This window comes from Rutilus rutilus (genome assembly GCF_951802725.1).
Source record: "Rutilus rutilus genome assembly, chromosome: 21".
In the NCBI taxonomy this organism is placed as follows: Eukaryota; Metazoa; Chordata; class Actinopteri; order Cypriniformes; family Leuciscidae; genus Rutilus; species Rutilus rutilus.
The window spans coordinates 31,910,840-32,183,912 of NC_140226.1; the positions used below are offsets into that span (position 1 = coordinate 31,910,840).

The 273,073-nt window shown below is 38.6% G+C and overlaps 7 protein-coding genes across 15 annotated transcripts; 4 read left to right on the top strand and 3 right to left on the bottom strand.

The window, feature by feature from the left end:
• Positions 1-17,905: 17,905 nt before the first annotated feature.
• On the bottom strand, positions 17,906-28,191 carry supt7l (SPT7 like, STAGA complex subunit gamma). The gene is made up of 5 exons (XM_084392899.1): positions 28,070-28,191; positions 27,054-27,531; positions 24,955-25,279; positions 24,635-24,872; positions 17,906-19,359 (listed from the first exon to the last, which is right to left on the bottom strand). Exons 2-5 carry the CDS (start codon positions 27,482-27,484, stop codon positions 19,097-19,099), a joined length of 1,257 nt encoding a protein of 418 aa, XP_084249025.1. The 5' UTR covers positions 27,485-27,531; positions 28,070-28,191; the 3' UTR covers positions 17,906-19,096.
• A 191-nt stretch (positions 28,192-28,382) lies between these two features.
• Positions 28,383-41,922, top strand: slc4a1ap (solute carrier family 4 member 1 adaptor protein). 3 transcript variants are annotated; one of them, XM_084392900.1, is made up of 15 exons: positions 28,383-28,760; positions 29,739-30,182; positions 31,177-31,372; positions 31,464-31,592; positions 32,672-32,732; positions 32,902-33,041; positions 33,611-33,771; positions 33,858-33,927; positions 34,007-34,199; positions 35,544-35,646; positions 35,895-36,087; positions 36,341-36,448; positions 36,601-36,680; positions 39,783-39,852; positions 40,836-41,922. In XM_084392900.1, the coding sequence occupies exons 1-15, from the start codon at positions 28,416-28,418 to the stop codon at positions 40,883-40,885; spliced, it is 2,343 nt and encodes a 780-aa protein (XP_084249026.1). In that variant the 5' UTR covers positions 28,383-28,415; the 3' UTR covers positions 40,886-41,922. The 3 variants fall into 3 exon arrangements, with proteins under 3 accessions (XP_084249026.1, XP_084249027.1, XP_084249028.1); XM_084392901.1 differs by having other exon boundaries at positions 28,407-28,760; positions 36,604-36,680; XM_084392902.1 differs by having other exon boundaries at positions 28,407-28,760; positions 35,547-35,646.
• A 4,693-nt stretch (positions 41,923-46,615) lies between these two features.
• Positions 46,616-80,012, bottom strand: LOC311280375 (uncharacterized protein). Of its 2 annotated transcripts, XM_084392486.1 has the most exons (6): positions 79,843-80,012; positions 79,372-79,589; positions 62,685-62,766; positions 60,853-61,328; positions 57,028-57,081; positions 46,616-48,364 (listed from the first exon to the last, which is right to left on the bottom strand). In XM_084392486.1, the coding sequence occupies exons 2-6, from the start codon at positions 79,438-79,440 to the stop codon at positions 48,239-48,241; spliced, it is 807 nt and encodes a 268-aa protein (XP_084248612.1). In that variant the 5' UTR covers positions 79,441-79,589; positions 79,843-80,012; the 3' UTR covers positions 46,616-48,238. The 2 variants fall into 2 exon arrangements, with proteins under 2 accessions (XP_084248612.1, XP_084248611.1); XM_084392485.1 differs by having other exon boundaries at positions 79,372-80,010.
• A 13,431-nt stretch (positions 80,013-93,443) lies between these two features.
• Positions 93,444-97,966, top strand: mrpl33 (mitochondrial ribosomal protein L33). The gene is made up of 5 exons (XM_084392491.1): positions 93,444-93,568; positions 93,885-93,903; positions 94,298-94,404; positions 96,662-97,313; positions 97,464-97,966. Exons 1-4 carry the CDS (start codon positions 93,547-93,549, stop codon positions 96,709-96,711), a joined length of 198 nt encoding a protein of 65 aa, XP_084248617.1. The 5' UTR covers positions 93,444-93,546; the 3' UTR covers positions 96,712-97,313; positions 97,464-97,966.
• Positions 96,990-136,415, bottom strand: rbks (ribokinase). Of its 2 annotated transcripts, none has more exons than XM_084392490.1 (9): positions 136,362-136,415; positions 134,909-134,967; positions 129,204-129,336; positions 128,550-128,613; positions 127,388-127,450; positions 126,210-126,374; positions 123,100-123,191; positions 117,504-117,692; positions 96,990-97,779 (listed from the first exon to the last, which is right to left on the bottom strand). In XM_084392490.1, exons 2-9 carry the CDS (start codon positions 134,962-134,964, stop codon positions 97,606-97,608), a joined length of 936 nt encoding a protein of 311 aa, XP_084248616.1. In that variant the 5' UTR covers positions 134,965-134,967; positions 136,362-136,415; the 3' UTR covers positions 96,990-97,605. The 2 variants fall into 2 exon arrangements, with proteins under 2 accessions (XP_084248616.1, XP_084248615.1); XM_084392489.1 differs by having other exon boundaries at positions 136,304-136,393.
• Positions 136,416-136,539: 124 nt separating this feature from the next.
• On the top strand, positions 136,540-239,776 carry babam2 (BRISC and BRCA1 A complex member 2). Of its 2 annotated transcripts, none has more exons than XR_014625663.1 (12): positions 136,540-136,676; positions 138,193-138,329; positions 139,336-139,412; positions 149,509-149,603; positions 176,837-177,031; positions 179,469-179,543; positions 222,521-222,630; positions 232,620-232,719; positions 236,489-236,559; positions 237,792-238,179; positions 238,304-238,560; positions 239,505-239,776. XR_014625663.1 is itself a non-coding variant. In XM_084392492.1 (12 exons), exons 2-12 carry the CDS (start codon positions 138,193-138,195, stop codon positions 239,566-239,568), a joined length of 1,161 nt encoding a protein of 386 aa, XP_084248618.1. In that variant the 5' UTR covers positions 136,540-136,676; the 3' UTR covers positions 239,569-239,776. The 2 variants fall into 2 exon arrangements, 1 of the variants encoding a protein (XP_084248618.1); XM_084392492.1 differs by having other exon boundaries at positions 237,792-237,874; positions 238,407-238,560.
• A 21,627-nt stretch (positions 239,777-261,403) lies between these two features.
• On the top strand, positions 261,404-271,729 carry fosl2 (FOS like 2, AP-1 transcription factor subunit). 4 transcript variants are annotated; one of them, XM_084393838.1, is made up of 5 exons: positions 261,404-261,604; positions 261,817-262,032; positions 265,600-265,854; positions 266,995-267,102; positions 269,813-271,729. In XM_084393838.1, exons 2-5 carry the CDS (start codon positions 261,931-261,933, stop codon positions 270,356-270,358), a joined length of 1,011 nt encoding a protein of 336 aa, XP_084249964.1. In that variant the 5' UTR covers positions 261,404-261,604; positions 261,817-261,930; the 3' UTR covers positions 270,359-271,729. The 4 variants fall into 4 exon arrangements, with proteins under 4 accessions (XP_084249964.1, XP_084249966.1, XP_084249963.1 ...); XM_084393840.1 differs by having other exon boundaries at positions 261,422-261,604; positions 261,940-262,032; XM_084393837.1 differs by having other exon boundaries at positions 261,438-261,604; positions 266,983-267,102.
• Positions 271,730-273,073: the final 1,344 nt, after the last annotated feature.

A 273,073-nucleotide genomic window follows, 5' to 3' on the forward strand; every position in this document is an offset into this window, starting at 1 on the left:
CTTGTGGTTTCATGAATATAAAATAGGATTTGCTCAGAGAAATGTCAGACCGTAGTCATTAAGATAGTGTCCCTAAACAGTCTATTAGCAACCAAGGCTTTTAGCAATTAAAACATATTGCTTTATTTAAAGTGAATTAATTAAATGAGGGTTGAATATTAACAGACTAATGATATAAATTGGACAGTGCTATTAACTATTAAGGAATTATGTAATTACTGAACACCTAATTCCTCAACAATTAAGAGCTGGATTATAAATATATGATGAAATTGCTGCTACTAAAGATCATCACTAATCATTTGCACAATAAGGAACAAGATAAAGTCAAGACATATTTACTTCATTGGACCTCTAAACGTTGTCAGCAAGTCCAGCAAATACATTCCATTTTAATTGTAATTGCATTATAATTTTACTTATTAATACAGTGTGATCTAGACATGTAAATTGTATTTTTCAGCCTGACACCCCTGGGTTGTTAGTTACTGCAGAAAAATGTTAAACTGAGAAAAATGTAGGCTCTGTTTTTTCCTCAAGACTGGATTACTGTAATGCTTTGATGTTTCTCTGGATCTCCGTATAAATTACAGCTTATTAAAAACAACAAAACTTTTCACTATAGTATGAGAAAATGTATACACATCACGCTCCTCTTTATGCGTCTTGTCATCATAAACTGGCTGACTAAAAAGCTCATTAGACTACAAAATTGTGCCACAATACCTAAAAGATTTCCTAAAACTGCCTAAAACGTCTGCTTTGATAACAGAACATGGTTCTGATAACCATATTTATAATACTAATATATATATTGTGTTAAGTCCAAGCAAATTACATGACACTTGGATTTATCATTCAGCACAAAATAATAAATTAGAGAATTCCCTTCATTTCAATGCAGTTCTTGCTGCCAAAACTTTCCAGTGTGTATGTGGCCTGATAGTCTTAAGACATGCCAATAACAAATATGCATGCGCATTGGCGTAGGAACCGGGGGGGGATGGGGGGGACGTGTCCCCCTCAATATTGGAAAATGCTGCATGTGTCCCACCCAAAAATTAGCCTATACCGCAGGGACAAAAACTGTACATTTGGAACTTTTATTTTGAAAGCGCGACAAAGAAGATATGTAAGCTTAGCGTTAAGTTCTGCCAGGAAGACTCAATCAGCGCATCATGAATTAACTCACTTCTAACCAATCATGTGTTAACACTCTCAGTATAAAAGAATGGTACTTACATCCGTCTGAGTTCGCAGATACTGACGGCGCCAATTACCTCCATCCTCCCCAACCACCTCCAAGATGGTCCTTTCCCTCCATCCTCCCCACCACCACCAGGATGGTCCCTTCCTTTACCTCCAGGGGGTCGGCTGCACCCCTGCCTTCATCTTCAGGCGGGATTTGCAGATTCCGTTACCCTCGCATTGCTTGCTAAGGACGGGGCCTATGCCAAAGACTATGCTTGCTGAGCTATTAATAAATTTACTCTTGTTATATCATTTTATCTCCTGAGTCTTTCTGGTAGAAATCCGGTTTTGCCAGCAAGTCAAACCCAGATCGATAGGTCAAACCTTCCCATTTCATGCTATGTTTGAATAATCACCATTCGCCAATCACCAGCTTCATATCCTTCACTTTTCACCTATAGTCGGAGCATCTGATTGGTAGAGAGAAGTTAACATTACACTAGGAACATACAAATACGTTACCGGTGCGCACCAGCTGTGAACTGGAAACAAGACTCGACTTTGTATGAGGTAAATTAGTCTCAGTCAAGCGGTTGAAATTAGCAAGCTTTTTAAATTGAATTATGGATACAAGGCATATGACGATTAAATCAACAATGGAATTCTGAATGGCACGTGTGTTATGCTTTGCGAGAGGTGCTAACTAACGTTACGTTAGATAGCTAGCCACATAGCTATAGATATAGCTGGCAATCGATATCTCTGTGTTAACCTTGGCAAAAGTAAAATTTGTGATTCCATACATGTTGTACCACGTCACCATGCTGTATGTTACTATTATGGTGGTGGGATGGACGTTGATTCATAGTGGCCAATATGTCCCCCCCAATGTCAAAGTCATTCCTACACCCCTGTGCATGCGGACTGACAACACTAGACTCACAGTTATATACTCTTTAAGTAAGCAAAACTATTTTTTATTTTAGACATGGAGGATCTACTTAAGGCACTACATTTACTCATTAGGCAACACTATTGTCATTATTTTTATTTATTTTTCAGAAATGGCCAAAAATGAGCTTGACTGCTCCCCACAGCTGCATACTGTACGTACAGTATGTTCTATCATTCTTCTCCATCATTTGATCATGATGTTAGAAAATGCACACGCACATCTCTTTTAAATAAAATTATGGTCGCATTGTATTGTGACCTTGTTAGAGTTAAACTGAAATAATGTGTTGATTAATGTATTAAACATTCTGCTGACTAAAAGTAACTTTGCAACAACATGTCAACTTATTCTACTAATAACCTTACAGTCTACTAATACTCTAATGAGTTAGTTGACATATAGCAAAGTTACTTATAGTTAGATGAATGTAGAAGGTGGACCATCAAAATAAAGTGTAACCGTAACAAGGACACATACAATTCAACAATGTACAGTACATACTATGTACTTATTATAGTAATTGCAATAACTGGTTAATAACTAGGTACTGACCCTGAAGCTATACCCCTAAACCTAAACGTAACCCATGTAGTTACCTTATATTACCCAGTATTTCTTAGGTAAGTGCCTGTACTGTAAAATACAGTGCAGTTCTGCCTACGTAATAACACACCAGTTAACCAGCGCTGAGTGTGTGAATAAGATATATTCTATTATGAGCCTAAATTACATAGAAAGAAGCTGTGTTCATGCTGAATAGTGAAACTTAATTTAAAGCACAACACTATTTCAGTATGTTTATGTTTTCATTTTAACGTAACCCATTTTGTGCATATATGCAAACACACACACACACACACACACAGATCCTCCTTCAGCTTTGAGTCAGAGTTTAAGAAAGCTCAGTGTCTTTTTATTCCCTCTTCAGGTGAGCAGAGTGGGAATAAAAGAGTGGGCAATTTCGGGTTTCGTTCCATCTTACAATTTGACAGTATCTGTTGTGTCAGGTCACAGGGTGGGCTTCGGCTTAATGCCAGTGGAGACCCGCACCCCGTTGCACTCGCACCTGTCATAATAGAGTGCCTTGTGCTACTGATCTTGACCCACATCGACTCTAAAGACTTTCTGACTAATAGACTTCAGGTGGTCAAAATCCCCCCAAAAAAAACTCACAAACTGTTAATATTGGTGTTCTCCACATGCTAAGTCAATTCAGTTAATTCAAATGTACAGTATTTAACAATTTCAGCCACAATTTACACTGCATAGTGAATGTGTTAATTAATTTGTGCAGCCGAATGAAACCTGACGCATGTTGAGTGTTATGTACAACTGTTATTCTGCTACCTTGCAAGTCCTTTAGGAAATGCAAATATAGTTGTTTAGAAGTTGAAATATTCAACACATTCTTCATACATATTCAACATGTTCTTGGGGCTTCATATCATTTATGACCTGTCTTACAAATTGAATATCTCCCTTATGAAGAAGCCACAACCTGCATTTTCTCAAGAGGCTGAAGATCTGTGTGAAGACAGACATGCTCAGAGGGATTGTGGATGGCATCCCCGTTCAGTTTAGAAGCTGCTCCACCTCTGATAGGAAGGACCTACATCTAGTTAAGACTGTACAGCATAGTATTGATTGATGAAAGTCTCCACCTTTGGCCAATCTGCCCTTCCTCTTTCTAGGAAACCAGCATATTCATTCCAGAATCACTATAGTCAGGCATATTTCTGGCCACAGGCTATCAGAGTACAGCTTTGCTCCCTACCTCTCAATCAGGAGATCATAATTATAGACACTGAGAAAACCGTATTGCTGTGTAATATTATGCATCATTCTATTACTTTTTACAGTAAAAAACAAATGTGCACAGTTTTGATTCTTCCCCTAAATTCAAAAGCATTCTGAGTTTCATCTCTTTCCTTTAAGAGTAGGAAGAGTCTTTCCTTTAGTTTCCTTTCCTTCCAGTCATTGACAAGATGTGTTCAAAATCAGAGGCGGACAGAGTACACAGCTTCATTACTTGAGTAAAAGTACAGATACCCCTTGCTAAATTTTACTCAAGTACAAGTAAAAGTACTACAGTCAGATGTCTACTTAAGTAAAAGTACTGAAGTACTTGTTTTTAAAAGTACTTGAGTATCAAGAGTACAAGAGTACATTTTCTAAATATTGCATTACTACTGCCACAGTGCTTACATTGGTAAACACAGCAAACACTTGAAGCGAAAACTATCATTAACTTATTCAGAAAATTGAAATAGTCTGGCGAGGTGGGGCCACGGGTTGGCACATTCCCGGGATGGACCTGCTGCGTCTTCATCCATTGTTTCGTCCATGGTTTCGTCTCTTATCTAAATCTGACCATGGAGGTGACTTTGGTGGAAAGCTGAAGGTGATTGCTGATAGGTTGTCCCAATCAGTGGCGCCTGCACAATCCAATCACGTTTGAGAGGGAAACAACAAATTGAGGGTTTCGGAGATTTATCTTTTTTCCTTTTTTTTTTTGAAGAAGTAACGGGTACTCGGGGATAGAAATGTAGTGGAGTAAAGAGTACAATATTTGCCTCTCAAATGTACTTGAGTAAAGTCATGAGTACTCCCCAAAAATGATACTCGAGTAAAGTACAGATCCCTCAAAATTGTACTTAAGTCCTCAAGTAAATGTACTCCGTTACTGTCCGGCTCTGTTCAAAATTACTAGTGTGTGAGCCAGTCTTTGTGGCCTAATCCAATTGTATTAACACAATAAGATAATAAAAAATGTTGTATGAGAAATTCACATTTGTTCTAGGTTATTCACCTATTTAATAAATCAAATATGATAAGTGTAAATAGGGATAGATGATATTTAGGCAAAAAATCAACAAAAAGTATTTTCTGTACACTAAGTGAAACTAGTTCTTGTGTTTAGGACTACTTTCTTATGCATCTCATCCTACGCCTACTTTGCTAATTCCAAAATGTAATTTTAGAGCTAGTAACAGAGGCTTGAACCATTGATAGCGTTCTAATTATTAAAGCAGTTATTAAAGAGAGAAAGCTTGCGTTTGTATGAATTACCTGAGTCTGTGCGTCTGTCAACAGTGTTCAGCTTTAATAGAGAAACTGTAAGTTTATCTGCTTCAAGAACAGCGCCGTTAATACCTCGCTAGTGAGAAACGTCATGTAGCTTTTAAGTTGTTAAACTAGTTTACCAGAGGTGTCAAAAGTATTCACATTGATTACTCAGGTAGAAGTATAGATACTAGGGTTTAAAAAGACTTCTGTAGAAGTTGAAGTATCAACTCAAGCTTTTTGCTCAAGTAAAAGTATAAAAGTACTTGTTTCAAAACTACTTAAAGTATAAAAGTAATGTAAGGACATGCAGTTAATTAATTCTCTCTCTCTCTCTCTCTCTCTCTCTCTCTCTCTCTCTCTCTCTCTCTCTCTCTCTCTCTCTCTCCCCCGATTTGTGCCTCGCTTACCGCATCAAGGTTTCCTTCGGATGAGTTTTGGCGCTTCGCACAACCAAATGTGACTACAGCCTCTCACAAGTTAGAAAGAAAACACAACGCCAATCAGTTTAGCGATGTGTATTCAGGAGGCGGGACTCAGATCTAAACTGTTTGTGTTATTGGCCAATTATTATTTTATTTTTTAACGACGACAAGCCGGAATGAAAACAAGCCGAAATTAAATAGGAGTAACGAGGCTATTTTTTAAATGTAAGGAGTAGAAAGTACAGATAATTGCGTGAAAATGTAAGGAGTAGAAGTAAAAAGTCGTCTGAAAAAGAATTACTCCAGTAAAGTATAGATACCCCATATTTCTACTTAAGTAAGGTAACAAAGTATTTCGTTACTTGACACCTCTGTAGTTTACTGATAAAATCATCAGAGCAGCTGACAACACGTTTCTGTGCGAGTGTTTGTCCGTACTGTATTTGAGTGGGAAAGACAGCAGGAGAAAGAGAGTATGTGCATTCCATACATAATAAAATGTCATTTTGTCGCAAAAAAACATGGAAATGATTTGTCGTTTTTATCCTGTTATTTACTGTATTTATTTGCTCGGTCAGTGTCGTTGTGGGTTTTGGTTATTTTGCTGTTGTTGGCTGTAAAAACCTTTTCGAAATAACTGAAATTATTTTCTGAAGCAATATGGAACTGTAATGAGGTCAAGACCTGCCTGAACTACTTTAGACGAACTACTTTTCCATGAAAATAATTCCACACCTTAGAATGTTCGTCAACCAATCAGATTCAAGCACTCAACAGCCCCGTAGTATAAAACCATTTAGTTACACCTTAGTAAGTAACGTATAACACGGCTGCAAAATGATATATATATATATGGTTGCAAAAATGATTCTCATTTTAATATATATATATATATATATATATATATATCATAAAAAAAAAATATATATATACACATATATATATATATATATATATATATATAATGTGCTATATATACACTGTATACACAGTACATAATCTGCTATTTTGCACATAAATGGAAGTATTTTTCTGTTTTGATTCAGTACCATGTATTGTGGCTATAAATGTATTTACGCAGGAATCATGATTACAGGATTATTCTACTGCTCAAAAGATGATTGTTCATTCACGTACACAGCCTTGCTCTGATTGTCATGACAACTAGGTTTGTGCCTTTGAGAGAATATCATGGTCTTTGAAGTAAGCCTTAAAACATTCTGTCGGACACCATGACTTTGGAGGAATAAAGGCTTGTTAGCCATTAGTTTGAACTGAGCACTTACATTTATTAGTATGAGTTACCGTATTATAGCTAGCAGCTTCACAGTAACTTTTACCATCACTGTCCTATTGCTGCTACTGTTTTGTATGGATTCAGTGTGTTTTTGATTTTGTAACTATTAAAGCATGATGCTCCTGTGGAGAGCCTATTTTACACAATTTTAAAGGGGTCATGTAATGCCATTTTTGTACAAGCTAATATGATTCTTTAGGGTCTAAATTAAAAGTTTGTAATATACTTTAATAAAAAATTCTCATTAGTATTGTAAGAAAACACCTGGTCAAAAACAGCTCTGTTTTCAGCACGCCGTTTAAGTGCATGTGTCTTTAAATGATAATGAGCTTTGCTCACCCCGCCCCTGTGTTCTGTGGGCGTTTTGACACAACCGGACACAACACACATGGAGTGTTGCCTTGACAACTGTTGAGGGTATATTTTGAAGAATGGCAGCGGGACTTTTTGAGGACACTGTGCATCCGTATGGAGTTGGAAAACAGGACGTTTCTGATTGGTTGGTTAACGTAATGTCACTTTGATCTATCTTTGTGTGTACTGGCAGGGTAGAGTAGCGAGATACGAACGCTATGTGTTTACTGATGTATACGTTAGTTCATTGACAGATTGATGTTACAGCTAATGGTCATGAAAAACTTTTTTTCCGGTAAATGTAGGCTTGTCAGTGATGCGTAACGTTATCTATGCAGTGTTAGGTACAACTGTCAGGGCTGAAGCACTAACATTTTACTGATCTGGTTAAAAATAACCAGTCTGTGTGACTATGACAGTCATTAGGCACATAAACAACACATACTCAGACAGGAGCTAATACCTTTTTCAATGTTCTCGTTTATAAAGCAGTCTGGTGAAATGATTCGCGCAAACATGAAAGCATTGCTGTTGCGCGAACTATGATGACAGACAGCTCGCTCACGAGCGAGGGCGGGTCTGTGTTGAAACGCTGCTGTCAATCAACAATCGTGGGAGGGGCGTCGATTTTGTGACGTCACAAAATCGACCGGCTTGATTTGAGAGAGGGGAAAACATATAAGGAGATAAAAAAAAAAAAAAAACACTGGATGGATTTTTATCATTTTATGATGGTTGTGTACAGGCATTGCCAACACACATTTCAGTACAATCAACTTGTAAAAGTGCATGTACCATTATATGACCCCTTTAAAATGTAAACCAATTTTGTTATTGCAAAAAAAAAAAAAAAAACTTAGATTCTGATGCATTTGGACTTTAGAGTTGATTTTCCACATGGCAAATCCAATGAAGCCAACAAATAAGCCAAGAAAATATAAAATATTATATTGGCTATTAATGTTTTGGGCATTTCAAAGCAAAAAGAAAAGAATCCTCCAGACATTTTTCCCTGAACAGCCCACAACACACACTTTCCTTGGAATCCTGCAACACAATCTAGAATCTTTCACAAGAGATGCTTAAACAAGTGGCTGAAAATCCCTCAAGGACCATACACTGTCAAACAGAACATGATTATTCGTGATACTTTCCTTTCCGTGAATGTATCGGTAAAGCAGTCGGCATCTAAAAACACAGCCACTACATTTAAAGAATAAAATAACTCAGTGTGACACTAGACTTTGCTTTACTAACAAAGCAATATGACATTTCTACCAAATCAGCCTCACATGGTTTGTTATTTTCAATCTAAATGTTGGGGGCATATATCACTTTGGTTATGTTACACCTGCCAGCTTGAGTGTCAATGAAGGAACTGCTTCCGTCTGCTATGCTGCTATCCTATCATGAACAACACTTCCCATCATGAACTAAACTTCCCATAACCCACTGCCTGGACTCATTATTTTCTCATTACTTCCACCTGTGTGTGATTAACTTGTTTGTGTTTGCCTATATAAGCCCTGTGTGTTCTGTCATTCTTTGCGAAGTCTTGTAAGGCCACATTTACACATTGCCGGGTATTTAGAGAAATGAATATCCCCCCGTTTTCAATAATAACATTGTGCACACAACATCGTTTTCAAAAGAGTTGTCGTTTACATCAACCCACATAAATACGCCGTTGAGCGCTATCATAACTATGCCAAACCTATGGGCGGCAGAGTAGGGAGAAGGATAAAGCCATGCAAGCCAATCAGAATCCTCAGAATCGACAACAACGAATAACACGAGCAACTTCTTCTCGTTAAGCATTTTCTGGTGCATAATGTGACGTTTGATAACCTAAAACCCCGTTTCTCCCAGTTGACACAGCAACACATAACCGGCGTTATCAGAAATCTCCACTTTGGCCGGAGTTTTTCGAAATAATCGTTTTCTGTGATAAAAATGGGGTTTTCGTGTAAATGAGAGGCCAAACCGCAGGGAAATATCTGCGTCTTCCCTTCATGTAAACGGGGCCTAAGTGTCACACTACGTCTCTGAGCATTATTTCTAGTTTTTGATCTTCTGCTTGTCTCCCTGGATTTCCCTGTTTTCCTGTGTCTTGGACTCTGTCATTGTTTGCCCTGTGGTTTTGACCCTCGCCTGTTATATGGATTACAACTCTGGATTGTAGGGATGTGCAAATGAAGCCTCATGAAGCACTGAGGCTTTCCCCGGACTGTTCCGGGAAAAGATTCGAAGCATCAAGAGTGTTGAAAACAGCGCCATCTTGTGGCAGGTCAAATTTATAGCAGCCATAAACCCGAGTGCGCAGCGCCTTTGTTTAATCTATTAAGCAATTTATCTATTGAAAAATGTACCAAGAGGAAAATGTTATTTCTCAGGCAATTTAACAGAGATTGCATATGAACCAACTGAGTAGTTCCTTCTAAAATTCTTCAAGAACTAAAAATAGAAACAAACAAGACAATAATTAACATACAGTATGAGTGTAGAGCTGTACAATTAATGTGGAAAGCATAACATTTTATTAGAAATGTTTAATATTTCAGTGAAATCTATGACTTCTAAGACTATGAGTCCTAGACTTTGGTATCTTGACAAACGTGTGCACAGTTTGTGACATTGTTGAGATGTATACGATTATTAGGGTATTTTTCTCAGAAGAAACATGCAAATGTCTTTGTAATTGGTAAAGTGCTCCAGTTCTTTAATATATTATACATTGTGACCTCTCCATGAATAGTAAATCGGTATATTGGCAGGCATTAAAAAAATTCCAAGAGATTCATTTGGATGGTATCCATAATTTTCATTAGTCAAAACACACTCTATGGTTTGGGGACCAATGGGGGATTTCAATGTAGCAGCAAAAGCGGTAACCATGGTTACGACTGATCAGCCGAGGCTTCTTCTTCTCCAGCCTACAAAAGCAGATGGACTGAAAAACCGCGAAGAAACCCCCGGTCCCTAGTCCTGTCACAATCCACAGGACTCTTCATTTGTCATTCACAATAAGCAAGCCATCAAATCGTGAGGCTTTTTTCCCCCACTAGGACTTTCTTAAGTGGATAATGAGTTCTCATCTTTTTAGCTGTTACCTAATTATACAGTGTGTCATTAAAACACCCAATGGAAACCAGGCAATTGTGTTAAAAACTAAAGGGAATCTATAGTTTTTGCCATTCCTATATTGAATGCTGAAATCTCTCATCTGTAAGCAATTTTAGTCGTCATATGTTGTCCACAGTCAAACGAAACTAAGGTACTAAGGTTAATGGTGCAACGCAGGCTTGCTTTATTTCATTTATCAGTTAAATATCATTCGGTGGTGCATTGCTGCCACATACATATTATTTTTTCCACTCAATTATGTCGTAATAAGGAGATGTTATGTTGTTTAAACAGCATTTTTCTCATTAAAATGAAATTTGTTCGTAATAATGAGATATGTAATTAGGATTATGTTTTTTTCCGTAATAACGAGATAATGTGTAGTTAAAATATATATTTCTCGTAATAATGACGTCATAACAAACTATATGTTTTTATGGATAACTGGAATACACTCTTCTAATTTTATTTTTAATATTGTTGTTTTTATTGTAGCATCATACTTAAAAATGTATTTATTTTTTACATTGTGATTTAATTTAAATTACATTAAACTGACTTTTAAAAATGTTTTGAATCTTGTATAACTTATAAATTCATAAAGTTAAAGCAATGTAAAAACATATGTTGTCACAACTTATGGATCATATATGTTTAATATGACTAATCTCCAATCTGTCTACAGTATAATGCAATCATTGCACTCAAACCTGGTTCAATTTGAATATTTTTACCCATTATTTTTTAATAATCGACTCCGTCACATGCAAAATATGTGTTTTTAATAATATAAGATTGCGTTATAATAGGAAAAGCCTATTGTTTTTATGACACATTGTTGTTACAAGAAAATATATTGGTTTAACCAGATAACATCTGGTTGTTACGAGAAAATATCTAGTTTTAACATAGTTTATAAATGTCGTTATGTATAGTTCATATGACACAACTGGTTTAAACAGCATAACATTGTTATTGCAACATAATTGAGTGGAAAAAATAATATGTGGCAGCAATGTGCCACCATACTGTTATATTTACATCTGTTTAAAGGGATGGTTCGGAGTAAAATCAACCTAGGGTCCTTTGCACCATGACCTCGAGCCAAACACCCCCCAGAAGCCTTTTTTCCCTTGGTCGAACATTATTAAAGTTAGAGTTTATTTAGAGATATCAGCCGGATGGCTTAGTGCAGGCGCTAATGGATCCTATGATGTATCTCGTAAATTACCCCACTAATAATGCCCAGAATGGTACCAAACTTCTACAGTAGTACAAATAGGTTCTGTACTCATAAAACGAGGCATTGGAAAGTTCAGGAGTTTATTTAAATAACACTTGCTGACGGCTCATGCTACCGCTAACCCGGACGTCGACGTCACTTCAGTGATTTGGGAAAAGCACGTAAAAGTCCTGTCAGAAAGCGATGCATAAGGATTTAGTGTAACGACGAATGATTATTTTTTCCAAAGTGTTGATTACTTAGTGTTAACTAATGATTGTTGCAAACTGGTACTACCAACAAAATATTAGTGCATTCCTGGAACTGGGCGTCGTTACACTTAGTACACCTATTTGTACTACTGTAGAAGTTTGGTGCCATTCTGGGCATTATTAGTGGGGTAATTTACAAGATACATCATTGGATCCGTTAGCGCCTGCACTAAGCCATCCGGCTGATATCTCTAAATAAGCTCTGACTTTAATAACGTTCGACCCAGGGAAAAAAAGGCTTCTGGGGGGTGTTTGGCTCAAGGTCATGCTGCAAAGGACCCTAGGTTGATTTTACCCCGAACCATCCCTTTAAATAAAGTTTGGGTTCACACTTCTTCCATTGACATCAAATATTTACAATTGCCCTGCCAGTATTCCAGTATCCCACTCTTTCTGACCTATCAATTCCATCACCAGTGAACCTGTGCTCACAAAATGTCATGGACACGCCATAATGTCAGCGACAAAGAAGGTTGAAGATGGAGAAAGGAGAAGAGATGTTCTGTGATCATCTGACCCACAGATATCTGCCCTTTACCTCTTTGTCCTTTCTGATAGACCTCTTGTACACAGAGTCCCTTGCAGTCTAATGGTGACAAATCAAATATCCACCCCATGCAGGAACACCGGATCCAGTCTCTTTGCCAAAACTCTCAGCACAGTTTTGTCTGATACCCAAAATCAGTAACACTGTATTCTGCCTATTAACTAAAAATCTTCTATCAGCCTGAGATGTTGACAGATGAAGCCCGAAAGCAGGACAAAATGATGATAAAAAGATCATCATTTTGTGCTTTGTCTGACTAGATACACATCCAAAAGGAAAAGCAGTGGGAAAAGACTGCTTCGCAAAATCATCCCTGTGACGTTAAAAGCCTTGAGCTGGAGACATTCTCTTATCTCTAACCCGTGAAGACGAATATCCCTTCACACCACACAATCACTGGATTAAACAACAACACAAAGCACTACGAAAGCAAGGGAAATAAGCAAAAATAATAAAAATGAATAAATGGTCAAATGATTAAACGAAATGATTAAACAATTATAAATGAATAAATGCCATCAGGTTGCCATTAAGAATCAGTAACACTTTAGTTTAGGGTCCGATTCTCACTATTGACTAGTTGCTTATTAGCATGTAATGCCTATTACTAAGATGTTGGCTGTTTAATAGTACTTATAAAGCACATATTGATTAATGATATAGTTATTTGTATTCAAATAAATGAGAATAGATTAAAATAATTTGTATGTGCATTATGAATGGCAATTTAATGAAATGCTTGCTTTAGGGAAAATGTTACTTTAGCAATTTTGCATATTGTGATAATTAGTTAAAATATGCCTTGTTAAAAAAAAATTAGAATTTAAAAAATACTTAAAATTAAACCTGTAAACTCTGAGCTCTTTTGGCTCTTTCCGTTAAAGTGTTTTAATCTTTTTTTTTGTTTTTTTGTCTGCATCAACTTAACTTTTCTTTCATTAGAACCAAATAACATCTGACACACTGAAAATTTCAATTTTCAGACCCGAGTGTTATTTGCGAGGTAAAATTGCAAGGCGTGCGTTTCAATTATTCGCTCGCGCCGCAAAATATGAACAGCCAGAGACATTTCAATGCAACGTACCCCAGCGCTGTCTTGCTCTACTAATCACATTCACATAAAGGACATCTTAAGTCACTCAATTTACCCCAATGACTGAGCTAAGCTCAAAATGTCTGCACTTCATGTCAAGCGGCCATTGAAAGGGATGAATTATCCATACTGCAAATGTAGTTTCACTTGAAAGACATTATAATTCTGTAGAGGTGGGGATTGACATGGATTTTTGAAGATCAGATTCAGGAGCGACTCCGAACACTTAGTTTTAAATGGAGGTAATCTAAGGATCAGATAAAGAACGCTGTGCACGTTTCCTCACAGTTGGAGACCGAGTAATGTATTCAACTGAGCTGGAGGGAATCTTTTCATGTGAGAGGGCAAATCATACGGTTGTTATTCAGTGTTTGGCAAATTAAAGTGGTACTGGGGGTTGGGGGGTTAGAATTTGTACTAGAGCTTTCCGTAAATATGGAATCCTTCAGATAATGGAGTATCGGGTCTTTAAGTTCATTGGGAAAATGATGAAAACTAGTCCTAAGCAAATCAAATCAACTGCAACTTCAGGGAGAAAGAAAACTGCCTTTGGACACGGGTCATAAAGGCCACATAAAATCAGCCATTTTAAATGAGAACTTTGGTGCTGCTGAAAGTTCTTGCACACCAGCAACTTACTATCACTACTTTCCTGCAATTTTGATCATCTGTCTAGAAATAACTGCGCTCAAAGTTACGGTGCACAGTTCAGTGAGAAGGCAGAAATACTCAATGCAGTATGACCTTTTTCAGCACAAACGAACGTTTCGCATATGTTATTTTTTAAAGGTTAACGTTTGTGATACTGCCCTTCAAATATAATACAGCTTTACAAAAGAAGCCAATGAACACGTAACACAAAGTGAGTTTTAAAACCTTGGAGCAATTAAATACTAAGAGTGAAACATTTACAGCGGCGTTGATGCTTGCTGAGACTAATCTAGTGGCATCAGGTATTGAAACAATACAGAAATACTTCTACTGTTGGCTAAAAGAGACCTAGAAAACAATGTGACTGATTCTTAAAGCAATTATGAAACATGATAGAAACAATAACAACAGTATGTGGCTTTACTTACTGACACATTACAGGTACTTTTTGAATGTAATAGAAAGTTTTCCTGAAACTGAAGAGGAGAAAGGGTTTTGGTTGAGCCGGTGTTGCCACGTCGGGATAGCCAAGCAATTTTGACTAGCACTAGATAGATAGCCACAGTGTTTACACTCTTTGGAGAAAATCATCTTACAAATGGCTTGCCTATATGTTTAGCTAGGATAGGAGAAAGTCATTTAACATAAAAAAAATGCACATACAAAACTTTTCAAGGACCAACGAGATGACTATGATGACCATGTTGAAACAGGAACATACCAAAGAGTTAAGGTCCATTCACTCCAAGAACGATAACTATAAAAATAACTAATAGGCCGTAGGCCTAATTATACTCTATAGCGGACAATAAGCGTGCACTGCAGTTATGTCATCTCTCACTTTAAATGATCAGCTTTTTAAAACTGGGTGCATTCTGATTGGCTGTCAATGTTTTTATTGTTCATCATCATCAGCATGGAAAAAAATCGTTCTGAAAGTTATTCCAATGATCTTGTTCCTCAATGTCATCACTATAGTTGTAGTGTGGACTCTGCTATTCTTTTAAAGGTAGACTGATTAAACTTTATCATTAGTGTTATAGTATTATCCTTGGTATGAATGGTTCTATTCATTCACATTACAGAACTGCAAAACCGACCCTAATCTCACGAGAAACGTACGTTTTTTTACGAGGTGGCAATTTCGTATGCATTTGTATGATGTGATTCATGATGTGAGAAAAAAGGGAATGAAAAAAGAAAAGGAAATGATGGTCCATCCCTACCCGCCATAAGCAGATAGGCCTAATATGAAAATGAACCAATGACATTGTAAGAATTCATACAAATTAAGCCGGGTGCGATTTATAATAGTACGTAACCCTGACTGTTGCTTGTCTTAAAGTGCCCCTATTATGCTTTATCAAATATTCCCTTTCATGCAGTGTGTAATAAAGCTGTCTGTGTGTGAATGCCCGAAAGTGCATGGTAACTCCCAAAAGGAAGAATCGACTCTGAACTGCTTAAACGAGTCGTCAGGAATTCCAGTCTCATTTCCGTGTCCCGCATACGTAAAGCAATAACTAATTTGCATAATGCCCGCCTATGGTCTCATTGGCTACGTTGATCCGTCCTCAAACACTGTATCTGGTTTGTGTCGAGAAGACGCTGTTTTCTGCTCTGCAAAAGCTAAATCTCTTTGTAAACACTTCCAAATAATGAGGATGTGAAGAGGTTAAAATTAAGGTCTTCCCACATGTGCACCGCAATAAATCAGAAATGCACACATGGGTTTGTTGATGAACATACACTTGCTAATGCTCATGGGGATGAATTACAGTTGCAATATCTCATAATGTACCTAAAAAAACAGTAGTGTTTCTCTGAGAAACATAATGCTCAAGTCGTCCTTGCGATGGAGGTTCGGGTTGAATGACTAGTTCTTCCAGTGTTTCATCATCGGACTCACGCTCGGATTGATATGGTAAAATCGACGCTATCGTTACTGTCTTTACAGTGTGTACAATTGTGCACACTATATATATATATATATATATGAATAAAGATATATATAGCTTGCTCAAGGCTAACTGACATTTTGATACAATGAAGGCCATGTAACTAAAGCAGCTCAAGAAATCACAATGAAGACTAAAGCATATGCTAGTCACGATCTGTAGTATTGTTGCTTTATCCAAATTAATAATAGAACAGATCATAAGAGTCCACAGAGATATGATGTTTGGGAAACAGCTAACCATATAAAGGAGTTTTTTGCAGTCCTATTCAGCCCTAGCCTGGGTTTCCCCATGCTGTGCAGCGCATGCTAGGCAGCCTGGACACCATGGACCAGATTTTCCCCTCAAAAAGGGAACCAATCACAGAACGGGGAGGGAGCAGCAAGACGATGCCGACGTCTATGCGACACACCGAAGCAGTTTGTTTATATCTATGGATCCAACATGGCAGCAGACGCTAAGTTACCTTTCGATGCAGCCTTAGATAGTGTGCTAAGTAGTTTAGAACGCAAGTTTATTTCGTCTTCTTCCTCGTCGAATTTCTGTCGCTCTACATACGTCATCTGGTATAATTGAAACGATTGGCTATGAGCTACGTACAAGCGCATTTGATAGACATTCGTAGCGCCCAATAAACGGCTCTGGGCATCCGTAAACCACGCCTCAAATATGAGAAAATGAACATGTGGTTCCCAGACCACGTCTCAATGAGAAGAGGTCTGATGTTAGCCAGGCTAATTCAGCCCAGCTCTCGAATAACCTTTCTCTCTCTCTCTCTCTCTCTATATATATATATATAATACTATAATAGCCTACTAGTTGTGAAAAAGTAAGAGAACTTGTAAACATTTGTAAATACCTGAACATGTAACGTTAATGGTGTAAATTCATCTGAACTACAAAGATGGAATATTGCTGACTGCAGGACGTATGACATCTTCCACAACACTGAAATTACCTTTGCTCCCTTTTAAGCCACACTTAACGTTCCTCTACACTTCACTCACTCACAAACATATATATATTTGTAAGCATCTTAAAGCCTCGTGGGTACAATTACCTGCTGGAGTTCTGAACATGTTTCCATTTAGTGAAAGTACTTACTGTAAAGCACAACTGCCAATGGAGGTGTGTACAACAGAGAACTTGCTCAGGCTCAAAGCAGGACGCTCAATAAAAGCAGACACACACACGACACAGTCCAGTGGAATATCGAGCAGCTGGAGTGAGGATGTCAGTGTGACGGTGTGATGCAGCACTGCCCTCTGCTGGCTCTGACAGCACAACAGATCCTGGTGGCAACAACATCCAATTAAACCGGAGATGAAGCTGGAATAAAGAAAGGTCTTTGGAGACTAACGTAATGAGCACAAGGACGGGAAACAATTCTTTTTTTAGTTGGTCTGGAGTTTACAACGAAGATCAGAAGAAAATGCAGAAACATTACAAAATTCACATTCTTCACAACTAAGTGTTTATACATTACAAAACTATGGCCTGGTTTCACAGACAGGGCTTATTTTAAGTCATGATTAGCTTCAAGTAGCTTTTATAAACCTGCCTTAGTAAAAAAAAACTAAAAATAACATTACTTGTGTGCATCTTGAGACAAAACAATGGCACTGACATATTTTAAGATCTGCCAGTGCAAGTTGCTTTCAGTCAAAACAGCTCAAACATGCACTCTAGTCTGGGATTAGCTTAAGCCATGTCTGTGAAGCCAGGGGTGTAAATAATCGATTTTAAACCTTTTTAAGATAGCTTCTTGTTTATTTATAAGGCTGCACAGTCCAACAAAATACATTTTAGGATGATAAATTGTGACATTTTGTTCAGAACATCCTCGCCAATTACCATTACCATAATGACCATGCTGTTTGTGTTTTCAGTGTGCTTTAGATCTGAAAAACACTACTTAAAATGTGTCTGCAAGATGATTTTAAACTCCAGATTAGGGGTGGCTCATATGTTCATAATCTGAAAAATTATACTGCAAGTTCTGCAAATACTGTTTTTAGTGTAAAAAAACATTAAAAAAATAAAAATACAATAAAACATTCATTGCAATGATGAAAATCTAATGAGAATTAATGAGAAGTACAAATAATCTCAAAATTAAAAAGGTCCACGCGCATTACAATAACCACAATTTGGGGGTAAAGCATGCTTATTTGTCATGAAAATAATGTCACAATGTATCTACAAATATAACTCTGTGGCTTTCTTTTAATTTTGGGGTGAAATATGACTGGTATATGATTTTGTGAAAGATGCTTCTAAGACCCTTTAAAACTATGTACTGGCAGATGTTGCATCTTATGTGTGAACTCAAGATTTTTGTCTAACTGAAATGTGGCCACCGGAAGCTCACACTAATTAATTTCTGAAAGCTGTGTGATTGCTATCAAGTTATAGATCCTTTCAATTGAGTCTCAGAATGCATTGTTACCTGGCGAGGGTGAGAAGCTAAATTTACACTCGAGCAGAATGTTTTGGCGCAGGTGGCTAGAAGACAAAACCTCCACTGTGTCGCTTGGGAGTGTGCATGTAATGAAATGGCCTGCGTATTTAACATGCAGATGTATGCATGCTGTAATTAATTTGCCATTACTCCTTGATTGATATCCCTGTGTGTTTTGAAGCAGACATCAGGGCTATAATTACTCCCCATGTTGTGCTCCCTCCATTGTTTCGTTACAATAAACAGATGCTAATTTTACCATGGCAAACAAGTAATTGTCCTGCTCAATAATTGGGTAAAACAGTGACCGTCTGCCATTTGCTGGGGGAGAATTCAAACACGCACGTCATTAGTCTCTTCCGTTTAATTTCACTGAAAACTTCCATTCAAAACCAAAACATGTAATCCCAAAAGAAGGCGATGACCCTATGCATCACAATGACTGTGAGGTGCTTTCAGTCTCTTTATTTAGACGATAAAACCACTATACTTTTCTCATCCGTTTCTTTGGCCGCTGGGTGAAAGGTGACGTGCCCATGAGAGAATCTGGTGAGTGGGACATGTAACTTCCTTCTGAACCTCCAGGAGATGGAGGGATGCCAGCCTCACTCATGGTGGACATGGGACCCTCTTCAAAGACGTCGCTGCCCAGAACCCCGTGACCTGACACCTGGCCCTCCTCACTGTCCTGGGGCTCCATCTTCACCTGGGCTAGATGCCACAAGGGGGAGCTGTTCCCTGCCGCTACTGTTGAAGACACAAAACAAACAAACACTGGATTCATCGGGAGTATTAACAAACTTTCCGAATGATCCTTGTCTTTAGAGTTCTTACTAGATCAAGAAAATATGATCATATAACACAGATTTTATCATCACTGCATTGGTTACCTATAAAGTTCCGTATTAATTACAAGGTATTGCTACTGACTTATAAAGCCCTAAACGGCTTAGCTCCAGTCTATTTAACGGATCTTCTATCGCCCTATAATCCATCGCGCTCTTTAAGATCACTAAATTCGAGGCTTTTGGTCATACCTAGGATATCCAGATCCACCAAAGGAGGGAGAGCATTTTCACATTTAGCTCCAAAACTCTGGAATAGTCTTCCTGATAGTGTTCGTTGCTCAGACTCGCTCTCCCAGTTTAAAACTAGATTAAAGACGCATCTCTTCAGCCAGGCATTCATATAATATTTTTAATCTTACAGTTCAAACTACAATCCGGCCTCTAGTTCATAAATGCCAGAGGAGAACTGGCCCCCGACTGAGCCTGGGTTCTCCCAAGGTTTTTTTTTCTCCATTGGGTCACCTGATGGAGTTTTAGGACACCATTAGGTCACTTGATGGAGTTTTTTGGTTACTTGCCACTGTTGCCTTTGGCTTGCTCAGTTGGGGATATTTTGGGGATATTTAATTTGATTTTATCAATCAATAAATTCCACTAGAAACAAACCTTGTTGTATTATTTTAATTTAATACTGTGAAGCTGCTTTGATACAATCTGTATTGTGAAAAGCGCTATACAAATATACTTGACTTGACTTGACTTTAAAGCTGCAGTCCGTAGTTTTTCCTCTTTGTCGCCATCTCTGTTCGAAATCTGCAATTGCAGTTATTCGCGGAATTATCTTTACGTGGGTTGTGCCTCGGCACGGCACAGCGCGGATTAATCCAATGTTGTGATGAGAATGCGCAGTGTGGATACTGGCATTCGCAATCACAGATTATACTTTTTGGAAGTATGACCAACATTATAATTTTCACCGGAAAATGTCGTCTGAACAAGTAACATCCACTTTTGTTCTGACCAACTAAGAGAAAAAAGCATTGCAGTAAATCGCGCTGATTAAATCTAACGATCGCTTATCATATCACGTCAAACCGTGCAAATTATACTCTGTTCTCAAATTGTTAATGTTAACAACATCAGCATTGCGTGACTACATTTAATGCCCTTCCGATATTTAACCTTGTTTTCACGTGGGCCCGGTTGTAGTCTCTTTTTTTCTGTAGCCACTCCGAAGTCCGAAGTCTTTAGCATTTTACAACGGGTGAATCTCCAGTTGTCACTGGTGATTGTCGTTTGAACCTTTCTGGATCCGCCATCAAATTGATAAGTTTAATTATCAATTAATCAAGCAGGTAGTTTTGAACACTGGCTGGTTATGTACTTACTCTAAAATTTAGTGCATTTAAAATTTAACCCACAAAAGTTACGTACTGCAGCTTTAATTCTGACCACTATCCTTCCTGTTTTCCTTAAAGATGCCATATTATGCTCTTTTACAAAGCCTTCCGATGCGTCCCAAATCGCGCATTGTTTGAGTAGGTACTACTGTACGTTTGAATTTGAACTTACTTTACGACTGTTAAAAAAATATGCTCTATATAGTATGAATATGGGTAGTATGAATAAAATTCAGACATACTACATCCACGATGTTGTTTCTGTCACGTGACCTTCCAGTATCAGTTGCATCGCTTCACTTCCATTCATGAATCCCCTTCCATGGCCTCATGGGATAGTAAAGTGCCCATCCAATACGCACTTAAGAATCTCAGTGGGAGGAGTGGGTCATCCGGGGACTTTTTGCCTACTGGTTTACGAATACTACACTATAAACCCGAATAAGTTGACAACTCAATAAATGTGAGGTAATCAGTTGCATCCAAAACTTTTCTTAAACTTAAAATTCTTAACTTAAAAATTAAGTAAGCAGAACTTGCATATTTTTATTTTGTACTCAGACATTTTAATTGCTCTTAACATGAAATATTTGAGTAAGCTAATTCATTCATTCATTCATTTAACATAAAATTATCATATAATCTCAAACTTAAATATTTTTAGTAGAAGAAACTTGGCTAGCTTTAACGAGCTAATTCGGTAAATGCTAAAATCCCAGCCAAGTTTCAGTTCAATTTAAGTTTGAAGTTAAAAGTTCATAAAACTCAAAAGAAAAATAAATTTCTAAAAACTCATTAAAAGTTAATTTGATTGAACTAATTTGTTTAATTTAAGTTTACCCTACTCAAACCAATTAAACATTTTGATTGATTGAAAGGTTTACAATGTATGAATTTAGACATACTACTCTTTTGACATACTGTTTTTCACATACTACATGTAGTGTAGTATTCAATTTGTGATTTAGTTTTTGGGGTCTACTAGAATTGGTTTTCATGCTTATTTTCCCCATATTCCCCATTGTTGCAGCACCTCTCTCTCCAGTCTGTCAGTAACGCTCTGTTTAGTTGCGGTCTCTATGAAGCCCCTCCTTCTGAAAAGCACACTGTGCTCTGATTGGTCAGAGTGTTGTTATTTGTTGACCACTTTGAGAGTGTTTCAGAAATGTCACGCCCCTTACCATAACACACTACTAACTAACTCAACCAGGCCACGCCCCTTTATTTTTATATCACTTTTTTTTTTTTTTTTTACAATTTCAATTCAACAGCAAAAACTAATACAAGCCTAACTAATGGAAATAAAAATATAAATTATTGAAGACAAGTAAAGAGTTGGCAATCAGTCCCTCCAGGATTACACGATTCTGCCAGCCACCACAGAATTGAATGTAAAATCAAACAAACTCCACATTATTTGCGGTAGCTTGAACTTTTGTCTTATTTCCTGCAATTGTTCCAGAAAAAAATGTGTCCCTAAACATGAACAAACTGTGATTAGTTGCTTTCATGTCAGTCAGACGGCCTTTGGGTGTTTCTTGGGCAATGAAAGCTGCGATGGAGTCCAGACCTTCTGTCATCTATGAAGACGAACTATAATGTATTTAATAAATCGAAGCTCACTATAGACATGAATATCATTAATGGTTGAAACTCACTGGTAAAAATGAGAAGGTCTGCAGTGACTGCTGCATGCTAGTGGCAAAATCATTATTTATTATTCAGGAACTACATCTGGAAAGGAAAATATGTTCTCATATGCAAATTTTACCAAATTCAAAATTTGATATAAATGGCTTTACGCTTGACAGTCCTAAAATAATTATCCGCTGATGTGCTGAATGCGGTACCGGAAACGCCTGATCCATAATAAGCAGAATGCCGGAGCAGTTTTGCTTCAACTCATCCTCTTTGAAGTACCACCTCAACAGCCGCTTGTGTAACAAATTCAATGCCTTCAACAATAAATTTCAAAGACGATCACGTTCGGACGTCAAATTGCCTGCAGCGAGCAATGTTCCTGTTATTATGCAGAATCCACATGTTGATTTGTGAGGGGTTGTTGACAGATTAAAGGACAGTATTTCTCTAAAGTCTGTTGTTGATTCTTTATACTGAGTGTCTGTCAGAACAGACTGATTATAAAATATTTGCAGTAGAAAAAAGGATAACACACAGCTGGGCTTCAATTAGATGTTTTGCATGCAATTTCTCTAGTAGTCTAACAATTAAGAATGTATTAATGCAGAGTAAAAATCTGCCTCTGAGTCCAAACACCCAGATTGTATTAAAACTCTTTAATTTCATGATTATATGTGGGCTTTGAAATAGTTATAGTAATATAGACCAAGGGCCAGATTTGCTAAACAGGGTCAATTAGCGTGAGAGCACAATCCCATAAAAGTGCAGATGGGAATGGAAAGTTCTGTGTGTGATCTACTGACGACACACACATTAAAGAACACAGACCCAGTCGGATCATTTCCATGATGACCAACGCCATCTACCAAGAGCAGCGCAAATTAGCGTCTGGTTTAAAACATGCTTTTTTGGGGGGGTAAATAATGGCGCAAACACCAGTAAACTGACTAGCACAAACCTTAGTAAATCACCTTGCGTGATTCGTTTAAATACTCTCCTCCCATACATTTGCATGTGCACAATGCATATGCAGTAAGGTCAGCCGCAAATATAACCCTGTCCACTCCTTTACAGTGCTTTGGTAAATCCTGACAGTAGCTCAAACTGACCCAGCATGCTATGATTTGTTAACATTTTTAGACTTTATTTTTTTTATTTGATATTCATATTCATGAATTCTAAAAAAAAAAAAAAAAAACTTGTTTCATACCTGTATTAATGTCATTTTAATATTTCTTGATCATAGGATTAGAAAAAAAAAAAAAATATTGTATCACTACCCCAAGAATGCATAAAGTGGGTCAAATTGACCCGTAATTCATTTCCTATGGAATATTTATTTTCTTTAAACTTTATGGCTTACTTAAAAATCTGACTTTTCTTGCTCTGAGCCAAGAATTTGCCTCAGAAACCAACCCTGTGTCTGAATACGCATATCTCCACTATACTATACTATACTATATAGTAGGTAAAAAGCAGTGTGTGAAATTAGTACTATCTCAAAAATACGCGGATGACCTACTACAGTGTAGACAGCCTCAAGTACACTGTCAGAAATAGAGGTACAGTAGGAGTCTATTTCTGTCTCCCAAGGTACAATCTACACTAACGTACCCCATAGGGCTTATTATTGGACCTCAAGGTACATATATGTACCTTTTTGAGGGTCAAAAAGCATTAAAAGGTACATATATATACCGTTTCTTTTAAAGGTTAAGGTACAGTATTGTACCCTTGAGGGTAAAGCCCCAGTGACAAGCCATTGTACCCCTAAAGGTACAATTATGTACTTTATTTTCTGAGAGTGTAGCTGTGGCGCATGTTAAAAAATGCACCGGGTGCAGATATGTTGAATGAGCTTGTTATAAGCGAGACACTCGTATTTTCTCTAGACAGAGTGTTTGTCTATTCAATTGCTTACTCATAGTCTACTCATTTATTGAAACTAGCCTACTTTTAACTGGTGAAACATGCTTTCATAAGCAGCCAAAATAACTGTATTTGCAATGTTTAATGGGGAGGCGCGATGTTGTTTGAAAATGTGCTTTGTGTTTGTAATTCTGCTAGATGCCAGTAGTGTTGCAGAAACTACATTCTTCACCCTTAAGGGACCATGAAGAAAAGTATGAATAAATTGCATGGTGATTTAAATGACCATTTAAACATCTGTTTGGTAAAGGATCCTTCAGGTACCTGAAGTGTGAGGGGAATGTCCTTCCTCCAGTCCTCCAGCCAGTCTTTCACTGGATGTTCCCAGCACACCGATGGGTAGGGCCTGGTCGCCTGAGGCCAGATCCGCTTCCGGCTCCTCGCTCAAAGGAAACGCAATGTCACTCACCGGCTCCTCTTTAACCTTTAAGGGTTTGGAATCCTCCAGAGCCTTTTCTGGATTCACGAGTCTCTCGTACTCTTCTGAGAGCTCCTTACTGACCTACAGTCAAAGCAATGTCAATAAAAGCTGCATGTGCAGTCATGTAGGAACTGAAGCTGAAATGACATTGGAGATATCTCACCTGCAGCATGTAGCTGTGGTAATCTTTGATGCGGACCTGCCAGAAGCGCTGGAGCGCCAGGACGCTGCCGATGCCCACCTCATGAAACACCTGTTCCACCACATCAGGGAAAGGTGTAGAGCCCCGACAGGCCTCTCTATCAACAGCCACGCGCAGCAACTTGGTGAGCCGCAGGTAGTGTTCGTGAACCATATCGGTCAAAGTCTCCAACACGCTCTCATTGGCCGACTCGAATCCAGCGTGAGCGAGCACTGTGGCGACCGACTGGTACAGAAGCTGACGGCAGGACAGCCAGCTCAACTCAGTGACTGGCTCACCTTTACCTCTAAAAGGAGGGAAATGTGGAGAAGTTTGGAAATCAGGAGAAAGATAGAGAAGAGGACAAGACATCTAATTAGGAATCACAGGACAATAAAGTTTGGACCTTTTCTAAATAAACTCAAAAGAGTTTTGTTTTTTTGAATAGCTGATGATACCTAGAGAATCAAGATAAATGTAAATGTGGGCTTTGAGGTTGTAGGCCTTACAGACAGACAAGGGTCAAGAATGTATAACAGTGTTGATGATTTGTAATAAAATCTAGGTCAGAATATAAGTCGAATTCTAATAAATGTTTGTTGCATTCATGTTGGTTTCATATGCGTTTGGTAAACAATTTTTTTTTTTTAATAGTCTATATTTTTAGTCTAAAAATATCATGTGGTGTAACCAGGGCCTAAAATGAACACTCGCCAAGTGCCAAATAAGAGAAAAAAATCAGCGTTGGCGAGTAAGACTCTTTTGCGTCTTAAGGTCCTTGCACATTGAGTCGGAAATTATGCACGTTAAAAAATAAATACGACCTCACGTTGTGTCAATCACGTTTATACACTGCCTCCTTCAGAGCCACCGAATGTCGAATACGAAAAAACACATACGAAAATTTTGAACTCCGTGCGCAAGGACCTTTATTGTGCTTAAATTGTCAAATACACATAAGGTTTACATAAACACAGTCATTTCTATCTTAAGTGGATGTAAACGGATGCGTGTCAGTATATTAGATCTGTGCATGAGCTCTTAAAGTGACAGCGGCCTAATATAGCCTACCTGCTGTTGTCTGTGTCATTAATGTTAATCAAACTATGAAAGACAGAGCAAATCACTCACTGCTCTTGACTGAATAACTTTTGTAGCTTTAAGAATCAGTGTATATTTAATTCATACAGTGAAGTCTATGTAATCTTTTATTTTTACATTTGTTTGTTCAATTTCTTACTTGAATGCTACTGTTACCGTAAATGTACCTACTGTGGCTGAAAATATTAATGCACTGTTTATTTCATTTGTATCTTGTATTGTATGTCTCCTATTATTTGTTATTTGCATCATTGTTCTTATTTTGGACGATTTTGGACGTATCGCCCACCGCTACTTTGGCCTAAATGGTCAGTCATTCTTTTATCTTTTGTTACCTTGTAAAGCTACATTTTTAAAACAGGGAAGTTGGAGTGCTGTGACTTGCAACATAGTCTTACAAACCAACATGAAAAAGAATCATGATAAGATTGTGGATCGTGATCCTGTCTGAAAAGAATTGTGATATATTTTTGCTACATTTTGCCCAATTTACAAGGTAAAGGGATTTTTTTAAACATTATGAATTAATATTTAACCCTAAATAAATGTATATTAGTTTCTGGGTAGTTGCATCACATGAGATTTTACAAGCTGAACTAACCTTGCCTTATAAAAATAGAAAAGGTTACAATTAACTGATATTTTAAGAGACTTATTGACCTGGACACTCTCTATGAAATCATTTCCTGTTTTAAGTTTTGCTACATAATTTGTTTTCTAAGAAATAATAAAATTCTGCATAATAAGGTTCTCATTTAATTAATTTCATTCTTTTAATGAGGTGTTTTACTTCATTATGACAGCAGGGCAGTTGCACCACCCTGACATTTTTACTTTATGCACCCATCAAATATCATTCAAAATTAGATGCAGATGTGTTCACCCTACAAGAGATGCAAGTATGAGTTTCATTTTAATGGATTTTTAACATATTTTTTGAAAAAACAATGCCTGATATACATGATGATCTGCTGACGTACTTGTAGAAGTCGCTCTCTGGGTCACTATGGCGTAGCTGGAATGGATGTCGAGGAGCTTTACTATCCAGTGGAAGCAGATCATCAGGTACAGTGGGTGTGACAGGGCGAGGAGGTAGAGCATCCACATCCTCAGGTTTGAAGACACCCTGGGCATCTAGTAATGTGGGCAGAGGCTGCTGGCCCTGCTGGGCAGCAGCAATGAGACCCCGGAGACGACGGGCATGCTGGCTCAGCTGCACGGTGTGGATTGTGAGGCTGCAGGGCTCTGAGGGGATGTCCAGCATGGTGGTGGGACGTGGACGCTGGGCAGAAGGTTGGTGCAGGGGAGGGTCCTGCATCTCCACCTGCCGGAACTCGCGCTGCAGAAGGTCAAAAGAACTGCGGCCCGAGGGAGCCGAAGCCACTGGGAGCTCGCCCCAATAACGCATCATCTTCACACAGTGCTGCTTTGGGCAGTGGCGCAATTCTTGAGGACAATCTGAAACGCAAGTGAGCAAGCAATTTCATTTTATAGCACAATTACGTTGTCCCGAAATGCTTTACAACAACGATGACATTAAAACCAACAGTTACTGATATACAAATATGTATACATCATTGTAGTGTTTGTTGCACTGCCTTTATTTTATGCAAATTGTAAAAAAGAAAAAAATAAGTATATTGAAATACAATGGTTCTCTTTAGATTGTCAGACAGTCACAAACAAACTCAAAAGTAAAAGAACAAAATATATAAGTTAATGGTCTTAAAAATATGATTCATTTCCTTTATCATTTTTTTATTTTGGACATGTTCTTCATGAGATTCGCTTTCAGTACTAAATTTTACAGCTACTTCAATACTGATATGCTATATTATGCACATAAAACGTGTTATTTATGTATTGTGCAAACTTTCATATATTTAAAGACTTTTTGAATTGACACTGCACAACAGACGCCCTGCAGACTCTAATGTTTAATGTAACAATTATAAAGCCTAATCATCAGAAAACAAACTGCTTGCTTTAACGTTACCTTTTATGAGTAGATGATCATCATAACGATGAAAAATAGCAAAATAGTGCAATATATATCATTTATTTTCAGTTCCGACAAAAAGAACGTATAACCGATTAGCGGCTGCCAGGTACAACACTAAAATATTTCCGTGGAAAATGTAAATAGTTCCTAGACATTGGAGATAACAGATAAGAATTTAAGATGTTAAATTGGACATATATATTACAGATAATTATTATACATCCACATTAACATATTCTGATACATTTCTTGTTATGAACAAAATAAGATTTTTTAATAAGAATAACATTAATTCAAGACTACAGGAACGGAATCATAAAAGTGTTGCACCAAACACACCATGTCGGTTACTGAACACACGATGGAATCTGAACGCAGCGAGCAAATAGAAAATAATAAAACTGAAATAGAAACAGAGAAGAGTTTGGACCCTACTTGTGATAGCAAACAGCACATCACCAGCACTAATGAAAACACAGATGATCCTTTTAAGAAACCGGTTATTTTCGCGGCTCCATCTCTCACGGTGAGGAAACCAGGAGGATCATCAAACTCAACCAAGAAACTCACTGAAGAATTAAGATCAGAGAATAAAGACACACATCTTAATACTAAACACCAGCCGACAGACACTCAGACAGACCCATCCGATCATCCATCATCCGAGAGAGCTGAGGCACAGAAGGTGGGTCATTGACAAATAAAAATCATTTTATTACAATTTCGGTTGTTAAATTACATTTCAAAGTGTTTAAATTCATATTTGACTATTTTTAGGCCTATGTCAGGCGGTAAAACCAAATATTTGTATGTTGTAGTTGTGCCACCTGACATGGAAAATGTACCAACCTTCCCATACTTGAAATGAGCAGTTTTGATTATTTGGGCTCGTCTGGATGATGCATTATCATGTATCATCTTTACTGTTATTACCTTGTCAAATCATAATAAGAGCCATGTTTGCAGTTGTGTCACCCTGACATTTGAGAACATACAAATTGCTGGACAAAACGTTGTTCAATTATCTGTAATACTACTGATATTTCAAAAATGTGTTTATGTGAAAGGTTTCAAACCTTAAATGATGCTATAGCATTTAGTTTAACATTTTTTGTTATTAGGACACCATATTAAATAGTTTTCTGAATCTGTTCATTTGTTCGGACAGTTGCACCACCTGACATCTTGGGGGTTTAAGATAACGAAACATAGAAATGATATGTATTATTTAAATATACTAAAAATGAATTCAAACTAAGTAGGTTTTATAGAATAAAGTGATATAAAGTAGCCTAGGCCTACCGGTCAAAAGTTTGAAACATTACCATTTTTAATGTTTTTGAAAGAACTAAGTCTCTAATGCTCATCAAGGATGCATTTATTTGATCAAAAATACAGAAGAAAAACAATAATATTGTGAAATATTCTTACAATTTCAAATAATGGTTTTCTATTTTAATGTACTTTAAAATATAACTTATTTCTGTGATGCAAATCTGAATTTTCATCAGCCATTACTCCAGTCTTCAGTGTCACATGATCCTTCAGGAATCATTCTAATATGCTGATTTATTATCAATGTTGGAAACAGTTTAGTCAAATTAGTTTAAAAGAAAATAATGCACTTGGACACAAAAAGATGCATGTCATGTCATTGACCCAGGTCCAGCCCAAACCAAAAGACACCAGACCCAAGATCACTGCCAAACTACCTCCGGCGGGCAAGTTTCCTCCTGTCCCGTACACCGAGCCCCCGTGGGGATCTGTTCCTGACATCAGCTACTCGTTCGAGCTGCTGAAAAACGGGGCGATACTAGACGCGGTCCCGCTGACCCAGAGGAGTTACTTCGTGGTGGGTCGGCTGCCGGTGTGTGACGTGTCTCTGGAGCATCCGTCCATCTCCCGCTATCACGCCGTGATTCAGTACCGGGGCACAGCCGGGCAGGACGGGGGCCTGGGAGAGGACACGGGCTTCTATGCCTATGATCTGGGCAGCACTCATGGGACTTTTGTGAATAAGAACAAAATACCCCCTAAAACATACATAAGGCTCCGAGTGGGACATGTTATAAAGTTCGGGGGAAGCACGAGACTCTTTATTCTGCAGGTATGTATTTTTTAAAGGGATTGTTCACCCTAAAAGGAAAATTCTGTCATTATTTACTCACCCTCAAGTTGTTCCAAACCTGTGTGAGTTTCTTTCTTCTGATGAACACAAAAGAAGATATTTTGATGAATGTCAGTAACCAGACAGTTGATGGTAGCCATTAAAAAATTTAATAAAAAATACAATTGAAATCAATTGGGCATCAACTGTTTGGGATAGCTAAAACATATTTTAAAAGCTTCTTACACTGTTTAAAAGAAATCATAGATATTTGGGTGGGTCCCACTTAATATTAAGTGGCTTTAACTACTATGTACTAACATTGAAATTAATAATTTGATACAATGGACTTATTGTGTACAAACATGTTTTTACATTGTACTTATATTTAAAAAAAAATACCTGCATGTAATTACAGCTGTAATTAATTTTTGTAATTACATTTGTAATTACACTGTTGACCCTTCCTTTACACCTAAACTTACCCTTAAACCTGCCCATACCACCACACCTGTCCCTAACCTTACCCGTGTCACACCTCAATACCAGCAATGCGTTTTACAATACAATAAGTACATAGTACTTAAAGCCACTTAATATAAAGTGGGACCGATATTTGTTTTAAGTGTTATTGGTCTACTGATATTTACCATGATTTACCAGATTAATTCACCAGGGTATTGACATCGTAGTTGTTCATAATACATGGCATTTTTTCTGGCTTTACAATAGTAACAGATGTAGTAAACTACGGTTCCACCAGAAACTGTAGTTACCAATATTATGATATATATTTAAAAGTCCAGCAGTTAATGAAGTTCTGAATTTTTTTATTTGAATGTACACCAACTAACTAATGATTGGTTGACCTGATAATTATTATATTGTTTTATTTTTTATTATTTTTAGTTAAGTATATTCATAATAGATTTACCTCATGCTCATTATTGCTTGAACGTGAACATCAGTGATACCAGATTACGTGTTTTCCCAGGGTCCAGAGTTTGACGAAGAAGCAGAATCTGAACTGACGGTGACAGAGCTCAGAGAACGTGCTAGAAAACAGAAAGAAGCGCTGGAGAAGAGGATGCTGGGAGATGGCTCAGATGAGGAGGAAGAGAAAGAGGAGAGTGAATCCAGCGCTACGACGAGAAGCTCCTCAGACGATACTGGCTGCTCGTGGGGAATGGGTAACAATGAGAACAGATGATCCTCGAGCCGTTAGAACTACCTGAGTGTTTGTTGTGAACTTACACTTTGTCTTTGTTTGTTTGTTTTTAGATGAAGAGGCAGTGCCGGAAGAGGATGAGAATGAGGAGAATCCATTTGCCACAGAATTCCAGGAGGATCAGGAAGCAGCTTACTTAAAAGATCCAAAAAAGGCCTTACAGGGCTTCTATGATAGAGAAGGTAAAATATAAACTGAAGTTAGACTAAGGCCGGCGACACACTGGCTGCGTGGCGTGTCCGTTTTTATTTCGGCTCCCATGTTAACAGGTTAGAGCTTGCACACTGCCTGCGTGACGCACGGAAAACGCAAGCATGCTAGAAATAGAACCGACGCCTATTTTTCACGCGACACGCAAGCGTGTTGGAAGCATTTCCAGGCAAAATAGAATAGGAAAAGATGTTTATATGTCATTTTGACACGAATACGTATTAATAAATGTCATTTTGATGTTTGAAAGTGTCTAGGTTTTGACATAAATGCAAATAGAAATGTAATTTTAAAAAGTATTATCGATTTTCAAATACTGCACCTCTCAATACAGAACGAAATATTCTATAGCCTATTTTGCCGTCAACACTGCCGACGTTGTCTTTGCTGCTATATACTTATGTTTAACATGAAGTATAGGCCTTCCACAACTCTCTCCCCATATGTCGAATATATCACCAATGAGGCTTATCATATTATGTCACCTAGCAGCAGCAGCGCCGCGTCAGACACGTTTCTGGTGGGCAAAGACATGGAAAACGCCACGCAGCTGACACGCAACAGAAACGCCACGCTCACACCACGCAGCCAGTGTGTCGCCGGCCTAAGGGGGTGTTTACACAACATGACTTTCAACTTAAAACAGAAAACCTTTCTGTTGGCCGTTCGTTTTCACGACAGCCACGTTTTGCAGGCCTGGAAACGCGAACTCTTGAAAACAGGTTTCAAAGTGCAAGTTTTTGAAAGCGATACTGTTATCGTCTCTGTGTTACGTGGCCAGTCTATAGACACGTAGTGTTTCTTTACGAAGTGACATCGCCAACTACTGGCCTGGCAGCAGAATACAGCGTTTTAAGTCGTTATCGTGGATCCGCGTGAACGGGGATCGTTTTGACATCGTTGTCAACTTTTCAAAAACACGCAAAGGAAAAACGTTTCCGTTTTTAGTGCATCGTTGTCGTGTAAATGTACCCTTAAATGTAATACATTTCCTCACCACACACATCCGTGAAGTCACATACGTGGATTTAACTGTTTATTTTCATTGCAGGAGAAGAACTAGAGTTTGAATATGAAGAGAAAGGCCATGGCTCTTGGCTCTGCAGAATTAAGTAATCACTTCATCTCTATTTGTAGCCAAACTACCTTTTTTGGTTTTATTGCAGTTTAGCTCCAGCTCAGTGTTCAGTGGCTATACAATTTCCACTTATTGATAAATGATACAGGTGATTTTGATGACATTTTATTTGGATATTTATAATATATTTCTGTGTGTTTTAGGCTGCCGGTGGATGATGCCATGGGCAGGCAGCTGATGTCTGAGGTGACCCACACAGGGAAGAAGAAAGACGCTGCCGTCCAGTGCTGTTTAGAGGCCTGCCGGATCCTGGAGGCTCGAGGGCTTCTGAGACAGGAAGCAGGTAGGCGTCGCCAAAGCAGATTCAGGACTGAGCTCAGACTCATGGAGCTGTCAAATAAACCATTTGTTTAAAAAAAAATGGTCCCACTTTATATTAAGTGGCTTTAAGTCAAACAAAATTACCCCATTGTAAAAACACAAATACATTGAGTGAGCGAACATTTAGGAGAGATAATTGTAAAGGCTAATTGATCAATGTGAATAAAAGCCTAAATTAAAATCTGTTCATCATATAAAGCGATCATGTCTCGTCATTAAACCGCTCCATTCATATGGATTACTGTTACGATGTGTCTTGTACTTTTTGAAGCTTGAAAATATTGATTACCTAGTCCTAGACTTTCAATGGATGGACATAAAAATTATGGGATAATTTGAAAATGGGATCGATATTTTTCAAGGTATTGTATCGAAATGAGAAATTCCAGTATTGTGACAACATGTAAAGGACCGCTCAGCCTGCGCTCTATACAGTTTCATGACTGAACTAGATATTTATATTTATATTATAATGCTGACAGGTCAATAGACTTGCCCACTCACAAACATTCTATTTGCATCTCTTTACAGTGTCCCGCAAACGCAAGAAGAAGAACTGGGAAGATGAAGATTTTTATGACAGTGATGACGACACGTTCCTTGACCGGACTGGTGTGGTGGAGAAGAAGAGGAAGGAGCGCATGAAGAAGGCCGGAAAGATTCAGGAGCGTCCTGATACGTATGAATCACTGGTGAAGAATAGTTCTTTTGTGATTATTATTACCCATGTCCTGTGTGTGCTGCACCTGGCATTGATGTAATATGTATTCTTTCTTAGCTAGCCAAACTGGCCAAGGTTGAAAAGGAGCTGGCTGACACTGAGAAAAGGCTCAGTTCTTCTGGGAAAGGTGAGGCGGTGAAAGTCTGCTTTTCCTCCATATTTCGTCATGTGTGAGTTTACACTCCCTGTTTGTTGTCCTCGTTCAGGAGGCTCCAGTTCTTCCACAGACGATCCTCTGGATGCTTTCATGAGCGCGGTACGGAGTGAGGTGGCGCTGGATGGGGTGGAGAGAAAGAAGCTTCATTTACATGTAGCTGAGCTGAAGAAGGAAGGTCAGAGACTGCGCAAGCTAGCGGATCTGGCTAAACCTACCCAGATGCCCTCATTACAGCCCGGCGGGTGAGCGGTGTTCCCTCCACATCCACTGGGCATTTCAATACCTACTATCAGGGTTCCCACGGGTCCTTGAAAGTTTGTGAATCTGAAAAAAAAAACTAATTTGATTTGAAAATAAACGTACAGGTCCTTGAAAGTGCTTGAATTTATTTTGTGCAAGAAGTTTCCTGGAAAAAATTCCATATTTTTCCTTCCGGTCCGCTACTGAGTAATTTCGCTAGCACTTCGTGGCCTATGCACACTAGCTTGCTTGGTTTACGTTAGTTTCGCGCATTACATTAAGTGTTTCCGTGTGAGGTACTTTGTGTTGTACGTTGCCATCCATGACGTTCACGCGCGCATGAAACTACTATGATGGTACCTCAACGTTTCACAGACACACCGTGAAACATTGCAAAAATAGGCTGAAACGATGTAACCTTGCTCTCACTGGAAATGTGTCCCCACATTAAGTCCTTGAATTTGAGGGTATTGGACCTGGAAAGTCCATGAATTTGAAATTAACCAAGGTGTGGGAACCCTGTACTATGTATTCGGACATACTACTACTACAGGTGTACTATACAGTAGGGAAGTATTCTGTTTCTGGCACAGCAATAGTGTTCCGTTAATTATTTGTGTGGACGTTTTTATGTGTTTTGTAGGGCCCTTTTATTTCCGCAAAAAAACGGCAAAGGAATCGCAGGATCCAGTCATAATTTAATTTACTGTAGAACTCAGAATGTCTCAAAATTTGGATAAAGAAATCAAAAGTAGTGTTGAATGCTTAATCAAATCGCAATATGGACTAGTGTCTGGATGAAAAGTTTCTGTTCTCATAGTAAATGTGTGGCACAGTTTCGTCTAAACCACACGTTTAACTGTCTAACTATATGAGGACACTCCACAACGTGACAACAAGAGCTGCTCGGAGCGTTTCATTTGATAAAACTATCGTCAAATACACACAGAATCTCAAAGGTCTTCACTTATATATTACTTTTTGTACAGCAGAATGTACTTCTCAAAGTGATAATTACAATAAAAGATTAATTAAATTGTTAGTTAATTCATGTATGGGATTACCACTGTTTTTGTTAATAAATGTGTATTATATCAAAACAAAAGAATCCAGAAAATTAAAACAGACAACATGGAATTTCTGGAGAAAATAGGAGGAGAACGCATTTCATAGGGCAGTAGTATTGCTCATTTTAATTGATTACACATGCTTTAATTACACCATTAATACGGAAAAATTAAAACATAACATTTTTAATAGCATAACAAAAAACACGTAATTTGAGAAAAAAATAAAACTGATTTAATATGTGTGAAATATTGTTGTCTTTTTTTTTTTTTTTACAGTAGTCAGTCCACGGACTCTGAGAAACCTAAGAAGTTATCTCTACCTATGTTTGGAGCCATGAAAGGAGGGAATAAATTCAAACTGAAGACTGGAACAATAGGAGTGAGTCTTTCCAAATTGAAATAAAAACAAAATTTCCTTCAAATGTTTCCTGAAGGTAATTACCTTCAAATCTCTCTCTCTCTCTCTCTCTCTCTCTCTCTCTCTCTCTCTCTCTCTCTCTCTCTCTCTCTCTCTCTCTCTCTCTCTCTCTCTCTCTCTCTCTCTCTCTCCTCCCCCTCTCTCTCTCTCTCTCTCTCTCTCTCTCTCTCTCTCTCTCTCCTCCCCCTCCCCCTCCCCCAAATGAGCAGACCTTACCCCCAAAGCGAGCCAATCTGCCTCCTGAGCTCTTCAATATGAAGGAACTGCCCCCTGGTGGTGAGAAAGAGGAAGAAGAAGAGGAGGAGGAGGAGGAGGGAGAAAACAACAAGACTGAGGCTGGTGTCATGGAGGTTATTCAGTCTGCAGAGACGGCCAGCTCAGACAGCGCACACCACACTAATGGTTAGACCTTGACCAACATAACTACCCTCTGCCTTAACACTGGGTACTTAGGTACTCAAAATTACTAATGCTAGATTTGCAGTATAGAGTGTATAGTGTAATTCTATATCTGACCACAAGTAGGCAGTGTTATGCTACTCAAAATGAGTTAAATGTGTGTTATTTGTTGTCTACCTTTTGAGATTTGTTAACCTGTAATCCATAGGTTCATAGCTAATATGTATTACTAAAATATTTCTATTTGTGTGTCTAGAGAAAGAAGACCATGAGGACCAGCCTGCTAAGATAGTTACATCTCATGAAAAAGAGAAACACAAGTCATCCCATCTTCACAAAACCAAAAGTGACTCTGCTCCAAAAGGTAGAAAATCACATATTCTGTGGCATAAATATGAAGTTTCTGTCATTGGTCCATTGATTGCAGTTGCATTTGGTGCTTCTAAGTTTTAAGTGAATAATAATGGTTGACAGTTATCTGATGCACTTTGTTTTAAATTATGATTCATATCCCAGCAGAAGGAGTAGACCATGATGTCTCAAATGATCAGAGTACAAAGACAAGTACAAAGAAGAAAGTTATTGGCCCAAGCAGGGTAAGTATTTATGTAAATGACTCAACTCAAGACATAAGATATGCATCCAAAGATTATTTAACTAAAGTGATAAATAAACCATGAACGGTTTGTACCTACAGTGGCCCCAAAATATCAAACAAAGTGGCATTTATTTCACAGAAACAAACAGAAGAACACTTTTCAAGCCAAACATTTAAAAAATATATATATATATTCGATATTAACTTATAAAACTACTAATATACTGTTATAAATGAGGAAGAAAAAAGTATTTGGACATTTTCTGGTTGTCAGACGAGATGTTCATGGTTAATATGATTAATTATGGGGTCACAATGCAAGCTAGAATAGCTTTTGAACTTTATATTCTTTGAAGAATCCTGAAAAAAAAAGAAATTTATCATGGTTTCAACCAAACCATTAAGAACAACTGTTTTGCTAAAAACAAGAAATGCTTCCTGAGCCGCCAAATCCGCATATTAGAATGATTTCTAAAGGATCATGTGACACTGAAGACTGGAGTAATGATGCTGAAAATTCAGCTTTGCGTCACTGGAATAAATTACACTTTAAAATATATATTAATATAGAAAACAGTCCGAACGCCAAGAGAACACGACAGCGTTTATTGAGTTTCGTCTGCCGCTCTGAGACATTTATGATGGAGGAAAAAAGAGCCACAGTTTCTTCCTCAATTGCAGCAACTTCCCCGTATTATGACAAATATGCTGCGCCAATTTCCCAAGAAGTGACGATCTTGTTCTCTTGAACACATGGGAAGGAAACGCTGCTCCAATTTTGTCCATAAGTTGAATTCACAACATTGAATTGAAAGTTTATCTTTATCTTTAACTTCATCTTATCAAACTTTCATCCTATATTCATTGTGCCGTTTATTTCCAAGGTATTGAAAAAAATATATATCTTTTTACAGCTTCAGACCTTCTTAAATGACAGACCTTCTTAAATCATATTGTTAAAAAGTTTCAGTCGGGGTTTAAATCTCCGCACAGCACAGAAACCGCTCTTATAAGAGTTCTCAATGATGTTTACATGGGTACAGATTCGGGAGATTCCGTCATTTTAGTAATGTTAGATTTGTCTTCTGCTTTTGATGCTGTCGACCATACGATTCTCGTTTCTCGAGTCTTGCGTTGGCCTACGGGGCGAGGCTTTAAGCTGGTTAAAATCTTTTTTAACTAATAGACTTTTCTCTGTAAAAATGGGACGTTTCTCCTCTTCCCTCCGAAATGTATCTTGCGGAGTGCCTCAGGGTTCTGTCTTAGGTCCTGTCCTATTCTCCCTATGGGCACTTTCACATCTGTAGTTCGGTTCATTTGGTCCAGACCAAGGGCGAAAAATTATACTTTGTTGCATTTTTCAGGCGTTTTGGTTCCTTTTCACACCACACTGATCGCTCTGGTCCAAATCAGTTGATGAGTTGGCCAGATGTGTCTTGAACGTATTTCCATAACTGCAATTCGATTGGTCAGAATTAACGTGCGGGAAAATTCCAACAGAACTCCCGGAAGTAAACAAAGAGGAGGAAAATCCGGCAAAAAAAACGCCGCTTTTTACTATGGAGAGACGACTGCGTGGGCTGATTATATCCCTGGTCATAGTTTATTATATAGTTTGTCTATGAAACCCCCTTTCCCTGAGCTGTTTGCTAAACAAAACAAAGATTTCGCTGTTCTTGTGAGTTTTTGAAAGTTGGGACCTAATATGGTCATCAGACCAAATTTCTATGAGGCTCCGCACCTCCTCACAACTCCAAGTGTGTCCGTGAGCTGCCATGCTAAAAGTGCAAACTGTCAACAAATATTAGTCCTCATCCCATAATGCACAGCGCAGCGGACTACGGCAGCTGGTTTAGTCCAAAAATGCGCAGGTCTTTGGCAGTTGGGTCTGTTCGAGGTCGGATCACATTCTCACCACAAACGAACCGCTCCAGAGTTCGTTTGAAAGCGTACCGAGACCTCCTTGGCCCGCTTTTGGTGCGCACCCGAGTGCCGCATTCACACCTGCCCAAACGAACCGCACCAAGGGGGACACCGGACTCTAGTGCGATTCAACCGAACTAAATGAGGCAGGTGTGAAAGCACCCTATATCTACTTCCTCTGGGTTCTATTTTTAGGAAACATTCATTTCACTGTTATGCTGATGACATGCAGATTTATATGCCTTTGTCTAGGAAAAATAAAAGTGCTCTAGACAGTTTGACAGCATGTCTTGAGGAGGTAAAAGCTTGGCTCGCCAAGAATTTCCTATTTTTGAACTCAAGACAAAACAGAAGTTATTGTTTTTGACTCCTCAGAAACCAGGCCAAGACATGATCTTGGATCTCTAGACCTATTTATCTCTCCCCGAGTATAGAATTTAGGTGTGATGTTGGATAGTCCCCTTAAATTCAATAAGCAAATTAGTGCTCTCATTGGATCCAGCTTTTTCTATCTTCGCTCTCTAGCAAAAATCAAATCTTATCTTCCCAAGCGCTCGTTGGAGACTGCGATCCATGCTCTAATTACCTCACGCCTGGACTATTGCAACTCCCTTTATTTTGGTGTATCAAAGTCCCAAATGGCACGCTTACAGATTGTTCAAAACGCTGCGGCGAGATTCCTGAAGGGAAAGAGAAAATGTGAGATCCCTTCATTGGCTACCGATACATTTCAGAATTGAATATAAAATTTTAATACTAGCGTATAAATCTTTAAATGATTTAGCACCTTCTTATCTGTCTGACCTACTCCATTTATATTCTCCCACTAGAAGTCTTAGATCTGAAACGAAACTTCTTCACCCGGCTAAAATCAAGGGGAAACCGAGCTTTTGAAGTGGCTGGCCCCACACTGTGGAACAAGCTCCCACTTTATATTAGATCGACTTGTCTCAACTTATTTATTTTCTGTTGCTTTTAGCTCATAATGATTGTTCTGTTTTAAACTGTGTTTATTATTATTTGTGTTACTAATTTCTATTAGCTCTATTTTCTCTGTGTACAGCACTTTGGTCGGCCAGTGGCTGTTTTTTAAATGTGCTTTATAAATAAACTGAACTGAACTGAAAGTTGGTTTTCTTGTTCCCTGATATTTCTATATTTCCACATATATCTCCAGCCTCCTGTGACCATGTCCAAGCAATACCCAGAGGACGACCCTGACTACTGCGTTTGGCTTCCTCCATCAGGTACAAAGCTTCCCTTCTTCATCCCTGTAGGCTGTGATATTATTAAGTCATATGAAACCATACATAGAAATCAAGAAAATCAAGCATTAATCTCAATTTACAGGCCCTTGCTGAATACTTAAAAATTAATTTCAGCGATTTATTTGCTTTTTTGATCTTAGAACATTTCAAACACCGTTATAACATTTCAGAGGATTAGAGACTTGGGGAAACACATTAATACCTGGCCAAAGAGTTTACTTTAAAGTCACATGGTTATTACAAGAGAAGGTTCTCTTTATTTCTTAAAAGATTATTTTAATTTCTGAAAAATTATTTCCAGTTTCTGCCAGAATCCACTTTTATTCAGCAAGGACACATACATAATTTTTTAATGGACAGTACAATATCCTTTGTTATATTCCATAATCCTTTGTGTGTGAATCCTTTCTTGTTGACCGAATATTAGAATAATATTAGAATATTAGATTTAATTTCCATTTTTCAGAATGTAAATAGGAACATTTTCAGATTCAGAAAATCAGAAATTTTTCTATTTACATTCTTGATAAATGTCCCTAATGGATAGAAATAAGGGTAACACTTTACAATATAAGGTGCATTAGTTAATGAATTAACTAACATTTAACTAATAATGAGCTATACTTTTTTTTTTTTTTTTTACAGCATCTTTGATCATCTTAGTTAATAAAACATACAGCTGTTCATTGTTAGTTCATGTTAGATCAGGTCCATTAAATAATATTATTTATAGTAAATGTTAAAATCAACTAAGATTAATGAATGCTATTTTCATTGTTAGATCATGTTAACTAATATACAGGTAACAAATGTAGCCTTATTGTAAAGCAAATAAAGTCCTGTCCTACATTAGTTTGCTTTAAATTATGAAAGTTGAATGCATTGCATTTCTTTGACTAGACATTTAAGCGGGTGAAACGAAGACATGATTGTGTGTGTGTGTGTGTGTGTGTTTTGAACAGGTCAGTCTGGTGACGGTCGGACTCATCTGAACGACAAGTACGGATACTAAATACAGAAAGTGAAGACTTCCTTCAGCCCAACCGTTCATCTTAGTCTTTGGGAGTGCGCAGATCGATCATTTTCTCTCTGTGTCCTTTTTCCCGACTTTATACTTCATCTGCAAACAAGGAACGTCGTGACTCAAGTAGCTCAGATGAGCTGAGATGTTTCTAGCACTTGGTAATGGAAACAGCTTAGTCTTGTGACTGATTTTCACTTCCCTTCGACCCAATTTTCATTAAAATGCAATCGTTTTCCACACGTGGTTTGGGGCCAAGTTGCCAAGTCCAGTTTTGAAGTGGAGACTGCTTAAGGTTTGGGTAAGGATCTGTTTGCAGGATTGTTTTCATAGGCACTTACTTGACTGGTTCTTCTCCACGCTAGCATACCAAACTATTTTAGTGGTCTAGAAAAATGAATCGGTTTTCTGCTTTACCAGTTGGAATATATTGGTTTTGACGTTGCATTTGCTTCAGATGCATCATGCCAGTCACTTATGTTTAAGCACTGCTGTTGTTGACAAATCTCTCTCCACGGTTTGCTGTTCTGGGATCATTTCACCAGCCTTAAGTGGGCTCGGTAAACACTCGATCCGCTGTTCTGGGTCACTCTCTGTGTAACGGCGGACTCCCTCCTCAGTTCGGCTCCGTATGGCGAGCGAGCGCTCCTGTTGGATGCGGTTCTGTTGAGAGAGAGCCGGCTTTACCAGCCATCTGGACACTTGCTTGGCATTCTAGGATTGGGAGCAAGCTGTTAATGAATCAGTCTATGTGTGTGAGCTCTGCGTACATTATTTGTGTGTGTGTGTATTCGCTTCTCTTGATATTAATGAAGAGTGACTCAGTGTTGGTGATGTGTTGGCGTGTCCAAGGAAGGATTAGGCCCCCCACGTTCGCTACTACGCGCTGGTCTCTCCCTCTGTTTATCCAACTCTTTTAATGCTCTTGAGTTCTCCATTGTTTGGAGAGCATGATTAGTCGCATACAATATGTGTATTTTGTTATGTATATTTTGTAAAATAAACCATTTTTTCCTGTGTCTCGCCAACATGGGGGCGTGTGTTGAATGTTTGGGTCATAAAGTTGTAATCAAGTACATCCAAGGCAAGGCAAGTTTATTTATATAGCACATTTCATACACAATGGCAATTCAAAGTGCTTTACATAGAAGAAATTAAAATAATAAAAAGAAATAAGAATAATGATCATCATGATCAACTTTTCTGAATGACCAATTGTACACAATCTGCTACATTTTTAGCAAGTAAAAGGCCTTTTATTCTAAACACGTGGTATACGGGGCTTGACATTAACTTGGTTTTCCAAAGTTACTAGCCACTCAGCATTTTCACTGGCCACAATTTTGACATCAATACCATGGGGGAAAGACTGCCATATAGGTATTTTTAATAATATCTTATAATTTGGCTGCAGATATATTAGGCTGCTGTCCCTTTAAAACCTGACACACTGATCCATCACACCGTTTTCATTCTCAACTGTTTACGTTCACTTAAAACATAACTGACTGTGTTTACATGAATACTCGCCAAGACTGGCATTATGACATTATTTTGTGTGCATTTGACTGTTTAAGTGCAATAAAAAAGAGCTCAATTTAATACTGAGAGGCGGCTTTATGTGCCACACTTTGGGTGTTTGAGCACAAAATCTGTGAGAATGAGTAAAATTGTCGGAGAGATGAGAGGTGTCGTATGTCTATTCTGCAGAAAAGCGTTTCAGATATTTCAATATGTATCGAATAAATCAATATTTTTGACAACACTAAATTGCACTTAGTTTATTATTTCAGATGCATTTTTAAAGAACTACAATCGAGAAATGTAATTTAAATTCCAACTCGCCAAAGTAGCTAATAGGAGTGAAAATGCTGAATCCATCCGCATTTATTGTCAAGCCCCGATTGTTAGTAATATTTCAAGATGAACACTTACGGGACGGAAGCAACTTAGGTTTACTTGATTACCCTTACAGATGTTTTTAGAAAAATCATGTTCAAATGTGAGTTTCAAAGTTGATACATCTTTTGTTTATTTGTGCATTTTATCTAAGTAGTCTATAAGATCTCACTGATTTACATCACACGATATCAGAATTTCATCTTACTTTTTGGCCATATAATTTTCAGCAAAATTGCATGTTTTTGCTCATTTTGGGCCTCGAATAAAATGGTTGTTTGTTTTCTCTCTCCTCGAGTGTGAGCTCCATATTCTCATTCTTTTATCATATATGAGTCATAAAAGCCTGATTTTTCATAAAAGCATTTTTTTTCGATCGTCAAAAGGTTCACTAAACTGTTTCTGTTTATTTGTTCATATGGGCATGTTCAGGCATGTCTCTGGTTACACTCACTGGACATGATCAAGCACCAAACCCCCCAAAATACGTTGATGAACTGTTTCTGTTCACATTTTTACAATATTATTGATAATCTTTTAAAGTAATGTAAAAGGTTCAATAAAAGTTATGCTTACCACAATAATAAAATAGACAGCGGCTATTTGCACCAAGTGAGCGATGGATGCTATTTACACCACGTAAAAATGGCAGTATTTTAATTAGTAGATGCTATTTATATGTAGGACAAATATTGACAGACACTGTTTGCACCTCTGTGTAGTGTAATATTATTATAAAACAGTATGCAATAAAATATTCAGTAGGCCATCTATTACAGACAGTGAATATATATGTATTAAAATCTTAAACGGATGGTGTATTATTGTCCTAACCCTACACTTTAAACAATACAGTCCCACTGCAAAATACACGTTAGGCAATTTATTTCCATTTTTTGTATATTTTTTGATAAGCGATGGGAAACAGGAAAAGAACGAGTTTGGGAAAAGGTAGATTCAACCTCGGGTCAGTCGCATCAAAAGCGTTAGCACCACGCGCCTGACTATCCACACCGCAGGAGTTCTTCATAACTTTATCCGGCTCAATCAGACAATGGTGAACCAGATTTACTTCCAGTTATCACTGTAATTCGTGTAGGTGGAGTTGCACCATGTTAACAATGTTTTGTGGAGAGTCACGTCACGTAAGCTTGTGCAGATATCATGCAAAATTTAGCAGGTTAAACCAGCTTGGTCATGACATGAGTTGAAAGATTGCATGTAAGTGCACACAAATACAATATAAAATACAAAACAATGCTGCTTATATCATTGTCTGCCCATACAACACGATATATGTTGTAAGCAATTTTATCATAAAAGATTGTAGCTATACATTTGAAACTGTCTTTTAATGTTTATCCCTGTGCATTATCCCTCATGATGGTGCCATACACTATTTCATTTTGACTCCTAGACCACTTTGCACAAGGTTTCACAAATTGCTAATCAACTGAATGCATTCCAGATTCTAAACTGAGTGTGTACATATACTGCTTATCCTACAGGAAACTGGATTTGATAGGCATCAGATCGAGCCGTATTATTGTAGAGTATCTTCTGATCGGGCCGCACACACCCATCTTGATGTCTCGATTCCTGGCTCACTTCCTTCAGCCCCTCATCATAGCCGAGCACTGACGTCACTCTCCGGTTCCCTGTACACAAACACACAGCTCATTGCTCTGTTTGGGATCTGGCACAGATAGGCCTGTGGAATCAGCCCACGCTGAAATGAGAATGCTTCTTTATGGTGGATAAGGAACCTGCAATGTTGACAGACTTGCTTATCGCCCGACACATGCAAACACAGCAAAAAAAAAAATGACACAAACACCTTGCCGTAGAGCTTCGGCTCTGTGTGAATATGGTTGGCAGCACTTGTGAACACGTGAGCTGTGTTTGAAATTGCCCCCTATAACCTCATTCACTATGTCCTATGTTACTCCACTAATATAGTCCACTTGAAGGAGTGCACTCGATAACGTCCACTATGGTTTCGGACGCCACTACAAATGGCTGTCCCATCAAATAGGCCCATATTTACGGGTATAGGGGGCGATTTCGTAGCCTGGATGCCAGACGAACTTAGCCCCGCCCACAACATTTTTAGGTCGGGAAGTTCGGTCTGGGCTTGATCCATTGTGGAGCTATTATGCCCGAACCAGAGCTGTTCGGATCAATCAAATTGTCAGGGCGTGCTTTATGCGATGATGGACAGATGATCAACAGTAACGTAATCATCCACGTCATCAACGAGCGCTTGGGTTGAAATCGTTTACAACAAGATGACTGCCGCTGGATAGAATAAATGCATATTTGGCGTGCTGTCCGAGGAGTATTCGGCCCGAAACCAAAGTAGGCTACTCCCCCCGTATTCCTGGCTGTGGAAGAACAAGCCGAGAGTGAGTGGAGGGATGCTGAATACTGTCAAGGAATGACAGGTGAGTTGACAGAGTGAATAAATATATGCTTCCTCTCATGCTGATAGGGTAGAGTCGACCGTAGACGGTAATTGTTTGATGACAAGTTGATTGGATTGATTATTTGAACGTGCTCCTCCCGAACTTTCTTTATAAAACATCATGTGTAGATTCCGCCATCGCGTCTGTTATAGAAGATATCGACAGCACATTCATTTTAAAAGAGGAACAGAGAACCGCGACGATCAAGACATTTGTCGATCGGAAACATGAATGAAAAACATACGTCACTCACTCCGTTGCTCTGATTGGTTGTAGGTCTATCCAATTGAGTGCAGATGCATTTTCTTTCCTGGTTCGGTTGAAACACGCCCCATAATCACAGCCCAATGGAGCAGTATCAGACACACATTCTGACTAGAATCTGAGTATGACGACGTCAGGTTGGCGATTTCGGTCACAGCCATGGAAATCGAAAAATGATGTCATCCGAGCATGCAAGTGCAATATTCTATGCTGTTGTTTTGACAAATTGAAAACACTGATATTTTTTAATTTATGACATTAAATCTCGCCATCTCTGAAAAGCCAATCAAATGTTGATTCTTGTTTTATTACGAGCTCTGTCACGTTCTGTTCCGACTCTCCTCTGTTCGGTATCTTGTTTTAAACGTGTGATTCCCCGGAGGTTCGTCTTCACTCGTTGTGACAACTAACCTTTTAACAAAATGTTCTCTATTTACGGATATGACAAGACACACAAGGTAGAGTGACGCATGTACGCAATTTCCTGCGAAAACCATCCCGACAGATCTTAAATATAAACACTCATAATAGGCTTACCATAGTGAATCAGGGGAAAACAAAAACACGGTTGATGATGTACTGAATCATTATTTAAATGCAAAAAAGTTAGTGTACCTTTAAATCAAAAGTAACAAAAATGAATAAAAAAAGGCAAAATAAAACTGAAATCATGGTATAGATTAGTGCGGTTATCAAATCATAGGCTGCGAAGTCGGTTTAATATAATTTACATTGAAATGACTTTTATTTGATTATACTTAAAAATGTAAGGAAGATCTTAGTTGAAATAGCTGGATTATTATTTTATTGTTTTACAATGTAGAAGCAGGGGGTACTTCACGTAAATATTTTACATCGTTTGGCTGACAAAAAGATTTGGGAACCCCAGCCTGATGGTATCCTAGAACCTAAAAAAGCTCCTAAGGATATGTCAACAACTGCCTCAACTCCTCTGGGGAACACTGGGGGCATAGGTTGGGGTAATTACCCCAAAAAGCGGCAACATCTGTTCTAGACATGCCTTTAAGAGCTTCACCAAACATACTCTGCAATAAGAAAAAGCATTTGAAGTGAATTATAACAAGACACAAACTGGGAAGAAACATTTATTCGCCTCATTTGAGGCATAGAGACAGAAAAGGACAACTTTTCACGTTGCAAGCATGTACTGTACTATATGTCCATATAGCTGTAATTTAAAAAATATTGTATTTGTTTCATATAGATACACAATAACACCTAGGTGAAACTTATGCAACAACTATGAATAATTGTCCTTATTGATCACCCACCGGTTGGCCTAGCTTATTGACCCTTACACGGGTTACAACTTGCAGTTTACATTCAGGAAAAGAAGTATTAAAGTTTGCTGCTAAGTACATCACATCCACTGTCAAAATCCTCAGATGGATTGTTTCTGAAATATACTGCATGGATAGGATTCATGTTGCCCATATTTATGTAATTTTCTACACATCAGAAGAATAACACATAGGCTATGCTCGGAATAGCACACTAGCATACTCATGTTACTATTTCTACAGTATGTTGTATTTCTGGAGAATACTACTGTATATCCCACAGTACACTGTTCAACTTGACCTTTCCTTTCAAGTTTCATTAATGAACTAGAAGACTTTTTTCTTTTTTTTTTTTAGAAATGAATTAATGCGAACAAACATTCCAAAATAAACAACATACCTTTTGAAACATTTATTGCAAATATAATGTATCCTGTTTCACATTCTTTTTTTTTTTTTAATAGTAAACAGTATACAGTGTGTACTTTGCAGTATGCAGCACGCTAGTATTTTATTCTGAACAACAACTGTGTGATAAGGGCTATGATTTTACCCCTGGTGTGTGTGTTCAAACAGTGTCAAAACATTCATAAACTAGATATTGATGGTTGAAGTCATTGTATTTAGGTACATAGTACTGAGTATGCTACATAGTAAGGCGCATGTTTAATATATGATGTTAAAAGACTCTAGCATAGCGTTGTGTTGTTTCCCCCCACCCCCCCCCGTTCTTCACTTAAGATGTAATTACTTTGGAATACACATCAGATAATCAGTATTGTGATTACTGACACACTGAAGCTGAACAATGACTTGGAATGTCTAGCCTGTGCTGTCATTATATCTGATTGTTAGTTTTCCGGTTTACCCTGGTTATAGAGCGAAAAGCTTTATTTTATTACAAACCGGTTTTATTAATTAAGGCCCATTCTGGCATCAAACTGATTGTCTCTCATTACATTTCCCTGTCTAAACAACCAACTGCCTTATAAATTGTCTTGCATGTTACCTTCAACCCAGTGGGTCTCAACACAACCATGTGGCCCAATCGTCAGACGTCGTCAACAATCCGCCGCTCACTCCTTTTAAACCCATCACAGAAACCAAACCATTTGGTTGTGGTTTTATAGATAGCGCAGTGGTCATGGCCTTGTCATTAAAATAAGTTCTAAGTGGGTTTCCTGAGAGATAGAGAGGATGAGACGGCTAAAGGCGAAAGGTTGCGTCTCCTCGTTCCTCTCATACATTCTGGCCCTGATCACATTTCCTGTTTTGTCCACAGGCCTTATCACGGGGCCTTTGTTCACACTAATATCCTGCCAAATTAAAGGCAATGCAAACATACATTGTCTTTATGTTGGGAATTTTTGGTCCACAAGTGATGTTTCGTCTCTGCAAAGGTCCAGTCGTGTCCCTCACGCACACGGAGGTTCCTCAGCGGGGATCAGGGGACTGCAGGGAGGAGCGCTGCTCAGGGGCCGGAAAGCGAAGATGGATGGATCGTAGGAGTATCGGGGTGCGTGACGGCCGCCACTCAGGTTCTGTGAGGGAAACACATGAACAAAAACAAAAGATGAAGTGGGAAGAAACTGGGTTTTAGTTGGAACACACCAAGCCGACGCCGACGAACTAGCGCTGATGAAAGCCGACTGTGTTGTCGGCTCGCGTCGGGGGGAAAAGCTGCACTTGAACACACTACTGCTGACTGTCAACTAGAATGCACGTTCTGCGCCTGCGTGTGAATGAGACAACTGTCTATTTCTGCAGATATATTCGTCTATATTCGTCATTCAAAAAGGGAAACCGATGCTACAGGTTGCAGATACACACACCGTAAACAAAGCAGTGCGTGCTTACAGTTTTGAACATCAATCCTGCTAAACACTTTCTTTATTCCACTCCGCTCGTGTTAAAATTTTAATATTCGCCAAGGGACACTCAGCTAAGATGACGTAACATTAGAACAGCCTTCTATCTGGACCGTTTTGACTTCTTTGCTCGCTGTTTTGCTATTATTCTCGTGCACTGACTCGTTCACTTAGCTGAACAGCCAATCAGAGTTCTCTCTTTCACCGACGCCGATCCAACATGTCGAAATCGGCCGAAAAAAAGCAGACGAGGACCGATTTCAGCCGACGGTGCGGAACAACACTGAGAAAACTTAGTGGGTCGACGCACAAAAACTGCCGTCAGCTTGGTGTGTTCCAGGCTTTAGTCAAGTCAAGTCACCTTTAATTCCATAGCGTGTTATACAACACAGGTTATTTCAAAGCAGCTGCATTATTCAGCTCAGGTCAGCTTAATAATAATAATAATAATAATAATAACAAGTTCAATTCAGCTACAAGTAGCTCTGTCCGTTCGAGGCTCAGAGTTTACACGACACAGAACTCATGTTTAAAGTTGCAGTAAGCAAGTGTATGCGGACCGAGCAGCACAACACACTTGTAGCCAATCAGCAGTAGGGGGCGTGTCCTCTCATGATGGGGGAGGAGAGAGAGTGAGATTTGAAGAAAGACTGTAGAAAGAGAGATGGCTGACAGACATTACAAAAGAGAAAAGCTCAGAGGAATATCACTGGGAAAAGAAGGGTTATGATCAGGCAAGAGCTTTAGGAACCGTGCTAATATTAGAAAAGCTTTCCAGCGCTGGAGAGACCTAAGCGGGAAGTCCTGGAAACAGATGCTGAGGTTGTGTTGTTTCTGCTCCATATGCGAGTAACATTGTCTTCAGTCGCCAGCAGCAGCACACCAGCTCCAGACAAACAATGACACTCAAAACTAATATACTCTTGTGTACTGTATGTTAATTTTTTGTTCTTCCTTGTCATTCGTTCTTCATCTTCGCTATATTTTTCGCTAAGCATTATCTTATCTCATTATATTTATATTATTGCTTTGCTTCTGCTATGATAAAGAGACATCCACTCTTGCATTGCATGTTTGTGCATTTTGGGGGCGGAGCAATGAAGGGAGGGGTGTGTTTGTTTGGGGTTGATTTCAAGTATTCAACAACGATCACATACTGCACCTTTAATGTGATAGTTTCATCCTTACTTCTACTATACTATAATATACTGCTAATCCCAATATCCTTCACATCAAAGAATAAACCACATATGTCTGGATTAATGTTTGTTATGTCCTAATGGTCTGGTGGTAGAACTGTTGTCCAAAGATGTTCATCAGTGATTTTATATCAAGAGCGGGGAGACGTTTGTGTGCATTGTGTTTTGTGATTTCACCGGATGAATGAAGCTATAGATTGAAGTGCCAGATTGCCTCTTATTTAACAAACAAACACAATAAATACACTACTAGTCAAGTGGAGGAAAAAAATAGAAAGATGCCAGTGACTTCTGGGGTATTTAATCATTTATTGTATTATTAATATTTTTTTTCTAAACAGTGGCATATGATTTATAAATAAAAAAAACTTTAGTATTTATATTTATAAACTTATGCCTATTTCCTTATTTATTTTGTTATCAAGGATGATGAAGTTCTGGATCTTCTGTACTGTTTTTCTTTTCAATCTTAATATGCTGTATTGGGATTTAAAAGCTATTTAAAATGAAAAGATTAAATTCGCCTAATCAGACACTTGGGAGAGAGTAACCAAAGAAGGGATTAATATTAACCAAATCAGTAAGTAACTAAGGGATACGTTTACACAACAACAATGTACTAAAAAAATGAAATACACATTTCTTTTTGCGTTTCACGTACAGACAACGTTATCGAAACGATCCCCGTTCACACGGACCTGCGAAAACAACTAAAAACGCTGCATTATTCATGCCAGGCCAGTAGTTGGCGATGTCGCTTTGTAACACGATACGCATGCGCATGATGTCACCATTTTTCACAAATCCGCGTTTTTGTAGTTTACACTGAAACGATAACAGTATCGGTTTCAAAAATGTGCACTTTGAAACCCGTTTTAAAAAATGATCCCATTCACAAGTGAGTTTTCAGGCCCCCAAAACGCCGTTGTCGTATAATTGAACAGTTTTCAGTTTTTAGTTGAAAAAGGTGTCGTGTAAACGTAAGACTATTTTCTTTCAAACTTTGTCTGTCAAAATCTATCCAACTTTAGCTTAAATGTGCAAGTTGTTTACCATATACACTACGCTGAACATGCTGAACTTTGTCGAAAAAATTCCTCCAGTGTGTTATCGTGTGGCTTACATGACCAACATGATCTTTAAAACAAAACCTGAGTAAAACCAAGTGAGCAAAAACCCCAGAGAAAGGAGGGGTTCCTGTCCTGGGGAATGAAAGAAGTAGTTAATATGTTTCACATATGGTCAGCTAAATCTAGCCTGGCTTAAAAAGCACAACTCAAAAAGATATACATGCGTATACCACAAGGTTAAGCTCTTTTCCTGTCAAATAGCCACTCTATTCGAGGTTTTCAAATCCATCAAGGGGCCAGATCAACACTTCATCAAAATAAAAAGAGTAGGCCTCAGGGTTTCATTGGATGTTACATGATCCCATTTACTTTCTACAAGCAGCTGTTTTCCATGAATCTCCCTCCAGGAAACAATGTTCTGAGTTTAATCATTTTAAACTGGTTTCATCCATGCATTCCTAACAGCCAATGACAAACCATCAAATACTATTCTTTATTTTAAGCTTTTAAGAGTTCACCAGGCCTTTAGACCGACAAATACCTGCAACTGTAGGAAGAGTAATAATATTATGACAAACATCTCAGGCTTTTGTTTCCTGGTACATTTTACGAGTACATAATGCTTTTAAAACATTACACTACACACCATACTGCTTATACATGGGAACGAATTAACCCCTCAACCCCTAACATCTGTCTTGTCAACAAGTTTGGACCATCTAGGCGATGAGACCGTTTGTCTTCTCTGCCTTCATCCACCAATGATTTTCTTTTTTCCCCCTCCCTCCTTCTTTGGTTTCATTTCTTTCTTTCTTGTTTCTGAGCCCTCATTCTCTCTGGTGTTGTCCCAGACCTCAAACCCCCATGATGATTTTCTCTCTTCCCTAACTGGCCCCCTGATAGCCGCTTCCCACTCCATCTCTAGCTTTACCTGGAGCGTGGCCAGCAGAGACGGGGCCCGGAGATAAAACCAGGGGCCCAACCACTACATACATGAGCAGAAGACCAGAGGGAATGGGAGAAGCAGGGAAAACCAAAAGAAAAATGATCAAAATAAATAAATAAAAACATTTTTACAAACTGAAATACATAAGAAACTCTAAACTAAAAAGTATGGCTTAAAGGGGTGGTTGATTATGATTTGACTTTTCTAACTTAAGTGAGTGTGTAATGTTGCTGTTTGAGCATAAACAACATCTGCAAAGTTACGACGCTCAAAGTTCAGAGCAAAGGGAGATATTTGCTTTTAAAGAAATCGCTTTTTAAGGACTACAACAAACGGCTGGTAAGGACTACACGAGATTCCTCCCGGGTTAGTGACATCACTAACCCTAAAATTTACATAAACCCCGCCCCCGGGACATGATTTATAGATTATCAAGACAGAATATGCTAATCAATGACTAGAAGGTAACTACACATAAGCTACATAAATTCATCAACTAACCATTCAGAAATGTCCTGTTGCTTCTACATGTTGTCACTTTTTCTAGAGTCTCTCCATCATTGTCTGACTCCGGTTTGAACATAAAAGGCTAAAAGTTTTTGAAATTTTCAGTGCATGTGTGTGTGAGAGCAAGCTGTTGAAGCTCCGCCCCCTGTGCCGGGAGCAGCAGCTCATTTGCATTTAAAGGGACAGACACAAAAACGGTGCGTTTTTGCTCACCCTCAAAAAGTGACAATTTTAACATGCTGTATAAAAATATCTGGGGTATTTTGAGCTAAAACTTCACATACACACTCTGGGGACATCAGAGACTTATTTTACATCTTGTGAAAAGGGCATTATACCACCCCTTTAAGGGTTTAACAGAAAAGGAATATTCAGTAATAGTATCGATTTAACTGCACCGATCGGATCGGAACAAAACTGGATATTGTAGCCATTCTTTGCAAAATCAACACTTATTGAACTGAATTGAATCTACACTGAGCTGAATAGTGACACTATTGTCTTCTTAAGAGCTGCTTTGAAACAATCTGTACTGTATAAGACTTTCTGGTCTATTTGTCTGTTTGGGAGAATACATCACGCCTGTAGATGGTGATATAGCGAGTAACACATGTAAGGTTGCCGATACCAGAGCTGCGTCCCAAATCGTCTGGGTAGGGCTGCGTTTAAATCCAATTTTTATGCCCTTCTCTATGTTAACTTCCCTCCGTCTCGTTCACTCGGATGTACGTCTTTGCCATTGGACCTTAAGCTCTTGATCACTGGAATCTGCTATGGAGCTGATTTATTATTTACAGTTATTTTCCTTATGAATTTGTTTTATGCACAATTCTAAAGGCCTGTATGATGTATGCTTGGAATGTTGAAGAAAATATATTTAAAATTACACAAGCAAACCGACAATACCGTAAACTAGCAGTCAGCTTAAGGTAGCTACAAGCATTAAATGCGGTTAAATGTCAAAATAACTCCAATATTATACTCTAGATTTGTGCGGGCTGTAATACAATATGACAATATTTTCTAAAAATATGTTAAAAATATAAATAAACTATGAGTCAACGATCAAGGACAAAAGGTAAAGGAAAGTGGGAAAGCAAAGAGAGAGTGGGAAGAGCGAAAGGAAGTTGAAAACGACAACAAGGCGGAGGAGTGAAACGAAGAACATCTTTCTCTCTGACTGTAGATCCTGCAACAGCCGGCACTCTATAAATGGAAAATGACTTCATCCTAACACACACACACACACACTTTCTTCTCCCTCTCCCTTTTCATCCCTTGCTCCTCTCCTCACCTCTTTCCATTAATCTAATAAAATGGTCATCCAATCTCCTGCAGATGAAATGGAGGTTTCTGGATGTTCATTGGAGAGAAAGACTATTGCGCATCAATTCTTTTGCAGTCTACAAGAGGAAAACCTGCATTTCTGGAAGCTAAAATAAGTTTTTTTATTATTATTATTATTATTATTATTTTAATCCTAACATTTCAGCACTGCAAAATTTGGAGACTCCGTATATTGGACATTTAGGTCACTTTAGATTAGGATCCAATTCTCACTATTATCTATGATTTTTGCCTCAATAAACACCTAATTACTGCTTATTAATAGTTATTAAGGTAGTTAAATTTAGGTATTGGCTAGGATTAAGGGGATGAAGGTTATGGTCATGCAGAATAAGGCATTAATATGTGCTTTATAAGTACTAATAAACAGCCAATATCCTAGTAATATGCATGCTAATAAGCAACTAGTTGATAGTGAGAATTGGACTCTAAACTAAAGTGTTACCGACATTTTCTATTTTCATGCGTTTGGCCAATTAACGTACACTTGCATCTCTGGTAGTTCCTGTTGTGTTGGGTTAGACTCTACTCTGAAGTAGGAGCTTATTTAGATTTTTTTTAAGGTGTTCCTGTAACTAAAATCATTCCCAGTTCCTGAGATGTGAACAGGCTAAAAAGCGGGAACTTCCGTCAGTAGTTATATGAACTATGAAAACGTTCCTCCGGTGTGAAAGGCCCTTATATGGTTCAGGTCCCTCTTTTAATGCAAGTCATTGGGATTTTTTGTCCATTGGTGTCAGATGGTCATTGTGCTGCTTGATTATCATATTCATATACTGTGGTATTAACCCTATAAAGCAAACGGTGTCATATTTGATCCACAAAATTCAAAGGCCTCTAAATAATCAATATGATCAAAACATTGCCTAAAACATGTACACAATCTGTCGTCTGATTGATAGTTTATACTTTTTTATCAAGTTAAAAGACTTTTAGTTAAAATCACCCTTTTTTGTTTGTGATTTTTATAAAGTAAAGATAAGAATAACTTTGATATCGTTAGTAATATTTCACGATGAACACTTACTGGACTGAAGCAACTTAGGTTTACTTGATTATCCATACATAATTTTATAGAAATGTTCAAATGTAAGTATCAAATATGATACATCATGCTTTTGAGGAATGTTTATTTGTACATATTGTAACGCATTTAAAACAATTATAAGTACAGAGCTTTTATCATAAAACTAAGCTTTTAAATATCATCTTACTAAGACATTATTGGAAGATGTAGAGTGACAACTGATATTTACAAGCACTTTATGTAAATATCTGATTGATTTACATCAAGCTATCAGAATTTCATGTAACTTTTTGGCCATATAAATATCAGCAACTGCATATTGCATATTTTTGCTCAGTTTGGGGCTCTTTTTTTCCTCCTCAAGAATGAGCTCACTATATAAAATATGACCTTTATCAAGTCAAATATAACTTTTTTTTCTATAGCTTTTTTTAATAGTTTGTCTAAAGGTTCATTAAACTGTTCCATTAAAGGAACACGCCGACTTTTTGGGACTTTAGCTTATTCACCGTATCCCCCAGAGTTAGATAAGTCCGTACATACCCTTCTCATCTCTGTGCGTGCCGTAACTCTGTCTGACGCACCCACTGCTAGCCTAGCTTAGCACAAATACTGGAGGTAAATGGCTCCAGCTAGCATACTGCTCCCAATAAGTGACAAAATAACGCCAACATTTTCCTATTTACATGTTGTGATTTGTATAGTCACTCAGGTGCTGTGAGCAAATCACTCCGCCCAAGTAGCAGTGCTTCGCCTTCTGAGAATATAGTTCCCAGTGTGTATACGGTTAGAAGATGGCTGTGTCTCATGTGACCTTGTTATTTGTACACGCTGTGACTATACAAATCACAACATGTAAATAGGAAAATGTTGGCGTTATTTTGTCACTTATTGGGAGCAGTATGCTAGCTGGAGCCATTTACCTCCAGTCTTTGTGCTAAGCTAGGCTAGCGGTGGGTGCGTCAGACAGAGTTGAAGGGTATGTGTGGACTTATCTAACTCTGGGGGATACGGTGAATAAGCTAAAGTCACAAAAAGTCGGCGTGTTCCTTTAAAAAAAAAAAAAAAAAAAAAGTTATTAAAAACTACTCCTTTGTTATTATTATTCTGACCTTTACAGGGTTAAATGTTACCGAAGGAAAGAATGCAATGGTAGTTTTTCTGGAAAGGGGCCCCTGCAAGATGAGACAGATTGTGTTCGTAATTCCTCTCTCTGACTCCAGCGGGCTGGTCTGCAGCCAGTGTTTCCCATGAGTGTTCCAGTTCCTGTGCCATGCAAGCGGGAGTCACTGTTTTTCAGTCCAAAAGGTGCCGAGCTCATGATGACGTCACACACTGGCATCGTTCAGCTCGGGCCTTCTGGACCAGTGTGAGGAGTGCCAAACACACAGACGGGGTCCAGGGCCATGGCTATGAGGGTCAGCGGGTGCGTTTCGGCCCGGCTCCAGCGCACCGTGCTCACGGGTCAGGCTTTTAGAAACCAATCCAAACACTCGCATTCAAAGCATTCATGCTACTGTATTGACCTGATCCAAGACCAGAATTACAAAAACATGTCCAAATGATTTACTATTTGCAGAAAATTAACTATTTGAACAATGCCAGCAAAGAAACAATTCTTCAGCTCGCTAACAAATTGTGTAAATAGTGACCCCAAAAAGTATTTAGATACTTAAGGTTGAATGTCATTGGATTAGATAACAAAAATAAATCTAACCATTTTATTTTCTAGATGTACGAGTTTAACACATTAACTATATTAACGCTTTCTGTATATATATATATATATATATATATTTCTTTATATATGTATATATAAAAGCACTGGCAGGGAAAGCGTTAATATAGTTAATGTGTCCATCAACACCCCCAAAGCTTCACAGTCCTATAGCTCATCCTGGGTCGACATTTCATTCAGTAACATTTGGCAGTTTTGATTTATATGCTGTAATGTGTGATGATTGTGTTATTTTACATAAGCAATGCCTCTATCACTCGTTTCTGCTTCTCTTTCACCTGTGTTTTGATCAGGAGATTCTGTACTCTTTCAGAAGATGTGTAATAGCGCCCCCTACCGTATAACAGTGAAAACATGGTTTGCGGGAAAATTCCGTCAATGGCGGGGGAAAGAGTTAACATGTTCTCTAACTGTGGTTTAAGTGTCTGAATTCTTCTGTTTAGTTTTTTTGGGGTCACTGTATGAAAAAAACAGTTTGTTTGTTTTCTTTTGAAACACTCACCCGAATCTTGATAGTCCTCGTTTTCCCACCGCAGTTCTTTTTTAGAAGCATTTTCTGAAGCAAAGAGCAGAAAGGAGAAAATATGGTTAAAAGGAATGACATAAACCTTCCTTAAGTCTAAGCACAGCCAAACTCCACACACCAGCTGAAACACACACACACACACACACACACACACTGTGGAACGAGTTTCCATATTGTCAGTGTAAACATTTACTGCTTTTTTGCCCTTGAGCTGTTCTGGAAGATCCCTGGAAGCTCTGGGCCACTGTGGCTACCAAAACTAATCAGTCTTTTATGTAACAGAGCAAAACATCCTGTGGGCCGCCCTTTCAGGACAAACGAGGAACTCTGTTTGCTTTCCTTACCCAGAACTCTACTGTTAGTGCTAAACTGAGGCAGCGTGACCCAATAGCAGAGGTTAACTTTCTTTAAGATTCTTTTCAGGACAAAGTCTAAGCGGTTCATTACAGTACAAACAATCAGTTCTCCTTAAAGATTGCAATACATTTATGATTTTAAAAAAACTACAGGCAATGATAAAGGAATCATTTGGCCAAAATTAAAACTCAAAATTAAAAATGTACCCTCATTTCAAACCATGTAACATAATTTTTTTGTGTGTGGAATAAAAAAAGATGTTTAGCAGAATGTCCAGACTGCACAGGGACCGAGACTGTGAAGCACTAAAACTGACAAACGCACAGTTCATGTGCCATATTTTCTTAGTATATTATTCCATATATTAGTCTTTAACTAGAGATACACCAGTCACCCGGTTTTTTGTTTGATTGTTTGTTGGTCTGTAGTAGAGCAAATAAACAACAAATACATTTGCTTAACGAACAAAAAAACAAACAAAAACAAAAAAATCGACAACCGGAATCGGAATCTGTCCATCTGCTTGTAAAATTTAAAATTAAATTAAAAATCTCTTTTAAAAATCGGCAATTGGAATTGGCCATGAAAAATTAAGATTGGTGCATCCTTATCTTCAAGTCATTAATCACTAAACATCTGAAACTTCGAATTTCATTCACTTTCTATGCATCAAAAAGAGAAGCATGACCATGCTACAAAACATCTTTGTTTTCTCAAACATAAATAAATAACATACACGTTATGACAACACGCCATAAATGACAACAGAAATAACCCTTTACCTTAGAGAGCATTAAAAACAGGGTTTACAGTAAACAGTAAAACCAACCAGCTTCAAAGTTTATATATTATAATGAATTCATGGCAAAAACCTATAGGCAATGACAGATTAATGCACATTTCAAGCAGTCTCTTTGTTCTACAAGGGAAACTCCCAGTAAAAAAAAACAAAACAACCCAGGAATTGTCAAATTTGTCCAGATCTGCGTGACTGGAAGGCAGCCATGGTTAAAGCCCGGGTGAAGTCTGAAACGAGCTCGGCCTCATTTCAAAGTTCCCAAAAAAGGAGATAATGTTTGTCAAGCTCACTCAACCATGGAGGGCAGCATTTAGACATCTGTCAGACAGACCATTCATTTCGCTTGAACAATGGCTGGACCCCTGCGTTTGAGATTTAAGCAACTGCATATGTGCAGGAATGGATTAGTTGGTAAGGATTAATAATGAAAAACTAACACGACTGTCGCCCAAAAGTGGCTCAACATATTAACATAACAGCTGCCGTATATAATTAAATGTGTGATACAGAGTAGAGTGAGGCTGGACATGGATTATTTCATGCTTAGTACTAAAGGCAATAATGATGACTTATTAATTTGTGTACGTTTGATTTAAAGTGCTTTTTCATGTATTACTTTCATGCAGTGTGAAATGTGAATGTAAAATGTCTGGCAAAGCAATGTCTGGTTGTTTTAAAGATCAAAGTACACGACAAATAATCTTATTGTCTACTATAAGAATACTGTAACGAGTCGTCAGGAATTCCAGTCTCACATAATGTTACAAACCTACGTAACAATGTAACAAATTTGCATAATGCCAGCCTGTGGTCTTCATTGGAATGAATTGGACTCACACTGGAATTGATACAGAAAAAACGCCATTGTTACTGTTTGTATCATTGTGTGTCATTCGCTGAGGAAGCCTCTGGAGCCGAAATTCAGATATGGTAATGGGCGTTTAGTGTCCGAGACACGCTGTAAGCGGTAGACCAATCAAAACAGACTGGCCCGTCTGACCAATCAGAGCAGAGCAGGCTCACGGAAAAGAGGGGTTTAGAGAGACTGAATCTTCGAAAGAACCGGTTTCAGACTCTTTGAGAAATGAGGTGATGTGCAATGTATATTATGAGAAAATGAAAGTTTTTTTTTTTTACTTTGGATGCATGTAAAATTATTGTAGGAGACCTCCAAAATAAAATAGGAACCTTTAAAATAGCATATAGGGGCACTTTAAAAGAGATGAAGCAAAATGAGCTTTTAGCAGTTAACTTGAGTAGTCTCCCACATTTAGTTTTTCCATCAACACCTCCCATTCCACTTGACCGAGCACACACACAGTGCACTCCAAGAGTCATATGGTCCTCACAGCCCTCTTCTCTCTCTGTACTCGTCTTTTTGCTCTTTACATCTCCACATGTCCTTTGTTTTAACCTGGCACAATCTGGCCTGTTTATTTGAACACCTGAAGACAAAACTACTAGGTTGAAAACTACTTTTTTTCCCCACTTTGCCGTTTCATTCACTCACAGATTCACTCTATCAGGCTTTTGTTCAGAGCGAGGGAGGGGGGCTGACATCTGTCATCCTCTCTTTCTCTCTGGAGGTGGCAGGCACAAAGCCTCGGAGCACATGGACTTGTCTGAGTAAGTGTAGTTTTGTGCATTTGTCTTGCATTGTTTTCAAATTCAGCCATTGAGTTGACAAGGACTGTTGGTCTGGAACGAAGAGATTTTACACCAGAAAGTATTCAAGAGGTTCTTTGGGGAAAAATATAGTAACTTTACTTTTCAGAGACTAAGGTTTTTTGCTGGATATATAAAGTCAGTTCAGTTCCCCTCAAGTTTACACAGGTGCCCTAGCAAAGTAACCACAGTTTCCCGTACGTTTTGAGAACCAGAAAGTTTCCAAATACTTTTGCCCTAATTGAACAGTATCCATTGTTTTGTCATTTAAAACCTAAACTTTTGTGAATGTTTTGCTTGATAAGTGAGCTCGCACAAGTAAATTCCACTTGATCTAATATTTTGTTTCTAGTGCAGTGATATTCACACGGTTTTAAGTGTTATGTAAGTTTCAAAATATTGTTTTGGGCCACTGTATAAATTGCTGTGAGTAATAAAAGGACTGCGTTGATACAGTGATACAATGGTGTATCTGATCATGGACACAATGGCTTTTAAAAAAGCAGAAGACAATGATAAAAAACGAAAATTCAAAGAAGAAAGACCAAAAAAAAAGGTTCATTCCTTAAGGAGTGCTGACACTGATAAATAGAGCTGTACGATTTGGGGGGAACAATCGAATTGCGATGTTTCTGAGAAAAAATCCATATTAGGAACTTTTAGCTATTACCTACTACACACTATTTGGAAAAAGCATGCTCTTGTTGACTGTGATTTTGCTAATAATGCTTTCCTGGATGTCTATACTAGTTGGTCCTGAAACAACAGCCCTATATCAATCAATTAGATCATAGGGTTAGGGGTTTCTTCTACATTCTTATCCACCCATTATATTTCCCTCTGATTTTTAGGGAATGTTAAGCATAGGGTTAAGGCTACAGTTGTTGGATAGGACTATCAAAAGATGCTGATGTCCTCCCTTGCAAAACCACCCAAGTTCATTCTTAGCCAGATGTTGAGTCAAAATGAGTGTCTCTTACCTGCTGCATTTTCTCCAGGTCTAGGCTGGGGCGACCAGGTTCTCCTGTGTAATTGGGCCGGTGGCGCCAGTAAGGCATGGAAGGTTGTTCAAAGTGGCTGAGAATGATGGGCCGGACAGGGAGGCGGGCCGGCGTGTGTGAAGGCTTGAGCGCTCGAGGAGGTGAGGAGCTGAAGAGGACAGGACTGGGAGAGGTGGCGCTCAAGCGGGCCCCGGTCGACGGTTCGTTCGGCCCACACAGGTCCTTCACCTCCTCGTCACTAGAGGCGCTGCTCATGTCTCCATGTCTGTGCCACTTCCGGCCCCCCTCGGCCCCCGGGGCTCCTGCGATGCGCTCCAGCTCCTCTTCCGAACTGTGGCGATCCAGGGTCGGGTCCAGGAGTAAACGGAGACGGCGTAAGTGAGCCGGAGAGAGAATGCCCTGGTTGTGCTGTTGACTGGTGGCTAGAGGAGTCAAGGCACAATTCCGCCGGCGCTCTGTAGAGGGGCGAAATATAGCAGAAGGTATCATTCAGCAGAACTTTTTTTTTCTTTTTTTTTTACGAAGCTTAAAACGCACTTAAAGGTGCTCTAAGCGATGTCATGCGTTTTTTAGGCCAACATTTTTTTATCACATCTGGCAAACATCTCCTCACTATCCGCTAGCTGCCTGTCCCCTGAACACACTGTAAAAAAACACGGTCTCTGTAGACAGACCAGGCTCCACAAACGACAAGAAAAACAAACTGGCCCAGCCTGGACCACGAAACATAACAAACAGTGTTCCAGCCAATAACCGACAAGAATTAATTGGGGGTGGGGGTTGGGGGGAGTTAGCTAGAGGAGAGATGTCCTAACAACGACTAACGTTAAAATGTTATATTCTTGAGAATTTTTATATGGCCGACACACGACCAAAGAGACGACGTTCCGATGAACAAATAACAAAGAAGAGGGAAAAGGAGAAGAAACGCGAAGTCGGAAAAGCGTTCAAAAGGTGGCGAGAACTTCGCCGGCAGAAGGGCTTTCAATCCGACATTCAGGAGGCTCTGTTTTTGCTGGACAGGTGGGGGATGAGGAGGAGGGCGGGTCGAGCTAGCCTCCGTTTTGTTTGACAATACTTCGAACGTCAACAAGAAGTGACGTCACCCAACATCGCTTAGAGCACCTTTAATAAAGGGACAATTCAACACAGGCTCATTGAAAAAAAAAAAATTCAAAACACGTACATATCACTGCAGTTACTAAAAGAAATGAACACTAGAGGCAGTAAAACAGCTAACACGTTTTTCGAATGAGCCTGAGCTGGGAGAATCCCATTAAGCATTCCAGGTTTGCTGTGCTTGTTTGTAAGTGCAATCAATATGGCTATAAAATATTATTAGTATTATTGCTAAATAAAAATACAAAAAAATGAAATAAGAAATATAACTATTGTAATATTTTTTACGCACTGTTGGCGTCTCAATGAAAATTATTTGACGGCCCTTTATGGGAAACTACCTCACACCATATTAGATCACACCACACGATTTTTCATCGCTCTTAGCTTCTGTTATGATAGGAAGTACAAGCAAGGTGTGATTAAAATGCATATGTAGTTTAGATTTTAGATTTAAAAATGTAATTTTATGTTTAACAACAAATACTGTTCTCTGTTAAATGAACACTTCAACTGGTTTTCAAGACACAATTTTGCAAAACTGAAAAGCTTGATTTATAAGAACATAACAGTAACTTAAGTAAATGTGTTTTTCTATGTATCATATTTGATTTCATCAATTAGTTGTTGAAGCCCTCTATGCAATAGGCATATGCATGTGTCAAAAAATAAAATAAAATAAAAATACACACCTCTATCGATCTGTGCCAACTCTTGGTTTTCGCCTTCTGAGTCTTCACTCTCCCCCCCTTCCTCACTGCCATGGTAGGAAATCTGTTTCAAAAGCAAAGCAAAGGTCAGATAAACCTGAATCGCCATGATACAAACAAGTAAACCCAGACAGTCACGTCCCACAGCTCACACAAACAAATGGAAAGGGTTATTCATGCATCTGTATTGGCATACAAGTATTGCTTATCATTTGCTATCACAACAAGACCAGTGACTAACACTTGGGCAACTTCTTAGGAAACATTCTATACCAAAGGGAGGGATAAACTTATGCTGTAAGTGCTGAATGTTTCTTGCAAACAAACCAACCTAAACAAAGGGATTATCCATTTACTAAGAAACTCTAATGAAAATGTGCATGACGATCACCCATGCAAAAGTTGCCTTCATTATGCAAGGGTGTTATGGGTGGTTGCCAGACGTTGCTATGTGGTTCCTAAGGTATTCAGAGTTGTTTTTAGCAAGTTGTGCAGCGGTTGCTTGCATGTCGCAAGTGGCCCCAGTGATAAAAGCCCAAATCTCCATGAGAATTTGTTCACTAGATGTGTAAGTCTATAGGACTTCTGGCCCATTTTGTCATCTGCCTGCTGAACATCTTAAGACTGATTGTTTAAAAAATTAAGTCAATAATCTGCAAGATTCATGTCACACACGGCATAAATAATGTGTGATGTGTTTAATATCCATGAGTATGAGTATGATTAATAAGTATGAGCAATATTTACACTAACGATTCACAGATTTACACCTTAACTGAGATAAGAGAAGGTGTGATCAGATTAGAATATGTGGTAAAGCAGAAAAGATGTGCTCACTTGCCAAATGAAACCTATTTCAATTTAACTTCAGTGTATGCATTTCCTTGTTTCCTTGTTTAAGTAAAGATCCGAAAGTGTGAAAAGAAGAAACAGATCATGAGGTTAAGAGAAGTAAAAACAAGAGGCACACCCAATATACCACAACACCAATTGCTGTGAAACGTTAGCTATGTCCCAAGTGTGTTGGTTCATTTAGACAAGATTATTTTAAGAGCAAACCGGTTTCGAAGTCTATCATAGAACGAAAGTATGGAACAGGGATAAAACCCAACAGATTGCACCAGTAAGGAGTTAAGTAACACAGTGCATGGTAATTACCTTGTCCAAGCCCAGCTAACCAGCTGCCATCTGTTCTCAAGTACACACACACACACACACAGCCCACTTCTCTTCTCATCTCTTTCGCCTTTCACTAAGCAAACAGTGAGAGAAACTGAATGACTCAAATGTGTCACTCTTTCTCACAGGCTCTAGGATCTCACGGCAGCTCAGGGCCCCCAGAAGAGCCATTTCCACTCGCTGAAATCCAGTCTGTCTCCAATCTCAAAGCCACCACAAATTACCATTCCTCTCCACCAGAACCCCTGCCAGACAGGGTCTCCGGCTGTACAAAGACAGGCGATTTTCTGTTAATATTCGAATGTATTTGGAAACTTCTGCCTATTACACGTTTCATTCTGGGGTGTTACACAAGATTCAGGGGTAATAATCATACTTAAAGGTGCAGTAAGCTATTTATGAGAAACACTGTTTAAAGTGGATCGGACAGAGCACCATAACAGACTTGTAGCCAATCAGCAGTAGGGGGTCGTGTCCTCTCATGATGGAAGAGAGAGTGAGATTTGAAGAAAGACTGTAGAAAGAGAGATGGCTGAGAGACATTACAAAAGAGAAAAGATCAGAGGAACCAAGATATGCTGTTGTAATGTTAGCTCTAGTAACAGCACAGCATGTTGGGGGCGGAGCAATGAAAGGAGGGGCGTGTTTGTTTGGGATGATTTTAAATATCAACAATGTTTCTCAGAAATCACTTACTGCATCTTTAAAGGGGTAATCCATTGATGGCAAGATGGGCTTTTATAAAAATGTGGTTATGCAGTAGAAATGTAAAAAAGATTAAACTAGAGAAAAAAATGGGCTGTTGGGTTCCATTTTGCAAAAAACACCCATAATGCACTTTTGATTTTGACACCACCCTCTTGTCGATCCGACTGTAGTTTAATCTGTAGTTTTTTAACTAAAAGACCTGGAGCAGTCAAAAGTCTATCGTGTGATGCAAAATGATGCAGTTGGTGTCATCCGAAAATTTTTGCTGACAAATAAACAGGAAAATATGGAGCAGGTAACACAAAGAAAGAGTGCTTATTGTTAATTTACCGGCATTGTAACAATACAAACAAAGCTGGTTGAAAATTTGGCGAACATATCCTTTACACACTGGAGCTCAATGTGCACTAATATTTCTATTCGACATAAAAACTGAGAACTAGCTGAGAATATAAAACTGTCCTAACTAGGAAACAAGTTTCCAGCAAAACACAATTTGAATCCCCTTCAAAAATGTATACTTGGTTAGGACTACAACTTCGAGGGCCTATGATTGATAAAAGAGATGGAAACAAGGTATGCCATTCCCTCAAACAAGTTTAAACTACCCCTGAGGTGCGTATTGTCAAGACTATTTATATATGGCTCTACAATGATAGCAGGAAACTGCCCAAATCCCAAAGCCAAATGATGAATGAAAAACAATTAAGTGAAGGATCATAATATATCTGTATTGTGACAACAAAAGAGGAATCACTGGAAAGAAAATGCCAACCGGAAATGCTTATAAACATTGTGTATAGCATTAGCAAACCTTTTTTTTTATTTGAATGTAATTAAGTACAAATGCATACATTTATATTAGGTATGACCTACATTAAACCTGTAAATATTGAAAAATAAACCTTGACATTGTGCTCTTGAGTCACTCTGACAGCGTTTACTTTGTGATATTGATCGACTGATGGTACAGTAAAAGTGTTATTTAATGGCTTGGTTATGTAAATCTGTTTTACCATGCCAATAAAGCATGGTTCCTATGACTAGGAACTAAAAGTTATAGCGTGTGCCTTTACTGTACACACCAGCCCTCTTTGTGTCATAGCTCTCTCAAGTAGGCAGAGGGTGAAACAATGCCAGCGCTTCAAGCCCTGAACAACATGCTGGCAAGTGACCTTGACTTAATGGTGACAGCCAATCAATAGACCCTCAGTGTCATTATACATCCAGCCTCGTTCGAACTCACTTCAGCGTTGAGAGAAAACACCACTGATGCTAAGTTGACTTCTGCATGGTTCTTTGCCAGCACTGAAAAGCTCTGCAGACACAAAAGCTGCTGAAAAAAGGAGTAGTACACAACAGGAAAAACAGGCTCTGTGTACACTGATGGGCCAAAACAATATGACTGGTCACAGGTGAAGTGAAAATCTCCTAACAAGGACACATTTTAAGCTCTGTGTAGATTAGTCAATCAGTTCTCATAATCAACATGTTGGATGCAGGAGAAATGGGCAGGAATAAAGATCTGAGTGACTTTGACAAGGGCCAAATTGTTGTGGCGAGGCAACTGGATCAGAGTATCTCTGAAACGGGTGTTGAGCGCCCAAGGCTCATTGACGCACAAGGACAACAAAGGCTGTCTAGTCTGAGCCAACAGAACGTCTACTGTGGCACAAGTCACACAAAATTTGAATGATGGTTATGGAAGGAATGTGCACTCTGCTGCGTATGGAGACCAATCAGAGTGCCTAATGACCCCTGTCCACCGTCAAAACCACCTACAATGGGCACACAAGCGTCAGAACTGGAGAAGTCAAAGGTCGTCTGATCACACAATTCCTATTTTCTTTTACATCACGTGGACAGCCGTGAATGTGTGCACCGTTTTCCTGTGAAAGTGATGCATTGTGGAACGACAACAAGCCTGTGGAGGGAGTGTGAAGCTCTGGACAATGTTCTTCTGGGAAACCCTGGGTCCGGCCATTCATGTGGACGTAAATTTGACACGTGCCAACTACTACCTAAACACTGTTGCAGACCAGGTACAGCGATGACAATGGTGTTCACAGGTTGTAGTGTCCTCTTTCAGCAGGATAATCACCCTGTCATAATGCACACATTATTCAAGAATGGTTTAAGGAAAATAACGAAGAGTTCGAGGTGTTGCTCTCTGGCCTCCAAACTCCCCAGATCTCAATCTAATTGAGCATCTGTCGGATGTGCGGGACCAACAAGTTCGGTCCACAGCGGCTCAAACTCACAACCTACAGGACTTAAAGGATCTGCAGCTAACGTCTTGGTGCCAGATCCCACAGGAAACCTTCAGGAGTCTTGTATAGTCTGCGCCTTGGCGGGTCGGCGCCGTTTTGGCAGCAAGCGAAGGACCAATAGGGAGGTGGTCATAAAGTTTGGGCCAATTGCTGTATATGTTAATGCCGGTCTGTTCAACTCTTATGTTCATTGTTGGCATAGAGATAATGTATTGTATGGTAAAAGACGATTGACTTATTATTTGGCTAGTACTGGAACCCTACGCACAAACACACATACTGCTGAGTGACTGGACTAAATTCGGCAGCACAGCATGAGGCCTGTTACCCAGGAAACCATCCCCAGATGGGATGACAACATCTTCACATGAGATTATTCCAGGCATGTGTTTAAGTGAAGATATGTTGACAGAGCTATTCTCAAAATCATCAGCATCACGGTCAAATTACCCATCAAGCTATTCACTATGGTTTTGGACCGAAATGAAAGCACAGCCTGTTTTTTCCTCAAATAATTGTTTAGGCAGTATCTTCCCTTTCACTTAGTAAAAAGTGGTTCAAAGCAGTGCTCACATACCACTGTCTTTGAAGATAGCCATCAACATTTTTCTCATACTATGACTATGGCTTTGAAAACCTTTAAATGCAATTCACAGTATGCCTTTCAATTTCAGTTACAAAAGAAGTAGGTTTCAATGAAACGCTCTCAGATTAAAGCATTACAGACCTTTAATTTAAAAACAAGAGAAACTGTGTCTCTTAAAATAAAAGGGTAATACCATGGCACAGTGATAGTGTTACATGGTAATACGACATATTGTTATTGACTTTTACCGTGCTAGGCAAGAAAGATGCACCAACAAATGTACTGTACTTGCAGTACTTAACCCAAGAAAGTACTGGTAATATAAGGTAACTACATGGGTTAAGGTTATGTTTAGGGGTAGGTTCAGGGTTAGTACCTAGTTATAACCCAGATATTGTAATTGCTATAAGTAATACATAGTATGTACACGCGGAACAACACTGTAAAATAAAGTGCTACCAACATCTCTTTCACCAAGTTATAATAACTTGGTGCAAATACAGATTTCAACTGATGTGGGGTCACATATTTCCTCATTTCAAAGATGTTTTTTATTGAAAGTGACTAACAAATGTGAGTAAAACAAGCGCCTGTGTGTATATTAACTACAGTATTTTAATATCCTCTAAGATATTATAGCTGTATTATATCCAGATGTATGGATGTAAAGCGAGCTGAAAGTATAAATTTGAATAGGAAAGAATACAGCCATTTTCTATCATGGTTACTATTCAACTTTGTCACAGCATGACTGAATTGCATAACTTAAATTCAACAGGCAGCACATTCATTCAGAAACTGATTATTCATCTGAATAACTGACATACAAATTTAGTCGGGCAGGTGAGCGACAGGAATGTGGATGTGCTTCAGTGTTTCTCTTTGTAACTGTACACGATAAGAGCGCCACAGCGCAGGGCCGCAGTTTTGCTTGAGGTCAGTTAGCATGTGTTTGTAGCAGTTCTTTCTGTTGAAACCTAATCATAGGGTTAAATCAAACCAACATAGACAGCACTGACTGCATGACTGTCTGCAGGGGAGCTGTTCTCATGCAGGTGTGAATCACACGGTTGATGGTTTATCGCCCAGCCCATTCCCTCTGTATTTGCATGTCTTAAGCAGTGGACCTGAACTGATTTGCTTACACATGGATTACACCTTTCCTTCATCTTGGGGAATACATCATTTTCACCAATATGAAGTGCAATTCGGGATTCTCGGGAAAGGACAAACCGTTACAAATAAGCATCATGGCAGTGATGGTATCAGATGGTCATACCATGGTATTTAATGATATACTTCAAAGAATACCATAATATTACTATGGTTCCATGTCCAAAAAAACAAACTACTTTTTGTTAGTGATTATCAACTTTATTATTAATAATAAGTATGTAAAAAATGACAAAAACAACCCTTTGAAGAAATATTAGCATCATTTATGTAATGAATTTAGGGTGGAAACTTCCCATTAGGAATATTTTCCCTGGCTTCAGGCCCGTTCACACCAACACTCTTAAAAAAAAAGGGTTCCTCGAGGTTCTATATAGAACCCTGGGGTTCAGTACTTGGCCAATAGAACCTTTTACCAAAAAAATGGTTATATGTAGAACCCTTGCATAGCAAAGAACCTTTTTTTATTAAAATGGTTCTATAATTCATGTTTTATGACTGAAGTGTAAACTAAAGATTACACAACACATTCACAAAGCTTTTTGAGTCAAGACCCATGAGAATGACTGCTGTAGTCAAAAACAAGAGTAAACAAATATTAATATGAGCTGTACATTAGCATGAAACTTATATTTCCTAATATATTATAGTTTAACTTTTTGACAAATCATTTTGTGAAGAAAAAAATAAACTAACCAGGAGTTTTCTTTATTTTGTATACCATATTGTGATGGTTTTAATCTATCGACGGGAACATTAAAAACAAATAATCGTAAAAATGCTCCCTGGTGGCGTACAAGCGTTGCGTTCTGGATTGTTTATATTTTCTTATTTAATAATAACTCGTTTAATAATAAAGAACCCTTAAATGGTTCTATTTAGAACCATCTAACTTGGATTCAAAGAACCATTTGGGGTTCTTTTTATGGAACCCTTTTAAATGGTTCTATATAGAACCATTTTGGAGTTCCATATATGAAGCGGGTGATAGAACCATTTCTTTTAAGAGTGAAGGACTAGATGTCAGGGTTCTGTCACTTCTGTCTAGTGTATTTCTTGGTTCTGTGACAGAGCTCTGTCCTGTTTTGTCATGTCTGTGTGGGCGCTCTCTTGTCTGTATGCCTTGTTACATGTGCGGGGCGTGGTGTTTGGATCCCGGCACATCTGTCTAGTTTGGTTTCGGTTCTGTGTCGGGATTCGGACATTCATGCTCCTCTGTGTGTTTGTCCTCTGTTGAGCTTTCGCTCATTCTCGTTCTGTCTTGTCGTGTTCGAGTTCGCTCGGACCGTACGCTCTCCTGTCTGCATCTGTTGTTGTGTTCATGCGGTTCATGGTTTCATTGGCCGCGTGCTTTCATGTCATGTTTTGTCTTGTACTTGTCTTGTGTTTTTCACAAGCTGTGTGCTTTCATGTTGTCATGTTTTGTGTGAACACGTGGCATATGAGTGTTCTCATTGGCTGGTGTTCATGTCTCGTTTTGTGTGAGCACATGGCGTGTGATTTGTTTTACTGGCCATGAGCTTGTGTTTTTTGTCATGTTTGGTGTGAGCACATGGCTTGTCATGCGTTTCCTTGTGCCATGTGCTCTCCTGTCGATTGTCTAGCCCCGCCCACCTTGTTACCTGATTATTGATTAATTTGCCCCACCTGTCCTCCCTCGTTACCTGCTTTGTTTGCTCTCCCTATTTATTCTCCCTGTGTTTGCAGTCCTGTGCTGGTTCGCTGTCATATGTATGTCGTATGGTTACCCTTGTGTGTTCATCAAGTCAAGTCTCCCCCTCGGGGTAGTTTTGTTTGTATTTTGTTTTATTTTTGAGTCCTCGCCTCATCTCCTCAACCCCAAACCGTGACACTACAACTATAATGATAACCACAAAGATATAGTTTTTAAAATCATTCTGAATATAAAAGAACAGCAGAGTCCACACCACAACTAAAACGATAACCGCACAGAGAAACAATATCGCTGGAATCAATTTCAGAGTTATTTTTTTTCCAGCTGATGAACGATGAAATCATTGACAGCCAATCAGAATCCATCCTGCTTTCAGAGCTCGAGCATTTAAAACGGCAGGTGACGGACCCGCAGCCAGAGCGATATTTTGTGCGCTAGTGTGGACGCTAACGCTAGTTCTCATTATAGTTATCTTTAGTTATTGTTCTTGGTGTGAACAGGCCTTTTGAATTCAGTAATCTCTTAATGTAAGGAAGTCTAGGATTTAAAATGGTAAGTATAATATAAAAGTGTTGTTGGTATCCATTCAACCGATCCCAGACATTTCCTTACGACATAAAAAAGCACAACCCATTTGCATTATTAACATATGCAACATAACAGCATTTGCATGCGGGTTTGATGCTGACTTCAATGCACTGCTCTTGCAGGTAGAGCTGTTTGCATAGCTTATGGTTCACTCTCTGTGTCCTCCAGCCTTGTTTGAGCTCGTAAATTATAGGGTTGTCAATGTGTTTGTATATGTAACATAATCAGCTGCCCTGTAGCCTCAGGTCTACAGTGCCATCCTGCAAAGCACTGTGGGAACGAGAGAGACGGGGAGGTGTCACTGCTGTCACGGCCTGCTGGATTAGCATTGGCTGAATGTGTGGGGTAGATTAGGGTCAGTGATGACTGTCATGGATTACAGGCTTTGGAGAGGGTGTGTGTGAATATGATATCAGCTCAGAAAGCTGTTGGCACACAAGTGAGTTGTTAGTGTGATAATGCTCAAAGTTTAATCATGTGACAGTCTAAACGTCTTTATGAGGGCAGCATATGTCCTAAAACAGACGAAACGCACACATTAGCGCAGTAACATGTCACAGCGCTCTGAACTCTATCCATCATGTGTCCTGTAACACGTCAATAGGTCCTGATTTTGCAGTGGCCTGTAATGATCGGTTACTGATGACCTTTATTACTAGGGGTGTCACGATTCTCCAAATCCTCGATTCGATTACATTTTCAGGTCACGGTTCGATTCAATTCTCGATTTGTACATTTATTTTTTTAAAGCACAGGTTGCTATGCCATTTTTAGACTAGACTTTCATGCAATATAATATCTGACCTTTGTTCGCAATGTACCACACTACGTTGTTAAATTGTATTAACAACATAATGTAACTTATATCTTCAGTCAATTGGAAACTTAAGCAAAATAATCTGCCATCTAGTTTCTCTTTCTTCACAGATGACGACATTCAAGTTCACAACAAAACTAAAACAATAAAACATACTTTTTAGCGCTAAATATATACACTGTATTACATTGTATCATTATATTTTTAACTTAACCTGTTAGCGATGTCTTCATTATTTAACGAATGTTTTAATAAATCTGTCATGAAAACAAGTTATTACGTCAAGTCGTCAAAAGTAAATGCTTTGAAGAATGTCGGTAACCAAACATTTGATGGGCTCCATTGACCCATAGTCTATATTTTATTCCATGCTATGGAAGTTAAAGGGGTCCGTCAACTGTTTGGTTACCCATATTCTTCAAAATATCTTCTTTTGTGGTCAGCAGAAGAAAGAAATGCATAAAGGTTTGGAAGCAAATCATTTTAAAATCTTCATTTTTGGGTGAACTTTTAGGTAATCCCTTTCAGTCACAAAACAATGCACTGCGGCATCAAAGTTGGTTCCCTTATGAATAAGACAAATTGACAAACTGGAAACCCTACAGAGATGTAAAAGTGTTCTGTCAAGTGCGTCATTTGGGACAGGGCCCAGATCTCTCATTATGCGGCAGAAGAGTTAAAACCATGAAAATCTCCTAATGTTGATGGCTAAATCAATGGATTAATAGAGTCCTAAACCACTTTCCCTCAGAGAGAGTCCCTTCTCAGAGTGTAATGGTGTCTGTGATGTCAGTATGCTGTGTAGTGGGCGGTAGGTGAGAGTTGCATGCTGGGCGTCAACACGTGTGTCACAGCCACGAGTTCTGGCTACGCCATCTGCTCAACAGTTTAGGATGGTGGTTAGTCCTGTAATCATGGCCAGTCTCGGTGTCTGTCTGCGTGTGTGTGCTGCAGATCATGTGTGTTCCACAGATAGCGAAGGACTATGTGTGGCCACTGGAACATGCCACCCTGCTCCTTCCATACACTTACACGCATGCAAACACAACAGTCTCGTGAATCAATCGAAACATTTCAGATGGAAATAAAATTGAAAAACTAAAAATGTACTTCTATGATTTCACATACTACACCAGAGACCAGATTACATTTGTTTTTAAATTAAAAAGTTTTAAAATTTTACATAACTTCATACATAAATTAATACAATGTCATGACCTTAAAAAGAGGAAAGGGAATTGTAAAAAAAAAAAACACATCTCTTTAACTTTCACATATGGGTTGTGGGAAATATAAGCAAACATGCGGACGTTTAAAAATCTACTGAAAATAATATAGCTCACTATCAATGCACCTTTGACCTTTTTTTAATGTATTAAGTCTTGAAATCCACTATTTATAATATTGCATATTATTTAATATTAATATTACATAAAAGAGAATCAGCTACTGAATATTTTTGAGTAAATGTTTTTAGAGCGGAAAAATGCCACCATTGTGTTCAGTGCCATATGAAACATTTCTGCTCGTCCTCAATTGATTTACAAGCTTTTAAAGAGATAGTCCACCTATAAAATGAAAATCAATAATTCACCCACCCTCATGTCATTCCAAACCTGTATAACTTTAGTATATATTTTGAAGAATTCTGAGTACCACGGACTAATGTATGGACAAAAAAAAAAAAAAAACTTCTATATTCAACAGAAGAACACCTTTTTTAAGAGTAAATGACAGAATTTTCATTTCATTCATCTTTAACAGATATCTTCTGGTAAGATTCTCAAACACAACCCTTCTCAAACAAAGCAGGTTTGTACGTGCTGTGTGTGCTTTCAGCTCTAACACTTAGTGCGGGTTTCACAGGTCTCAGCATTCACTGATGATATTTATGACCAAGCACAGCTGAATGCAGACCAACTTGCTAACAATGTCCAGCAGAAAGTGCCTAATCACTACCAGCCACAACCCTGCGAGTTTCACATTTACAAAACTGCAGATCTATCAGTGTTAAAAAAAGAAGTTGTTGCAATTAGAAAAATAACAGAAGGAAACAATGAGACGATTATACTAATCACTTGACAAATATATCTGATAATGCTTTTCTAATTACAATGACACGCGTGCTTAAAAGCAGTCCTACAGTGAGCTGCCAATTACGTCAAAGGCCTATAAAATCTAACGCAGCCCAAATAGCCAAAGTACATTTGTGTTTCTGTCTTTAGCTAACCTCTTGGCTTATTCTTGATATTGCCAAATGCTTTTTTTCTTTCTCTCATGCTGACTAAAAACATTACGAGTATCCAACTTTCTGTAGACTGGCTGCGCCTGCTAGATTAAGTGCTTGGCCAACAACATGTAAATGACATCGGGCTAGAATTTCCAGTATTTTCCCTCCTGGCTTATAGAAACACAAACATTTCACAAACTGTTGATGGTTTGGCGGTAGGATTTAGGTGAGTGTGTGAATCCAGCCAACTGCCCTTACATAAGTTTCATGGCATTTTACATTAAACCTGCACAACTGACACTAGCGTGTAAACATAAAACAAAGTTCTTAATGAATCCGATGCGCTTTTCAACAGAGTCGTGCAAGACTAGCAAAGGCAGGTTTGTAACATGGAGCAGTCTGCTAACCATGGGAGTGTTTAGGCTAAGTCCTCCGCGGTCAATTTAAGATCACACGAAGAAAAAGAAAAACAGCCACACACTCACAGCTGTGTTTTTCAATTCCTACACCAGTGCACAAGAACAAACCCATCAAAAGTGGGATCAAGTAAAAGGCAACGACACACTATTAAACTCAAACACAGGAAAGACACACAATAAACAGGGTTTCAAGACTCAAACAAACATACCGTGTGTGTGTGTGTTCATGCATAAAGGAGACTCCTGGATGACTCTATCTTCAGGATTAGCATAGGTTCATTGTTGTTTATGTACCCAAACTTACATTTAAATACTAGTATTTCTGTATTTTTCATCTAATAAAGCCCTTCCACGTGACTTGTGTCAAAATTCCTCAATGTGCTAAAGTCTATCACTCTATGGAGGTCAAAAGTTGCAACACAAAGCTCAACGTTCAATATTAAAGGCATGGTGTGACATTTAGTGGATAGTTATTATATACATTGCATGTCATATGCAAAATATTACATAGTAAAATTGTCCTTTTTTGGCTCTATCTGCAACGCTTTTCATGTGGAGGTCAAAGCTGTGCTTGATACTCGTGTGGAGAGGTGCATTTAAGCCCTGATGCTCATCGTGTGAAAGGGCATCATGTGTAATTTTTCTTCTGGCTTGTGTCTGCAGAAAAACTCCCACGAGGAACTTCTGGTCTACTAAATCTACTCAAACATGACACACTCGGACACTTACACACACACACAGCTTCTGTCAGCAACCCAGCAGTCTCAAAGACGTTTCTGGCAGAAGGCCGCACTCCAACCACCGTAATTGTATTTATTAGTGTAAGCCATAGGGTCAAGCTGAGATCAGGACATGTGTCCACTGGTACAGGAATAACAGTCTTTGGCAATGAGTAGTCACCGACGTGATTATCGTACTTTGAACATCTCTGGATCTTGGTGTTTCTTGGTGTTAATTTGTAATTTTGTAGTTAAGTCATTTATTTCAACCCTTGATCTTTAAGTAGATCTCAAAGGTGATCAAAATGTAGCTTTACAATACCGTCGTCCAGCTACGAATCCCAGTTTAGCACATATACAAACGCCATACAAACTTAAAATCAACATGAAACGGAAGTCACTTTTGGGAGTTGGGATGTAGGGATGTGTCCGAAGCTGAATATCTCATTCGGAAAGGTACGGAAAATGAATAACGCATTCTACGGTGCCCAATAAGGGACATGGTTAGGCTTGCTGTGGTTTTCGATTACATCAGATTTCACTTCTCACGTGACGAGAGTAAGGAGCGATAACTGACAGGACGATTTGGTGCGCAACAGATCCTGACTGTCATTGACAAATATCTTATCTATGATGTGCAGTCAGTACCGCCGCTCCCTAAACAGTGTTCACGAATTCAAAAGCAATTTTAATTCCACGCATATTAACAGCTGCTCCCCGATGCCCGCAAATTATATACAATATAATTACCCAACTATATAATTGCAAGAGAACACAAAAGCATTGAAATCCTCCGATCTCATATACAGTACATCTCATTTCTATCACTATGTCCCTTTTAGGCCACCGTAGAATGTGTAATTTCCTTTCCGAATAAGGTATTCGGCTTCAGGCACAACCATAGTTGGAAGGGACTTTGTTGTATCCATTAGGAACGGATTGGATCTTAAAAGGTGGCAATTAAATACCAGTGTCAATTAAGACTACATCCATAGTCATCTGAATAAACTTAAGTTTTGGCCTTCTGTCAACACTGATATGCCATTTTTGTCCATTGAAATGTTTTTTTGAAGATGCTCTCCCAAGTGGATAAATGTGAAAACGCTGTGAGAATTGAGGTACTTGAAAACTATGATGCATGTTTAGTCGTGTGTTACATTATTGTACCTATATATATATATATATATATATATGTATATATATATGTGGTTGTGCTGGAATTGTTGTGTCTGCTATTCACGTTCATAGACTTATTAAAGAAACATTTTCCTTGGTACAATCTTCATATAACAGTCCTAAAATATGGACAATTGCATTTTAGACCCTGAATGGCGATTTTGAGTGTGACCTGGACGCACCAGTGAGTGGTGGGATATTTTGCTAAGAAAATGATCGTGCCAGAACAAAGCATGGTGTGAGTAATTTATTATGTCTGATCTCTAAATATTATCTCAGTGAGCTTTTATTCTGTTTTAAAAAGGGACTGAAGAGTTTTCATCAGTTTCAGTAGGGGCTTTCGCACTGGAGGAACGTTTTCATAGTTCCTATAACTATTGTAAATGTAATGTAAATGTATTGGCGGAAGTTCCGGCTTTTTGGCGTGTTCACACCTCAGGAACTGGGAACGATTTTAATTACAGGAACACCTTTTGAAGGGACAACAGAGTACTTCAGAGTAGGGTCTAACCCAACACAACATGAACTACCAGTGTAAGTGTACATTGATTGGCTGAACGCATGCCATATGAAACACAGACACTCGCCATTTTTAACAAGCTGGCTTAACTCACAGTTTACATGAACTAACTCCACGAACATGGACCGACTCAGAAGTCCAAGCGCTTCTCAACTTCTACGTTACTGAGTTGTTGACATTGTTGAATGCGGCTGTCGGACGTCACTTCAGAGTTCCTACTGACGGTATGCAACCAGGAAAACGGCCCCGGGGGATCATTTAGTTCTCGGGGGACCGCCCTGGTGACTAGTTCCTATAACTGAGTTCCTGCAACTACCTGGTGTGAAAGTCCCTAATGTTGTGGACAAACAACTTCTGGAAAGGCTAGTGTGGACAGAGACCGTTGTTTCGAAATGAAAACGCCAGTTTCAGATATATCCAGATTAAAGTGGACGTAGCCTAATGAGCATTAGTCCCCTTCTAAAAACACTGACACACACGCTTTTAAAGAGGTTTTTGACTGAGATGTGGAGGTTGAAGTCAAGTTCACCATGGTCATATCTCATCCTATCCCAATGGTAACTCTTCTTTTTCTAATCTGTCCTTATTATTGGCTAAATCTTTATTACATTAACATTACTAAGCATGTCAACTATTGGCAAGGCTGCATTACCTACTACAGTAAACTATAACTATGCCTAAACAGCTTTGTCAGCTGGTTAGCAGCATTAACAAATAGACCAAACCCACATGACCTAGTAGACATCAGCCAAAAAGAAAATCCTTTCAGAGGCACAGCAAGTTATTTTTTCTTTGGAATCTTGATAATGAATCTTGCACAATAAGACCAGAATCATGTATTAAAGGGATAGTTCGTGCATTTACTCAGAAATGAAGTCACACAGGTTTGGAACGACATACAGTGCATTCCATGTGTGCTAGGCTGTGTGTACTACTTTATATTTACCCCATCTTCTTCTTTCTTCCTCATAACCAAGACAAGCTGGTCACAGTGGCCTCTCCAATTTCATTCATTACTCATCAGTTTTAAAGTAGCTTTCCATTCTGCTATTGCCACAGACAGTGCCTCCCTTTGAGGAGATAACAACTCACCAGGAAGGAGCTCAAACATGTGGCTGAAGGGCACACCTCTCATGACCAATAATGAAACTGGAACAAGCAGTTGGTCAGATCAATCAACTATGGCCCTGTTTCCATCTGGTATTAAGATGAGTTTTGGTCAATCAGATCACAAGTGGACGACGCTAAACACAGGTTTAAACGGGGCCTAAAATCTTTTGAGCTTTGTTGACTTTCGACCACTTCCAGAGGTAGTCAAAAACGCATTCGACCGGATTGCTTTCGTAGTGTAAACGCTCCTGTGGTCGAATGTGTTCAAACAGCCACAAAAGACATCTACTCGCCATCTACTGACCTAATGCGTAAACATTATGGGAAGCGCACTAGCCAGACAGGATTTAAACAAAAAGTGTAGTTTTTAAGAAGAAAAACGTAGCACGATGTTTCCTCACCATTCCTGATTTATAACACGCATTCACAGCGTTTAACTATCAGAGCGGAAGCGAAAGCTGCTGCTCTCCGTATGTTTATTTCATCCATTAGATTGAAAGATCTGAAAAAGCCCATGCATAGACCCTCCCCTCAAAGAAATCAGGACAGAAGTGGTTGAAAGTGGACAAAAGAGACGTATTAAAACACCAGGTGTAAACGGGAATGTGTCTCCCTGGTCTATACTTGTGATCCAATCGACCATAACGCATCTTAAAACTAGGTCTAAATTGGGCCTAAAAGTCTAATAAGGAAAATGTGAAAACTGCCATGAGGACTCAGGCTACATCTTTGTGGAACATCAAACCATGCGCTCAAACAAGAAGCATTCATGCCAATGCCTTCGAGAACAGTTGGTGTGGTGCATTTATGAACAATTGGTAACTTTATAACAATGCAGCATCAGCAGAGAGCCAGCATTGGGTTCAGTATGTCAAGTATTTATGGACTCCAGAAAGGTGTTGCATTACTTTAAGACTGTTCTTCAAGATGGCGTAAGCCAGATGCCATCAAGATTTCTTCTGCTAAAACTTTTAACCCATAACTTCATCTGGTTCTTTGGTTTATTTCTTCAAATAATGTTTTTTTTTTTTTTTTCATAGCCTCTGAGGGCATCTTTTCATTTTGTTTGTGAAGTTTCAGTTTCAAGTGTGTGTGTGTGTGTGTGAGATCGCTTGAGTAAATATGCACAAGAGTCTGAACGAGTGGGTAAATTATAAAACTAGTCTTAGTAACAAATCCACATTGAGCTTAAACATTTTGTAGTACACAGGAACATGATCAATAGGAAGCTTCCGTATTTAAGTGGAATAAAGGAGCAGTAATAAGACAAAGTGCTTTACTGTAACACTTTGCATTACAGTGTTTATTATTCAGTGCTTATTTATGTACAGTAACACTGTATTGTTAAGTGTGGTCAGTTATCTGAAATCTACTATTTTGGCATAAGAATGTAGGCTAAGTTACATAGCTTCGTGCATCTTGGTCTATAAGGGCACTTTGTATTATTGGTAACAGACAACTTAAATTGTTTTATTTAATGTAGTTATTTACTGACTTACCTTTAGTTGAAACGGATGGATCTCATTTAGAGAGTGTCTTCTGAGTTTTTTAGTGAGGGTCTTCAGCATTCTGCCCTTCTTTGATTGTTCTCAGCTTTAAGATCACTTCTTCAAATTACAGATTCCTATCGGATTCATAACTGGATTGATCAGCTCAGCTCTAAGAACAGTCAATGCGTGTATTCAGAGATGTTCAGCTCCATGCAAACAAACTCATGCTGAAACACAAATAAACAACGATCATGAGTTCCCAGAGGCAGAACAACAGCAGATCTCCGTGCAGGAGGGACCCGGTCTGGTTTTAAAATTAAGTCTCATAACTTGGTCTAAACATCCATCACTCTGATGAAGGTAAATTCTTTAAATCGAACTATTTAAGTCCTGTATGGTGTTGAATTGATCAGCGACAGTGACACTCGTCATCAAAAACGCTTTTAAAATCCAGATGGGTAAAAACAATGTTAATCTTACTCCAAACGGCAGATGGACGATGAAGCTAATGTGTGTGTAATTTAAAAAAAAAAGTCTCTATAGAATCTCAATCGCACTCATACACGCACACACTCACACATACACATACACACACACACGTATGCGCACTACACATGCAACTCGCGCTAGCTCATGCTCGTCGCGCTCTCTCATTGGTTGCTTAAACCGATGATGTCATTGCGTTCTAAAAGGAGGCGGGACAGCAACATCTTAAAGGGAAAGGAAGAGCTTTCAGGGTCTGGGTCAAGTGAGATGCGTTTCTTTATTCACAAGAAGTCTCAAATCTATCTATCTATCTATCTATCTATCTATCTATCTATCTATCTATCTATCTATCTGTCTGTCTGTCTGTCTGTCTGTCTGTCTGTCTGTCTGTCTGTCTGTCTGTCTGTCTGTCTGTACATCTATCCATCCATCCATCCATGTCTATCTATCTATCTATCTATCTATCTATCTATCTATCTATCTATCTATCTATCTATCTATCTATCTATCTATCTATCTATCTATCTATCTATCTATCTATCTATCTATCTATCTATCTGTCTGTCTGTCTGTCTGTCTGTCTGTCTGTCTATATCTATCTATCTATCTATCTATCTATCTATCTATCTATCTATCTATCTATCTATCCATCCATGTCTATCTATCTATCTATCTATCTATCTATCTATCTATCTATATATATATATATATATATATATCTGTCTGTCTGTCTGTCTATCCATCCATCCATCCATCCATCCATGTCTATCTATCTATCTATCTATCTATCTATCTATCTATCTATCTATCTATCTATCTATCTATCTATCTATCTATCTATCTATCTATCTATCTATCTATCTCTCTGTCTGTCTGTCTGTACATCTATCTATCCATCCATCCATCCATGTCTATCTATCTATCTATCTATCTATCTATCTATCTATCTATCTATCTATCTATCTATCTATCTATCTATCTATCTATCTATCTATCTATCTGTCTGTCTGTCTGTCTGTCTGTCTGTCTGTCTGTCTGTCTATATCTATCTATGTGTGTCTATCTATCTATCTATCTATCTATCTATCTATCTATCTATCTGTCTATCTATCCATCCATGTCTATCTATCTATCCATCCATGTCTATCTATCTATCTATCTATCTATCTATCTATCTATCTATCTATCTGTCTTATCTATCTATCTATCTATCTATCTATCTATCTATCTATCTATCTATCTATCTATATATCTGTCTGTCTGTCTGTCTGTCTATCCATCCATCCATCCATCCATCCATGTCTGTCTATCTATCTATCTATCTATCTATCTATCTATCTATCTATCTATCTATCTATCTATCTATCTATCTATCTATCTATCTATCTATCTATCTATCTATCTATCTAATTAGCAGGAATTGGACACACACACACACACACACACACACACACACACACACACACACACACACACACACACACACACACACACACACACACACACACACACACACACACACACACACACACGTTGTGTTTTCATGTTTTATGGGCACTTTCAATAAACGTAGTGATTGGGTTTCCATGTTGTACCCCTACACTAACCCCTAACCCTACCCATCACACAAAACTTACTGCATTTTTACATTTTCAAAAAACACCACTTAGTCTGATTTATAAACTGTTTTCCTCACGGGGACCAAAACATTTTCCCACAAGGACAAGAACATTTTCATTTGCTTTTATGTTTTTTATGTATTTATTTTCCCCAAAAAGCTTTGTAATAAAAATAAATAATTAAACAGTAGTAACTGTAAATGACTGCTTGTTATAACCTATTTCTTGCATTGTCCCTACATTTCCCTCTTCTCTGTGTGGAACTGACACATAATGAGAATTGAAACCTTATAACATGGCTAAATAAATAAATAAATAAATAAATACCAAACCAATGGGGGGAAAAAGTACATAAGAGGCAATACAAATTATTATTAAGAACATAATGTCTTATTTTAACAGAATGCGGTTTCTTGCCGTGTGGTTTTCAAGAAGATTTAACATCTCATTACAGCAGACCTGCACTTCTTAAAGGGTTAGTTCACCCAAAAATGAAAATTCTGTCAGTAATTACTCTCCCTCATGTTGTTCAACCCTGTAAGACTTCCATTCATCTTCAGAACACAAAATAAGATCTTTTTGATGAAATCTGAGAGCTGGTTCACTCCAAATATATGTCCAAATAACTTGATTCAATCGTCTCCAAATAACTTGAATCAGTCGTGTCCAAATAACTTAATTAAATTACATGGAACCACTGTCTATGACTGAATCATGTTCAACCAAAGAGCCTTTTTTTTTTAGTGTAGGCTGCTAGGTAATCGACATCTGCCATCCCAGAAAAGTTAGTAAAGACATCGTTAAAATAGTCCAAGTGACTACAGTGGCTCAACCTTAAGTTTATCAAGCGACGAGAATACTTTTTGTGCGCAAAACCCCCCAAAAATAACGACTTTATTCAACTATTCATTTTCTTCTGTGTGTTCCTCTGAGTAAGTTCACGTAGTGTAACAGCGCAGCGCTTCTGGGTTGTACGTCAGAACGGAGGCTCACTATTGGTCGACGCTGGTCATGTGTGTGATGCTGGCCAATAGTGAGCCTATGTTCTGACGTACAACCCAGAAGCGCTGCGCTGTTACACTACGTGAACTCACTCGGAGGCCCACACAGAAGAAAATGAATAGTTGAATAAAGTCGTTATTTTTGTTTGTTTTTTGCGCACAAAAAGTATTCTCGTCTCTTGATAAACTTAAGGTTGAGCCACTGTAATCACTTGGACTATTTTAAACATTGTCTTTACTAACTTTTCTGGACTGGCAGATTAAATTACTTAGAAGCCTATGGAGGAGTGAGACAGCTCTCAGATTTCATCAAAAATATCTTAATTTGTGTTCCGAAGATGAACGAAAGTCTTACAGGGTTGGAACAACATGAGGGTGAGTGATTACTGACAGAATTTTCGTTTTTGGGTGAACTAACCCTTTAATAAATATACATGGAGTGTATACACAATATGACCACTAGAGGACACTGTCTTTTTAGAAATGAATGTGTTGCCTGTGGCTTTTTGTCATGCAAGTCAATAAGACTGTGCGTGAATACTAAGCTTAATAGAGAACAGATGAAGCTGATTGAGGCCAATGAATTATCTCTGTTTGACAGCAGATGTGTATTGAAATGCATGTTTTGAGTTAGGATAGCCATGCTATGTTTTGCATTTGACTTGTTTAGACTTGGAATTTGGAAATTGGAATTTGTCCCATAGGCTACTAATATTAGAAACATTTTCAGAGGTAGGAGAATGATGGACGATTTGACAAGGATCTGTCCAGTGAGAACAGGACACCTCGCACGAACGGCACTCTTTCTGTTTACAGAAACATGGTGTGTTAACATTTCTCCAACAGTAAACACACTTTCAGTGTAATTAAAATGTCAGTAAAGAAAGAATTTAATTAAGATGATCTGAATTCCGCAGTTGGTCAATAGGAGGCGATGTATGACCGACCACTGATGAAGAGCTCAAGCAAGAATAACAGGAAGTGTGTGTGTGTGTGTGTGTGTGTGTGTGTGTTTAACCTACATGGTGAGGAACAAAATGTCCCCACAAATATAGTAAAATGTGAAAGTGTTGACATTGTGGGCCCATTTTGTCAGCTTATAAATCATGCAAGTAGTCTAGTCTAATGCTTTTTGAAAATGTAAAAATGCAGAAAGTTTTCTGTGATGGTGGGTGGGTTTAGTATAGGGGGAGAAAATATACAGTTTGTACAGTATAAAAATCATTACGTTTATTGAAAGTCCCCATAAAACATGAAAACACAACATGTGTGTGTGTGTGTGTGTGTGTGTGTGTGTGTGTGTGTGTGTGTGTGTGTGTGTGTGTGTGTGTGTGTGTGTGTGTGTGTGTGTGATCAGCAGGAAAATAATGATCAGTAATGCAAACAGAATTCAATTCTGCTGTAAATCAGCTCTAAAAAGACAATTATGTCATTAAACAGCTGACTTCAGTTCAGTGTTGATTCAGTTCAGTTCAGTGTGTAAAGTTTCAACTGAGTTATAAAGCAGTTCTGCAGAAAACAGTGATGTCATCATCCAGCTTAGTTCAGTTCTTCAATAGTGTCAGTGCAGTCAAATCAATAATAGTGCTGAATATTAAGTGTTCATATATGGCAACAAAAGGTGCAGTTGATGTAAGTTAATGTTTTATAAAACATGTATACCTATATATATACCTATAGGTATAATGAATAATACAGCATGTCAATGTTAATCTGTACTTCACATTACTAACATTTCAAGTACATTTGAGTCATGAATGAACATGATTTAACAAATGTACACACATACTGTATGTGCGTGTGGATTGAAGGAGAAAAAATAAATAAATCCAACATGTGACGAGAACATTTCACTTTTAGCCTGCTTATTAGTCATCATGCCCAATAAATGGCAACAACATCAAACAAATCTGTTGCATCCACGTCAGTGCTTTTTTTTCTTCGGGCTCCCTTTGTGCCAAACAGAACTAAAAACAAACTGATGACATGTGGAGCGTTGTGACCTTCACACCCGTGTTGCAGTACACAAACGCTCTCAGCCTACTTGTCCTGAACGACTCTGACTTTCCAGGTGCGCGCAGCCCACACCACCCACCGCTCTCTGGACCAGTTCAACCAGTTCCTCCCCGAAGACTCTCACCCACTGACCCACTGGCGGAAAGCGTGGGCGCCGTGCGTCCCAAAGTCCGCTTTTAGAACGCCAGATGGCTATTTTCTTCCCCAAGCACTCTAAAAAAGAACAGACTTACATAAAACTAGCGCTGCTAGGAATGCTGGTCCTGGAGAGATCTGTAGAGAACAAAGGTATCAAACATGACCTTCAATCTGTGCTTCTTTTCAAAATAACACAAGCGAATGTGTGAATATGAAACAGAGATGAGTCACTTTAAAAAAGATATTGTGGGCCAATGTTCTTGATGATGTGCGAATAAAATAAAATAAAAAAATCGAATGAAGAGCCACGCTGTCATGTGGACCTACTGGCATGTGATTCAAAGACAGCAAAACATTGGGTCACTTTTTCCATTTTGACACCAAAGTCAAATGTCAGTGATATTTATAACACAAATCATGACTTGCACATGCAGATGTGATATAAGTAGTTCCATGACTTTTGTTATGACATTGCTGGTGAGAGGAAATCATCATATCCTCTTGGAGAACGTGTGGGTGTGCATATCAGCATATCTGCTTGTTCGAAGGATAAAAATAAAGCAAGTCAGCTTTAGTGGTTAAAAATGACGTGCAGGTTTGGTGTCTAAGTGCATATCATAAAATAGAGTCCTGTTTTGCAAACTGTTGGATAAATGGAGATATGACATTAAATTGACCTTCTGCTAAAATGATTCAGATCCAAACTGTGGATTCCAACATGTTCCAATGAACTCAGAGCAACAAAAAACAGGTTTGTACATCTGTTAAAGATAATGCACTCTGTTATTTAACCAATGTCAAGAATAGATTGTTTATCTAGTAGATTAGCGAACCTGATTTCATCAAGTACAACATGTTCCTGGAACAACATTTCAATCAACCAATCAGATTTGAGGGATAAGTTTACAGTTTAGGCTTACAATCAGGGTTAGGTGCTTTTACATTAGTGTTCATCACCTATCAGCTCTGATTTTTGGGATAACTTATGGGTAAGTTTAGGGGTAGGGATAGTGGTTCTGGGTATAGTTTCTTATATATTGTGTTTCCTTTGGTTCCTTGCTGTGTTTAGTGCCTGTTCCCATTGCTAGTTTCTTTCTATGGTTACTCATTGGTTAATTAATTTTGTTCTCCTGTGTCTTGTTTGGTTTTTCATTTAGCTATGTATTTTAAGCCCTCAGTTTGGTTCTTCCCGAAGCTTTCCAAAACTTCTGAATCAATTGAACCAATTGTTATGCAAAACGATTCACTGTTTCGAAGCACACAAAACGCCACACGCTGGTCAGAACAGTGTGAATGAAACGAAAACTCAGCTCAAACATGCATGTGTAATATTTTAGATGCAATAAAAATCATCTAATACCATTAAATATGAAATGTCTTTATAATATGTGTTATTTTATTAAATTGTAGTTTTGACTCTCTGATTGGTGGACTCTCTGTACAGCATCATGGGTAATGTAGTTTTTCACCACAAATTCAGCTGTTATACAATTATTTATGACGTCTTTTAACAGAAGCAAATACTATCTATTAAAAACCTTGTACCTCACGTTAAGGCTGTCTTGAAAGGTTTATAAGTTAATGTTAAAAATCAACTTCCCTATGGAGAAAATGGATGGATTTTTACTTCTGCAACCTGACCGTTGCACTCTATTGTTTTGTACCATCAGTCTTAATGAAGTATGAAATGAAGAGTACTGAACTCTTCAGAGCACTGCATGCATATGATTCGAACATCTTCAAATCATTCTCTGTGGGAAGTGATGCTTTCACAAAGTCAGACCCTACGAGACCTGGAGAGCGGAAGCAATACAATCAGAAGTGTTCCAGTGACTAATCCACGGCTGGGTTAATAAACGCTCGCATGTGTTTGGGGTGCTACTTCCTGCGTAACCTTGGCATCAGTTGCTAGGTGATGGATGGAGTGGAGACAGAAGGTGTCAAATTGTACCTCAGAACAACGGATTTAGCAAATGGTTTCTATTTTCTAAAATTTTTACAATTTTGTCCTAGATGACAATTTTGTTCTTCTTAAACCGTTTAGTTTATACTTGTAGACATACTATATATATAGACAATATTGAGTTTGCCATCAGCTAGAAAATGATGAAAAGAACAACGGATATGCAGTGATTAGAATCTGACTCAACTTGAGCTGTGCACTTTATTACCAGTTTTCCACCAAGCAGCTTTTCCAGAAGAATCTCCGTTTCCAGCAGTAAGTGTCCTGATCTTGTTTTGCCCTCCCAGTTTCTTTCATTCATTCATCTTTTCTCTCTTCCTCCTCTTTCTCCTCGTGGCAGATGTCAGCGGCCTCGGTGGGAACAGGAGGCAGTCCATCCCACTCTCGCTTGCGTCACGGAAAGGAGAGAGGCTTCCGAAAGTGGAAGACAGATGGGAGAGGGATCCATTGATGAGAAGTAAATCCACAGACTGCGAGTGAGGCGTTTGGCACTCTTGTGCTAATGCATTAGTGAGCGGTAATGAGAGAGTTGTGTGCATAAGATGCAGACGAGTAATGCGAGAAGAACATTTATTTTTCTATTTTGTGGGTATTTCTTATAGAGTATAATTTAATTGTAACTTAATACAATTAAAGGTAGGGTTGTGCAATTTCAGAGAGGCTAGCAATAGCGAGCTAGCTTTGAAAGCATGAGATGCCACCCTCCCTTCAGAGCGTCTCCAAAGCCACGCCTCCTCCAAAACACATGACCACTCGTCTGCAAAGAGACACGAGAGACAGCGTTACATTACCTCATGTCTCAAAGCACATAACTTTATAATAATGAATGTAAACAACTTACAGTGCTCTAGTTGCACCACCTGACGGCTGCAGTTTTATTTCGGCTTTGATAGTGTTGACATAGAAACATAAATCTGAGGACGTGAACAGCTCCGGGTAGAACCTCACAGGTTGCCATCTCATAATTACGGTTATGACACGGCATGAACGCAGCATAAGCTCGTTGTTTTGGTTCAGGAGGAACTGTAAAAGTGGCTGCTGTTTGTTTGTGTCTCTCTGTGACTGACGTCTGTCTACAACTCTGCATAGCCTTACGGAAAACACTGATGGAGTGTGATGTCTGCGCGAGCAGGTGTGTGGAGGTATGGAAATACATGTTGACAGGACATCAGTGCATTCAGACCGAATGCGATGATTGGACGAACATTTTTTGGTCCAGAGACTTCCACAGAAGATAAATGTACATGTTTTAATATTTAGACTCCTTCTTTTATTGATTTCTATCAGGATGTGAAGAGAGTTTCAACCAGTATAACAAAAAGTGTTAATAAAACAAATTCCCTATACTTTAATCTCAGTCGCCAAGGTCAGTCCAGGGTCTAAGGAATTAATTTCAGTTTATTTATTTTTTCTAACCTGCAGCCTGGGATAACACATTCTTATCAGTGCTTAACCAGTCGTGGGCTGAAGCCAGTGCTCTCTGCGATACAATCTAGTGATATTTTTCTTTGCAGTAGTATTCTAAGAAATGATTTCCTGAAATGCTTTTGTTCTAATTCTCTAAGAAACCTGTTCCATATGGAAGACTCAATGAGAGGGTACAACATCATCTGGTTCCCTGAATTGCCATCACCATGGCAACCTGATGCACATCCGTATGACATCACAGCCCACTCAGTCAATCTAGCAGGGACAGAATGTGATTTGAGAGAACACTGTGTGTGTGAGCACATGCAGTCTACAAGAGCCTTTGACCCATTTTATATATATATCTATATATATCTATATATATATAGATAGATAGATAGATAGATAGATAGATAGATAGATAGATAGATAGATAGATAGATAGATAGATAGATAATATACAAAATTATAGTCAGAAAAATGTTTTATATATATATATATATTTTTTTTTTATGAGACAACATATTTTAAATCCCCAAAAAGTTTGTATGTGTTTGTTTGTTGAGTGCCATATTTGATCCATCAGGCTTTTATGGCTCATACTATAAGAGAATATGGAGCTTGCAGAACCTGATTTCACCAAGTGCAACATGTTCCTGGTCAACATCTTAAAAAAATGTTTAGGTGAGGTCATATGAATTCGTACGAATTAGCCACCTCGTAAAATTTGTACGAATTGCCTTGAGATCGGGTTGGTATAACAGATGTGGGAGGCAAAACATATAATATAATGATGATCACACGTGCATTTTACCTGTTTGAATTGTCTTTATTCATTAAAACTGCTGCAAAAGATCTCCTTACGGCACCGTGACACTTATATTTACTTTGTTTTTTCTTTTTTTTACATTCCAGATTTCACAGCTAAAAGACACGTGCTCCATGGCCTGAGGGGGGACATTTTTAACAATGATTCTAAAAGGTATTTTACTTGTTAAAGAATGATAAGCTGTCAATCAAACAACAGAAGGCACGTAGTAGATTGTGTACAGCAGGGTTTTGATCATGTTGACCATTTCTAGCCTTAGTAATTTGCATATCAAATATGATACAGTAGGCTTTATAGGATCCCCTTGTGGTTAAATCAAGCTTTTAATGTTGTTTATGTCTCTATGTGGTGTTTTTAATGTGCTTTAAGACGAACCATGTGCAAATTCATAAGTCAACACCATTGCTGAGTATTTTTTCTTTAAAACTGCAGTGATCTAAAGACAGTCTCAAAAACACGGTTTGAGATCGCTGGTGTTTCTGATGTCACAAACTACCTTGTAACCAATCAGATCAATGCGCCGGCGGGCTTTAGCATATCATTAACTAGCATCATTAACCGCAAACTAGCAGGAGAGTCTCCAGAAATGCCAGGTTATCCCGGTATACACTTGATATGAAAAATCGGGTAGATTTAGCAATATAGCGGGTGTATGATGTATATTACAAGGCTTTGATGAACTATATGCCTTTCTCCACTGATGTTCTGAGTTGTTCAAAGCATTTCTGAGGATACTGATTTTTAAAAGGCAGACTGAGATGGAGAACATTAGCAACACATCATTAGCTGTTTGAGTCAAGCAAAAGGCTAGTCATATTAATTACGGTTATGTGTCCGACGTTGTAAAGAGCGATACCATTGTGCAGCGTTTACCTCAGTAAGTTGCCCGACCGAGTGGATAACTGAGCTGGTGTGAGTGAGTGGAGGCGGGGGAAATTTGCATATTAATGGTTCTGCGTATACTAAATGAAGCAACCCAGCAAGCAATAGCCGCCATTTCACCGTCTCGGTTAACTATAGACCCGATATAGTCCGGCTATGAGTAACCCACTTCTAGCCAAAATAACCTTGAATTTGGTTACATGTCGTTTTTGCTAAAATAGCTTGTGAGATGAATGATATTCCATCATATAAGCAAAGTCAGCAGTGATTACAGGTGTTTGGTTTTTATTTATTTGACATGTTCTATGCGTAGCATGTGCGTCTATTCTTGGGCGATGGTTAGATGTCTATACAATTTTCACTGACAGCCCAAATTTTGCCTTGTTTTAGCCTAGACGTCAGAGCTGTGTTTGGACGGCTATTAGACGTCTTTTAAACGCAAAATTGCTTGCTGGGAAGGCTGTAGAGTTACATTGAAGCTATTTTAAGGCATTAAGAATTTTTTTTTTTTTAAGAAACAAAAACATTTAAATATGTCATTTTGGTGATCAAAGATGAGTTTTAAGGGATACAATTATTGACTACAGGGGGACCATAAAACATTATAACTATGTGAAACTAAATTTGAACTTTATCAGGTTATCTCTGTCTATTTCGTAATTTTGGAATATTTGACATATAGGCAGATCAAACTTGGCACTTTCTCTCTTGCACATGTGTCTATTGCAGCATGTAGTGATGACATGCTTGTGTCAGTGTCCGTAAGCAGGGTGGATCCGTTCATAAAATCTGGGAAGATGTGAGATAATTGAGCAGCCTGAATGAAACGCTTCTTCTGCCTCTGTCAGGTCTCTGCGCAGAACCATCATCTCGTGACGCAGGCAGTTTCACACACATCCTGCCAGCTGGTAACAGTGCGGCCCATCCAACAATTCATTTCCTGAACCCTGTGATGGTCTTCCTCTTGGCAGTATCGTTTCCCCTCTTCCAGTCATCTCTATTTCTAGAGATTCTGTCACCCACATTGATCTTGAATATGTGCTGCTGGTCAGCGTCGAACACGCCGTCAAGACCACGTACAGACACTGTGTTGTTGTTGGAATGACAACCGCATTTAAATGCAAGACCGAATCCCCTAAATTATCATTCCGAGTGTGTGCAGAACAGTCACTAAAATTCAACTACATTCTTATGAGTGGACGACTACCTCAATAACTCAATACAGAATACAGGAGTAAAGGTCCTTGCACACTGAGTCCGAAATTTTCGCATGTGTTTTTTCGTATTTGTGAATATTCGTGATTCGGTGGCTCTAAATTGTCAAAACACCATTCAAAATGCTTGCTACGGTGATTGACATAACGTGAGGTCGTATTTATTTTTTAACGTGTGAAAATTTCGGATGCGAATTTCGGACTCATTGTGCAAGGGCCTTTACTCCAAAATATTCATTTTCATTGTGACCCCTCTTTTTGAGCACAGATGTGAAACACTATCCAAACTCAAATGGTTATAATTCTTGAATGCTTTGGAATGCAGACCCAAGGTTGGTCTCTTTTTAAAGCTACACTGTGTAGGATTTTCTCCCATCTAGCGGTGAAATTGTTAATGACTATAGTACCAACTGAATATTACTTTCTAGCCCCTCCCATTCCGAGGGCGTTTTAACTCCTACTGTGGCCGTATTATTTCAAATCTGCCGGCAGTCGCGAGTAATCTCCCCCTCGCATTCGTCACGGTGCCACTAGGCGTCAATGGAAACACGTCAATTTCGCAAAAACTCCCATTTATCGCAAAAAAGTTTTTACGCTCGCATGAGGTGGTTTTTCAGGCAATTCGAAAAAGAAATATTTTGCAAAACTGCAATGGAAACAGTTTTTGCGCATTTACAGTCACCTGACTTAGAAGGCGCAGAATACGAGACAGAGCTCTTTATTGAATTCATAAAAGACAAAAGATTGACAGAAATACTGGATTCCAAACCTCAAAGAAATGCCACAATCAAGACCTCGGAGCAGATATGAGGGAGAAAAACCCAGAAACACCTCATATGTGCCGCTCACAGACACAGTATGGGTCTTTCCTTGCCATTAATGCTTGGATAACACGCCTACGTTTCCTTCCATTAATAATAATAATGTCCAGTGTGGTACGTGGCTGTGATATATATATATATAAACTTACCAACGTCCGTTGCCATGATTTTTGGAATGACTTATCGCGAGAGGAAAAAATGACGTTTTAGTCGCATAACATCGGTTAATGGAAACGGCGTCATTTCGCAATAGTTTTTTATCGATATTTTGAAAAAATCGCAAAAGTTTGCGCGAATCTTTAATGGAAACGAGGCTACTGAGTGTAAAAACGCAAAAGGCGAAGCTTGAATTTCCAGGTATGTCCCTCTTTGGCTGATGTGTTTTCAAGATGGAGGCACAACATGGCTGCCGCCATTCGAGCGACTCTCGTATGTATTCTAAATGGCAGATTCTACGCTTACGAGAATACTTGATTAGTTGGTAGAAGTAATTACACATTAATGAGCACATATCATTTTGAAAGAACAAAGTGTTTTTTGCTAAGAATCAACTTAAGAAATTACAGTGTAGCTTTAAAGAAGACACTCAAAAATGAAAGTGTAAAACAGTTTATTAGACGTTTAAGTTTACTCTATAACAAATGCACTTTATATAAAATATAGTTTTACTCTAAAATTGCTATGAAATCAAAGTAATATGTCTAACCAAGTTGATATCACAAGAATTTAGGTTCCTGTAAGATTTTGTTTAGGTGCTATACCAAAAATAGCCAACGGGTGTCATCCACATTCCATTGAATTTTTTTGATGCATTCTCCTGTAACAAATTAATAAAATTCTGTCACAATATCACTTCTATCACAAAACAGTCAGTCAAATATGGAACCTTGAGTCTCAGACCTTTCTGACGATATGTGTTTTGTCAAAATAAAAAATAACAAATGTATTTTAAAATATTTCGTAATACGAAACATGACACGGCCACTAGGGGGAGGAGCCTGCTAAAAAAGGATTACATTGTATATGTAAATGAACAGTGTAGTGTGTAGGCTACTGTTTCTCTATTTTGCATCGAGATATTATTTTTCACTAAAGTCGGTTGACACATATTATTTTTGACATGAAAACTAAAAATGGTATCTTTGCATTTTTGTATCCCTGCTCACAGACCGGTGTTGTTTTAGTATCATAGAGATTATAGTTTTATATATATATATTGAATTTGTTTTTATTTGTGTATTTTCCATTTTCATTTTATTTAAAGTTTTAGTAGTTTTGTTGTGTATTTTTGTATTATTCATTTTATTTATGCAGTAGCTTATATATAGTTTTAGTTATTTTAGTGCATTAAACAAAATGAATATGAGAAATTATGTGTCATTTTTATGATCTATCTATCTATCTATCTATCTATCTATCTATCTATCTATCTATCTATCTATCTATCTATCTATCTATCTATCTATCTATCTATCTATCTATCTATCTATCTATCTATCTATCTATCTATCTATCTATCTATCTATCTATCTATCCTCCCTGTCTGTATGTAATTCTTTAAAACAAACAAACAACAAATAATAAAAAAAATTTTTATGCTTGAATAATAAAAAAAAAAACAACATTAACAACAATGTCCATCATTGTCATAACATAATGCAATAATAAAATAATACAAAAGGATCCATTCCTACGATGACGTAGCACGACACCGGAAGCACTGGAGATTGAGCCGGAAACTTTAAGTGACAGGAGCTCAATGTGACATTTCGGAGCGGTTATTTCTTAGCTGTTATAGAAGAATAAGAATGTTTCTCACTACTGTGAACCGTGAGTACATCTATAATCATATAATATCTGCAAGACCTCATTGTCTGCACAATAATGTGTGTATACTGCAGAACAGACGCGTCGTGTAGCGGCTAATACTGTAACTAGCCAGCAGTTTCACCTATAGATGTATAAATGTGCGCATTTGTGTGTCCCAGTTCAAATATATGCCATAAATACTTGTTTTTAGATGTTATTTAGTGATGATCTGTTTATAAACAAACATACATACACATATGTCCCATTACATTTGATCATATTGTTAGTTGCTAATGCTAATTATGTTTGGTTTCTGTTTGTTTATTTCTCAATCTAGTTGCCAAGAGCAAATCGAAGTGAGTATCCCTCATCCTCATTGCAGTCTGATTACATACTGAAACTGTGTGAGCACTTTATGCTTTACTCTTATGCAGAATATACTGCTGCCATGCTGTACTGTGTGAAAAAGCTATTTTTTCCCTCATATCTCCTTAAATTTGAGGTAAAAATATCATAAATGTATCAGACTTCAAACAGAGATCATGCAGTATAATGCATTTCACTGTCCAGCACATGTATATGTTCTGTTGTTGAACGTTTAACACATTCATTTGTAAATTTTAGTCTGGTTAAATGCTTGATTTAAAGTGAGTTTTGAGATCCGGCTTGGTTTGATGTCCTGTTTTATGACAGACACACTGAAGTCAGTGCTTTGTTCCACCTGTGGTCTTGAATGTTCTTGTGTTTCAGGACGCTGCTGGTTCAGATGATGAGCGCGGCTGGCACGGGTTACTGTTTTAACACAAAGAGGGGCCGATTGAGGGACAAGCTGGTTTTGCGAAAGCATGACCCCATAGGTGAGGTGAACCATCAGTTTGACTTCATATAGATCCTGTTTTCATTTGAGGAACACAAACTAAGTGGCTCAAAATTATATATTGTGCTTTATGTCAACGTTATTGCAATGGTAGAACATGATCTGATTTTCAAGGACCCCAACAATTATGATAATTTTGAAAAGGACCCTGTTGCAAAGTATAAAGGCAGCTATAGCCTATATGTTCATGTGAAAACACCCGTACTGCGTAAGGAAATATTATGTACTGTATCTTATAAACTAAAATACATGATTGGCTTTTTACATTGTCATTGAGCTAAAGCCACATAATTTCACATATATTCTGGAAAATTCAGTTTGTTTTAAATTATTCACTTTGTTAGACTTATATACGGTGGACGAGAGGTGCAAAACAAATCACAATTACAAAAACAAAATAACAATTCAGAAAACACAACGACAATTCAGAACACACAACGACAATTCATACAAAACGGAAAAGGTAGGTATATTTTGAGAATGACGTACTTATCACTGATTGGATGAGACACCTGTCAATCAAGAAATTTGTGATCAACAAATTTGTGTTTTCTGAATTGTCGTTTTGTTTTTTCTGAATGTTTATTTTGTTTTCTGAATTGTTATTTTGATTTTAGACTTGCCATTGTGTTTATAATTTGTTGTTTTGTTTTTGGATTTGTTATTTTGTTTTTGTAATTGTGATTTGTTTTGCACCTCTCGGCCACCGTACTTATACAGTACTGTGCAAAAGTCTTAGGCATGTTAGTATTTTTACCCACAAAAAAAAAGAAGAAGTTTTTAAGGCGGTTATTTATATATTTTCCTGCAGTGTGTGTGTGTGTGTGTGTGTGTCAGTTGGAAATATCAGTTTACATTTCCAAACATTTCTTTTGCCATTAATTGTAATAATCCAGTGAGATTTGTGTATGCACAAGGAGTCTGACGACAGCCGGTATGATCTGATCTCACCATCATCGAGTCCGTCTGTGATTACATGAAGAAACAGAAGAAACCGAGACAGACTAAATCCAGAAGAACTGCGGGAACGTCTCCGAGACGCTTGAAGAAACCTTCCTGCAAAGCTACAGTGCTGTGAAAAGTACTGGCACTTGTGTTAAAATACTGTGAAGTGAGAATGCTTTCAAAAACAAAATCACAAATTGAATTTATTTATGATTTAACTTCTATTAACTAATTCAAATCAATATTTGGTGTAACGACCCTTTGCGTTTAAAACGGCTTTTGTCCAGGACAGGTACACTTGCGCATAGTTTTTCAGGGAGCTTTGTTTCTTCAAGCATCTCGTAGATGTTCCCGCAGTTCTTCTGGAATTTAGTCTGTCTCAGTTTCTTCATGTAATCACAGACGGACTCGATGATGGTGAGATCAGATCATACCGGCTGTTGACAGACTCCTTGTGCATACACAAATCTCACTGGATTATTACAATTAAAGGCAAAAAGAATGTTTGGAAATGTGAACTGATATTTCCTACAGACACACTATAGCAAAAGATAGAAATAACTGACTTAAAACCATTTTTGGGGTGGGGATATTAACATGCCTAAGACTTTTGCACAGTACTGTATATATATATATATCAAATATCATTCCATAGCCATTTTAATATTGCCCTAACCCCCCAGTGAACGAGATAAACTCACAGATACAACAGATATGCAAACTATTCCTGAACATATGTACATCCCAAGGAAGAAGAGATAAACACTTAGAAATAAGTATTGGTAACACTTTACATTAAGGTTTCATTAGTTGTTAACATTAGGCATCTACTTTAGTTTATTTACAGTTCAGTAAAAACTCTTGGAATAGTTTTAGCACATTAGTGAAAATGGTCTTGATGGACTCGATCCGCTATGGCTGGTGTTGATCATGGACTTGTTTCTGCTAATAGATACTCAGACACACTGCTGTGAGCATGCCAGATGTGCTGCTGCTGATGATGATGATGATGATGATGCAGAAATAGAGTAGCCTGGAAATCCAGACCCAAATCTGAAATATGTGTGTGTGTGTTCACGTTAGCTAATGTATTAACTAAATGTTAACAAATGAGACCTTATTGTAAAGTGTTACCTAAAGATTTTTCCATACACTTGTTTGTCATGGCCTATTTTTTCCCTTAGGATTATCTATAGAATAATTGTGATCCCATAATGTGATTTCTGTCTTTTCAGCGCTTGTTACATATTTCAGTTAATGTGTTTTTCTTTTCTCTTCATTGCTCTCCACAGTGAACAAACATGTTCTGTTCTTTGAGAAGAGGAAGATACGCTCTCTTTAAAAAAAAAAAAAAAAAATGGGAGAAACTTGTGATACAGACACTGAGAAAAAGGACTTTTAAAGTGTTACTGGTCACAGTGTGGTGGTGATCAACTACGACAGAAGAGCCGGCATCACTGCAGCCGTGGATAACCGGTGTAATGAGACCAGAAACAGGATGATGTGTTGTTAAGACCATTACAAGAAGTCCATTATGTTCACTTCTTTTGTTTCCTTCTTTTTCTACCAAGGCAAAGTTGACCCTACAGCAAACAATGAAACCTCCTACTCAATGACAGATCGCTTTAGGCTGGAATAATTAGCCAGCAAAATTTTATTTTGTAGAAGGGAAAAAAGAGAGATCTGTGTACATAATTGTTACCACAAAAATAACAATAATTGAAACACACGAAACCGCCTGTGCTGTTTGTGCTTTCCTACGCATATAGACATTTTCACTATGACAACTGTTCTTATCTTCAATGATGCTTTCTGAGAATTGTTTTACTCTCGATTACAACAAACAGAGCGTTACTTAAATTCCTGAACTTTCTCTTTCGAGATGAACTTACTCTTGCTTTGAACAAAACTTTGACCAATATATAAATCTCTTAATAGTGAATTGTGAGAAGTATGGAAGCTTGTTTCCGCCACTGAATAAAAAAATTAAAAAAGGTAATTGCACAAAATAATCTCACAATTCTGACACTTTTTTTTTTCTCAGAATTGTGTGAAATAAACTCGCAATTCTAAGAAAAAGAAAAAAAAAGTCAGAATTGTGAGATTATATAATCACCCAGGCTAGGAAATGACATCATCAAGAACTCTCCAGTACTTGGTATTGTTTATTATACACAGTAATACTGTGGACACTGTGCACAGGTTAATTTTTTTTTTTTTTTGTGGTGTGTCACCTTCAGAATAGTTCAGTTGGCAGATCCTTCTGAAATGGGAAAGATGTTTGAGTGCCGACCGTCTGCACAGACACTGCTGCGACGAGGTTGGCTCTCCTGGCCATCTCTTCCAGCGGCATTGTGGGATATTGCGCCATGTAGAAAGCCAGGGCACCAATGAAGCTGTCTCCTGCTCCCTGTTGAGAGTATTTTTAGTTCAGTTTGTGCCATTAATGCCCATAATGCAGCTGAACAGAAGAACCATACTAAACATGACAGCAGGGGGTGCCGTCATACTTTTCAATGCGAGTGCGTGAGTCCAAAGGTTGTAACTTTGCACACAAATCTGGGGAACAAATGACTAAATAAATATTTAACCATCAATTGATCCTGACAGTATTTAATGATGATGATGACATGACTTTAATTCCCCGTTGAGTCATTTGTGTTTGCCGTTGTGCAAGGCATGGTGAGTAAGTGTGTAGATGCCGACTTGGGCACAGGTCACCGGGGTCAGTGTGAAACAACACGCATGCTTCAAGCTTTTCTTGACCGCTGTCATGCCTCAGAGTCTTGTGAAGCTCTTCTGTTATGAGACATGCAGCGTGACATTTGTGTTCTGCAACTTTTGTTTTCTCTCCCTCTTAGTAATTTCACTGTAATCAGTATTTTGGGGAGGAATCTGTCAACAACACGTCAAATCATATCTAACCTCAAACGCAAAAAAGTACAACATTTTGAGGCATTTATGCTAATTAAAAAAAACTTCATACTGTTCATATAATATGTGTTGGATTCAGTATATATCTATCCCTCAGCTACACTACCAGTCAAAAGTTTGGAATTATATATATATATATACACACACAGGTGAAACTCGAAAAATTTGAATATCGTGCAAAAGTTTGTGTATTTCAGTAATTCAAATTAAAAGGTGAAACTAATATATTTAGTATATATATATAACTATATACATATGCATGACTATACTTATCAGAGGGCTGACATTTCTGTTTTTAAAATCCTTTGTTTTATTGATTTCATGCAATCAAATTTTCTGAGATTTTGAATTTGGGGTTTTCATAAGCTGTAAGCCATAATCATCAGAATTAGAACTTTTGCACGATATTCTAATTTTTCGAGTTTCACCTGTGTATATATATATATATATATATATATATATATATATTATTCCAAACTTTTGACTGGTAGTGTAGCAGAGGGATAGATATATACTGAATCCAACAAACATATTATATGAACAGTATGATTTTTTTTTTACGTTTTTTTTAATAAGCATTAATGCCTCAAAATGTTGTACTTTTTTGAGTTTGAGGTTAAATATGATTTGACATATATATATATATATATATATATACAGTGCAATGCATAAGTGAATACACCCATGCTAAAGTTGACTAAAAAGAGGAATAAAAAATCATCTTTTGGAAATTGAACTTAATGCCTTAATTAAAAAAAATTAGGAAAAATCCAACCTTTAAGGACACCAATTTTCTTTGTGAATGAATAATGTATCGTAAATAAATAAATGTTCTTCCTTAAAATACAGGGTGCATAAGTGAGTACACCCCTATGTTAAATTCCCATAGAGGCAGGCAGATTTTTATTTTTAAGTATTTAAAAAAAAAAAATTTTTTAGGATACTATGCATCCTGATAAAGTTCCCTTGGCCTTTGGAATTAAAATAGCCTCACATCATCACATAGCCTTCACCATACCTAGAGATTGGCATGGGGTACTTTCCATAAGATCATCTCTCAATGCTAATCAAACTAGCTTTTAGGCTAACTGAAATAAAACCATGCCAATCTCTAGGTATGGTGAAGGCTATGTGATGATGTGGGGCTATTTTAATTCCAAAGGCCAAGGGAACTTTATCAGGATGCATAGTTTTCTAAAAAAAAAATAAAAAAAAATACTTAAAAATAAAAATCTGCCTGCCTCTATGGGAATTTAACATTTATTTTTTATTCCTCTTTTTAGTCAACTTTAGCATGGGTGTTTTCACTTATGCATTGCACTGTATATAATATATATATCGTTTTTATAAATGTTGAAAGAAGTCTCTTATGTCAAAGCTAAAAAGCCAAAGCTGCATTTGTTTAAACAAAAATACATTGAAAACAGTAATATTGTGAAATATTATAATTTAAAATAACAGTTTCCCCGTCAGCGTTTAAAAAGAGAAGTTGCCAGTTAGCGTCAAATTTTTTTTTAAACAAAATTTTCATGTCTCAGAATATTTAGATGTATGAATATCTGAACATGCAATATATCAAAAGAATTTTTTTTTTTTCATTTTGTTTTTTCATTTTATTCTTTTCTTAATGCATTCTTGAATGTGGGTAATGTATTCCTGTGATGGCTTCATTTTCAGCAAGCATTAGTCCAGTCTTAAGTGTCCAATTATCCATCAGAAATCACTATATGTTGACACTAATTTGCCTTGGTGAGCATAAGAGACTTCTTTCAAAAACATAAAACAAAATTAACATCCTAAACTTTTGATCACACACACACACACACACACACACACACACACACACACATTTTCCAAAGATCATTAATTTTCCGAGTTATCGTTACTGCACACTAAGACCCACTTTTCCATCTCCACTTTATTTAATTATATATATTTATAAATGTGATAAGGACATTGGCATGTTTCTCTGTGCCTGCGGGGGGTAGACCGGGATCTGGGGGGAGGGGTAATGGCGGGTGTTGAGTTTATGATGGGAAAGCACAGAGGAATGCAGTGATGTACTCAGATTTAACCGCAGATCTCCCTGTCACTGGTTCTCACAAGTCTACCAGATTACTCATCTCAACGGCTCTAAACCATCGATCGCTATTGCACACCTCTGACTGTCCCTTCAGTCTCCTCCATATCCACAGCTGTCTAAACTCCCCTACTGATTGATGACTGGATGAAGTGATCTGTGCAGACAAGAATTCATTTCAAAATGATCACAGTCCACCTTTGCACAGTTAGACCATCTGCAGTTAGACATATGGTGTGGTCATGAGAACATTTCTGGAAAAGATTCTCTTGAGATTTCGGTAATGTCTCCACGTCGTCCACCTTCCGTCTGCCTCTGTTGCTCTAATAAGATTCGTGCAGCAAGGAATGTGACACGCAGAAATAAAGACAATCGTTATTTTATTGCTGGAGGTTGCTATTGTTAGTCATATGGTGCATTCAAGTCCTCCTGAGAAGTTTGTATTTACAAGTTTTAAAGTCGTGTTTACAATGTTCAAGTCACTTTTGTCGGAGCAAGATGGCGGTGTACCTTCTCTTAATTAACTAACACAAAAATACAGCAAGGTTTTTAACTCTACTTCTAGAAAATAAAGAACAAAGATTGTGCATCAGATGTGTTAAAGCTACACTGTGTACTTTTTTAAGTTGATTCTTAGCAAAAAACACTTTGTTCTTTCAAAATGATATGTGCTCATTCATGTGTAATTACTTCTACCAACTAATCAAGTATTTTTGTAAGTGTAGAATCTGCCATTTAGGATACATACGAGAGTCGCTCGAATGGCGGCAGCCATGTTGTGCCTCCATCTTGAAAATACATGTGCCAAAGAGGGACATACCTGGAAATTCAAGCTTCGCCTTTTGCGTTTTTACACTCAGTAGCCTCGTTTCCATTAAAGATTCGCGCAAAACTTTTGCGATTTTTTTTCTAAATATCGATAAAAAACGATTGCGTAATGACGGCGTTTCCATTAACCGATGTTATGCGACTAAAACGTCATTTTTTCCTCTCGCGATAAGTCATTCCAAAAATCATGCAACGGACGTTGGTAAGTTTATATATATATATATATATCACAGCCACGTACCGCACTGGACATTATTATTATTAATTGAAGGAAACGTAGGCGTGTTATCCAAGCATTAATGGCAAGGAAAGACCCATACTGTGTCTGTGAGCGGCACATATGAGGTGTTTCTGGGTTTTTCTCCCTCATATCTGCTCCGAGGTCTTGATTGTGGCATTTCTTTGAGGTTTGGAATCCAGTATTTCTGTCAATCTTTTGTCTTTTATGAATTCAATAAAGAGCTCTGTCTCGTATTCCGCGCCTTCTAAGTCAGGTAAATGCGCAAAAACTGTTTCCATTGCAGTTTTGCGAAATATTTCTTTTTCGAATTGCCTGAAAAACCACCTCATGCGAGCGTAAAAACTTTTTTGCGATAGATGGGAGTTTTTGTGAAATTGACGTGTTTCCATTGACGCCTAGTGGCACCGTGACGAATGCGAGGGGGAGATTACTCGCGACTGCCGGCAGATTTGAAATAATACGGCCACCGTAGGAGTTAAAACGCCCTCGGAATGGGAGGGGCTAGAAAGTAATATTCAGTTGGTAGTCATATACAATTTCACTGCTAGATGGGAGAAAATCCTACACAGTGTAGCTTTAAGTATTTTATGAAGCCACTGTAAACTTTGTTTTATATTGTATTGGTATATTACAATGCTATTATATTTTGTGTTGCAATTAGCTTATGTTGTTGTAAAAAAAAAAAAAAGCTTGACAATGTCACTGCTAAATACCTATTAATATTGTGGTATTCTGCCACTGCCTCAACTCATAAACATCAGGGCTTAAAGGAAATCCTGAGCTTCCCACTCGTATTTATGACCATTTGGTGGTGCATTCAATGTGAAAATACGATATTTCCGTCATTTCTGATTGTCCTTATTGCAACTTGCGTAAAAAAAAAAAAAAAAAAAAAAACCTCAGCTTTCCTAAATTAATGTTAACCACAGACCTTTAGTCTGCCATTCTAAAAACCTGTAAGAAATTAGAGAACCCAGTGCGAATTAGACTTGGGTTGGCCTTCAAATTATCATAATGAATGAATCCATTGCCAAAAAAGATGGCATTTTATTGACAAAGAATTTTGCATTTTATTTTATTTCTCTCTAATTTGTGTCACCAACTGCTAATGAAAATGAAAACTTTCAGTCATTTCCAAATATCGTCGGTGTGAATACCCCGTATGTTAATAAAAAAAGTGGTGTGAAAAAAATAAAACTACATAGACACCATGATGTGTTTACCATGCTGAATTGGGCACAAAGAGTATATCTCCCAATTCTGCATTAAAATGATCATCCTTGACTTTTAAAAAGTCAGCTTTGGTCTTCACAGGCTGCATGGTTAGCCTTCAAAAGTGAGAATGACTTCTGACAACAGTTGACTGAAGCATGATGTATCTGTAGTGACACCAGTAGCTTCCAAACAGTCCCAGATAGAGCCGTCTGTCAGTCATATGACAAAACTATTAGATGTGGTCAGTCAAAGACCGAAGTCTATTTTACATTACGGTTCTCTGAAAACTTTGAAGATGCAGGACAAATCGCGTTCTCCAAAAAAGTAAAGTTTCTCCAGAACTTCTGTACCACAGCGTTATGTATGTCACGAAATAAACATGAAATGCATAGAAAACATGAAATAATTTGACTTCTGACGTATTTCCAAGTGAAAACATATTGAGAAAAAATGTAATCTTGATTTTATCCAATTGGATTTATTCAGTAGATGATGAAAAGAGGGTCCTATGGGAACCATGTGGTTAAAGGGGAGGGGTTTGAAAAAGAAGAGGAATTGGTGACTTCATCCGAAAAGTAAAGTAGTTTCAGTGAGGATAACAAAGACAAAAAATGTTCATTGAAATAATGTGCACAAATTAATTGTGGACAATTAAAGGATTAGTTCACTTTTAAAAAAAAATTTGCTGATAATTTACTCACCCCGATGCCATCCAAGATATCCATGTCTTTCTTTCTTCAGTCGAAAAGAAATTAAGGCTTTTGAGGAAAACATTCCAGGATTTTTCTCCATATAATGGACTTCAATGGAAGGTTCAAATGTCCGTCTCAATGCAGCTTCAAAGTCTCTACACGATCCCAGCCGAGAAATAAGGGTTTTATCTAGCTAAACGATCTGTCATTTTCAAAAAAAAATTTATAAATATATACTTTTTAACCACAAATGCCTGTCGTGAACCATCTCTGAGATGCACCACGTATTGCGTCATCACGTTGGAAAGGTCACGCGTCACGTCATCTATCTAAGTTATTTGTCTGTACTCCAGTTCAAAAAGGTAGGGAAGGGTGAAAAACTCCCTCTCATTTTCTCCTCCAAAATCATCCGAAATCTTTGTTTTAATTTATTTTATTTTATTTATTTTTCTTGACCTTTCCAACATGATGACATAATACGTGGCCCATCTCAGAGATGGTACAAGACGGGCATTTGTGGTTAAAAAGTATATATATATATATATATATATATATATATAATTGTATTTTTTTAAATGACCGATTGTTTTGCTAGATAAGACCCTTTATTTCTCGACTGGGATCGTGTTGAGACTTTGAAGCTGCATTGAGACTGACATTTGAACCTTCTTTGAACATTGGAATAGTTGGTTGCCATTGAAGTCCATTCTGTGTAGAAAAATCCTGAAATGTTTTCCTCAAAAACCTTAATTTCTTTTCGACTGAAGAAAGAAAGACATGGATAACTTGGATGACATCGGGGTGAGTAAATTATCAACAAAATTTTTTTTGGAAAATGAACTCATCCTTTAATACAGTAACATGTGTCAAGGAAATGAATAGGATTCATTTTGAATGCATGTTGAAGTCTGACAATGTGATACTGAACTAATATCTACAGTAATTTGGTGCTAGTTCAAGATTATGGCCATTGGAGTAAAAGCTTGGGAAAACATGATGGTCATCACAGTTGGAACAATATTTGTATCACAACACTTTACACCTGCAGTGTTGCGGTATAATAATTTAAAAGGCTATAAAAGCAATGAAAGGAGTGGATGACTCAAGATGGCATTCAATGCCAAAGATCATACTGAGAGAATGAACACAGATTCAAAACTTAAGGAGAGCCCAACAACATGTTGTTCTGTTGCTGTTGAAAAACCATAAGGATTTCCCAAATGTTGGTGTATCATAAAGTGTTGGATGGTACAGTACAAGCTTTAGAGTTTGTTGACGGTCAAATCTCGAATCTTTTTAGAAACCCACTTGTGGGTCTGAGTGGTCATCTTGTGTCACCAAAGCACATGTTGCTAGGACATGGTTCCTCTCAAAAAGAATGGCTGCTGTCCAAGCGGCTCAGTGTGGGTTCTTCTTTGTGGGTTTCATTTACAGTCTCTTGGTGTGACGACACCAATGTCGGTTGGAGGCATTCAGTGCTTTCCGGTAAATACTCACCACTGTCTCCTGTAAAGATCCCTGTGGTGGGTCCTCTATGTCTCTTTTCATGGAGGTGAAGTCTGGCTGATTGTGATTGTCTGAAACAACTACAAGCCTTTATTGTCTGGTTTTGGAATTGGGTTGACATCCAAATGTAAGAGCACAGGCCACCCACAGTCCATGCTGTAGGGTCTCTGTGAACACACACACACACACACGTTGGCTGCAGATAGGATCACTTTCTCATGAAAGGGTCGGTCAGTGTTGGATTTATGAAGGCTTGTGTAAGATATATGGAAGAAAGGGGATGATCTTAGAGCTGGTGTGTAGCCACACAGAGAGAAACTGCTTACTTGCCCTTCCAGTAGTGTTTAACCGTGCTTTTCATGTAGTGCCATACCACACGGCTTTTGATGTGATGTGAAGCTGTAAAACTGCCAAAAGATCCTTTTAACTTGAGACTGCTTAGTGTCCAAGAGAAAGGATTCCTTGATCAAGAGTACACAACGGCACGGTCCATTTGAGATGTGCGTAGTGTCCTCTTAAGGGTGACAGATGCGACGCACTCACTGATTTTCTTTCAGCGCTCAAAAAACCAACTCATCTGCTGAGTTAAGAGTCCAACCAACTCTCTTCGCAACCTCTGGGAACAACATAAAGATGTGAATTCTCAGTCGTTGTTGATGGGCGGTCTCTCATTGCTTTGGCATGTCCAATGCGCTAGCGTAACTCCTCCCCACCTCCACTTCAACCTTGTGGCATTCCCTCTTTTCCTCAGCGAAGGAGCTCATCGCAATGACACCAGTTGTTGTCCATGATGTTCACGTCCACGTGGTGCTTCTGTTCTTATTTCTGCGAACTTAATGACTGAAGAGAGGCTGCAGTAAGTGACAGAATCTGTGAGACATGCTTAAACGATTACACATCTGAGTCAATGCGACAGACCCAACAGTGAGGAGTGATTTAATCAACAATGGATAAATGTGACATTCTGTTATCAAGTGTTTCAAGTTTATCAGCGGGCAGCTGGCTTAAAATGTTACAAATATGTCTATGTCCTTGGAATCAAACTGAAATATTCCCATTTCTGTCCATAACCAATGGTTTCTAAGTAGTTCTGTATTAACTGCAGTGCAAACTAGGGCAGCGCGATATATCGAAATATCGCAAATGTGCATATCGCGTTACGATAACTGAATGAATTTAATAGTTCAAAAGTTTTAGGTCGACGCAGAGAGTAGACTGGACTCATGACCGTTAGATACATGTGACATGCTTAATGTTATTAGGCGCAATAAGCGAAGTACTCACGCATACAGAAAACCACCTCATGTAGCATGTAATCCCGATTCCAGTTCAGTTCCACAGTTTATATGGCCAAATACACACAAAATGATGTAAAAATGGCCGTCTTGGTGAGTATTCACGTAAACACAGTCAGTTACGTCTTAAGTGGAGTAAACAGTTGAGAAAAAAGGTGCGCGTGTATCAATATATTGGATCCGTGACAGCGTCCTAATAATCCTGCTTCTATCCGTGTGCTTAATGGTAATGTTAATCAAACAACAATAGACAAAGAGAAAATCACTCACTGCTCTACGTAGCTTTAATAAGAATCAGTATTTAGTTCATACAGTGAAGACTTACGCCCGTTTCACACATACTCCGTGTGCAGTGCGTGTGCGGTCCGTGTTGCGGTGCGTATGCGGTGCAGGAGCAGCACGCCCTATAGTGCTTTCACATATGCTGCGTTTGCAGTGCGTAACTGATCCGCGGCTGTAGCTACAACAAACACATATAGACCTACTCATTTTATTTCAAATCCATAAGCTATCAGCAACTTTTATTTAAAAAAGTTTTAGGATATTCTCTTTGTACACATCCTCCCTTGTCTGTCTTGGCGTCGCTCTATCTTTTTGAGCGTGTAGTACGTGCGCTCTCTCCGACGCACCTGTTCGTGATTTGATTGAAGGAGCTGACTAATAATAATAATAGAAGCGTCGACAGATTAAACAATTGTCTTTAGAATTGTATTTTTGTTTTCTTTGTTAGGCTAGTTGTTGTCCGTGCTTTTATATTTCGTTCACTGGATGGAATGTTCGTTATTATTGTGAGTCTTTGTGGCGTCTGTTGTGGGTGAGTAAATAAATAAATAATTGCATTGATTCCGCCGTTTACTTGTTCTTGTTTATAGTCTCTTCTCTCAGAGTTGATATTTTTTATGAGAGGTCGTAACACAACGTTCAATACATTACTTCTATATAGATTATATATTAAGTTGCTCACGCAGTGGTAAAATATTGAACCATGTACTTATATTAAAATTGCATACATTTTAAATTAAAACTTAATTTACAAAAACAGCAGATTCATACCTTTTCTATTTAAATCGTTATACAAAGTCTTGCACGTCACAACCAACTTGTTTTTCCACGAGTGTCGTTTTGTTGCCTTGTTGAAGTAAATTGTAGTTTTCCTTGCTTTACCTCGTCTTAAAATAAAAAGATGACTGAAAATGGTTTTATTTAATTAAATGCATTCATGGTAAGATTACTAACCTACATTTTATTTAATTAAATGCATTTATGGTAAAATTATTACATTTTCATGTCAATCTGTGTGCATTTTAAACACGAACCATGCGTTGTCACTTTAATTCAGCGTTGCAGCACAGCAAAAAATAGACTCGGTACGGAAACGATCTCTGCACTGCTGTATACGCACCGCAACTGGAACGGATGGACGGACTGCATTCGTGTGCAGTGTGAAAGCTCTAACCTGTTAACATGGGTACGGAAAAAAATACGCACCGCACACGCACTGCAAACGGAGTATGTGTGAAACGGGCGTTAGCAGTGTTTTATTTTTACATTTGATTATTTAATTTCTGCTGTTAAAGGATAATTCCGGTATTTAGCACTTTGAGTCTCTTTTCTGGTTTGTTTTGGATGAACTAGAGTGGTGGACACAGAAATTTTGACGATGGGTCCTGTCTCGACTTTTTGACTCGTTTAGAATCGCCTTTGACCGCTTCAGAGTGGCTGGCTACGGGCATGCACGAACATGTCCTTAAAACAACCCTTAACGTTCGTTTTCAAAACTGTGCAACTCACCGAGTGGTTAGTGGTGTTCGTTGATGATTAAAAACAAATATATCGGCGCAATCTATGATTTCAATCCGTGTTTTTTGCTATAGTGGAACTATTTTTTCAGATACCTCACAACCGCGTATAAACTTCCGCTCGATATTTGAGTCTGAAGTGCAGTAATATCAACCAGCAATGAGTCCTCCAACAGAAATCAATGGGATTTTACAAAATGCCAAATAAAACACGACAGAAACTGTATTTCGCTGCCGCTACTTGTTTTGGAACATCAACGAACACCACTAACCACTCGAACGTTTTGAAAACGAACGTTAAGGGTTGTTTTAAGGACATGTTCGTAGCCAGCCACTCTGAAGCGGTCAAAGGCGATTCTAAACGAGTTATAAAGTCGAGACAGGACCCATCGTCAAAATTTTTCCACCACTCTAGTTCATCCAAAACAAACCAGAAAAGAGACTCAAAGCGCTAAATACCGGAATTATCCTTTAAATAAACCTAATGTAGGCCTACCTGAAACCACAAACACCCTGATATTAAAATGACTTACTTTTGATGTAATGCTACAGTAAAACTGCTTTTTACTTTCAGAAATGGTAAGGATGCTTTCTTCTCGCAAAAAGAATGTATAACATGTATGTTGGTTATACCATTTTCTATATATTTAAATATAATTTACACACTTAAAGCATTATCGTATCACATTTTGAATTTCACATTATTTAACGAGTTATAGTTAAACTCTACATATGGTTAAGCAATATATATAGCAGCCCTAGTGCAAACTGAGCCACATAAACAAAAAGACAGTGTTTAATTCATGCAATACCAGAGCTGAGACCATTTCATGCCTATTCTCTGAATAACAGGGGTTGTTTAGTATGAAAGACTGGGATCTGGTGACACTGCAGAAAATCCTGGATCCAGTCCAAGGAGCACAGAGCTTCGTGACTCACACCACTACGCTCGGAGAGAAGCCCGGTAAACACTTTAACCTCCTATTGAATGTTCTTTAATGACTAAAGATAGACCTCACAAATAAACACAGTCGCCACATACTGTTAAGAAATGACTACAGTTCTCTTTTTGGTCTCAACCGGAAGTGATATTCCATCACTCTTAGAGCATAAGCCGATGGAAACATGCCTTGCTTCTGTCTAGCCGACCGTTGAGATAAAATCTGGCACTTGGCCCCATTCCCCTCCTCCTCCTGGTTTTTAACAAGTGGGGGAAAAACAGAGTTACTGGAAGAGGGATCAGGGCATCCAAAAGAGTTAAACAACTCAGGATTTATGGGTCATCAAAGTGCACGGGAACAGGCCGACCGCCACGTGGAGACCACAGCCAGGCGGACTCCCGCTGAGAGGATCTCTACTCAGCACTGAGTCACCCAGAGAGAGTGGGGCGGCCCTGGACAATACTGTGCTCATATATCTGAGTGTGTGGTTTTATGACAGGCATTTTCAGAAATATCGATATGTATCCATACTGAAATATCTGAAATGGTTCCAATTAGGCTTGCTATGATAGTTGGTGTTACCGGTGTTACACGGTGTTCAGTCGCAACGGCACCGCAAAAAAAAAAAAAAAAATTTAAAACGTAAAAAAAAATGTACGCAATTACGCAGTATCCGTTTTTTTCTGTCACCCGTTGACTAGCGTTGTATGATCACGCTCTTATTAATGTGAATGCTTTTAAACCATTCAAGCGCGACAAGACTAAAGAGACCGCGCTGTAGTCCTGCCTATTACACACACACACACACGACCCACAGAATAGACGCGCGTCAGTATCGAGTTCTCTTTCGGGCTTGAACAAACCATAACACACACAAATTATGCCAAAATGTCAGTTTTGTCGAGTGTCCTCATAAGAGCAGTCTTAAATGATTTAAATAAAGTCTTAAATGAATGTAGAGATTTGTGAGAAAATGGGACTTGTGTCAGATCGCGTCTCTGTCCGCAGTGGCTGGTCTTAAAGTGTCATTAATGTTAATCAAAGAACAAAGGTAAGAGAGTAAATTACTCACTCAGACCCGGCGCTAGGAGGATAATTATACCGGTAGCCTAATAATCATGAATGCACTCCGATATCTTTTAACACATCTCCGGCGAACGGCTTCTTCACGCAAAAGAAAAACTCTTCATGAAGCGCAGTGAAATTCAGCGACCTTTGTGGCGTTTCCTGATGGATCGAGGTTGTTCGTTAACTTCATTGAATTGGATGAATTGACGCTAATTATTAGGCTATTATTTTTTACATCGCTCCACCCCGATGAAACCGATATTAGGCTACCGGTCTTTTCGATTAACCAAAACCGGACCAAGTCGATTAACCGGTGGCAGAATATTATCACCATCACATCTCTAGTTCCAATACTCCTTTTCGGTAGTATTGATTGACAGTTGGACACACACCCGCCTCCACTCACTCACTCCGGTTGAATAGTGCTTGTAATGCGATCATTTGACTCATTCCCGCGAGCACCACTGATTTATTTATGTGGCGATCTGAGATCTCATAAAGCCGCCTCTCAAACATGGCTTATTGCGATTAAAGGGTGAAATACATACAAAATGATGTCAAAATGCCCGTCTTGTTGAGTATTCAGGTAAACAGTCAGTTTTGGAACATAATATTTGAGAGAAAACGCATGTTGTGTCAGTATATCAGTATATTGGATCCGTGCATAAGCTCTTAACCCTTTAGAACCGGCTGTGTCGTCGCCGACACATACCAGCAAGCTGTATTCATTTTACCGTAACTCTTCAAAACCATTCAAATTGCCCCTGACAGTAGACAAAATACGGCTTATTACGGTAATTTCATGCTTTCCATCAGCAAATGACAGCAGCTTTCTGGCAGAGCGGGAAGGAAGGATTTGAACAGAGATACGAAGCGCGGCAGGTTGGAGTGTTTTGGATTGCATAAAATAATAAAGGAAACTAACAAATACATGGCGAAAGAAGTGGTAGACAGCAGAAGAGGGGATTGGCGGATGGCCGTTATTCTTTCACGTATCTTAGCATGTGGTGTGTGCATGTGTATGTGTGCGTGCCTATGAATGCGTGCATTTGTATGTGTGCGTGTATGACAAAAAGTGTCCTAAATGAAAACTGTGCAACCCAATGTCACAAAAAAGACTTGTATATATGTATTATAGTTCATTTTTCAACTTTAAAGTGTAAGTTTCTTTCGTTCGTGATTTTTCTTTTTCTTTTCTAAATAAAAATCAGTCAATTTATTCTCGTAAAAAAAATAAAATAAAAAAAAAATCTCGTTTATTTTTCTCACATTTAAATTCTATTTACAAACTCACCACACACAGTAATGGTCAATAACTGTAATTTGTTGAAAGCTAATTTTATTCTGAAAAAGATGACACCTTGCACATGAAGATAGCACATTGTTTTAGAATTTTACAAGTCAAAAAATCTAAATATGTGAAAAACACCTATTTTAGCTTCAAGTTCTAAAGGGTTAAAGTGACAGCAGCCTAATATTCCTGCTGCTGTCTGTAACTTATGTTGTATTTAAAATTCACAACATTTATATAATAAGTGAGTACTGTACATCATGAATCCATGTTTTGTCTTATCCTGAATCACTATGGTACACCTATAATAAGTGTTTATATTGGGACTATTTTAGACTAGTTCGGGTCTTACCACTGCGGAGAAGCCCAGTTCCTGCGTGACTCGTCATATACATAAACAGAAAGAAGGAGATCCGGCTAAAATGTTCTTCCGCAAGACGCATGCAGTTCTGCTTATTAACCACTAGAGTGCCAAAAGTTACGGACTGCAGCTTTAATCAGAGAACAAAAGACAAAGAGAAAATCCCTCGCTGCTCTTGACCGAATAACTTTTGTAGCTTTACTTGTTAGCAGTAATCTGTATTTAATTTTTACAATGAAAACTATCCAGTGATATTTTACATTTGATTACTTTCATTTCTGTAGTATTTCTTTACCTGAATAATACTGTTGGACACACCTGAAAAACATAAAGCCACGTTTATTTAATTTGTGTCTTTATTTTTATTGTATTTGTTTGTGTATTTGTATTTGACTGTTTACTTTTTTTTGTAAATGAGAAGAGATGTTGTTGCATCTTTTTGTATTAAAGATTACAAGGGCATGGATAAATCACTGCAATATTTCATAAAAAAAAACAAGAACTGTCAATGTTGTTTTACTGGTGACTTCAAACGTTTTCATCATTGAGAATGGAAATCAGTCAAAACAATGTATATAAACAAATAATGATTTAATTTAATTTACTTAGGGCTAATAAATGATAGAGGAGGCAGTAAAGGATGAACGGGGAACATGATGTGATCCAAGCCATACTTTCATCTGCCTGTTTCGCACTAATCGCTATGCCACATCTCTGGCGTAATAATCTCTGTTTTATGAAAGAAAAAAAAAACTCTTTTAATGTGGGTTTGAAAATTTTAGATTTTCAAAAAAGATTACGTTTAACGAGTCAAAAAGTTTAACACGTCATGAAGAGAACAGATGTCGTTTCGAAGCTAACGTTTTTTGATTGAAGATTATACGAGGGCATATGAATTTTAACAAGATGTGCATGGATAAACCAGTTAGAATTAGCACTGCAACATTCTGTAAAAAAAACAAGAATCGTCAATTTTGATTTCCTAGTGACTTTTAGTATTATTATTTTTTGTGGAGTCACAGCATATTGTACGACATATTACAACCTGAACTTAACTTTTCTTAGTCAAATTATCTGAAATTTTAGGAAACTTATTGACACATACTCATGATGAGGGTCTGCAGGGCTCCTTCTTTGACATCATTTCCATTTGTTTTTGCACCACATGACTTTGATAAAAAAAAAATATATATATATATTTTTTTAAATCAAAGTCATGTGGTGCAAAAACAAATGGATATATACATATATATATATATATTTGTCTAAGTACTAAGCCTTAAGGCTTTTTATGATATTAGGACAGTTGATTGAAGAAGAGACAAGTCACAGCGACAAGTCTTTTCACCAGAAGTCATCTTTCTGTACAACTGTGCAGTGATTATCAGAAGAACCTTTGACTAAAAGAGATAACAATGAGTAAATGGATGCGGTCTATTAAGAATCCAGTGCTCATTCTGCTGGGAACTAAATGGATTATAAAAAAAACCATTTAGTTCTCAGAATTTCTCCAAATAAATCGTTTTTCTAAGAAATTCATGTGGTCTTGCAGTAGGTGTGGGATGAAGTTATGAAATTGCTTGTTAACCAAGTAAGATGTGGTTCAAAAATGAGAACTGAAATGCAAGACAGAATAATACAAATAAAGAACAGAGAAGAAGTGCAACCTGTTTTGAGGCATTTCTGGTCACTGACTAAACATACTAAACATATTTATTGCATCACACACTATGATGTATCCACTTTTCTTTCTGTCTTGACGCATTTCTAATAGATGACTTGTTGTTCTTCACAAGATTCCCTATTGGTGTTTAAAAAAATAAACAGGAAATCTGAGCTACTGTGACGCCAGATCTACCGAATCCAGGCGTAAAATGAGTATGTGTCTTTAGAGATTGCAATCAGAAGAGAAACCAGAAGAACCACATCCACAATTAACATGAGATTGATGTCAAACGTGTGAAAGTGTGAGGCAAACAAGTAGCCATATTCAGTTAGCATGTACGTACAACGCCAGACTGAACTCATGACAACAATCAGCAAAACAATCTGTTTTAGTAAGAAATGACGCGAAACATCAAGAAATACCCTATCATAACTCCGATCTCACTTCTTTCTCTTCTCGTGTCAAGATTAAAGCGCACACCACAGCAGAATCCAAAATATTTCAAGTGATGAAAAAATTGTGTTTACTACCCATTCACAACATACTACTTCAAATATGAATCATCCTAGTGGATCATGGGCATATTATGACTGATGACTCAATATCATTCACACAGATGACTAGTAGCATGGCAAACTTGTAGGGGTATAACAACATCTGGTTTTCTCAGACACTATCTCATACAGTTAAGCTTCACGTGGACCACCAACGACCATTCACAGACTATCTGATGTACAGTATATTACATAAAATAAAAAAAAAAGGAAAATTGATCTATCCGGTAGGATTGGTGCACGGGTTATCAATACAATTTCTGTTCTAAATATGTTTTTGTGGCATTTAAAGTGTAACTCTCGCCAAAATTGAACCTAGGCTCTTTTTGTTAATCTACTCGAGTCAAACGTTCGTGTAAAAGCATAATTAGTTCAGGAAATTGAAAAATCTTTTGGGATTAAAGTGCCACTGGATCCCAAATTGTGTATCCTTGGTTTAAACGATTGTGTGCCGGAAACAAAAACAAATGTCCATAATGTTGTATGCTGCTCGCCTTTCCATACTTCAAGTTTGGATTAAAGAACACTCTCCTACTTTAACTCTTTGGCGTGAAAAAAACTCTTGTCACTGTAACCATACGAAAGACTGCATAATGTACTGGATGGAACTCTGGATACTTTTGTAAATGACTGGTCTCCCCTTAAAGACTATTTTGGACGTGAATGGCAAGCAATAACATGTATTGATATGGATTGAAAACAAGAAGTGTTCATTTATTGGATCCCCTCCCCCCTGGTCTGCGGTCTGTATAAAACCTGTGTAGAGAATGTATGTATATGTGTATATATGTGTGATACCTGTGTATACATGAAGTACAAAATTGACACTGCTAACCAACTAAATGTAGACGTAGTAGACCTGTAATAACTATTTATTTGTTATTATTTGCTGTTATCAATTTTTTTTTTTTTTTTTTTTTTTGGTTTGTTTGGGTGTTTTTTTTGGTTTGTTTATGGTAAAAAAAAAAAAAAAGTGAAAAAAAACAGTAAAAAAAAAAAAAAAAAAAAAAAATTGAATGGAAACGCCACTTTTAAGATTGACCGTATTTTCGTTTTCGGTCAAATTGCGTTGTGAATGGGAGTGAATGGGGCACTTCTATGATAGCATCAAAAATCGCTATTTTTAAAACACTAAGGCGGCTCGACACAACATGAAACTGTGCTGGAAGTCTCACCAGGGGCTCTGCACATGAACTCCAGCAATGAGAACATTGTTTGTGTACACAGAGTTTACTAAAAAGAAAGGTTTTGTACGACTCACTTTATCAGTTAGTGTTTCCGGCCGCCGGCATTTTGTCAGTCAAAAAACCTTTATATTATGTCTTATAACTCAAATAATAATACTACTTATGTACTGAAGTGGTAGAAATCATAGACTATATACAGTACAATCCATTTTCAATTTCCATTCTATGACGTCAATGCAACCATTCGCTCTAGAATTTCCAATGAGATGCCATTCTTTTGCTCATCAGTCTATTACCGGTGTACAGCTGAACTGTGGTTGGTTTGTGAGTTAGATGGACTCTGCCTATTTAAGTAAGTGACGTGATCTAACATGAGAAGGCCAAGTATGGGAACCTATACTCTGAGTTTGTCCTCTGCATTTAACCCATCCAAGTTAGTGCACACACATTAGGAGCAGTGAGTAGCGAACACACACACACTGCAAACAGTGACACACACACACGGACCTTGCTTAAAGGAGTCATAACCTGCAATTTTCACTTTTCCACGAGAATCAATGTATGTTATGATCGACTAACGATTATACACTGGCCGGGAAGCCGATATTTAAAAGTGAAGCGTTTGTTTACCTCAGGGTAAATAAACCAGCGCGCGTGCACGCGCACACAAATACGAGATTTTGATTTCAGCTCCCTCTTGACGTCATGAGGTAGTAGGATATACCATATATGGACACCGCAGCAGGAAGCCCCCCCTTCCCCTCTCCCCCATATTCAGTTCAGTCGCGAAAGATGGAGAAACCGAGTGCACACCGGACTTGCGCCATGATGTCAGTTTGTAATGATGCTGAAGTTACCTGCGTGTCAACCCCCCTCCTTCCTTCAACCAATCAACGCGCCCCTCATTTGCATTATTAAAATGAGCGTCCACGACAGCCAAAACATCGCATTGATCTCGCGAGACAATAATGCCTTCAGAAATAAGGGTAAAAGTAGGTCTGTGTTAATTTTTTTTCCACTTTTCTTTTTTAGAAGGGCCTGAAAGACTATAATACAGCAGTAGGTATCCAATGTAATACTAGGTTATGACTCCTTTAAGTCATGGGTTCTGAGGGTGGAAGAGAGCAATATCTGCCGCCACTGAGAATCGAATCCGCAACCTTTGGGTTACAAGTCTGACTCTATAACCATTAGGCCACGACTGCCCAACTGGTTCTTGGCCAGTTGCAAAGTTCACATTTTCAATTTATTTGTATAGCGCTTTTCACAATACACGTCGTTTCAAAACAGCTTTACAGAAAATGCATGAAACCTGCAAAGTGAGCCAGATATCTATAGTCAAAAGGTTTCTTCTTTGTGTGATTAACTACAAAAAAAAAAAGGAGTAAAGTGTTTTCATAGGTTTGTTAGAGAACCTAGCCCAGGAAGAACCGCTAGTGTGTGGTGAGTCACAGACTTTGAGCGCCAGATATATGTGCTGCAGATAACTAACTCAATATGCCACATAATACATTTATTCTACTTCAACACACATCTGGAGCACTGTTCGAAAAAACAGAGAATTAAGTGTACAATGTTCAGATTTGACCTAAAACATGTTATAAACCTGCCAGACACACACTTTTGATGAAAAACAACAATTTTAGGGACTGAACAAAACTATACTGTCTATAGACTGGTTTCCATTACAGATTTGCGGAAAACATTTGCGATATTTTCCAAATGTTGATTGCGAAATGTTGGCATTTCCATTAACCGATGTTATGCAACTAAAACATAATTTTTCCTCTCACCAAAAATAATGGCGACGGATGTTGGCAGGTTCACGTAGGTTCATCGCAGCCACCGCACCAGCCATTATTTTTAATGGAAGGAGACGTAGGCGATGTTATCCAAGCATTAATGGCAAGGAAAGACCCTTATACTGGGGAGTGGCCACGAGGTGTTTCTCAGAGGTTTTCACAGAGGAACTCCTGTAATTATTTAGTCTTTTATGAGTTTATAAAAGTCTCGTCTTCTGTCCAAACATACCACACCATCTTTAAAGAATGATCATGTGACTTTTACGTACGCCAGGTGACCTGTAAATGTTTCCATTGCAGTTTTGCGAAATATTTATTTTTTGAATTGCCTGAAAAACCACCGAAAAACTTTTTTGCGATATAAGGGAGTTTTTGCGAGTGTTTCCATTGGGCCATATTTTCAAATTTCAATTTCAATTTGCGCAATTTGAAGGGTAATGGAAACGCAGCTACTATGTACGACCTAGCCAACATTTCATGGTGTGGCCGATGTAAGCAAGACATGAGTCCCAAACTGATTTATCTATGGGCTAAATGTTGGCCCAATCTGAATTAGCCCATGTGAATCTCATATAGATTCTGATTGGGTCTAATTCAGATGGTTGACATGGGAAACATACCTCGAGCCCAAAACGTGCCAACCAAGAAATGTCAACAGTCAACCGCAGTCTTACCGTGGTATCAGCAGCGGTGACGGCGGTGGTGGGAATGTGTTTAGGTGCCGTGTTTGTGGACTCACACACCACACAGCCCTGTGGCCCCAAGGTAACAATGACTGAACCACAACTTCTGTGCAGCAGCTCCAGGCCCACTCGACTGGCATCCTCCACTGAGGTGACGGACAGACCCGTCAACAGCTCGGCCTGAGAGGAACACCGCAAGACAAAGAGGAAACAGTCACATTTATGCACATAACGGTTATGCTAACAGCTAATATGCAACTTTGCTAACATGTTTGTATTCTAAACCACGGTTACAGTTGCCAGAAACATACTCTACGTTCGTGAACTCAAACACTTCTAGCTATCAGCATCTTTTTTAAGTTGTATACATTGACGTTAGTTAATTAGCATACCATGTTCTGCCTGAATACTCGATTCTGATTCGCTAGAAGGTCATAAAACCGTTTAATGCAGTTCAAAGTCAGTTTAATCACCGTTCCATATTAATGCGCTGTTTTCACTGATGCGCTCACACACACATACGTCACTCACACACAGCTGAGATCGCGCTGCGCACACAGAAACATTCAGGAATCAGGAGTAAAGAAAGTTATCAATATTGCCTGCAATTTTTTTTAAATAAAATAGCTTCGCTAATGAATCTCTGGCACTCTTGATAATTAATTCAAATTCATTCATATAGATGTAAATCTATATTTACATTTACATTCATATAGATGTAAATCACTTTATCTCTGTGTCTGATTTATAGTGGACCGGATGCTCGAACTAACGAGTCGTAACTGACGAAAATAACCATAATTTTTCCCCTTCTGGTGAAATATTGTGCTGCAAACATCAATAACAGCTTTAAGTTGTCTATGTTGGCAAATGACCATGGTATAAGTGCGCTAATCACTTAATCACTTGCGATAATAAGTTTAAAGTCAAAATAAAAACAGCATCTGAAACCCATTTTAGTGGTTATTAAGTAATCTGCTATATTTTATTTTGAAACTGGACATTCAACGAGGAAAAAAAGTGTATTGCAGGACTTTTATCCATCAGGAACTGTTTGTATCATGAAATGTAGGTGTTGCATAACTGCACAACTTGACTCAGTTCATCAAATCTAATAACGTTCATGACCTCTGAAGACACTCTTCAGCAGTCCGCTGAAGTCAAATGAAAAGAAAAGTGTCTTCAGAGGTCATGAACGTTATTAGATTTGATGAACTGAGTCAAGTTGTGCACAATGTGGGTTATGCATAACAAACTTCTGTATTCAGTAAAACAGGTCGCATTGCATATAATGATACGTGCTTCATTAAATGAAGAGCCGTTTTACTCAAGATACCTTTAAAGGACTGAGGAAAATTGAGCATAACCAATGTCCACAGCATATAAAAATAAAAATAACTCGCTAGGTTACCTTAAAAGTTCATAGATATCGCCATCAGTTTGTCCTGCCGTTAACACTTTCTCTGACGAGTGGATGCAATGAGCCCCTGTTTTCCTGTTTGTTCATGTGACGTGTGTGTGGGATAACGTCTATTAGACCAGGAATGACACCACAATCGCCATTTGAGTACTGAAGTGCTACAACCACAGTAACACAAGAGTGTGTGCATTACAACAGGACTGTGTGCTTAAATAATACATTGACTGGACAACCGGACAAACTTGTGTAGTTTCTGATTCATCACTTTTTCCCTCGGTTCCACAGACAAGGCTTAAGCTAGTCCCAGACTAAAATGCATGTTTGCATGTTTTAACTGAAAGCAACTCGCCCTGACAGATCTTAAAATATGTCAGTGCCATTGTTTTGTCTCAAGATGCACACCAGTTAACGCCATGTTTATAAAAGCTACTTAACTGTCTGTGAAACCCGGGCTATATTGTTTAACTCAATGTGATAAAGTGGGTGAAATCCAGACATCCCAATAGGAGTCTGTGTGATCAGGAGATTCGTGTGATGTGATGCAGATTTTGCTCGTTTGCACTTGAATTCGCTGCGCTGTCCATCAGCTGCTTGGTTTGAAAGTGACTTGTGTGTGTGTTTAGCTTTACACATTCCTGCACTATATACAGTACAAAAGACCTTTTCCCCCACAAAATTTAGTCAGCGACCTTTATGTCATTCAAGACTAGCAGAGTGTATGAATAAGTGCGTAAAGATCAAACTGTGTCTTCAAAGTGTCTTCAGCCTGGAAAAATTTAGTGTTTGCATTATCAGTTCTTTTAGGTTCTCTAGTGCAGGTGCGAAGAATAACCCCCCGCTCTGGCCCACCAAACGACTGAAAGATCAGGGCAACAAGTATCCCCGTTGTATTTGTGTACTTTAAGCTTTGCCATCAATCTTTCCAAGCTGGCTGCCAAAACAGAAAAGCGCACAGATTACTCATCAATGTGTGGTTATCTGCTTCTGTAAACTGCCGATGATTCATCCTTCACTCCCGCAACTGAAGTCGTCGGGTGAGAGCCAAGCATGTACGCGGATGCGTGCGCTGGGACGAAGGCTGGATCTAAGGGGCTGATTTGTACTGAGGGCTCTCACTTTTAAGTCCCACCTGTACATTTTTCCCCCTCCAACCTCCCAGCCACATCAAAGCTGCCCTGACGGAGAACTCTGGTTCAAACTCTCAGTCACGCTGGAGCTTTCGCCCCGGGCCGGACTGACACACCATCTGTGCATCTGCCTGCCTGGTCGTGGATGCTTTAACTTTACTGTTTCCCATCAATCCAAGCCCTTGTCTGTCATCTTGCCCTGCCACGATGTGAAAGAGGGCGGCCTCAAACATAACAGTTACTGTAAGACACCGCGGCCAACCCCGTAATTTCTTGCACTTGGCAGGTAGGTGACTATTTGAGCTTTAGTATCTTGTTTTTAGTATGCAGGTCATGACCAGGCAAGATAAGTGAGCTGTTGTTTTACTCTAGTAACCTGCTTCAACAAACCTGACAACCTGCAGGCAAAATAGGCTCTACGGGTTAATGCAGTCGAAATGCACTTTGTCATGTCAACTTTCTTTTTGGAATTTGTATTTTAAAGTTAATTTATGATGACTTTTTTAATTTCTAAAAATGCAGAATACGAACCCCGTTGGCGTTCTCGCAGGTTCGCGTTTTTGAAGTTTGCGCAGAAAGAACTTAAAGGGGTGGTATAATGCCCTTTTCATAAGATGTAAAATAAATCAATGATGTCGCCAGAGTGTGTATGTGAAGTTTTAGCTAAAAATACCCCACAGATATTTACTTTTTGAGGGTGAGCAAAAACGCACCGTTTTGTGTCTGTTCCTTTAAATGCAAATGAGCTGCTGCTCCCGGCACAGGGGGCGGGGCTACAACAGCTTGCACTCACACAGACACGCACTGAAAATTTCAAAAAACGTTTAGCCTTTTATGTTCAAACCGGAGTCAGACAATGATGGAGAGACTCAAGAAGAAGTGACAACATGTAGAAGCAACAGGACATTTCTGAATGGTTAGTTGATTAATTTATGTCGCTGATGTGTAGTTATCTTCTAGTCATTGATTAGCATATTCTGTCATGATAATCTATAAATCGTGTTCCCAGGGGCGGGGTTTATGTACATTTTAGGGTTAGTGATGTCACTAACCCGGGAGGAATGTCGTGTAGTCTCTACCAGCCGTTTGTTGTAGTCCTTAAAAAGCAATTTTTTTAATAGAAAATATCTCTCTTTGCTTTGAACTTTGAGCGTCGTAACTTTGCAGATGCTGTTTATGCTCAAACAGCAACTAAAGTTAGTAAAATGAAATCATAATCAACCATCCCTTTAAAGGGATAGTTCACTTTGAAATTAATTTTTGGTATGTTTTAGCTTACCTCAAAGGCATCCAAGATGTAGGTGTCTTTTTTTCCGGAGTAGTTTCAATTTTGATATTTTTAGGTCAAACCGTTCTTGTCTGTCAGTCATATAATGCAGGTCTATGGTCACTGTCTCAAAACAGCATGCACAAAGTCCAAATTAAACAATTCCCCATCGTCCAAATTAAACAATTCCCCATCGTAAGTACACATTGATGGCTTAAGACACGAAGCGAGCGGTTTGTGTGAGAAAACGAACAGTATTTATATAGTTTTTGTCCTCTTGTAAACACACACACCCAAATGATCAGAGGACGCGGGTGCTTCGGTCTGCGCAAGCGCCGGAAAGCGACGGAAAAGGTCAGAGGGCGCGGGCGCTTCGATCTGCGCAAGCGCCGGAAATTATCTCTCGCGCGTGTACGTCACTCATTGTTTACACAGAACAGAGATTGTAGGTAAGACGGCTAATCGAAATGGTTCTAATTTGCGCTTATCCGGGATGTTTAAACCGACGTAAAAGAAAACAATTTCGTATGCTCGCGCGAACTCATCCGGGAGTGGTGAGTTTTCACGAATTCCCAATTTATAATCCTTCCCTCTTGAAGTTATGGTTGATCGCTCTTCGGCTGGATATCAACACACCCATACACGTACTAAAGTTGAGGAGGGTCTGCAGCGATCATTTTTCCCCTGATGATTTTATAAACCAAGGAGAGGATCGCATAGTACTGACATCATCAGCTGTGCCTATGGTGTTTTCTCATCCAACGGAGGTATGTGAACAACGTCTTTGTATGTGTCCTTTGTATTTGTAAAGCTGGCATTACATGAAATGAGCAATAAAATGTATTTCTGCACCATATATTTGGTAAGAATGGTTTTACATGAGAGAGTTATAAGATATGTTATAAGAAGAGAAGATATGTGTAGCCTTAAACGTCGGTTTAAACATCCCGGATAAGCGCAAATTAGAACCATTTCGATTAGCCGTCTTACCTACAATCTCTGTTCTGTGTAAACAATGAGTGAGCGCCCTCTGACCTTTTCCGTCGCTTTCCGGCGCTTGCGCAGACCGAAGCACCCGCGTCCTCTGATCATTTGGGTGTGTGTGTTTACAAGAGGACAAAAACTATATAAATACTGTTCGTTTTCTCACACAAACCGCTCGTTTCGTGTCTTAAGCCATCAATGTGTACTTACGATGGGGAATTGTTTAATTTGGACGATGGGGAATTGTTTAATTTGGACTTTGTGCATGCTGTTTTGAGACAGTGACCATAGACCTGCATTATATGACTGACAGACAAGAACGGTTTGACCTAAAAATATCAAAATTGAAACTACTCCGGAAAAAAAGACACCTACATCTTGGATGCCTTTGAGGTAAGCTAAAACATACCAAAAATTAATTTCAAAGTGAACTATCCCTTTAAGAGTTTTCTGTTAAAACGGTGTCGTGTTAGCGGCCCCTAAGTTAATAACTAATACGACGGAAGTGAATCAATCAAAACTAACTTTAGCTGGACAATAACTTTATTCTAGAGCTGCTATAAAGCCAAAACAATCTCTATTACTTTAATTTCCTATTATCACTGTAAAGCCGCTCTGAAACAATCCACAATGTTAAAAGCGCTATATAAATGAAGATGACTTGACTTGACTACAGCGACACACTCAAATCTTCATAGCAATGTGGAGCTAACTGAAAAAAAAAAAAAAAAAGTCAATTTGTTTATGTGATATTTTTCGTTGTGTAAAATGATTGATAGTGTCTTTCACCTCAGACTCATTGCAGCAGAAAACATCAGATGCTTTGTAGAAATCAGAATGCAGGTCTGCAATAGCGGGGGCTGGATTAAAAATGGTCTTCACTGTAAGAAATATAGAAAATATTATTCACATATTGGGTCATATAGAGAAATGCAAAAACCACATGTAAAAATGCAAAGACCGAGGTAAAGAATGTGTATGATGTCAGATTATTGTTATGCGTTATAATAATCGGTGTGCACGCAGACACAGCTCAGTCACAGACACTGACACACCGCAGTTCACGTCAGACAGCAGTCAGTGTGAAACTCGCTCTTTGAGCTACTTGCATTCATCCGATTTGATATAAGCAAACTATTTTCATAACCACGTCAATACTTGGCCAACAGTTCCCTTTCTCTCTTTCTTTCTCTCAGTCCAAAACTCGAAATGTTCTGTAAAAGCCGACCACATAGGAAGTCACTGTAACCGAGGCACTATCTCCTTACTTCCTGTCGCTGAGGGGATTTCTCACTAGTGAGCTTAATAAACAACACAATTTAAGAGGTGGGAACATTAAATGCGTCATTAGAAGCATTACTGCTGAAAAATGTATCCCAAGTTTGAACATGGTCCTTACTATACAGAAAAAGACTGACTGTAAGAATGTATCTGAAGAAAGAATCGTGTATGTTGCTGCTTATGAATTTATGCTAATCTAATATGCACAAAGACATGTTGGAATCCTTAGAGCAGTTTCTACTTCTAAGCCTTAATATTAACACCAGTAATTGCAGCAGAAATATCAGAGGAAACATTTTAGCCAATAATTGGGGGCTTCAAATATTATTAGACAATGGAAGGCCTTTGTGCCAAACATTTTGAGAGCCGCTGCTTTAGTAGATCCAAAAAGTATTTGGACACTCAAGCCACACTTAAAAATGATTTTTTTTTTGTAATTACCTTTAACCGACTGGTGCCAAAGGACAATTTTAGTGATTTGTATTGACACTCCAGGGGGAATTACACACAATACATACAATTTTGCTTAAAAACATGATCAGTTTATCATGTTCCACTGTGAATTAACACATTTCCTTCCCCCATACAACATCTAAAATACATTTCACACCTAAAAGTTGATGTTTTTCTTAATTCCATATTTTGAATGATGCCCAGAAGCTGGTATTTTCTACACAACAAACAGTGTTTCAGACTGTCAAGCTCAAGACAAAAGGGAAACATGAAAGTACAATAAAAGTACTTCCAATGACTTATATTCAGGAATTCTGAGAAGCATTCAGAGAAACAGATTTGAAATTACAGTGTTATTGTGTTTCCTTGTTCCTTTCTGAAGCACTGGACGAATTTTCCTTTTCTGGGTGAACTGTCTCTTTAATCAAAGTGAGAGTGTTTTAGGAATCGGCGGTGAGCCTCTAGTTGAGCCTCTGTGAAGTGAATAACGTAATATGGAAGAGGAGGGAAATAATGAGGGAAAATAAACGGCAATACTAACGAGTAAATGAGATGAATGAATGAGTCATGCCAAACCTCACTTGCTCAGAGATGCTTTAAAAAGCTCCAAATGAAAAACAACAGAAACACAAGTTAAATGTGAGCTAAATTCACACTAGAGTGATCAAACATCCCTTTAGTGGCTGATCTAAAGTACGAAATTACATGTTAGCCACATATCAGCTTTGAAGTTAACCGAAATTAACTACACTTGAGGAGAGAATCAAAGCTAGATGGCCTTTATATTAATTTATTTAAAAATGTGGTTAGGAAAGCGGTCCTCGGATTCTTCTCCACTGAGCCTGTGGGGGAGGCATGTGCGTAATCCAAGCCTTGAGCTCCGGCTAAGTGCTATTTGCGCACGTCATTGTCTGATGAATTCATCCCAAGTGATAGGCGCATAATCTGGGCTAATGGCCTGTCTCTTAACACTTAATATGGGCCGCTAACGGGCTAAACAGCATGTATCTGGGGTGTTGTGAGGTGGTGAATGTGAATATCGGGGTGCGTTGGTGTGGTGGTGGTGGGGGGGGGGGTATCCATCTGTGTCATCCATCTGTGGAATAAGCTTGTTGCATCATTGTACATCTCCATGACAAGGATACACGGTGTCTCTGATCAGCAGGGACCTGAACATACAAGGTGCTAATGATATCTGAGACACAGCAGGTTGTGTTATTTTCCACAGGAGGGAAAAGTCGTGCTTTATTCTCACCAATCATTTGGTATAAGGAGCTAAAAATAGTTTTTAGAAAATGGGAGTGAAAAGGAAATAAACTACTGTTGTTAAATGATTGTGCTATTCTTCACGCAAACCATTTGGCGATTATACAAGTAGGACCCCAACAAGTGATTTTATGGAAGGACTGTAAGGGAAGGGGAAGACCTGAATTGTGATACTACAACAACTATAAACTTCATCATTGCTTCTTGTAATGTCGCAAAATGTAAACTATATTTTCAACCAGCTCTAATATGCTAAATGCGATTTATAAGGCATAAAAATTAGGGATGCACCGATATGAAAATTTGGAATGATACCGATAACCGGCAATTCTTTATATTTGAAAGCCGATAACCGATATATTGCCTGATAAATCTGAATCCAAATTTTTATATAATTTTTGAGAGCCTGAAAAACAAAAGTCTCACCATGTCCCAAGCACACAATTATAATGTTCTCGTTATAATTTTATGTAGCCGATATGACAGGCTTGACGTGAGGCATGAGTGAAATGAGGCATGAGTGAGACGTTGCACTTAACCGTAATTTCCTTTTCAAAGTGATTCCAATCATATTTCAAGCAATTCAAAAACATCATGGCGAACAGTGCGCATCTGAAGTGTCTCAGCTGAGGGAAATAATACATTATTTATCGGCTTTAATATATTGGCCACATTTTCTTATTGGGGCGATAATGAAAGCATCAAAAATGAACACCGATACCGATATGGTGGCCGATATATCGTGCATCCCTAATAAAAATATTAACATCTTATAAACATTACCATTTTTTTTTTGTAAATATCCTTTGAAACAATGTGCATTAAGAAATTTGACTTAACAGGAAGTGGGATGAGACGATCAAGTACATTGAGATATGAAGCAAAGATGCGTGTCTGACCGTGGTTCTCTTTGGCCATTCTCAAGGCCTGCAGTGATGCATCTGGGTTGATCTCAAGCTGGCAAACAAGCACCTTGGCATTTACTATGGCAGACTGTGCCCGCTGTAGCTCCTCTTGCCCCAGAAGCATATTAGCACCAGCCACAATCACTATGGCATTCTCCCCTGCCAATACAATATATTAAACATGACAATAAGATGCTTATAAAACCTTTAAGGAGACATTACTGTTAATTAGACTAAAATTTAATTACAAATCCACATTTACAAAGAATGCATTCATGTACAGAATTACAGGTCACATCATACAGTGACTCTAAAAAACTATTTAGACATACAAGTCACACCTTAAAAATATATGAATGCCATTGCATATCAAAATAAGTGTCTTTATTTAAAACAATGTGTTAGTTTTTTAAGTAATAAAACAATACATTTCATATACTGTTAAGACAAAATATGTCATATGGAACATGATGAACTAAAATGACCTTGGAACCTTTTTTTTCTGTCTGAACATGTTTTTATCGAATGGAATGACATTCATAAAAAGTTTTTTAAATGTGTTTTAAGTGTACAAATATGTTTTGGAGCCATGGATATAGGAGACACTTTACACACCCAGACATGTACGAAATTTTCTCGCTATTGCACCACGAACACACAGACACAAATAAAGAGCTGGCATAAGCGTTCGAAAAACCACACTGCAGAGTCAGGAGATATTATCAGTCTTTTCCTCATTTCAGCTTCCTTGTTAGCTTTCGAGATAATTGTTCAAATTTCACATCGTTGTGATATTCACACAGGAAGCTGGGACACTGAAAGTAGGTTGTTATGGTGATCATGACGCCAATCAGAGCTCTTCCTGGAGAGCTCACTGTGGTGCGAGTGGACTGCCACGAGGCTTAGCACTTATGCTGGATCATGACATTTACAATGCAGCAGGCCTTACATTCAGAGGCAGGCTGGTTATGTCACCTTTCTTTAAGTCCAAGCAGTGCTACATTAAACTGGGTCTAAAATTACCCTGTGTAGGCGAGGTGGACACAGATAGAGAGCTTCTCACTCATCTATGTCTCATTCAGAAGAGTACTTAGCTGTGTTTATGTTATTTTAGGGGCTTTTAAAACTCAGGGATGCAGCAAGGCTCGGTACTTGGACCAATTTAATTTTACCTGTGTCATTTACGATGATCGAGGCGGCTCCAGTCGCAGCATTTTCAGTCTGTTCCACATAGGCTGAGAGAGAGAGAGAGAGAGAGAGAGAGAGAGAGAGAGAGAGAGAGAGAGAGAGAGAGAGAGAGAGAGAGAGAGAGAGAGAGAGAGAGAGAGAGAAGTGGATAACCTAAATTGCTTACAGTATAAAAAAAAACTGAACTAAACAAATCAGAATGTCCATTTACAGTGTTTATAAATTATGACAATAGAGGCAGCACATATGCAGACTTACAAACTGTGTTGGGGAAGCTATTTTAAAATTGTAACTTGCCAAATTAAAAAATTAAAAATACAGTTGATCGATTCAGCACAAAACATAAGCTAAACTACAAGTTACTAAAAAAATGTAGATAACTATAAAAAGGGCCAATATATTTTAAATCATGTCATTATCGGATTGCAAATACAGGGCGTTTCAGGAACACAAATAAACTGCAAAAAAATCATGTTCATACTTTGTATTTTTTCTTGCTTTCAAGTAAAATGTCTAAACATCTTCAAAGCAAGATTAGTTTTTTGCTGTTTGTCACGGTTCATCATTGCACAAGTGATGAAATCAGATCTGTTTGTTCTGATAGCATAATCAATATCTGATTTATCTACATCGGCTGCTATAGTAATAATGATTTAGAGACGTCAGCATGATAAGAGTAGCTGGAAGTCAGAGGATGTAAAACTGGAAATTTTGCTTCTTCTTTACGAACATCATGGCATCTCACCATACTGCTGAACTCTCATCAAGGTTCATGTTACATAAACATAAATAATGGAGGCATTACTATATTTTATACAATCATATTTACGAATGTCATATTCATTCACTTATTCGCTGTTCACATATTCCAGTGAAAAATGAAAAAGTCACAAAAAATGTAAGACACAGCTAGAGGCACTATCGCACACTTTGTATTGTATTAAGTTACACACAAATTTCCACTCAAATAATGGGGAAAAATACAATGTTATTCATAATTACTTCAAACTGTAACATCATTTTAATCAGATTTCAAACCACCTACTAATTTGTTTTGTTTTGTGTCGGGTTTGTAAAAAGAATCTGAAATCTGTTTTTTGGCTGCCAGAGATGTGAAACAATATGAAAGCACCGTTTGGCCATTACCAGTCGATATGCCATTATTTTTGAAGTTTTGAATGTAGTCGTTCCCAAAAACGTCTCTGCCGACCTGAGGAGAAAAGGCAACCAAAGATGAAAAGCGGAACTTGAGATGATATTTTCTAGCAACTGGCTGACCGGCCAAAGTTCTGCATTGCTATATCAGGCCAAGCCTTCCAGATATAGCATCCCCAAACAAACGCCTCCACTCTACAAATACAACTTTAATCTCCCCCTCTCTCTCCTTCTCTTCCTCTCTATGAGACATTCAATGTTGAGGTAGAGGGCAAAGGGGTTCCTTTTTTCCCAGCTGGGTCTGCTTTTATCCCACACTGGTAAAGACATGCCAAGGATGGGGTCCTAAGCCCCAGCAGCGGAGACCCTTCACTACCTGGCCTTCTGTCTTTGAAGTGTGATCTCTCTTTGAATGTTTCTGAAAGCATAGGAGTCTATTTTTACACACTGCATACGCTTCGGTATTGATTGGGGTCTTTGCACTGACAAAATCAAGAGCTTTATTACTTGGTTAGGTTCTCTTGTGCGGTTAAATGCTGAAATACATGAATTGCTCTGGTATCAACCTAAACTTTTTTGTGTCTGTGTACTTCAGGCTATATTCAGTTATTTAGGATGTTCAGAAAAGCAGACCGTATTGGGTACCTTGCACACCATGGCAGTCTTGGCCCCCATTCGCGCAGCTTGGACACACTGATTGGCCCCTTTACCACCGAAACCAATGAAGAACTTGTGTCCATGTATCGTCTCTCCAGCCTTGGGAAGTCGCGGTGCCTGACTAACAGAAAGACATATGGGACTAGGCTATAAAAAAGTACAGAACAGTTAGTCAAAAGTATCCAACCAAGAATTGATTGGGAAGGCAAAAAAGTGTCCATATTTAATTGTACTGAAAGGGTAGGTCATTCTATAATGAAATTCATTATTTACTCACATGTAACACAAAAGAACATCATTTGAAAAAATGTCTGTGTTTACTGTGGGATCGATGCGTTTTGGTCGATCGGATCACAAGTAGACGAGGGAGACATTCCTTGTTTAAACCTGGTGTTTTGATCCGTCTCTTTTGTCCACTTTCAACCACTTCTGTCCTGATTTCTTCAAGAGGAGGGTCTATGGGTGGTATGTATGTTTTTGTTTAGATCTTTCGATCTAATGGATGAAATAAACTTGTACAATTTACATATGAGCATCAGCTTTCGTTTCTGCTCTGATAGTCACAAGACCAGCCGAACGCCGTGAGTGTGTGTTATAAATCAGGAATGGTGAGAGAACATCATGCTTGGTATGTTTTTTGCCTTCAAACTTAACTTGGGTCTTCGGCCGACAAAGTATAATCCAGTCTGTCTAGCGCGCTTCCCATTATGTTCACACATTAGGTCAGTAGACGGAGAGTAGACGGTCTTTTGCGGCTGTTCGAACTCATTCGACCACATGAGCGTTTACACTACGAAAGCAATCCGGTCGAAATACCTCTGGAAGTGGTCAAAAGTGGACAAGCTCAAAATGTTTTACACCCCATTTACACCTGTACTTAGCGTCGTCCACTTGTGATCCGATCAACTAAAACACATTTTAATACCAGGTGTAAACAGGGCCTCATATAATGTCTTGTCTATATAATAAAAGTCAATGGGGTCCAATTATAACTGTTGGAAAGAAAGTCAACCCTATCCACCCAAAAGTAGAAATTCAAAGTAGATTTTCCCTAATTTTGATATACAAAGTTTGTAAAGCAACCAGTTCAGTTGTCTTAATTTTAATTTAGGCATTGTGAGTGTTCAAGTCTTTGTATCGCTGTATGCACTTTGTTTTCAGAGGAATGACAGATGGTCCATTCAGCCAGTTCTAAAAAGTCCATATTGTTTTACTTTTACTGGAAACATGCTTGTGAGCTGTAAATGAAAATAATATGACATGACATAACCGAGTTCTTCTAAATCTAAGGCAGGTGTCCTGAACTCCCTAAAAAAGCTAATTGCTGTGCTGTTTAGTGCGTGACATTTCAGAGCGGGGTCCATCAGCCTTTCACCCGAGCAGAACTAGCAGCCATTACTCATTCTATTGAACAACAGAAGAAAAAAAAATAAACCTCAATCCCAGACATCTAGTTACGGTCTGGCCACAATCCAAGTCTCCGGGAGCCCATGTTTATGTGATGGCAGAATGAGCCGATAAAGTTGTTTTTCACATGTGTGTTGTGTGGTTAAGAGAGGGAATATTACAGGAAGTCAATGCGGATAAACAAAGATCCTGTCGCGATTTCAGTAACGCGAGCGGTAAGTAAAGAGATTTCAGCTTGTTGTTTATGATGTTTTTGATGAACTGTGGTCAATTATGCTGATAAAGAAAAAAATACTAAAGATAAAGAACTAATGGAGGGAAATTATAAGTGACCACAAGGCATATGTCCCCACATTTTCAAATCTGAACTGACTTTTTTTTTTTTAAACACTTTTTAATTGAGTATTAATGATAGATAATGAAAGGATGTATAATAAATAAAAGAATTGTTGCTGGTCAGAAACTTGAAGACAATGAAGAAGGTTAAGCAAAACACTACTGTTGCAGTAATAACTTCACATCTGCGACACTTTTACCACAAACAATGCTCTGGGGTCGGCAAAGAAGACGGAAATTGTTATTATGACCGCACAACTGCACTGCAATTTCTATTTGCATAGATTCAACTGTACAACCAATAGGATTGTGGATCAAAGTCCATTTAAGGCAAGTCATTTCACTCTATTCACCATTTCATCTCTTTGAATGGGGAAAAATCTAATTCTTCAAAGCTGTTCACCAAGCTTTTTATTAAATTTCATATTTGAAATCAACAATGAAATCTGACAACTGTCTCATAAATTCCGTTTCCAAATGCTTAAATCATGACAAAAAAACCTGCAATTTGGGAATCAATTGTCGATTGGCTTTTATATAGAAAGCGGGACTTAATGCACGTTACACTTTCTTCCATTCATAGTAATAAGAGTGCAGCGCCTTAATAAATCTAAAGTCTTTAGTGTGGATGCACTATTTTACAACTTGCATTCTAAGGTTGTCTGACTGAGTCACTGTCTGTGTCACAGGTTACAGTCAGACGGGCCTCACCTTAACTCCTCGCTTACACTTCCTCTATTGTTTTATAAGCAATAGTCATTCTCCCACAAACGCATTTCTGATACAAACGCTGTGACTTTCCTGTGCCAAGAGGAAACAACAGGTGTTCTGTGACGTAGGCTGTGGTCCACGCAGATGTTCACTACTTTATAAAGACAGGACCTCAAACAGCCTGCATGAGAAACAGTGTGTGCAATTGTGCCTTGTGGCAATAAAAGAGCAAGTATTTGCTTTTAACAATACATTGATTCATTATTAATAATAACTAGCACTTTTATTTTTTCTTGTATTATTTTCATCTACAATATAGTTAAATTAAAACCATTTCATTAATGTCCGTGCAGAGTCTATTGCATTTTATTTATCCATGCCACATGCATTTTTATTCTTTATATGCAAATAGTAATATTATACGATTACTTTTTCCTTTTTTTGTGCATTTTATTTATTTGTAAGGCAATAGATTTTTTTTTTTTTTTTTTTGACATGTTCATTTCATAGCATTGTTCAAGTACTTTGGAATATCATGCAAATGCCATGTAATATGAATACAGAGATTATTAAGTACCATAATAAACATACTTTAAATCAAGACATTACAGGCAAAACCATTGTTTTTTCAGGCACTGGCCAATTTTGAAGTTCTGGGCTATTTTGCTTTCATAACTTCAGATTAATGGAAAGAAGACATCCAAAATGCACATTTAAGTGTTTATTTTATCAGATTATATATATATATATATATATATATATATATATATATATAATCTCCTCTGTAAATACCTTTAACTCTAAAGTCAACAAAATGAAATGAATTTTGAACCTGGCTTTATCCAGTGTTTAGATTTCTGTGCTGGATGTTTATGCAAATTATTAGTGTATATTTAAGTAGTAAATGGCTCGTTTGCATATTTAAACTTGTAATGATGTACTGTGATGGGTAAAATGTTTACCCTTTTCACCTGTAAATATACCTTATACATGCAAAGAGAGAGAGAGAGAGAGAGAGATAAAAATGGAAGCGAAGGAGAAAAATAAAATACTAAACAGCACTATAAAAAAAAACGTATTTTTTGTGTGTAAGTACTGTGTAACTACCATGGTGCATCAACATGTTCATCATTTAGTGCTATGATGTTTATCAAAGTAACATAGTATCACCAGTAACGTCTCTATTACAAAAAAAGGCCCAGTTTGAACCAAAGATAAAGTTTCTGAAGTTAATTGTTTCATGAATATATGAGACCCCAGTCAAAGAGTGTGCAAGACTTGTGTGTGCCGCTGCCGCATGCACGCTCTCGGCTAACATCACACACTGACGGCTCCAGTGAACACACGCCAATAGGTTTGAACAGTAATCAGCAGGTGGCACTGTCTGGCTTCAGCACAAACACACACACACGTTCCACACGAGACACTGACTCCGTTTGACTGTCAGAAAACACAAGCCACATCGAAAACTGGATTTTACACTTCAAAGCCATGCATAGCACTTTGATGGGTGAAATGTGTCAGCCACCCTCCAAAAAAACAAACACACACTTCCCATCAGAACTATTGCCTAATTGATGCAATCTCTTCTGTTCAAAGGCCAACATTGATGACTGGATGTTTTTAATGGTAACGTATATGAGCAATTGGAACTTTTTTTTTCCCCTATAAGGGCTAGTTTGTTTTGATTACTTAGGGTATGACGAAGCAAGAAATGAATATGATTTACTTATGTATGGAAAGGAAAATGTTGTTTCTGGATTAGCTCTTTGAGAAACATTTCCTCTTCTGAACAAACACCTAATCTGACTTATTCAAATTTGGCATACCTTGTCCTGCGCCAATTGTGGAATGATACCTCAAATAATAAAAAGTGAAAAAATTTGGTTTAATAAGGTTTTTTTTATGTTTTTATAAACATTTGGATTTCGATGTTTGTTTAAAACCCCATACACATTAAAAGAAGGAAAAGAAAAAGAGATCAGAATAACACAGAGACTTGGGGCTTATTTATATATACACTACACTATACTGTTCAAATATTTGGGGTCAGTAATGATTTGTAATTATTATTTTAAGAAATCATTACTTTTATGCAGAAAGAACACATTAAATTGATCAAATCATTTGTTACCAAAAACATTTCAATCAAAATATGTTCATTTGAACTCATTTAAATCCTGAAAACACCTGTATCATGGTTTCCACAAAACATTCACTGTTTTCATCATTGATAATAATCAGAAATGTTACCTAAACCCCAAATCAGCATATTAAAATGACTTCTGAAGGATCATGTGACACTGAAGACTTGGAGTAATGATGCTGAAAATTCAGCTTTGACATCAAAGTAATACATTGCATTGCAAAAATAAATAAAAACTCAGGGTGTATGCAAGGTGAAAGTTTACTAATTTGCACAGCTGCAAGTGTACGCCGTATTCCAGTCAAGAGGTGCACCTGAAAACACTGCAGTCAGAATGACAAAAAAAAAAACTGCCGGCGGCAAATATGACCAGTGAGCAGTGAATCAGTTCCCTGGGGAAATATTAATAATAGACAGAGCTGGCAGAACAGAAGGCAGTTCCCCAAAATCTGCCTTTGTTGGACCTTATTTGGTTCCTGCTGGAAGGACTAATTCCTTTCAGAGTTATTTTAAAATCTTAAAGTCTGCCTTCTGCAAGTGGAATATGTTCCACAATCACAGCGACGATGAGTGTGCGAGTTTGTCACATGAGCATGAAATCATTGTTTGGTATAATATGTGCGGTCTCAGCTTTAAGTTCATAACAGAGGGTAGATTTGTTGAATGTAAATTGCAAGTTAAGCATGAAATTGAACATGAAAATTATTTTTATTTTATGAAGGCATGTTTTTATCTAACTATACAGTAAAAAAAACAAAAAAAAAAAACTGATGTGACATGCTAAATTATCATATTATTTGAAAAAAAAAAATGGTTGTTGCATTTAATGTCCACTCAAACGTATTTGTATATAATGTATATAATATTGCAACGCTAGAATGCATGGGTCAGTATTCATACAGAATTACATGGATCTCTATTGTTCATTGTCAGTGTAGATTTAGCTGCAATCACTGCTTTTTTTTCTTCTTTTTTGTTCATCAGAACAGAGGAATGCATTACAAATGCATGTGTGCCCACGTATTTAAAACATGTGGCACATATTTGCCCACGGGTCTGGTTCACTATGACACTGAATGCTTTGATGACTTACCTTACTAAGTCAGTCATACAAGATCCCACCACTACAACACTCACGTCCGCAGGCATGACCTGATGACATTCATAACAACAAAAACAACAACATTTAGACTGAATATATATAAAAAAAACTATGATTATTTGACATTATTTACATAGATTTCATTCTGAGAACTGAGAACAACAATTAAATGCTTAAACACTGGTAGTTGCGATCCACATTAAACATGCGTACTCTAATGTGGATGATTATTTCAGGACTGGATCATGTGATTGACAACAACCACGGAAATCCTTCATTAATTCAATCCCTTCGCGTGTAGGCAACATATGTGAATAGTGGAGTGTTAATCTGCTCAAATCTCCCAGCATGCCTCAGGGGACTGTAAAAGCCTGCCGCTGGCTAAGGAACAGCCTACATTTTCTCAAAATAACTGAAGTCCAGGCTGCATTTTCTGCATATTTAGATTCAAATCAATCTTAATGGTTTGAATGGCTTCGAGTGTTTTTGCTGTTTGGGCCTGAGACTTAGATATGATCCTCTCTGCACGATAAAACGAACAAAGAGAGTCGAAATGTGATACAGATAATTTAATCGTGTATTATATATATGGCTTTGTTATTTCATGGATGTCTAAGGAGAAAATATTGTCATGAAAGTAAGATGCAACAAATTATTCAGTCAGAATAATTTGAATATCTGACAAAATAAAGTCATTAGTTCCTGCAGAAACAAAATGTGGAGTGTTGGGAATATCAATATCTAGTTAGGTTGATAAAATCTTGTTAAAGGAGTTAAGAAGTGTATTTTATTTACAATCAGAGACATTGCGTGAAAATGTTTGAGGATTTATAGGCTAAGTCTACTAATTATGTTTCTATTAATTCTACAAAGTCAACGAATTCTTTTGCACCGTCTAATATCTACACTGGAAAAAAAATGTCTAAAGCTGTAAATAAAACTATTATAATAAAATAAAAATAAAAATATTCAAGTTTTCTACTTCAAAATTTCTCAATTAATTAAATGTGTTTTATGCTGTTTCCTTGTAATCGTTTATGAAATTTACTAGCAATTCCTGAGTGCATGTTATTCAGTGTATATGATATACATATCTGTACATTTATTTCTATACATCTATATTTCTAACACTGTATTATATTGCATTATTTACATTTTTGTTTCTAATATTAATGTTATATTTCATTTCTGTACTTGACCAAGACAAATTCCTTGTGTGTGTGTGTGTGTGTAAACGTACTTGGCAATAAAGCTCATTCTGATTCTGATACTTGATTAATCATCTCATTCACAAGAATTCATGCAATATCACATTAAATCATTTCAAGTGCATAATTAATTTGCATTCAAAATCATTTGGTACATAATAATATTTTACATTTTTACCTATTTGTCCACTGAATAAAGCGATATCTAACCTGCCAAAGCAGCACTTTGTACTCACGTCTATCTGACAGCACAGAAACACATGTGACTACACACAAGCCCATTTTGAGCTGTCACAGTATTCGCCTGTCTTTAAAATTAGGGATGTATGCTTTCAAACGAGATTAAACATATTTAGCATGTATAAAATGTATATATGTTTAATAAAGTATACTATTGAACACACGCACGTATTATTCACGTAAGTCATTCAGGAAAGCCGTGTTAAAACTATCAGGCATATTGATAAACATCCATAAACAAGTCTCAATAACAACAGCGGAAGTGAGGAATGAGTTCATACTCGAAAGTTGTTCTACATTACATATAAAAGGTACTGAAACGGCATTTGTTACGTACGAAAATTTTACTTGATCGAAACGACTTCTTTGATAAAGAAATAACCATAATTAGCATAGAGAAACGCGTTCATAGTGCAGGATTAGCATGCTAGCCGGTCTGTTAGCATATATTTGCAGCTCTAACACAAACTGAATAAAATCAAACTAACGTTACACAACAAACACAAATTCTTCGACTCACTCATCCACATGTGTTGTGGTAGTGTTGTTGTTTTGTGTGTCATTGCAGCTGCTCGACAGTATTAGTAAATATCATCAGTGTTATTAATGTGTTCCATGATAATAATGTGTTTTACACAGCTGGATATCACGCTGATTACTTTTTTTAAATTTACGTTTCCTGTCTAAACAAGATTTATTTATTTTATACTGTGGGAATCCACTTATTAATTAGTGTCAACAAGGACAATACAGCCTATTCTGTTTTTACATCTCTTACTTAAAGGGATAGTTCACCAAAAAATGAAAATTCTGTCATCATTTAACTTACTCACCTTCAAGTTGTTCCAAACCTGTATGAATTTCTTCTACTGAACACACTCACAAAAAATATATATATTTTGAAGAATGTTGGCAACCAAACAGTGGATGGTAACCACTGACTTCCATGGTATTTTTTCCTACTATGGAAGTCAATGGCTACTGTCAATTGTCTTGAATCTGGACTTTAAAGTGGACTCAAACCTCTTTTAGTTGTAATAGAGTCTCAGTCTACATTGCATTCACACTGGTGTTTTTAGGAAGCCAATCAATAAAAAGTAATATTAATCAGTAATATTAATATCCCTTAAAGGCCTGATAACCATAAAGAAAACTATATTAATGTCCACAGTATTGTTCTGTTTATTTGAAGTGTGTGCTTTAGTTTTGTCGTCTGCCGCTTTAAATGCTCAAGCTCTTTAAAGCAGAATGAATTGTCAATGTTTTTATCGTTCAACAGCTGGAAATAAATCGTTCTTGAAGTGATTCCAATGAAATTGTTTCTCGGTGCCGTTATTGTTATAGTTTTGGGATGAGTGGAATCTTCTTTTATATTTACAACGATTTTTAGAGTTATATCTTCGTTATAGTTATTGTCCTTGGTGTGAACGGGCTCATATATAGTCATATGATTTCGATGTGAGTTTGATGGACACATGCTTTTCCAAAGCAATGGCACAAAATGTGTCATTTTATATTATTATGCGAAGAGAATAAATTATTGTTGGCGTATATAGGACAGAATAGACCAGGGTTTGCAACTCTGGCCTTCAAGATCTCTCTCCATCCCTGATCAAACTCAACTCTGTATCTCTCTAGTAATCCTGAACAACACCTTGATGATCTTGTTCAGGTGAGTTTGATCTTGACCTTGAACTCGAGGGCCAGAGGTTCACACTCCTGGTTTAGACCATGGCGCTATTTACCTTACAACTCATGGAAAACTCTCATAATGACTGAACATCTAAATGTCTGTATTGTCATGCCGTCTGATCTTTTGTGTGTAAGATGAACAGTCTGTCTCCAGAAGTGGCACTGAGCCGGATCTCTCCTGAGCTCCGGCCTTTACTCTGCACCGTGGTGCGCAACGGACGGGTCGGGTTAGACTCCTCTGGCTGTCTCCGGATCACTGACCTCAAGACTGGGTGAGTGTTCTGGTAACTATGCAAATAATTATAACTTTTAGGGAACGATGTATTCGTTGATGAATATGACTAATATCTAATAGGCTACAACTAAAATATCCTACTTTTGATTTAAAATCTTATCACAGTTGCTCAATCAGATTTCCAGAAAGCTGAGGGGACTTTTCAGAGTTGATCAATCAGGCTTACCATAGAACACTACTTCTTCAAAATATCTAGATTAAAAATAATATCAAGACTTTATGTAAAAAGAACTGCAGTGCAATAGGTTTGATGAAATAGAAATTGGCTGTAATTTTTCTATTCCTCGCTGAGCTTTACAGTTCAGGGCCTTTACGATTATTGCAGACCCTTTTCATGTAGTCTTAATTCAAATACGTTAAATTATTAACTATATTCACAACTATATTAACTATACAGTCACTTGTTTTACTTGGTTTACGTAGTTTCTTGTGTCATGAGGTGAGTTTGACTTAACCCGGACGGGGCTCAGGCTGATTCAGTGCCTGACAAACGCAATGCATTCTGGATAGAAAGTTTGTCCGGCTTTGTTCGGTGCCACTGGCGCGTTACGTTCACGTGTGCCGTTAAAGTGCTTCAGTTGATGATGACATCGCTGTTTCACGATTGGCCATGTTTCACCAAATCAGCATATTAGAATGATTTCTGAATGATCATGTGACTCTAATGTAAGTAATGATGCCGAAAATTAAGCTTTGATCGCAGGAATAAATTACATTTTAAAATAGATTGAAGTAGAAAACAGTTTAAAAACATTTTAAGAAATATTACTGTTTGTATTGTATTTTTGATCAAATAAATGCAGACTTAAAAAAAAACAAAAAAAACAATCCTACTTATTCCAAACTTTTGACCGTTAGTGTAAATGCACTTCACATGTACAAATGAATAAAGATGGACATCTTCAGGAGGGTATATCGAAGGCTCTGAATCATGCCAAGTTATCGAAGTATTGACAGTTCTTTTCTTCTTTTTTTCCCTTTAGCTGCACATCACTAATGCCCGGTCCTTGCTGTGACAGATTTAAACTTCATATTCCATATGCTGGAGAGACTCTCAAATGTAAGTAGTAGTTCTCTTCTAGAGTATATGAACTGATCAGAGATCATATATGAAGTAGTGGTTTGCAATAGTTGTTCCTGCAGAGTTGTTCCTCTTTCCTGACATGCCGAAATAGTGTTTATTTAATGTGTGGCCCTTAGTAATGTGCAGTGACGCATTATTGATTCATTGCATTTTCAAACCACAGTGATAAATCATGCTGTTGTTTTATACTCATTACCTACAGAAAACTGTAGAAATGTGAAAAACAGTAAAGAGCAAAACACTGTGGTAGCTCTGTTTTTAATTTCTGACATGCTCTTATAAACTTCAGCTCTGGAATTTGTCATCAGAGTGCTATGAAGTGATTGATTAAAACCTTATTAAAGCTGAGGTGATATTTTGTGTTTAATGAGCGGAGTCGGAGTGTATTTGAGTTCATGACAATCATGTTAGTAATTTAGTGTCTCATTCTTGCTAAGGCAAACATCACTATCATTTATACTTAAACGAATAGTTTGACTTTTCTGTCATCACTCGCCCGCATAGTGTTTCACATATTCATAACACTTCTGTGGAGCACAAAAGAAGATATTTTGAAGAATATTTCTAACATTTTGGTTCAGTGGGGTCCAAAAAAAGCCCCCAAAAGGAAATCAAATTAATCCATAGATACACACAGGGTTATTATTGTTAACTATTTAATTTTATTTCAGGTAGTTCCCAAAGCAACATTTATCATATTTGTTTAGTTTAAGGTTTGGAGTACTAAAATAACAAAAACTAAATAAACTAAGCTTAATAAACAAATATAAAAGTAGCAAAATGACAAACACATCATAATTAAATATAAAAAGTGTAAAAAATATACATAAAAATAACAAATCTGAACAAAACCGATATGACCAATATTAAAATAACAGTGCTTACGACTCTCCAAGTTCCCCAGGTGAGTTGTCGAATACGTTTGTTGTCATAAATTATACTTTATTGATCCTGAACAGAGGGGCGCCATACTAATATTGCTATGAGAATATAATAGAGACTTGCCGAATAGAGTTGCACAATTAATCGTTAAAAGATCTCGATCTCTATTCAAGCACCCACAGGGTTTTATTGCTAAAATGACAGTGATTCGGCCTTGTCTATTAAACCTTTGACAAGTACGATCACAGCAATTCAGATGTGTGTAGGCGCTGACGCTAAACCAGAGAGAGTAGTGGTCGTGTTTAGGTGTGAAACAGCTTTCACAAACGGTCTTTTCAACCACACAGTATCATTGATAATTCATATTATTGCAGAAGTACTGGGATAAAAGTTTATAGTTCGGATACAAACATTGATGCATACGGAAGTAATCAAGTCAAGTATATTTGTATAGCGCTTTTCACAATACAGATTGTATCAAAGCAGCTTCACAGTATTAAATTAAAATAATACAACAAGGTTTGTTTCTAGTGGAATTTATTGATTGATAAAATCAAATTAAATATCCCCAAAATATCCCCAATCAAGATAGAGTAAATCTCCTTTTGAAAGTAACATGATGCTTCAAATAAATAATGTATCAGTACAGCGTTACACCAGTAGGTGGCGATAGGTGACTGTAAAAACATTTATTTTTCATTGAATCATTCATTTAAGAGATTCATCCAGTAATAAAACAAGTAGTCTCAGCCTCAGACGTCACGGCCACGGACCGTTGGCTGAACGTCTGATGCATACGGCACACTTTTCTGGAAACACTTCAGGAGTTTCGAAGTCGCGATCTGATTGGTTGAATTCTACAGGATGTCCGGGAGACAGACGTGTGTGTCGCGTGACGCCAAAACCCCTCGTGAAAGAAGAACGCCGTTGTGTTTACAACCGTGACAATGAGGGCTTACCAGGATCAACTAAACACTGGAATTTCAAAAGTATGTGAAGTTCGCGGCTCCATTGTTGCCATAAACTTGCACAACGTTCTTGAATGAATAATTTATTAGATGCACGCCGATCTGTTATTGTAGGAACATCGACATTATATCGTCATGCCCCCTAAACATGACGCGGAACAAAACGAACTGTGATCGGTGGCGTTACATGTCAGTCAGACGTCCTTTTGGAGAGAGAAAAGCTGCAATAGAGTCCAGAACTTCAGCCGTCAGTCTGAAGGTCTGCCTTCGCGAGACTATGAAACAAGTGAAGTATTTATGAGTCATTGAATCATTCATTCAACCCGATTAAAAATAAAATAAAAATCTATTCAAATTAACATGTTATTTTGTTTAGTTTGTTTATCATGATCTCTATTTTAAACGATAAAATCCTGATTCTCAGTTTATCCCGAATCATGCAGCTCTACTTGCTGACATGAGCATCACAGCATGTGCGAGTCCCTTCTGTTTATTAGCTTTATTTTGTAATTGATTGTATTGTACTCTCTTAAAAAAAAAAGCTGGGTTGTTTCAACCCATGTTTGGGTCAAATATGGACAAACCCAACCGTTGGGTTTAAAATTGTATTTAAAAATGTAAACCAATGGTTGGGTTTGTCCATATTTGATCCAACATGGGTTGAAACAACTCAACATTTTATTATAGTGTACAATACAATCAATTACAAAATAAAGGAGGCAAATTGGGGTCTTCATTTCCCCATAAACTGGCAGAACTACTTCCTTTAAAGGGTCGTTACACTATGAACATGTTGCAAATGTTAGGCCAAATAAAATGTTTTACACAGATTCTTCAAGATTTGTAATGGCGGTGCACTGAAAGCACAATCCTTTTGATTTGGAAACAAGCTTCTGAGAAGAGCTTTTAGAGGTTTTATCTGAAATGCTTTCAAGTACCACAGCTCAGTGATGTTTAATGAGGTTGGATAGTAATTATAACTTGGCAATGATCTTAATTGGGAGTTCCTGTTATAGCTCTGAGTCATGAGACACTCAAACACTCAAGCAGTTTTTCACGGAGGCCACATATGAACATATTTCTCGGAGCTGGAGTTGATCATGTAGTCTGGCAATGAGCAATTGAGGTTTACTCAATGAAGCTCTCTTTTCTTTTGGAGCCTTGTGGCTATCGACTTATTCGTTATATTGGGATTTAATGTGTGTCTGATCCGAAGAATTATAAGAAAAACTATGTGTTGGTTATTGGAGAAGTTTGGTTGTTGATCATTTTTGGGACGTGTGTGAGGCAGTGCTTTTAGTTGTGCACTATAAGAGTGCATTAGTGGCCTGAGCTCAAGTGTAAATTAAAATGGAAAATCTAATTTTGTACAAAAATGGAGGCGCAACTGAACAACACACACACATTCTTAACACTGTGTCACAGATAACCACAATACATCATAGTAATCAGTATTTGAATTACATCCACGTTCTTACGTTAAGTAATAACATGCTCCTCTGTTCAAGAAGCAGTCCATTAAACATTTAGATTTGTTCCCCCAATAAATGAAAATAGGCCTAGTCTTTTTTTTCTTTTCTTTTTTTGTATTGTTTAGATAGAAACAGGTCTGGAAAACTGATGCTTCCACTTATCCATTATTCATAATATCTATTATGGATAGATAGTAGAGACACATCGGACTTTTTTCAGCCTCTAAGTAATCAAGAAAGATAGCAGAGTTAAGTGTTGTAATCGTCTCCTGGGTTTGATTGAGCAACTGACGGTGGCTGACAGCTGACAATTGACTCAAGATCTTTTCATAACTCTTGCCTTTGTTTTGCCTAAGAATTACAAATCTATGCAAATCATCACACTCCATATTTGATTTTGATGCATCTGTTTTCTAAATGTTGCAGTACACCTGCTGTGGTGTTGTGCTTTATTTCCCACCATCAGAGGAATTCATTTTCTCCAGTACAGATAAAATAGAAGTGTTATTATTAATGGGTCAAGTGTTCACGTTTCTTGAAAAAGGCTAAAGACTCAGCAGTTCTGGTTGAGTTAGCAGGTCTTTCCACCAGCAGGGAACAGTCAAGGTAAAGGTCCATAAAACTGATTTCATGCCTCTTTGAGGATGGCACCACAAGGCGCCGTTCACTTGCAGAACACAAGCTTCTCAGGACTAGGGTTGCAAAGGGGCTGAATATTTCTGGTAAATTTCCAGAAACTTTCTAAAAGTGAATAGCAAAAACTGAAAATTTCCAAATAATCCTGAAAAGTTTCCGAAAGTTTCCAAATAATCCTGAAAAGTTTCCAAAATTTCTGGAAATTTTGCAACCCTACTCAGGACACACAAGTCTGAGGTAGTGAGTTTAGGTAAAGGGGTGCAGAGCCCGTGGGTGTTCTGTAGGCAAGCATCAGTGCCTTGAATTTGATGCGAGCGGCTATTGGCGACCAGTGCAGATTGATGAAGGGCGTTTTCACACCTGAAAGTCCGCGCCAAGGTCCGAACCAGAGGTCATGGTTTGATATATTTTGTACATTTGGTTAGTTTTGGTTTGGTTTCACATTGCAATTATGCGAAAGAACTTACGTGACATTCTTGCGTCCTATCGTCGTCATCTATGTGGGCTGCATCTTGACATTGATTGGTTTGTAAATGGACGTGCGTCTGACGTCAGTGTGTTGTCAATTCGGCGGGTAACTTTGACAAGAATGAATGAACAGACGCCTATCGTTGCCACTATACTGTTATTATCACGGCATTACTCCCTGCAGCACCAACTATACTCGAGGCTAGTCCAAACGAACGTCCTCGTTGTGCAAACATTTTATCGTTGCCGGCAGGAAAGGAGGAGAAGACTACAAGCAATCCTGATTTTTTTTCCTGCTATCTTCTCTCAGTTGTTTAGGCTACACGGGAACCACCGGAAGTTCCTGCAAATGGTCTGAAAGTCCGAACCATACAGAAAATTCTTTCACACTAGAAATGAACCAAACCTTTGTTCGGTTTGATCCGCACCGAGACTACCTCTTTTCGTCTGACCAAAATTTCGTCTGTTTGGTCCGGACCGTGGTTTCACACCTGTAATTCAGATCAAACTGAAAAGTCCGAAAGTCCGGACCAAACAAGGTAGGTGTGAAAGGGCCCGAAGAGAGGTGTGACGTGCGCTCTCTTCAGCTCGATAAAGACCTCTCTCGCTTCAGTATTCTGGATCAGCTGCAGAGGTTTGACAGTGCAAGCTGGAAGGTCTGCCAAGAAAGCATTACAATAGTCCAGTCTGGATAGAACAAGAGCTTGGACAAGAAGTTGTGTAGCATTCTCCGATAGGAAGGGCCTGATCCGCCTAATGTTGTATAAGGCAAATCTGTAGGACAGTTCTAGCAATGTGGCCTGAAATCATCAATCACAACTCCAAGGTTCCTGGTTGTCCTGGATGAAGTCATGGTTGATGACCCTAGCTGAATGGAGAAGTTGTGATGAAGTGTTAGGCCGGCCTAAACCACAAGCAGTTCAAACCAGGAAGAGTTGAAGATGATGGTCCTTCATCACAGACATTTGATATGCGAGCAGCTACCGTCGGATCATCCGGCTGAACCGAGAGGTACAGTTGTGTGCAGTGATGGGAAAAGCCCTGTTTCTGAATGACAGATCCTAGTGATGTTATGTAGATGGAGAAGAGAAGTGGTCCAACTATAGAAATAGATTTGTACTGCTTTGCTTTACTTATTAACCGATGTACTTATTTACCGATAGTAAAATTGATTTCAGGACTGCTGTTGTCATGAAACTTAACATGTCTTCTTTTCTATTTGTTCTGCACAAGAATCAACACATAACACAAGGTTACAGTGAAACAGATCAGCATAGAAAACTCCAATCACAGCAATGCAAACAAGAAGACCAATTGCAATAGTTTCTTTGTTCTTGGTTCGCATATAATCAAGTGAACCGGCTTGTTTAATGTATGCTAATAATGAGTGATATAAATCATAATAATATATAATAGAGTAAAATCCCTGACTGTTTCTAAATAAGAAGTGTTTTGTTGCCTTCATTGCATGGCGAAGTGAAGAGAGTTGCACAGGTTGTGCATTTCATAACTGTTGCCTGCTCTCGTTTTTTTCTCTTCTGTTGCCGTACTTCCAGGAAGAATGCTGATTGTTTACTTGTGATTGCTCTGGCAGGAGTGCTGACTGTCTGTTGTTTGCATGCAAAGAAAATGCGCCCAGTCCTCCGGCTTTCCGCTCCTCTCAAGAGTTTGCCAATGCTGGTACGATGTTTCTCGAGTAGTACCCTCCTCATCTGCCCTCAGGGTGTAAATTTGGGAAGTGCTGCATATTTGCCCAACATTTCCACTGCTATCTCTTTTCATATATTTGGCAACAGCTTTTCCAAGATGTGACAGATGTATGACAAACATCATCCAGGCTTTTTTTTCCCCTATGCTCCATCTGTGGAAAATTACTGCCTTGTGTTTGTTTTGCTCTGTTTTTTTTTTTTTTATCCATGGAAAAGAAAGAAAGAAAGAAAAAGAGAAACAGAATGGCTACACTATATAAATAGAAATGTGCAGCCTATTATTTGAATATGGTGAAATCTTCAGTTATTGAGAGGAACTAAGCTTAAAAAAAAAACAATGCTTGAAATAAAGTCACATGAAACATGGATGATATTTGAGTTATTTGGTTTTTCCGTACATCGAAAGGGAATTTCAACCAATTGTTAAGCTCTGAAAAGCCAAAGAAGTACCAGAAACAGAAAAGACTTGTGCGCTACCACATCTTCTGCTGCCATACAACACCCATGTGAAGCAGACTGAACTGTACAGTACATCATTAGTTAGAAGCTTCCATTAATAGTATCTTGAATAGTTTTAATCATGAGAATTCATGAGACAAGAACTTTAGCATAGCTTTTGCATATAATTTAATGAGAGCAAGTAGATGATGACAGAATTAATGTTTGAAAAAAAATACATATTTTAGCAGATTTTTTTATTATCATACAGAAATACACACATAGACCGTCAAGGTCAAGGTCACTTTTATTTAAATAGCACCTTAAAACAACATTACTGCTGACCAAGGTGCTTCACATAAGCACATTAAAAAAAATAACAGTCGTACAAAAATACTAATACTACATATACACAATTATGAAAAGGCCTGAGAAAAAAGATACGTTTTCAGAGATGACTTAAATGCATATAAGGAAGAAGATAACCTAACATATTGGGGTAACGAATTCCACAGCTTAGGACCAAATACGGAAAAGGCTCTGTCACTATTAGATTTCAAGCGAAACAGTGGAATGGTTAATCATTTGTCAGAGAATGATCTAAGATATCTTCGGGGAGAGTATAGACAAATAAGGTCTGAGATATAATCTGGAGCCGGACCATGCAAGGCTTTAAATCCAAAAGTTAAAACCTTGTACTCAATTCTGTATTTGACCGATAGCCAATGTAAATGTGATAAAATAGGGGGTGATATGCTCACGTTTTTTCTTCCCCATTAAAAAAGCGAGCTGCAGCATTTTGAACCAGTTGCAAACGCAATGGTGAAAACTGGTTTATACCGGCATACTGAGCGTTGCAATAATCAAGCCTTGTTGAAATGAGAGCATGAATGACTGTCTCTAGGTCACCGAAAGATGGAAAAGATTTCAATTTCTGTAAACCCCTAAGTTGGAAAAAACGTACAAAAACAAAACACAGATAAACAACAATATAAGAACAGACGAGGAGAGAGGAAAAATAAATAAAAAAGAAAAAAAAAGATAAAAACAACTTCGGACTTTGTGGGGTATACAATATAGGGATTGTGTGTTCTCTCATGCAGGACTTGGCACTCACTATGACTCAGGGCGGTCCACACATTGCCCAAATAGAGGAGGAAAGGAACCCACATGGAAAAAAGAGAGGGTTTTTAGCATTATTTTAATCCTTTACAATGCTGAAAACCTTTGATTTATAAGTGATGCTGGTTACACTTTATTTTAAGGTATCCTTGTAATTATACAGTTAAGTGCTGAGTCATATTAATTAACAATATGTACAGTACCAGTCAAAAGTTTGGAAACATTACTATTTTTAATGTTTTTGAAAGAAGTCTCTTATGCTCATCAAGCCTGCAGTTAAAAAAAAAACAAAAAAACAAAAAAAAAACAGTAATATTATGAAATATTATTACAATTTAAAATAATGGTTCTCTTTTTGAATATACTTTAAAATCACTGTAAAAAAATTCTAACCTCCCCAACTCAAAATTTTCTAGTGACTGGTCACATCTACATTTTTCAATTGGCCCAAGTGAAATTCTGTAAATTATAAAAATTCAATTAACAGAATTTCACTTGGGCCAATTGAAAAATTTAGATGTCACTAGAAAATTTTGAGTTGGGGAGGTTAGAATTTTTTTACAGTGATGTAATTTATTTTTGTGATGCAAAGCTGAATTTTCATCAGCAAGTACTCCAGTCTTTGGTGTCTTATGATCCTTCAGAAATCATTCTAATATGCTGATTTATGATCAATGTTGGAAACAGTTGTGCTGCTTAATATTTTTTTTTGTAACCTGAGATACTTTTTTCAGGATTATTTGATGAATAAAAAGTTAAAAAGAACTGTATTTATTTAGAATAGAAATCTTTTGTAACAATATACACTACCGTTCAAAAGTTTGGGAACAATAACTATTTTTTTTTTTAAAGAAATTAGTACTTTAATTCAACAAGAATGCGTTAAATTGATAAAAGGTGATGGTGACGATTTATATTGTTAGAAATGTTTTTATTTTGAATAAATGCTGTTTTTATGAATAAATGCTGTTAACGTTTTACTCATCAATGAATCCTGAAAAAAGTATTCCAAAAAAATATATTAAACAGCACAACTGTTTCCATCATTGATAATAACTGAGTATCAAATCATCATATTAGAATGATTTCTGAAGGATCATAAGACACCAAAGACTGGAGTACTTGCTGATGAAAATTCAGCTTTGCATCACAAAAATAAATTACATTTTAAAATATATTAAAAAAGAGAACCATTATTTTAAATTGTAATAATATTTCATAATATTACTGTTTAACTGCAGGCTTGATGAGCATAAGAGAGACTTCTTTCAAAAACATTAAAAATAGTAATGTTTCCAAACTTTTGACTGGTACTGTACTACTTACTGTAGGGTTTGGGTTAGGATCAGGGTTTGGTATAGGGTTAGTTGAATGTGATAAATTACTGTTATTACTATAATAATACATGTAACGTGTATCAAGGACACTGTAAAATAAAGCGTTACCACGGTGCTTAATAATGATAAAGAAATAAATAGCCTTTGTACTTTGAAATGCTCTGGAGAGGTACTTTTTTTTGTACCTATCTTTGTTCCCTGAAAGGTATCGCGTACGAAAGTTTGTTCATGTGCTTTGTCCTTGCACGTGACTTTGACTCAGGCATTTTAGAATGATCACGCCAACATTTGAGATGCTGTGATGCGATTGGTCCGCTGGTTAGTCCAGTTATCCAATCACATCCACTGTTGAGGGAAAGTCACCTGAGGTTTTTGTTGCTGATCGAGGGATTTATTTGGTAAATGTGTTTCCATCATAGTTTATGCGCATGTCTTCTTATCGGATAAAAGATGTATCCGACCTCAAACGTTCTTTTATACGCATTTGTACTGCATTTTTTTATGGGATATCCCAAAATACGCTTAAAAACAGGTGGATTGAACCATAGCTATTGAAAGATCCCGATCAATCCCAGCATTCATAATGTTTACCTCTAGCACACAGATAAAGCCCATCATAATAGAAACACCAGTCCAACAATATTTATATCAGAAGAACATTATTCCCATAGCTAATGTCCATTAGTACTACATTGCTCTTTGAGAGTTTAGAGTTCCAGGGTCTCAACACAAGTGCCATTAGGCCATGGACTCAAAATAGCCTTTGATACCGACATTGATTGTTCGCTCTAATAGGATCTTGCATTGGTAAACATCCATGCAACCTTTATCTTTTACATAAAAAGCGTAACATGGAACTGTAAGTAGCATGCGTGAATATTAAATATAGACATCTAAAGTGCAGATCTCTTTAATTATGGTTGCGTTACCACTTGGCATGTTTGGTTCGATTAAAATAAACCCTGATTATTTCTGAAGTGTTTTGTTTCATATGGTTTATGAAGGTATTATCTGTGTGATTGACTCTTTTCTTCTTACAGGGGACATCATCTTTAATGCCAGTGACCCAGAACTGCCCCCTGACTTTATCTTCGGAGAAGATGCCGACTTCCTTCCCGAACCGTCTGAACTCCCGGTGCGTGTTAAGATTATAATTAGCCTATATGATGCCATTGTTATTATCCTGTATTCTGAATATAGAGCTTTTATATCAATATTGTGATACAGAACAGTAGTTAAGTAGATGGACTGTACACATATTATGATTATAAATAGTAGTAAGAGGACAGAAATGTACAAGAAATTGTTTTGTTTTTTTCAACATCACAGCAATATCATGCATCCTATGTTTAGAGAGACCACGTTTAACAAAGCCTGACATATATAAATAGTCGTGGTTTAGTGAAGTGTTTATGCTTGCATTAGGGTCATTCTTAGACACACACACACAAAAAAAAAAAAAATCTAAAATCTCCAGTGAACCAAAAATGTGCTAGCTGCAGGCTAAACCTCGGTTGTACAGAAATACACCCAAGAAGACAGAACAATGGCTCTGTTGTGATTGATATCTTTGAAGATATCTTTTTAACTTCCTTTAGTGCAGTTAGTTAAATCTGATGGCTGGTATCGATGTGCGTGGTCGACTCAGCAGCCAGATTTGACCCGCGGGGCTTCCAGCGTTCTGAAGAGAGGGTGTTGGTGAATTACATAAGCGTTGCGTCTGCACTTAACACTGCCGTTCTTCTGGTGCCGCTTTTAGGATTGCACAATTAGCACCAGAGGCTTCACTGCTCTCACAACACACTCAAAAAGAACAGTCATTTGTTCTTTATTAAGGCATGTTGTTGATTTATTTGTTTGTTGTGTTCACTGAACATCATTTTTGGCATAAAGAGCCACTGTGTGTCTCTACACACACAGTGTGCCGCGTGCTTGGCGATTGTGTTATCTTTGGGGTTCGAATTTGAAATGTTTCCAAAATAAAAATAAATAAAAATAATATTGGAGTATGTATTAAATTCGCAATTAAATATAATGAGATTTACAGATATTGTTATCTGATTGACTTGATATTTGTGTGCATGCTAGAAATGTTTTAAAATCCACAAATGTGTACAGTGAGTCATAAATGCATAAGCTGTGATTCATAAATGTCTGCTGCGATCAGGGTTATTATAGTTAATTAAAACTAAAACCACAAAAGAAATGTGGTACTATACATAAATAGTTAATTAATTGAAATAAAATGTAAAATAAACTTATTATTTCAGCTATTTGTCAAAGCAACATTTCATTTTCATTTAGAAAAATGAATTAAAAAACAATATAGAGACACATTTAGAAACTATAACTATTAAAAATGACAAAAACACACAACAAAATTACTATAACTAAAATGAAAACGGAAAATACTGAGATAATAATGAATTCAATATTTTAAACAATCTCGATGACTCTAAAATAACATGGTTTGTGAGATAAAAATATATTTGTAAATGTATTTTATTTCCAAATCTTACTTTCTTTATTTGCGAATTAATTCTCCTAACATATTTGTGGACTTCGTTATTTTATCTGTAAATTTGTTACACTTATTTGTGGGTTGTAATCTGTTTATTTGGAAATATGCAACAAATCTAATCCCAAAGTTATGTGTTAAACCTCTATTAATGTATGAGGAGTTGGTGGTCAGAGATGTAGTCCAGCAGACTGTTTCATGTGCACTTGAGACATTTCACAGATCCACAGCACTCAGGTCTGGTGTTCTTCCTCTCAAATCACAGGATGTGTGGTTAAACACTCTTCTTCATAGTGGGTGACTTAGCAAAATGTATTATTACAAACAATTCATAGGTTGCTGATTCAAAGCCCATAAGAAACAAGTCATAATAGGCCATAATTGTATTTCCTTGATTGTTTTCATTATATCCATTTTATAAATTAATGCTGTTTTTCTATAGTGACATTGTGTGAAAACCACAAAGGCAAGTTCCACTGACCATTATCATGTTGCAGAATATTCTATTCTATTCTATTCTATTCTATTCTATTCTATTCTATTCTATTCTATTCTATTCTGTTCTGTTCTGTTCTGTTCTGTTCTATTCTATTCTATTCTATTCCATCTATTCTGTTCTATTCTGTTCTATTCTGTTCTATTCTATTCTATTCTATCTATTCTGTTCTGTTCTGTTCTATTCTATTCTATTCTATTCTATTCTATTCCATCTATTCTGTTCTATTCTATTCTATTCCATCTATTCTGTTCTGTTCTATTCCATTCTATTCTATTCTATTCCATTCCATTCCATTCCATTCTTTTCCATCTATTCTGTTCTATTCTATTCTATTCTATTCTATTCTATTCTATTCTATTCTATTCTATTCTATTCTATTCTATTCTATTCTATTCTATTCTATTCTATTCCGTTCCATTCCATTCCATTCCATTTGTTCTGTTCTATTCCATCTATTCCATCTGTTCCGTTCCATTCCATTCCGTTCCGTTCCGTTCCATTCCATTCCATTCCATTCTATTCTATTCCATCCATAGGCTAAACTTGCTGGCATCTCAATGCTAAATGCATTGTTAAATTACTCAGTACTGACCAATAATATTCAGGATTCATCATATGGGTTTGTTCCTCAGAGATGATGTTTGGAAAAGTGAGACACAGAGTTTGTGCAAGACGTGGTCTAGATTTGTCTGGACGGTGTTGATTGCTTAAAGCTGTGCTCCAGGCTATTTTTAAGAAAGAAAAAAAAAATCCCCTGCTTATGTCAGAGTCTGTGAGACGGTGACTATTGCTCACCGTCTCTTGAACGCAGCTGAAAACACGAGGGGGGAAGCACCTCTGCGCTGCCAGGGCTTCGCTCTGCCCATGTGTTTGCTTTGCGTCTTTAAGCTTCATCGCTGTGGCTCGAGTGTGTGTGGCTGTGTGCAGCCGTTCGGTTTCTTCTCCTGGGATGTTTTTCCTTCACTGGTTTGCTGCCAGGATCCCTCTGTCTTGTTCTTCATCCTGTTTATTCTGCACTAAACTGGATTTTTGTGTAACCAAACATGAATGATCCAAAAGGCCTGGGGATATTAGTACGCCACATCATTGGCAAACATAATGTCCAAAAACGGCATTAATTTGTTTAATATGCTCTTATTCTGGCTTGCTCATCTTATTTGCTTTCATCCTTCCCAGACGGTTCTGCTGGTTCAGTGTGTCTGTCAGTGCCTCTCCTGCAAGCTGATCATTTTCACATTACCGTGTGAGAGACTCAAGATCAACAAAGAGCTCTTGCGTCCTGATCTTTCACACCTTAATATGCAGCTCTGTTCCAAAACCTAGTGAGCTGCCTTGCCGTCTACTGCCTGTATAGACAGCTTCCTATGTGTTATAAAACCTCATAAGAAAATGATTTGAAACGCTGTACATAGTCAGCAACTTGAAAGCACACAGGAGACGCGACTCATTCTGCAAACCACAAATTACAAGAGATGCCCTGATGCTTCTTTTTGCTCTTAGTAAAAGCTTTGTAATATGATTTCCTCAAGTTTGAGCACTTTAACATTATGACCAGGCAGAGATTTTGTTGCTACCACAAAGACGACAAGTTTGAGAGTCCTTGCGATTAATTTAAAAACTAGGTGGAGGGAGACTTTGAGTTATGTAAGTAAGATACTGACAGTTTTTAGTTGTGATATATTACACAGTAGGGCTGCACGATATTAAAGAAAAATGCGAAATGCGATACGGTAATGCTTAAAGTGTGTAAAATAAACTTAAACTATCTTTAAAATATATTTTAAATGATATAACGTGTTTCACACTCTTTTTGTGGCAAGAAAACTACAACTTCTGACAGTGAACAGCAGTGTTTTACTGTAGCATAAGAAGTGTTATTTTTACATCAGTGTAAATCACGGGGTTTAGGGGTTCAGGTAGGCCTACATTAGGATTATTTAATTTCTATTGTTAAATAAACCTATGTAAAGATAAAAAAACTGCTTAGTTTTCACTGTATGAATTAAATACTGATTCTTATTAAAGCTACAAAAGTTATTCAGCCAAGAGCAGTGAGTGATTTTCTCTTTGTCTTTTGTTCATGATTATTGCAAGCCGTTGCGATATGCATATTGTGACATATACATTTGTGATATTTCGATAATTTTGATATTGTGCAGCTTTATTATACATCAACATCACATGATATGCACTTTATACATGAACAGCAACTAACAATATGCTAACATTGCAAGAACGTGATTATCTTTCATTGCTCCCTTCGCCAAGTCTGTTCCAAACAGCCACGTTATAAGGACACAATTGACGTTTTGATATTAGCATGTTTGCTAAGCTGACAACAAATATATATCCACACTTTCTCTCACTGTTATACATTTGGTGATTCTGATTTTTCACATGAGCAGCATTCAGATGCTGGACACTGGCTTGTTTTCCAGCTACATGTAATATCGCCCAGTTTTCACACTCCTGTGAGGAATTCCTGATGTCTCAGCAGAACTTGGGCTTGTTTACAGTCTGTCACGACTTAGTATTATTAGCTGCTAACCACCATTTTGTTTCCATGCCCCGAATGGTGAGTTTACGTGAAACGCTGACACCAGAAGATTTATTACGGTGCGAAAAGTTCGTGTTACCAGAGTCTTCTCATCATATCATTTCTATTTTTTTTTTTTTTTTTTTTTTGAGTAAAGTCAAATAATGTAGTTTCCTTTTACAGGTTTTAAGTTTTAATTTTGTAAATGTCTGTCTTATTACAGACACATTAACAGAGATCGCTCTTAAATTTCCCCCAAAAGTGACATTTCTGTGATCATTTATCAACATTTTACAACATATTTTGTAGAATGAAGCTCTAAAAGTGTTGAAAACACACAATAAAGCAGCAACTGTACTTTATATGGCTTGTGTGCTTCTGATGAAGCCAAACGCTATCTTTGTGTGAGGCACAGACCAAAGTTTAATTTGTGCGTTTGTGCACATTAAAATATGGGTTATGAAGACATGTAATCAGTGATCTGTCACAAAATATACAGACCAGTGACATTTGTCGCCAAACCTGTCTTGATGTGCAATGCATGAATGCAAATAAGACTTCTTAAATATTTTAGGCAAATATGACAAAAACATATTTCCAATGCATTGCACCATTAACAATAGAGATGCCCTGAGGCTCCTTTCTGCTCTTAGTATTGGCTTTGTAATATGATTTTCTGAAGTAAACGCACTTATAACATTATGACGATGCAGAGATTGTGTTGCTACCACAAAGATCACAAGTTTGATTTGGCTAGCTGAGATATCACTGCTCGAAACACAATATGACTCAGCGAACTCTAAAGAGCAGCGGCTGTAGCAATTTCATTCAGATGCTTTTCATTCACACAGCACCTGAGCACCCGAGAGCCTCAAGCCTTGGCACTTTCTTTGATGAAGGTCAGAGCCGGCAAACAGATATCTGTACCAAATACCAGGTTAGAAAAGCATGAAGGGTCAGAATAATTTGTGTTAACACTTAAAAATGAGACGGGCAACTCATTGAAAAATTCAATGCTGTATTTTTTCTTTTCAGTTAATGCATTCCCTGGGAATCAAACCCATGATTTATTTTCATAGCTAGTTCCATGCGCTCAGTTTAGAACATTTATGCACATTAGCTTGAACCTGAAAATTATGAATTTTTATTTTATTTTATTTTTTTGCTTGATTTGAGGTAAAGAAGAACAAGAGGTAAAACTTTAGAGTCCAGTTCTCACTATTAACTAGTTGCTTATTAGCATGCATATTACTAGGGTATTGGCTGTTTATTAGTATTTATAAAGGACATATTAATGCCTTATTCTGCATGACCATATTCTACATCCCTTAATCTTAGCCAATACCTAAACTTAACAACTACCTTACTAACTATTAAAGGAGAACTTTTTTTTTAGCTCATTTTTTTGTACATTTGGAGTGCTGTCAGTACAGAGAAAAACGACAAAAATCGGTGTTGCCTACACTGTTATCCTCGTTTTAAAATTTGCACCCTGTTGACTTCAATGGGGCAAGTTTTAAACCTGCTTTTAGCCTCTTAACATCCTTGATGTGTCATTACAAGTGCACAGGTCATGTGAGTGATTCCTTCGGAGTGAACGCGGGTGAATCTGACTGCAGTAGATGTGAAAGATATATATACAAAATTATGTTTATTCAGCCAGCGCACATACCTGTATTTACATCCTGTTTTCGGTCGAAGTCCACAGTAGTCGATTGTCGAGTTGATCGTGAACTCGACAATCGATTACTGTGGGCATGACCTGTGCACTTGTAATGACACATCAAGGATGTTAAGAGGCTAAAAGCAGGTTTAAAACTTGCCCCATTGAAGTCAACAGGGTGCAAATTTTAAAACGAGGATAACACGGTGTAGGAAACACCAATTTTTGTCGTTGTTCTCTGTACTGACAGCACTCCAAATGTACAAAAAAATGAGCTCAATGTTAAAATTGACCGGAGTTCTCCTTTAATAGGCAGTAATTAGGAGTTTATTGAGACAAAAGTCATAGTTACTAGTGATAATTGGACCCTATATCTAAACTGTGATCTAAATATATTCATATGACATTATTGAAAAGTAAGCTTGGTTTTAGAAATTTTGTTCTTAACCCGTTCAAATAGACAGGAGGACATGCATGACTGAAGTAGCTCCCCAGCACTGAACAATGAGCAGGCTGACAATTGTGTGAAAATCGTTAGATCGGATCTCCCTGTCTAAAAACATCAGATCCAACACTCGATCCTGTCAAAAGATATTTGTTTTGTCTGTAATCCAAAACCGGTAAAACCTGTCAGCAGCAAGTCTTGTCTGATGCCCAAAACTCTTGTTAACAGTCTTCTGTCAGCCTGAGAGTTTGACTGAGAAAGCCGGAGAAGAGCAGAAACAAGAGACGATGTGATCAAAAGAGCAGTTCATTGAATAATCTGGTCACACTTTAGTTTAGGGTGCAAATCTCACTATTATCTATGACTTTTGCCTCAATAAACACCTAATTACTGCTTATTAATAGTTAGTAAGGTAGTTGTTAAGTTTAGGTATTGGGTAGGATTAAGAGTGGTCATGCAGAATATGGCATTAATATGTGCTTTATAAATGCTAATAAACAGCCAATACCCAAGTAATATGCATGCTAATGGGCTAATTGTGAGAATTGGACCCTAAGTGTTACCAGTGATCTTAATTGCATATGTTTCAGTGCTCGGACTTCGTCTGACCAGTACAAATCCAACATTATCCCAATGGAAAAGCAATGGAAAATTACTGCGTCACAACCTTGTCCTGCATGTGATGTTAAAAACCTTGAAATGGAGACATTCTCTATTATCTCTTACTTATGAAGACAAACATCCCTTTGAATCTCACAATCGGATTAAACAACAACAGATAGGACATATAATAGCATAACATTACATGAATAATAATAATAAAATGGTGAATAAATTATTAAATGCTAAATCAAATGACAACTACATAAATGAAGTTAGATCATATAAAAACAAAGAAAATAAAACTAGATGTATGGTTGTTGTCTTAAAGTAACACACAGGTTGCAGTTGAGAATCCTTAGATCCTTGAAAACTAAAAAAAAGACACTTCATTACAATAAGGTTTTGTTCTACAAAGGTTTTTGTTTACAGTTGTGATGTACACTACCGTTCAAAAGTTTGGGGTCAGTAAGATTTTTTAATGTTTTTAAAAGAAGTATCTTCTGCTCACCAAGGCTGCATTTATTTGATAAAAAAAAAAAAAAAAAAAACAGTAATATTGTGAAATATTATGACAATTTAAAATGACTGTTTTCTATTTTAATATATTTTAAACTGTAATTTATTCCAGTGATCAAAGCTGAATTTTCAGCATCATTACTCCAGTCTTCAGTGTCACATGATCCTTCAGAAATCATTCTAATATGAGGATTTGATGCTCAAGAAACATTATTATTATCAATGTTGAGAGGGGCTGTGTACACTTTTTTGAATAGAAAGTTCAAAAGAACAGCATTTATTTAAAATAGAATATTTTCTAACATTATAAATGTCTTTACTGTAAAACTTTTGATCAGTTTAACTCATCCTTGATGAATAAAAGTATTGATTTATTTTATTTCTTTCCCCCAAAAATAAAATTAAAATTCTTACTGACCCCAAACTTTTGAACGGTAGTGTTTAATGTTACAAAAGCTTTAGATTTCAGATAAATGCTGTTCTTTCGAACTTTCTATTCATCATAGCATCATGAAATAAAAATGTAAATAACTGTTTTCAACATTGATAATAATCGTAAATGTTTCTTGAGCATCAAATCATCATATTAGAATGATTTCTGAAGGATCATGTGACACTGAAGACTGGAGTAATGATCACAGGAATAAATTACACTTTACTCTATATTCACATAGAAAACAGCTGTTTTAAATGTGAATAATATTTCACAATATTACTGTTTTTGTTTGTATTTGTAATCAAATAAATGCAGCCTTGGTGAGCAGAAGATACTTTTTAAAAACATTAAAAATCTTACTGACCCCAAACTTTTGAACGGTAGTGTAGTTTGACCATCATTAGTTGGGGAACCTTAACAATGCTTCATTTTCAGACTGAGCACAGCCAATCCTGTTGTCTAATGTAACAGTCAGTGACCCAAAGTGATTCAGCATGTTGTGAAGAGGGCCGAAAACCATACTTTATTCCAGTCTTACATAATTCCTCTAACCAGATCATTCACTTGCACAATTTGGTGGAAAGTTTATGAAGTGTCGGTACTTCCCCCACTACATTTGGGTTTACGAAGCCAGACATCAATTAGCAATTAAAGCACTGATATGTTTCAGGCGAAATCAAAGAATGGTCTGGTATGACATTTTTTAGAACAAAATCAGGTCAAAAGGAAGTTGATTTGGAGTTTGTTTTAAGGAGTTTGAAACAGCTTGCCAAAGTGAACTTTACTAAAAACAAAAGTGGGGGTTATGTAATAGATTGGTGTGGCTCTGGGGCTCCGCCTTCTTTGATGAGGAAATCTTCTCCAGTTCATTTTTTTTTTCTGAACACAAAAGAAGATATTTTGAAGAATGTTGGTAATCAGACAATTGATGGGCCCCATTGACTTCCATAGTCATTTCTTTTCCATACTATGGAAGTCAATGGGGTCAACTGTTCAGTCTACCCAACATCAACTGTTTGGTTACCCATATTCTTCAAAACTTCTTCTTTTGTGTTCAGCAGAAGAAGGAAATTCATACAGGGGTGAAACAACCTGAGGGTGAGTAAATGATGACATAATTTTTAGGTGAACTATCCCTTTTAAAATCCAGTTTCTGTTTTATACTGACTCATTTAAGGCCCTATCTTACATCCGGCGCAATGCAGCGCCAAGTGCGACGCAAGTTGTTTTTGCTAGTTTCAGCCCGACGCAATTATCATTTTCACGTCCTGCGCCACGTTGTTTAAATAGCAAATGCATTTGCGCCCATGGGCGTGCTGGTCTGAAACCGAGGTGTGTTCTGGCGCATTGTTGGCGCGTTACTATTCTGAGGCAACAGAAATAAACTGAGCCATTGACCAACTGAAACCTGGTCAAAAGTCAATGGCGCAATATATATTTTTTGTTATTTAAAGAGCGCGTTAGTAATGTGCGCCTATAGGCGGGTCCAAAAAGCACGTACACTTTGCTTATTACACACACAGGGATGCACAGTAGCACACAAACATGCCAAATATTTAAAATAAAAGGATTACAATGTAAAAGATTATTATTGTGTACATAAAGATATGGTGGAATCCGGCTTGTCCCGTAGATGGTCTTTAACCTCGCGCACGAGCAGATCCGTTTGCGCTCTGGAGACGCGTTCGGTCTTTCCACTATCAAATTCCATCATGTAAATAGCGAATCCGCCATGGCGCGAGCGCAACTGGCATTTAAAGGGAATAAGAGATGAGACTCTGATTGGTTTAACGCACGTAAATCCCAAAACACACCCATTACTCGTTAAGAGAATAGGGACAACCCTTTTAGACCATGCGCCGGGAGCGCCGACCATTTTTCCCGTCGTTAAACTAGCAAAAGTGGATTCGGACACGCCCTAAGTGAACTTGCGCCGTGCGCTTTAGACCACGTGCTTAGATCGTTACAATAGGGCCCTTAATGTTAATTCATCACATTGACACCCTCTTTACAAACCTCTTTTTCTATAACCGAAACAAAAATATGATGTCTCCTAAAAAGCAGAATGAGAGTGAAAGTAAAGGACATCTGCCTTTATTTAAACTTGAGTAAGGGATGCCTGTCTGCTATACATGCCTCTATTTTAGTGTCTCTAATTAACCTCCGTCAAACACTAACACTGCCACAGCAGCACTCTACAGCTTTACTGCTTCTCACTTTAATTAGTGGCTTTTCTGGCCATTGAGGAAAGAGCAGCTAATTGTGGTGAGGTGGCTGAGACAGTGGTCGAAGCTCTCGGGTGGAACATCTGACGTTAGCCATGGGAAAACTGGAGAGATCAAAGCACGCTCAGTTTAAGTTTCACCGGGCTTCGGAGAATCGAGGCTGCAGTCTAGACAGCAAACATCTCAGCCTGTGGTGATGTCTTGTTTAGGCTTAGATTAATGATTCATGCGACGCATAATCCTGCTATATTCCACGTTTTTGTGTGACCTTGTTTCGACCGCGGTGCAACCCACACTTTATTAAAAAGCATCAGGTTTAAAAGGCATTGTAACCTTATATCATAGTGGGACTATTGAACTGTTTTGCATTGTGTAAAGTCAAAAGAATAACACTAAATGAATGAACAAGTGAAACCATAGACAGTAGATACAGGCTAATCAGCAGATTTGCATTGGTGGTGTGTCATTCACTTCTTTACTCTGGGATATACGCTTGACCGTAGACATTGTTTGATTCATTTAGAAATAGATCTATATGTTCACACTACATCAGCTGTGCCCCAAATTATTTTATTATTTCCATGCTTTCTGAATGACACTGAACAGCTAATCTCAGATTTTCGGTTCCACTGTCATTAGCTGTGTTTCCGTCCAAAGTTGTGAATTTAACTTATGCTCAAAATTGGACAATCGCATAAAACATTTGCGAATAAAGCAGCGTTTCCTTCCCATGTGTTCAAAAGAACAAAATCGTCACTTCGTGGGAAATTGCCACAAAATATTTGTGATAAAAATGGAAGTTGCTGCAATCGGGGAAGAAACTGTGGCTCTTTTTTTCCCTCCATCATAAATGACTTGCGTCTCAGAGCGGCAGATGAATGCGTTCGGATGCTTCTGGGAGGAATTAAACCAAATCATTCTGATGACACACTTTGACTCTGGCATTTCAGAATGATCACGCCAACATTTGAGATGCTGTGATGCGATTGGTCCTCAGTTGAACGCCTTAATTGTTTTATGCACGTTTTCAAAATGTATGCAAACCTTGGTGTTTCCATCCAGCGTTTTTTTTAATGCGATATCCTAAAATGCGAATACAAATAGGTTGATGGAAACATAGCTGTTGTGAAAATAAATAACATATAATTTTTTCCTTTTAGGTCAAAATTCAGAATTCAACTTTATTTGTTATTATTCATATCTATATAATTCAACATTTATGATGGGTTTTTTTTTAGATGTAAAAATCAAATGCTTCTTTAAAATTGTACACTTGCTAGTTTGCGATGTATGCTTGCATTTAAATGGAAAATATATCTATGTAAATGTCCATCCTAAACTTAAATTCCTCTAATAATGCAGTAGCTTTATACATTTAGGGAGAGTTAGTATCACAGGGTTACAATAAATGCATTTTTTGTCATCCCTGTGTGGTTAATTCTTATGTTATGGATTAATGTGCCCGTCATTTGCCCCTCCTCGTCCCTCTGGATGCATAATTTCCCATCAATCCCAATAGAGGGGCATTTCATTGGTGTCCCGTAATTGCCCTAAAGTTCTTTTAAACCTGCTTCTGGCAATCACACCGGCAGTTCTGTTTTTACGAGTCACTTGGCATAATGGGAAGAATGAAGCATTGACAATAGAGAGGTAGGAGGGGGTTTGTTTTGGCATTGCTGACCAGGAAACTGCCGGGAAGTGTGTCGGCCAGAGAGATTTTGGGAACAGCAGGAGGACACCAATGCCTGGGTACAGAAGTGTTAAAGGGATAGTTCACACACAAATGAAAATTCTGTCACCATTTACTCAAGTTGTTCCAAACCTGTATGCATTTCTTTCCTCTGCCTAACACAAATGAAGATATTTTGAACACTGTTGGGTGAACAGACAGTTGACGGTAGTCATTTACTTTCATAGGATTTTTTTCTGTCTGGTTACGCAGGTAACCTTACAGGTTTGGAACAACTTGAGGAACAGAAATTAAATTTTTGGCTGAACTCTCCTTTCAAAGGTTAACTCTTGCCAAAATGCAACCTAGGGGATTTTTGTTAATCTATTCGAGGCAAACTTCCGTTTAAAAGCATGATTAGAATGGAAACAATTTTAGATATTGAACAACTCACTGTGTTTCCGTCCGCCGGCATTTTGTCAGTCAAAAATAGTCGATCTCCGTAACAGGGAGGAGAGTACAGATGGAAAGCTCCTAAAGCTTAGTTCCATATAAATTCACGGATAATTTGTTGTTTTGTCGTTAGTGAAAATCAATATTGACCTTGTATTTGAAAAAGGATCCTCATTTAAGAAGCAATACTAAAATTCAGAGTCAGTTCATTCGCATTCGGAGATCGACTATTTTTGACTGACAGAATGCCGGCGGACACAGTTACAGTGAGTTGTTCAAAATCTTTCTTTTTAGTAAACTCTGTGTACACAAACAATGTTCTCAATGCTGGAGTTCATGTGTAGAGCCCCTGGTGAGACTTCCAGCACAGTTTCATGTTGTGTCGAGCCTTCTTAGTGCTTTAAAAATAGCGATTTTTGATGCTATCATAAAAGTGCCCCATTCACTCCCATTCACAACGCAATTTGACCGAAAACGAAAATACGGACAAACTTAATAGTGGCGTTTCCATTCTAATTATGCTTTTAAATGAAAGTTTGCCTCGGATAGATTAACAAAAAGACCCTAGGTTGCATTTTGGGGCGACAGTTACGCTTTAATGTACAGCCCATCTTTTTCTTTTTTTCTTCTTTTTTTTACTTCTGTTACAGTTGCTTCTGGTATAATTATGGAGATCGCATTGTTTTATTGCTTTATCTGTACAGCCTTGTTTTGATTTGCCCAAGATGCATAGAATTAACTAAGTTTATTGCTGGAATAAGGCCTGAACCCTGGAGACATCTGATTTACAACCAAGATTAAGTTGTAAAGAGCAAATTATCTGAAATACCTACCAGACAAGAAAAAAAAAAAAAACCTGAATGAATTCCAAGTGGTAAAAAAAACAGAGTTCACACAAGACAGACTTTGTATTACACTCAGTCATGCCGCCTATAGTCTTCAGACACTGCCATATCAACTGGCCTGGCAAACTCTTTCACTGACTGATTTATATTTGTATAATTTAAACTCCAGCTTCTCCAGCCTCTTAAATTTGCCCATCTGGAATTTCCTAAACATTTTGTAACACTCTGTCCTGAGTGACCTGTGTAATTTCAGCCCTTTCAATCCTCCAGCCCCGTTTGCTTCCAGGTCTCCGACACACACCAGGAATTCTGCTTTGAACTGCAGTTTGAAGTGTTCAAACAAAGTAATGATTGTAAATATCAGCATTTAGCCGGCACCTGAACCATGAGCGTATGCTGGGAAATACCCTCAACTGTCATAAATCCAGACGTATGCGGGAGTGCGAAGGCATCTCGGCACCATTTGCTGACTTTAAGTGCACTAATCCTCTGCAGCTCTCACAGAAAAACCGGTTAGAGACATAAAAAACCCATTGTTCACTTGCACTAACAAAGCACTGTTTTAGATTTAGTGTAGTTTAAGCTCACTTGAGATCAGCGCTTCATGGTGACCATTGAGGTCAAACAAAACAATAAGGTGGTATGAAACAGTAAAGCCATACAAAGTATCTCCACTTTGTCTTGTTAAAGCAGTCGAACTGGATATGTTAATTCCTCGTTCTTGCTTCAACCCATCCTGAGCTCTTGTTATCAAATTATGTAGCTTGTAAATGTGCTCTTACTTTTCAAAAAAAATAAAAAAAATTCTTCCAACTTTCATTTAATAAAATGGATTTAAAAAAAAAACATAGATTTTGAAGGGAGAGACTCCAGAATATCATATAGAAAACCCTCGCAACTACTCAGAACACACTGATGACCACATAGCAACAGTGTTGCCAATTTAGCAACTTTGTCACTAGATTAACGTCTTTTCTTTACCATTTTAGCGTGTTTCTTTTTTTCTTTAAAAAAAGTGACTTGTTGGATTGCTGGTTAACATGTAGTTAGTCACTATATCATACTGATGTCTGACAGGAAATATCTAAATGAGAACAGCTTTAGGTAACACTTTATTTTACAGTGTCTTTGTTACATATGTTACATGCAGTTACTATAGTAATATCAGTAAATTATGCATAATTACATGCAACTAACCCTCAACCAATTCCTAATCCTACCCTAACCCTATAGTAAGTACATATTGTTAATTAATATTCACTCATTTCTTAAATATATAATTACACTGTAACAATGACACCTTAAAAAAAAGTGTAACCCAGCTTTATTAGACAGCTTTATTGGACAAATAACTCAGTAATAACTAGGTTCTACCCCTGAACCCACACCTAAACCTAACCTTAACCCCTGTAGTTACCTTATATATTACCCAGTATGGTTACACTTTGTTTTACGTTGTCATTGTTACAGTGTAATTATATATTTAGGTACTGAGTAATATTAATTAACAATATGTACTTACTATAGGGTTAGGGTAGGATTAGCATTTGGTTGAGGGTTAGTTGCATGTAATTATGCACGATTAACTGTTAATACTATTGTAAGTACATGTAACATATGTAACAAAGACACTGTAAAATAAAGTGTAACCCCAGTATTGCCTTTGGTTAGTACACTGTAAGTACATGTAACATATGTAACAAAGACACTGTAAAATAAAGTGTTACCCCCAGTATTGTCTTTGGCTAGTACACTGTAAGTACATGTAACATATGTAACAAAGACACTGTAAAATAAAGTGTTACCCCCAGTATTGTCTTTGGTTAGTACACTGTAAGTACGTGTAACATATGTAACAAAGACACTGTAAAATAAAGTGTAACCCCAGTATTGCCTTTGGTTAGTACACTGTAAGTACATGTAACATATGTAACAAAGACACTGTAAAATAAAGTGTAACCCCCAGTATTGTCTTTGGTAAGTACACTGTAAGTACATGTAACATATGTAACAAAGACACTGTAAAATAAAGTGTAACCCCAGTATTGTCTTTGGTAAGTACACTGTAAGTACATGTAACATATGTAACAAAGACACTGTAAAATAAAGTGTTACCCCCAGTATTGCCTTTGGTTAGTACACTGTAAGTACATGTAACATATGTAACAAAGACACTGTAAAATAAAGTGTTACCCCCAGTATTGCCTTTGGTTAGTACACTGTAAGTACATGTAACATCTGTAACAAAGACAGTGTAAAATAAAGTGTTACCCCCAGTATTGCCTTTGGTTAGTACACTGTAAGTACATGCAAGTACACGTACTGTAAAATAAAGTGTCAATATAAACTATTCTCTGTCATGGGAAAGGAAATGCTGAATGGAAGGCCCTATGGTGGATGCAGTAAAAATAATTTTAATAGAATCTGCTGAAGGAACACCTCATGTCCCGTTGCACAACAATGCGATGCCGGGTGACGGTATTCAGAGGCAGGAGAACCTGGGCACTTTGTGAACCAACACTTCCTCTTCCTTCCTGTTCTGCTGAAGCAAATCCCAAAGTTAACGATGCTATTACTGGCAGAGCCATTGACAGATATGGAATCGTGTGTGTGTGTGTGTGTGTGTGTGGTTCACAATATTATTGTGATCTGATAGTGATGCTTTGTTTTAGGAGGGTTTACAGTATTTGTATAATAATTAGATATGAATGGTAAGGTCAAGAAAAAAAAATTCCACTTGGGAAATTCTCGTTTCTTATTTTCTGTGCGGTTAGATTCATATTACTTGCACTTTGTTTGGGGAAAAAAATATTTCCGTAGAGTTTCAATGCCTATTTTGTACTCGGTTTGTGAGACGTGTCTTCATTTTTCTTCTTTTTTCTTTTTTTCTTTTTTTATGAAGCATCATGTCCATGCGAAGAGAACATTCTGGACCTCGTCAGCCAAGTCCGCTTTAACACATGACAAAATCAATTTAGTGTGATCTTAAACTTGGCACTCTTTAGGCACTCTTTCATGGGGAAAACTGAACACTTGCCCACACTCAAATTAGACGCTAGCTCAGATTAATTTAATACTCAAAATATTTTTTCCTGTTTTTAATTTGCTGCTCAAGTTTGTTGCTATTTACTGGGGCCGATTGCCAGAGGCGCTTCAAATTATATTAAGGTGCTTAAATATTAGCAGTACCCTAAATATTTATCTCTGAATTTCAGATGACAGCTCTTCTTATAAAGAGAAACAGAAACAAGTATTAAAGAGTTCAACCTCAATTAAGTTACATTTGCTCCCTTTTTACTGATTTTCCCTTTTTGTCCCTGTTTATATTTGCAGAATCTGAAGAGCTATAAGCTCACGGCAGAAGGCATCAGTCTTCCCAATACAGAAAGTCCTCTTGAGTTTTTATCAACAAATGTTTTTTTATCCCAACGTTTAATTGGTTCACCAACAGATTTTGTTGTGACTTATGTATTATTATGCAGCAAGTCACTGTCAGAGGAACTCTTGCTGTTTGGTGTGTGTGTGTGTGTGTGTGTGTGTGTGTGTGTGTGTGTGAGAGGATTACTCTGAAGGTGAGGAGGACTTGGTGTGTGTATGTGTGTGTGTGTGTGTGTGTGTGTGTGTGTGTGTGTGTGTGTGTGTGTGTGTGTGTGTGTGTGTGAGATTTACTCTGAAGGTGAGGAGGACTTGGAGTGTGTGTGTGTGTGTGTGTGTGTTGGAGTTTTACTCTGAAGGTGAGGAGGACTGGGAGTGTGTGTGTGTATGGATGGGAGATTTACTCTGAAGGTGAGGAGGACTGTGTGTGTGTGTGTGTGTGTGTGTGTGTGTGTGTGTGTGTGTGTGTGTGTGTGTGTGTGTGTGTGTGTGTGTGTGTGTGTGTGTGTGTGAGAGAGGTTTACTCTGAAGGTGAGGAGGACTGGGAGTGTGTGTGTGTGTGTGTGTGTGTGTGTGTGTGTGTGTGTGTGTGTGTGTGTGTGTGTGTGTGTGTGTGTGTGTGTGTGTGTGAGTTTTACTCTGAAGGTGAGGAGGACTTGGTGTGTGTGTGGGGGAGTGTGGGAGTTTTACTCTGAAGGTTAGGAGGACTTGGTGTGTGTGTGTGTGTGTGTGTGTGTGTGTGTGTGTGTGTGTGTGTGTGTGTGTGTGTGTGTGTGTGTGTGTGTGTGTGTGTGTGTGTGAGATTTACTCTGAAGGTGAGGAGGACTTGGAGTGTGTGTGTGTGTGTGTGTGTGTGGGAGTTTTACTCTGAAGGTGAGGAGGAGTGTGTGTGTGTGTGTGTGTGTGTGTGTGTGTGTGTGTGTGGGAGTTTTACTCTGAAGGTGAGGAGGACTTGGTGTGTGTGTGTGTGTGTGTGTGTGTATGTGCGAGTGTGTGTGTGTGTGTGTGTGTGTGTGTGTGTGTATGTGCAGGTGTGTGTGTATGTGTGTGTGTGTGTGTGTGTGTGTGTGTGTGTGTGTGTGTGTGTGTGTGTGTGTGTGTGTGTGTGTGTGTGTGTGAGGAGGGCTGGGTGTGTCTCTCAGGCGTTACTGAACCCGGAGGCGTCACACCCACAGCACATCAGCCTTGGCCCAGCACTGACAGATCAAGCTACAGGAACACACACTCCCCTCTTAAAATGCTCCCAGTGTGGCCACATAGTAGCAGTCAAACAAAAAGACTTTATATAGACCTGCAGAGCAGATTAAATATTCATTGCTTATTCATTGATTATGAATTCATTTCATATATATATATATATATATATATATTAAATTATATGATTTTCTGGTGTTCCCCAGTGCATTGAACTCTGTGTAGCAAAGCGTTAAGCTACATTGTTATTCAGAATAACTGCATTTGTAAGAGACTAATTTTAAGCCAGTTAAAGTGAATTTTACAAACATCTTTAAAAGACACTTATACATGAGCTCACAGCGAACCTCCAGAACACCGATGCTGTAATTATAGCATAATACTACTCGTAATTGAAAAAAAAAAAGGCTGTTGTTCAAGTCACGTAAGAGACTGATGCTGTCTGGATTGTTTATTCTACACTATATGTACACTATAATATATAAATATCTACACTGTAGTAATACTACTACTACTAATAAAATGATTTATGATATGATAATTTATGAAAAAATATAACATACATGATACTAAACATTAATTGATGTAACATAAAATCCTAATGAACATATGGATACAAAAGGAAGTTTAAATTGAAATGAACGACCGTCAAATGTGAGCTTTCTCACTGTAAATGATAAGATTTTTCAATTCCAAAAAAACTAATTTAGTTATTATTAGTGTAATTATTACTGTGTATTATTAGTCTAATTTAGTGTAATTTCCCATTAGATCTATTACAAATTTTTATCGTATAGAGTAAGGGAAGTTAAAGTTAAATTACAATTGGCATGATGATATGTTTCAGGATAATGCAGTTGGTTCTGCTTTGAGGAAGAGTGTCATTCACTGAAAATGAGTCGATTTTAAACACCTTTCGTCTCTAGCATGTGGTCAGTTTGTCATTTTTGTATAATGATGAGATGTTGCAGAATGAAGTGTGTGTTGAAAGATTGCTTTGTCCTCTCTCCGAGGAAGAAATGGTTTCCAGGCAGACAGGACTTGGGATGACTCAGAAAGAGTGTAAATATTGCATCACTGTACCTGCGTAGGCCTTTTGTTTTATTGGCCGTATTACCGTTTCGCGACAGACTTGTGTCTGGATCGTATTGTCTGGGGAGAGTGAGGTGACAGAGACTCTCCAGGGGCACTGGGTAAGTTTAAACACAGTTCCTCTGACACTGCACATTCCTCAGGTCCACTTTGCTTCGTTTTCTTCTTCCTCGACTCTCCTCAGGCTGTTCATTGCTTCATCCTAAAACATACCTAAACAATATCCAACTTGTTTTCCGTCGCCCACTCATTACGGGAATCCTGTTGTTGCTGGTAACCGTAGCCGGCCCGGGACGATGAGGTCATTGCTGGTGTAAGCGTCTTTCCTCTCCCGGCAGAAAGGATGAGCCCATCCCTCTCTCCAACACAATGCCATCTTTCTCCTCGCCCAGATTGATCTATGGAGAGACAGACAGACAGACAGAGGTCGTACTCAGAGACCAGACTGTTATTGTCAACTCTTCTAACCAGCGCAAGAGTTGCGCGTTCTTTCTTTCATGTTGACGTGGCATGCAAAAAAGCTCTGACTTTTGACCCTTTTTGATCCCAAAACAGAAAGAGCTTAAAATAGAGCAATGACTGATAAAAAGTGGCTAATGGAGGTGCTTGTGTGTGTGAACCACTGTGGTTATGTCATCATCTGCTGGCTCATACCGTTTCTGGCATGGGTTTAGCTGCTGAATGCCTCAGATGTTTTCTGGGGTCATTTATACTCAGTATTTGTGAGAAACAGTCATATGAGGGGTTGTATTTCACACAACTGTCATGCTTCTCGTATGAAGTGATGTCATTCTCAGTTGCTTCAAAACACAATGATGTGGCAAAGGCAAAACACTCTCTGGTTTTATTGTGCTACTCTGATCTGTTCCTGTTAGTGGAGAAATATCTGTTAAACATCTTTAATTTAGCAATTGTTTAATCTATGGGTATGATTTTGAAATGTTTTTTTGCAAACTCAGAATAATTTGATTAGTCTCACATTGAGATTCAATTAGTGATTCTTTCTATGATTCTGCAGGGGTGAGCAATAACCAAAATCTTATATCACAAAATGAGTAATTTTATTTCATGTTAAAAATGCATATTATTTTTATTTTTTGGAAATGAGGTTGTTTAACTTTAGATGCCAATTCTTGATACCAATTTTTGACATAATACAGATAAGAAAAGGAAAACAAATCCTACACAATTATTGAAGTAAACTGCTTAATTTTTTTTTTCAGAAAGGTCAGTCTAACTAGTGCTAGTTGTATTCAGTAGTATTTGATTATTTAAAATTAGAATTAAAGCTGCATAGTCTTCGCTGGATCCTTATTAAAGCTACAAAAGCTATTCATTTAAGAGCAGTGAGTGATTCTCTCTTTTCATTGTGTTGTTTCACTAACATTAAGGACATAGTCGTAGTGGTGTCAACAATAATCGATTCGGCGATGCATCGCAATGCGGGGCATGCACGATTCAGCATCGATGTGGCAAAGTGCCATAATCGATATGTCACTGTTTATTTTCTGGCCTTGAGTTGGACAATAAAGTTGTGAAGTTTCAATTACTTCCGGGGGCATAACAACAACAACAACAGTCAAGATGGCTGAGGCGGAGGGAGATGACCGCGATAGACGGGTAATTAAAAACGCACACCCAAAGCTTGGAAAGCGGACATCTATGGGCACATTTCGGATTCTACGAAGTTAATGGGAAACTAGACAAGACTTACGCGGTGTGTAAAACCTGCCACACTAAAATCAAGCACGTTGGCAATACAACTTAATTTCAAATGGTTCTAAAGCAGAGAGAAGAGAAACATTTCTCATTCAAAGCACTGAAAGCAGTGATTTATGTTTTCTTCTTCAGGTTTGAGAATGCCATATCCAATACCCTGTACCATTCAATTTTATTTTATTTAATGACATTTATGTCAAAGATACAGGAGAGTGATAATACACACATAGCAGCCAATAAAATCTGTTGTTCAATATCTGACTGCTTGTATTGCCTCATGACTGATGAAAAATGTGCCTTGTTGTGTGCAGTAGAATTTTGATGCATCGTAGAATCGAATTGAATCGAATCGTTACCGTGGTGAATCGTAATCGAATCAAATTGCCAATGCACACCCCTAGTATACTGTATTTGGCTGCTGTCGCTTTATGACCTTATTCACGCTTTCAATCTTATGTTTATTATTATTATTATTATTTGTGAAGGTTTTCCCTAAACAGTATTTGTAACATGCCTCAGTTCTGCAGATGCCCTCCACTTCTCCAAGTCTGTACATTGGGTGACTAAGGCCTCGTTTACACTTCAGGTCTTGATGCCCAATTCTGATTTGTTGCTTATATCCGATTTTTTTTACCGTCCGTTTACACGTTCTTTCAATTGTGACCCATTTCCGATTCACGTGTTTACACTTGCCATACTATCTGAAACATTGCGAATGCTTAAAGGGTTAAATAATCTTGCACAGATGGACGAACGCAAAATATGATTGATGCTAGCTCTGCGATATATGCGAAGTTCGCCAAACATCACCATGATTATGAGGCGGAGGAGGACGAAAAGTGCCATCATCATTGCAGCCTGTGCATATCGTTAGCCTCATAGCATAATTGCCTAAGTAATAAAAAAAAAATAAAAAAAAAACTGACTTACTGTAGGCAATTATGCTATGAGGCTAACGATATGCTTCAGTTATTGTGTGAGAGAGAGATCTCAGGACTGGTGGGAGCATATTGTGTTTAAATATGGGCTTTAACGGGGAGCAGTGGGTCCGTGGGAAACAATTTCACAACACTGAAAAATTTCAGTGGGAAATTTTAGGATGAGCAAGCCAACCTTTGATATGTTGTGTCAACGTTTGTCCACATTCCTCTCCTACGATGATACAATGTTTCGTCGGGCCCCATCCGTCCCTTTGCAGAAGCGTGTTGGGGGTTTCTCTCGTCATTAAACCGCGGATACGTAACCTAATGCTTCAGAAAATCCGTTTACATGACAGTCGCATTGGCACATATCCGATTTATATCTGATTTATTTCCACATATGAACGAGGCCTGAAACCGATCTCGAAATATCCGAATGCATGCGTTTTTTTTCCTGTTTACACTGTCATAGAACACATCCGATCTGTGTCACATATGAGCAAAAAATCAGAACTGGGTCACATTTCACTGACAGTGTAAACGAGGCCTAAATGTAGTAGTCTGCTAATGTTGTAAAATTGTCGTGAATGTAGTGAAATTCACAACAGTGCTCATTTTGCAAATCAAAAGTCATTGTGGCTGCAAAGGGAACGCTTGTGAGCACCCATCTACATTTTAAAATGACAAATGAGACATTTATGCTTATGGCCTTGTAGACTTTAAAGATTTACGCTAACAAAGGTCAAAACGACATTCTCATAATTCCTCGGTTACCGTGTCATACGCTGTCGTAAATCGAATACTTCCATACTATATTGTACGTGAAAAACACTACGTCCGAATTTCATTCATACTACAAACTGAATTTAAATAGAGTACCTACTCAGACAGTATGTGATTTTGGATGCAGCTCTGGTGTTCAGTATTACTTAAAGGGATACTCCACTTTTTTTGGAAATAGGCTCATTTTACAACTCCCCCAGAGTTAAACAGTTGAGTTTTACCGTTTTCGAATCCATTCAGCCGAACTCCGGGTCTGGCGGTACCACTTTTAGCATAGCTTAGCATAAATCATTGAATCGGACAGGACCATTAGCATCTCTCTCAAAAAAATGACCGAAGAGTTTTGATATTTTTCCTATTTAAAACTTGACTCTTCTGTAGTTACATCGTGTACTAAGACCGACGGAAAATGTAAAGTTGCGATTTTCTAGGCTGATATGGCTAGGAACTATACTCTCATTCCTGCATAATAATCAAGAAACTTTGCTGCAGTACCATGAGTCCAGCAGGCGTAATGATATGAGTATAGTTCCTAGCCATATCAGCCTAGAAAATCGCAACTTTACATTTTCCGTCGGTCTTAGTACACGATGTAACTACAGAAGAGTCAAGTTTTAAATAGGAAAAATATCGAAACTCTTCGGTCATTTTTTTGAGAGAGATGCTAATGGTCCTGTCCGATTCAATGATTTATGCTAAGCTATGCTAAAAGTGGTACCGCCAGACACGGAGATCGGCTGAATGGATTCGAAAACGGTAAAACTCAACTGTTTAACTCTGGGGGAGTTGTAAAATGAGTGGAGTATCCCTTTAAGAATAATAATAAGTATGAATAACATATTCAGGCTTAAATCGCTTTGTAACAAATGTTCTTAATAATCTCAAAATGAATAAATCTGAATCAAACTAATTGTATCTGAATTGCATAGCTGACTGTAATACAGTTTATCTTAACTTTTACCATAGCAGATATCCACCCTGTATTATTATGATGAATAATGGCCATTTTAGAAATGTTTCTCATACACGTCTTACTCCCTACCAACGGGAGTGATGATGCTGGGCAATGATGTCATCTCATTTTTAAAGACTTAAGACATTATCCAGAAAACCACTCCTCATATTTATGTGGAAACGTTGACTTTCTCATGACCCCTAATCCTGTAAAGAATTTGACGTACTGTAACAGTCGAACACTTTTTAGGGTGTTTTTCAGGTCATTCTCAACCACGCTGGGAAAGATAAACGTTTAGCCCGTGACTCAATACAACATTTGGAAGTCTTCCTTAAACTCAGTATTGTTTCAGTGACGCATACTATTCAGTGAATATCCTGATTTGATTTATCCAATGAAATTTGGATTGGATTGAGAAATGGAAGCATCCTATACTAGAATGAGCCTGAATGCAAGTTGATTATTGGTTAACATTATCAAATAGTATTCCAAGGTGATGCGGAAAAAGAAAGTTCACTGGTTTTACTTTCTGATTATCACTTTTTTTTTTTTTTGCACAAACATGACCATTTTGATTATTTTCAGTAATGTGGCACATGTTTAATTAGTTTAGTTTTATTTTATTTTATGTTATATATAAATGTGTGTGTATGTATTCTTTCCGTATTGCCTATAATGGGGCACATGCTTGAATAATTTTATTTTAAATTGCCTATTGGAGTACCACTGTGTTAAAGCATGTGTACTAACAGTCTACCATTACCGAAAAGGGAAGAAAAAAATGACAATTTCAGGAGAACTTTTCAATTATTTAGCCGTTTTGAAAATCGTATTTAAATAATTGGGTTTCTTATTTATCTGTGAATGGTCTTGCTCTGCAACATTCTTTCCCTGATCATCAAACCCGGTCACAGCTGAAGAGCTCATCTCTTATCTTTCCTTTCCCTTTTTTCCTCCTCTTTTCCATCAACTCTGAGAAGACGTTTTGATTTGATCCCAGAAATGTAACAAGCTCAGCTGTATGCTGTGGGTCGTGCTGTTAATGAGTTGTGTAATGTGTGCCTCAATGGACAGACGGCGTGCTCTGTCCCCTTTCTTCTCTTCTGCTCGTACGTGACTCAGTCAGGCTCGTAGATGGAGTGATTCACGGGAGCGATGAAAATCAAGCCCAAATTGCATTGCCGTTATTTAAAAATCCAAGACATCAAATCATTTGAACGCAGCCTGTGTTTGTGCCTCGCGATGACAGCAATACTTATTTGTCTGTCTTATTCTTAACCCTTGACAAGGAGCCGTTCTTAAGCGAGGTACATGTGATGTTTATTTACTTGCTTGCAAAAATTAATATTCTGCTTTTTATTTTCAGTCACTAAAATTTAAGTTCATCTTATGTACGTATCACGCATCAGCGAGCAATTGGGCCTCGGAGACAGAACTGGCTGTTGGGTAGAATTAGGCCAGTGAAAAGAATGGTGGAACACTTTGTGAAAAGGTGGCAATTTGGTTTGTGCCCCCTCGCTCTGAATTTGCATACCTGTGCACTGCTCCAGTCAGGGAGGCTCATGCAAATTGGGATCACCTATGCAAATGAGGTCAGCCTGTAGGAGGAGAGGAGGAAAGGCAAGTAGAGCGTGTTGGCATGCGGGCCTTTTCCCGCTCACGCAGCCCGCAAGAACACGGCAATGCAAACTCTGTGATGTGCATACACCCACTCAACTCACTCCTTTCCCTAATAGCAGAGTGTTTGCAGTAAGAGAGACTGGAAATAGCCTGCTGTTGGTTGCCGTCTGAACCTTCAAAAATCTTGTTTTCTTACCAAACCATTGTTACCTGCATGCATTAAGCATATGGCACAGACTCAAGGTCTTGTGCTGTCTTATCTGAAAACTGTGCGAGAACAGTGTTTCCTCCTTTTTAGTGCCTTAATTTCCCATGCTTTGAGGCACATTGTTAGAATGCCTCGGCAAGAAACGGCGCTGGAATCCTTCGTCTTCTGGCGTCCGGACTTGGGATACGTAGAATCTGGAGATTAAAGCACCCTCGCTGGTGCAGGATATCCTGTGGTGTTGCCATTTGCCTCAAGATTGTTTGGAGGGGGGTTACAAAAGGGTGGAAACCACCAAAAGACCCAGGCTCAGCACATTAGAAACTACCACCTGCATTTAGTCGCCGCATTGTTTTGTTTTCTCCTTATCTCTGAAAGTTATTTTGCAGTCTAAGCATACAGTCTGTATTTAATGTCTGTTCCATATAAAACACCCTTGCATTATATCTGTTTCGCAATGGGTCATTCAATGATGGATTTTGATAACTTCATGGTTCATAAAGCTAGTTTAAGGTTCTAGTAACTCTAAAAGAATAACTCTGTTATATGCCATAAACATTGCACTTGTGTTCGGGTTATTTCCCTCAGGAGTTTGGATATTCTGAACTGCTTGTTTAAAGTTGCCATTAAATCAAAATGAACAATTCCTATTTTTTATGGAATGTTAGAGTTTTTATTATAAATTATTTATCCGTGCACATCGTTATAAAAAAAAAAAAAGCCCTTATAATCTTTAATGAAATCATAAAAATGATTGTGTCACCCTTCATATTTTCCTAGTGGAGAAGCTATTTCACTCATACTGTACATACTTTACAATAGGAAAGACGTTTTCCCTTAAATGCATGAATGTTCCACCAATCATCATTACATGTACGGGTCTTTAGCGACCCGGCTCTATATCTAACACAGATTCTCCTGATACAATTGCAAAAGAATAAAATAAAGCATTATTTTATTTCCTTTTGGAAATTTGAAGGGTTAACTTTGAGCAGATGCTTTTTACCATCATCACTGTCATCACCAGAGCTCATTTCCCCAGTTCATCCAGCATATGACTCGTATTGCTCATATTCGCCATCTCAAACATTCTCAAAACTATCATTTTTTAACTTCTTCACAATCAATGTTTTGATCTCTGCTTCTTCTCCAGATCCACCATCAAGTGACAGTGGCACTAATATTTGATTGCGTACAGTACTTGCTCTGAGTCATCAGAGATTCAATTATTGTTGCGCAGAAAAAATATACTTACACTATTACAATAGCAAACCTCGGGTCGCCAGCGACCCCAAAAACATAATTAGGAAAACAGACATTCTTTTTTTTCGTGTTATATTTGTTATAATGAATAAATTGAGGAATACTAAGAAGATTGATGTCTAACTTTAAAAAATGAATGAGGGGAAAGAGTAGTGAATGACGTTCCGGGTCAATAAAGACCCGCTTAAGGGTTAAGCAATTGTCTGTAAGTGGTGTTGCAATCCAGTGACCTCAACCAATGTCACGAGGTGGGGCGGGACTAGCTTTATGAACCATGGCAGATGGGGAAATATCTGGGAAACCTCTTTTAGAAACAGTCTTTATTTCCATTTGGAGGCACAGAAAACTCACAATGTAACTTTTGAAGTAATCATGAATTAAAATTGACCCTATTTGCATTCGTAATTCACAAACTCTGAAACGACTTTCCTATTCTGCTGATGTCACCAAGACCACTTACTGTAAGTTTCAATCAGTGGTATCGACGCGGTTTTATGTTTTGCATCCATTCAGATATTATACCCCCACTTTTTACAATCTAAATAACACCTTCAATCTTCAACTCCTAACCCGACAATTTTTATTTTGTATTTTTTTATTGCCATAATGCAACAAATTTCACTCTGAAATATACCATATTACAGAAATAAAATGAGTGGCAAATGCCTTTTCTTGTTAACTTTTAACAAGCTATTAATATTCACTTTATAGGTTTGTGCACACAGAAAACTTGACTGAAAAGTGCTAGATGTTTCTGTTTCCCTGTCTACACTTGTTCTGTGTGATAAAATGCTGACTCCCACTCTCTTTCTCTGGTTTTGTCTCCTCTGGCAGCACTTGGTGTCGTGGGATGCGGGTAAACCGGAGTGTCTCCTGCAGCTGGTGAAAGAGCTGTTACAGCAGTACCATCAGTACCAGTGCCAGCGGCTGCGCGACAGTTCCCGTCTGCTCTTCGAATACGACAGCCTGCTGGACGACCCTAACTATGGACGCAGTATGGAGATCTACGCCGGACGCAAGAACAGCTGGGTAACCGTCCTGCATCACCTCATAGATTCTCATTAACACACTAGCCCAATGTTTCCATTCAGTGAGATCGTTATAAACATCCATCCATACATTCTTCAAACTGCTTGTGCTATGTACGGTCAAGGGGATTCTGGAGCCTATCCCGGCATCTCGGGCCAAAGGCAAGGAACTAATCACCCTGAACAGATTCCCAGTCCGTGTGATAAACATAATGCCAAATTAATTAAAATAAAACACTTTCAGTATATAACATTTTATTAATTTTAGCGGTTTAATAGGACTCATCCAGTCATATTTATGTATTGAGTCATGTTACATAATGTTTTACTTATGCCAGACTTATTTATTTGTTTTGAACATCTGTCAAATTCCAAATATAAATACAGTATATATACATATATGTATACAGTATATATATAGAGAGCATATACTTGGAGCACTGAATCGCTTGGCTTCACTTCAGTTAAACTGACCTCCTCCTAATGAAATTTCATGAACTAATTGACTGAAGTGGTAATAATTCTCTGCTTCATTTCCTCCTAATTTTAAAGTCCACCTTTGCAGTTCTGTAATTAACAGTGCTAATTTTTAATTAGCTGACACTTTTATACAGTGCTACTTCAGAGTTCTCTTATTACAAGGATATACTTCACAGCGGTGACTGGTAATCGTTCATCCCATTTAGGGTTTGAGCCGACAACCTTATGTATGTGTTGTGCTGTTAAAAGCACAGACTATGGTGTGGACCTCGATGATGCACACACAGGGCAGTGGGTTCTTGGTGAAGAGCAAAGCGAATTGCACAACGGGTCAAAAACGAACACACACTCCCTCACAAATGGACAGGGTTCCGTAATATGGTCTTGTTTTTGGGAAGAGTGCTGTGTGTTGGCTATGGGCGTGAGTGTGTTGCTTCATGGGCTTCAATCTTTAAAGGGATGTGGTGAATTGTGGTCTGTGGGATAACAGACTGTGATTAGGAAACATTTGTGTAATCCTCATCTTAAAATTATGTAACCCAAGTTAGGTAGTTTGTATGAATGTAAACAAGGAGTCATGCCGCGAATTACGTTCGAAAGTGAATGTGACTATGGCCTACTTACTTTAGAGAGCATTTGATGAGAATTTGAAGTGAGCACTCTGAAGGGAGCAGGGCATTACTCTCTCACATGTGTTGCTTAATATGTACCTCACCTCCATTTTAAATTGAATCAAAATTGTACCTTGACAATAGTGGCGCTTGACTAATATATCAGCACAGTATTTGATAACATAGCAGGAAAATGATTGTTTACAGCTTTTGCAGATAGCCCTTGGTAGGATTACAGTAGGTTCCCTGGAGCACCAGCTGCTATGAGGACACCCACCCAACCACCCCGAAACACACACACACACCACCTTGAAAGGGACATACAAATCAATGAAACGTGTCGTTGAAGAGAATATCTCTGAAGTCATACAATAGCTTTGTGTGACAAATAGAAATTCAAGCCAATACTCACTGAAAAACTTGAAATCTGCCCTTCACAAATCGGACTGATATGGTTCTTGTCACTCACTCAGTGATACATTTGGAGGTGGAGATGCAGATTATCAGTGAATACTGATTTAAATTTTTACTTTTGAATCTTATGACTTTAGAACAAACTGGGCCCATGAGACTAGGAATGTCTATAGTTGCGTCCCCCACTATGTATTCAACCTTGTATGAATTTTATACGGTTATTTTGCCATTCAACATCGCAGTCTGTTAGCCCCTCCCCCTCTGCAACATGATTAAATCTGGGACAGTTGAGTGCATGAAGTGTTCAACATTACACACTTTTTTTTTTTTCTTTTTTTTTCAGGTAATTAAGTGCATCATCTGGATATTTAAAGTGTACTTTTTCTGTTTGGAATTTTTAGTGTGAATGCATTACACTATTTATACTACAAAACAGCATAGAATAGTGCACAAGTACATGAATTGGGACGCACCTTATGTCTTCCATCCATCCATCCATCCATTAATTTTCCAAGCCGCTTGTCCTATGTAGAGTTGCAGTCTATTCCAGCATCATGGGCCAGTCCATCGGCCAGTCCATCGAAGGGCTAACACAACTGTATGGAGTCTTTTGTGCGGCTTTTACATCATCATGAAGCTTGAAAGCGTCAGTCCCCATTCATTTTAATATGATGGAAAAGAGCAATGAGAGCGATTTTCTGAACTTTAGTATTTTATGCCAGAAATATAGTCAAAATGGGTTTGGGACAAATTGACAATGATAAAAAAAAAATGACAGAATTTTCATTATGGATAAATGATTCCTATAACAAGCTGGTTACTGTGTGAGGAATGTTACAGAATGTTTGTGTGTGTGTGTGTTTGTGTGTGTGTGCGTGCGTGCCCACTATTTGATGCTCTTCATGTGTTTTTTTTCTTTTCTTCTTCTTCTAGACGGGGGAGTTTTCTGCTCGATTCCTCCTCAAACTCCCTGTGGATTTTAGCAACATTCCCATCTATCTTCTCAAGGTAGGTCACATCCATCAATACTCACTCTCTGATAGCACATAAGCCCCTGTATCTTTGATTTGTTTGGAGAAAGGATGTTTATCTCCACCAAACGTTGCATTAGAAAAAAGTGCATGTAAGAATAGGTCGCTCATTTCTCTGCTCTTGTTTGTGCGTGTGTGTAGGCTGCGAGTTGACTAATCAGCAGCCTGTCACTCCCAATCAACTCTGAGCTGTGTTGTGTCTGCAGGCCCTCTCTCTCTCTCTCTCTCTCTCTCTCTCTCTCTCTCTCTCGCCTCCCCTTCCAGTCACCCCGTGTCTTGCCCTCCCTCCCCTTGGTTTTTTTCTTTTCTATTTGCCCGTCTCTGCCGCACTAGCATGTGTATGTTTGTGTATGTTAGTGGGCATGTGTGCGTGAGAGGGCGTGTACGGCCTCGGGAGGCCTTTGCTCTATGGCCTTTCCCAGTCTGAGCCATGTTTGTCCTCCCCAAGAGAGCTGAAATGATGGTAAACATACGGAAAACAGCAGCCTTCATCAGCATCACCGTCTCACCATTCAGTCCCTCAGCAGTACACTACACTCACGCATAGACATGTACAGTTCACTCCCAGTGGACCATACTGCACTGAAACTCACTTGAGCTACAGGTCAGCCTCGTTCTGTGAGGTCACCGGGGTCATTGTTCCCAGCTAATCTGTCAGCTTGACCTATCAAGACCCAGATAGATGATATGAAATCAAAATATATTATTGTAGCTTTTCATCTGGTTCAAAGGAGTGCTGTACGTACACTTATTGTTGCAGTGTATTATTTCATTTACATTTAACATTTATGCATTTGCCAGACGCTTTTATCCAAAGTGACTTGCATTGCATTCAAGGTATACAGTTTATCAGTTAATGCATTCCCCGCGAATCGAACACATGAACTTGTTGCACTGCTCGAGCTACAGAAATGCTCAAATATCTCTCACCGAATTCTCAAATATTTTCTCACCACTAGCTGCACCAAATTATACTGCAAAAATATGTCAGGCATCTTAAACAGATTTCAGTTACATTTGGTTTCCAGTTTTCTGTGAAACTGTTGTCTTGATATTAGCAGGTCCAAATATGTTATGCTTATTATGTAGGGATTTTTATTTTTTTAACGATCATTAATCAGAGTAAATTTGTGCTGGATAATGTTTCCCTGCCTAGATATACAATGTCCAACTATGATTATAATTTCTTATAAAATGAGGGTATATACACTCACCTAAAGGATTATTAGGAACACCATACTAATACTGTGTTTGACCCCCTTTCGCCTTCAGAACTGCCTTAATTCTACGTGGCATTGATTCAACAAGGTGCTGAAAGCATTCTTTAGAAATGTTGGCCCATATTGATAGGATAGCATCTTGCAGTTGATGGAGATTTGTGGGATGCACATCCAGGGCACGAAGCTCCCGTTCCACCACATCCCAAAGATGCTCTATTGGGTTGAGATCTGGTGACTGTGGGGGCCATTTTAGTACAGTGAACTCATTGTCATGTTCAAGAAACCAATTTGAAATGATTCGAGCTTTGTGACATGGTGCATTATCCTGCTGGAAGTAGCCATCAGAGGATGGGTACATGGTGGTCATAAAGGGATGGACATGGTCAGAAACAATGCTCAGGTAGGCCGTGCCATTTAAACGATGCCCAATTGGCACTAAGGGGCCTAAAGTGTGCCAAGAAAACATCCCCCACACCATTACACCACCACCACCAGCCTGCACAGTGGTAACAAGGCATGATGGATCCATGTTCTCATTCTGTTTACGCCAAATTCTGACTCTACCATCTGAATGTCTCAACAGAAATCGAGACTCATCAGACCAGGCAACATTTTTCCAGTCTTCAACTGGCCAATTTTGGTGAGCTCGTGCAAATTGTAGCCTCTTTTTCCTATTTGGAGTGGAGATGAGTGGTACCCAGTGGGGTCTTCTGCTGTTGTAGCCCATCCGCCTCAAGGTTGTGCGTGTTGTGGCTTCACAAATGCTTTGCTGCATACCTTGGTTGTAACGAGTGGTTATTTCAGTCAAAGTTGCTCTTCTATCAGTCGGCCCATTCTCCTCTGACCTCTAGCATCAACAAGGCATTTTCGCCCACAGGACTGCCGCATACTGGATGTTTTTCCCTTTTCACACCATTCTTTGTAAACCCTAGAAATGTTTGTGCGTGAAAATCCCTGTAACTGAGCAGATTGTGAAATACTCAGACCGGCCCGTCTGGCACCAACAACCATGCCACGCTCAAAATTGCTTAAATCACCTTTCTTTCCCATTCTGACATTCAGTTTGGAGTTCAGGAAATTGTCTTGACCAGATCAGTATGAACACCTTTTGGTCTCCATAATGTAAGATCCTCGGTTTTATTTAAAAAAACAATCCATCAGTGCCTTGATTTTAAGCTGTCTTCCACTCCGTTTTCCTTTGTAGTATGACAACTTTTGTAGTCGTGATTTGTCATAGATGGCTTCATGCACTGACCATTTTCCACATAAACATCCAGGCGCTTGTGAAAGGCCAGTTGAGTGTACATCTGTACAATGGAAACGTTTTTTTTTTAAATGAGCACCTAAATTTGCCTGAATGGCATCAAAAAGTAGCCAGAAAAGGTCAATGGGATTCACTGGACAATTAACACAAAATTTACAGAAAATCAAATCCATATGTTGTTGCTGAAGTGTGTTGTTGTCTTAGTGAATAACTCTTTTTAATTAGTCAATTAATTAATTTGGTATAATGGAGTTTGTTTGATATAAGACACGGTCATGTGCATGTCAAAATAATTCTTAGTCTGAAAAAATACATATAAATTAAGGCCAAGAGAAATTTGGTTCATTTGAAAACTTCATTTAGACTTTAAATTGCCATTGGTCCACGAGGGCTACTTAAGGATGTGCTCTTTGACATGGGAATCTTTTCAGGTTCTCCTCTTCACTTTGTAAGGTCAGACATGAGTAAAAACATAAATACTTTGGCCATTTGCAGAGCGGTTTAAACATATTCGGATCCCTATGATCAGATGCTTTCTTAACTGCATTTATCTCACCGCTGTCATTATTGTTGTGTGTTTGTTGCATTTCTGAGAACATAGCTCGCAGCATATATTTAATTTAGGGCTGCACGATTTGGGGAAAATGTCATATTGCGATAATTGAGGTCAATATTGCGATTGCGATTGTGATATGCGATATAATAAACAAATGGTTTCATGAGTCAACTTGCTTGGTTCTCAAGGAAAATAAATGCACACACAGATTAGTGATAATCTGCCTAAAGAAAAAAAGTTATTTAGTCAAGAGCAGTGAGTGTTTTTCTCTGTTCCCTTTGTTCTTTGATTAACTTTAGCGACAGATATAATTAGTGGCTACTGTGTACTGTCCCTTTAAGACCAGCCGCTGCTGTCAGAGACGCGGATCTCACACGCGCCTCATTCTCTCACGAGTCACAACTCTTCACGTTCATCATAAGACTGCTCTTATGTTATGAAGATACTCGACAAAAAGACATTTTGGCATAATTGTGTGTGTTATTGTTCGTTCAAGCTCGAAAGAGAACTGTATTCTGGCATGCTGTTTTGTGCGCACGCACGATATCAGCGCGAGTCTTTCTGTGTGTCACAGTCAGGACATTCACAGGCAGCGCAAACTTTTTTGTCTTATCGCGCATGAATGGTTTAAAAGCATTTGCATGAATAAGAGCGGGATCATGTAACACTAGCCAAAGGATGCCAAAAATTAACAGATGCTGCGTTAATTGCGTTAACAGCGCTAATTTGTTTATTTAATATAAAATCGCAGCATTTTGCGTCATATAATCGCGTAGGCTTGACATCACGATTGCGATTGCGATATGATTAGTCGTGCAGCACTAATTAAATTACTCATTTAAACACTGCTCCCAACATCTTGAGCTGTGCTGGAATGTTCACAAACATTATACCATTACTCAGCTATTTCAAACTTCTGTTTAACCCAAGTGAAGAATGATGAACTAGTATATCAGGACGGGAAGAGATATTGAGGTCTTTAAGATAATGGTTACTAGAAATCCCAAAAACACAGAATGAATGTACCTATATTGATCAGAATTGTGGGTCATATAAACTTACTCAGAATGTCCTCTTGCATACTAGAGAAAACTGCATTTGACTGGAGCCACCAGTCTGAAATTCTCATTGATCAAAGTTATGGTTGCATGTTGAGAAAGTGTGCAGGTGCTCTAACAGAAGACTGATTTATATCTGCACATGTCCACATTAAAGTCATTTTGCCTACTACAAGACCAAGGAAGTTATAGAAGGTCAAACTATCTGAGGAACTGGAGCCAAAAGGAGGATTTCACAAGAAAACCATTTGAATAAAGGCTTAACCCAGGGGTGTTCAATCCTGTAGAGTTTTGCTCCAATCATAATTAAACACTTGAACCAGCTAATCAAGGTCTTCAGGATTACTGAAAACTTCCAGGCTAGTGTGTTGGGGCAGGGTGGAGCCAGACTCTCTAGGCCTCCCAGGATTGGACAGTTCTGGCTTAACCGGTATATGGACCTTAATGTGAAAATGTTCCTTGTAAATGTGGTAATTGAGTTTTGCTTGGCAATGCTATCCTAACCTGCAAAATCAGAAGTGATATTATATATTAAAAGTATATAATATCATATCACTGTCTCAGATGGAGATGCTTGTTAACAATGGAGAAAAGACAATCTAGTTGAATTTGCACTACTGTAGCTCAAAGATCTCTGGTTTAGGGGTCCTATCTCTTTCTTCCTGTCCAATACCTCCCATTACAAGACGTTTGAAAGTCAGCAAACATCACAGCCTTTTTTTCACTCCTCTAAGTTGCTGGTAGATGGCATTTTGACTCTTCTAATCTTCATCAAATCTCCAATGATGTCCTCTCCTCTCCAGGTTTGCCTTTGCCCTCTGCTACAGCGCAGCGAGGCCATGAAGGCACCGGGAGGAATGGTGTCATGTACCATGATAGTTGCCTGGAGTGTGCCATCTCACTGGTTTTATCTTAGTAGGCTGGACATGTTTACCTTCCCAAATCCACTTGTGTACTTCGGGGCATCGAGGACTTGTCATGAGAGCAGTCTGCAATGGTGGAGAGAAATAGAGGACAATAGAGGCACTGTGAAGTAGTTTCCTGGTGAGGACAGAAAGACCTGCAACTGCTGTCTTGTCTGTCTTCTTTTGGATTAGCTTAGGGAGGTCGAAGTGGGAGCCCTAACCCTTCCAAAAATGTTTCATGTTTAAAAGCCGATGCAAAATGATCGATGATTATCAGAATTCAAGCTCATTTTAGGCTTTAGAACAAAACACGAGTACTGCACCTCAGACAGAGCCGATCAGGCCTATACGCACACTACGCAAGTTGCGTAAGGCCCTGCAAATTACTCAAGGCCCCGCCTCCCCCTCGTGTCAAAGCGCGTCAATCAAAGTTTACAACATCGATGAGAAAATTAAGCAGAACTATCCTTCTGGTCACGAAAAGAGAGAGAAAAAAAAACACCATGAGAGTGAATTGCGGGAAATCAGACAGAGATGTGTGTTGTCACTCCAAGTTTGATGTCAGCAAAGAACAGTAAAGTTAAGTTGATGTGCATCTCTCTCTAGTCTGTCTGACAGTCTGTTCTGTGACTGACAATAAAAAGTGAGAGTGAAATACAACTATTTATTACGTTTGATAAACGACAAAGGGCAACGGTGTTTGATCATAAACTGCAGCTCGGAAAAGATAACCGCGTCCCGCGTTAAGCCCAATTTATACTTCTGAGTCGAACTCACGCGTAGCTCTGTCGTAAGCTGTGTGTAGCCCGCGTACCCTTCTGCGTGCTACCCACTGTCAACACAGTGACATGCTATGGCAAGCCATTTTAGCTTTTATTCATTCACAGGATGCATTTTTGATATCAATAATTAAATTTGTACTATTTAAAATGTCAAATCTTGATATTAAGTCAAGTCAAGTCATCTTAATTTATATAGCGCTTTTAACAATGTAGATTGTTTCAAAGCAGCTTTACAGAGATAAACGTATAATTTAAGGTAACTTGGCTTTATAGCGGTTCTTTAATAAAGTTATTTTCCAGCTAAAGTTAGTTTTGATTGATTCGCTTCCGTCGCAACGATCATTTGTTATTAAATTAGGGGCCGCTAAGACGACACCATTCTCTCTACACAGACTTTAAACGCGAACCTGTGAGAAACGCTGATGCCGTTCACATGCGCATTAAGAACTGGTTCTATAGTTATGTGCGTTTGAATATATGTGCGCAGGTTTGTAAAACCCTACAAACCAAGCCTAAACAAAGTACTGGTGTATCCTTATAAATTTGGATACAGAATATTATTTTATTTTGTCACTTCGGGGTAGGTACGCGAAACGAATGTTCCCGACAACGCTTTATCTGTAGAGTGGTAAAGGGATCCTCCATAGCGATTAAGAATGTACTTTTTCTAGTAACAATGTCTATTTCTGATATCAGGAGTTACATTTTCATTAGTACTAGTTAAAGGAGGGAGGATTGTAGTGTAGTGGGAGCACTGGGGTGTCAGGTGTGACTGTGTGGCAATGGCAAATGGTTTACAAGGCTCATGGGTCAGGTAGGAGGGCAGAATTTTGCTTATGCCGTGTGTCCACCAAAGTGTTTTTAGCCTGCTGAAAATGCCTAGCTATGGGCGCTTGAGAGCGTTTTGCCAGCGTTGCGTTTTTTTCAGTTGAGACACTTTGCTTGTTATGATACGGAATATCCGCAAAAGTGTTACTAGTATCTCATTTCACACATATTTTGTTTCTGTGTTGATTCTATATTAGAATGTCGATACAATGTAATGTATTTTCTCTGGCTCTTGTTTTAAATGATTTTGTTCCGTTATTATGCTTGTCGTCGTCATCTGTTGACGTTGTACAAGCAGAATGTGGCGGTTGGTCAGTGTGGTATTAGTCCCGCCCCTCCTCCACTGTGATTGGACGGTTGGGTAAAAAGTGACAGTGATGAGCGCTGCGTTTTACCTAGGGCTGCACGATTAATCGCAATTTCCATGTAATCGCACTTAAATCGAGATCGCTTATCGCGATTTTAAAATCGCAAAGGCTGCGATTATTTTTTATGCGCAGTTTGTCATTGATGTACGGCTCTGTAAACGCTGCTCCATCTGAAAGCACTGTGAGTTTGAGTCCCTTATAACGTGCATTTGAAAAAAAACAACACGAGTCAAATATCTTTCCAAACACGAGAATCATTTATGAACCTCGTTTTAATAACATGCAACATTTAATAATATGCATTTACTCCAAACTCACTTCATAAGGACAGTTGAGCTCCTCCTTCTGTGAGATGATGAGCTTCTTACACAGAATAAGGCAGTCGTGCATTTATAAGTCATGTTTAATCAAAGCGTTTCAATCTTCTGACTATTCAGCTACAGCAACAGGGATTTCCTGGAATGATGCGCCGTTATTGTACTTCTGCGGCGGGGCATATTTAGCGTGTTTGCGTGAGAGCGCCCTCTGGTGTTCAAATGGGGCAGTGTTTACTACCGATCAGCCGCACTCCACTGACAAGCTGCGCTTAAAATAATCGCAGCCTTTGCCAAATCGCGTGCGGTTTTATTGCGATTAATCGTGCAGCCCTAGTTTTACCCAAAGTTGAGCATTCTTCAACTCTCGGCGACCTGTAATAAACGCTAAACGCTCAGCGCTTTAGCGTGAAAAAGACGCTCAGCGCCTCGTTACGCTCATGGCGTTTTAAAAACGCGGCGCTCCCATTGAAAACAATTGAAAAAAGATGCCATCCGCGTGAAAAAAACGCTTTGGTGGACACACGGCCTTAGGGCCCCAGGGAGGTCAGGATCGGCTCTGACCTCAGACAGATCAATCCAGTAGGCTTGGACTGAGCACCGTTCACTGCTCTTTTGTTGGCTCTGTTTAGCATGATACCCGTTAAGCTCTAAATGTCAGCTGTCCTAGTTTGCGCAGCCATCGGTGAAGCGAGCTGAGGCTCTGTGTTCGTGACAAGCCTGATCAGTCTCACTTCACTGGAGCCGTACGGGCCGCTAGCCGAGACCTGGCTTCCTGTGCAACGGGTGAGGAGGAGGATTGTGCCGTTGGCCCTCAGGGAGACCACAACCACCGCCGTTGATTATTTTAGACAACTCCGGCGAGTCACGTGCCAGGTCTACAAGTTGCTTTTTGGCTGCTGATAAAGGGCCAATCGGTTGCTGTTGAATAGTCAAAATAGTGAAATTACTGATCGCTTGAATGAAATATGAAAGAGTTAAACAAGGAGGCCTGCTTCTGTCATGGTTTTAACATCTCCCAAGGAGCACTTATTGAAAAGCAGCAAATCTTGTAATTGCAACTTTTTATGTTATGCCTACATAAACACATTTAATTTAAAATCCGGTTCAAAAACAATGTCTCCAGCGAGTGAAATGAAAAGCAAAACGGATCGCTGATGACGGGCCTATTCACACCAGGAATTAAATGAAAAAGCAAAACAAATCGAAGATGACATGTTTGTTCATGTCAAGAGTGAAATAAAAAAGCATTCCAGTTTATTCACGTGCAAAATACAACCCATCTGAAACGACACATGCGTGTGTCTTGACATTTGAGCTCGGGGGTGCCAAACCGAGCCAGTTGATTTGGCCAGTCACATTTTTAAACACATTTTTGTTTCTCTACAGAAATACAGTAAACCTAAAAAAACGTAACTCTTTGTGTACCATATTCAAGTGATTTTATGATAGATCAGCAGCAAGCGCGTGAGATTGACATGGCAATCAGATTTTGCATGCAAATTGCATGCTAATTTTGCTCTGTAAAACTTAGCACGTTGAAATGAGTGCATGTTTGTCAACACGATCTCAAAGTAGGCTTTTATTAAGCAAATCAGTTTTCAGCAAATTTGGTTGTAAAAGTGGATGTTGTAAAAAAAAACCTGCAGAATATCCAGTTTATGCCAAACAACTAGCAAGCAGTATACCATAAAGATACAGATTTATCACGTGATTAACTTCTTATGCAAATGAGATTAGATGAAGGCGTTAGTTTGATTGGATTTATTCATTCCTTTACAAAATAACAATTTAAATGGTATCAAAATACATTATGTGCATATTTACTTTTGAGATAAAAATTATATATATTTTTTACAAATATTTCAGTCACTGGAGCCAATCCCCCCCAAGCTACACCCACATTTCACTCTCTTTAACATAGTAATATAGATAAATTCACTGTAATGGCAATATAAGAGCTGTGCTTAATATAAATAATAGTGATACAAGAAAATAGTTTAGGGTAGATAAAGATTAAACATAACAATAGTTCTGAGAACTCAAAAAAAAATCTTACTGGACATTGAGTTTGTTTATAGAGTGAAGGAAGAAAAAAAATGACCAAGAATGAAGAAAATAAATAAAAATAATCATTTTGCCACGTCCATATTATAAAAATTTTCCGTTTTTGTGGAAAATACTCAGTCTCACTTTAAAGAAGAGACTTTATGAGTGCACTGATTCTTGGTTTCTTTTTTTCCTAGTACATCCGCACTCTACTGTACGTCCAGACGGCCACATCACATTCATCAGCCTCCCTGCCCTTCCTCATGCCACTTCAACTTAAATAGTTGGCCAATTAGTTTTACTCTAATTATGTTGTGAGTACTTTTCAGTCTTGATTTAAGTGCGCTCTTAACATCAGTGGCGGCAGTCGCCAGAGGCCTCGAGGTCTGTGCCTTTCTCCTCTCTTCTGTTCCCCAGCCTTATTTATGCAGGAGACACCCTCATTTTAATGTTCTCTTCCCTTATTCCCATTCTTTCATTCAGTCATTCAGTGAGATCTTAAGACATGTCTGTCAAACCTTTTGCATATGAAGTGAGATGTGGATTCCCTTTAAAAAAAAGGAAAAGATGAACAATTGTAAGAATTGTAACCTCATCATCATTAAACTCTTATGCAACAATTAATTTCAAGGCTGTCTGTGCCAATTTAAATCTTGATTATTATTTCAATTAAAGCAAATTAAACATAGCAGCCTCCTAATGTGCTTTTCTCTTGCGCATGTCACATGGACGGCATTCGAGATCAAGATCCTTAGGTGAGACGTTAATAAAAACTGTCATGGAGTTTTGTTTGACAGCCCCGGGCCTGGTTTGATTTTAAACTGGGAAATGCATTGACCGTCTCCAAGAGAAATGGAGAGTGGGTGTGAAACAGAAAGAAAGGAGAAAGACATGATTGAAGGGTTGAGGTTTAATGAATCGTTTTAACGTCAGTGCCGTAGAAACCCCCCCCCCCCCCCCCCCCCCCGCTGCATTAAGCACACATTGAATTAGACCATGAATTTTCTCGACACGGGCGCTGATTGACGTCACATACTCTGTCATAGGTACAAATTCCCAAGATTGTTCTCTGTATCTTTAATATGTGCTTCTCATGGACAGCATAGAGTGTAATTTAAAAAATAAACCTGTAAGTGAAGATGTTTTTGTATTTATATGGGCTGTCACTCGTTTTGATCATAGACTGCTTATCTTTCATCTTTCCCTTCCACTGACCTATTTTTCCCAACGGACAGATTATTGCTGCCTTAAATAGAAAATTATGCTATTTTACACTGTCCTATCGTATTTGCATCTCAACAGCACGTTGTGCACCACAGTGCGATCTGGAAATTCGTGTGTTTATTCCAAAGGTTGCTGTCCGAATAAAGGGCGTTGTACATTATTAACATTTAGGCCGGCATTGGATTTATTCAGGTGTGGCTCGGACGTCAAAACCTTGAGAACTAAATGTGTGGTGCTTAAATTTAAGGTGGAGCACCAAGGAATTTAGTGTTTCCGTTGGCGTGCATGCAGTTTTCTTGTTGAGGTATATACCGACTCTTTGGATATTGCACGACAAAAGCATTATCACACAAATTAGCTTTTTTTCTGCTATGTAACTTGTAATTGTTATTCTGTGAGACATATATTGTTGACTTCAAAAACTAGGCAAACTCTATCTATAGTACAGAACTTTGACCAAAATTCATCTGTCACTTGGTAGAAATGAACCACATTCCCACATCCCCAAAAAAAAAATCATGAACAAACTATTGAAGGTAAAAGAAAACGTAACCCAGCATTAAACATGTCTTGTAAATCACACTTTTTCACACAACTCACAAAGTTGTCAGTGTTCCTGTGTAGGCATGTTAATCATATTGCATGTTATTGGGCCTTTGCACTTCATAGAAATACATTTTAGTATTTGATTTTAAATACTTCTTTTTTTTTTTACATATAATTAATTGTATGATTTGATAATCTTGAGTCCTAAATCAGCACCAGTTAAGAGCCACTGATATGTGCAGTGTCTATTACAGTTTCATGACATGACATGCCATCCTGCCAATCTTGTTCCAGTTGGCCTTTTAGATCCAGGAAAGGTTCATTGACTAGATCTCACGTTAAACTCTTTGATGAATTGCAAGAGATGTGAAGATTGCGTGCTCTCCGAAGGCATTTTATTTTGGAGAAAAGCTGCTTTGTGAAATGCATCGTAACTGTGACCGGACTCGGAGCGTGCAAAGATGCTAACTGTTATATGAATTGTACGCCGGACAACTTCTTTAAGTGGACTGTGTGTAGTGCAGTTTAGTGTTTTCACACCCACGCGATGAATGCCATCTGACAACAAACCGAATCACAGCAAACTCTCTCGTGTGAAATCACCTGTAAGATTACGAACCTCTTCTCAACACCCTTATATAACTTGAGACATTTGATTTCGCCAGCCTTTGATAGTGGAATTGATTGATTTAGCAACAATTAATATGTAAGAGAGCTACTGTTCTCTCTTAGTACTCAGTCAGATTGTGAAATTGTAAGATCTGTGCTGGCCGACTAACATCAGACGTACTCGTGTCGTGGGGTTTTATGATTCATCTGCGGCGTGCTGTGTTATAAGGGCTCTGAATTTAATTGACTCACTTTCTTTTGCATGTCAAGCACTGAGATACTGGAGTGTAACATCTGACATGGAAATCAAGGCAAGGCTTTGTTATTATTTTTTATTGTATTTTTTTTGTTTTTTTGTTTTTTGTTAGAGTCATAACTCAAGCATATGGTTGAAATTTGCGAGCCTCTCTGTTGTGTACATACAGGTGAAACTCGAAAAATTTGAATATCGTGCAAAAGTTCATTTATTTCAGTAATTCAACTTAAAAGGTGAAACTAATATATTATATAGACTCATTACATGCAAAGTGAGATATTTCAAGCCTTTATTTGTAATAATTTTGATGATTATGGCTTACAGCTTATGAACATTGTAAAAGTTTCTGAGCTTTTGAATTTGGTGTTTTCATAAGCTGTAAGCCATAATCATCAAAATTATTACAAATAAAGGCTTGAAATATCTCACTTTGCATGTAATGAGTCTATATAATGTTTTAGTTTCAATATGTAAGTTGAATTACTGAAATAAAAGAACTTTTGCACGATATTAACATTTTTCGGGGTTTCACCTGTATACTGTGTTTTTTGTCATGAAAAGCACATGATTTGCTATATCTGATACCATATATACAGTCAAACCAAGATTTATTCAGCCACCTTCAACATTTCTCGCGTTATCACAGTTTATTCGCTATAGTTTAGAAAAGTGTAATAAAATACTCACTGGTTTACTGAATACTCACTCACAATACAGTTGATATTTCACTGGTTTTGGCCATACTTCTGTTAGACTGTCTCACAAATGAATTAGGTTGAATAGGTGTCAGCTGTTACATTTAAGTACACAATTAGATAATACCAATTTAGGTCAACAAATGACCAAACAATAGTGTCTTGCACCCACTAGTCAAGTCAAGTCACCTTCATTTATACAGCGCTTTTAACAACATAGATTGTTTCAAAGCAGCTTTACACTAGTAAAAAACAATATCAAGAATTATATCTGGTGTCTGAATAATTGTTGGTTTGACTGTATATACACTCGCTGGCCACTTTATTAGGTACACCTTGCTAGTACCCGGTTGGGACCCCCTTTTGCATTCAGAACTGCCTTAATTCTTCATGGCATGGATTCAACAAGGTGCTGGAAACATTCTTCTGAGATTTTGGTCCATATTGACATGATATCATCACGCAGTTGCTCCAGATTTGTCGGCTGCTTATCCATGATGTGAATCTCCCGTTCCACCACATCCCAAAGCTGCTCTTTTGGACTGAGATCTGGTGACTGTGGAGGCCATTTGAGTATTGTGACGGTGCGTAATCTCCTCGAGAGAGACCGGTCTCTTCCATGTGCATGCACACTGGTGTCCTCGTGGGTCCAGGAAGGGAGCGTGGAGGGATTCCAGCCGCTACTCCCCTCAGTTGTCGGGGCCTAGAGAGGACAAGCCGCGATGCGTGTGACCACCGGACACCGCCCCCTTACCAGGACCCATCCCATCTCTTCACTACCCATCCTTCACGATTCCCTGGCACGACAAGGTCACCAGATCCCCTTTTGTTTTAACACTTTATTTCCCCCATTTTTGGGATTTTTTATGTTTATTTACTTTAATAAATGCCTCTCCGAGGCCTGGCACCACTCCCACTGTGTCTGTCAACTGCTCCTCCCGCCACAGAAACTAATAGCATTTAACACATACCAAATAATGCAAATGAATCACATACTTGAGGTAAAAAAAAATTCATTTTTGTATTAATGCCAGTGCCATTTAAAGACAAACTCCTACACCAGCTGTATAAAGTGACAAGCAGTAAAAGCTACGTTTCTCTCCGCCATAATTGCTTTCTGTTTCTCTGGCACTCGGTAGCCTCAACCACATTGAAATCTCATTGTTTCCATATATTAAACATCAAATAGATTACCTGTGATTGTACGATGCCACACAGCATTTCCACTGCCCGTGTGGACACAGACAAATGACTAGCTGAAGCCGTTACACATTTATTTCGGGATCTTTCTCTCACGTTCTGTCTGAGACTCATGAAGCAGGTTGTTGAGTGCCCACATCCCGTCAGTGATCTCTCAGAGGCGTATCAATCTGAGCACCTGACGTCTCTGAAACGGCTCTCCCCGCTCCAGCAAAGCTCAGATTAGGAGAGAGCAGAGTGACATAAAGCCCCTTTAACAGTGGCCTACACCCACCGTTCAGCTTTATGCCAGCGGCAGCACGGAGCTTTTGGCTGCTTGTTTGTTTATCTGTTCTGCGCTGCATGTGGAGTCTCTATCCTCTCATGTATTAGCACCGCTGTTGGGATATGTCAAGCTGACTGACGAGGTCACGTCAAGAACTTCATTTCTGCCAAGATGATGTTGTTAAAAATATTGCCATTTACTGAATATACCTGGGATTATCCACTATTTGGAATCAGAGAATTGGGGCGATAAGCACATAAGCAGAGACTGTTTTGGAAAGTTCCTCTTTGTGAACAAGTTTTTCTCTTTGTGTGGCTGCAATGTTTCTGGAGAACTGTTGGCCCAACACAGCGTGTTGAGTAATGTGATGACAGGAATGAAATGCCATAATACCTCCAGAACACTCATAATCTCATTGGCACTCCATGTCCACTCACTCACTGTCTCGCAAAAAAAAAACAAAAAAATACACGTTTACTTTTACTGTGCAAACATGGAGTAATGGGTCTGACAAGAATGTTATGTTGGAGACTGTGGATATGACATCAATGGCTATGACTTCAACACCCTGCTTTAAGATGACATTCAGTGTATAATTAACTGCCCAACAGACAAGCTGCCTCTCTCCATTGCCTTGTGTGCTTTCTTTTCATGTGTACACCAACTGAAAAAAGTAATTGTGATTTAACGGTAAAAGACCGTAAAAAATGCAACAGTAAAAACCTGTTAATTGGTTCCCAGTAAGTTCCCTTACTATATACGGTGATTAACTGTAATAGATCTAACCTTTCATTTAATGTAATTTTACAGTAAAATACTGTTAAATTTACAGCTTTTGGAAGTGATTGTATAATTTACAGGGAAAATCCATAAATTGACATTCCCAGAATTCCTTGCATGACACTTCCCATTAGATTTATTTTCGTTGAAATAACTGTTTCTTCTTAGTTTTTCTCTCTCTAATCATTCATGATTAAACGAGTTTTTTACCGTAAATAAGTCAGTAAATCAAGTTTCTTTGTGTAAGACACACTGTCATTCAGAAAAGAACATGGCAACATGAATTGGAACTGTAAAGCTCTCAACAAACCTGATAGAAATCTAATCAAAAAGTAAACTTGAGATGTCTTTCTTCAACCAATCACAATCATGTATTCCACGATTGCGCACTGTTTCAGTCAGAGTTTGTTTGTAAGTATTTACATCAAATGTGTCATACCATAAATGTCTGTGGGAACTCTGAAATCATATCCAAATGTTTACTTAAACAGCATCCCAATCATATCCATGTTTTACACAGCTTTTCTTTCAAGTTGCCAAATAACACAATATAGCTGCCAAATAATATTGTTTACAACTAATCATAGTGAAAGAAAAACAAGCAAGAGATCTAGACATTACACCGTGCACCTGTGTGATCAAAGCGGATTCTTCTATATGGCACACTGTGCCCGTTTGAGACACTCCCTGCTCTGTGCGTGACTGTAGAACATTTCATGCCAATGCCAGTAGTCGTAATTTGCAGGCGGATTGAGCGCTCCAACAGTAAACACTGACTCAGGCCCAAGGAATCTTAAAAGCTTTGAAGTAATTGCAGGTTCCTCCTGTTTCTCCACCATCGCTTGGCCATCAGAAACCAGAGCTGTGCCACAGCAAACATCTGTAAGAGAGGAAATAAGCTGTCCAACACCGATCTCTATAGGGCTTTTTGATCTCTGTGTTCAGATCAATGAGCTGTGTCTACTGTTTTGCAGCACTCTATACAGCCAGAGATATGGTATATATATATATATATATATATATATATATATGCACTGCTTGACAAAAGTTGGGAATGATTACATTTTTAAATGTTTTTGAAAGCAGTCACTTATGCTCAGCAAGGCTGCATTTATTTGATCAAAAATACAGTAAAAACATTAATATTGTGTGCTATAATATTCAGTGCAATCACAGGAATAAATTACATTTTAAAATATATTCAAACAAAACGGTTCTTTTAAATTACTGTTTTTCAATATTACTGTTTTCACTATATAATTTTTTATAAATAAATACGGCCTTGCTGAGCATTAGACTACTTTCAGTTAAAAAATCTTTGATTCCAAACTTTTGACCAGTATATGAATCCCTCATTACTGACATGTAAATAATCTCAGTAAGAAGGGGACCAGCATATTAATTAAGAGCAGAAAATCACCCAAAAACACCTCACTGTAAACCTTAACTTAATTTAATTGGTTTGAGTACGGTAAACTTATTAATTTTACTTGTATGAGTTTTTAGAACTTTTTTTTTTTCACAAAACTGACACATTCTAAGTAATCTGAATTGTTTCATTGGTTTGAGTTTAATGAATTTGTTTCTTTTAATTTAGACCAACTTAAATTTAACTGAAACTGGGCTGGGATTTTAGCATTAGCTAGTTAAATTATCTAGTTAAAGCTAGCCAATTTTCCAAGTTTTTGTTGAAATTATATGATCATTTTAGGTTAAATGTTAATGTTAGGTTAGGTTAGGTTAATGTTAATTAATAAAACAGGTTAATGTTAAGAGCAATTAAAATGTCTTGGTACAAAATAAAAATAAATTCTGCTTACTTAAACTTTTCTTAAACTTAAAAAGAAATTATTACCTTAAAATTTTTGGTGTAACTGATTACCTCAAATGTTTTGAGTTTTGTTAACTTATCCGGGTTTACAGTGATTTTGCATTGACGAGCCTAACTTTTATTTCCTTCCCAAAAAAAATTACAAATCCCGCTCATGTAGCTGCATGTGCATAATGTATACAATCTTTGGCCCAGTGTGTGCGTCAATAATGGCTTGCTTTTTCTTTCTCCTGACATTCATAATGTTCACCCTCTGTGCCTTTTCATAGCAATAAAACTAGCAAAATCTCTGTAAAAACTCAGCAGAAGTCTGTGAACCTTCGAGAATGCCACCGCCGCATGTTCAGCTGAGATCCCCTTGACATTAGCATCACTTTTATTCAGAGTGTAATGAGTAAAAAAAAGAGTGAGCAAGAAAAAAGACAGATAATTGCTGGTTTGAAGATCTTTAATGCAACAGGCGATGAAGCACTGAAAAGAGCAGCTAAGCCCATCACTCCGACAAACAATCAGGCTGCTGTTTAAGAGTCCAAATTATAGGTTGGGCTGGGCCTGAGGATCAAAATAAAATGTCAGAGGAGAAGTTCACAAACAAGAGTCAAATTGGTTGGAAAGACAATGGATCTGAGCAGTCTGTTGGCATGGAAGCCAAGTAAATAAGTATTTTGGCCAATGAAGACTCTACAAAGTCCATCGCTCTGAAAAGAGCTGGAAAACGTACTTCAGTTTCACCAGGCTGTGCATCAGTATAGTCATTTACTTGCTGTTTCAAACTTGTATACTTTTTGCTCATAAACAGAGAAGATTAAGTCATTTACTATTGGTTGGGTATTTCAATTTTAACTATTCTGATTAACTATCAATTCTGATTCTTAATTCTTAATTTTGATTCCAATAAGGTAAAAAAAAAACATGGATATCATTCACATTTATTGCAAGTCTTATTGCAAAATATGAATGAATCTTTTCATTGTGGCTGAATACCATGAACAAAATTCAACAGGCTAAAGAACACTTACACGAGGAACTTTGCCTATTTATAAAAAAAAAAATACCATAGCAAAAACAATTAGCCTAACTAATATAAATTTCAAGCATTATTGAAGACAAGTAAACACTAGATAAATTAGAAATTGCACAAATAAATACAACTGAACAAAGATACGACTGTTTTAAGATTCTCAGCTATTCAGGTACAGAAACCGTAGTGTAAAATAACACTGCACTTTATAAATTAAATATACATTAGAAATATAATTACTCAAAGTTATTCAGTTAAGAACAGCGAGTGAATTTTCTCTTTGTCTTCTGTTGTTTGATTGACGTTATTATAGAGACGGCCGAAGGAATATTAGGCTGCTGTCACTTTAAGAGCTGCACGGATCCAGTAACGTTACACAGTTACACATGCGTTTTCTCTGTCCACTGTTTACTTTCACTTAAAACATAACCGACTCTGTTTATGAGGATATTTTGATATTTTTTTGTGTGTGAATTTGTCAGGGTTCCCGCGGGGTCTTAAAAAGTCTTAAATTCTGAACTTTAAATTTAAGGCCTTAAAACATCTTAAAAACAGCCAGATTTTCATCCGCGGTCTTAAATTTCATTTAGTCAGGTCTTAAAAAAGATTTTACCCTCGTTCATTTCCAGAAACGCTGGCTGCAGAAAGTTATTATAAAGTAGCAAAAAAGTATCGAAGTCGCTCGCCAAGAGGCAGTTCACATATCGCGTCTTTTTCGCGCTCAAGTTCATTCAAATGTAGGCGCGCGGTTTTCCGTTTTTTTCAGACCGAATTTTACTATTAATAATAAAAGATAAGCTAAACTGTATTGTAAATGTCAGTAAATATTTTTTTATAAAAAGAATGAGTCAAAAAAGATAAATTAAAGTCTGAAATATGTGAGGTTTATCTTTTTATAAAAACCTTTTTTGTCAACTTTATTTGAACTTGTACATGTTAGTATATAACATGTTGCAAGACACTTTTAAAATCTGGCTGTCATTTTTAATCGTATTATTTTAATGTTTATGTTAGTGTGTATTGATGCTAATTTTATTTGTTATTTGCTGTTTTTCCGACATAAAACTTGGTGAATTGATTTCATTGAGTAGTATTAGTACTTTTTGAACAGGATTCTGTGATAACAGTGGTAATTTTTGGCACTATAATAATTAAATGAAATGTTCATGCCATTTCATCTCTAGTTATGATCAACTATGATCAACTAAAATCAACTAATTATGTGTTTTTTACAGTAGGCCTATATTATGCAAAGTACAATTTTCAATAAAAAGATGATATCTGATTCTGTTCTTTTCTCTGACACGCGTTGTTGGGTCTGGAAGGTTACTAATGTGATTGCTTTATCTGTAAATTAAGTTAATGCTTTTTCAATTACTGAATTCATTGAAATAAAATGAATTCTCTGATTTGAATATTTTTTTGGCAATGCGTCGTGTAGGTCTTATATGTCAATCGTTATGGTCTTAAAATGTCTTAAAAAGGTCTTAAATGTGACTAACTGAAACCTGCAGGGACCCTGATTTGTCCATTCAAGTGCAAAAAGACGCGGAAGACAACTCAGTTTAGTATCGCGCACTATTCAGTATACACTTTCTGTGCGCACGCTTTGGTCTTCTTGCGCTTGAACGGTTTAAAGTCATATTAAAATGCACACAAAGAAATCGATAAGAGGAATCAAAATTTTTATTTTATATCGAGTATCTGATGCCGGGCCTGAAGTGATTAATAGACTCCAAAAATGAAATCGATTTTCTATTCCCAACCCCACTCATATGGACTTTTATGTTGAGTTTAGTCCTTTTTGAAACTTGATATAGCCCAATGCTTTTGTTAAATTGGGGGATAAAAGGCAGGACGGTTTTCTAAATATCTCTTTTTGTGTTCGATGAAAGAGACAGAAAGGCATACAGAGGGTGAATAAATTATTTCAGAGGACTATTTCTGGAGAAACCATTTTTTTTTTTTTTTTTTTTTTTTTGTGTTTCTATAGAAAGGATTTGTCTTGGCAGTCCATCCTTGGGTGGTGTGTCAAAAACCATACCCGTAATACAGGAAAGGAACAGCATTTTTGCTGACTTGACTTTTACACATCCGGTGTGTGTCACAAGTGGGTGTTTGTGGTTGCAAAACCATAGAAATCTGTAGAAAGCATGCACTGGCAGCCTGCCATCACAAGACCAAGTGAAGTGCCAGGTGATCATACGTCTAAAATTAAGGATACCTTTGAGTCACTACAGGGATCTACATGCGCTTTTGTTATCCACACCTATCTATATGCTTTTAATGTTTTAATAGCCCATGATTGTTGTAATTACACTCAATTACCTTGACTAATATATTGACCATTTCTATCTTTATTGATTACTACAGTATTAAAGACAGGTTATACATTTAGTATTACTTGGTATTAATCTTAATCTTTTTTTCTTAATCCAGCGTCTTTGTTGATTTCGTCTTATTTGCTTATGTGTATTGCCTCATAATTCCATGACAGTACTCACACTTAATTACCAGAGGAGAAAAAAAAAAAAAAAAAGTTTAACCTATCTCAGACCACTGAACCCAGTGCACACCCATTACACCCACTCTTGCCCTGTAAAGTGTTTCGCTTTAATCCCACAATTAGTGATTTTTAAAATCTCCATTATAATATGCAACAAAGTGCCCATAATTTCACCTATTAAACCTGATTAATCAGGGCTGTTTTTAATCCGGTGAAAATCATTTGGCGGGCTCATTATATGGTCTGTACAGTAAGGGTCAAATATTTGGAGTAATGGAATAAAGGTTTTGCTTTTATGTTTTTGAACGATGTCTCTTACTCTCACCAAGGCTACATTTATTTGATCCAAATCACAGTAAAATGTAAATTCATTTTAGTGATAGCAAAGTCATTACATTGTAATATAAAAGTCTTTACTGTCACTTTTTGATAAATTTAATGCTTCCTTTCTGAATAAAAGTATTAATTTCTTTTATTTAAAAAACACACTTTTGAATGGTAGTGTTTCACAGTTTCTACAACAATATTGGTAACACTTTACAATAAGGTCTAATTTGTTAACATTAGTTAATCTATTAATTCAAATGAACTAATGAGCAGTGCATTTGTTACTGTATTTATTAATCTTTCTTAACATTAGTTAAGAAAAATACAACTGTTCAATGTTTGCTCATGTTAGTTCAGATCATTAATAGTGTGAACAAATACAAACTTTTGATTTTAATAATGTATTAGTAAATGCTGAAATTAGCATTAACTAAGATTAATAAATGCTGTAGAAGTATTCATTCTTCGTTCACGTTAACCAATAAAGCCTTACTGTAAAGTGTTACCAAATATTAAGCTGCAAAAACTGTTTTCAACATTGATGATAAAAAGAAATGTTTCTTGAGCACAAAATCGGCATATTAAAATGATTTCGGAAGGACCATGTGACGGCTTTGCCAGCACTGTAATAAATTACATTTAAAATATATTTCACAATATTTACTGTATTTTTGATCAAGCCTTGGTGAGCATAAGAGACTTCTTTGTTCTTTCAACGACAACAAAAATTGCTTAATTATAACTTTTGACCAGGTGTGTGTGTGTGTGTGTGTGTGTGTGTGTGTGTGTGTGTGTGTGTGTGTGTGTGTAGCTCACCCAATGATATTCTGCTCATGAGACTCTGGTCTCTAGATATTGTCCATCCTTCACTGTAAGCCTATGGAAATTCCTATTAAAATTGTCCATGAGATGCGTGCCAAACGTAATACTTGGGGTATCAACAATAGGAGCATCACTAAACCAATAGTTTGCATGTGATTGTTGTTAAGAGGCCATTATGGTAAGACACTATCACATGCATCTCACATCTGCTGTGAGGGAGTGAGACAACTACAGGAAACATCAAAAAGAGCATTCTGACTCCATGTGTCTCTGAGCAAACTCTCAGACCTCCATTAATGCAAGCCAGCACAGCTGAATCTTTGGTCTTAGCGTGTAAACTCGCCATTATCTGCGCGAAGGGCTGGATCGGCTAATGAGAGCCCGTCGTTCTGGTTTAGCCCCTAGGGAGGAACGGTGCTCCCTAACTCTCCAATGGTGGGTGGCCTCCTGTTTGAAGTAGTGTAGATGTTGCAGTGGCTGTGTGTGTGTGTGTGTGTGTGTGAGGGCCACATGATGAAGCCTGGAAACACACACACACTCACCTGATGCGGTGTTGTTGTCTGAACTGAGTTGAATAATGACACTATTATCTTTTGTAGAGCTGTTTTATTTGAGCCATGTTCACTTCATAACTAACAAACGTTCAACATTCTCACTGTTATTGAAGTTGAAGCAACATTGAATTCAATTACACTTATCTTTTCAGAGCTGCTTTACAAGCCGATATTGTGTTTCATAATTAAGGAAATTTGTATTGTTATTTTCTTGTTTATTTGCTGCTTTGAAACAATTTGTATTGTATAAAGCTATATGGAAATGAATCTGTTTGTCAATTAGCTGCTAAGCTTAAACTAAATGAAAACAAAGAAAGAGACATATTTTCTATGCTATATGTGAGACTTAGCAATATTTGCTGAAATCACAAACTAAACTGAACACTCATAAAACACTTCTTTTAGCCAGTGTGATTGCTTTGGGATCCAGGGCGAAAGGGTTTTAAATGGCACAGATGTCTCAGATTTGTTGCTTTGGCTTAGACCTGCTTGTGATAAAAATGTCATATAAGATATAGATGATTTGGCCCTAGTTTTGGCTTTTGGTTAATATTCTCTGGTTTACAGGCAGGGTTATGGTTTACATATTTAGATATGTCTTGTTATTAGAGTTATCCTAATAAACTATAGTTTATACAATCCAGGCTCATTAGAAAAACATACCTTTACCTTTTTTTCTTTTTGTTTTTTGGTGTGCAAATCTTCAAAAACTTACCAGTAAAACACAAACAACTTTAATTTCATTCATTCACACACATTTAATTGCAGGGACAGATTGATCATTAATAAAGACTTATTTTCCCACAGTTCCTTGCACAATATACTCTCTCGTCACCTCAAATCACTTACCGTAGTGCTTGATATGAAAACGAATACATTTTGGGCATTTGCATCACATAACCATCTCTATATCTATAGATTTCTTGCGTAGTAAACTTGCTTGGTACAGTAGCTCACCTGATACAACACTGTGTCAATTTTAGCACCAGACACTGAATATTTCACTTTGAAAGTATCACTAAACGTGAAAGAAGCAACATAATATCATTTTGCAGAAATGTCGCCACATGCACGTGTTGATATAATGGTCACCAAAACTGTTAGCGGGGTAACAGCTGTAAGACCCAGGACCAGATATGATGAAAGAAGACCAGGAGTCGTGAAGTTCAATCAAATAAGTAAAAATTTACTGAAGAATAGTTTGCAGTTCAGTTGGTAGAGCCAGCGTCAAAGTCTCACGAGGAGCCAACTCTACCTTACACAAAATCTTACACCAATTATACCATTTCCAAGGGCATTCGTTACATCTTTGCTATCAGGAATCCAATATAATGGTTTATAATGGTCTTATTGAGCTCTCTGTCAGGATTGCTTAAGCTATGGCTAAGGGAGTACAACACTATTATTGATACCTGAAAAAAATCACATATACAGGAAGCAGAGGATGTTTCGAACTTTGTGGAATTCTGTGGAACTTTCCGTGGAATTCTATGAGGCTATTCTAATATATTCCATGTAAGTGAGTAATTACCTTTCTCTTTGACTTTTTTAGCACTAAATATGAAACTAATCATCAGGCCCAGGAGCGATTTCTGTGCTGATTTTTTATTTTTTTATTTTCTTAAGTAAAAGGCTGAATTCTGTGAGTGGAATCCATTCCACAAAATTCAGCCATTACAAAAAGAAATAGCCAAAAATGTGGAGAGCACTGCTCTTTTGATTGGTGGCTGAAAACACAAATTAGCCAAAAATATGTATTAAACAAGTCCATAGAACATTGTGAAGGAACGTGAAAGCTTTTTATAGAGTTCTTCAGATGCTAGTCTGTCAGACTTACACCAGCTGCGCAGATCCAACCTAAATCAATTTTAAAATGCCGTCTTAGTCTCTAATAAAGTCTAATAAAGCCCAGGTCTGGATGTTTGTTGACCGCTCTGCTGCACCCAAAAGCAATTTACTGACAGAACAGAGGGAATCTTGACCTTCAAAACTGTTATTGCCACAAGCAATTACAGCAAATGCTTATTTTTTGTACCATTTGTCCTCCTCTCTGCCTTCCCCTCCCTGTGTTTGAGCTAACAGTTGTGTTTCATTTGCACAACGTGTTAACTAATTAGATTAATTAATCAAGGTTAATTAATCCGAGAAGCGACGACTGACTGAGCAGAGGGAACGGCGGAGGGGTTGCTCACGCGGCACTCTCTGCGTGAACCACACACACACACACACACACACGAGAGAGGAAGACAGCGAAAACATCAGATCTGTGAGGAGGAAAGGGGATCTTTTTCAAAAGCTGAGACTGCTTTGAATAAACCACAGGAAATCTGTGACAAGGAAACAGCAGAGCTGTAGAGTAAGCTGTGAGTGATCAGATACTGGAAAGAGAGACCTGTACGCCATAGTCGTGTGGGAGATGGAAACACTACAGTAATTTACTGTAAACACAAGAGTTGGGACAGAAGACGTCTGTAGAGATTGGCTCACGCCTGATCTTACAATCATCTCTTCTGTGATTTGAAAGAGGATGGGCGGTCACTTCGCTCTCTTAGGCATGTAGTTAAACCAGTGTCGTCATGTCAAACAGGGAAAATCATGAAACAGGAAGTTGCTCTGGAATGAATGCGCTGTATTGCATCATGTTACACTTTCAAACATAGATAACACTCCCTCAGATTCTGATCGTATCATGTCTGGCTTCTGAAGAAAATTGCAAATTAGGGTTGTATAACCTAAAGGGTAAAACCAGGTTAAAGCTCGACCGCATGTCAAGTCATTCAAAACCTGTGTGACTTTCTTTTTACATGGAACAGGAAAGGAGATGTTTAGAGAAAAAAACACCACAAAAGTGTATCAAGAGTACGTCCTTCCACCTTTTAATGTATTATTTAAATATTTTTTTTTTATTTTTTTTTATCATTTGATAATAATTGAATTAGATGCGCGTTTCAAACATGACCTGTAGGCCTATCTGAATTCATAGTTTATTGCTATCATGACGTCTCTTCAAATATAATAATCAAATATATATAAAATATATAATATCTGATTTATAAAACCATAGAGTGTAATTCAATACAATATACACATCAAACACCACAGATGATCATGAAATCGGCGTCAGATGCATAGACCAAATATATATATATATATAGTGTGCGTGTGTGCGTGTGTGTGTGTGTGTGTGTGTGTGTGTGTGTGTGTGTGTGTGTGTGTGTGTGTGTGTGTGTGTGTATATACTTGTACAACTATCTTTGTGAGGACCAGTTTGAGTTTTAGAACGTGTGTGTGTGTGTGTGTGTGTGTGTGTGTGTGTGTGTGTGTGTGTGTGTGTGTGTGTGTGTGTGTGTGTGTGTGTGTGTGTGTGTGTGTGTGTGTGTGTGTGTTTCTATATACTTGTACAACTATCTTTGTGAGGACCAGTTTGAGTTTTAGACCACTGGAGTGAGGACAAGGAGAGTAAAGTGAGGACATTTTGGCCGGTCCTCACTCTCTGAGACCCCTTTAAAGGCCGGTTTGAGGGTCAAGACTTGGTTTTTGGGATAAGGTTATAATGAGGTTAAGGGTCGGTTTAGGGTCAGGGTTCGGGTTAGGCACTTAGTTGTAGGGTTGGGCGGTATTACGGTAATATCGGATACCGCGGGATCTTAAAATAGCACCGGTATCAGTTTCAATACCGTCATTACCGGCACTTATATAGCCTATAATATATATAATTTATTTATTGCCTAAAAAATGCTTATGTGTGGTTGCAGTTTGGCAATATTTCTGGTTCCAACCGAATGAGAAGGGAGAGGCGGTAAATACTGACAAGGCAATTTGTAAATTGTGCAATAAAAAGGTGACCGCGAGAGATGTAAACACCTCTAACCTAATGTCGCATCTCCAAAACAACCCCCACTCACTGCTGCCAGGATGCATTTTGTTCTCGAGTTCATTAAATAAGCGCATTAAGTTTCGTATTTGTTAAAATATTATAATGTTATTTTTTCCATCTTTGTTGATTATGAAAAGTGAACGGCACAAATAAGATGGGATGCATCGGGAGTCAGACGATTTGACCACTTCAATAAATTTCGTTTTGTAAAAGCTCTTTAAAACGAATTTCGTTTTGTTGTTTCTTATTTTAATAAATTTTTCATCAACCAATTTCCTGGATAATCATGACATGATGGGCATGCCGCGGTCACTTGCATTGAAATCTCATAAATTAACCGAAACTCAGTGTATGCTATGCCTCACAGACATGACAACTATATATAAATAAAGCTTGAAATTTCTTTAAACGAAACAATTCAAAACGAAAGAAATAGGCTACTCACTGATTAGGCTAAGTAATCCATGATGCGCATTTCTCTCTAGGCGCGTTCATATGGAGATGCGATCGTCAATTTCATTAAACGAAACAATTCAAAACGAAAAGAAATATAGTCTGATTAATCAATGGTGTGCATTTCTCTCTATAGCAGGGATAGGCAACTCCGGTCCTGGAGGGCCACTGTCCTGCAGAGTTTAGCTTCAGCCCTGATAAAAACTCACCTGCCTGTATCTATCTAGTAATCCTGAAAACATTGATTGCCTTGTTCAGGTGTGTTTAATTAGGGTTGGAGCTAAACTCTGCAGGACAGTGGCCCTCCAGGACCGGAGTTGCCTATCCCTGCTCTATAGCGTTCACTACAGAGATGGCGATCGTCAATTTCTTTAAACGAAACAATTCAAAACGAAAAGAAAAAGGCCACTCTGATTGTGTAATGATGTGCATTTCTCACTACAGAGATGGCGATCGTCAACTTCCATCTTTGCAGAAAAGTTTTATTAATAAAAATCAATGGACACGTGTCACCGGATTACAAAGGCACTTCTTGCTTGTTGCACGCACATATTATGTTGAATAATGCGGGCTCGGGCTCATAATAACAGTTAATGCCGTCGGCCGGACTCAGACACAGCGTGCACGGGTTGGGCTTGTTTTTTTTTTTTTGCCCGATCTGGCATTCAGTTTCTGAACGGTGTAGGCACAAGCCAACAGTTTGGTGACGCCGTCTGAGCCCATTATGTCATAATTTTTAATTAGTCACGGTAATACCGTATACCCCGGTAAAATAGGGAGGAGGTTTGACGGTATCAAAATTCGAATACCGCCCAAGCCTACTTAGTTGTGATGAGTAAGGTTAGGGTAAGCGGCTAGAGATTGCATTGTGTCAATGAATGTCCTCATAAAGATAGATGTACAAGAATGTGCGTGCGTGTGTGTACAAAAAGTTTTATTAACATTATAAGTGAACCTCAAGGAACAAATTGAAATAATTAAAAAATCCATGTTGTGTCCCCACATTAATGAGACTAATAAATCATATAAGATTTTTTTTCTTTCTAATAAATCTAAGATTTTTATATTTATATTTATATATATATATGCACACGGTTCCTCAGGTGGACAGTTAATCTCATCTGCACCAGTCTGCATGCTCTAATGTCGTGCTAACAGACACACAAGACCCGCTGTCGTTCAGCATCACTGATGTCAAATGGCATTCAAAAATTTGTGAACATGCAAATGACATTTAAGGGCTTTGACAGAAGAGATGATTCTCAAAGAAGAACAGCTTCAACAATTATAGTCCATTCCAAACACTTGCTGTACAGTACACAATCTGTTTTATAACTCTTTTTGTCTTGTGTTTCACAGAAAGGTATGTCATATGGGTTTGATATGATATGATGACGAATATAGTAAATTATAACTTTTCATTTTCGTTTTGATTTTCATCAAACAGAATTTTGCAATGTGTCTTTGGTTTGTATTTGAATGGTTAAAAGCACACACACACACACACACACACACACACACACACACACACACACACACACACACACACACACACGTTGGGTTATAAGGACATTCCATAGACATATTGATTTTTATACTGGATAAACTGTGTATTCTGTCCCCTATCCCTAAACCTACCCATCACACAAAACGTTCTGCATTTTTACATATTCAAAAAAACATAATTTAGAATGAATTATAAGCTTTTTTTAATGAATTAAATGGGGACCAAAAAATGACCAAAAATCCCCACAACATAGGGAATACCTGAACAACACGCACACACACACACACACACACACACACACACACTCTAAAACCAAATAGCACACAAGCTTTAAATCATCCTCTGTGTAAATGTAAGTACGGTATGTAGATAAGCAGGAGGCACAGGGTTATGAGGGTTTTGCTGGTTTGAAGGACAGTACGTACAATGAGCTTATTGTTTTTCATAGAAGGAATTCTGAATAGAAAGGTTTAAAGAAGGGTGGACACCTGACAAATATTACAGTTGACCTCATTGATCTTACAGAAGCTGTGAGCCGCCCTGATGAAAGCCTGTTTCGTATGAATATATCATGCTGTTCTTTTTTCTTTTTGTTCTGTGTTATTTTTATATTCATAAAATCCCTCAGGCAATTGGACACAACCCCACAAATGTGAACCCATGCTCTTAATGCAACTTAATTCCTTATTGTGCATATTTTTTGTTGATATATATAAGCAAATAGAACAATCTTCATAAAAATACAACTCATTCTGAATCATTCTCATTTTTTCACCTATTAATTTCAGAGCCTGAGAGTGATTTGCATCAATTTAAACTATTAAACTATTGAAACAATTTGAACTCTCCAAACCAAACTTTAAAGCAAACTGATTTACTGGACTGGGGTCAGATATATATATTGATATATGCAAAGTGATATACTGTACAGTTGTAGTAAATGTTGGATATTCCATAAAGTAATAACGCCACCCTGTAGTGTTGCTTTCGTCAACGAAAATTATGACGAAATATTGTCGTCAACGAACCGTTATCACCTGACGAAAACGAGACGAGACTAGACGTAAATGCATGGTCATGTGACGATGACTAAAATACATGTATAATGCAATATCGTTGACGAATAAAAACGAGACTAAATGTGGTTTAAAAAATAAAAACTATGCTAAAATGTCTCTTCATTTTCGTTGACCAAAACGAGACGAGACGAAATGTTATAACATCACGACGAATGAGAGAGTTGTGCGTGGACCCAGCTTTGTCGGCTTTAAATTCTGGATTGCGATCTGGTCACCCGATTATCAGCGAATTTAACAATATATTATTCCATTAGTTAAAATGTCTCATTGATATATTTGACACATTCATAATCATTACATTTGCCGGATCTTTGTGACAGCTGTATATTATTGGCAGCGACAGCGTCTCTGGTTACATGAACACGTCACCGCATCAGCGCCAGAACATGGAGATTTTATTTTAGAGAATAATCGCACAGATAGCCTACATTTGTACTTGCATGTCAAATTCTTTTTAACACAGTTTGTGCTTGTTATATTAGACATAGGGCGCGTCAAGTTTAGTTGCGCGTTTCACACGCGCGGGTGATTTTTAGTTTCACTTTCTCTGCAATCTCAAACATAGCCTAAATATTTCGCCCTTGTGGAGGATAAACCAATTAAATCAAACCAATTTACATCAAGTAGAAAACACGAAGATATCATAAAGAGATCGATGGAGATCGATATCTTCGTGTTTTCCTGCTCGTGTCCCACATCCCTCTCAAAGCGCAGAGTGTATATCACGCGTCTTTGTGTGGAAATATAAAACGAGTTTTTTTTTGTGTTTTTTTTAAATAACCCCCCAACCACCGCCGGTAGTTGGTCCATTACCGCGGTGGTAAAAAAAACCTGCCACCGTCACAGCCCTTAATATAGGCCTACTAAATAGCCTATAATAAGATAGCCTTAATTGTTTGAAATTCTATATTGACTGGGTTAAATAGAATCGCATTACTAAAAAGAGACTAAAATACAATTTTCATTGACTAAAACTAGACTAAAATGTCATCAGTTTTCGTCGACTAAAACTAGACTAAAATGTCATCAGTTTTCGTCGACTAAAACTTGACTAGACTAAAAAGAGTATGAATGTGACTAAAACTAATAAAAACTAAAATGACAGCCTGACACAAAGACTAGACTAAAACTAAAATTAAAACAGGCTGCCAAAAACAACACTACCACCCTGCATCATATTTGCTTGCACGTCACAAAGTGTGATTGATATCATTTTTGCTTTCGATAACCGTTTGTAAGGTGAAGAAGATTATAATTCTAATCACCAGAGAAACTGCCACAAAGACATGATTCTCATCTTCCTCTGAGTCATGGTGGACCTATATGTTCAGTTCCCAGCCGATTTTTACATGCGTGACATCATTATATGCCTATTCATGACTTCAAGGTCAGAATTATAGGCTATAACAGAAGAAAATGCAAACATGACCCAGATTTTTTTTTTTTTTTCTGCTACATCTGTGGGTGTTTTACTACTGTACGTACAAACAGACAGAAGATTACACAGTGCAGATTTTGTGGAAATTGTTTATTTAAAATCAGTTTTAATTTTTAATTTCATCTTAATTCTTTTTGTCATTAAAACGTGACATTTGACTGATTTTGTTCCTTTGATACGTGCATTAAAGCTGATATAAAAATAACATTGGGCCTTTTTTTAAATCGTCTCTTTTTTCTTCAAAATGCAGGGCTGTGCAATCATCATGACATCTCTATAATTTTCAAGTGTGCTGGGTTTCACACACACACAAAAAAAATATTAATGAAAAAGGAATGAGACCCTATCACCCTTTCCCAAAGCCCTTGCCTCTTAAGGTCACCTAAAGTAATGCTTCTGTTAAAGAGGACACATTGACAGGTTCTTGTCTGTCTCGTCTGTCATTTTTTGTAATTACTACTTTCGCCTTATTACGTCTTCCTCGCAGCCATATTATTATTACTAAAAATAGACAGTTATTTTAATCATTATACTGTGATACAATCCTGTGTCATGAATCACTTTGCTCCATTCCAGGAGAGTGACAAAATTGTATAGCCGTGGATTATTGTATTATAAGTCGTTCTATTATAGGATTGTGTTGTTGTTTTGTTTTTTTTTTCATCGATGAATCATTCTCATTTTTTCACCTATTAATTTCAGAGATTTGCATCAATTTTAACTATTCTAACAATTTTAACTCTCCGAACCGAACTTTAAAGCAAACTGATGTACTGTACAGTTGTAGTAAATGTTGGATATTCCGTTAAGTATTAATGCTTTGTTTTGTTTTGCTCATTTTGAATAGTTTTTCTGGAATGTTTTTTCGTTGTGGCTGTAAATAAAAAAAAAACGCGATCCTGTCACTTTGTGTTCATTTAGTGATTGTGACCAGATATATTTGTGGTTCGCCTCGTCCCCTCGCCATTCTTCTGGGAATAAACTCAAAAAGCGCTGGAGAACACGGATGCGTCTGTTGTGTGTGTGTGCACTCTAAAAAAATGCTGGGTTGTTTTAACCCAATGTTGGGTCAAATATGGACTAACCCAACGTTGGGTTAAAAATGGACAAACCCAGCCGTTGGGTTACATTTTTAATGTAACCAATGCAATTTGTCAATTTTTTTATTGCATTTTTGTCCATTTTTGATTTTGTCCAAAATGCAATTTGTCCATTTTTAAACTGCATTTTTTAACCCAACGTTGGGTTAGTCCATATTTGACCCAACATTGGGTTAAAACCACCCAGCATTTTTTAGAGTGTGCGCATTTGTCCCAGTTATCCTAAACTGCACTGTTAGGTAGAGTGGTTGTGGCCAGGTCGTGCTGAATGAGTATGACCAAACTTTGCTTCACGTGCCGCTCGGCCTCTCTTCCCTGATTATATTAGCGGCGTGTGAATTACTCACATTGACTCACTGCATCGTGAGCACCCTGGTGCGTTGACACTTCTCAGACGGGATCAAACAAGCGCGTAAAATGAGGACATCACCACGCCGCTATCACAACTACACGCCCCAAGTGCAAAGCTTATGACTTATTTCTGGCAACATATGATACACATTGATGACAAGTCATCCTTATGAATGCATCATACTGTGTAATAAACGTGTCTACTGTTTTGCCTCCACAGAGACGGGTGGCAACAGCAGGGCCAAGATGGCTAGTGAAGTGTGGGAACTTAATACTTTAATGGGATTTAATACCTTACGTTTGAATGTACATAGGCTACCTGTCTTGTTAGCTTTGGAGTCATTGTGCAAACTCTACTGCAAACATTACAGCGGCTTTACTTACTAATTGCCAAGGCGTGCTGTGCTGAAATCTAACTCATAGATATCCTAATATTCCCACTGTATTATTCAGGAGAAACATCAGATTTGTTTGGGAATTCAATAGTGTCCCGCTTACAGCTTATAACCGCATGCTACAGTACATACATGTTTAAAAATGTATGTGAAACATTGTGCAATAATCATAATTCATACACAAGTGTAAAAATGTCTCCCCACCAAAAAATTAAGTACATTATAGTTTAAGTTTTTTAAGTCTTTTTCACACTGTTAAGGCCCGTTCACACCAAGGATGATAACTTTAACAATAACGATAAAGATATAGATCCAAAAAAATCACACTATAACGATAACGATAACGGCACGATAGAGGAACGATAGCGTTGGAATCACTTTCAGAACGATTTTTTCCAGCTAAAATTGACAGCCAATCAGAATCCATCCTGCTTTAAAGAGCTCAAGCATTTAAAGCGACGGACGACAAAACTGCAGCGCACGCTTGGAATTAACGCTGGACGCTAATATAGTTATCGATCTTGGTATGAACGGGCCTTTTTTCCTCATCATTTTGGTTTAACAGCTTTTTCCCTGTTTCCAGTCATCGATGAACCTGGGCGACAGGTGTGTGTGTGTGTGTGTGTGAAAGAAAAAGAGAGGGAACGTGTGCCGCTACATGTTTTCGCCGTAGACCACAACTCATGGCTCAATATCACGCAGCTGTTGATTGTCCTCTGTGAGTCACACACTGCTGACATTTCCAGGCACTGCTCCCTTTTCAAACTGCTGTGTGTGCGTGTGTGTGTGCTTGTGTGTTTTTGGAGAGAGTGGGTGGACACTTTCCCTCTATATGTTTTCTGTTTTCATTTGACTGCCTGTCGCTACCTGAAATCATTTCACTCTCAGTTTAACTCAAGGAAGCCATTTTCTGCTCTTTGCTTTGTTCCACACTCACAAGTAAACTCACCTTGTTCTTATTTACTGTCGTGACACTGGAAACTAGACGCGTTTTTGTTTTTCCGACACTTAAAAATGCACGTTGACAAGAAGCTTGCTTAAAGGGATACTCCACTTTTTTCGGAAATAAGCTCATTTTACATCTCCCCCAGAGTTAAACAGTTGAGTTTTACCGTTTTAGAATCCATTCAGCCGAACTCCGGTTCTGACGGTACCACTTTTAGCATAGCTTAGCATAGATCATTGATTCAGACGAGTCCAGTAGCATTTCTTTCAAAATGACCAAAAAGTTTCAATATTTTTCCTATTTAAAACTTGACTCTTCTGTAGTTAAACCGTGTACTAAGATCGACGGAAAATGAAAAGTTGCGATTTTCTAGGCTGATATGGCTAGGAACTACTCTCATTCCGGCGTAATAATCAAGGAACTGTGTGTCTGTACCATGGGTGCAGCAGGCGTAATGATATGACGCAGCGCCTGAAAATAGTCCGCAGCTCGGTAACTTCTTCCAACGTGACCGGGACTAAGTTTGTCTAACCTATTAGACCTATTTTCAGGCGCTGCGTCATATCACTACGCCTGCTGCACTCATGGTACAGCCGCACAGTTCCTTGATTATTACGCTGGAATGAGAGTAGTTCCTAGTCATATAGGCTTAGAAAATCGCAACTTTTCATTTTCCGTCGATCTTAGTACACGGTTTAACTACAGAAGAGTCAAGTTTTAAATAGGAAAAATATTGAAACTCTTTGGTCATTTTGAAAGAAATGCTACTGGACTAATCAGAATCAATGATCTGTGCTAAGCTATGCTAAAAGTGGTACCGTCAGACCTGGAGTTCGGCTGAATGGATTCTAAAACGGTAAAACTCAACTGTTTAACTCTGGGGGAGATGTAAAATGAGCTTATTTCCGAAAAAAGTGGAGTATCCCTTTAAGATTATGCAGTTTCAAGTGTTCAAGAAGCAATGAAACGTGAACTGTCATTCCGTGTTAGTCGATCAGCTAGACATGCTTTTCATATTCCAGTGAAGAGACTCGCAGTGAAACTATATCCTTTTTATAATGTGTCCTTCCGAGCCTTTGTTGCATCTAAATGATTCATATATTGTAAAATAAAGTACATTTCTTAAGTGCCATACTTCAGATAGAAGTAACTCAGGTGTGTCATGGCTGTGACTGCATCATGTCATTTATCTCTGTTTGTATTGGTCAGTCAGTGTCTGTTCATGTTAGATCAGTAGCACACTGTTCTTTTAACAAGCTGCATGATTTGTGGCTTTTAAAACGTATGTAAAAAAAACTCAACAAAAGAAAATATAATTTTAGCGATTTTCACACACACACACACACACACACACACACACACACACACATACATATATACATATATACGATTTCATCAAGTAGTTTTAGGTTCATCTGAAAGTTTTCTGGTTGTCCTTGATGTACATGAAAATGACTCTGTTTTGTTTTGTTCTCGGCTCTAAGTGAACTTTTTGGTGGACAGAGCAAGTGATCATCATCACACCACTGATGTGCAGACTGTCCATGTTTAGCATGTTTTTTTTTGTGACAACAGCACATTTGTGTGATCGAATGCTCAAATTGAAGTGCCCACTAGGTAGAAGCTGTCCATCCGCACTCGCAGGGATTGGAGTAAACTTGCAAACTTGTAAAGACTTGCATGCTCAAGTGTGCATGAGATGGAGCAGAATGTGGAAAACAAAGTATTCCTTGGCCTCACGACTTATTTAGTTATGATTTCGGTGTAGTTTTTCATCATTGGCCACATGAGTGTTTAGTCAACTCTATGAATAGAGTGTTATCTTCTTCATCGTACCATTGATCAGATGCGTTGCGGCTTTCTGGTCATTCGGTTGCATCAGCCACCACACCCATTTTAAATGGTATTTGGCTCAGGCACACACACACACACACCCCTTAGATACAGACACTGTGGTCTAGCTGTGTTCTCCACCTTGGAGGGTGTGCCCAGATTGTTAATATGTTCCACAATCCTCCTCCACTAAATCCACCAAAACAAAAAGACGCCTATTTCTGGAGCACGCAACCTGTCAGAATGCGTTCAGTTAATCAGTGATTGGCTTTTCAGTTTTCACTGACGTATTTTACGGAAATTTAAGTTTTTGTATTTTCTAAAACATCCTCCTGCTTATATTCCAAAGAGACTTATGCAATAAAAAAATATATATATATATATACTCTGCTCTTCAAGCAGGCTTTTAGTTAGTCAAGGGGTTTTTTATGGTTGTTTGTTTTATTTGTTTATTTTACTTACTTACTTATATAGAAGAATATATATATATATATATATATATATATATATATATATATATACAGTATATAGAATAGATATAGATATGTATAGAATAATGCAATAAACATCAAGTGCACACATTTGGATTTGTGCTGAATGAGCCCAATCTTATTTAAATATACAGTACCAGTCAAAAGTTTGGAAACACTACTATTTTTAATGCTTTTGCAAGAAGTCTCTTATGCTCATCAAGCCTGCAGTTAAAAAAAAAAAAAAAAAAAAAAAACAGTAATATTATGAAATATTATTACAATTTAAAATAATGGTTCTCTTTTTTAATATACTTTAAAATGTAATTTATTTTTGTGATGCAAAGCTGAATTTTCATCAGCAAGTACTCCAGTCTTTGGTGTCTTATGATCCTTCAGAAATCATTCTAATATGATGATTTGATACTCAGTTATTATCAATGATGGAAACAGTTGTGCTGTTTAATATATTTTTTTGGAATACTTTTTTCAGGATTCATTGATGAGTAAAACGTTAACAGCATTTATTCATAAAAACAGCATTTATTCAAAATAAAAACATTTCTAACAATATAAATCGTTACCATCACCTTTTATCAATTTAACGCATTCTTGTTGAATTAAAGTACTAATTTCTTTTAAAAAAAATAGTTATTGTTCCCAAACTTTACGAACGGTAGTGTATATTGTTACAAAAGATTTCTATTCTAAATAAATACAGTTCTTTTTAACTTTTTATTCATCAAATAATCCTGAAAAAAGTATCTCAGGTTATAAAAAAAATATTAAGCAGCACAACTGTTTCCAACATTGATTATAAATCAGCATATTAGAATGATTTCTGACACCAAAGACTGGAGTACTTGCTGATGAAAAATCTGCTTTGCATCACAAAAATAAATTACATTTGAAAGTATATTAAAAAAGAGAACCATTATTTTAAATTGTAATAATATTTCATAATATTACTGTTTTTTTTGTTTTTTTTTTTTTTTTTAACTGCAGGCTTGATGAGCATAAGAGACTTCTTTCAAAAGCATTAAAAATAGTAGTGTTTCCAAACTTTTGACTGGTACTGTACAAGTGACGTTTAAAAAAAGAAAGAAACATTGTTTATAAAGAATGTCAGTATGTTTTTTTTTTCTCTCAACAATGCAGTTTTAACCCAGTGCGATTTATAATCCGACACAACTTATTTTCCGGAAAATATGGTACATTAAAATTTTTGTCACAAATACAGACCAATAAAGCGACCGAAGAAACACTCTAAGGACACCTGTGCATTTCCTGTGATATGCTGTGCTGTTTTTAGCATTGCTTGTCACGTTCTCAGTACCTTTGTAGAAATGTTTATAGGTTATGACAGCTGCCTCTGCTACACCGATGGTCTTCTGTCAAATCGTTGCTTCAGGTAAAATATTCCTGCCGTAAAAACAAGCCGTCCCATTCAAGCATCTCTCCAGTGATCCATAACTGCACAACATATTGATACATATTGCAATATAGCGATCCAATCTGTCAAACGTGTTCGAAATAATGTGCTTTTGTAAATCATTTTACAAATGAGCCTGTCTTGGAATGACTATATTTGGACTAAATGATAGTTATGAATTGGTACTGCAAGGTTTTATGGGAAAGCACCTGTTCTTCAAGGTCACGGTTGTAGCTTTCTGTGCTTTCCAAATGAGATGGCACTGAAAACACTGAGCAATTCAGTCCCGTCTCTTCCTAAAGGGGGGCCAAACAAATCAACTTCACCTCAAGTTTTGATTTTAGACAGCTCTTGGCTTGGAGACAGCTGTCACATCTCTACGATGTCATGGCAAGCACCCGCGGGGAGGTCATAAGAGAAAGCGGAGTGGGCATCCACGTGAGGGCCTTACCCGGGGCACCCTTGAGCCCTGCGCCCTACGCCCGACTCCTTGACACTGACTCACTGGTTTAAAAGAGTGTACAATACCCCCTCTCTCGCTGTCCTGGACTAAGGGTCACTGAAACACTCATTAGTCATCACTGTCCTCTTCATTAGTTCTTTACCGAGAACCTTTTAGAGCATGTTTTAATGATGCACCTTTATATTCCTATTTAAGCAGCATTTTGCCCAAAGCACATGCATACGCATACGCAGTTCAGATGCTCTTTATACTCGGTTTAATAAGTGTTCTTATAACCTACTTTAGATTCATTGTAGAAATAGAACATTTCTATAAGTATTAGTTTTTCGTGGAACATTCTTTCAGACGATTATGCCAACTACATCTATGCAAAACTGTTTAATATATATATATATTTTTTTATCTTATCTATGTTAAAATATGGATTTTAAAACTTGTTTTAAAGGATTTTAAAATAACTTTCATTATTAGCATCCATTTTGTGATTATGAAAATAGATGAATCAAGATTTTATGACATTGATACGTATGTGAATGCACAAGATCTTTCGATCTGCTTAACATATCTTAAAGGTAGGGTTGTGCAATTTCGGAGAGGCTAGCAATAGCGAGCTAGCTTTGAAAGCATGAGATGCCACCCTCCCTTCAGAGCGTCTCCAAAGCCACGCCTCCTCCAAAACACATGACCACTCGAAGCAGAGTCTGCAAAGAGACACGAGAGACAGCGTTACATTACCTCATGTCTCAAAGCACATAACTTTATAATAATAATGAATGTAAACAACTTGCGGTGCCACCTGACTGCTGCAGATTTATTTCAGCGTTGATAGTGTTGACATAGAAACGCATAAATCCGAGTCTGAGGACGTGAACAGCTTCGGGTAGAACGTCACAGGTTTCCATCTCATAATTACGGTTATGACACGGCATGAACGCAGCATAAGCTCGTTGTTTTGGTTCAGGAGGAACTGTAAAAGTTTGTTTGTGTCTCTCTGTGACTGACGTCTGTCTACAGCTCTGCATAGTCTTACGGAAAACACTGATAACGTGTGATGTCTGCGTGAGCAGTTGCGGCGAGGTATGGAAATACATGTTGACAGGACATCGAATCATTGCATGAAATTATTTTGGTCCTGAGACTTTACCTAGGTGTTAACAATAAGATTTTGTGGTTTGTACAATCAATTAACACTGTTTTTTTGCAAGATGGAAAACATTTGTCACCAAAAAAGTCATTCGGTTTAACCACTGATTTGAAAGTTAAAAACTGCTTTGACATTGATGTTGAGAGAGTATATAGTGTGTACCACAGAAGAAATATTAAATAAAATTATCACTGATCTCATAAATGTAATCATTTATTGGACTACTCTAAACACTCCAACATATTCAAGTAAAACATTGCACAGGGAAAGGAGAAAAGGGGAAATGTAAAAAAAAAAAGAGCCTTATCTGCTTTATATTTGTATTATTGTAGTTCCTTTAGTTATTAAAAACAATATTATTCCATTTAAATATTTACTATATCGGTTTTACCGAATGACCTTTTGACACTTCAAAATCTTTAAAATACCTTTATATGTAGTAAAATATAATTAGAACCTTTTGGATTCAGTAAAAGAGATCAAGTTGTACTACCTTACATACTTTGGATGTTATATATTTGTTTTTTTTTATTATTATTAAGGCCTTTGGACAAAAAAATGACCCGTCACGTCATTGACCCATGTACATCTTTTAATATTTAGTCCACTCCTATAATTGATTGCTATGTTAAGAGAGTTTCAACCAGTATAACAAAAAAGTTTTATAAAAACTAAAACACATTGCCTACCCTACCTTTAATGAACGTTTTTAGATGTTTACAACAAGTATACTCAAATTTAGACCTTTTGCAGGGGAACTTTGCTTTGACTTTTTTGGAGGAACCTCTAGTCGATACCCTGCAGTCCAGTCCTTTTTCTGCTGTCTCATCCTTTGTCTGTAGTTAAAGCGCCATTGATTATACACTTACATGAATTTGCTTTGGCAGATGACCAAAAGTCATCAAAGTAAGTTAGAAGAAAGTGCATATATTGTGTTCTGAAATGGGTTTCATAAGCAAAATAATAAGACAATAGACTGCTTCCTTGCGTCAGGTTATTGGCTTTTCAATTCAGCGTTACTGCTTTCTTGATACTTTAATTTGAACTGGCGGTGTAAAACAAGCAGCAGAGAACTTTTTGCTCGGTCAGAACTGCTTCTCATTGTGATTAAAGATACTGGAGTGTGCAACATTTTATTGACCTTTGCTTGTGTCGTTATTGCATCCTTAAATTTGGAAAATCACGCTTTTAAAATTAGTTTGAGCCACATTCAAAGCTGTAAAATAGCTTATATATGGCTATCTTGCCAAATAATATATATATATATATATATATATATATATATATATATATATTACTATTCAAAATGTATTCATTGCAGGTCAATGTAATACACAGTGTTTCATAGCGTTTACTTTATTAAACTGACTAGAAATGTTTGTTTCATTCTTGTCATTGGAGAACGACTTCAAAATGATATTCAATGTTTGTTCCTATGCAAATACCAGTCACACAAGACTATTTCTGCTCCATCTCCTTCTTGTGGGAGCCATAACCCAACAATTCCACCAATGCCCACCGGCAAGAATGAATTATGTCTCTGGGAACATGGGTCATACCATAATGCTGTACTGATGCAAGCTGATTAAATCAAGCAACACCTTGGGAGCACCCCCCACTCAGGTCCATGTCGTATGATAGCGGCTGATGAAGAGCAAGAAGAGACAGACGACAAGGGTAGCCATCAGCTTTGCGCTTGACATTTTGTTCCTTTTTGTGTTCATACAGATTCCCACGTTTGCCCTCAGAGCTTCATCAAATAGATGCTTTTTAACAGCAGCCCTATTCTGCTGAATGCTAGGTTTCTAGCCCCAGAAGGTCCATCCCTGCTTGTAAAACTTTTTGAGCATTTTTCAAATCTTAAGTAATGAACTCAAGCTTTCTTGCTGAATTTGTGAGTCTCAAACATGGTTTTAAATGCTGTGAAGCTTATCTGTTTGGATGTTTCCAGTACCAGTCCTGGAGGCTACATTCATTTCAAAAGGCTTTGAAACTATCGGACCAATATTTCCAATTCACAGTATTACATATTGATGAGCAATGAGCTTACGAAACAACATGAAACATATATCACCATACACTTTAGTGTAAGACACCGTAACAAAACAAAACAAAAATCAGTAGAAAAACCAGAAGAAAAAAAAATCTGGCATTTACTTCAGCCCAAAAACACAACAATGCAATAGGGCTTTTCACATGCACTTAACCCCAGGTTATCATCGTTGTAAACCCTGGTTAGAGAAACGTTTAATTCAGAAGTGGTGTTAAACCCCGCATTGCGGTGCCAAACTTGCATGAAACAGTGTGGTGTTAGAATGTTACAGCTAGATGCTTAGCAACAGAGAACCAATCACGTGCCTCATATTCATGTGCTTTGGACAGCCACAGAAAAAGGGGGAAAATTGTCAAATGGTGATGGAAAACATGTCTATTGGTGTGAAGAGGAGACCATTTCATTCGTACCTTTATACTGTAGTCTGAAAAGTTCAGGAAAAGCTTGATAGCACAGTCGACAAAATACGAGGATGTGCAACGCTGGAGCCTTTATGCAAACCGGTCGAATGCTGCATTCATCCAATCAATGACGATGATACGAATATGCAAATGAGAATGTTATCCCAGGGTTTAGGAATGTACAGTGTGAAACGTCAGCATATGAATACCCAGGATTAATTGTTAACCTTGAGTAATGGAAAAAAAAGTCCTTAAAAATAGGGCCCACAGGTGTTTTACCTGTATATTGAATAACGCATTTTGTTGTGTTTTAAAGTTAAATTAAATGTATGTAAACTAAACGGATGATGTCCTGGCAGAACATTACCATAGTTTAAGATCGAATCAGAAAAGAAAAAATGTAAGAGCGTGGAGAAACGCAGTTCATAAGCAAACTTTAGACGCTGTGGAGACGTTACACGTCACATCGATGTCATGTGTCTTCACGGGGATGTGTGTGAAAATCACTGGCAGTGTGAATGAACCAAAATCAAACGATCCAAACGGTGTATTTCCTGGAATCTCTGTGTGAAAAGGGCTATTCAGTGCAAGTACAGAAACAGAAACAATTCAAGCTACACAAACTTGATTTCATGCATCATTGTCAGTTGTGTTCAGAATGCCAATCCCAACATCGCTGCGACGGGCACCAGCATCACAAGAGCAAACTAAAAACCCAAGTCTTGTAGTGTTAGACTTAACTGCGATCAGAATAAATTAACATTTGTTGTTGTTTTTCGGGATTTTAATGCAATCTATGTAATTCTAATGTAGCAGATCAATTTGTGACGCTCATAATTGGACTAGCCAGAGCAGTTCAATTCAGTTAGAGATGAGAGAACCGCTTTGATATAACATCAAGTAGACTGTCAGGCCGCTTCTGCTGAATATGTGTCCCATTCACATATATCAAGGCTGAGCTCGCTGTTTCTGCCCAGACCTCAATGTGCCTCACTGAGTTATGCGTTAGCTTATCTCGCACACGTCCCCTCTAACTGGTAACGTCACAAATCCAACACACACGGCTCGCTCTAATGGGAGCAGAGGTTACACGGCAGGCAGCAATTATCACAAATGGATGAGTTCAAACCGACTGAAAGACATTTGATTAAAGCCCTTCGTTCCCGCCATGGTGCTAATGATGTGCGTCAGGGCCTAGCTCTAGGAAAACAGCACAGGAACGGTGCGGAGAAAGGATCATCTAGAGTCCCTGCGGAAACTTCGGATGTGATGAGCTTGAGATTGGCAGATGTGGCCGTAGCCGAAGCTAAAGCTAATGCAGCGTGAATTCTGGTTGTAGTCTTTTCCTGCCAAAATCCCACACCACCTTCAGATGAGAAGTTGCTCAGCACCAGCCGTGCTGGTCTTTCTGCCAGCTTCAACGTTTCCCAACTTTCATCCGGCTCTTTATCCTCAATGCTATGTTCCTGCATTATCCGTACCCAGAATGTAATAAAAAAATATATACATCCCCAATGATTACTTGACCATTCATATTACATATCATTACGTGGGCGATGTTAATGCGGAAATCAATGCATGTCGTAGAAATCTTGAGGACTTTTGTCTGTTCTAAGCTTTGATACATGTACCTATTTTACAATACCCTCTGTGAAGGATATTGGATCGGATCTGTTGTCCACATCCAAATATTCGCCGCCCACCAGTTTAACCAAAGAACCACTAATCAGGGTGGTCCGTATATTTTATGACACAGAGAAATATGAAACACACAGAATTTGCATTCATTTTACACATTATCTTTGGGGAAAAAAAGTGCATTCTGATGTTTGGATGTGTTTATCAGCCAAGCAGACACAGCTGTTGCTCAATGCTGATAATCTCAAAAGGCAAATATGAACCGATTAATAGGTTTAGCATTAGCGTGCACAGCCTTGTTTCGTAATATCTTGCCAACCGCATATTTGATTGTCTATACGGTCTATAATATAACAATTTTTTAAATGCTTATTTTCCTTTATTCCTCTCTCAGGACACAGCACTGGATCCCGGAGAAGATGTGGCGCTTCTTTCTGTAAGCTTTGAAGATGCTGAAGCCACACAGGTCTTTCCAAAACTCTACCTGTCTCCCAGCATTGAGCAGTGAGTGTCTTCACCCTATTCTATCCAAGTGAAAATAATTTCTCCCAGGTCACACTGAATTGTGACGTTAAAGGAGTAGTTCACTTCAGAATTAAAATTTCCTGATTATTTAATCACCCCCCACGTCATCCAAGATGTTCATGTCTTTCTTTCTTCAGTCAAAAAGAAATTAGGGCTTTGAGGAAAACATTCCAGGATTTTTCTCCATATAGTGGACTTCAATGGGGTCCAACAGGTTGAAGGTCTAAATTGCAGTTTCAGTGCAGCTTCAAAGGACTCTACCTTTCAATGTGATTACGCAATGCGTGGAACATCACAGTGCCAGTGCAAGATGAGCATTTGTGGTTAAAAAAGTGTATATATTTTTAGTTTTTTCAGAAAATGAAGAATGTAGAGACTTTGAAGCTGCACTGAAACTGACATTTGGACCTTCAAACCATTGATAACCGTTGAAGTCCGCTATAAGGAGAAAAATCCTGGAATGTTTTTCTCAAAAAACATTCGACTGAAGAAAGAAAGACATCATCTTGGATGACGTGGGGGTGAGTAAATTATCAGGAAAGTGACCTACTCCTTTAAAGAATTCTAGGAAATTGAGGCATCTGTTTTTTTTTATGTATCTGTTTGTGCATGTATGCAATCTGCAAAGTTACAAAGCTCATAGTTTCAGGGATTTCACTGATCCAGACCTGCCTAAAACGGCTTGATCAAAGTCCAGATATGTCTTCCTCAAACGTCTACGTAAAAGCAAGTACTACACCGGCTATATACAGCGACTACTTACCACATTCAAATGTTCTGCTCAAGTCGTGCTTGCAAAGTTGGTTCTGATCGATCGGCTTGATCAACCAGATTCTCAGAATCCAACTCAGCTCAAACTGATATGTAAAACAGACAACATTATTTTGTGTGTTTACAATAGTAAACTTAGAGCAGCGTCATGACAGGTATGAAAGCGAGGCTGTGAGGGATAGACTTTAAAAAGCTGTATAAAGCTGCTTGATCACTTATAAGTTTCCACAGCTCATATTGTTTGGGTTTTTTGTTTACTGAAAGATACTTTTGCAGTGTTTCATCTGCAGAACAATCCAAAAACATGAAATAACAGTACAACCCACTGAAGAGACGTATTTCTATCCCTCACAGCCTAAGGTCTATTGCTGAAAGCCTTGGAAGCTGAAGCTCGGGATTATGGTGTTACATTTCCGACACACGCTTGAGGTGTTTGGCCAATCACGAGGCACTAGGTCAGCTGGCCAATCAGAGCACTCTGAGCTTTTCAGAAGGAGGGGCTTTGTAGAAACCAGCGCTTTTCAGACAGACTGGGAATAGAGGAGCTGCAATGTTAACCTATTCTATTAACGTAATAAACAAAATAATGAACTTTTAAAATAGTATTATATGACCCCTTTAAAGGGCTAGTAAAACATTGTATTGCCAGTAGAAGCGTGAAATGCTTCTAACTGTTGCTTGTCAATTGCAGGTGGTATTTCGGGGGGTGGACATTCTCGTTCTAGCGTTTTATTTCCTTAAACGGATGGTTCAAAGTAATTTCAACCTAAGGTCCTTTGTACCATGACCTCGAGCCAACCTCGATAGATCCTTATGCATCGCTTTCTGCCAGAACTTTTACGTGCTTTTCCCAAACCATGGAAGTGACGTCGACGTCTGGGTTAGCCATCAGGCAAGTGTTATTTAAATAAACTCCTGATGTACTTACAAACTTTCCAATGCATCGTTTTATGAGTACAGAACCTATTTGTACTACTGTAGAAGTTTGGTGCCATTCTGGGCATTATTAGTGGGGTAATTTACGAGATACAGCCTTGGATCCATTAGCGCCTGCACTAAGCCATCCGGCTGATATCTCTAAATAAGCTCTAACTTTAATAATGTTCGACCAAGGGAAAAAAGGCTTCTGGGGGGGTGTTTGGCTCGAGGTCATGGTGCAAAGGACCCTAGGTTGAAATTACTCTGAACCATCCCTTTAAAAATTAGAGCCCATTATAATGGAAAAGAAAGACTCAATTTTAAATGTCTGTATTTGCTAATATTATTATTATTATAGAAACAGAAGTTGAAGTCATCGTCTCTGCTGTGGTGTTTGTCTGAGTGAAACAACTTTCTTAAACAACAGAAATGTAGGGCATGTTTCATTTTGATCATATTCAAAACGTTATTAATACTTATTAATACTTAGTAATTAATACAAAAGACAGTGTGAGAATTGCTTTCCGGGTCTGTGTGCTGTTATTTAAGAGATTGAAGCACATGACTCATGACACACCTTATCCAACCGCCAAACTTGAGTACATAAACTAAAGACAGCACTTCCTCTTCTGCTATTTACTTCCTGAAATCCTGGAGGAATTGAGAATCGGTCAGTTAAAAAGATGTTCTGTTTACGCAAGGACGAAAAGAGCCGTTATTAAAAGGGTTCGCGCTCAGTTATTGATGAGACTTGCAGAACATGACATTACTGACTCTTTCAGTTGGTGCACAAAATAAAATTCTTCGTTTTCTACATTGAAGCCTAGAATTAGTTTGATGTTGTGCACCAAAAAAGAGCAGAGGAAGATGTTCATAAATAGTGGAACTCATCCGCTCCTTCACGTGACCTTGCTACGGCTCTTTAGGAAATCGTAGATGATCAACAACTTCTTTAGAAATCCTTGCAATACAAGAACGAGAACCATGTCTTCTGTTCTTTGCCGCTGGGCTCTATAGTGAGTGCTCAGTGTTTGAGCGGCCTTGGTTCTGAAAGTCTTTTCATTTATTTATTGTCTCAATTTCACCCTCAGAGCTCATAGCAGGTCTGTATTAAAAGGTTTATTCATTCTCTCTAGCAATCGATTTTTCCCTGGCCTTCTGGAACCCTGTTATTGCGCTCTTTTAAGCTGGCTCTGTATATACTGGGGCTTCATCGATAAATTCTGATTGATAATTGAAGCTAAATATAAACTTGCAGTCCACTTTGTCAACCATGACCCTAGTTATCCTGACATTTCCCTCTGCCCCCGTGCAGAACACAAGGTCACTTCTCAGAAGGAATGGAGGAGACTTCAGCGTGACTTCACAACAGATAGATCTCAATGGGCAAGGTCTGCTAATGCCAGCCTCTGGGTGCCTGATGATTTTTTTTGTCTTTCATTCTGTGCTGTCCTCCATCCACTCAAATCAGCACAAACAAGCCCGTTTGTTTGCTCTCCAGCCATGTCAGCTTGTATCTGTCACGCATACACTCTCTCCACCCCGTTATATTAGGGGGGTTTGGATAATGCAGGACCACACAGGGTTGACCTTGCCTCCACACATGCACATTAACAGTTCAGACTAGGGCGACTTAGAAGGGACTGGCGGGTGGGCGTATATGTGTGTGACTGTGGGTGATTTTATTTGTATTTTTTTACAAAGGTAGAGCCAGGGGTACAAAAAAACAACATTGGGAATGTGGAAACTTTGCTCCTGAGGACATACCCAAAAAATAATGAATGCTAGAACAGAGGCACAGTGTTTTTGAAGCCCACTTTTCTGTCTGCGATTTGAACTTTTTGCACAGATACAAACGCTGGTACAACACACACACACTTGTAAACAGACTTTTTTTCATGCGTGTGTGGATGTTTATCAGACTTGCACCTGTGTTGAGTTGAGTTTGTGCTGATGGTACTTCTGTGTGTGTGTGTGTGTACACACACCCGCCAGCTCTGTTCTGTCGTTTTACCTTTTGGTGCTGGCGTTCATGTTATGTTGGCTAAGCTTTAGCACAAGTTGCTAGAAGTATTAAAGAGATAGTCCAACCAGAAATTTTAATTCTGTCATTATTCACAAGGTCTCATGTGGTTTTATACCTTTTATTTTCTGTGGAAGGCAAAAGGAAAGGCAGAATGTTCATGCCGCTATTTTTCATGCAATAAAAGCATTGCATCTATATTTCAGGTCTTTTGGAACCATATGATAGCTTGAAATATAAGTTGATACGGCTCATTCACACCAAGAACAATAACTATAACAATAACTATATTGGTGTGGATGATATTATTCTTGTTATTAAGCGCTCTCTGCAGTTTTGTCGTCTGTCGCTTTAAATGCTCTTTAAAGCAGGATGAATTCTGATTGGCTGTCAATATTTTTTATCGTTTATCAGCTGGAAATAATCGCTCTGAAAGTGATTCCAACGATATTGTTTCTCTGTGCTGTTATCGTCATAGTTGTAGTGTGGCTTTGCTATTTTTTTATATGTAGAATAATTTTTATTTTATTTTTATAAATATATGGTTATCGTTATAATTATATTCCTTGGTATGAACGGGCCTTTATTCAATTAATTTTCCTATACCATTGCAGCCCTCAAAACTCATTTGTGTAATTTAAAGTGAAGAACTGTTCTGGCAAGTTATGTAGATCTGCCAACCCGATTTCACGGGGAAACTATTTTACAAGGTGGCGCCTTCATATGAATTTGTGCGATATAAATTAGTAAAACAAAAGTAAGCATGAAGGTCCACCACTAACCCATCGTCACTGGGGGGTAGGCAGATCATACGAAAATGTATAAATGAGATCATACGAATATTTGCTATATATTTGCAAATATAGCAATGAATTGCCATGCAATTGTGTTAGATCTGCATTGGTTTTCATGTTGACATGACCATCACAATATGACAACTTTGATTGCACAAGAGAAATTTTCAGAAAAAAACACCAAGTTCTAGGTTTCCTCACACAGAGCTATATATGGCTTCAAAGAAAAATTAGAACGTAATGCAGAAGACATGAAGAGTACTTTGCTTAGTGGTCCGATTTTGGAGCATGATGAGCTTGGGCCAGGACATTTAGGCCCTGTTTACACCTGGTATTAAAGGAACACGCAGACTTTTTGGGACTTTAGCTTATTCACCGTATCCCCCAGAGTTAGATAAGTCCATACACACCCTTCTCATCTCCGTGCGTGCCGTAACTCTGTCTGACGCACCCACCGCTAGCCTAGCTTAGCACAAAGACTGGAGGTAAATGGCTCCAGCTAGCATACTGCAAGTGACAAAATAACACCTACATTTTCCTATTTACATGTTGTGATTTGTATAGTCACAGCGTGTGCAAATAGCAAGGTCACATGAGACACAGCCATCTTCTAACCGTACACACACTGGGAACTATATTCTCAGAAGGCGAAGCACTGCTACTTGGCCGGAGTGATTTGCTCGCAGCTCCTGAGAAGCCCCGTGGTGAGGAGCAGAGAGTTCGCTCAGAGTTGGAGTAAATCACTCCGCAGAAGTAGCAGAGTTACGGCTCGCACGGAGATGAAAAGGGTATGGACTTATCTAACTCTGGGGGATACGGTGAATAAGCTAAAGTCCCAAAAAGTCAGCGTGTTCCTTTAAAGGCACACTATATGCAGTTTCCGTTTTTCTCAAACAGCGAGCCCTAGAGTCACTGTGGAGTACTTGTATTTAACGTTACTGTCGTAAATACCACTCACACAGAGCCGTCTCTGCACTCTTCCGACCGCGCTTTCTTCGTTTTCTTCGTCGACTCTGCCGTGATTCACGTCTGAAATGCGTGCTAGTGTCTTCCATAGAGGCTGCTTCATATGTTGTTGATGTATGTGACGTCGTGCCGTAAAGCAAGTCGTGATTCTCGCGAGATTTGTCGAGGCGCCACTTCTCAAACTTGCATTGCTGGTTTTGCCAGCGACGTGTGATTCGCTCTACTACGAGTTCGTTTATCATCGAAATGATTTCGAAGCTGTTCTATTAAGGTACAAATCTTGCATAGTGTGCCTTTAAGATGTGTTTTGGTCGATCAGATCACAAGTGGACGAAACTTAATACAGGGTTAAACTGGGTCTAAAACGTTTTGAGCTTGTCCACTTTTGACCACTTCCAGAGGTAGTCAAAAACGCATTCGACCGGATTGCTTTCATAGTGTAAACGCTCATGTGGTTGATGTGTTCGAACAGCCACAAAAGACCGTCTACTCTCCGTCTACTGACCTAATGCGTGAACATTATGGGAAGTGCGCTAGCCAGACGGGAGTTAAACTATCAGCTGAAGACCCAAGTTTAGTTTGAAGACGAGAAATGTACCAAGCACAATGTTCTCTCACCATTCCTGATTTCTAACACACACACTCACAGCGTTCGGCTGGTCTTGCGGCTGTCAGAGCAGAAACGAAAGCTGATGCTCTCCGTGTGTTTTTCTGTCGTCTCTGGTCGTGTTCACATGTAAATTGCACAAGCTTATTTCATCCACTAGATTGAAAGATCTGAAAAAGCCCATACATGGTCCGCTCATAGGCCCTCCCCTCGAAGAAATCAGGACAGAAGTTCTTCAAAGCACGATTAAAGCACCAGGTGTAAACAGGAATGTCTCCCTCGTCTACTTGTGAAAACACATCTTAATACCAGGTTTAAACAGGGCCTTAGCTTAAGATCTACTTTTGTGTTCCCCAGAAGAAGGAAAGTCACAGACAGGGTTTGGACCAACACGAGAGTGACAGAATTTTCATGTTGGGTGAAGTATTTCTTTAAACAAGCCCAGCACACGTGAGGAATCCCCTGCTTCCGCTCTCATCCAGGCTGGCACAGAAAGCATCTCCTCCAGCCAGCCAGTCATTCGGCCGTCCCTGCGGCCCGTCACAGAACCGGAGAGAGAGAGAGAGAGTGAGTGGGACTTGAAAGAGGAGAGCAGGAGAGAGGTCGCTCTCAGCCTGCCTGAGCTGAGTGAAATAAAACCCTCCCAGGAATCCTTCCCTCTCTCCCTCTCTCTCTCTCTCTCTCTCTGAATCCACACATGCAGGTTTACCCAGCGTATCGCTCTTGCAGTGATGGCCACTCTCGACTCCCACACAGCAGGCTGTGTTATTATGACTGTGAAGTGCTCACTGAGTTTGACAGTGGACTTCACATCTCCTTCAACATGCGATGGTGCGAGATCCACTCCTACACATTCTATAGTTTGACAGAGGGCCGAACACATCTTTTTTTCCTGTTTACACCCTTCATTCTCTTCTGTTTTTGATTGCATTTCTTTCTGTTTAGAAGTCAGTTATTTGAGGGGTTATGCTTTGTATAATTGTGCCGCTTGTTTGCATGTTTTCTCATTGGTCTCCGGTTGTTGTTTATTCTGTTCTGTTCTTTGTTCTTGTGTTTGTAAAACTGTTTTCTCCTTGCCGGTCTGTTCACTCAGTGACCCAATAACATTCTGAAAAGCACAACAGAAACCGTATCAGTGATATATCTATATTTACACTACATATATATATGCATTTATGTGAAATATAAATCGTTTTTTACATTATAAATGTATTATCCGTCACTTTTGATTAATTTTATGCATCCTTGCTGAATAAAAGTATTAACTTCTTTTTTTTTTTTTAATCACAGTTTCCACTTAAAAATATTAAGCAGCAAAAGCTGTTTTCAGCATCATAATCAGAAATGTTACTTCAGCATCAAATCATCATATTAGAATGATTTCTGAAGGATCATGTGACACTGAAGACTGGAGTAATGATGCTGAAAATTCAGCTTTGCATCACAGGAATTAATTACATTTTACAACATATTCAAAGAGAAAACAGTTCTTTTAAATTGTAATAATAAATCGTTTTACTGTATTTTTGATCAAATACTAAATGCAGCCTTGGTGAGCATTGCTCTTGTTGGCAAGAGACATAAAAAAAAAAAAATCGTAATTCTTCAAAACGTTTGACCGGTAGTGTATAAACCACATAATTAGCTGACTGGTGACTATATTAAAGATATTACTCTATTCTCATACCATTTATTTGACATAGCTTGTTGTATATTTTCAATCTGTTGGCTTCTGTGAATCCCTGTGAAATCTGCTCAGGCAAAGTCGGAACAGAATATTCTTAGACAACTTCAGTTCAAGGTTGTAATTCCATAATCTTCCCTAAAAATATCGCCTGCTGCTGAGATTTTTCTTGGTTTCCTCAAATAGCTATTAAACAAATATCCCCCCCCCCCCCCCCCCCCCCCCCCCCATAAGCCTATCCTATTCCGACAGACGAATTCTCATCTACTCTGGGCTGCTTATGGCTGCTGGCGTTATGCCTGCACACAACCTGCAGATGCAGATCTCAAAGCCTTAGAATTAAAGACATCGATGCATAACTTGCCATATCTAGGGACCAACTGTGATGGGCAGTTACTAATGACCTAGCAACCACCCCAAAAGCACTAGTAACCACATAGCAACACCATAGCAGCGAGGTTTGCATGGGCACGCATCACTCACATCAGAATCAAGCCGGATCTCCATAGAGATGCTTCTCTATTGTCATTGTAACACGGCAACAACATTGTGTTATGACTGAGCCCGATGTGGAATTGACAGCTGAATAGTGTTTGAGTGGCGTCCCTCATCATTTCCTGTTTCTGCAGTCAATAAATAACACGTCTGCGCATTAACATCTCCAAACAGTCTATGAATATACTTCAGGAGCTTGATGGATGTGAATGACATTTACATGCTTGTATATTGCCAAAGACTGTTTCAGCAAAAAGGTAATCTAACTGTCAGTCAAGGGCATTGTTGATCTAAACCCAATTGACAGAGGATTCTAGTCGCTATTCTTCATATATTCAAAGAATGGCTGCAGAATATCTTAAATGTTTTAATAAGTATATTATAATCTTCCTTCATATTCTATTAAAAGATGTGTTGCCTTATTTTTTCCAGCTGTTGCTAAAAGGAAAGGACCCTCCAACCCAAAATAAGCATCTAATAACCAAACCTCCAACATAAGAGCCGTTAATGGAGCGTCTCTCTCTCACACGTCTACATCGTACTTTTCATGAGCCCATCATGTCATCTCACCCTGCATTGATCTGGCGAGTTCTAGTGTCCTTTTAGAATCCTGTCTATTTGTGCGGGTTGTTTTTCTCCATCACTCTTCTGATCATGTGTAAAGCAGGGGAAGAATGTATTGTTCAGATTTCTAAGGGTGTGTTCACACTTGGCATGTTTGGTTCAAATGAAGCGAACCCTGGTGCGAATGCTCTGTTAGTGCGGTTCATTTGAATAAGTGTGAACGCTGCCATCCAAACCCGCTGAAGAGATCTCGGTCCACTTCCAAATGAGCTCCGGTGCACGGCACGGACCAAAGACAGGAAGATAAGACCCTAAAACGGACAGAATGCTCATGCATTCCTCTTTTTTTCCCGTCATGCCGCGATGTTGCCCATCACAGTTCAGTACAGGCGTCAGAACCGGGTCTCCTCGCAGCAGATTGTCGTGTGTGTGTGTGTGTGACGGAGGGATTCCTGACACTGTTTTAACTCATTTACACATCTAAGTGTTCTCAGCTCAATCATATACCATCATACCTGAATTTAGCATTGAACTGTGTGAACAGGGATAGTTTTGACAGCGAAACTACAACAACAACAAAACTACAATCCAAAAATCTTTTGATTTTAATAGATGACTTAATCCAACTAGTAAAGTAAAAATAGCAAGCAAATTCCCCGCATTCATGGGAACTCCAAGACTGTTGGAAAAGCGTGCCAGATGGCAGCTCTTCAAATTGTTTGATCAAATGCTCAGTGTGCAGACCTCTAATCATCTTCACAGGACTGCTTTTAAGTAGCTAAAATATATTAGCATTTTCACTTATTTAACATTTTTCACAGTAATTCCTGTATTTCCATTTGTTATTTCTTAATTTTGATGACTATACACATTTACATTTCACAATAATATTACAGTGTCGGATTACGGAAATGGGTTGCATATGCTGTTCCATGTTCTGCACACTAATGAAGAGCTCCAGATAAACGCGGAGGAGTGTTTAGGGAGTGATCCTGGAAGATCAGCAGCTTTAGGGTTTCACCGAATGCTGACCTTCAGAAACACAGAAACTGATTTTGCTGAATGAGATAAGTGTCATGGTTTTTCCTATCAACAAAGGTGAATTAAAACGTTTCATATTCTTTTATCTCTTCCTCTCTCTCTCAGTGCACTTGGAGGGTCTTCGGCTTTACATATCCCAGCATTCCCCAGTGGAGGCTGCCTCATTGACTACGTGCCTCAAGTGTGCCAATTACTCACAAACAAGGTAAAGTTCCTTCATTTAATCACTGAGATCGCAGAATCAATCAGGTTACACTATCAGTGAAGTGTGTGTTTGTGTATAGTACACAATAATGCGCTGCTAAGTTCATGAACACGTTCTAAGCAACTGAGTGTGTTTGCATGAATTGCATGCATGTGTACATCTCTGGTCAGTTTTGACAAGGCTATATGACAAGTGGAAATAAGAATGTGACTGTCACTGGCCTGAGGAGTCACTGACATTGCTCTCCCCTGACATCTCTCCTTCAGTTCAGCCCCGCTCCTCATATCCACACAGACAGCATGAATAATCAACCCTTCCAATCTTACACTTCATGCCCCTCCAGTGGCCACCCGCTCCTCAGGACACGCTCACCTGAACTTAGGTCACGCGTTAGTCTAGTCCAAAAATGACAAAAGTGACAACAGATAAATTGTCTTGCCCCCAGTTTAAGTTAATATTAAACAAATCCGATGGTTCATGTGTTTTTCAGATGCCTATTATCTATTTTAGTGCTTAAAGTCTAGCATATCGACTCAAATTTTGTGTTGTAAATGCGTTTTAAAACACAAGTTAAGATATTTATTATGAAACCTGAGAGGTTTATGTCCCTCCATTTAAAAAGACAGAGTAACCAAACTATAGAAGATTCAAGCAAGTCATAAAGGCGTCGTTAAACTAATCCACATTAATAAAACAGTTTAATCAAGTTTTGTGAAGAGGGATGATTGCTTTATATGATAAGCAGATTTACATATAGAAACACATCACATATGGTAAAAACAAGCTCAAACTTGCGCGCATGAAGCACAACAACCCATGAAACAACAAGCTTCTGTGTTTACCTAAATTAAATCTGTTCATCGAGTGATGGATTAAATCACTCGATTCATATTCATTTTATGACATTTTAATGACCTTTTTGACTCTTCAAATGTTTGGTTGCCTGTAAGTTTAATGGAGGGACAGTAATCTCTCAGGTTTCATTAAAAATAATTTGTGTTTTCAGTCTGATGGCTTTGATAGGAAATGAAGATGAGTAAATTATGACAGAATTTTCATTTTTGAGCGAATCATCACTTTAAAATTCCTCTATTATGCTTTCTCAAATATCACCTTTCATGCAGTGTGTAAAATAGCTGTTTGTGAATGTAAAAGGTCAGCAGCATTTTAAAGATCAAAGTCCACGACAAATAACCTTATTGTTCCCTAAAAGAAAGAATTGATTCTGAACTGCCGAAACGAGTCGTCAGCAATTCCAGTCTCACATCATTTTGTCGACATGTTGAGAAGACGCTGTTTTTTGCGCTGTGAATCCACTTTGCATGTGCTTCAAAAGGCTCATTCGCGCTGGAATCTATATGGAAATCGGACGCCATCGTTCATGTTTGTATTACTGTATCAAGCGCTGAGGAAGCCTCTGGAGCCGAAATTCAGCGTTTTGTTTCCGACATGCGCTGTAAGTGTTAAACCAATTACAACTGGCTTGCCCATCTGACCAATCGGAGCAGGCTCACGGAAAGGAGGAGTTTAGAGAGACTGAATCTTTGAACGAACCGTTTTCAGAATGGGGTGATGTGCAATGTACATGAAAATAATGTTTTTTGATCTTGGATGCATGTAAACTCTATGTAGGAAATATTTTGTAGAAAAAAATCTCCAAAATAAAATTGGGAACCTTTAAAATAGCATAACATGGGCACTTTAAGTTTTAGATCTTCTGCCTAAGATTGAAATTCTCCCATCAACCACATCGGTAGAATGCCGTGTAGTTTGAAATCAACCAAGACTGATGATGCCATCATAATATTTGCATACTGCAGTGGTTTCTAACCCTGGTCCTGGAGTTTTGGATGACTCTCTTATCTAACACACACATCTGAGGTCTTGGAGTCTTTACCAATGATTTGAGCCAGCTGTGTTTGATTAGGAAGACATCTAAGATGTGCAGAGCCTTGGGTACATCAGGACCAGGATTGGGAACCACTGGCATACCTGATTGTGGTTGTTTTCCCTTTTCATATTTATTTGAGTCACAGTAGCAACGCTATGTGTACTTCAGGCAATTTAATTTATCCTTCAAAATTCATAAAGAATCATAAACATTTGATGCTCAATGGAAAAATCCAATTGGGTTTTTGTCGAGGGAGCCAGGGTGATGCTGACTTCCGGGTTAGCCTACAAAATGATGTTATCATTGCAGCACTCTATAGTTTATATAAAGACAGACCAGTTCAACTCAGTTCAGATATTGCACAGGTTTCATGACCTACATTATGTTTGTGAAAGTGATGCACATACACATGCATCTGCTCAGTAAAACAGTTATGAATGGTTTTTTCTATTTCGGATTGAGCACACGGACACCGGAAGCTGGACTTTGAACTGTTGTAATCGAGCAGGTTTTAGCAATGATCTCACCTGTCAGCATCTCCCACGCTCCCTGTGTGGGTGTAGAGTTCACTGATCCAAAGTTCCTGACACTCCTCCTCTCAACAATCCAGGCTTAGAGAAACAAAACGAGCAAGTGTGCGTGACTTTTTTCATTGATCAGCGTAATGTTTCTCTCAGATGTGGGTCTTCTATGAGTCATGAGCATTGATTCTTACATCACACATCACACATCGTACACACCAACACCTGAGCTGCTCTCATCCTGATCTCACCTGTGGAAAACAATCTGCTCACTTCACATTGAGCAACTACTCTATATCTAATCTGATCTAATAGACAACGAGCGAGTTCAGTTTGAAAGACATTGATTCTCCTTGTTGCAGTCGTGACCAGATACACAGGTGTTGTTTCTTACACAGAAGATGCCAATTTGATTTTCAAGCTCGCGTTGTGTTCAGTATTCACTTACCATCTCTCTCCGTTTCAGTTCTGTGTACTATTTTGATGAAAATGTTGCAATAATAATTTTACTGATTAAGTTAAATTGTGAAATTAGTGAAAGTGACATTATGTAGCTTTTACAGAAAAAAATAAACGCTTTGAATAAAAAATGAATAGAAATTAATAAATTCATTTAAATAATGATACAACCAAGTAAACAATGACAAGTCTTTGTATTTGTGTAGGAAATACAGGTTTGAATTAGAACTGATATTATGTCTTAAAGAGGACCCAAAAATGAAAATTCTGTCATCATTTACTCACCCTCAAGTTTCTTTCTTCTGATGAACACGAAATGTTGAAAAATGTTGGTAACCAAACTGTAGCCATTGACTTCCATAGTAAACGAACTATCCCTTTAAACCCATTTTTATCTCTCTTTCCACAAATAATTCCACATGTCGTGTGCTATTCCGTCAATAAAATGTAAAAAATCCCTAAAAATGAGTACAGCAGATTTCAAGAGGGTCACCATTTGGCTCGTACCTTTACTAGAAACTTCAGCATTTCGTCTAACTCTAAGAGTCTAACCTAACGTAAGCAATGCAAGCGATTCAAAGACATGCAAACGCAGACGCCTACAGAAGGAAACATCTGCTCATCTTCTAACATATTTTCCTCAGTAGAAAATGCATGAGTTTTATTCTTACTAATAAAGTAGAGCTCTAGATATGCACTCCATATATCATCTGATTAACCATACATCAAGTGATTATGAATTACAGTTTTTTATTGTTGCTGAAATTGAACATTGATTCCTGTCATAATCCCTGGCCTAATGCATTACTTTATTGTCAATTTGCATGCAATTTTGTTCTTTTTCTATCAATGCACTTTCATTTAATTCTCTTTTTTGTTGGTGTTTTTCTCAACTCAGGTTCAGTATGTCATTCAAGGATATCACAAGAGGAGAGAGTACATTGCTGCCTTTCTCAGTCACTTTGGAATGTGAGTCCGTTTTTACCGTTAAAAACTGCTTGATTTAACTCTGTGACATTTGGGGGGGAGGGAAGCACATTCATTTGGCAGACATTTAACAAGCTACAAATGAGAAAAACACAAGCAATGTATCATAAAATGAGCCTAATACATTAGAAGTGTTATAACTTATTTCAGTATCAAACCAGAAATTGCACACATTCAAATTCTCTGGCAGAGGTTTTCATGTAAACTTGTAGCCCTGTAGAAAGCTAAAAGTGATGATTCTGAGACATTCTGAGACCGAATCGAGACAATAAATGAATAAATCTGGCCTTGCTAGTCCAGGCCTGTAGTGGTAACCAGTATAGCTGCTCACCACGCCCCTGTGATCATGAGAAATTAGTTACCAACACTAATTCCTTTTTTTTTTTCTTAATTACTGAGAATAATTCTGCTTCTAATCTCATAAACAAGTACAGACAGTCTCTTTATAATGGGCTGTAATACACAAGGCACCACGATGTCTCCGGTTTATTAACACACCTTAATACATTGTCAGACGAGGCAGTCTGGCAAGAGCCACAACCTTACACGTCGATTTATTAAAGTGGCATTAATGTAGGCTATTATGGGAAACTTGCTTTTTTGGGATTTAGTAGGGCAACTCAATATTCATATCTCTTGCATTACCATGTTCTCTTTAGAATTACCATATTAAACATCTTCTGATAATGTCCCAGAAGATACCATGGCCCTAAAAAGAATTTGTACATGAATGTTATTGCATGAGATGACAAAATAATTAGATTTTTAATGGTGGCTTAAATACTTTTGGGTCCACTCTATATTTGATTCACTCGCAGTAGGTTTGAAATACATTTTAAGGCTTGATTAAATTGCAGATATTGGCGTTGATGCCTGTAGGAGCATACACATTGTTATTTCTTCTTGGTTATTTACTGTCACGGGTGATCACTTCCGTTTTCTCTGTTATTTCCTATGGTGGATTGTTTGATAGGGAGGGAAGGGCATGAGTTGTGGGAGTTGTGACTATTGCATCTGTTGAATATTGTATCATGTCCTCATATGCCTTATCAAAATAAAATATAAAGCAAGCTAAGATCTTCTTTTTAATGGAAATGATGACCATGTTGGGAAGGGTTATCCCACTATCTAGCCTCTGTGCAGCTAATGGATGCAATATTGGCTATGCCAACAATGTTATGAAGTATGAATATTTCTCTGTTTTGACTACACAGGGGGGTGGTAGAGTATGATGCTGTTGGGTTTACCAAGCTCACGCTTCTGCTGATGTGGAAAGACTTTTGCTTCCTGGTCCATGGTGAGATATACAACAATATATTCCCTTTACATGTGCACCTTTATGCAGTCCAGACTCATTGGATACTACATTACTGCAGAACCTGAAATACGTGGCTCCAGGTACATTTCGCTGCACTCTTTAGGTGACACATCTACAAAAGGCACTACAAGCAACTTTATTGTTTTCACTGTAGACGCGGGTTTATTAAAAACAGCCCTTTGTGATGAGAAAGTGTGTACTTTCAAAGTGAAACGTCCAATAAATAGCGTGTTCAATGTGACTCTGGCAACATTTCATTAGGTTGATCTTGACACGGATCACGAGTGCACCGCTGTTCAGAGCAAGTTTACTTCAGAAAAGCCATACAGATTATCAAAATGCTTTAGTTTACAAATCATGCACTATATAAAGGTGTTTTGATGTCGTAATGTTGTATTACGCAAGGAGAAATGTGCTTTCTTTATCTTTATCTCTGGATCATGGTGGTATCATATGTCATGTCCCTCGTGTCTGTTCTGGATGATCTGTATTTGAGCTTGTCTTCCTGTAGTGGACCTGCCTTTGTACTTCCCTCGAGATCAACCCACCCTCACCTTTCAGTCGATCTATCACTTCACCAGCAGTGGGCAGCTCTACTCTCAGGTGCAGAAGTCGTACCCCTACAGTCCACGCTGGGACGGCAACGAGATGGCCAAACGAGCCAAGTAAGAACAGCTGAATGATGAATCCTCTCAACAAGAGAGAAACGGATAGTGTTCTCCCTGTGGAATGGCATTTCTCTCATGCGGTTCCTCTTCATGTGTAATGGTGACCTGAATGCAGTTGAAGTGTGGCCACTGGAATGTGTGGTATTTACCTTTGGACTTTTCTCCCAGCCACACCTCATAGCTGGAGAGCACTCTTTGTCCCGAGTGCGATAAGTGTCAGAGATAACACATTTCGTCTGTGTGTGTTCGGCCCGTACCTTATCTCTTTTGCTCAGGCTTTCTAGCTTGGCTTCAATCAAGCAGAGATTAAACATGTAGATGCCGTGATGATCAGCACATTTACTTCATCTGTTAGTTGACCTGATTGGTCTTAGTGTGTATTTTTCATTTACTAGTGTTGTCACAATACTAAAATTTTAGTAGTCAGAGCAGTTTCATTACTCTTTATACCGATTATGTGAGACCACTTAAAATTTAGCAGTATTATTGATATGACTGCGCTGACACTGTTGGATAAGAACTGAACTGAGCTGGATGATGACATCACTGTTTTATTGCTGAATTGAACTTGTACACAGTTTTACACAGTTGCTCAACTGAATCAATGCTAAACTGACTTGAGCAATGACACTATTGTCTTTTAGCAGCTGCTTCATAGCAGAATTGAAGTGTTTGCATCATTGATCATTATTTTCCTGTTTTTTAATGTAAAGCTACGAAACAATCTGTGTTGTATAAAGCGCAACATTAACAAATGTGACTTGACAACAGCAAAGATCTATGCTAATCTTGTATTTTGCTAAAGAAAGCATTGTTCTGCAGTAGTTCGTCAACAGTCATGAGGTCAGGGTGATTTCACATGTAAGTTTCTACATGACACTGCTGTTGTCCTGTTTCTTTCTCTTTCTCTTACTCTCTCTTGTTTTCTCTCTCACCCACAGGGCTTACTTCAAGAGCTTTATCCCTCAGTTCCAGGAGGGGGCTTTTGCCAACGGGAAACTGTAATCGAGGAGATGAGGGCCTGTGGACATGATGTACAGAAGACCGGAGTCTGTTAATGTTGGCCTTCTTTAAAGTTTCTGCCCTTACAAGCAATGTCATTTGGTACATTTACATGTACTGTGTGTATTTGTTTATAATGTATATGCTATTTGTGTTTTCTCACGTTCTTTATGAATATATGACACCAATAAATTGATGATTTTGTTGCTCATATGATTTATTCTTAGTTTTTACTTTTAAAGTGTTTTAGGTTTTAAATTCATCCACAGATTGTTTCATTTTGTTCCCTTTTTTAGGCACATCAGATATGTCAGATAAGTCTGTATCAATTTTCAATCGAATTATTCCCCATAACTCGAAAACAGCGTCTAAATCATGAGCACTCTTATTTCTAAACTGGTTCATTGTAGTCAACGTCTTTTGTTTTCGTTCTTGTAATTTTCCAAGGAGAATGTAGTTGAGTGTGTTCATCTGTGCATTGCATTTGAAAGGCCCCTGTGTATGTGTGTATCTGCATACATGTGTTGTCTTCTTGCGCTCGAGCCTCACGATGATGGAAAAATGTCTTGACGTGTCGTCGCTGTCAACCCTGATCGCTTTTAAGCTTTAAACATGGTTTCAAACACAAACCCTGAGTGTGTGAGAGTGTTTGTTGAGGGAGTGTAGACATGAACGGGGTGTGTGTGTGTGTGTGTGTGAGAGAACCCACAGCTGAGAGAGGGAGCGAGCGAGAGAGCGCTTGTTTTCATCATTAAACACAAGGGTCATTGTCAGGGGTCTTTGTTGGCCTGGGGATCTGCCCTCTGCTATATTTATTGTTGGTAATGCAGGAGCTGTCATGTCTAATTGGGAACTACGGGATAAATGTATTTGGGCCATTTAATAGAATCAAGTCTCTTAATAAAAGAATTAATAACAAGATTCTTTCCGTCTGTTTTCCCTTCCGTCCTCCATTGGCACCGTAACCTTTTCTGGACTGCTGTTAAACTGGCCGTGTGTGTGTGTGTGTGTGTGTGTGTGTGTGTGTGTGTGTGTGTGTGTGTGTGTGTGTGTGTGTGTGTGTGTGTGTGTGTGTGTGTGTGTGTGTGTGTTGGACCCCCGTTTCAGGGTGTTTTGAGAGAGCTGAAGGAAAGGTTGATGGTTGCGTTTCTTTTTTCAGCGCCCACTCGATCAGCTCTAGTGCTGCATTAACAGCAAAGTGTAGTGCATTATGGGTTAGGGGAAAACAAGTGCTTCCTCTAGTGTGTTTCATGCACATGTCAGCAACTTATATATCAAAGTATACTTTTTTTATTTCAGTAGTTTATATGGAAGAGTTGATGCAGATGTAAATGAGGTGTAGAATGAGCCTGTTTTTAAAGACCTTGTTTTCTTTTTGCTCTCCACTTTTAGTGCCGGGGTCTTGCCTGCCAACTTTGCTGCTAATTCCCCAAATCCACTAATCCTGCCTTATTTAAACCATCTTGATGGCAGCAGGCCACAGAAAATAAAAAGCTTGGCAATCTAAACGATGCTCAGATTCATCAATTGCAACGGTATTGTCATTCCAAAGCGGGCAAGTTAACCTTTGAAGGAATTGCTGCTGACAGTTTCAGTTGTTTGTTTAAGTACAGGCTATTTTAAAATGACTTCAAACCATCTGTTAATCTGAGTGTATACATATTTCCAAACGGGTTTTTAGAGGAGTCCCAGCCACAATCGTGTGTCATGTTTCAACATGAAAACAACTCTCCTCCAGGTTTTTCCTGGTCTACTACTGCTGATTATTTGGGAGATAAAAAGCAAGAAAACAACAAAAATGCTTCCATCAAAGCGGTCTGTAAGAAGAAGTTTCTCCAGACTGTAATGTAATTAATTCAACATGTGACAGACTAGGCGTTTGAAAGCCATAAGAACCTTAAGAAAACAAGCTTACAGTTACTGAGACCCAGCGTCCTCTGTGTGCCAACATCTCTAGGTCTAATCTCCAATAGTGGATGTGACAGCTCTCTGACTCTGCCTCGTTCTTACCTTTCTCCAGAAACGATCAGAAGAGAGGCCTCCCAAAACAGCTTTCCTCTGCAATGCAAACTCCAACATTTTGATGTCCACAATAAGACAGTGGAGATTGAACATCCCATTTGCCATCTTAGATCACCTCCCTCCCCGAAGACGCTCTAAGACAGGGCAGCGGCGAACGTGAGAGGTAATCGGAGCGAAATAGGGAACATTACGAAGGCCTGAATATGTCAGAGCGAGGCTGAGGGAAACGCGGTCAGGCCTTCGCCTGTTTACCACTGCGGAGTTCCCCAAGCTGTCAGGCCTGGCCATTTCATACACAATCACCGTTATTTCATGCATTCCTCTGAAAAACACATCATTAAAACAAAGTCACTGAAAACAAACATTTGAGACGGGGGGGGGAAACCGAGAGACGAAGTTTCCTGTTCTGGTAACTCTGGGAGACTTTGTGTCCTGATGTCTGCAAATTCAGAGTGACATCAGTGGGAGTTTTTCCCCTCTCCGTCGCCGTCGTCGTCGTCGTCTGCCAGCGAGGGAGAGGAGGGGGCGGCAGGGATTGAGGATTGTGGCGGCACTCGTGAACGGCTAGGGTTGTTGACGCGAGCCATGTTTGGGATGATGGAGCTGAGAGGCTTAGCTAATTTGGAAGAGTGGGGGAGATTTGAGGCCTTTTGTCGGAGCCTGTTTGATCTGTTGCAGTGGGGAAAAAATGGCCTCTGAGATGTCATGGAAATGAGAGAATTACAGTCTTTTCGCTTTGCTTTGTTAACGTGCTAGATATGTTTTCACCCTCGCTTGATAATAACTTCCACTCGTTAAGCCCTGATTGTTAATTGCTAATTACTCTCCTCCTAGCCATGCATCAAAAGGCAGGAGAGAGCCATGCTAAGCGGATCAAACACGCTCTGTTTCTGGCTCGGGCTCGCGCTGCTTTCTGCTGTCGTCTCCCCCTCGCATTTTTTGGGGCTCGGTTTTTTTATTTATTTATTTCCGTTTTCTTTGGGTTATGATGGGGGATGACAAGATGAATGCAGATCTTCTCCCGTCTTCCTCTGGGCTGAAAATTGTAAGTGTTCGATTTAGACCTGTCATGGATTTACAGAAGCGAACCCCTCAGGTGCTTCAGCCCTGGCACACAGCTATTGGCTTTCCCCAGTTTAACATGGAATTAAAGGGACTGACATTCCAATTGGAATGGAGCATTTGTCGGTGACTAAAAGGGGCTTTTGCACCGGAGGAATGTTTTAATAGTTCCTGTAACTATTGGTGGAATTTCCCGCTTTTTAGTCACAGGAACACCTTTCGGAGGGATAAAATAAGCTCCTGCTTCAGAGTAGGGTCTAACCCAACTAGTGGCGAACGCCATGTGAAACACAGACACCTGCCGTTTTTAAAAAGCTGTGTAAACACACACAATTTACGTGAACTAACTCCATGAACATGGAAAACAGCGATAAGCATTTACTGTCGTCTTTGTCTGCAAGGAGATTGTTGGCCAGTTTCACAGACCAAAATGCACGTTTGATATGTGTGACCCTGGATCACAAAACCAGTCACGAGTCGCACGGGTATATTTGTGGCAAAAGGTCAAAATTATCGATTTTTCTTTTATGCCAAAAATCATTAGGATATTAAATAAAGATCATGTTCCATGAAGATATTTAGAAAATTTCCTACCGTAAATATATAAAACATTTATTTTTGTGAGTGAATGCTGCACAATCGTGAACATAAATGAAGAACTTTAAAGGAGATTTTCTCAATGTTTCGATTTTTTTGCACCCTATTTTTCCAAATAGTTGTATCTCGGCCAAATATTGTCAAACCATACATCAATGGAACGCTTATTTATTCAGCTTTTAGATGATGTATAAATCTCAATTTAAAAAAGAAATGGCCCATGTGACTGGTTTTGTGGTCCAGGGTCACATATTTTACAACTTGCTTCCATTGTTTTGTCTCAAGATTCACACCACTAATGGTTTTTTTGTTTTGTTTTTTTCTAAGGCACATTTATAAAAGCTACCTGAATGTCCTAATTGAACTAAGGCCTAATCATGACTTAATCTAAACCCTGTCTGTGAAACCAGGCCTGTGTTTCTTAGCCCTCCTTTTTGCTCTTTCAATCTCATAACATTTACGTCTACATTCCGTCTGCTATCACTAACTCACGACACAACAAACACACAGCTCCAATCACAGCGTCCATCATCCTCTAGTTAGTGGACGTTGTTAAATATCACACTTAAATGTCGTCACCGCTGGTCGGCTTACGTCACTTCAGAGTTCCTACTGACGGTATGAATGCAACCAAGGAAACGGCCCTAGGGGAACATTTAGTTCTCGGGGGACCGCCCTGGTGACTAGTTCCCATAACTGAGTCACAACAACCTGGTGTGAAAGCCCCTTAAAAATAGGGTCAAATTAACCATTGCTCTGTGGCCTATGCAGATTTTGCTCATTTTCAAGATGGTTATGTGAATTCACAGCGCTGACCAACAGAAAGCTGCTTCAATCTGGTCTCTGTTTTCGTCTGTACATCACTACTCTAGATTAACAGTAGACAGTGGGCCTTTTTTTGCCTACAGAATTGTAACCGACCTTTCGTTAATGTACTTGACATTACGTACTGCACTTTAAAGGAAAAGTTCATTTCAAGATGAAAATTCTGTCATCATTTACTCACGCTCAAGTTGTTTCAACCCTATGCACTCTCAGAAAAAAAGGGTACAAAAGCTGTCACTGGGACAGTACCCTTCAAAAGGGTTCTAACATTTAGGTACTAATATGTACACTTTTGGTACCAATATGTACCTTTGAGGGACCTAGGTATTTTGAAAAGGTACCGCCACAGTGACAGCTTTTGTACCTTTTCTTCTGAGAGTGTGAGTTTCTGCTGAACACAAAAGAAGATGTTTTGAAGAATGTGGGTAACCAGACAGTTGATGGACCCCATTGACTTCCATATAGCAGGGAAATAGAAGTCAATGTGGTCCATCAACTGTTTGGTTACCGACTCTTTTTGAGATCAATTATCTCATTTTGCTCAGACATCCCTAAACTACTTCTCCCTCCCCGTCCATGTTCCCGGCGCTCCTGGCTGGCGGCAGTACCTGGTCAGCTGTCAGGCTGGATCGAGTGTTGACCGCTGTCACGCTGAGAGATGCGCTCTGATGGCCTGTCAGAAGGAGTGATGAACACAAGGTAGAGTCGCACGGACAGGTGCACACTGCAGATCAAAAGGCAGGAATAATTTGTAGGTGTTTTGTGAACCCTACAGTCCTCGACCGACTCTAAGAGAATCTTTACGTGAAGCTCCGGACATGTGTTTATTTCTGCTGCATAATTAGAACAGAACATATATGTGACCCTGGACCACAAAACCAGTCACATGGGTACATTTTTGGAAATTGAGATTTATACATCACATGAAAGCTGATTAAATACGCTCTCCATTGATGTATGGTTTGTTAGGATAGGACAATATTTGGTCGAGATACAACTATTTGAAAATCTGAGGGTGCAAAAGAATCGAAACATTGAGAAAATCTCTTTAAAGTTGTCCATTTATGTTCGCGATTGTGCTGCATTCACTCGCAAAAATAAATGTTTTATATATTTATGGTAGGAAATGTACAAAATGTCTTCATGGAACATGATCTTTACTTAATATCATAATGATTTTTGACATAAAAGAAAAATTGATAATTTTGACCCACACAATGTAGCCTATTGTTGGCTATTGCCACAAATATACCCGTGCGACTCGTATGTCCAGGGTCACATATCAAGATCAATCATTTTGTGTGTACATTTCATAAAACAGATAGCTCTCTGACTTGAAGGGGATGCATTATTGATTCAATAACTAAGTCAGATAGTTTAAAACGGATCGCAACCTATGGAACGCACACCAACACTGGCACGCCGAGGGTTAATCGCTGGCACGTGAGCAAAACCGAGAGAGTTGTATGTCTATCATTTAGATAAAATACCTCGTATCTGCATACAGATCTACATTTTGAGGTAATCTCTCCTCATAGGAACACAGCTTGTTCTCTTACGAGAGGTTCTCTCGTATTGCGTAAGCTAGCTTACGCTGCGGGAAAGTCTCCTTTCACGAGATACTGAAGCCAAAAATTATCCTAATTTTTTAAACTTTGTCAACGCAGTGCGGCAGCCTGCAGACCTAGGGCAAGCGAGTCGCGTGCCCATTGGCTGCTCTGCGGCAACTGCAGCAGCCTATGGCTGAGCCTTGCGCGTGACGTCACGTCCAATGAGCGCGCTTGGCGCGCTTAGTGCGTCACAGCCCGTCATTAGGGGTGTGGCTTAGAGTATATAAGCAAGGAACAGAGGCTGCTTCGCTGATTTCTGTCTCTTCAGCGAAGCTCTTCGCATCGCTGATCTCCGAGGAAGCCGCCGTTGAATCCAGCGACCAGCACGCCGAGGATCTCAGCCTGAGGACGCCGGCCGCTCGCCGCCTTCAGCCTTCCCTGCCTGCTGCGCCATCCGGCCTTATATCCTTTTCTGCTCTGTTTTGTGTGTGTGTGTGTGTCCGCCGCGACACACTTGCATCTAAAAGAGCGCGAGGCGTTGTTTCAAATGCCTCGCACATCCTGTGGCTCGTGCAGAGCCTCGCTCAGCGACGGAGACCGCCACGTGCTGTGCGCTCTCTGCCTGGGTTTTGACCACGCTGTTCGCGCTCTCTCCGAGGGCGGCTGCGAACAGTGTGAAGATTTACCGATGTCGACCCTACGGGCTCGACTCGCTAAATTCGAAGACACTCCATCTTCTCCGGCCGCTTCTTCCGGGCCACGAAAGAAAAAACGTCGCTCTCAAAGGCCGCCGGAACTGGACGCTACAGCTGAGCGCTCGCCGGAACCTCTCCCGCGAGCCTCGCTCTCTCCTTCCCCCCCACCCTTCTCCGACGCGCAGCGGCCGGCCACTGCCCGCACTGCCGTCGCCCTGGGGGATGATGCAGATGATGCCGCTGACAGCTGCTCTCTGCTCGCGTCTGACAGCGAGGAGTGGTCGGGCTCTCACCGCTCCGCCCCCTCTACTATGGAGTCTTCTCGAACCCGCGCTAGTGTTGACGCAGAGCTTCTCCGCCTCCTCACTTTAGCGGTCGAGAGAATGGGACTGGATTGGTCTCCACCTAAGGAGCCGGAGCCCAATCGCCTTGACGGGTTTTTTCTGCCTAGCCGCCGCCCTGCGCCTGCCTCTAGGTCAGCACCCTTCCTGCCTGAGCTCCACGCCGAGCTCTCTAAGTCCTGGAACGCTCCGTTCTCCACCAGACTCCGCTCGCCAGTCTCCTCGGCTCTCTCCCAGGTGGACGGAGCCGCCGAGAACGGCTATAACGGCATCCCCGCCGTTGAGGATGCTGTGGCAACGCACCTTTGCCCGCCGTCTGCTAGATGGCGCTCAAAGTCTGCCCTGCCGTCTAAAGCCTGCAGGACCACCTCAGCTCTCGCCGGCCGCGCTTTCGCCGCCTCCGGCCAGGCTGCTTCCGCCCTGCACTCAATGGCTATTCTTCAGATCCTTCAAGCCGACCTCCTCCGTGAACTGGACGAGAAGGGCTCGGATCAGTCTGCCTTTACCGATCTCCGCAGCGCTACGGATCTCGCGCTGCGCGCTACCAAGACCGCTGCTCAAGCCATCGGCAGATCCATGGCCGCGCTCACCGTCATCGACAGACATCTATGGTTGACGCTCGCGGACATGAGTGAGTCAGAGCGCGCTGTGTTTCTGAACGCACCACTCTCGCCCACCGGCCTCTTTGGCCCTGCGGTCAGCGGAATTGTGGATCGGTTCTCTGAGGTACAGAAGGCGTCGCAGGCGATGGACCTCTTCCTGCCCCGCCGTTCGAGCTCAGCCACAGGCCGCCCTCAAACTCAGCCTCCTGTGCGCAGCTCTAACCAGCGCTCTTCCAGGCCCCCCAACGCTTCGCAGCGGCGCCAGGGCAATCGCCCCAGGTCGCGCTCGACCAGCCGTCACAGACCGCCGCCCCCACGGGGCCCGCGGTCCAAGATCGCGTTGAAGCCCGAGCCCGCGAAGTCCTCCTAGCATCCGCAAGGAGGAAAAGATGGTTGAGTCCCGCTACGGCCGGACCGCCATCAAAACGCACAGCTCTGTCAGTCCCCTATGTTCAGGCTACTGCAGCAGCACACACCGCAGCCAACGAGCCAGTAATTACACTCGCTCGCCTGCACACAAACGCCGTTTTCACGGCGACCCAGATAAATCTCAAAAAGAGTATAAGTGCTTTAAGTGTAGAAAATGTGCCCACACCCATGTGCTCACTGCTTCACACAAGTGCAATCCCCATGGTAACGCGCCCAGAGCGCTCTCTCATAAAGCGGCCTCACACCGCTCGAGCACTAAATGTAGTAAAAGTGCCCACACTTCCGTGCTCACAACTACTCGCTGCTCGCTCTGTCACTCAGTTACCTCAAATTGCTACGGCTCAAGCCGCAGGGGTTTTAAGTGTAGAAAAAGTGCCCACTCCCGTGTGCTCACTGCCTCACACAGACCAGGTTCCCATGGCAACGCGTCCAGAGCGCTATCTCTTAAAGCGGAAACTTTCCGCTCGAGCATCAAGTGTAGGAAATGTGCCCACAGCCCTGTGCTCACACCTGCCCACTGCCCGCTCTGCCAGACAGGTTGCAAACCTCATAAAGCCCCCAAACACTGGCCGTGTCATAAGTGCATATCCCGCGCCAGCTCACGAGCACGCGCGCCCACTTTCAGACACCATAATCCCCACGCCGCCCTCGCGCCTGGGTTGTTTGACAGCAGTTCACGCTCCATCGTCCAAGATCGAGCTACTAAATTCTGCACAGTCGGCCAGCCCTGTTCTTCTGCCCTCGTGTCCGAGCATCGGCGGCGCGCGCGCCGCCCCGTCTTCTCTGATACAGGTTCCCCATCCCGCGCAACGCGGCGATCTGAACCCAGAGACCATTCGACCCCTAGCTATGCATGCAAAAGCATGGGAGGCTATTCAGGGCGCGTCAGAATGGGTGCTCAACACCATAAGACACGGTTATTCGCTCCAATTTGCTCGTCGCCCTCCGCGCTTTCTAGCGCAGACGGAAACGAAAGTGAGTTTGGAAACAGCACATCTGCTTCAAGCAGAGATAACAAAGCTGCTGCGAAAAGGGGCCATAGAACAGGTGCATCCTTCTCTGAGCGAGTCAGGCTTTTACAGCCGTTACTTCCTCGTTCCCAAGAAGGACGGAGCATTAAGACCTATTTTAGATCTGAGACATCTGAACAAAGCCCTCATGAGACGGCCGTTCAGGATGATTACAACCAGACAGATCCTCGCGCAAATTCGCCCAGGAGACTGGTTTATCTCTCTCGATCTGAAGGACGCTTATTTCCAGATCCAGATAACTCCCCGTCACAGGCCATTTTTGAGATTCGCCTTCGACGGTCGAGCTTATCAATACACAGTCCTGCCGTTCGGCCTGTCTTTAGCACCCCGTACATTTACGAAATGCATGGACACGGCTCTCGCTCCCCTGAGGAGTCAGGGAATGCGAATTCTGAACTACTTGGACGATTGGCTCGTTCTAGCGCAGTCAGAGACAGAACTTGTGTCTCACAGAACAGCGCTACTCGACCACCTGGAGGTTTTGGGTCTAGCGGTCAACTGGACAAAGAGCTCGCTCTCGCCCCGGCAGTCGATTTCCTTTCTCGGAATAGAACTGGACTCGGTGGCGATGACGGCCAGATTGACGGAGCAGCGCGCGCGCCGCATCCAGCGCCTCGCTGCATCCTTCAAAGAAGGCAACCGGGTTCCCCTGAAGGCATTTCAGCGCATTCTGGGGCATATGGCCTCAGCTGCAGCAGTGCTTCAGTTGGGTTTACTGCGCATGCGCCCGCTTCAACGCTGGCTGAGAACGCGCGTATCCCATCGAGCCTGGGCGACCGGCGGCTCGCTAATCAGAGTGACTCAGGTCTGTGTCTCAGCCCTGCAGCCCTGGCTAGCAGCCGAATGGTATCACACGGGAGTGAATATGGGAGTGGTCTCACACCGGAAAGTTGTCTCTACAGATGCGTCCAACCTAGGTTGGGGAGCGCTCTTCGAAGGCAGACCGGTCTTTGGCCACTGGTCAGACCAGGAGAATCTCCTACACATAAACTGTCTAGAGATGCTCGCGGTCGAGAAAGCGCTCATGCACTTCCTCCCTTTCCTCCGTGGTCACCATGTTCTAGTCCGCACGGACAACACTTCAGTAGTGGCCTATGTGAACCGCCAGGGCGGTGTCAGATCAAAGCAACTCTGCGCCCTGACGGAACGCCTCCTCGTATGGGCTCAGCACTCTCTGCGCTCTCTGAGAGCATCGCATGTGCCTGGCCATCTGAACGAGGGCCCCGACAGACTGTCCAGGGACAACGTTCCCCCTGGGGAGTGGTCTCTACACCCTCAAACAGTCCAGTCGCTGTGGCGCCGCTTTGGCAGAGCGAAAGTCGACCTCTTTGCGTCAATAGACAACGCACACTGCCCAGCGTTCTTTTCAAAGAGCGAGGACGCGCTGGCCCAGTCCTGGCCCAGCGGCCCGCTATATGCGTTTCCGCCAGTCTCTCTGCTGCCTCAGGTCATCGAGAGAGTCAGGAAAGCGCGCCACACAGTGCTCCTCATAGCCCCGTTCTGGGAGAACCAAGCTTGGTTCCCGGAACTCATACAATTGGCAGACTCAGCCCCCTGGCCGATTCCGGTGCGGAGAGACCTTCTCTCTCAAGCCCGCGGCTCGATTTGGCATCCCCACCCAGAGCACTGGTCTTTGCATGCGTGGAGCCTCAACAACTACATGCTGATCTACCAGAAGGGGTGATGAACACGATCATACAATCTAGAGCCCCCTCCACGAGGCGGCTCTACACGTCTAAATGGTCTGTGTTTAACAAATGGTGCACTACCAAAGGGCTCAATCCACAGACATGTGGGGTCTCACAAGTATTGTGTTTCCTTCAAGAGCTACTGGACGCGGGCAGGTCCCCCTCCACGCTCAAAGTCTATGTCGCGGCCATTTCAGCGCTCTCTGTGTCAGAGCCGGGCCGCGCATTAGGAAGGAACGAGTTGGTCATCCGCTTCCTTAGAGGAGCGAGGAGGATGAACCCCCCGCGACCCCCTTCGGTTCCTATGTGGGATCTTTCACTGGTCTTAGACGCACTGAAAGCACATCCCTTTGAACCCTTAGAAACTGTGGATATGAAATACCTCACGCTCAAAACCGTTTTTCTGATAGCACTGTCTTCAGTAAAACGTGTGGGAGACCTTCACGCGTTATCCACTAACGCTGCGTGCCTCGAGTTCGGACCTAATGACTCTAAAGTTATTCTCAGACCGAGGCATGGGTACGTCCCAAAAATTTTGGGCACTCCCTTCAGAGCGCAGGTCATTTCCCTTTCAGCCCTGCCGATTACTGGCTGCGAGGCAGATAGTCACCTCCTCTGCCCAGTTAGGGCGCTGAGAAGCTATATTTCGCGCTCCGCCGCCTTCAGGCGTTCAGAGCAGCTTTTTGTTTCGTTTGGTGGGCGCACCAAGGGTCTCGCCGCCTCGAAGCACACTCTGTCCAGATGGATAGTCGATGCTATCGCAGCTGCTTACGCATCTAAAAACCTGCAGTGCCCCTTGGGCATTCGGGCACACTCCACCAGAGGCATGGCCTCATCGTGGGCGTGGTCCAGTGGGATTCCCATTCATGACATTTGTGCAGCGGCGGGCTGGGCCTCCCCCTCCACATTTGTTAGGTTTTACAACCTGGATGTTCCCGCTTTGCAGGCCAAAGTGCTATCAGTCTAAGTCTCGCGTAAGCCAGCCCACTGTCTGTGCGCGGGCTACGCTGCTGATTTAGCTCTACTGGTTGAGCTACACTGTATGGAAGTGTTAGTTGGACCGGCTGTGCCGCTCCCTGCCCCATATTATGTGCTTGTGTACTGTGGTATCTGGCCGCCCAGCTCCGTTTCGCGTTCCCTGGGCTTCCCACGGGATTCATTCAGGATGCTGGGCGCGCGCACGGCGTTGACAAAGGTGTTCCCGCAGCGTAAGCTAGCTTACGCAATACGAGAGAACCTCTCGTAAGAGAACGTACTCGGTTACTAACGTAACCTCTGTTCTCTCTAGAGAGGGAACGAGTATTGCGTAACCCGCCGTGCTCTCGCCACGAGCTCATTTTCGCTTCATGCGACAGAAACCAGCGAAGCAGCCTCTGTTCCTTGCTTATATACTCTAAGCCACACCCCTAATGACGGGCTGTGACGCACTAAGCGCGCCAAGCGCGCTCATTGGACGTGACGTCACGCGCAAGGCTCAGCCATAGGCTGCTGCAGTTGCCGCAGAGCAGCCAATGGGCACGCGACTCGCTTGCCCTAGGTCTGCAGGCTGCCGCACTGCGTTGACAAAGTTTAAAAAATTAGGATAATTTTTGGCTTCAGTATCTCGTGAAAGGAGACTTTCCCGCAGCGTAAGCTAGCTTACGCAATACTCGTTCCCTCTCTAGAGAGAACAGAGGTTACGTTAGTAACCGAGTACGTTTTATTACGTTAGAATATTAATGGTAAAGTGTGAGAATTAAAGTGTCCATGAAAGTGCACAGATCATGACGTACCACACAAGTTAAGTCAGTTTGACTGACAGCTTATAGAGTTTGTTCTGCTGGATTTGTTGCGTTTGGCTTTGCGATAAAAAGAAAAGAGTTACTGCTATACGTTTCTGAGATATTGATGTGCAAACTCTGTTCACGCGTAGAGTTCAGTAGTGTCACACTGGATATCTGTTATTCAAAGTCTCATTTAAACCTGAAAACAAAATGGATTAAATAAAAAAATGGAAAATTTCTTCATGCGCTATTTCTATGTTATTAATCAAATAAGCAAGTTTGTGATTGATCAAGTTTGATCATCAGGTTTACTGTATAATGTGTAAATCTTTCAATTTAGCCGTTATGAAATATTAAAATATGATTATGGAACAGTGATTAACTAGGAAACTTAAAAATGGCACTTCATGACAAAAAGGTTGCCGACCCCTGGTTTAAAACATACACTAGCCAAATGCAGTACATTTAAAATATATAAAGCTTTCACATAAGTTGTGTGAAAATAATAATCCCTTTTGTTGTTTTGTAAGCTTGTTTCCTGCAAGGAAACATCTATAGTCTAGAAACCTTTTGCTATATGCCAGCAATTCTATTTTTGGGGGTGGGGGTTTATTTACAATTTAAGAATTGTGCATAAGATGTTTAAAAATAAGCTTGTGTTTTTTAAGCTTGTTGTAGCTCTATACATAATATATATCACTACTGTGAAAAAAAAACGTGTCACTACTGTATTTTATTATACACTGCCCGACCAAAAAAGAGTCTATGATTGGATCAATATTGCAGTGATTATTATATGTATCTAGTATGTCATATGTTTGGCAACAGTTCTTCTGTGTTTATTGAGTGTGTAGCTTTTCATTTCTTACACAACCATGTAGGAAGACACATCATGGCCATATTCCAGGATGACAATGTCAAAATTCATGAGGCTCAGATTGTGAAAGAAAGATTGTGAGGAATATGAAGAATCATTTTCACACATGAATCTGCTCCTCTGAGTCCAGATCTTAACCTCATTGAAAGTGTTTGGGATGTGCTGGAGGAGACTTTACAGAGCGCTGGACTCTTGCATTGGCAATACAAGATCTTGACCAAAATAAATGTTCTTTCCATCAAGAGCTGCATCATTTTTGGTCAAGATCTTGTAAAGCCCATGAAATGGCATAAAAACACTTAAACTCACAGATCTTGCATGCTTTTAACGATTGTCTGTTTTTGTTGCAAAAGTGAAATGCTTACCAAATATGCTGTAAACTGTTGACCTCTGCGTGCGCCCTTGACCTCAGTGCTCCTGCAGGGCTTCAGAAACACTGAGACTCGGAGAGGAGGAGTGAGGGAGGCTCGTGCCGAGCGCCTGAAACCCCCTTTAGCTGCTTAATTACATTTTCCACTTTTCCACACTCACATTACGCTTTCATTCAACCGGACAGAATGGACGCTCCAAAGGAGCAAACCCCGCAGAGGAGCTCTGCCTCCAGAGGACTCTCCTTCCTATCCAGAAGACGTGTGTAAAGCTGGATATATGGAGGGAATTAATCTCCGTGTTATAGGAAACTGGACTGGGTAACACTCAATGTATCGTCTGTTTGTGCGGTGGAAAGAATGTCACTCGCTTTGTCTGTCTCACCTCTCCTGATCTTTATATGTTTATTATTGGGTGTTATACAAGGGCAGGTGGAGACAGGTGAAGTTCAACTCGTGTCCCGACAGGTCATGAGCGTCGAGACGGAGTCAGAACGGGTCGTTCTCTTCAGGATTGACAGCAGGCCTTTACATCATGAAGTGATGAGGCAAGACATGACGGAAAATGAGACAATATGATCACTTATTTATTGCATCACCTCTTCATGATGCATTTTACCGCACCACAACTATAAGTACCACGCAAAGATCACATCTGACTCATGCATCTGATCTGAAGAGTAAGGAAACCCGGAAATCCACTGAGTTTCAATCCTAGATGCTGATCCACAGCTTCCATCGCTCATAAAACACTCAGTATAGTGTGTCTAGGCAAATTGTATAACTTTGAACTTGTTAACTCCTTGCTATAAAATGTCAGATTGTAAAGTAGGCCTATATACTGAAAGTTTAAGGCTGCATCAGAGTCGCTTCTCACACCAGTGTCAGAGATGGCATTATGTATTTAGTACATGTTTTATGTGCCATTGAGTCTTTATTTAGAGCAGACACAAAGCCTGCTTAAAGTCCCCTTGTAGTCAATAATATAATAATAATCACCAAAATGACAGATTAAATATAAAAAAAATGGTCATGCCTTTAAATAGCTTGAATGTAACTCGACACCCTTGCCTCATTTAGTATACACAGTTCTATGAATATGCAAATGAGCCCCGCCTCCACTCACTCACAGCAGCTCATTGATCTGATTGGTTAAATGGTAGTTTGTGACGTCAGAAACACCAAACTGTGTTTTTGAGACTGTCTTTGGTTCACTGCAGTTTAAAGAGAAAATACTCAGCAATGGTGTCGACTTATGAATTTACACATGGTTTGTCTTAAAGCACATTAAAAACACCACATGGACATACAAACAACATTAAAAGCTTGATTTTCTCCACAGGAAGACTTTAAGAACAGCTGAAATTCATTTCAATTCTTTAATTCAGTTTTTTATTAAAAAAATAATAATAATAAACCGTAGTTTACATATCAGGGACTAGCAAAAAGATGTGATTTAATGAAGTAACTCTTTATTGACGTGTGTTGACACGAAACCACGAGGACAAGTTTGTTTTTCAGCTCCTCCTCATGAAAGGACAATCGCAGTTAATATGTAACAAATTTGACTCGAACAATTAAGTTCATTCCATTCTGAGGCAATGTTTACCAAAGGTTTCCTCACATGTTTGCCAGTAAACCAGTATTACAATTTTGTAAGAGCTGACAAATTCTTATCAGTGAGGTTTGCTGTTGTATAGACTGAGTGTATTTGTCCTATTTCGGTGTCTAGCACTCCGACACATGGAGGAGATGCAGACAGGTTTACAGGAACCTTATCAGCTCAGACAGCGAACGCTGGTCAAACAAACACATTCGCATTCCAAGAGCTTGCTCCTCATCTCCATGCCCATTCATACTTCTCGTAAATCTACCGGAGCAAGCCCACTGCCGTTCCGAAACGACTGCGTTCAGCGCCTGTGATGAAAAGCCCTCGGAAAGCGACACCTGACAAAATAATTTGCCAAACAAGAGGTGTAAAGGATGTTCAGACTGTCAGATATACCTCTGCATCTTTCCTCTACTGCCCTCTCGGAACAAGTGCTCGCTGTGATGGGTCATATTTGCCTTGGCCAAACACCCAAGGTTTACGGGAAGACCCTTTCGTAATATAAATCTTTCTGTCCGTCTTTAAAGTCCCCCCACCTCTCTTATTTCTGCTCCATTCGTTAAGTTCTTCCACTATACGCTCCTGCTTTCCAACTCCCTCTGTTTTCAAGTGGCCATCACTTTGTTTTGTCACTCATTGTTTTGAGTCAGCCACGCGTTTGTGACGCATTTCCTTCCATTGTAGCAGGAACCGATTCTTGTAGTAATATCTCTCTCAGAACCGCGGTCAAAGCCACAGTTTGTGTTTGTGTATGGGTAAATAAAAACCAGTTTTTTTCAGACAACCTGCTCCCATAAACAGCCCTTGTTAGCGTTATAAACGGAGAACATTGTTCAGTAACGGGGGAAGGGCTTGATGCTTGCATACATCACATTCCTGCTTGCTGAAATAGGTCCTGTCCTCTTGGTTAAAGACAGCAGGTAGTGGAAATATAAGTAAATAAAGAATGCCTCATTCCGTGACAGCTCTGAGTCAGCTGAAGACGAGGCCGTAGGATTTCTCCATTCACAAACACATAAACAAGAAACTGAATGTGAAGTTGCCTAGCTAGAATTTGAGTCTTTCACACAGCATTCATTGTTCTCAGCTCTCCTAGTGATTTATGAAGATATGCTGCTCTCTGTGTTTGCCACATAAATAATACTCAAAATAATAATGAACTCTTCAATATTTTTTGATAATTTTGCGATAATGTATTGTCTTTGTGCCCTTGTGTGTCCTCTGGTACTGTTCGCATCAGTTAAAATGATCTAATATTCTTTTTAATTACAATGAAATGATTGTACTATATTTTTGTTCAATAACATAATATTTTGTATTCTTGGGGGATTTTAAGGTACTAAATTATATTTATGCAGTAATTATAATCCATGTATTCCCCTTTTGAGCATGGACCTAAATCTTGAATGCTTTGGATCACAGATTTAAGCTTGGCCAGTTTAAAGATGACACTTGAAAGATTATTGCTGAAGTGAAAAAGTACTACAATTGTACATTCAATGTTTTGCAAAAAGGCGCAAAATGCCATTTTTTTATTTTTATAAAATATATATTTATTAAAACTGTGAGAAATCAAAGATATGAATCTAAACAAGCTTTGTTCCAAATTTGAGGTTGATGTCTCAAAAAATGAGCTTTCAGTGAGATTTAGTTTGGCCGCAGTACCAAACGCTTCCACTAGATGAAATTTGGCTCCCATTCATTTCCAATACAGCCATTTTTGACCACGAACAATACAAGTGTGATTACTTTTTTCAGGACCATTTAACCTTTTCAGATCATGTCCATGTTTCTTGTGTGTGTTTGTTTTCACACAGCAAGTGCCAAAACCTTTACCAAGTTTTGTACCATTCTGATGAAGTAAAAAATTTTTTTTTAAAAACGTACAATTTTAAATAAAAAAATTACCGAATAGCACCAGATGGTTGAGGGCATTTTTTGCCTTTTCAGTTTTGTTTTTATTATCATTTTCTCTGTGTTAATACCAAACGCATAAATTTTGACAGAGATGTGGATTTTTATTGGAATTATACTATTTCACCCCCGTTTCCTTTAATAAATCTATTTTATACTAGTAACACAAAGTAGTTACAAAATGAAAATTAGCCCATGATTTACAAGCCATCCTACGTGTATATGACATTCCTCTTTCAGACGAAACCAATCAGAGTTATATTAAAAAAATGGCCTGGCTCTTCCAAGTTGTATAATGGCAGTGAAAGTCCATTAAAGCACATCCATCCATTATAAAGTCCTCCACACAGCTCTGGGGTGTTAGTATAGGCCTTCTGAAGTGAAGTGATGCTTTTGTGTAAGAAAAATATCTATATTTAAATCTTTATTGACTCAAATAACTAGCTTCCGACAGACGGTCATACGCATCGATTCACGGCGAAAGAGTAACCCTTGACCTGACGCAGTGACGAAGGTGTAGAGTGTAGAGGATAGAGCAAAAGAAAACACCAGTCACGAATTTTAGTCGATAAAGTTTTAAATATGGATATTTTCCTTATACACAAACTCATCGCTTCACTTCAGAAGGCCTTTATTAACCACCGAAGCTGCGTGGAGCACTTTTATTATGGATGGAGGCGCTTTGATGGACTTCAAAACAGAAACCGGCCATTCACTGCCATTGTACAGCTTGGAAGAGCCAGGACATGTTTTAATATAACTCATATACACCTAGGATGGCTTGAGGGTGAGAAAATCGTGGGGTAATTTTCATTTTTGGGTGAACTATCCCTTAAAGAATAAAAATGTCTCCATTGAATCCCATTAAAACTTCAATTTTTAATCAAGGGCCAATTGACTTTAAAGTAATGCAGTCTTTGTTAATAGGCCTTTATTCTGTTGGCAAGGCTTCCAAAATCGATTTTTTTTTTTTTTATTGACCAGATTGCGCCATTTTCTCAGGTTTGGCCTATAAAGCAAACACAGTTTTCTGCTTCTTATAGAGCCATTTGAATAAATAATGCAGCTATTTTTGTGTGGATATGTTGTTGTGGATGTCAGAGTGTGGTTTGTATGTGTGTACTAAAAAAAATTGTGTGCATGTAATATTTGTGAGAGAAAAAATATTCTACTGTACCGAAAATCACGAATCCCACCACCACTGCGCCCAAATGAAATCTTACTGAAAGCTCATTTTTTTATATCAATCTCAAATTTGGAACACAACTTATTTAGATTTATGGCTTTGATTTTCTAGAACATGTTGTCCTCTAAAGACCTCAGAGTAACTTTTTTTAAATTGACGCACAAGGATTAAGGAGTTGCTCATCTTTGTATTATAGTGAAGAAAGCAAGAAACAATAAATGAGGTGCATTTGCAGATGTTTGAATCTCAGCTGTGGTTTTGCTTGGAGAATAATTCTGTTTGGGCCAGTCTTGGGGGATTATGTACAACAGGCAAACCAAGGCCATGTTTCCTACCTCACTGTAATATGATTGGCTTAATCAGTGGAAATATTCTAGCATGAATTAATTTTCTATCCTCTGAGTTTCGTATTCCCTCTAGGCCTGGAATGTTCACATTGTGGCTCTGTTCTGTTTCAGACTGGTAGTTGCCAGGGAAACCTGCAAATAAAATTTCAAGAGATCATTGGACCACTAATCTAGATCAGGTGTTCTAGCCCGTCTGTAATCCACAAAGCACTCCACCCAGGAGACTCCCAGGCAGATCGTGATGTTAATTAGACGCTCGGTGCCACTAGATCTACCCATTAATGCAGGATGGATCCTTTGTGTTGAAGGACAAGCATTGTGGAGCATGAAACTATAATGTCCTGGCATTAGTGTGTAAAACTGTTTATGCTACTGTATGTCATTAAAATATGTGGAAAAAATGCGGTTGGATAGTGTTATTTGGCTACACCAGTGACAAACTGGTTTTAGCTCATTATTACCAAACCTTAAAAAGGGTTTAACCCAAAAATGAAAATTTGCTCATCCTCAAGTTGTTCCAAACCTGTATGACTTACTTTCTTCTGCTGAACACAAAATAAGTCAAAAAAGACTTATTTTCTCAGAATTGCGAGTTTATATCTCACAATTCTGACTTTATAACTCGCAATCACACAATTCTAAGAAAAAAAGTCCGAATTATGAGATAAAAAGTTGCAATTACCTTTTTTATTTTTTATTCTGTGGCGGACACAAGCTTCTATAATTTTGAAGAAAATGAGTAACCAAACAGTTGATAGGCCCATTGACTTCCATAGGCTATAGGGAAAATAAATCTAAAAATTTGGAAGTCAATCATCTGTTTGGTTACAGACATTCTTCAAAATATCTTCTTTTGTGTTCAGCAGAAGAGAGAAATGAATACAGACTCGGAATAACATGAGGGTGAGTAAATGATGACAGAATCTTCATTTTTGGGTGAACCATCCCTTTAAGTGACGGAAAGATACTACAACAACAAACTTAATCACAAAAAAAGTTTTACAAGCACGTTAAAGATGTGATAAACCATCAGCACTAAAGGTTATATTGCATTCTTACCTTGTGCCTTCATTGTATTTACCTCATAGGCCTATTACAGTATCAATCGGCACGTGCGTTCACTGGCTGTTATCAGATTAGCATGATGCGCCTCATATACAATCTGGGTTAAGGAGCTAATCTGTTTATCAGGGTTGTCGTCATGACTACTGCTATGTTTTATGGACATATGCGATGTAATATAGTTTAACATTCACTTCCATATAATATAGGCCTATCAAAATATCATGGTTATAATACCATCTGATCTCTACCACTTTTTGGTAGTTTAAACTAGTTTAATAGATTGCTTATGTGCACACACCAATATGATAAATTTCTTCTTTCGATTCAGCTATTTAATTGAAGTTATCGATAGTATGAGACTGGAACTCGCTGCATTAATTTACCCATATAATTCTCTCTTCCCCTGTTTAATAAGAAGAGATCAGAGCTGTGCCAGACAGCGAGTGACGTTCACGATCCCCGGGAACGCGCGTCACTCTTGTTCTTGTTCTTTTCCATAATGCTCATCATCAGATCTGATGGCAGAGAAGTAGCCTATAGAGAAACTCACAAGACAATCAATGACAGATAACATAATGGAGGCTTAAAGCATTAGGTGTAATGCAAATATAACTATTTGGGTGTATGTGATTTAATATTATTATTGTTGTTACAATAAGTATAGGCTTAGGCTACATTAATTCCGTATTTACGCCAATAAAAGTAGCCTATTCTCGCAGCCTAGTGTATTGTTGTAGCGTCGGTTAGGATCTATACTAATAGGAAAAATGATGGGTATTTCCTGTGCACCAATGTTCATGCGTCCTCTTTTACTCAACTCGGAATAAATCAACTCATTCTGAAACGGATTGTTGCTGCAGTCAAGTGTTTATTTCCACTTTTTCCTATGCGTTATGCTAAAAAAAAAAAAATAAAGCTAAAAAGCAATATTGGTAATAATTATTGTTATAACCATACTGTAGTAAAATGAGTTACTTATATCTACTACATTCTAAAAATGTAATAGCCTACATTTATATATCTACGATAGCCTACCTAAAGAAAATAAACTGGACCCCACTTGAATGGAATCAAAATCAACTAAAAAGTGTTCAATTGATAATTCCCCTCCCCCACTAAACTTTATTGTACCACTGGCGACATCTATCTGTTCTTTGGGCAATAATGATGAGTTTTATTTCATCTGGAGAGAAAATTGAGTGTGAAGAGCCTTTGTGGTAAATAGGTTGAAAAACAGATATGATGCACCAAAGATTTGTTATCAAGGAAAAAATGCAAAAATATTGAATTAATTAAAGAATCTGTATTTCGAACTGCCAAAAAAAGTGTGTTACAAAAAAAAAAAAAAAAAACTCCACGATGAAGCAATTGCACTAACATGCTCGCACAGCCTATGGTTCAGAGAGCAACATCCGGCCACTTTCTGAAACCACGAGCACCTCTGCAAGCTCTCGCCGTGTTCCGTGCTCGTAGGAACCGTATACATGTGTCCACAGACCACCCAGTGAAAGTTAAAGGTGGGGAAAGAGGGGAGGGAATCCCTGACGCGTCTTTACCGTGCCTTTACCAAGGAAACCCATGCGCGTGTGCTCTGACGCAACTGCCCATTTTTGGAAACATGCGTCAATGGTAGAAACCAACTGTGGAATAGGGGTGGCCGCTACAAACAATCAAGTTTAAAACAAATTAAAAGACCTTAAACAATTTCTCCTTTGCTAAATCAAATTTCTCATTGAATATTTAAGCCCTAAAACTTCATAAGCTCTTCAGGGAATTGTAACGTCTGGCATAATGACCCAAAATATACATTACGAAACCCCCATTTTGCTTTGTGGCTTAACAAGGCTGTGACGCGCAGACGCAGGTTGGCGTTGATAAGCGGAGCATTGGAGTAGAGTAGAGCCATTGAAGTGAGTCATCTGTCGACTGACGGGACCTGTAGAAGTAGCACTGAAGTTCACCTAGTCGCCAAAATCAGTTCAACAAAGTCCAGAGCGGTACACTCATCCCTGCGTTGAGTCACTGCTGTGGGGACAGGACTAAACCTGCAAGAGTTCACTGAAGAAAAGTAGGTGCTTCACAGATTTTTCATTTTCCATCTGAACATCTCAGTAGCGATGATTATTACACATTAGTTTTACACGGGAACATCAATTTTTTGGACTATTAAAGAGACTACAGAATTTGAGATCGCTAACTTCTCTAATAGGCTACTAGAATATTATGCCTGGATTTATCATACCGAGCATTAAAGTAGCCTATCTTGGATATCATTTTTAGATCAGGTGAAAAGGAATCGCTTCGTTTGGAAGTGTTTTTTTGTGCCACTGAAGACACTGATCGTGTGGGAATTCATTACCAAGCTTCTGAAATTTCCTCCTGTTTCCCTGGATCATGTACCAGGATTACACCGGGACATACGACACGTCCTCCCGCGGCAGCAGCAGCTCACCGGCGCACCCGGACACCAGCCCCATCCCCGCCTCCAGCTACCAGGTGCCCGAGTCTCCGTCTCCACACACACCTCACATCAACGGGTTTACATGACCAGGCCTACCGTGTTATCATTATTAATCCCAAACTAACCCACTCTAAAAAAACACTGGGTTGTTTCAACCATTGGTTTAATTTTTTGACGGTTGGGTTTGTCCATATTTGACCCAAACATGGGTTGAAACAACACAGCGTTTTTTACAGTGTAACAATATGCACTTAATAGCTTATCTTCTTTGCATTACAGTGCTCACACTACATTACACATACTTCATGTTATTGCAGTAAACATAGCAGTGTGTAATTACAAGCAGCGCCGCAAAATAATAACACGCACAGATTAAAGTCATGCATAAACTGCGATGTAAAATGAGACCAAACTTTTTATATATCGAGGACTTGCAGGTTGTCGTTTTCATCATGCAGTGGCCTTGTGTGCATGCTTTGAAAAGCAATACAAGTGTTCTGCATAAAAACCGGACATTCGGTTATTGCATGTCGGGCTATGCGCCCTATAAGCAGCCTATAAAAGTATATCCTACCTGTGTGTGTGTGTGTGTCACATTTTTATTGCTGTGTTTTAAAATCATATCTGATCATTATTTTGAAAAGAAAGTGCATGGAGGACACATACGCATCTACGCGCAAAACGCGTAAAATCCTCTCAGAGGAATCCGTCTCGCTCTCTTAATAAATGATTCCCAGAAGGGATTTCTTTTTTTGCTTCCTGCAATCTATCGTTTTGGAAAGATAGCGCACATGTTGGCACTCATAACATTATGTTTCCGTGGAATTAGGCAGATAAGGGCAGCAGTGGCGTGGGTGGCGTGCGTAATGTGAAATAAACCCACGGAGACGAGAGTCAGTGCGCGCGCAGTGGCCGCAGAATGCCACACTTCCGGGACTTCCACATAGCGCTTGCACTTCACTAACCTTCAGAACATGTGCAGTTGCCATTTAGTTTATCTGAAAATACCTTTCATTTATCCGGAGTTGACCTGTAAAGTTTAGGACGGAGAAAAGAAAGCCAATTCGGATTTCGAGTAGGCTACATGGCAAACGTAAAAAAAATATCTCTTTCTCTCTATAGCCTATATATATGACCATAAGGGCTTTACACAAACTTTGGGCTTATACTTTTTTTATGAACTGACTAGAATTGACAAATATGGTGAATTAAATGCAATGGCAGGAGACTAAGGGTTGCGCCTTTTTGATTACTTTAGTAGTAATTATACTTCAATAAATGCATGTTTTTATGGAATTTATGCGACTTTCTGCATGGACATAAAAAGAAAAACTCACTGACTCACAAATTGGTCCATGTTGAAAGAAAGTAGTAAAAAAAAAAAAAAAAAGCTTGTATGATACTAAATTGTATCCTTATGTCATGCAACTCACTTTATAATCATTTGTATGTTATCGTAGATGTTAATCACAGTTGTTATTATAATAATTAGCTACATGTTTATGGTTACAGTTACTGTTAGATTAATTCTTAGGTAGACTATCTAAAGCCTCGATGAGTATTGCGAGTTAATGCAAGAGTGTTGCATTAAAATGGATTATAGCCTACATAATGTTTCCAGTGAAGTGCATCTCTTCTTCATGAAGTATTTTAGGTCACTTTTCCCCGATCTGGTTCTTCTCAGGGAATGAATAAGAGCTTGTGTACCGGGTCAGTTTGGCAGCTTGTTCCCCAGACGCTGGTATTTTAATCACATCTGGAAGGTTTAACTTGCTCCTGTCAGAAATTCCCGAGCATCATCTTGTCTTGTAGGGTTGCTGCTTAAACTCGTGGAATAAACTGCCCCATTTCGATCCCAGCATGTGTAGTTTTTGACTCCTTCGGGGAAAATCAAGTGGAAGGGATTCGGGTGAATTTCAAGAGAAGATAAAGCGCTACTTCTCCACACAACATTGGATGATTCAACGTGTTTATGTGGATCTTCCCGGTCCTTCGTCATGGATGAAATGGGAAATAAACGCGTCAGTTCCTGGTAGTTGGTGGAGGCTTTCGCAATATGATGTGGGAAACGATTATCTACTACTATGTTAAATCAACACTACGCCTTCGGTGTAAATACTACTTTACGAACACTGAATCTCAGCTTTTAAGCTGTAAAAATAATGCTTGTTTTTCATTCACGTAATGATCGCTGTTATTTCCCGTAATTCATTCGCCTCCAAATGATTTGCGGTAAACTCTATCTGTAACATGAAGTCAGTTTCCCGTTAAAATCCCACCAGAAATGTGTTGAATGGAATGGAATGTGGAGGATGGAATGTGTTGGCACGAGATCCCAGTTCTGCTTCCCGGCTGAGGGGAACAGAAGAGCAGTCTCATAACCTGATTCAGCATTTGTCAGACTACACATGTTAAAATCATATCATTCGTGTGTATTTTTCCATCGAATATTCGGCCAATGCTTGCTTGTAAGTCATTCAGTATCGCTGTCATATTTTACATAGCCTATCAGGAGTTCAAATATTTCCAAAAATGACTAGCCTTACAAAGTTTAATGATGTTAAAAGTTTCTAAATTGATATGAAACATTCTAACTTTATTTAAAACTGAGCATTCATTAATATTAGTAATAGTAATTAATGTTAATTAGCAATTCAAATTATGTTAATGTTAATGTATACAGAGTAATATTAAGCAACTACATGTACTTAGGGTTAGGGCTTCATTTGGTTTAGGGTTAGTTGCATGTAATTATGCATAATTTATAGTTACTATTGTAACTACTTTTGTGACCCTAAAATAAAGTGTTACCAGTGTTTCTTATATGTAAGTTATAATTGTGTTCAATAGGTAAATACAAAATAATTACACAATGCAGTCAAAAAACTCATTCTTGTGCCTCTAATTTAAATTGTTGCATAGAAATCTGTTCATCCAACAGCATGAAAACAGTAGGAATTCAAGTTAAGGCAAATTTAAGTTTAATACTGAGGTTTTATTTAACTTAATCTAATATTTGCACATTTTTAATTTCTAAGTTTACAGACAACCTCAAAAGTTAAAAGACAGTTTGCATTAAAGACATGCAATAACAAAACAAAAAAAACATTCAGCATTTTATTTAGATGTTCTTATTAATGATGTATTCTTAGAAGTCGTATGCACTTCTAATTAGAGGTTTATTTATTGAACGACACAAATCTGTTGAATGCCCACACAGCGGTGATACTGTGGCCCGTTGCATCACCACAGCTATTATTTAAGCCTGGTCTGCTTCTGTCAGGGAGGGTTGTGGGCTTTCCCATGATTCACCGTGAGTGTGTCACCCTGTCGCTCTGGGGGTCAAGCAGTCAAGAGGGCGCAGAGCGAGGCGGCACGCGCAATGATTCATTAGTCTGTGATGATGGGAATTTGTAAGATGGCTAAAAAGTGGGTGGCTAGGGGGACTGCAGTAACAAAGACCAAAAATGAATCACACAGTGTGTTTAATGTACGGTGAAAGTCTTCTTAATCCACAGTTTCTTCATAAATATTTGCACTTCAGTTGTGACATCACCATAAAAGAATGGCTTAATCCTAATGCTTTTCTTTCTTCTCCACAGAAGTACAGAGTAGACATGCCTGGCTCTAGCAGTGCCTTTATTCCAACGATTAATGCCATAACCACCAGTCAGGACCTGCAGTGGATGGTTCAGCCCACAGTGATCACATCCATGTCTAACCCGTACTCTCGGCCTCACCCGTACGGCCTGTCTGTGTCCAGCGGCCCGAGTCTCCTCGGACACACGGCTCTCACGCGGCCCGGGGTCATCCGCTCCATCGGAGACGCTCGAGGTCGACGCAAGCGAGACGAGCAGGTTTGTCTTGCACTTTTCAACTTATAGTACAAAAACACTATGGTAACACTTTACAATAAGGTTCATTAGTACATGCATTAACTAACATGACCAAACAATGAGCAATACATTTGTTACAGTATTTATTCATCTTTGTTAATGTTAGTAGTTAATAAAAATACAACTGTTCATTGTTTGTTCATGTTAGTTCACGGTGCATTAACTAATGTATAATACAACCTTTGATCTTAAAACTACACTGTGTAATTTTTTAAGTTGATTCTTAGTAAAAAAACACTTTGTTTTTTCAAAATGATATGTGCCAATTAATGAGTAATTACTTCTACCAACTAATCAAGTATTCTCGTAAGCGTAGAATCTGCCATTTAGAATACATACGAGCGAGTTGCTCGAATGGCGGCAGCCATGTTGCGCCTCCATCTTGAAAATACATGTGCCAAAGAGGGACATACCTGGAAATTCAAGCTTTGCCTTTTGCGTTTTTACACTCAGTGACACCGTGACGAATGCGAGGGGGAGATTACTCGCGACTGCCGGCAGATTTGAAATAACACGGCCACCGTAGGAGTTAAAACGCCCTCGGAATGGGAGGGGCTAGAAAGTAATATTCAATTGGTAGTCATGAACAATTTCACCGCTAGATGGGAGAAAATCCTACACAGTGTAGCTTTAATGACATATTAGTTAATGTTGAAATGAATTTAACTAAGATTCAGATGCTGAAAAGAAGTATTGTTTATTCTTAGTTCAGTAACTAATGTGAACCAATGAACCTTATTGTAAAGTGTTTACCAACAAATTTTTTTAACATCTATTAAATCATTGAATAATGACACTGTTGTCTTTTTGGAGCTGCTTTACAGCTAAAATGTAGTTTGTTTCATACTTTTGCAACATTAATATGTTGTTTTCTTGTTTATTACTGTGAAGCTTCTTTGAAATAATCTTTAGGGTGAACTCAGGTTGATTAGGACAGTTTTTCCAAGTCATCTCAATGGCAAAAAAGTGTCCCAATCACCCTGACTTCAAGCGCTATATAAATAAATGTCTGTTTATCTGAGATGCAAGGATTGATTTTTTTTACATCACAAAGATTTCTGACAAACAACTGGGAAATCTCACTCCTAGTTCTATCTGCAGCTCACCCCAGAGGAAGAAGAAAAACGGAGAGTCAGGCGAGAAAGAAACAAACTAGCTGCGGCAAAATGTCGGAACCGCAGACGAGAACTGACCGATATGCTGCAAGGGGTGAGTTTTCTAATGCCTTTACAAACACACAAGCATTTTCTAACTTCACTAGCACAATGGGGAAACATGTTTACCGAACACCCCAAATGAAATGCCCACAAATATTGCACTTATTTCCATGCAATTCTCAGTGGTTAAAAGCTGAAGACACCCTAAAAAGACACGGTTTACGACCACAGAAGACCAGTGTTGTCTGGAAGGCTTGGGAATGCCCCGAATCCCAGACAATGCTCGCTGTAATTGAACTACATAGCTTTCTAATGGCATCTCTCAGGCTGTCAGACCTGAAACACGAGGGAAGAATGTGCTACAGGGGGTTGGAGGGAAGCAAACATCTGATATTGTTGGAGGAAGAAACCGCAGCTAACCATCAAACCCCACTCACTGCATTTTTTTCCCTCTTCCCCTCCCCCACTCTCTTCATTCCTCACCAAATAAGGAACTGTATCTCCTGTGACAATAACGAGAGCCTTTCTTCTAATGAGTTTCTTTCTTTGTAAATTTAGCATTTGCTTTCATTTTGGTTTCCTTCTTCCTCATAGCCAAATTAATGAGGCTTATCTTTTGACAGTCTAGTCACATCAGTCTTTGAACTTTCTGCAGGCTTGGGCGGTTGTTTCGAAACACTGGGTTTTGTGTCAAGCGGTCCATGTGAACAGCTTAAATTTATTTCGGAAATGCTTGCTTGTGTTTATAGGTGGGCGTTCCTTTAATAGTGCTAAAGTGTTCAATCTGAAAAACGTTCGCGATTTAAAGGTCCCATGGCATGAAAATTTCACATTAATATGAGTTCCCCTAGCCTGCTTATGGTCCCCCAGTGGCTAGACATGGCGATAGGTGTAAACCAAGCCCTGGGTATCCTGCTCCAACTTTGAGAAAACGAAAGCTCAGATGGGCCAATCTGGAATCTTCCCTATATGTCGTCATACAGGGAAAGGTTACCTCCCCTTTCTCTGCTTTGCCCGCCCAGATAATTATATATATATATAAGATATAAGATATTGTTTTTTCCTCGAGAGACATCACGGCTTGCAAACAGTTGCTCAGTGTTTGGATGTACAAATTAACACAAAAGTATTTTTTTAGTTCCTTCATCCGAGTTTCTGAAGAACCAGTGGGTTAATTTTATTTTCTCTGGAAATGCGCCAGAGTAACGTACAGTCTTCTCTAAACTACAAAGATTACTGATATAGATGCTAATACAGCTTTAGAACTATAGCAAATCAGAGCAATCATGAAAAGCCAACAACGTAGGCTAGCGTTAGCTACATGCATACATAAACAAACCAACTGAAGTACTGTATCCAGACACAATATTTTAAACTAAAGCGGAAACGTCCTGCTGTAGCCGCTGAGTTGCAACTTCTTCAGGTGCTTCTCCATCCGGATCAGATTCTGGGTCAAACTGGAAAGCTGTGTGTCTATGAGCCATTGCATACATCCACTCACTGTAAACATTAGCTGGTCAAGGCCACACCCCCACCCTCCACGTTGCCCCGCCTCTCTCCTCCTCATTAGCATTTAAAGCTACAGACACAGAAATGGCACGTCCTAAGGAAGGCTCATTGTGGGACTGGCTCGTAGTGGCTGTAATTCTGCACCAAGGCTGAATTTCGGGAAAGAGACTTCAGATACAGTATTAGGGGACCAAAAAGCATCCAAAAAGCAGCATGTCATAGGACCTTTAATAATTACACTAAGCCATATCGCGGTTTCAGTTTTATTTTCATTATACGTGCGGCACAGGGTTGCCATGTCAGCGTAACAAAACTAGCCTAATGGCCGATCAGAAATAACCCAATGAATATTAAAAGTCAAAATATGCCATTCACATACCTAAAATACATATTTTACAGTCACTTTTATGTATGATGAAAATGAAAACCACTATTATCATAGTGATAGTAACTTTTAAAGGGATAGTTCACCCAAACATGAAAATTCTGTCTCTTGTCGTTCCAAACCCAATAGACTTTTGTTCATCTTTGGAACACTAATGAAGATTTTTTTTTTTTTTATGAAATCTGGGAGCTTTCTGTCCCTCCATTGACAGCTATGCAACTACCACTTTGACGCTTCAAAAAGTTCATAAAGAGATCGTAAAAATAATCCATATGAATTGAGCGGTTTAGTCCAATTCTCGTGTTACGCAGCACGTTTGAGCTTCAGCAAGAACCAATGAGGTTTGTTTTTGCGCGTCAAGCAGGTTCGGTTGAGCTTCTGTCTATGTGATCAATGTTTATATGAATATTTGAAGTGTCAAAGTGGTAGTTGTGTAGCTGTCAATGAAGGGACAGAAATCTCTCAGATTTCATCAAAAAGATATTCATTTGTGTTCTGAAGATGAACAAAAATCTAATAGATTTGGAACGAGGGTGAGAAATTAATGTCAGAATTTAAATTTTTGGGTGAACTAACCCTTTAACCAGCGGGGGAAAAATCAACTTGTGGGAACCCTTTAATAGTAACCCAATTATGCAGGAAAACCACATACTTGGCAACCCCGGCGCAGCCCTCGTATAGGTTTACGTTAAAGACCTGAATATCATATAGACATTTTGGGAAGGGGTCTTTTGACTAGGGTTAGGAAGCAGTTAGAAACCACCTAGAGCACCACTACATAAAAACACCCTGCTGACAATCACAAGCCAAAAGAATATCAGGCAAAATGCAGCATAATCATTCTTTGTATTTCTTTTTTTCATTCAAGGAAACCGAGAAGTTGGAGGAGGAGAAGGCCGACCTGCAGAAAGAAATCGAGACCCTGCAGAAGGAAAAGGACAAGTTGGAGTTTATGTTGGTGGCCCACAACCCCGTGTGCAAACTTCCCCTCGAAGAGCGCCATCAAAACCTGCACTCCCAGCAGTGTGCGCCCCTTCCTCTGACCATGCGCTCCAACCTGGGGCCCCGGGGCCCGATGCATGCCCTCAACCCAGTGGTGGTCAAACAGGAGCCTTTGGAAGATGACGACGATGAGGATGAAGCAAAAACCCAGCATTCAGTCATCAAGCCCATCTGTCTAGGCGGTGGCATGTATTGCTCTGACGGAGACAGTCTGAACACTCCTGTGGTGGCCGCTTCCACCCCGGTGTCCACCCCGAACCACTCCAGCCTCATCTTCACGTACCCCAGCATGCTGGAGCCCGAGAGCCCATCGCCCTCGTCCGAGTCCTGCTCCAAAGCCCACCGGCGGAGCAGCAGCAGCGGCGACCAGTCCTCGGATTCGCTCAACTCTCCCACCCTGCTGGCGCTGTGAAGGACAACTGGACTTTCCTCGTTCCCGTGGATCTCCAGAGCGCGCTCGGCTAGGGGTTTGAGCGGGACTCCTCCCTCAAACTAGCTGAGAACCCTCAAGGGCTAATTTGCTCGTTTAATTTAAACGTTTCAGAAGAGAGTTGTCGTTTGTCGTCGTTTAAATGTACGTGCGAATTCCACTTTGCTGTTTTCGTGGTGAGGTTTTGTAACGAAGAGGAAAAGAGCGGGAGGAAAGATCGCGTCTGTTCAGAAGACCTTGATATTTCCTGACTAATGAGAGACGGGGATTGCTTGAAAATTGCATTCTTGATAGGTACAGAATCAGACATTGGACACTACGCCCTGAAAACGTCATTATCCTTGTACTTGTGACGTGTGAATATCGTCCCATTGTGTTTTGTCTCTTGCTGTTTATAATATTTAGGGTTCACTGGATGAGCCTGACTGCTGAGTGTCGAAAGAACCATCCTGTATAATAAAATGCTGACCTTTGTTGATTATTTTGTATATGCGGCACAAGCACTAAGATAATTTGCCAAATTTACATAGCTTTTGTTATGTAAAGTAAACAGAAAAAAAAAGAAAAAAAACTTTATAGCATCAGCGAATCTACTGTCAGGGATTTTTTTTGTCTGTGTCAGAGTGAGCCATACAAGCATTACTAGAAGCAATTGCACACAGAATATAACGGTGTACATGAGGGAAACTCCAGCCATATTAGGCTCTGCCTCTAACCCTGACATGGCAATACCGCTTTTGTATTGGCGCACACTGTGGTTTTCAAATAATAAAAGAAAAGAAAGGAGCAAACTATGTATTACTTTTATAATATGTACTTTTATGTCTCGACTGGCCCTTTTTTCAGGGTGAGGTTTAAAGCGAATCAGTGATATCAGCCACACGAGCACTTCTCCCTGAAACACTGGCTGGCTTTGATTGCCGCACTTGAGAACAGATGCACTTTGTCAGCAACATTACAATCGAGTAAGACACCATTCCTTACAGTGATGGAGTAAACGGGGAATGCAGAATGATATTGAAAGTTTGACGCAAATGCATCAGACGCTGAAGAAAATATACAAATCGCAATATTTTTTTTGAAAAACATTCCTCGGGAAAAGGAGCGAACTGGAGGTTGCCTCGGTCAGATAATAACTGAAGGTGAATGGGAGTATTTTGTTGTACAGTAACGCAGCGAACGGAAACAAAAACAAATGTGGCTTCTATTTGAAGGACTTTTGTTGCTTATTTATGTCAGGAACTTTCAAGGATCTAAGAGACGAGTTCAGTGTTTGTTAAATCGAGTAATGAGAGATTCTAGTTGCAAAAACCAATTTAATACCAAAAAAAAAGAAAAGAAAAAAAAAAGAAAGATGTTTATGGACAGTGTGCTGTAAACTGTTCTCTGTCGGTCTTTGAACCCTGTGTATTTTTGAGCAAGCCATCTGTACAGCTTTCTGCACATGTCCTGCTTATCGGTCTGTATTTTCTCTCTTTTTTATTGCTTTAACTGTTGAAAGACAGAAAACAACCTACAAAAACAGCAATATGTAAAGCAGTGTTTGTTCCTTTGGTAATTTAAATTTATTATAATGATAATAAAAACATTTCCAAAGTGGTATTTTTTGGATAGTCGTATTTTGCTTGTGCATTTATTTATTTGTGCACAGTGTTTTTGGGTTTGTTGGATATCTCATTGTTGCAATGTGGTGCTTCTGTGTTCAACCAATCACAAGGCGGTTGAATGAACCTGCTTTATGCATCAGTTATTCATTCATCTCTCATTTCTGCACATTATCAAAGATGCAGATTTAGTCATCCTAACTTTGATAGACAGTTTTGCTTTATGTCAATGACAATATAAGACATCAATGATATTTGTTTTGATAAATACATAAATGGGGATGAAGAAGTAAAGGAAACATGAAGCATGTACATTCAGTATGTACAGTTTTGAACTTCCTGTTCATAGGTCATCGATGCTTTTAGCTGTAGTTCCGGTTATCAAGATTTAGCAAGCTGCACTTTATGTAAAATAAATAAATAAATGAATCAATAAACGTGTATGTTAGGATACTAATTTGGGGGTTTAATTTCACTTGAAAAGTCACTCTATACGCATACATTTCAAATGTCCAGACTGATGTTTTGGTTAAAGGTGCATTCATTACCTTGCATTATTATTATGAATGGATGACCCATTGTCTCATTTCACCTGATCAAGTTTTGTATTGATTATGTACGAGGTTGAAAGTGATTTGCCGAGTTTGAGATTTTGGTAAGAGTCGAGTCCATTTAAAAACATTTGATGGCTGTTTTGCAGTTGTGTGTTGAGCTTTAGGCCAAATTCATGTGTATGTGTGGAAATCTTTTATTTTGAAATAAATATATCGGTTTACATCGGAGATGTGTATTCTGTGTACAGAATTATTGCACATTATAAACTATCATGATAAACAATTGTGATAAAAAAAATATATAATATTTTCTCATTTCAGATATATCGCTTTAATACGCTTTCTCAAATAATTCTCAGCTTCATGACTCACTGCTAAAATTACTTGAACACTTGAAAATAAAATAAAATAAAATAAAATAAAATAAAATAGTTTACTGGTAGAACATCAGATAGAGATAGATTACAGTAACCATAACTAAAAATGTTAATTTTATCAATCTTAATCTTAGTTAATGTTAATCTCAACATTTACTTACA

What these genes read in the sequence shown, in the direction of transcription:
- supt7l (XM_084392899.1), bottom strand. Translation starts at nt 27,484, where the DNA reads ATGATGCGTTATTGGGGCGAGCTCCCAGTGGCTTCGGCTCCCTCGGGC. An exon ending in CCAGAGAGCGACTTCTACAA is followed by an intron (nt 25,280 to 27,053) that starts GTACGTCAGCAG and finishes CCCTCCTTTTAG; the next exon opens with AGGTAAAGGTGAGCCAGTCA. An exon ending in ACCACAGCTACATGCTGCAG is followed by an intron (nt 24,873 to 24,954) that starts GTGAGATATCTC and finishes CTTTGACTGTAG; the next exon opens with GTCAGTAAGGAGCTCTCAGA.
- slc4a1ap (XM_084392900.1), top strand. Translation starts at nt 28,416, where the DNA reads ATGTCGGTTACTGAACACACGATGGAATCTGAACGCAGCGAGCAAATA. An exon ending in TCTTGGCTCTGCAGAATTAA is followed by an intron (nt 32,733 to 32,901) that starts GTAATCACTTCA and finishes TGTGTGTTTTAG; the next exon opens with GCTGCCGGTGGATGATGCCA. An exon ending in AAGTGACTCTGCTCCAAAAG is followed by an intron (nt 36,449 to 36,600) that starts GTAGAAAATCAC and finishes TTCATATCCCAG; the next exon opens with CAGAAGGAGTAGACCATGAT.
- LOC311280375 (XM_084392486.1), bottom strand. Translation starts at nt 79,440, where the DNA reads ATGCTGAAGACCCTCACTAAAAAACTCAGAAGACACTCTCTAAATGAG. An exon ending in GTTGGCACAGATCGATAGAG is followed by an intron (nt 61,329 to 62,684) that starts GTGTGTATTTTT and finishes GCCCCTCTACAG; the next exon opens with AGCGCCGGCGGAATTGTGCC. An exon ending in CGAGGACTATCAAGATTCGG is followed by an intron (nt 48,365 to 57,027) that starts GTGAGTGTTTCA and finishes TTTCCCTCACAG; the next exon opens with AACCTGAGTGGCGGCCGTCA.
- mrpl33 (XM_084392491.1), top strand. Translation starts at nt 93,547, where the DNA reads ATGTTTCTCACTACTGTGAACC. An exon ending in GCGAAAGCATGACCCCATAG is followed by an intron (nt 94,405 to 96,661) that starts GTGAGGTGAACC and finishes TGCTCTCCACAG; the next exon opens with TGAACAAACATGTTCTGTTC.
- rbks (XM_084392490.1), bottom strand. Translation starts at nt 134,964, where the DNA reads ATGCCTGCGGACGTGAGTGTTGTAGTGGTGGGATCTTGTATGACTGAC. An exon ending in AATGGCCAAAGAGAACCACG is followed by an intron (nt 123,192 to 126,209) that starts GTCAGACACGCA and finishes TATTTCTTACAG; the next exon opens with TGAAGACCATTTTTAATCCA. An exon ending in TCTGCTGCAATGAGTCTGAG is followed by an intron (nt 117,693 to 123,099) that starts GTGAAAGACACT and finishes TGTTCCTCTCAG; the next exon opens with GCCGAGCTGTTGACGGGTCT.
- babam2 (XM_084392492.1), top strand. Translation starts at nt 138,193, where the DNA reads ATGAACAGTCTGTCTCCAGAAGTGGCACTGAGCCGGATCTCTCCTGAG. An exon ending in CCGAACCGTCTGAACTCCCG is followed by an intron (nt 149,604 to 176,836) that starts GTGCGTGTTAAG and finishes CTCCTCTGGCAG; the next exon opens with CACTTGGTGTCGTGGGATGC. An exon ending in GCCAATTACTCACAAACAAG is followed by an intron (nt 232,720 to 236,488) that starts GTAAAGTTCCTT and finishes TTCTCAACTCAG; the next exon opens with GTTCAGTATGTCATTCAAGG.
- fosl2 (XM_084393837.1), top strand. Translation starts at nt 261,931, where the DNA reads ATGTACCAGGATTACACCGGGACATACGACACGTCCTCCCGCGGCAGC. An exon ending in TCCCCGCCTCCAGCTACCAG is followed by an intron (nt 262,033 to 265,599) that starts GTGCCCGAGTCT and finishes TCTTCTCCACAG; the next exon opens with AAGTACAGAGTAGACATGCC. An exon ending in GACGCAAGCGAGACGAGCAG is followed by an intron (nt 265,855 to 266,982) that starts GTTTGTCTTGCA and finishes TCTCACTCCTAG; the next exon opens with TTCTATCTGCAGCTCACCCC.